At 54.8% G+C, this 269,931-nt stretch overlaps 1 protein-coding gene across 1 annotated transcript; it reads left to right on the top strand.

Annotated features, from left to right (window-relative positions):
- Window positions 1–37,644: 37,644 nt before the first annotated feature.
- Window positions 37,645–239,017, top strand: CMIP (c-Maf inducing protein). Its single transcript, XM_079119248.1, is given in 28 exon segments — window positions 37,645–38,209; window positions 160,858–160,983; window positions 168,984–169,034; window positions 197,713–197,874; window positions 202,380–202,421; window positions 207,132–207,194; window positions 209,794–209,874; window positions 213,031–213,134; window positions 214,607–214,711; window positions 219,856–220,091; window positions 220,094–220,143; window positions 220,145–220,174; window positions 220,176–220,213; window positions 223,297–223,362; window positions 224,528–224,554; window positions 224,858–224,906; window positions 227,487–227,594; window positions 229,684–229,800; window positions 231,232–231,372; window positions 231,944–231,991; window positions 232,984–232,990; window positions 232,993–233,016; window positions 233,019–233,099; window positions 233,102–233,113; window positions 233,116–233,126; window positions 233,758–233,863; window positions 234,833–234,903; window positions 237,134–239,017. Coding segments are annotated over 28 exon segments (2,307 nt in total). The 5' UTR covers window positions 37,645–37,912; the 3' UTR covers window positions 237,188–239,017.
- The last annotated feature ends 30,914 nt before the right edge of the window (window positions 239,018–269,931 follow it).

The raw sequence follows: 269,931 nt of genomic DNA, 5'->3' as shown, positions 1-269,931 counted from the left end.
TTTGGAGTGTGGATTTTACCCCCAAAAAAGGCGGGGGGCTAGGATGTAGCCCAGCTGGCAGAGTGCTTACCTCGCATGCACAAGGCCCTGGGTTCAATCCCCAGCACCACAAAAAAAAGGGAAAAAAATGTTGTGGGGGAGAAGAGGGAGCAAATAAAAATGACGAATACCCCGGGAGCTGTGCCATCGTTACCCTGAGGAAACGGGGGTCCATTTTCATATCCAGAGTGGTGTTTCCTGTAGATGGTCCTGAGACACAGCCAGACAGGCCCAAGAGGGGCCGCTGGGGGCACAGGGCGGAGACCTGGCAGGGGCCTTCTAAGCAAGTAACAGTAGCCAGCTCTCCCCCTGCCTGGTTCCACGTCCTCAGACTCAGCCGCCGCGGTCGTGTGCTGCGTAGTCAGGACCTGGTGGCATCCATGCCATCAGGCGTAGACGGTACGGCCATGCTGTTTATGTGGGCTTAGGCGATGTGGGCAGCACAGAGATGCCTGCCAGCCTGCAGGGTCACATGCAGTGCTGCACCATTTTAAAGGGGCTTGAGCCTCTGCAGCCGTGGACTCCTGAGCCGGGGGTTCTGGAGAGGCACCTGGGATGCCGGGCGCGGCTGCACTTGAGTCCCGTAGGCAGTAGCCTTCAGGTTTCAAAGTCCAGGTCCTGGAGCCAAACTTGGGTTCAGATCCAGGCCCTGCCACTAACTCGTCCTTACCTTCTGCCTCACGTCTTGGGGACAGTACAGGAGCCTAGGTCCAGAGGGGCATGGCGAGAGCTGAAGTTGCAGTAGCGTGGAGAACAGCACTGGCCCCTGAGGACCCTGCCCATGAGGAAGCGTTTGTGTCTGAGCTTGTCATTGCTGGGCATGGAAAACTGCCCATTTCTGGACACTCACCACAGCCAGCCCAGCCTGCCCTTCCCCAGCTGCCACCACAGCCTCCCTATCCTGTCCCAAGCTTGGGATGGGAGCAGGGGACCCCTTGCCATTCACCACTGCCCACTCCCAGGTCATTCATAGGGCAAGGCCATCACGCAGCTCCAGACTGGAGGGCTACTCAGAGGATCCCCACAGCCTGGGGACCTCACGGTGAGGACCTGCTTACCAGCCATGGCCAGGAACAGGAAGCCAACACTGCACAAGGCCAAAGGGCAGCAGACGCAGCTGGAGTGTGCCCAGTGCAGCTGTGGGGCGGGAGGCAGGGGTCACTTGCCTGGGGCGAGCTCAGCTGTCCAGAGACTGTGCAGGGCCAGCATCCATCAACAACCACGCCAGACCCACGACAGGCCCTTCGCAGCCAGGGTTGACCCTGTCGGAGATCACTCAGCAGCAGGAAAGACTCTTAAGAAAGCCCAACCCTGCAGCAGATGGAAAGGCGCCCCACCCTCACATACCTGCCCGCCATCATCCCAGAACCAGCAACTCTCTTCCTGACCTTACGAGTGAGGAAGGGCGTGGAGAGGGAGGTAGTTCTCCATTACCCAGCAGGCCCCGCGTCCTCGAGAAAGAGGAAATGAGCATAGGCTGAGGGGTGCCGGCCTCTCTTCTGGCGCCTCCAGAGGGAACCAGCCGTTGATGACACCTTGGTGTCTGCCCAGGGAGCCGGGTGCTGGGCAGCTGACTCCAGGCCTGGTGTGTGTGTGTTTTATGGGAGGGTACCCAGCCTTGAGCCCAGGGGCGCCTAACTGCTGAGCCACATCCCCATCCCTTTTTAAATATTTTATCTAGAGACAGGGTCTCGCTTGAGTTGCTCAGTGCCTCGCTAAAGTTACTGAGGCTGACTTTGAACATGAGAACCTCCTGCCTCAGCCTCCCAAGCTTCTGGAATTACAGGTGAGCACCACTGTGCTCAGCCTCCAGACCCATAAACTAATAAATGTGTGTTGTTTGAAGCCACTAAGTTTGTGTTAATTTGTCACCGTAGCCAGAGGACACCAATACAGTCCCACCCTCAAGAAATTAGAATTTGATGCCAGGCGTGGTGGCTCACGTGTATAATCCCAGCAGCCTGGGAGGCTGAAGCAGGAGGATCACAAGTTCAAAGCCAACCTCAGCAACTTAGCAAGATCCTGCCTCAAAATAGAAAATAAGGTCTGAGGATGTGACTCAGTGGTTTAGCAACCCTGTGTTCAATCCCTGGTACCAAAAAAGGGGAGAAAGAAATTAGAATTTGATGAGTCTGGAGGGGGCCTGGGTGAGCTGAGAACCACCATTCTGAGGGCATTGTGGAACTGAGACCTCTGCTTGCAGAGTTGGCCAGACATTGCCAAGGGTCTACAATCTGAGACACTTCCCACCCTCCCAAGGCTGCAGCGAAGTCCCTGGACCCACCCAAGGTGCTGAGGCTTCTCTTTACCAGGCCTTCTCCTCAGACGGCAGCCAGGTTCCGGAGACCCCAGACAAAGCTTCCGTCTTCAGTCATCTTTGCAGATCCTTCTCAGCTCCTGTAAAACCCGTCCCAAGTTGTGGCCACGCCTTCCCTATCTGTTCTCAGTGGTCTTTGGAAACCTCACCGTGGTTCTCCCCAGCCTAAAGCCCTCAGCTGCCGTTCCATCTCATGGACAATGAAGTTCAGCCATCATGCTGTGGCCTCTCAGCCATTGGAAGATGTCCCTTACCCATTGCTTAGCTTCATTTTGTGTTCATCCTCAACCCCAGAGCCCTCTGTGACCTCAGTACCTTGGCACGTGCTGCCTTCCCCCCAGCGCTCATCCTCCCTGCCAGCTTCTCATCCTTCAGGCAAGGCACAGCATCGGGAAGCCTCTGCCTCCTCCCCAACCCTGCATCTGCAGGGGCCAGAGCAGTCTCAAGAGTGAAGCAACCAGAGAACCTAATGGGTTTTTCTTAGTTCATTTAATTTTTCCACTTTTGGTGGAGCCCTGAATAGGAGAGATTCCTTTTTCCTCTCAGCTCGTGGCAGGACAGAGAGAGCCAGAGAGCCAGCTGGGGAGCAATACCAACTAGCCACGGTGTCCCCGAGGGAATGTGGGCCAGGGGCTGCTTGTCTTCTGACTTTTCCAAAGTCTAGCACCACTGAGACCAAGCAGGTTTTCTCCATAGACCTGATTTCTGCGTCTGCCCTCCCGTCACCTGTCACCTGCTTCCTAGCCTTTCGTAGGTGGAAAAACAGGGCCACATTGTGTTGCTACTACTCCCACCAAAAACCGGGAGTTGATTTTCCCGTTGGCTGGTTGAGTCTGCGCTGGTCTTGGGACTCATGCTGGTGGATAAGACACTGCAGAAGTGATAGAGTGCTAGTTACAGGGCCTGGGTCCAAACATGGCCCTGCCCCTGTGCCTTGGCCTTCTGAAACCCTAGGGAAGCCTGAAAGCTTGACCACTGTGGACAGCAAGAGGCCACGTGGACGGAGGTCCAGCTGACAGTGCACATGCCCCGAAGTGGGAGAAAGGCTTCGGAAACCCTCCCGTCCCCTTCAGGCTGCACAGGACACCCTAGTGATGAGAGCTTCAAGCAAGACCAGCAGGAGGATGCCCAGCTGCACCCAGCCCACTCTGCCGGGCGGTGGGCACAGAGATGGTGGGCAGTCTAAAGGGGTGTGTTGGTGATGCCACTATCAAGAACCTGAACCCAGTCCCCCCTGTCGCCTTCCTCACTGGCGTACCACTTTATCTCTTCCCCACCCACCCACTCCCGCACACTCCCTGGAACGTCGGTTCTGTGGCCCGTGGACTTTTCTGCTCCCTGTTCAGATCCCAGCGCCTCAGATGACACCCAGTAGGTACTTGATAAATACCTGCTGGAAGAATGACCGAATGTCTCGGTCAGCAGACATTTGCAATCCGACCCTCATCTCAACCCACTGAGCCTGAGGTGTGTGAGCCAGCCCCCCACGAGGGAACCTCTGCCTGCTAGACTCGCTCCTCAGCCGCCATCATGTCATTCGGAAGGGCTGGGTGCAGTGAGGGGCACGCGCCTGTAATCCCAATGACTCCAGAGGCTGAGGCAAGAGGACCACAAGTTCAAGGCCAGCCTCAGTGTCTCAGCAAGACCCTCAGCAGCTTATAAGACACTATCTCAAGAGAGACTGGGGTCAATGACATAGCACCCCTGGGTTTATTCCCCAGAACCAACAAATAAAAAGGTCATACAGGCGGTCCCTTTGGCCCCTGGCTGATACTTCAGCCACATCCCATCTAGCTGGAAACAGCCTTCACGCTCGGCCAAGCGTGGGTTTTGACTCCGCAGCAGCCATCCTCAGCCGGGAACAGAGGCCTGTACCTGAAGGGCTCCTGGGGGCCAGTCTCGCCTGCGTTTCCGGAGCCTCTGGCACCAGGCCTCCCAGGTGGAGGTGCCCAGGAAATGTTGGTCTCTGTGTCTGGGAAAAATGGCTTGCTTGAGGGAGAGCGCATTTTCTAATGTGGTCCGCATTCTGGGGAGCCTCAGCCCTGGGGCCTGACGGGCAAAGATGAGGATGTTCGGGTCGTGCCCTCTGTGTCCCCACCACAGATGGTGGAACCATTCCCCGGGTAGGGCCCCTGTTCAAGGTGGAGGCCCAGGTGTGAGCACTTCAGTGAGGAGGTAAGTGACTGGGGCAGACTCCCTTCCTCTTCCAGTCCTGGGACCCCTGCAGCCGCATCCTGTGATGTGACCAAAGCCCACCCCACAGCGGTGCTACTGGGCATCTGCTGAGCCAAACCCAGTCACAGCCACCAGCATGACGGTAATGATACCGCCGTTTACCGGTGACGAGTTCTGCTCCTTCTAATGTTGAAGATTGAACACTAGAGAAGCACGCCAAGGCAAGCATATTAAGCAGGTTTTACTTAAAGCTAATAATACAGACTTCTCCCGGCAGGGAGAAGGGGGCCATGGCTGATGTTCTAAAAGTCCCAAGAAGTGAGCGCACCCTACATCTTTTATAGGTTAAATTCTCTTTTGTTCTCCAGTTCTCTCCAGTTCTCTCCCCCCTTATCTCTCTTTCCTGCCTACGTGACTAGGCCTGGTTTTGCATTAAGTGCAAAGCCATGGGCAGGGGGAGGGCCAAGGTGATTCAGGCAGGCAAGGGCCCAGGGGGCATTAATTAGCAGTTCCTGGCTTGCAGTTCTTGATAAAGGCAGGTAAATTTGGTAATCAATGGGCTCCGGAGATCCTTGACATTCCATTCATTCCAGGGGCAGTTTCCAACTTCCAGAGGCAGATGATTTTATGGCCTCCATTTCCTCGATTTGACCCGATCCCCTATTTCTACACTAACTACCTGTTCCCAATTCTGGCTTCATTCCCCCCTCTAATCTTAGGAACTCCATGCTGCTGGGGAAGGAGGTCGATGACCGCTCTGGCTTCTTCGAGCTGGAAGTGGATGGCGTGGGGCAAGCAGCTTGGAGTTCCTTTTCTAAAAATCGGGTCAATCGAGGGGTCCAAGGTAGAAGTCTGGTTGGGGAAGAGCAGGTTGTAAAGTCATCTGGGGGTGGGTGCTTCTATGATAGAACAAAAAGACATGAGTACTGAAATGAGAGTAGTACAAAGTAAATGTTGTAGCATCTGAAACATGCCACTGAGTATCATGAAAATGGCAGAAGTCAATCTCTTACGAGAAGGTGGAAGAACTGAGAAATTGTTCCCATAACTAGGCCTAGCAAAGGCTGGAGAGGACAAGGCCTTTATTTGGGGACTTTAACATTTTCCAGGTTGTCAGGAATGTAAACACGACATTTAACCCTTAATGTCATTGATGTCCCCAGAAAATATAGTTAAGCTACTTAATGTCACCTGATTTTGTAAAATATCCCTTTATTGGTATAACCTGTGTTTAGTAGAGATCTCTATACTTCTGTTACTTAGGGCTAGATAATCATACCTGTGTAGCTTAGGAAGGTCTTAAACTGACTAAAACTTCTGACTCTGGCGGTTTCTCTTGATAGTTATCAGGCACATTTGCTGAAGAATCTTTCCAGTCTTTATTCTAGTGGGCTAGTACAAGTGTACATCTTAAGTTACATTTAACTATTATTTCCTTTAAATGCCCAAGAATGGCTATATTTTGGTTTTAACTGTTTTGCTGGGTATCTAAGATCAAGCTGGTCAAATTGACCTGGTTTCTGTCTTGTTAAAGAGTCAGCTGAGTTCCCACAGGGGTCACTCGTACAGAACTTAAGAGCAGCTCCTTAGCTCCACCAGTGACTTTGATTAGGCAGGGTCTCTTGATGAGGTGACTTCCTTTAGAAGCATCAAGGGATGTTTCCCCTTTTCCATGACCCTCCTCTGCAGCAGATGCACTGGATAATTTTTCATCCTCTAGTCTCAACAATCTCCTTGATCAGGAGGTTGTGTGACCCAGAGTTGCAACGCTCCTTAGAGAAGTTCTCTTATTCCCTGGGTTCAGTCTGACATTGAGGGCAAAACCCAAATATGGACTTTTCTTGACCTCCGATTTAACTCCAATCTCTAAGTTTGATCTTAATTATCCAGCAAGCCAGTCTCACCAGTCATAAAGTAAGAGTACTGGGCTTCAACTTCAGTGTCTATAACTTTACAGTTATTTACCCTTTTATCTAACTGGAGTCTGTATTAGTACTGGAAGTTACCACTATCTGTTCTATAGGTGATGGCTTATTATCACAAGTTACCTAGGTTGTGTGTTCTTGAAGCAGCTACTTCTGCAAAACATTAACAGGTAACAGTTTTACTAAATGAAATTAGCAAGAGTAAAAATATATTTTGTTTGTATAATAGCTATCTTGAATTTTGACTGAGAACCACATTATATCCCCTATTTGAGATCACACTACTTTTACAACAAGAACCAATCTTTTGACTATAACTTTAAATAAGCTGAAGTGTGGCTTATTTTGGAGCCATTCTACACACAGTGAGGTGGGAGGCAGAGCCTTATCTCAGGTAAGGCGTGGCTCTTTACAGATCTTAAGTGTTCTAATTCTGATGTTGATCTTTGCTTCTTTCTTAAATGTCATTTTAAGAAGTTTCCATATATTGTTTCCTGAGTCTATATGAACACTAGTTAAAACAATTTAACATTATATCTAAAACATGAATTAAAGAAAGCCTGAGAGAGCTTTTAACTTAAGTGGCAAAATGTTTTCATGTTTCACAATATTAACCTTTACAAGTCAGGCTCTAACATTTATAAATACATTTATATTTGAAATTTTTTATCTCAGTGTAAAAAGTAACAAATTTTACACATACCCTATTGATATCAGGTCCTATAATAAAACATTAAATGATAGAAATAAATCCCCAATAAAATTTACTCTTTATAAGTTTAAGATTACCATTACAGACAAGTTTAATCTGGAGAATAGCAGAGCTTGATAAATTCCCTGCTTTAAAAACTTGTGTACCTGAAAAATATGAACACATTTAATATATAACTAGTGACCATTTCACAATTACCTTGACACTTTTTTCTTACCAAATTTAGTTTTTAAAGAAAAATGTAGACTCTGTAACATAATACAATAATCTAACAGTTGTTTAACCATAATTGTATAAACCCCTAATTTTTAAGACTAATTGTTCCAAAGAATGAAACTTAATAGACATAATGTTAAGAGTAAATTAGTGTTTCTAAGAAATCCTTGTCATTTTACCATATAGATTAAACTTTGGTTTATATTAGAACATTAATATTTCACCTTAGGAAAACCTTAATAGCTTTAGGTGTCTCACACACATACAACCAACTTAGTTACACGCAAACTTGTTTAGACTTGCCCTTTACTTACACAGACTTTCTTAGCACTTACTTAGACCTTCATGTATTTCATCACACAAGCACTTTCTTACCCAGAAACATTTCCTTTTTCCTTTTACTAAATATATTTCCATACCCAGAACCTTTTATTTTCTCTTTCCTATTTGTTGACCCCTTTTTGTTCACATTCTGAAACAACTCTTATGAAATTTCTGAATTTAGATAAATTACTCTATTAAGATTAAATATTTTGTTGTTTATAGTACTCTAATTGAAACACAGTTGAAACTTTTGGGACCCTTTGTATACAGAATTGCACTTGTTAGGACATAACTCTTCGTAACCTTGGTTTTAGTTTAGTGATGACACAAAGCAAGTTTAAACCCTTTTATTTACCAACCTATGAAAACACCAATAATGTTTAAGTATGATACCCCATGGAATTTAAGGAGTTAAAAGTACTCGATGTTATTTAACAATTAGCATTTTAACTTTGTAAATTAATCAGATGTCTCTACAAACACATTAGAGTAATCCCATACAGGTTAACTCTAATTCACTTATTCTATAAAAACCAAGATATCAGACAAGTGTCCTGAACAGTATTTGCTGTCTCTTCCCTGTTGAAGAAAGATCCTAGAAACAATTGATATTAGACATTTTATTAACATCAATATTTTATTAGCTTGACCACCTAGAGACTTGCGAGTTATTTTCAAAGACATTTTACTTTTATTATTTTACCAAATTTGAACCTTTTTAAATCACGTGAATTGAGAGTATCTGGATCCATTTTTTAATTTTAATTTTAGGAGCGCTCAGTTTTGATACAGAAAAAACATGACATCAGACAGCACAACATACAAATAACACAAAATCAAGCCCTTGTAACTTTATAGGTGAATCTCCATTGCAGTGTAACAGATGTTCAAAAACTCTAGTTGAATAAAAAATAGAACTGATCAAAAAAATCATGAGCTCAAAAAAACATATAATTAAAAAAAACCAAGAGTCCTGGAAAAAAAAAAATCATATGGCCGTTAATTACTTTAGTAAAGTACCATAAAATTTACTTTGCTGGAGTTTTAAAGACTCTTTTTACCTTTTCTTTCCCTGGGTTTGAGACTGGTCTCCTACTGAGCCTTTAGGCTTCTTTTATTTATATTTCAATGTAAGCCTGGACTGAGATCTGGAAGGATCTAACAGGTTTTAACAGAAACTCTGTGTCTAAGGCATTTTAACCATCTCATCCGGACAGGTTGGATGTTAAAATTATGAGAACTTATTTTCCATTACTTTTGAGAATGAAGCTACTTTGCTAAGTTCTTCACTGAGATATGCCATTGGTTACTGAGCTGTCTATGGCTGCTTATCCAGGATTTATTTTCCCTTTTGTGACTAACAAGTTAAATCTTGTTTCATAGGTAAGCTGAGGACAGGAGCTAGAAGTAAGTCCCCTTCTTGATATTCCTGGGGCAGAATATTGTCCTATGGTGGCTATTTCCTGTAGTATTGAACCTGTTGATGACGTAATTAAGCTTTATTTTTTTGAGATCTTATAATTCCTATTAGCTAAGAAGTTTAGGACTTCTGTAATGGCCTTTTGATATTCCTCCTGGGTGGAGGCACATAAAGGATGTCATTTACTTACTGGAGAACAATTACAGATGTTTTATCTCTGAATTTTGTTAAGTCCTTAGCTAAGGTTTGTCCGGAACAGGTGAGGGCCATCTAAATCCTGAGGCAACACTGTCTAGGTTAGTTGAGATACAGTATCTGGTTCCTCAAAGGCAAACAGAAATTGCCATTCAGAGTCTAGCATAAACAGGAAAAGTCATCTTTTAAATCTAACTTAGTAAACCAAGCAGCAGTTGGAATACAAGATAAAACTATATGGATTAAGAACTACAGGGTGGGGGAAATTACTGCTTCATTATTCTAAGGTTTTGGACTAGGCAGTTTGCTTTTTAACTCCTAAAATGGGCAAATTGCATGGACTATTGCAAGGCATTAAAAGTTTCTATCAGTTTGAATGATCTTTAATAAGTCCTTTTCCTTGCCTATATGTTCCCTTTTTTCCTATTGATGTCTATTAAAAAAAACAGAAGATGCAAGCTGGAGAAGATCATCTGAGGATTGATCAGGACCATGTGCCAATTTTTGTAATTTCCTCTAAATATTTGGGGCTGACTAAATGGTAAATTTATACTTTAAAAGTAGGTGGCCCTTTATGGATTCAGGATTCAGAGTGGTGTGTTTTCTTATTGCTTTCCTAAGTCTCTCTATGAAATAGCAGGACTTTCCTGAAGGCTGCATAATAGTTTTTTAGGCATCCTACTCATTATTCCAATCCCAGTTAGGATGGTTTCTGGGAACTGCCTGTGCTCTAGATGGTTAATAGCATAATTTTCCAGGTGAAGTCATGCCTGGCATAAGTTTTGAAACATCTCAATATTTATTAGGATCCTCCAAAAGCCTCCTTAAATTTATTTTTGTCTGTCTTAAGTTGGGAGGGTCCCCTCCATTTTCCTCCCTTAGTAGGTGATTCCTTAAGGCTTTCTCCTCTCATGGTAGAGATCATTGATGTCAAGCATGGTAACATATGAAAGGCACTTTTCTTGATCATTTGCAGTTTAGCAGTATGCAGGCTAGTGGTGAACCTGGCAATACTGTTGAGAGAGAAGCTCCCTGAGTTAGAAGTATTAGGGACGTCTCCCTAACTTTGAGCTTCCTTACGGTCCAGAAAACCCGTCTCTCACTACCTGGCTTTGCCAAAGTTATTTCTGGCCTCCTTCGGCAAAGTGCTAGGGTCCTAGTTTGCCCTGTGCTAGGGACCCTGGGAGGATTCAGACTTAAGGGCATTACTGCTTTCCTCCTGCCACTATAAACTCCTAATTGTGAAAAACGATGACAAAAGTAAAAAGCGTGCCTTTTGCTTATCTTTTTGCCCTGTAGACTAAAGGAATCTCCAGAGGGTGAGGGGACATCTATTGGTTGTTAGGTGTATAACGCCCTTTGCTTGGAGGGTCTCACGGGAGGGGTTTTTAAATGCCTCCCTCTTGCAGCTTAAAGAGAACACTCTGAGTGAGCACATTTAAGCACAGGAACTGTAATGGGGAGACTCTAGTGTCTACACTAGTGAAGGCTAACTATGCAAACAAAGGGAACCTGGGCATTTTCATACTAATCATCCCAGGCCTTAATCCTACAGTTTGAATTCCTAATGTCTGACCGGCAAGGGAAGGGGAACATCCAGAGGGAGTGGATGTGCGGGAGTGTTGTGCACTGTGCGGCCCATACAGAGGCAAAGGTAATTGGCGCTTTCCCTCGGTGCCATTCGTCTACCGATCACTCTGGATACCCCTCAGGGCTGTCGGGAGGGGGAATCCGGAGAAGGAACCTTTGGGGTCCACCCGAGAGTAGCCCGGGCCGAGAACCCCGCAGTTGTTCCAACCCTTCCTCCACCTCCACGCATCCTGGGCAGATCAGGACTAGGGACACCGTGTACTGGCGGCAATTGCGCTCCGGGCCTGGACAGAAAAGTAGGAAACGGCTTCAGCACAGTCCAACATGCCTACAGAGCAGGTGATTGGAAACTTGCCTGGGCCGGGAAACCTTTCACCCGAGTCTTAAGAATGGCGGCTGCACTAACTGCATTTAAGTAGCCGACGGGTGCCCATTTTGCCCTCCAAAAATAAAGAGACAGAAAGATGCACCTCAAACAGATGTGGGGTGCGTGGAGAGAGAAGCTTACTTACCTCGGCGTAAATCTCGGTGGGACCTCCAAATCTGATACCGCCGTTTACCGGTGACGAGTTCTGCTCCTTCTAATGTTGAAGATTGAACACTAGAGAAGCACGCCAAGGCAAGCATATTAAGCAGGTTTTACTTAAAGCTAATAATACAGACTTCTCCCGGCAGGGAGAAGGGGGCCATGGCTGATGTTCTAAAAGTCCCAAGAAGTGAGCGCACCCTACATCTTTTATAGGTTAAATTCTCTTTTGTTCTCCAGTTCTCTCCAGTTCTCTCCCCCCTTATCTCTCTTTCCTGCCTACGTGACTAGGCCTGGTTTTGCATTAAGTGCAAAGCCATGGGCAGGGGGAGGGCCAAGGTGATTCAGGCAGGCAAGGGCCCAGGGGGCATTAATTAGCAGTTCCTGGCTTGCAGTTCTTGATAAAGGCAGGTAAATTTGGTAATCAATGGGCTCCGGAGATCCTTGACATTCCATTCATTCCAGGGGCAGTTTCCAACTTCCAGAGGCAGATGATTTTATGGCCTCCATTTCCTCGATTTGACCCGATCCCCTATTTCTACACTAACTACCTGTTCCCAATTCTGGCTTCAGTAACACTGTAGCACAGAGTGCCCCCCCCACTGTGTCATCCATCTGGGAACCTAAAGCTGCGCGGTCTGCTCAGATGAGGAAAGGAAGTCCTCCTTGAAGTCAGGTCCAAATGGTGCCAGTTGTCATCCTTTCAAAGGGATTTGAGTGGCAGGAAGGGATGGCTGGACCCCACCCCAGCGGGAGCTCCGTGGCCTCCACCCAACTCACATGGCCCTGCTGGACCTGAACGTCCCCTGGTACATCCGGGGAAGCAGGGGCCAGCAGCACGTGACTGAGGAAGAAAGGAGGCAGGTCCCTTTTCAGGCCAGTCCTCCGAGGAACTTCCATAGCCCTTGGCAGGGAAAGAGGACGGGATGACTTCATGTTTGGATTAGAGACTCTCGGGATGGGACAAAGCCTGTCTTTATTTCAGGCCTCATGACCTGGGTCTGCGTGGGCGACTCCCTCCCACTGGTGAGAGATGAGATCAAAACCCTTCGTGATCTCCAGGCTGAGTCAAGAGAGTGCAGACACCACCCGAGTGGGCGCAGCCGTCCCGCTTCCTGACACCTGCTGGCACCCCCCCTGTCCCAGACCCAGGACCCCCGCTGCGGGGCTCCCCACTGATGCTCCTCACTTGGCTGGAGCATCAGAATCCACTGACATGCCGGCCTCGGGCTCCACCTGAGACCAGTTAGGCCAGAGCCCCGAGGCCCAGCGTTTTGCTCCCTGGTGGGTTTGCAGCCAGGGCCTCCAGGCCGACGGGGGTGAGTGCGGAGAGCCCCCTTTGCTGAGCATTTCCCTTGAGCCAGGCGGTTTGTCCGCACAGTGTGAGTCCTGTATCCCTCTGAGGTAAGGGCTGCCGTCTTCTCTATTTACAGAGGAGGAAACTGAGGCACGGAGCGGTGAACTCGTTTGGGCGGTGCTAGCAAGCGGCAGGTTCAGGATTGAATCTTTGAGTCTGTGCACTTGAACTCTGGGGTGCTTCAGCCAGATGGGGTAAGCCCGGCTTTGTGCAAACAAAGAAAATAAAAAGGTGTGAGTCAAATGGGCCTCAGGCCAAATCCAAGCGTCATTTTAATGGAAATAGCAGTGGGTTGGTTGGATATGGAAGGTCGGAGTTCAAATCCTGGGCCTCCCCAGCTGCATGCCCCAGGGCCCGGAAGTTGCTTAAGACCTCCATCTCGATCTCCCCACAGGTGAAGGCTGAGTACAGTGAGATCGTGAGTGGAGAACCCCTAGCCCAGGCCTGGCCGAGAGGATTGGGGCTGCCCTTTGCCACTGCCTCAAGTCAATGTTGGGCATGTCAAAAGAGAGGAACACCAAAGGGGCTCTTTGGGGCCGGCGGTGGGGGGATCTTCATGAAGCACTGGTGCCCGAGTCTCACACCGGAAGAGCTGAGATGGACTCATTTTGAAAGCATGCTGCTGGGAGAGGCCGTGTCTCCCCAAGAACTGGCCCTCCCTTTAACCAACAATCCTGAGCACGCAGAGGGTTCTCCCAAAGTCCCCTTGCACCTCCAAGCTGCTGGGTTATCCGGGGAGTGGGGGACCTCTCCACCACCCACCCTACTGAGTTGAGGGCCCTGCAGGAACTCTGGGTGCACATATCAGGCCTGAAGCCTTTTGCATCCACCCCTCTCAGATACGGGGAGAGGCTGCGGGGGTGGGTGGGGTCTGCAGCTCCCTGCGCCTGGTTCCACAAGCACCAGAACCTGCAGATGTGTCTCCCTTGCCTCAAAGATGAGCAAGGATCCTGAGTGTTAGGTGATGTCTCTATTGTACCTTGACTGAGGGGGCCAGGCAGGGAAAGAAGAGAGTACTGGCCCAGAGTCTCGCCCAAGGTGACAAAGGACTTGGGCTGCCTTCTGTCCCTCTAGAGAATCCTATTCTTCTGCACTTCCACGGCTATGGACTTTGAACATGGGACTTAATTTTCTCATCTGAACAATGGGCTTGATGATAAAACTCAGAGTTAAGCAGGTAACAAAGCCTGGGGCTCATCAGGACCACTCGGAGTGACAGCTGTGAGGGGTTCTGTCAGCTCAAACGATAACCGGTGACAACTGGGAGGATTACTTCTAGCCATTAAAATAATTTTAATGCTCTTATTTCTGTGGGCTAATGTGAATACTACATCAAAGATGCCCTGAAGGACAGCCGGTGGGTGGTCAGTGTGTCATCCAGGGACATCTCGACGAATGGCGGCACAGAGCCTGCAAGTGAAAAGTTTAGGCTCATCTTCCCGGGTCATCTTCCTCCTGGATGGGGATCACCTCTTCTCCCTGGGACTGCCTCTCTCTCCCCATCTCCTCCTCCATCCTCACCCTGCGGGACCAGACCCCCAAATACCCTGAGATGGATCCTGGCATCACACAGCAGGCAATGGAAGTGTCCAGCAGAGGGCGCTCCAAGCCCACACGGACTAAGCTCTGGCCCTGCAAAGCGGCAGCCAGAACCAGGGTAGGAAGGTCAGGGCTGCTCCATCCCCTCTCCTGTCCCAGCCAGGGCCAGTGCATATACCTCTGGGCACTGGAGGTGCTGGTAATGTGCATGATGGGAGGGCTCCCCACACCCTTCCTGGCCCTGACTCAGGGTTGTCTGTGACCTTCAGAGGTCAGACGTCATTCTGACCCATGCCATTTCCGGAGCGTCTGTGTGCACACAGTGCCCGCCGGTGGTTGTACCTACTTGGTTCAGGGCCACCATCCCTCAGCTTGCAGCATGCGTGGGTTTGAGTTAGGGCTCCAGGCTGAAGAGCAGGGCCTGGGATCTATGTCCACTTCTGAGGTCGGGCACCTCTGGACTGTCACTGGGACACGAGTTTTGCCCTAGGGTGAGTGAACCCAGCAGTGGACCTGTCAACGCTGTTTCCGGAAGAACCCTGGACTGTCTCCCTGGTAGTCAGGTGTGTGGGGCCAGGACACACTCTTCAGCTGGCCACAGTCCCGCCAATGTGAGCATGCTGCTGTGTAAGCTGTGTCCCTGTCCCCCGACTTGTGAAGGTGGTGATGGCAACCAGAGTGGACCTTCCTCGGAGGCTCCCTGGGAGGGTTCCAGGATCAGGGCTTGGCCCCGGGCTGCAGAAGCTTGCCTGCGGCCATCTCTCTCTTGCTGCCCTTCCAGATCACAGTCACTGCCATCTCCATCCCTAACCCTCCAGAAGATCAGGGTCACATTCAAACCCCTGCACCCCAGATGAACCTGGCCACCACCGTGTGCCCTGGACAGTCCGCACTGCCATCTCCTGCCCGCCCTCTGACCTGGCCATTCATACCCTGAAGACCCCGGGCAGGCTCCCCTCTCTGGTCTTGCCTCTCCTTTCTGTTGTTCACCCTTAGTTGGTTTGATTTCTTTCTAGAATGCAAAGCTGCTCATGTTGCTCCTGTTTACATCTCCCAGTGATTTCCCAGTAAACTCGGGATTAAGTTTGAGCCTCTTAGCGGGAGTCCCAAGGCCTTCCAGGTTCTCCCCAGCCCCACCCCTCTAAGAAGAGCAGGGCCCAGCCAGGGGGCCCCCAGGCAGGACATTTGACACCTCTTGGTAGTATTTAAAAATTTGCACATTTATCAAAGAGGAAAACTTTTTAAATTATTTTTAAGATAAAAATAATCTCTGGTGAAATCAAGGGCTTTAGAACTCTTATCAAAGACTATTAATCAGGAAGCATCTTTCATATGACACGTTCCTGCTCTCATGGGTGGATGACGTCAGCCACTCACTCTTCTTAAAGGATGACTGTGTCTTACGCGGATTCAGGTTCAAAGTCTCATTCTGGGGACAGGTGTGCCATTCAAGATGGGTCAGCACAGGGCAAAGGTGCTGGTTAAGTTTCCACCTGGAGAAGGTGGCACAAGTTCCTTCTCCTGGTTCACCCCACATATGCACCTCCTGTGGACGTGCCCCCCTCTGCCCAACTTGTTGGTGGCTCCATTCAGCCCTGGCTCACCCATTGCAAAACCGACCCCCGGTCTTCCAGTGTAGGGCTCATAAACATTTGGACTCAGTGCTTCTTGCAAAAAACTAATATTTGGTAATGTGACTTTATACCTGGAAGTTGAATTCCTAGGAATATATTTCACCCATGCATGTCATTTCAGAAATATCAATATTGTGCCCTAATTTACAATATAAAGGAAGACTGAAAGCCAGTCATTTGCCATAAAATCATATGTGGGGACACTGGACCTCCTCCCAGACATGAAGGAGGAACCAATGCTTGCCTTGTTCAAGGATCTCCAGGGAGTGCAGATGGACACAGGTGTGCCCTGCAGGTGACTCAGACATGAAGGGCAGGGAGGCTGCTTGTGACGTGATTTTCTACAAGGATGACCAAGACTTGGTGAATATCCAAAAGAAGCAAAGAACAACTTTCCCTCAATGTACAGGGTGGTTACTTTCCTGGGAAATGATAGGCATTTCTATGTAAAATGAAGTTAGATTCTAGACGTCAATAATTCCAAGCAGGGTTTTGACCTACATGAATGGCGGTGACCATCATTGGGCACATGGGCAGGGGACTGTCCAGTATGGCACAGGACAGCTAGCCTTCCTGCCCAATGATGATACCTAATGCCAGTGACTCTGAACAAATTTTCAATGCCTGTGGGACAGTCCTGCCCCCAGGAAAACAATGAGGCTAGTGGCTTGGGCCACACCCATGGGTCTCCACTGGGCCTTTGCACACACTGTTTATTGAAGGGGAGTCTGTCCTTTCAGTCCCAAGTATTCCTCCTCCCACTTCAGGTACAACCACCATATAGATGACCAGGCGGGGAACCGCCCTCTGCCATCCAGGCGAGTCCTGTAGGGCAGGGCTGTGCCCCAGCATCTGGCTGACTCCATATCCTGAGGTCAACGCCCATCTCATTTCTCAGGAGACAGAGAGTAAATCAAGTTCAGGGCCAGAGCCAGGTGCCCCTCCCTACTCCCTCAGGGCAGGCAGGAATGACCACTGCCAAATTCTGCCTGCTGCTAAAAAGTTCCTGGAAATTCCTATGTACTGACTTTTTGTGTGCTGAACACAAAAGATTGCTTTTGGTCATTCACATTAAGGCATTTTAAACGAGTGTCCAGCTCTTTCTTGGTAAGGACCTCCCCCAATTTTTTTTTTTTTTTTTTTTGGCAGTGCTGGTCATGAAACCCAAGACCTTGTGCATGCTAGGCAAGTGCTCCGCTGCTGAGCTATATCCCCAAGCCCCCTACCATTATTTCTTAATTTTGACTTTTAATTTTTAAAAATTAAGATATGACTCAGATACCATCAAGCAAGCAAAGCTCATGGATTTTTACCTGTATTTACCTTAAGAAATTGCATTGAGGGCTGGAGATCTAGCTCAGTTGGTAGAGTGCTTGCCTCATGAGCACAAGGCCCTGGGTTCAATCCCCAGCACCACCAAAAAAAAAAAAAAAGTAAAGAAACTGCCATTGAGATCCAGCTGGCACCGTTGACCCCAGTACACCCCTGCCAGATGATGGCCCTGTTCAGACCTCCCTAAGGTCAGGTTTGCCTGGTCTCGAGCCTCAGGTGGATGGACCCATGCTGGGTGTCTTTTCTGTATCTGCTTCGTTCACTTGAGGACCAAGCATCTGACCGCTCCCTGATGTCACCGCCGAGCATGAGGGTCCCACTGCCTTACTGCCCTACCTCTGATCTTTCCTGTTCTGCCCCTGATCGATGTTCTGGTTGTTTCCAACACGGGGTAATGGTGAATAAAGCTGCCATGGAATTTCTTGTGTATGTTAACTTTATTTGGAGTAGATAATGCAGTCGTGGCACCAGAAAGATTCGATAGTTTTCTATGGCTGCTCTTTCAAGTTTCCACAAACCACCCAAATTTATTCTCTTCCCAGTCTGCAGGCCACAAGTCCAAAATCAAGACATTGGCAGGACGGCGCTCCCCCCAAAGACTGAGAAACTCCCCTGCCAAGCTGGCTCCAGGGGTCCCTGGACTCATGGTGGCATGCCTCCAATCTCTGCCTCTGACTTCATCTCCTCTTCTCTGTGTGTCTCTTGAAGACAACTGTTAAGGGTCCACCCCAATCCCAGATGTGGTCATCTGAAGACCTTTCACCTAATTATGCCTGTAATGACCCATTTTCCAAATAAGGTCACATTCATAGGTTATAGGGATATGCTTTTGGGGAGGACGTAGTTCACACTGTGACAAATCACAAATGCATGAAGTATAAGGAGTCCCTTCCCATCCCATCCAGGGCTCCAGCCACCCACTGCCCTCCACCAAGTTCCAGTTACTGATATATAGGAATATAGGTGTGTGTGTTTGTGTGTGTGCGTGCATGTCATTTTTAACCTAAATAGTAGCTCAATTACATGACCTTTCTTACTATACATTAACGGTCATTTCCCAGCAGTAACACTGCAGCTGCCTCAGTCTCTGTTTTGGTTTTGCAGTGCTGGGGACTGAGCCCAGAGCTTCGTGTGCTCCAGGCAAACACTTAGCTACATCCCGGCCCTTTGAGATGGGGTCTCTCTGGGTTGCTCAGGCTGAGCTCCAGTTTACAATCCTCCTGCCTCAGGCTCCAGAGTAGCTAGGATTAGAGGCGTGGCCACCACGCCCCATCCTTTTGGCCAGCTACATAGCACCCCATTTATGGACGAACCAGGTTTTGTTTTGATGGTACTGGAGACTGAACCCAGGACCTTGTGCATGCAAGGCAGGCACTCTACCAACTGAGCTATAGCTCCGGCCCGAAACCAACTTTTCTAACTTAAGCATCCCCCGCCGTCTATGGACATTCACATTGTTTCTAATCATTGGCTATTTCCACCTGTGCTCAGTCTGTTTGCAAGTGATGTCTTTGTCTGAGTGCATGAGCCTAGAATGACCAGCTTCCCTTCCTTACTTTTAGAAAGACAATATAATAGGATTAAAGGCTTTTTTTTTTTTTTTTTTTTTTTTTTTTTTTTGCGGTACTGGGTATTGAACTCAGGGCCTTGTGATTGAGAGGCAAGCACTCTACCAGCTGAGCTATCTCCCCAGCCCTAAAAGCTATTTTTAATTTAAAAAAATCTTCCTTTATTCTCACCCCACAAATCCCTCTGCACATTCTTTCTGTCCTCAATCAGAGGAATTTGTGAAGTTGCAGACACAAGACACACATCACTTTTATTCTGTTCCATAGATGCCACTTGTATCATAAGAGTTTTCCATATTGCTACACAGTCATCAAAGTCATATTTATGTCACTCACCTGGCAAATGGGACATGATAAAATTGTCAAACTAAAACTATGGAAACTATTGTCCTACATGTGTGCTTACTTTTATTTTCTCTTAATATAATACCACAGAGAACATTTGCTTTCCAATAGTTTTTTAATAAAAAAGAAAAAGAAGAAAAAAGGAACTAGATTTCCAAGCACAGTGTTATTCAGTCAAAGATGATGAACAATTTTGCTGTGTTAACTACAGGTTGCCAATTTGCTTTTCCACTTGGTACTGACGCTAGGGTGACTATCCTGCCCAGCTCCCAGCCCTGGCCCAGGACTGAGCAGCAGCTACTTTTATCAAAAGCAGTGTATCTGGGGCCTTCCTGAAAGCCCCTTTGATCTGGGTTTGTTTGATTTCTCTGTCTTCTGCAGCCATGCTGCTGTGGGTTCTGATGGACCTGATTCTGATGGACCTGGCTTTGGACTGCCGTGTGGCTCCCTGGTGCTTAGATCAGCAGGCCTGGCACGTGGTAGGTTCCAGCTAGGTGGGTGCTGAGTGGATTAATGGGTGACTCATCTCCTGCTTGTGTGTCAACTCTCCTTATCCAATTCCGCGGCATCTTCCTGATATTGGGTAGCATCATTCAAAAAACGGGAAAGAGAATACAATGACACTTTAATCTTACTTTCTCTGGCTTAGTCAACTGCCCAGAGCTGGTACACTCAAAGTCAGTCTGTGTTGAAACCAGCACCGGGAGACCCTGGCCTCCCCTGGCAACCCAGTGTCTCAACCATCTTTGGCCTGGTCCCCTGCACATGCTACCGACCTCTCTGAACATGACTGGCTCCCTCTGACTTCTGGTACTCCCACTCCCTTGGTTTTTGAGGTGCCCCAGAAGCCAGCCTCGCCCTAGCTCTCCCTGGGGGGCGGTCTTCACTGTTGGACATTTTTCCATTAAATTTGTTTATTCTTTGCATTTTCTCCTGGTCCGCTGTGGCTCCAGGCTCTGGGATTTGCATGCCTTTCTCACTGGAAGTTGGGCTTGTGTTCTTTTGCTGTCAACTTCTTCCTTGGCATATTTTTGTTCTTTTCTATCACCATGACATGAACAATGGATCGGAATTCTCTGTTTTTTATGTTAAAAAAAAAAATAGGGAGAGGGAATTGCTATGTCATGTTGTTCTTCTTGAAATGTGTCTATTCATGTATGCACATGCTTGCCCAAACACATCAGTGGGTTGCTGCTTTCTGACCCTCACCTTGTGTGTGAGGAGCACATAAGATGTTTGGGGAGAAGAGGGTGATGTGTGCACAAAGCAGGAAAGCAAAACAAGAAGGCTTGACCAGACTCTTGGGTGCAGTTTCTCATGAGGCCCAGACCTATCCCCTACCCACCCAGTACTCAGCTAATATTGTTGATGAAATGAATTCTACCCTGTTTCTTTTAAGATAGATACAGTTGGATCCCCAACTCAGGGGGCAGTTTTGTATCTAAGTCTTCTCTCTCTAGGGATATATTGCCACTCTCCAGATGAAATTTGGTGTTTCTCTTTTAGTGCATGTTTTTGAATGACAGTAGGTTGAGAATCCCTTATCTGAAATGCTTGGGACCAGAATTGTTTAGATCTTGGATTTTTTTTTTTTTTGAATATTTGCATGTACATACATAATGAGCTATCTTGGGGACAGGACTGACCATCCAAACATGAAATTCACTTATGTTTCATATACACCTTAGACACAAAGCCTGAAGGTAAATTCATACAATATTTTTACACTGTGGTGCATGGCAGTGTTTCGTGATGTGGGATTTTCTGCTCACAGCGTCCCGTCTCCGCTGGGGTGTCTCAGTTTGGAGCAGGTGGAATTCGGGCGAGGGATGCTGGCCGTGTTTCTCATTTGTGCTGGCAAAGACTGGACGTGCTCAGGCTGTGCGTCAAGGGCACCACACTCTCCGTCACTCTGCAACTTGCTTTCCTTGACAGTTTCCACTCTCCAGCTTGTCCCCTCGGGTGGGTGTCCTACAGTGAATCAGCCCTTCTTTGGTGATGGCTGTCCTAGATCCCTAGGGCCACCACAAGAAATCCCACAGACTGTTGTTGAGTGGCCTCAACAACAAAGTCATTATCTCACAGTTCTAGAGGTCAAAAGTCCAGACTCAGGTGTGGCCAGGGAGGGTTCCCTCTGGCTATGAGAGAGGGTCTGCCCTGTGTCTCCTCCCAGCTTCCAGCAGCCTCAGGCCTTCCCTGGTTTCCGCCAACTTTTCCTCTATCTACCTTGTCATTTTCTCTCTATGAATTTCTTTTTTTTTCTTTCTTTTTTTTTTTTTTTTGGGGGGGGTGCTGGGGATCACACCCAGGGCCTTGTGCTTACAAGGCAAGCACTCTACCGACTGAGCTATCTCCCCAGCCCCTTCTCTCTATGAATTTCTGTCCCCATATCCAATTTTTCCCCTTTTCATAAAGGACACCAGTCATTTTGAACAAGGATCCACTATAACCTTATCTCAGTCACAATCAACAAAGACCCTGTTTCCAAAGAAGGCCACATTCACATACTCTGGTTTAGGACTTCACTGTCTTTGAAGTGTGTGTATGTTGGGGGAGGCGGTGGTTACAGTACATCCATAACAATAGCCAAATAGGAGATGATTTTTTATTTTCAACCTTCAAAAATGATTCTGTAGGGCTGGGGTGTAGCTCAGTGGTAGAGTGCTTGCCTAGCATGCATGAGGGCCTGGGTTTGATCCTCCACACTGAAGAAAAACATAAATAAAAAGGCTCTCGTGAATATTCCAGATGGCCTCCATGCCCTGGTACAAGTCGCTCCCTAGAACAGTAGTTCTCAAAGTGTGGGCCTTGGGCCAGCCTCAGCAGGAGCATTTGGGAGCTTGCTAGAAAAGCACATTTTCTGGGTGGGCCCCCCTTAGACCCATCCAGTCAGACACTCAGGGTGGTGCCTGAAATCTGTGTTTTGATGAACCCTGTGGGGACTTGGGGGCAAACTCAGGTTTGAGAATACTTGCTTTCAAACTTTAGGGAGAGGAGGTGTTCTCAGACATACCTGGGGAACTGGGTAAACCTACAAAGGCCACATCCTAGTCTCCACGGAGGTACCTGAGCCTCTGTGTGTTGGGGGCTCCCCAGGGACGTCACTGCTCTAGGATGTGCTTCTCCAGCCTGACAGAAGTTCAGAATCACCCGGGAGCTTTAGAAAATGCCAGTGCCCAGGCCCTACTTAAAGATCTGACTTAATGGCTTGGGGAGGGCCCCGGGTGGGATCAGAGCATGCCGCCAGGGCTGAGGCTGCTGGACTGGCTTCTTGTTTCTTGGAGTGCATTTCTCAGATCAGCTGCAGCAGCAGTCCTGGGAATTGGGGAGAAATGCCCAGTCCCAGGCCCACCCCAGACCTTCCCAACCAGAATCTGCATTTTCATAGGCTCCCCAGATGATCTAGGTGCATATTAGAATCTGGGAAAAACCACTAGTTGAAAGTCAAAGTTAAAATGCAGGTTCTGATTCAGGAGGTCTGACAAGCCCCCAGGTGGTGCTGATGCTACTGGTCCAGGGCCCTCACTTTGAGTAGCCAAGGACCTAGTTCACACTTCAGAGTTAAACTGCAGAGAGGACAAGTGGAGCCTCTTAGCAGGTGTTGGTTTTCTAGGGCTGCCATAACAAAACACCCAGACTGGGCAACTTGAATGCCAGAAATTGATTTTCCCACAGTTCTAGAGGCTGGAAGTCCAAGGCATGGGCAGGGTTGCTTTCCCCTGAAGCCCCTCTCCTTCGCTTGTAGGTGACTGTCTTCTTACGTCCTCACACGGTCTTTACTCTGTGGGCACCTATGTCCTAAGATCTTATAAGGACAGATCCCATTGGATTAAGCACTCGGAAGACCCCGTTTTATCTGCATTACCACTTCAAGACCCTGTGTCAAGAAACAGTCACACCAGGAGGTACTGGGAGTTAGGACTTCCGCATGTGAATTTGGGGGACATAGTTCAGTCCATTACCCCAAAAGAGGCCAGTGCTTCCTCCCTGGTTGTCCAGTGTCCATCTGCAGCAAGGTTCCAGCCCTCCTGCTTCTCCGTGGCTTCACTGGACTTTGGCTATATAGACTATTTTATTTTTCTACCACTTTGACGAGGTTGCATGACCCGCTTCTATTTTATTTGTGCTCCCCCAGATTTTTTAGTGAGATCAAGGTTTTTTTTGTTGTTGTTGTTTTGTTTTGTTTTATTTTGTTTGTACCAGGGATTGAACCCAGGGACTCTCCACCTCTCAACTACTGAGGCACATTCCCAGTTCTACTGATGGATTGATTGATTGATTCAATTTTGAGGCAGGGTCTCGCTAAGATGCTCAGGGCCCTGCTGAGGTGCATCCTCCTGTCTCAGTCTCTGAGCTGCTGGGGTTACAGCAGAGAATCTTTTCCTATGTTGTTGCCTCTGCTTTGTGAACTTCCTTACTCACTTCTTTGTCCACTTCGTGGTTGGAGTTGGGAGTGACGGTCTCACGTTGGTTTGTAGGAATTCTTCATGAATCTTGCATCCTCACCTATATTGCAGGAGCCTTGGACAAGTCTGTAGCTTGTCTGTGTCCTTGTTTATGATTTCTTTTGATGAATGGAAATTTTTTAACTTTGACATAGTCAAATGCTTCAAGTTTCAAGGCTTATCTCACTTAATATAATCTTACCTACACAGAGTTTATGGAAATGTCTTATATTTTTACCTATATATTTTCAAGTCTCACATTTTGGCTTCAGTACACCTGGAGTTTATTTGTGCATATAATATAGGAAAAGAATCTAATATGATTTTCCCAAAGGGACTGCCATCAGCTGCCTCTGCCCCATGCTGTTTTCCCCAGTGGGCTGAGGCCGTAGTACCTGCCCCATACTCCCTAGTTCCCATTACATCTCCAAGTAGTTGCCTCTGAAGTATTAATCACTCTGTTAGCCAGCTTTCTGTCACTGTAACAAAATACCTGAGGTAATGTAAAAAGGGGGAAAGGTTTATTTGGGCTCATGGTTTTAGAGGTTGGGTCCATGGTCAGTGGCCCTGTTGCATTTGGGTCTGTGGCGGGGCAGCATATCATGGTGGGAGGGGGTGATGGAGCAAACCATTCACCTCCTGACTAGGATGAGGAAGAGGAAGAGAGCAGGACTGGGGGTGTGGCTCGCAGGTAGAGTGCTTACCTAGCATATGTGAGGCACTGGGTTCGATCCTCAGCACCACATAAAAATAAATAAGTAAAATAAAGTTAGGTCCATCTACAACTAAAAATAAAAATTAAAAAAAGAGGAAAAGACCAGAGCCCTTTTGAGGGCACACCCCTAATGACCTGCCCTCCCCTAGGCCCTGCCTCCTAAAGGTTTCTATTCCTTTTTAATAGCACCAAGCTAAAGACCGAGTCCTTAACCCATGAGCCTTGGGGATATTCCAGATCCAGATGCAGCAGCCACCAGCCCCGTGACAGGTCCACCTGCCCCAGGACCTGCATCTGGAGGTGTGTTCTTGTGCAAGCGACTGTGGAGGTGGATGCCGTGTTGGTTTCCTGTGGCTGCCTAAGGAACTTCGGTCCCCCGATATAATAGAACGGTATTGTCTCACAGGTTAGGAGCCCACAGGTTCCAAATCGAGTTGTCAGAGGGTGATTTCCTTCGGGAGGGCCTGAGGGGAATACGTCCCACGTCCCCTCCCAGCCCAGGGGGTCACCTGCCATCCTTGTCGTCCCCTGCCCAGGACCTGCCATTGGACTCAGGGTCTGTCTGATCCAGGCTGATCTCATCTTGAGACCCTCAGCTGGATCACATTCACCAAGACCCTTTCCGATAAGGACACATTCACAGATTCCGAGCAGACGTCTCTTCTGGGTGGGGGATGGGAACAATCCAAACTTTTGCAAGGACGTCTGCTCGGTGGGGAGAAGAGGAGCTCCCTGCAAGCTGGGGAAAGCTCCTTCACCAGCCATGCTCCCGAGGACGTGCACTTCCTTCTGGCTCCCTTGTTCGATGAATGGCACCCAATCTGCCATTTTCTTTATCCCCCTCCCCAAATTCAGTGACATGCTATCCCATTCCTATAACTGTATCTTAAGGAACTGATTCATCATCATTGACTAAAGAGACCTCTTTGTCGCTGCTCTCTTACTTATAGTAAAGTGTTGGAAGCGACCCCAGGAGAGGAGGTAATTACTTAATTACTTCAATAACATCCATGCCACATTACTGAGAGGATAGAGACAGAAGCGAGAGCAGAAAACAAGAGTCAGAGATCACTGTTCCCCCACGAGAGGGAAGCCTCGGCCTGGATGATCCGGGTAAGCCAGGACAGGGCAGGGAGGAACAGGGAGCACCTCAGGTGTTCCCAAGCCATTAGCCTGTCAGGGACGACTCCCTGATGAGTCCTTGGGATGGGAATCATGATCAGGCACAGATGGGGAGGAGGCCCCAGGAGGAGGGGCAGCCCACTGGAAGGTCACGGGAACCATGCCACCTGTTGGGGTGCACGTGGGAGCATCAAAATGACAAAAACCACAGCAGCACAGAAAGGCTCATGATTAGGTGCAAAATACAGAATGAAAATGGATTCAGCGTCACGACTTCCAGCATCCCTGGGTAGGTACCGACCAAGATCGAAAGCAGGGACTCCAAGGGATGTGTGTGCACCTGCGTTCACAGCAGCTGTGACCGAAAGGTGGAACCAACCCAAGTGTTCATCGATGGATGAATGGATTAGCAGCATGAGGTAGCACCACAGAATGGGATAGCATCAATCCCTAAAATGAAGGATATTCGACCACATGCCACAGCACGGATGCATCTTGAGGGCCTTATACTAAATGACATGAGCAAGTCACAAAAGGCCACGCATTTTTGTATGATTCCACTTATGGAAGGTGCCTGGAGCCATCCAGGTCCTTGTGGAGGAGCGCTTAGCGGGATGCCAGGGCTGGGAGGAGGAGGGATCAGGGACCTAGTGTTAATGGCCACGGAGTTTCAGTTCTGTGAGATGAGAGAGTTCCGGAGCTGGATGGTGGCCGTGGCGTCACCCCCGTGTGAATGGACTTAATGCCACAGAACTGCACTGAAGCATGGTTTCTCTGGTCTATGTGGGGTATCTTACCATAATTAGAAAAAAAAAGTTGCTTTGTATAGTAGCTGATAAGGGAGGGGCGTACTTGTTACTTTGTTCCTTTAAAGTATCTTTTTTAGCCAGTTCAGGTGTCCAGATGAGGTTGAAGAAAGCAGCCGAAAGGGCTGAAAGAGCGGAAGGCAGATGTTCCCAACATCAGGCCATGTTGTCACTTTGCATGGTTGGATGTCAATCATGGACCTCGGAAAAGCGACCTCTTTCTGAGTTCGTTTCCTTCCCTATAAAAATGGGGCAGGTAAAACTGACCTATTAGAGTTGCCAGATGACTGCTGAGTGTCCTCTAAGTTGCAAACCTGAGTTCTTGGCTTCAAGTGGGCACTGCCTGTGGGTTAGTTCCCTCTCTAGAGTTCTGTGGCAGAAACATGTGCTTGGGGACACACTAATGGAATTTGTGTGTAGGGCAATAGCTGGCAGCATGTGTGCTTTTAGACTGAAGTCCTGTTACATGCATGGAAGATCTAGAAGATGACCACAAGAAGTTAAGAGCGTGTGGTGGGGCCAGACAAGCATTTACAATCCAAATCCAGGGATCTGCTGGATGACCTTGGGCAAATCACCTGACATCTTTAAACATTAGCTCAGTGTTCTCAACCGCAAAATAATAGTATTACCTTCTACAGTCCCTGTACAAGATTTTTTATCATAGGAATTTTCAAAAGTTTGCAAAAGAAGGAGGAATCAAATAATGAACCTGCATCACCCGTCACCAATCTTCAACAATCAACAATAAATTGACAATCTTGTTTCATCTTTACCATTCCAATCCACCCCTGCTGGTTATTTTACAGTATATCTCAAACCTCGAGACTGCTTTTAAAAACATCACCATGATTTTGTTGTTTTGTTTTGATTTTTGGTGCTAGGGATTAAACCTAGGGATGCTTTACCATTGAACTACATCCCCAGTCCTTTTTATTTTATTTATTTGTTTGTTTGTTTATTTATTTATTTTTTTTTTTAATTTTTTTTTATTTTTTTTGCGGTGCTGGGGATGTAGTACTTGCAAGGCAAGCACTCTGCCAACTGAGCTATCTCCCCAGCCCCTTTTTATTTTTTATTTTGAAACAGGGTCTTGCTAAATTGCTGAGGCTGGCCTAGAATTTTTGATCCCTCTGCTTCAGCCTCCCAAGTCACTCGGGTTACAGGTGTGTGCCACCACACTTGGCAAAAAACATTACCGTGATTTTTTTTTAAAACTTTTTTTTTTTAATGGGGTCTTGCTATGTTGCCAAGGCTGACCTTGAACTCCTGGGCTCAAGCAATCCTTCTACCTCAGCCTCCTGAGTAGCTGGGACCACAGGCACATGCCTCCATGTCTGGCTTTAAGCAAAGTTTTAAAAATGATTTCTTAATATCAACAGGTAAGGCTCCTTTTCCCCCTCTCTGAGCCTCAGTGTCATCATCTACAAATTAGGAGAGGACTGGGGGAAGAATTTTAGGAATTTTCCCATCTTTGGGAAGGCAAAGTTCCATCTCACTGATGGCTCTCTGCAGGTGAATGAAAGAGACACAGCTGTTGGGATTTGGATGTATCAGTCACCCCTCTAGTACTTCTGACAAGGAGGTAAATACCAAATACAGACTCAAAACTGCAAGTCACCAAATCAGAGCACAAAGTGAACACGGACCACTCCACCCTGCTGCTCATGGGCCTGTGATCTTAGGGATTGATTCGTGATGTCTGTCCTGGCTGAGGAAGAGGAAAGGATCAGCTCTCCTACCTTAAGCCAGACCTAGGGCTTCTGAAATGTAACTGGTCCTCATGGTAGATTTGGTTAGCTAACCTCCAAGAAAGATCTGTTTAAGATTTCTAGCCAGATAGAAAAATGAACAGATAGAGAAATAAACCACTTGCCTGAATCCCTGGCCAGGACCCAGCCATCTGTCAACCCTTGCTATTGTGAAACCCTGCAGGCAGAAGGAACACTGGCCGGCTTAGATTCGTGGGTCATTGTTGTCCATGCTGAATGAAATTCATTAGTCCTTTGTGAGCTGTTCAGGTTTAATGCCTCTAAAATTGCCCCATGAAATGGGAGCGTGGTGGAGAAATGCAGACGACGGAGAGCCTCTGAGTGCTTAGCCAGAGTTGAGTCATGTTCGGCCCAGGGCGCCGGTGTGGAGCCTGCGAATCACGACTGCACCCAGTGAATGTTCTAGTGTGAGTCTGAGGACGTAGGCAGGACTGTGTCCATGCCTGTACCAGATAAGACAGGGGGAGCCATGTCCTCCTGAACTGAGAGGAGGCCCTGGGAGCCTTGTGGGGAGAACCAGTTGGGAGCAAGGTGCAGGTTGGTTGCACATCTATGTGGGCTTTGGGCCCTGCTATAGGTTGAATTGGGTACCCCCTCCAAAAATGTTGAAGTCCAAACCCCCAAGTGCCTCAGAATGTCAATTTATTTGGAAACAGCCTTGTTGCAGATGTAGTAAGTTAAGATGAGGTCATGCTGGAGTAGGGTGGGAGCCTACTGCATTATGACTGTGTCCTTATAAAAAGGGGAAGTTTGGGCACAGACACACACAGGGAGAAGGCCTTGACCATGAAGGCAGAGATCAGGGTATGTGTCTGTCTAGAAGCCAAGGAATGCCAAAGATTGCCAGCCAACAGGCCTGCAGCAGATTCTCCGTCACAGTTCATAAGAAACCGACCCTGTCGACTCCTTGATTTTGGGACTTCTGGCCTCTGGGATGATGAGAGAATACATTCCTGTTGTCTGACCCCCGCCCACACGCATGTGCAGTACTTTGTTAGGGAAGCCCAGGACACTTATCCCGGAAACTTTGGGCAGGTCCCGTCCTTCTTGGAGCCTGGACTGGGAACCTAAGGCTTGACCTTAGGATGGAGGTGGGTGGTCCAGAGGAGTCCTTCTCTGGGTACTTACTCTGGGCCTCTGGGCTGACACAAAAACAGAGGCTACCTGTCAGGAAGGTGAGATGCCGGAACAGACTCCAGCGGGCAAAGGGAGAGAGAGAAGAGTTCTGCAGGCCCGCCTTGGCTCCTGTTCTCCTGAGGCCTGGCTGCTCAGCCCTTGCTGGGGTCCCATGCATGTATGTTCTTCCCATCAATCCCCCTTCCCCAAGGCATCACTGGGGCAAGATTTTAGCTGACGGTGTCACCTGCTTTTGGAAGGGCTTTGAAAACTGTCAAGAGGAACACACATTTTCGAAGCAACAACAAACCTTATTAAACACTGCTGTGTGCAGGTGCATGATGACAGGTAAAGAAGCCCAGGCCATGTCCCAAGGTGGTTCCAGCCCACTGGGCGTGCAAGGGGGCTGCATGAGATTGCCACATCTGCTGCCCCAACTCCAGGTCTAAAGAACAGCGAGGATGGTCAGTGAAGTTCCAGCATTTCCTGTGGCCAGCTGTCAGATGCTTTTGCAAAATGCCAAAATCAAATTTTTTCTTGTCCCTATCTTTTTCTCATTTGGAGAGACATGGACTAACAGATGAATTATAAAATGATTGATGCTAAAATTGGCAACCTGGCATGGAGTCTGAGAAAGCAGATCTGGTATCAGATTGGTCTTGTTCAAGTATGAGCTGAGGCAAATTCTTTAGTCTTCTGTGCTTCAGTCTCCTCATCTGTACAATGGACATAATAAACTTCATTGCATCATAAGGACTAGTGTAAATGAGTCAAGATATACAAAGTGTTTACCCAAGTGGCGGTTAAGTCCTATACTGGTCTTAGCTGCTGCAACTAATAAAATAAATGTACAAGGCTGGGGACCTCAATGGAAGAAGTGGCTGTTATTTGTAATAGGATGCTTCTTGGGGGTCTGCCCAGCTCATAATGCCCATGTGCCCACTCTTCTCACTTCTAGGGACTGGTCACCAGCAGCTACACCGGCACAGTGTGGCCTACGCACATGCCGAGGTGAGTGCTTGGCCGCAGCTGGGCCAGGGGAGGCTTTCCTTAGGAACTGGGCTGAATGGATCCTATTCATCTGGGCTGATCCTCTGTGGGCGTGGCTACCCCTCTGTCTTGCCAAATCAACAGAACACCGAAAGTCTGCTACAGAGACAAGCAGGTGGAAAGAAGACCCCTGGGCCTTTGGTTTCTGAATTGTTGGGTCCTGGCTCTCCTTTTGCCATTGGGGCTCTGTGAGAAACCTTTAAACCCCTGTAACCCACGGCCACTCTCTGAGCTACTGATTGGTTTCTGTTGGGGCATCTGGACGCTTCTGGACGCTTCCACCTGTCTTCTCAGCTCTCTCTACCCTGGAGGCTCTATCCACAAGGAAATGTCCACTGATTTTTCCTCCATGCAGATGGACCAAGGTTGGAACTGTTTTGTGCTGTAGATGGAGGAAGGAGACGGGGGTCGAGAAGCCACTTTCCCCTCCCATTTATTGAGCACTGATTTCTTCCTAGAACTGGCCCTAAGCCACTCGGTGCATTAGGGCATTGGTTCAGTTGTTAGCATCACAATCTGATCTCTATTTTGCAGACAAGAGACTGAGATTCAGAGACATGAAGAGCTTTGGTTAGCATAACCCAGCTAGGGAGGAGGGAGAGAAGGCTGGGGTTCAAATCCCAAACTTGTTCCACATCTTCACCATCCTACCTGGAGCCCCTGGACGTGACTCTCCTGCTGGAGGGTCTTAAACACACCTTGACCTTGTGCAAAATGGGGTGAGACCCTCCTCCCTGCCCATCTGAAGACAGGAGGAGCTGATGCAAAGGTGGAGGGGGATGAGTTTCAGAAGAGCAGTGTGCACTCCACACACAACACCCCCCATGCCTCCCTGTCACTGCTTCTTAGCAACTGACTCAGAGTCGGTGAGGCAGGAAGGAAGGGGGTCACATGTAAATTGGTCAATTTGAGCAGCTTCACCGCTAAGGCAGCTATGCGAGTGAGGTGCATTCATCTGAAAAACACGGTGGCTGTTATTTTTTAAAAATGTGATCCATGACTTTCCTCTCTTCAGAGCTGTGCCAGGCATGTATTGCCACAAGTGAAAAGCAACCTGGTATCTGCACTCTTCATAAAAAGTGTCTGTGATGTTTTAAAAAATGAAAGGCATTTATTATTTTTGTGTGTGTGTAGGGGGGAGGGTTTGGGTTTTTTTTTTTTTTTTGGCATTTATTATTTTTTAATTAAAGCAAATCAAAAACAAAAGTTACCCGTAAGTGGTCTAGCCTCGTAATGGATAGCTTAGTCAGCAACCAAAAGGACTAGACAATGATACATGCACCAACACAGACGTTATGCGGAGACAAAACCAGCCCCAAAAGAGGACACGGCTTTGATTTTGTTTATGTGACAGCCAAGAAAGGGGGAAAACTATGTGTAGTGATGGAAGGTGATCAGGGATTCCTTGGAGCCAGGAGTGGGTGACTCTAGTGGGCACAGAGAAAATGTTCTGCTATGTGGAAAGGTTCTAGACCAAATCTTCATTGAGTTGGTGGTAACATGCCTGTGCATGTTCACTAACACCAACCTGTTCTTTTAAAATGGTTACACTTTATTACATGTAAAAGTATACTTCAGTAACAGTGACTTAAAAAGGAAACAGAATCACCTGTAATTCCAGTGGACGTAACCACAGTTAAAGTTTAGGTGTGTGTATGTAAATCAATCAATCAATCAATCAATCAATCATTCGATGGATCATTTGTGAGAAATGTTAGCTCCAGATCAATATTCAGCCCTCTGAATATTTAAAAAAACGAACCCCAGATTTCATTATTTGGTGAAAGAGAAAAGGAAAGAGGGAGAAGATGACCCTTCATGTTCCTTTGTTGGCCCCTCTGCCCCCTGAAACCAGAGAAGGTGGGAGAGACACAGTGGGGTTATCAGTGGGCCATCCACTCCACAGGCTGCTAAGAGGGGAGGCAGCCTCCCGCCCTCTCCTGTCCTCCCTCTTCACTGATGGAGCCTAGAAAATGACGCTGGCCTCACATTGCCCAGGAGAAGGGGGAGGAGGATGTTTGCAGACTCTGGGAAGAAAACAGGACTCTTCTCTTTATGTCGGGAGAAAAAATAAGCACATTTTATTATTTGATCAGTACATTAAATGCCATTGGTACAGAGTGTATGTTCTGTTGTGCTGGTATCTGATGCCTGTTAGAAATGAAGTTCAGGAATGTGCTCCTGGGTGATGTAATTTTGGGATAGAGTTTTCAGATGGGCTTCTAGAGAATTCCTCCAAAGCCACAGCACCACGGGTGTCTATGAAATTGGGATCACTAGGGAACAAAGGATTTCGTTGCCTGCTGTCAGTATCTGGCATTTTATTGTACACAGGGCCTCGTGCCATTAAACAGACTTCAGAACTACCACCTCAAACAGGTCACATCTGTTCCGTCCCACAGGACCTGTTTCTCCAGTCTCATAAAGTCAGCTGGGAGCAGCTTTGCTTCTAGCCCCTGTCCATGGCATCTGAGGAGAGGGCGCCATGTGACAGTGGAACAGTATGTCTCCCCCAGCCTAGGACTCACAGGATGGGCATGGGGGCGGGGGGATGACATTGCGGTCACCTGCCACTAAGCCTGATGTATCCACAGTGTTAATAGTGCTGAGGTCAGAAATACTGCTTTCCACCCTGAGAGATGCTGCATCTGGAATGGCCACACCCCAGGTGTTGGGCAAATGGGCAAGACTCAGAGAAGTGGACCATATGAAAGTCCGTTATCACGGCCGGGTCAATGCAGGTTCTAAAATAACCTGTAGGGGTGTAAAGTAGCAAGACCTTATTGAAAATGGGAAGAGCTTGACACTGATTCTTATGGAATCTCTATGACCCAGATGAATGTACTTCGATGACCCTCTTTAGAGTAAAGCAACCAAAGATGCACGTGGTTGAGTAGGGGAAGAACAGGATTTATTTTCTTCTTGGCATACTTCTTTGTGGGGGGCATGGTTTGGGGTCTGGATTCCATACTTGGCTGTGATCTCCACGAAGCGGCACCTATGCATTGGAGCTGTGGCACCTGACAAAGCTCTTAGCACTCAAGGAGGTGCTGATAAATAGGTATTAGTGGAATGGAATGAAAGAATGAATGAATGACAGTTGGCGGAGAGCTTGCCTAGAAAGCACAGGTCCTGGGTTCAATCCCCAGTACCCCATCCCCCAAAAAAGAATGAATGAAACTGGACAACATAGTGCAGGGGTTAGAACATTTTCCCTGCAGTTAGTTGGCCAGCCATTCGACGGACAATCCCTCTGCATCTGGTCAGGGCAGGCCCCAGGGAAACAGCCTGTGTTAGAGCTGGCCTGTGTTGGCTCATGACTGCAGATTGTTAATTTTTCAGGAATTATGCAAGCTGGTTGTCGAATAGCCATTAAAAAGGATTAAATTATATAAAAGTTGCAATTAAATAACATATCTTTAGGAAGGTAATAAAACCCAACACCTCCTAATTATCATACTACATTTGTTGGTATCTGTGGTCTTGAAGTTATTTATGTCTCTTGTAGGGGTCGCCAATTTTCTCTGTAAAATTGTCAGGTGATAAGCACTGTAGGCTTTGCAGTTCAGGGGCTGAGTCAGGTCCTTTGGCTGTGGTGTGCTGACCCCTGGTCTATTGTATGTTCTAGAGTGGGGTTCATCTCTTCCTAACTCCAGCTCAACCATGTATGGTGGGAAGATTTGCACCAGGGAAACTGACACAGGTATAAATTAGGGCTTTTCTTTTTTCCAGCAAGCCGTTAAACATTTACCAGCATGCCACTGGATACCATGATGAGCAACACTGGAATGAACCCTGCCCACCTGGTGGGTACAATGTGTTGGGGTTCATGCACCATTTCATGGTGGGTGGGGCAAGGAAGGAACTGGTAAAGGCAGACAGGGATCGCCTCTGGAGACAACTCTGAGGAGGAAAACACCCATTTGCAGGTGTGGTTGCTTAAGGAGGGGCTCAGCCTGGCTCTGGCCATCAGCTCCACTGCCTTCCTTTCCTGTAAGAACTTTGCCACCTCATCAAGTTCCTTCATAGAGAGGGAAGGGTGCACCAACTCTGTGCCTTCCTGGGGCTCTGTAAACCTCTCAAGTTGGGAGGGAGACTGGAGGGGCATGGACAATTCTTGGGAGGGTCAGGACACCAGTGGACTCTTGTGGTGGTGAGGACAATTTGGACACATGATTCATTCATGGAAGCTCAGTGGCTGGGAAACTCCTGGGATGAAGTTCTGATAGAGTCTGATGGCTGGACTCAGATTCATTTCTAGGTCAGTAACCAGGGACAGGTGGAGGCAATAATCAGGGAGGCAATGACTTACCTGAGTCCCAGTCTAAGAGGCTGGGGACCATCACAGACTGAGTGCTAATGTCCTCCCATCTCACATGGCAACCTATGGGCTAGTCCTGGGACTGGCACTTTCCTGAGCTCCATGGGAAATGTGACCTTGACAATCAACAGTGTCTTATTTATGGAGTCCTGACTACCTGAAGGTTCTGAGCTGGCACTGCCATTGACCAGGACTCCTGGCTTCTGCCTTCAAGGAACTCTTCTTCTTGCAATATCTTGGAGGCTCCATTTTACCTATTTTAAACTAAAGACAAGAAATATTATTTAAAGATGACGTGATTGAACTCAATCCCTTCTTCCTGAATGCATGCTCAGGAAACCATTATGAAAGAACACATCTGCAATGTCTTCCAAAATTGGCAGAGGAGTAGAAAAAAATGTGGAATGTGGGGTCAAATGGAGTCTTAGGCTCAAATCCTGGCTGGGTCCCCATCATTACCTGATCCTTTTTGGGCCTCACTCTTGGGATGGGGGTCATAATAATCCCTCCCTCCTGGGCTGGTTGGGAGAAATGGGAGCATCAGTGCCTCCAGCATTGCAGGACCTGCCATTTGGGAGATGGACATTATTGTCACATTTCTGCTTAGTGTTTACTTATTTATTAACTGCTGTACCTAAGTGGCATTGTGGAGGTCAGGGATGTACTGGAAGCAACTGAGGATCCTGTTAATCCTGGTTAATCTCTTTTGCTGGAGTTTGGGACTTTCCATAGAGGAAGGTCCATGGATAGCCCTAAGGTGGACATCAACTGCTCTGCCACCAGACCTCCCCATCTGGTGACTTTGAGTTGGCTCCATCACCTCCCTCCTGGGTACCCATGACAGTCTCATCATTGGCCTTCCCCACCTCCAGACTACTCCTTGGCAACCCTCAACCACATCAAACCAGTCACTGACCTTTTGAAGATGCCATGTACAAGTCACGCCCCTGCGCGGTCAGTGTGTTCCTCTCCACTGTGTTGGTCCCTGGGCCTGCATTTCAGGGCCCTGCTTGTGACCTCTCTTGGGCACCTTGCTCAAAGGAAAATGAGTCTCCTGGACAAATCAAGCATTCTACCACTCTTTGCCTTTTTGTGGGCCATTTCCTTTCTCTGGACTCTGTTCTCTTTACCTGATTCCTGAAGACCTCTTGGAGTAGTGATATGTACCCTGGTGCCACTCCCACCCCTGGCTGGTTAGGCGTCCCCTCTCTGTCCTTGTAGCCTGAGCGCATTGTGGCCATTGTTTTTACATTGTCTCAGACCCTGAGCTCCATGCTTTGTGGTAAATTCATGGGCTCTGGAGCCAAAGAAACCTGGGCCCAATTCTAACTACCTCAGTGAGCTCGGCAAATCATTTAAGCTCTCTGTACCCCGTCTGCAAGAGTGGATGAAGACAGCAACTATATTGCTGTGAGAAGAATATAACATGGGCAAGCAAAATCCTCAGCATATAAGAGGTCTCGGTCTACTGCGGTGCAATTATCATAGTAATTGCTGCTGATACACCAGTGCCTGACCTGTAACTGGCACACAGCAGGAGGGCAATAAAGGTTGGAAAGAATGGCCTAACACCTTAGCGGATTGGGGGTTTCTTGGCACTGACCATTTCCCACACCTATATCCATATCAGGAGCTGGGGTTGGTGCTCGACTGTTCTTGCTGGTTGGTTTTCTCAAGAATGTTGGAGTTCATAACTTGAAGGAAATGCCAGCAAACTGTGGGAAGATGATGAATTTCTAATGGTGTAAGCTAAGTGCTTTTCCCAGGGCAAAGACAGCTTTGCCCAACTGCTGGGCAGGCTGGACATGAGTCTTACTTGGCGAGGGATGCAGGCTGTGACCTGCCTTCCACCACCCTCTCCTACCCTGGCTGTTCTTGGGAGAGAGGGTTGTGAACAATCTCCACTCAGAGACGCTGTGGACACTCTGTAGCATTGCTGATGCAATTCAGCACATGCTGCACACTCTCGTGTGTTCACTGCAAAGGCACCCTCGCTTACCACGAAGGCAAAATCTGGGGGTTTTAATGGTGTTAGCTGCAGGAGCCTGTGGAGGTGAGAAAGTCTGGCTGCAGAGCTGAGCAGTGGCTGCGGCCTCAGATGGGGCTCCATGTGATGACAGAAAGGGAGTGTTTTTGCTTTCAAGCTGGCGTTGGTGATGCCGTGGTTCATTCCACAAAGGCCCTTGTAATATGATTCTCTCCGGGGCTGCTGTGGGGCTGGGCACCCAGAGGTGAGGACCAGGTCCCCTCGTGTGGGGGGGTGTTGAAGAAGCTGAAGGTGCCTGGGTGAGGGCAGAGGAGGGGGTGGCCAGGATGACTTTGGGAGGTCCTGGGCAAAGGAGGAAGGCTGGGGCGCTTGTCCCTTGGAGGTTTGAGGATACCAAGGCCAAGGCCAGCAGACATCAGCCAAAGGCCAAGAGGAGGGGAGGCCTGCAGAGTCGGGCAGCCTGAGGCAGGGCAGTGTGGGGTCATCTCCGCATAACTCAGGGGACATTTTCAACTGGAAGAAGCTATCCTCTGCCGCCATCTGGCCAGCCGGGTGGGCAGCCTTGGTCAGGGAGGGCTGTCAAGTGGTCCAGCCTCCACCTCCCCAGCACCTGGCCGCCACTCGGCCGTCGCAGGGGCTCGGCTTTCCTCCCAAGTCCAGCCCAGGGGGCGCGGGAGCGCCGGGCGCGCGCGGGCTGCGCACGGGCCTGGGCACCGGCGGGGGTGCGGCCGGCGCGGGCCCCGCCCCCGCGCGCATTCCGGGCGGGGCGCGGGCCTGCCGGGGCTCGCCGCCCCAGCCCCCTCCCCAGGCCGCCCTCCCGTCGGGCGCGCCCGCCTCCCGTCCCCGCCCGGCCGCGGGCTCCGCCTGCGAGAGGCCGAAGCCGCGGCGGCCGCCGCCGTTGCCGCCATTGACGTCAGAGGGGCGGGCACATGACCCCGCGGGGACCAATCGCGCGGGCGCGAGCGCTCCCGCAATCTCCCCGGCAGCCGGCGCGGCCCCCGCCCGCAGGCACTCGCGGACGGACGCGGACACACGCACTGCACAGCGCGCGGCGGCGCGGGCCGAGACACGCCCGCCGCCCGCCCGCCCGCCGGCCGCGGCCCCCGCCCCCGCCGCCGCCGCCCGGCCCGCGCCCGCGCCCGCCGCCCGCCGCCCGAGCCGTCCGCGCCGAGCATGCACCCGACGAGCTAGGAGGAAGCCGGCCGCCGCAGGAAGCGCCGCGCGCCGCCGCCGCCGCCCCCGCGCCCGCCCCCCGCCCCCCCACCCTCGCGCGCGGTGGGGGGGTGCGGGCCCCGGATCCGGGGGCCCCGCCGCCCAGAGCCAGCGCCGCCCCGCTCCGCGCGCGGCCCCCGCCCCCGCCGGCCATGGATCTGACCAGCAGCGCGGGCGGCGGCGACCCCCGGCAGATCGAGGAGACCAAGCCGCTGCTGGGGGGCGACGTGTCGGCCCCCGAGGGCACGAAGATGGGCGCCGTGCCCTGCCGCCGGGCCCTGCTGCTCTGCAACGGGATGAGGTACAAACTGCTGCAGGAGGGCGACATCCAGGTCTGTGTCATCCGGCACCCGCGGACCTTTCTCAGCAAGATCCTCACCTCGAAATTCCTGAGGCGCTGGGAGCCGCACCACCTAACGCTGGCCGACAACAGCCTGGCGTCCGCCACGGTGAGTCGCCCGGCGCCCGCGCCGCCCCGGCGGACCCGCGCCCCCGCCGCGCCCCGCCGCGCCCGCCCGGGACCCCCGAGCGCAGGCTGGGCTGCGCCGGTGCCCGGGACCCGGCGCGCCGGCCCCTGCGTCCCTGCTGCCGGGGACCGCGGGATGGACCCGGCCGGGCCCTGAGGGTGGTGGAGTTCCCTTTCTGGAAACCCGTGGCCCTTCTGGATCCGAGCTTCAGGGAAAACAAAACAACCCAGACCATAAAGCGGAAAAAAAAAAAAAAAAAAAAAAAAAAAAGAAAGAGAGAGGGAACCTTAAAGCCCCCAGACCCGGAGGATTCCCAGAAAACCAGCTCCTTTCTTCGCTTTGCCCGTCCTTTATTCTTTTCCTGCCCGGGCTGGCAGGCAGAACTGGGTGCTTCCCTTTCTGAAAATCTCATTCGCACATTGGGAGGGTGGCGGGGGAGGGGGCCGGGGTCCTGGAACATCTCAGACCTGGGGGGTCAAGTTCTGGTGCAAGCTGGGCTTGCATTGTGTGTGGAGTGTGTATGCGCGTGTGTTTTGTCGCTGGAGGACCTATTTTGTTATTGTTATTGTTTTTCACTCTGTGGCTGGGGCCCGGTCAGCTTGATGAGATGGGAGAGGAGAATCCACAGATCTCCTTTTGAAATCGAATCTGCAAATGGTGGCCTTCTTCCTGGAGAAAGACAGCTGTGGTGGGCTCAGGGGGGGAGAGGGGTGGCGGGTAGGAGCCTGAACAGGATGCTTTGTGTTTTGAAACAAGGACAGTTTCAAGTACGGCCTCTGGCTTGGCCTGAGCTTGGCTGTGGGGGTCCCATCCTCTTGGGAGAGGGGGCCTAGTCTTGCCCAGAATGCACACTCCCCCCCAGGGCAGCTGGAATCCTGTTTACTAAGCACAGTGGGAGGGGGCAGAATCCAGCGCCTGCCCACACCTGTGCCAGAAAGCCCAGCCAGGAAACAGGGTGTCGCTTACATGGCATGTCACAAGCGTGTAGCGTGTGTAGACATTTCCCCCGGCATCCATGTTCCCTTGGCAGTGTGTCACAGGCCATGACACATGCTCCAAGGAATGGGGAGGGGGAAAAGTTAGCCCAAGAATCCTACTCCTGATTCTGCCCCCCAACCCAGCCCCCAGAGAGTTGAAACACACATGGACTTTTATTCTGAATTTTGGGTCCGACGTGCTTAGAACACCTATTTTTTTCTTCCCTGTGGGCAGCTGGTGCAGTATCTGCAGCCTGCTTTCTCAGGCAGGATCACGGCTGCCGTGAGGCAGCCGGGTCCTGCTTCCAGGCTGGTGCGTGTTCTCAAACCTGCCTCTCGCCACAGGCCTCGGTGTTTGGCTTTTCATTTGATGGAGGGAGAGCTTCCTCGAATTTACCAGCGCTGAAGGTTTCCAATTCAGAAGGCTCTGGTGACCTCTCCCTGCCTGGGCTCTGAAGTCTGGCTTCAGAATTTTCACCTGGCTGGTGGACTTTACTGAGCTTTGTTCTTTTTTGTCTGCCACCCCTCAAAATGAAGGGAGGTTGAGGGCAAGAGGAAAATAGTTGAGAGGACAGTGACCTGCTGTGGGAAGGACAGGCTGAGCCCCTGCTCCCCTGGGAGAAGCCAGGAGTATCGACTGCTCTGCTGCTGGTCTTCCTGGTTTGGGGGAAGCCAGCTCTGGAGGCCAGAGGCCCCCAGCTCACCCTGGTTGCTCAAGAGGCACGTTTGAGAGGGAGAGGAAAGGAAGAGGGACTGAAGCTGCGCCTGCATTCTTAAGCAGCCAGAGGCCCCTTGCCCACCTTGTCGAGCCAAGGTGCTGGCACCTTTGGTAGCTTGTGCCTTCCTGAAGAGCACCTGTGATTTCCAGCACTGGGACTCAGGGTTATCCATGGAACAAGTATTGTCTTGGCGGAGCATTGCCCTGGCATTAGGAAATGTGGGAAGAGGAACTAGGAAGAAGAGCCAGTGGGCTGGCGTGGTCCCCTCTCCACCGCCTTTCTCCACCAAATGCTGTGGGCGGGGCATCCTTCAATCTAGCTCTTGCTCCAGGGGGGTTCCAGCGAGGTCCAAGGCTCCCCCTGCCCTCAGGGCCTGTGAGTGTGGTGGTGGGGCCGCTTCCGACCAGCAGGGAGGCCGAAGTAGTAGCCTCCAGGGAAGCGGTGGGGTTGGGATTGCCACCTGGGACCTGGTCTGTGGTGAAACACCTGGTTGGCGTCCAGGCTCTCAGGAAGCACAGGAGCCCCTGTGGGGTTTCCCGAAGGCCTGGGCATTATGTAATCTGTCTGCATTTTATATTGCGTCCAAGCACTCTGTTGAGAAACATCAGCCCAAATGAAACAAAGGTGAATTTGAGTGCATTTCACTACAACAAAAACCCTTTGCAGCCTTGTGGCTTTGCAGTGTTCCCTGCTAGCCTTGAGCTGCCCATAGATCAGGTATGTTTCACATAGGGTGTGTTCTCCCAAGAAGCGTATGTGGCTGATTTTGAAGCCCAAGTCAGAAGCATTTGGTAATTATCCAGTTAATTGTGTGGGCTTCAGGAATAGACCCAGAATGATTGATCTGGATTCAAACCAATAAACAAATCAAATACACTCTTTTCCCCAAACTGTCTGCGGAGTTTGTCTGCATGGATCCAGTTAACTGAATCGTGAGCAGTGAAGACCAGGCTTCCAGGACCACAGTTGCATTAGGCTGGTGCAAGCTGGTGGGGGCTGCCAGTCCTGTCAGACTGGTGGCTTTAACGGGGCAGACCTCTAGTCTGAACCTCTCTTGGTTCCTAGCGGGAGACTGAAAAAGGACCCTGGTGCTGTGGGACCTGATGCCCCTCCCCTGGCCTGGCTGTAAACTTTGCCCTCTGTGGGTCGGGTCACAGCCTGCCCTGTGCCTGGTCTCTTGGGCTGGTTACTGATTAAATCATTGCAGAGCCAACAGTGTGCCCGGCATGTCTTGTGACAGGCAGCCAGGTTTGATGTGCCCTGTGCTTAGAGACTTTGGATCCTGAAGGCTCGTAAACAAAGGAGGAAGCTCAGGCTGATGGGAGGGGCGGTGGTGAGGCCCTGCCGACCCTCTTAGAAAGGGCCTGCCTGCCCACCCTGATCTGGATGTGGTGCTTCATTCCCTTTTGCATCCAAACTTCCAGCCCCTGGGCCTCCCTGGGCTCTTCGGGCCGTCACTGGTGGGGTTGTAATCAGCATCCAGGAGTTGTGCATCAGCGTCGCTGTCAGCAACACCAGAATCCATTTTGCTGTGCTGGTCCCTGGGTTGGGTTTGATCACCTGCTGAACGTGTTTGTCCGCTGGCGGAGGGCTTTGTCTAGTCTTTGTTTCCTCTGCACCAAGGAAGCACGAGCAAGCTGCTTACCTTTTATTTCATCTGACTTTTAAAAAAGTGTGGCCAATGGTGTCTCAGAATGGTGGGTCTAATCCCCAGAGTCCTTTACTTGCAGGGGTTGGGGCAGAAGTGACAGTGGTTTTCCTTGTCCTCAAGCTGCATTCACCCATGGCTGGTTCTTAAATTTTCACCACTCTGTTGCTGGACTGAAATGCTTCTGGGCATCATGTCAGAGATGGGCAGACAAGCCTCCTGCATTCCACTGGTCTCTTTAGTCGGGTAGTCTCAGGGTGGGAGTGGGGCAGGGGGATCGTCTGTCCTCTGAACGTGGACTTTGTTTAGCATGTGCTTGCAAAGACCTACTGTGTGGCATATCTGAGCTGAGTTAAAGGTCCAGACGCTGTGGCTTCTGCTTGAGTATTAAAATTTGTCCTCCAGAGTAGTCACCCATCCTGGAACCTGTCTGTGTGTGTGCATATACGCATGTTGATATTTTTCATTTTTGTCACATATGCCCTTCCTCCCTGTGCCTGTCCTTCCCTTCTTTGGTGTGTTTGGTGTTTTTCATGGCAGTTAGTAAACACATTTTTTTTTTTTTTTAATTTCATCAAATTTGTCTCCTAGATAACTTGTCTGATTGGCAGTGGGGGTACGGAGCAGGAGAGGCCCAAACATTAAACTTCTCTGTCACTGGCCTTGGGAGTCTGTCTTCCCAGCCTATAGTAATAGAGTGCATTTTAGGACAGAAACCCTTTCTGGGAGCAGCAACGTCTCGCCAGTCCAGGTAGCGGGTGCCTCCCTGTGAGTGGCCGTGCTTTCTGCCAGCCTGTGAGGGAGGCACGGTGTGGCCGGCTGGGCCCCCAGATGGCTTGGTCCTACCTGCTCCTTGATGCCTCCCTTGGCAGGGGGATCTGGTATTTCTGGGGCATCATCTGGGGCAAAGCTCAGGAAGCCTAGTGGCCAAGTCATCCCCAGAAATGTCACAGGGCACCCCTGCACTGGCAGAGGACAGCAGACTGGCCACCTCTGTGGACCAGCCAGGACTTTATTCTTCCCAGGGGGACTCCCTGGGTGTTTTGTTGGAATGGATATTTGAGATGGGCAGGTTATGCCTTTGATTAAAGGATTGAATGAGATTAAGCGAGGCAGCCCGGCCCGTGTAAGGTGTCCCTTCTGTGGGGTGGAACCAACTTGGGTTGTGTTTTCACGTGGCACTGGGCTGGGGGCCGAGGTTCCCACTTCCTGGCTACATGGTTTTCACATACTGCTCTCCTTTGATGGGCTTGGATTCTTCTCCATCCGTGGGCCATGGTCCTGCTTCAGTTATGGGTTGCTGTACGATGGAGAACTCAAATAACCACCTGCTCGGACAGCTAGCACACAGTAGGTTGGGACATTTGAACCATATTCCAACTCCTGGTTCCCTACTTTTCCTAAAAGCTTCGTGAGATTCTCTACAAATGGAAGAGATTATTGTTACTTAAAAATGGCCAGTCTCCAGAGAAGAGCCTCCTGAGAGGGACTGTGCATTGGGGAAATTTAGGGGTGTTGAGCAGATCTGCTATAAAAGAAGGCACCAGGATTGTTGCAAGCAGTTTAAGAAAAATTCCTCAGAGGCACAGGCTCGTTTCTTAAAAAAAAAAACAAAAAACAAAAAACAAAAAAAAACACCCCTAATACCCCTATCTGTAATTGAAGCATTTGTGTGCATATCCAGTATGTTCAAATTGTCTCCATGTCCCTCTTTTTGTGTGTCCTGCTGACTGTTCTCAGCAGGTACAGTTACTGTTCACTGGACGCTGTGTTTAGAGATCATTCATATTGGAGTGTATGCAGCTTCTCTCTCCTTTTTGACAGCCTTGTAACTTCTGATGTTGAGGCTTGCTGTGGAGTGGGTGTGCCATCCCCTATTGATGGACATTGATGTTAGGCCTAGTTGTTTGCTATTTCAGACAAGACACCTGCATTTTTACTTAGTGCAGTTGTTCCTATTTTGTTAATTTTAACCTTTGCCTCTTTGGGAAGGGTGAGCTGGTCCTCCCTCAAAGGGAACACAGGTGAACCTGGGACTCTCACAGGGACCCCGACCCCACCCTGAGGTCAAGGGTCAGAGCTGCTCTACCTGAGAGCATCGTTTTTGTCCCTGGACTTCCTGCTTTGCCCAGAGTGGAAGCCAGGCTGCTTGGGCCCCTGGGGAGAAAGGAGGAAGTGAGAGTTTCTCTTCCCCACTCTCAGCTTGGGGAGGAAGCTCCATTGTGTCAGCCGCACTGAGTGGGGCTGTGCACACTTTGCAGGGGAGCTTTGCTTAGGCCAGTGGAGCCCCAAATAATGTGGGGCGTGGAGTCGGTGGGGGTGTGGGCACCTGCAGGGGGCGGTTCCTGCTGTGCGTTTTGAGCAAAGGACATCACAGAAAAAATTTCTGGGGCTGGGATTGGTTCCCATCTTAGGAGCTGTTTCTTTTTCCCACCGCCACGAAGCAGTTACTGGTGCTGGGTGGCACTGAGGTAGTGGGAGGAGATGGCAGACCCGGCAGAGGATTGTGGGAGGACCCAGGTGAGCTTGAGTTCTGCTTCTGACTTCCCAGATGGTGACCTTGGGCAGGTCACCCAAACCCTGCCCTTATCTGTAAGGTGAAGATTATAGGGATTTCCTTCTAGGCTTGGTGTCAGGGTCAAGGGAGGTAAGGCTGCAGGTTGCTAGTGCCTGCCTCCAGCAGATCAGGAGGACAGTGAATGGCTAAACGAGTGAATGCAAACTCTGGCAATAGTGAGCCTGGGGAAAGCCAGGCGGGCAGGTGTCAGGCAAGGGGGCACTGGGAGCCTGCTGCTTTGTGATACTGACCTGGGGAAGAGTATTCCAGGTAGAGAGAGCGGTGAGTGCAAAGGCCCTGAGGCTGGATGGGACTTAGAAATTACCCTAAAGTGCTGGGCACCCTGTAAGTGGTCTCTGATTGGTTTCCCTCCCCCCATTCTCCAGGAGCTGGGATCTGTTAAAGAAAACTTAGTGAGCATCCAGGGTGCGCTGGGTGCAGGGGCAGCCCTTGGCCCCAGGTTTCCATCCTCGTGCTCTGTTGGGTGTGTTTTCTTTCTTTTTTAAAAACCTGGCTTCCTCCCAGTAAATCATGCAGACCTTTGTAGTGGCGCTTTAAGAGGCTCTTAAATTACACAGCCCAGCAAAACTTTTAAAAAGAAGCTAGCTCCCTTTGTCAGTAACTGGGTTCCCAGCATCCTGGGTCCTCTAATTCTCCCGGCTGGGACTCACACCCAGCTCCAGCCTCCAGCGCCAGCTTGTGCTCCTGGCCGTGCGGTTTCAGTGGCTCCAAGATGAGAGCATCGCGATGAGGCGGGCGACTCCTTTTGGAGGGAAGCAGATGAGCTGAATTCTTCAGTGCCAGGTGTGTGGACCTGTGGGAATCAGGCAGGGCAGGTGCTTCCTTGGGCTGGCCCAGGTGGGGGTCACGTGAAGAGGGAGGAGACACCGAACCTCCCGGGGGCTGGCTTTCTTGGGCGTCCTGGGCCAGTCCCAAGCACCTTAGTGGTCCAGCAGAGCTGAAAATGGAGTGTGCAGTCTGGACAAACCCAGGCCTGGCTCCCCTGCCTCTTATTTTGACTCCCTGTACAGCCCAGGTGACTCTGTTCCCCAGGGAGGATGTGTAGCTGATGTATAAAATGGACTGTCAGGGTGAGCTAGCTGCTGTGACAAACAGCACCCTATCTGGGTGGCTTCATGTAGCATTTACTTCTTGCTTGCAGCATAGTCGGTGGGGTGCCCAGAGGGTGCTGTCCCACCTGGTCTCGTGGGTACCCAGGCTCCTTCCCACTGTGAAGGCTGTCCCTTCCTGTAGCCGTCCACTGAGGGAGGTGGGGCAAGAGAGGGGATACAGATGAGGGTAGGCTTAATGTGTTTGGGGGAGTGTCCAGGAGGAAAAGGGGCTGAAGAAGTGATGCCTCCCAGCCCAGCCTCCTCGGCACTTGTCGGGAGTCTCGAGCTTGCCAGTGCCCCCACAGCAGAGCTGCTTCCCTAGAAAGGAAATTCAGACAAGTGTTCCTTTCGTTCCTGAGCTGGAGGTTGTTGGTGGGTTGGGAACGCCTGCAGCCTTCTCTGGTGGGGAATTCAAGAGGGTAAAAACTTGTCGCAAGACCTGGGCGCTGCGTCTTGATTGCAGCTCTGTTGCTTGCGCACCTGGTGTGTCACTTCGTCTTCAGAGCGATCTCATGGGGTGGGCATTATTCCCATTTGACAGACTCCATGATGGAGACTCTGTGGGAATTGGGAGGAGGTGGAGCTGGGAGTCAAAGCCAGGCGTGACCCCATACTCCTGTGTGTGCATCCGTGTACGTACCGTGTCTGCTGGATGGGTGTGAAATTACTTCAGCCTTCTGCAGAAACATCTGAGGTGGATGGAAGCAGGCCTGGCAGTTAAATGTTTGCCAGATAATGTTTCTGTGAATTTTCCAAGGAGTTCAGAGGCCTGGAGTTGGGAGTGGATGGCGAGTATTTGCAGGCATGTGTTTATGAATGGAGCACCAGGGCTGCGCCTGCAGAGCCGGTGCCCCCAAGTACTACACCGGCTGGGTCGGGAAGGTCTTCCCCCCAACGGGCTCGCAGATCACAGTATGCTGCAGAGCAGAGCACAGGTCCTCAGCGAGGTTTGTGCCTTGTCCTTCTCTTTGTGGGGAGGAAGTAATGCCATCTTGGGCATGGAAGGCCTTCATAGGAGAGGCCCATCTGGGTAGGCAGAGGTGGGATTGAGACTGGTGGAGATGGGATGATGGTCACAGGTGAGAATGGGCAGAGGCACTATCGGGGCAAAAGGACAGAGGCCTCCCCTGCTCTGGGAGGCTGCGCCATTATCCAGTGGTGCGCACCAGGGGCATAAGAGTGGTAGATGGCCAGGTCTGCCAGTGCCTGGTGGTTCAGGGACTACCCGTGTTCACTCAAGTGGCGGGAGGGCCCTAATGACCACTTGCAGGACATGTGGTGGTTGACCAAGTGGAGAAACTGAGGATGTTTCTGCAGGGAAGCTTCAGGGACCTCTGATTCCCTGGGGTCTGGTGGTCAGTTACAGTAGCGACCACACAATGGCCACTGTGTGTGATTAGTGTTTCCTTTTGCTAGGTGCTGCTCTTGGAGGGATACATTGGTGAGCCCTACAACCCCATAGGATATTGTTACTCTCTCCATTTTACAGAAGGGGAAACTGAGGCAGTGCCTCAGCAGATGTTATTTGGATGAAAGAGTGAATGGATGAGTGCACGAAAGCAAACGAGGCCTGCAGTTGCCTGGCCGGGAGAGCCCTCCAGGGAGAGACCACCCAGGGAGAAAGACACTTGACATCTCTACCCGGCCTCCTCATAGCCTGCATGCCTCTCTGGTTCCAGGCATGTCACACCTCTCCCTTGCTCCAGGGCTGTAGTCCAGCTGAAGGAGAGCGTGCGTGTAGCATCTTCAACATGGTGCCCTGAACATGGTGTGCACAGCCTCCGTGTGGACACAGGTGCATGAATTCCTGGCCCCTACTGCAACCTGTGAAGTCACAGTGGCAGGGCCAGGCAGGTCCTGGCGGGCTTTCCACCAGGGACCTCAAGTGCTTGGAATCCCAGGCCCTAACACTGTGCTTCACTCTTGGCCCCCAGGGCGCCCCTTTTCACACCTTCCTTGCCTTGAGGCCTGGGGACTGGTCTAGAATAGGCCTGGGCTCTTGGAATGGTGATCCCAGTGGGCTGTGGCCCAGGCCAGGAGACAGCTGGACACCCAGCAGGTGACAGAGGGGTGGCGTTTGACTTTGTGTCTGCAGTGAGGAAGTGCATGGGGTCGTGGGAGCAGGGGCAGGGCTGTCCTGTTGGAAAGGGGAACTGTGACTTGTTGACATGTGTTGCTCTGGCTGGTTCATGTGTCGTGACTTATGACTGAGGCTTGCTTCAGGGGCAGGAAAGCAAAACGGTGGCTGCTGGGCTTGGGGGCCAGATAGCCCAGTGACCTGCACCTCCAAGGAGGAGCGAGCACAACTCCAGGGTAATAATGATCACTTCCTCCAGGCCCTTAACTGGGGTCTCTTAACTGAATTTGTGCATTTAATTCCCACATCATTCCCATGTGCTAGGAGGGGAAACTGAGATTTCGAGAGTTTAAAGTTACACAAGTGGAACCCAGAGCCAGTGGCCTCCAAAGGCTGCAGTGACTCCACAGGATTGTGGCAGCAAGGCTGAATTCCAGCAAGGCAGCGGGGATGACATCTGACCCCTGTATAGCCCTTCCTGTGTGCCAGGCGCATCCTGAGCCTTCAAGTAGGTAAGCGCTCGTCTAGACCTGTGAGTGAAGTCCCCGATTACACACGAGCCGCCAGTGGAGCTGTGTCTGTTCCAGGGTTGTCTAGCCCCCGAGTGTCATACCTGCACGTGGCCGATGGCAAGGTGTTGAGGCTCAAGAGCAGAATGTCGGAAAGGTCTCAAGCTGGGCGTGGATGCCTCCGTGCTGAGAGGAGGGTCTTGCAGAAGAGGGAGCTAGGGACCGAGCAGAGGGTGTTACAGACCAGAGTGCATCCAGACCTGCCTTCAAAGAGCCATGGGGGAGTTTGGGGGCAAGGCTGTCCCTTGCCTCTGAGCACTGGCCTACTTAGCGCCTCTCCATTGCCTTGGAGGCCTGTGAGGGCCACCTCCCCTGGTTAGAGTGGGACTTGCTCCCTCCGAGTTGGCACTTCCCCAGCTGGGTGGCCTGGGAAGCCTTCTCCTATCTCATCTTTCTACCAGCTGTTCACCTCTCCACTTGTAAGACAGCAAAAATGACGCACAGAGATTATGATGATCTCATGAAACAAAGGGGGAGAAATTCTCCCACAGCCCTGCCCCCCAGAAGTCGCCCCTGTTAACAGGGGTGGAGTCATCTTTGCTCCTTCCCTGGAGTGCATGCACGCGTGGATGCAGCACATCTCAGTGTCTTTAATGCCATGTCCCCATACTGAGCCCTTAATACGGGCTCAGCAGTTGTATGCTAACTAGCTGAGGGCTCCCTCAACCTGTGGACAGCAGGGTCTGCCCTGGGCACCATGGGATGTTGAACAGCATCCCTAGATATCAGGACGCTGCTCCTCACAGGTGTAACAGCTGGTCAGCGGATGTTGCCACATGTCCCCAGGGCCACACTGCCCCCAGATGAGAATCACTGAGTCAAGCATGCAGTTGTTGCCCTCACCAGCAGCCACCCTTGGCAGAGCTGCCAGCTCAGGCCCCTGGAGGGGTCATGAAAGCTGAGGCCACAGAATCAGCCCTCCCTGTGTCTGAGTGGTGGGACCAAGAGCCACATGAGACTTGTCCCCTGTCCCCAGGAGGAGACCCTGGGCTGGCCAAGGGCATTAGCAAGAGTCCTTACCTTTGATCACCTGAGTGACCCACCCTGACCCTCACCCCTGTCCCTACTTGTACCCTGATGATTTGGGACTACAGAGATCTGGGTGGTTGAAAAGAGAGTTGCATCATGCTATTAGAGAGAGAGAGAGAGAATATGAGCTTTAGAAAGTTTCGATGTCAGGAAGATGCCTTGAAACCTGCTTCTTGCATCCTCTCTGAGTGGAATCAGGTTTCGTCAGGGATGGAGAGCCAGCAGTCTGTTGGCCATCTGACTCCTTGGCTTTCCAGAGAGACTGTCACCTGCTGGACCCAAGCTCTACCCAAGGTGGTGCAGTGAGACCCTCTGCTTTTTGGAACTAATGGAACTACATCTGCAGATATGAGAGGGAAGGTTTGGAGTTGTGCATGGTCTTGTCAGCCGACTCAGAGGAACAGAGGTCTCAGGGCAGGCAGGGAGTAGCGTGGAGGAGGGGGCTGGGGCCCTTCTGTTGTCTCAGCGGTAAGCAGAACCCTTGGGGGCTAATGCAGCCCTTGGGGGCCCAGCTAGGCACACTTAGTCCTCATCAGGGAACAGAGAAGCCTCACTTTGAAACCTTCACACACTGGTTGTCAGTTATGAATTGGGATTGGGGGTGGGGAGAGGAGGTGTTAAAGACTCTGCTGGCCTTGGTCAGTGCTTCTGTGAAAGGTGACACTCATCAGGCCAGTTTGGTTTTGGATTTGAACCTTCCATGTTGGCTGTTAACTGGTGGGGGATCCAGGTCAGTCTCCTCTTGCCGGCTGGGGTGCGAAGAGGCTCTGCCTCTCGGGTCGTCCTTTTTTTTTTTTTTTTTGATACGGGGTCTCACTGAGTCGCTTAGGGTCTTGCCAAGTTACTGAGGCTGGCTTTGCACTTGGGATCCTCCTGCCTCAGCCTTGTGATTTGCTGGGATTACAGGTGTGCACCACTGCACCTGGCCCAGGTTGTTTTGAGAATGGAGGAGACACTTCCTGGGAAGGGCTAAGGACAGTGGGGACCTGGAGCCAGTGCTCAGTGAGCACACACTGCCACAGCTCCATCCCCATCACGGCTAGCCAGGTCGTGCTGTCAGCTCTGCTGTGTTTCAGTGCCTACCCCTGTGCCCACTTCCTGTGGGGTCTTGAGTTTGAAGGCAGGGTTTGGAGTTCATTTGCCCTAGAATCCCTGATGTCAATACAGACCTTTGAATGGACAATGTTGCTTGAAGGGGAACATTGGGGACCGAGGCTGTGAAGAGAGAGACAAATCTGTTTACTTGGGAGACCCTGTCCTGTTTGGTGGCCTTGGAGTCAAGGGAGGCTCCTACAGGGTATGACTGTGACCACATGCTGAAACTCCAGGTCTTGGAGTCTGGAATGGTCCCTCGGCCCAGGTCCTAACCCCAGCTGCCAAGATCCCGACTTGAGAGGATGGAGCCTGCCGTTGGGAGCATTAAGATATTATTGGTGGTTTCACCTCAGCTTTCAGCAGCAGTGCTTGGAAAATAAGATTTTGATCTTGGAAAATATGATTTAAAAACAGAATTGAAAGTTGCTTTTATTTTCTAAACGATATTGCCCCTGACACATGCGTTGGATCTGAGCGGCGGCCTCTGTCTGAGCATAGCAATGTGAGAAAGCTGCCTGCAGCACTCATCGGGTACACCTGTGTTGTTAGAGGACCCCTCACCCCACTCCATCAGCCTGCTTGGCCTTGGACCTCCACCTGGGTCCACCGTGGCCAGGCACCTGCTTTTGACAGGGCCCGGGCAGCCACCCTCTCTGGGGGCAGCTTGCTGGGTGGTCTTAGCCTTGTTACATAGTCAGCCCATAACCATATCTCTGTTGCCACCAGGGGCTTCTTCCTCTAGGCCCTGCCCAGCCGTGTTTGACTGCTGGGATCCAACCATCTGCCACCGTGGGTTTGTGGAACACGGATTCTAGTGCGCTCTTCCTGGTGGGAGGGAAGGTCCTTTCCTGTCTGTGGGATGAGGACCGGGAGCCACCAGTCCCCACCAGGCCCACTGTGGAGCTTTCTAAGAGGTGGTGTCCGGAGGGACCCTGGTCCTTTTGACTGTTCTGTCTCTGCATTTGCCTGGACACCACGCCCTCTGTTCTGTCTCATGCCTGAGGACCTGCACTGCCGGCTTCACCAGCAACTCCCAGGCCCTGGCTCTGGGTGGGCCTGGTGGAGAGCCTGGGGGGAGATAAGGAAGGAGGGAGCCAGTGGGGTTCTATTCCCCAGCTCCCCGGGGGCAGCTCAGCACAGCTGCCCTGTGGTCACCCCTTGCCCAGGTTCGTGTGCCTAGTGGGAGGAACACTTGGGCAGAGGCAGGGTGGGCCGCTGTCTTGGCTTGCCTAGGACTGCCTGAGGTCTGCACAGGAAGTTCTGTATCACAGGATCCCCTGAGTTAGGGACGATGGGTCACCCCAGGTAGAAGAAGCCGCTTTCCCTCACTCCTCCCTTGCCTCGGTCTGCAGTCCTTTTGTTAAAATTTCCTCAGATCACACCATTTTGTGTCAGCCATCTGTTTCCTCCCGGGACCCTGGCTGACACCAGGAGTGCGGGGAGGATGGAGTTGTTTCCAGGTCTTCTTCCCGTCAGAGCACACGGCCATCAAATGGGCATGGCTCTGCGCATAGGAGACAGAGGCCTCCCGTCCTGGGCTCTTCCAAACGTGTTCCCTCTTCGAGAACCGTGGTGTGCTGGCGATGCTGCTGTGGGGGCCGTCGATGCACTTTTGTACTCGATTGTCATGCCGTCTGGTGAAGACTTCCTGGAGCGGAGGACACATGCGAGGAGAGGTGAAGTCATTTACCAAGGCTTTGGTTAGCAAGGGGTCTGGCCAGCGTCGCCCTGATGGTGTCCCCTGTGAGCACGCACACTCACCAGTGAGGAGTTTGCAAAACTCATACTTTTGTAACTTCTGGCGTAGGTCAGGTGACTTGTTGGACCTGAAGGCCCAGGTTTGAAGTTTTCCATTTCTCCCATATGGCTCAGAATGTGCTGGACTGGCTGGGCAGTCAGCTTTGGTTTGGCCAAATACAGCTGTGGCTCAAGTTGGAAAATGAATCCGTTTTCCATTTGCCCCTTACCCCCTTTACACATTTATATAATTAGAGTCAGAGGCAGCCAGAGTTGGAGGAGAACCTGCATGTCATCTAGTTCTGGGATGACCAATTCATGACAGGGATGCTGCTACTTCTCCTTGCCTGGCTTGTGGGAGACGTTGCTAACCAGGCCTAGCATAACCAGTCCTCCCAGTGAGCCCAGAGACAGCCATCACTAGTCACTGTATGGGTGCAGGGATACCTGTTTGCTCGCCTGATGCAGTCCAGCCTCTCCTGAGGTCTAGACTCAGGGGAGCCCCTGGGTGTGGAGCCTTCTTCACGTGGGGTGCTCGCTGTGACAAGACGACTTTGAACTTAAAGTTGGTGTTTGCACAAGGTAGGGTGATGGACAGGACCTGGGTTTTGCACTACAGTGCATGGATTGGCGTTCGGATCCCAATTCTGTCTCTTGGTGATCGTAACTTTGGGTAGGTCACCTAACTCCCTTGAGCCTTGTCTGGAAGTGGAGGCTACAGTGCCCGGGTCCCAGGATTGTGAGGAAGAAATGACTTGGTGTGTGTGTCACATACTTAGCAGGCATTTCCCAAGTGCCTCCTAGTCACCTTTGGGCCTCGCAGGTGGCTGTTGGCCTCAGAGAGGAGGCCCCTGCACCCAGGGAGCCTGGCTGCTCCCTGAAGGGCGCTTCCCTTTCCTGTCCCTTTCAGAGGCCTGGGACTACGCTGTTGTCATCACCTTTTACCTTCTCTCCTGGCCTGTCCGCCTGCATTTCTGCCCGTTTCTCTCTCACGTGTCTTGCTCGGGGAAGTGACTTGCTTTTCTTTTCGTTCCTGGAGTCATCCTCATCCTCATGAGCAGGGGTCTGTCATCACAACGCATCGCAGTGACAGAATTTTCCCTACTGAATGGGGGTTCTGGGACCCTGCGGCTAGACTTTTGTGGGCTAGGCACTCCTGTTGAAAATTCGCCAAAAGCTATGGATCTTTCTCCTGGCAAAATGGTGAGATGACAGGCTCGTAAAGTGTAGCACCTCTGTTTTTTAGCATCTCTCTGATTTTTAGCATGCATGAGCTGGGTGTCTTAGGTATTCATGGGCCTCTGTATCCCCAGTTATAAACCCATGTCAGGGTGGCGAGTCTTCGCAGCAGCAGGAAATGGAACTTCACGCGGAGGTGGACATGTGGACATGGGGACGGTAGAACATTTCATTAGGTGAAGTCCTGGGCTTTCACTCCCAGCTCTGCTCCTGGCGGGGAAGCGGGTTTGTCCCGCACATTTTCTTACTTGCTTGAGCTGTGTTTAGTCTTCTCGGGGATGGTGGAATATTTCTCCCTTTATCCTGGTCTGGAGTTTCAAGGTTGGCACTTCTTGCCCCTAAAATGTTTACTTAAAGGTTTAGAAGCGTTCTTTACTCCTCGATAAGGCAGGGCGCATCGCTGAAGATGTGAGTGTCACGGAGAGGGCCCTTCTGCTAGGTCAGGCAGGTGGGGCCCGGGCCCACCCCAGCACGGCAGGTGGCTAACGGGGTGGATGTGGGCCACTTCACCGCTCTGACCGGTACAGAGGAGGATCAGAACGATCACACATCCTTGTTGGTCAAGGGTTAAAGCACACTAAGTATAACTAATATGCCCAGAAAGTGCCCCGGTAGCCCATGGCAGGGTTTGCATTTGAATGCCTGAAGTTTAACTCAGAAGGCTGGGCCCCTGTGCTGTAAAAGATTGGCATTTGTATTGAGTCTGTTAGGGAGGCTGCCTGATGAGCCCAGCTGGAGCCCGCGAGTGTCCTCTGAGGTGGCCGAGTGTGTGGCTCTCCTGTGGGTCCCCAGCACTGGTGAGACTACCCAGGTACTGGGAAGAGAAGCTGAGGGTTGTCCTTGGTTGTGGACATGGAGGATCCCAAGTGAGTTCTCTGCTGTCTGTGCCTCTTCCACACTAGCTGGCACCAGTCTTCAGCCGCACCCTGGAGCGGAGCGTTGTTTGACTGACTGGGGAGAGGGTTCCCAGGGCATTTCAGAGGTAGGCAGGCAGTTTTGCTGGGATCGTTTCTTTGCTGCTGGATTTTGTATTTGCATCTTATGCCAAAAACGTAGTGAACTTTTCCTTTCGTTTGCCTCGTTACTCCCACTCATCTGGCAGTTTGGTGGGATGGCGGCTGTGTTTCTTATTCTCAGGTTCCTTTTTTCAAAGTACGTCGTGTGCATGGTGGCCTCTTTCCTCCCTGAGGGTTTTGTAGGGCAAGCGGCTCTCTCCCAGCTGGTCTGATTGCCAGGGAAGGGCAAGGCCAGGTGACATTGTGGAATTCACAATTCCTCGAGCCCCTTCTGTGGCCAGGGTCTTGCACATCTCGTCTAGTCCTCTTGTCAGCCCCCTGGGATGGTGGCATTCCCATGTTGCAGGAATCCTGTGTCTCCAGGGTCGTATGGCTGGCAAGTCATGGAGCGGTTTCAAGCCCACTGAGCCCATGTACCTTTCCTGGGGCCCCACTGCACATCCTGGGAACTCAGGGGACACCCTGGCTGCCCTTCATTGTTCCTCCCTGCTTGTGAGGTTCCACTGAGGGAAAAGTGAAGTGGGTGTTGCTTGGACGAGAAGGGCCTTGCAGAGTTCCTCACTTCTGTGGCCCAGAGGCCTTGCCTGCAGCCTGGGTGTGGCCAGGACGGTCCCAGCCCCTCAGTCACCTGGTGGGGAGGAGGGTTTCCTCCAGACAGCCAACTCTGGCGTGAAGCTAGGGTTCTGTCCACCTCACGTCTCTGACCTGATCTGGGGAGCCCTTGCCAGTGTGGGCAGGAAGGAGCCTCCCTGTCCAGGTAGGAAGACTAGCTCTGAGGGGAGGGGACTGGGTGTGAGGAGGGAGGGCTGGGGCCTGAGGAGGTGGGTGTGAGCAGGGAGGGGCGGGCCGTGAGGGGGCCTCTGCCAGCACCTTCCTGGAATTAGCTCTCAGACTCGAGGAGGAGGATCAGATCTGGTCAGGCCCCTGTCTGCTCTGGGGGCTGTGGAGGTCACCTGGGCTGATGCTTCCATTTTAAGCCCAGGAAGCTGAGACCGGGAAGAGCCACTGCAGGCACCATTCCCTCCTTGGTATCGCTTTGTTTGCTCACTTTACTCTGTACCAGGCAGGGCTTTATGGAGAAAGATCTGGAGGGTGTCCTTCATTCATTCTTCCTGGCATTCAGAGTCCCGAGTTGTTCGGGATTTTTTCCTACGCTCAGATGTACTTCAGCAGTGTACCATTCAGGGGTCTTAGTACACTCACACCGTGCGTGGCCGAACTTCTCACACGACTCCGCGCCCATGAAGCGTCCACCCCCCTCCTGCTGTGACTGCTGTCTGTGTTCTCTCTCTGCACCTGGTGACTCCAGGTCCTGTGTGCGGAGTCCTCGGGCGTCTGTCTGTCCCGTGGCCAGCTCCTAACAGCACGTTTCGGGTTCCACCCATGTGTTTAGGGTCACATCTCCTCCTTTTGAGCTCGAGTGGCCTTCCAGTGTGTCCGTCCTTCCTCCTGTGGACCCTGAGGTTGTGTCCAGGATTCATTTGTCCGTCACAATGGCAACTGCCTGTTAGTGCCCCACCTGCCATTCTTTGGGATGTGAACCTAAAAGTAGATGTTTATTTTTTAGAGATGCTCCTTCCCATTACCTAAAAACTCAGGCTGACTGTAGAATGATGAGACAACACACGTAAACAGAAGATGGAAATGAGAGTCACCTGGAATGCTCACACCTCGAGGTGGTAATTAACATTTTTGTTCATTTGCATATGCTGGTTTTTCTCTGTATGTGATTCTGCTGCATGTGCTGTCTCGATAGTGGGGGATGATCTTTGTTTAGAAACATAAAACCCCACAGAAAGGCCCTGGGCAGGGCAGGGAACCCCACTCAGTCTTTGTGACCAAGCTGGACTCTTAAGCATTTCCAGGGGGTGTCCTTGGTGTGTAGGAATGTGTCTCCTGGGATTGCTCTGGCCTGTGTTTTGTGTTCCTTTCCCTAAGGTGCCTCCTAAATAGACAGCTGAAGCCCCAAGGAGGCTGCTTAGCACAGTGCCTGATTGTGGTTAGTGCCCAGAGTGAATGAATAAATGATCTAATGAGGGAATGCATGACTTAACAAGCGAGTGACCTTGAACCTGGCCCTCTCTGGCCAGACTGTTCACCTGCTGCCCTCAGCCGGTGCCCTGGTGGCAGTGATGGGTGGGGTAACTGAGAGCGAGTTGTCTGTCTGTCATTTGGGAAGGGGTTCAGACAACAGCAGGTCTTGTGAATTCCCTCACTCCCCAGGCGTTTGCTAGGGGTCTCCTGCATGTCAGAGTTCGCTGGGGCCTGGGCTATGGGAAAAAGAAACAAGGCACCTTCCATTCCACAGCAGGGGACCCCTGGTACAAAGAGATGAGGTACGGCTGGGGAGATAGCTCAGCTGGTAAAGTGCTTGCCTTGCAAGCACAGAGCCCTGGGTTCGATCCCCAGCACCGCCAAAAAAAAAAAAAAAAAAAAAAGGAGGTGAGGTAATTTTGGATAGTAGTAAGTGTCATGAAGAGAAATGCATTATTTGTCTTTTCTTTTTCACTTCTGCATTTTTTTTTCTTTCTCTTTGTTAAGAAATTGCTCCAGTTGACTTTCTTGGCCAAGTGGAAGCTGGTGATATGCAGGTCCTGGGTTCAACCCCTGCTCTGCCACTTACTAGCAGTGATCCTGAGTTTTGGGGGCCTCAGTTTCCTTGTCTGGACAGTGAGAGAGGATGGTGCGTCTGCTTTCCAGGGCCTTGTGAGACACGAGACCTGGACCACTTCCCTGGTGCTTGCTGCTGCTGCTGCTGTTGCTGCCGTGAACGGGCCATCCCTGAATAATGAATCTGAAGCTGTGTGGTTTAAATTCCCCAGGGCCCATCCAGCTGACCCCTCACTGGAGGGAGGTAGTTGTGGTGGACGTAGCAGGGCATCATTTCCCTGAGACACTTCGGCTGAACCGAGTTTGCTCAGTCACCCGCTTCATGTCAGATTTCTGTCTCTCCCTGGGAATGAGGAGCAAAAGGCTCTCACTTGAAAGATCCTGTTGTTCCTTCCAGTTTGGAAGCCAAAGTTGGGTTTCTGCAGCCAGCACAGGAGGCGTGTGGCCACCGCAGACTTCTTCCTCTTTCCTGACCTCATTTTGAACTGATTCTTCTGCGTAGACGATCGAGATGAGCAGAACATACAGGAAGAGAAGCAAACAGAAACCCCTGGCTGTCCTCTGAAGCCGACCCATCCCATCAGGGCAGGGACATGGAAGGGCATCTCCTGTGTTCACTGAGTGGGTGTCCACTTGCCTGCTGGAGGGCGTGGTGATGCCGTGGGCTGCTTGATCCTCACCATGGGACCCGAGGCCCCTCTGTCTCTGATTGTTCCTACCTGTGGTCCCAAATAAGGTGCTTGATGGCAACCTGCTGTGTCAGGGAGATGGGATGAAATGACATGCCTGGGTGGGCACTTAGCATAGAGCGTCCCTGATAGGCTACCTTCCTCCTCAGCAGGAGTGATCTCCTCCCTCTTTCCACATCTACCTGCCAGGAGAAGTTGGGGGATCTGACCACCTCACCCTGAAAAATGCCATGGGTACCGGTTCAGGTCTGGGGAGGGCGTTTGGTGTGTTGCTTGCCCCTCCCCTTTTGCTCCCCCTTCTCTAATGGGGTCCTCTGGTCCAGGGGAACAGCCTGTGAAACACAGTTGGCAGTCTGTTGTGGCCCTCAGGGGCCTGAGCTGACGAGTTGGGCTCACTGGGCAGGGTGTAGGGGGTGGGCATGCGGAGTGCCACATGTCACCCTTCTCTAGGAAGAGCTTGGCTCTGGTCTCCATCTGAAAGAAGCCACAGTGGGCTCACTTTCACCCACCGACCCCTCCTGCTCCAGCAGGGTGTCTACAGCCCAAGTCACAGCCCACCGCTTCCGTCCATGTAGCCTGGGGCAGCTGCTTCACAGAGCGTCCTGTTTCCTAGCATTTGAGGATGGAGCCTTCATATAGAGTGAGGGGAGCGAAGTGAGAAACGGCACCTGTCTCAAGGCCTCAGACAGGTGCCGTGTGGTCCCGACACACACAGAGGTGCCTCTTGGTGGGTGCTCTTGGGAAGCGCCCGAGAAGGCTGTTGATGGAGTGTTGGCTAGGCCAGGCGCAGGGAGCAGCAAGGCGCTCCAGGCGGAGCCCTGGAGGTGTGGCAGGGCCTGGGCCTCCCGGTGAGGGCAGTGATCCCAGGCTCGGTCATTGGAGGTGGGCCTGGGGAGGGCTTGGCATGCCAGTGTGGAAGCTGAGTCCCAGGAACACTGTCTGAACGCATGTTCTTCCTTCTCAGCCTGAGAAGGACAGAGTTCTTTACCCTTATGTGGGTCCTACTCAGACTGAGGACCACAAGGAGCCAATGGGTGACAGGGGTGGGCTCAGAGCATGGCCAGCAGGGAGGTGGCCTCTCCCTCAGCCTGTGGTGTTGGTGGAGAAACTCAGAGTGGCTGGCCCTGAGGTCACCCTGGACTGGAGGCATCTAGACCCAGTATGATGGAGAGAGCCACCTGGCACTAGGAACACTGGCCAGTGAGCAGAGCAGCGAGTTGTGAGTTCCACCTTGGGTTTTGCTGCTGGTCTGCAGTGTGACCTTGGGCAAGTAACTTTACCTCTCTGAGCTAGTGTTCTGCATCAGTGCAATGGGCCGTATTGATCCCAGGGGAATGAAAAGGACTCGGCCCATCCCATTGTGAACGCCCTGTGTCTGGCACAGAGAAAGTGCACAGGGCAGGAGGAGGTCCTTCTTACTTCCCACACCACCATTGTTACTCCTGTGCCCCGGATTCGGAGAAGGGCCTGAATCAACCCAGGGCAGGGAGGGGCATGACAGGGCTTCCCAGGGCAGGTGCCATCAAGCTCTGCAGTCAGACATTCCTAAGTTCAGGCTCTACCAGTTTGTAACCATGGGTGATATCGGGCAAGTTCCTGAAATTAAATTGAGCACATTAGTTACATTCTGATTGCCTAGCTACCTCACCTGGAAAATGGGACAACTTTCAGCTCCAGGGCTGCTGTGGGGGTGTGGGGGCTGCTTGGTCAGTTCTCCTGTTTGAATGGAATGTCTTGACAGCCTTTGGGGTGGGAAGGGCAGCTTTCTCTGGACTCCTCCTGCCTGTCTGTGGCACCCTTGACCTTGTGTGGAGTCTAACAGCCGCCAGCAGGTATGCGGCAGCAGGTAGAGCAGAGTGCACTGGGTTAACGCTTGCATTTCCTCAGGCCCGTCAGGAGCTCCGGCCTCACCTACTACTGTGCATTATCTTTTGCAGAAATCATGAGCAAGGAAGGACAAACCACTTCCTCCACAGCCTAAAGATTGATCAGATGCAACTTCTGACAGTTTCAGTTTAAAGATAATTAAAAAAAAAAAAGATGTTGAGAGTATTATATGAGTAAATCGCCTCTGGACTGCACTGTTTCTGCATATGAGACCGGGGCCCCTTCAGGTCTGGGGCCATTTGGGTTGTGGAGGTGCCTCTGAGTGGCTCTCTTATATGTGCAGGATGCCAGCTATGGTGACTGGGGTTCCAGGCGTTAGCATGGTGTTTGCCAGTGTCCTGTGAGCTGTCGCATTTGCACAGGGAGGCCAAGTCAGTGAGACGTTTCACAACCTTGACCTCACAACGGCTTTCTGTCCACTTCTGTCGTCTGGAGACCGTGTTGAAGATAAGGCTGGGTTGGGCCTGAGGTGACTGATGGGCTGCCTAAAGGAGCGGGGCTGGTGCTTCCCCTTCCGCTCAGCCTGCCCACGAGGAGGCCACAGCATGGTGGGCTGCGGGTCGTATCTGCTGGAGCCACAGAGATGGCTATTTGCCTAGTAAAAAATGATTTGAGTACTGGTTTCCTGGAGTTTGACCTATTGATTTTTAAGTAAACACAGTTCCTAACTTTTGGGTGTCATCTTTTTCAGTAGCCCCAAGACTTCCGAAGTCAGTACAAAAAGAAACCTTTCCTTGGGGCAGAAGAGGGAGCATCACGATTGGTGCACACACGCGCACACACACACACACACACACACAGGCATACATGCATAGAGATACGTGCACACATGTACCCATAGGCATAGACACTAATGCAGTGCACACATGCAGGTGCTCAGATAAGCACACGTGTGCACACACAGAAGCATATCTGTATAGATGCACACACACACAGACGTACACATGTGCACTTGCATGGTGCATACACATCCGTGCATACACATGTGCCCACACACACGGGTACGTCTTCAAGGGCCCTCTTTGGCACTTCTCTTGCCGTATTCATACTTTCTCGGTGTATGACTTGGGCAGGTTGCGTGACCCCCAGCCCTCTGCTGTCTCATCTACGCAATGAGGTTAGCAGCCTCTCTAGATCTGGAGTGCTCAGGATTCAGGGAGGTCGTGTAGGGCACAAGCCCAGGCTGAGGCCCAGACCTGGGGTGTTCTTCACGGCACCCCTGGACTAGTCCCGCATGGTGCTCCCATGTGGCACGGTTGGCCCTGTCCTGGGGCATTGGCCCGTCTCTCCTGTGGTTCTCCCCAGCCACTCTCGGCACACCGAGGCCAGCTCCTGCACTGTCCCAGGCGCTCTGATGTGGCCCTGCTCTCGGGAAGCTCGGAGTTCACTGGGGCTGACAGCCCACAATGAGCTCACGAATCACTAGGGCCACTGCAGAGGTGGCAGGTGCTGGACAGTAATGGATGTGGACACAGTGGAGAGACGGCGGGGGGCATCATGTCTGCACATTTGGGGGTTCCTCAGAGGTGGTGCTGATGCAGGAGCCCCTGGAGGGGCCGAGTGGCAGAGGGTGGAGGAGGCGGGGCCTGCCATTGTAGTCTGCATTCTGTCCAGGACCTTCTGTGCTTGAGGCTTGGCCACACAGCTGCCCAGTGAGTGGGTGAGGGGCTGGTCTGCCGACCTGCTCTCCTGAGGGTGTGAGGACCGCCCCCTCGCCCCTCCTCGGAGCATTCTGGATTATGTAGATGTCATTTCCACGTCCCCTCAGTGTCCTGACTTGTAAAATGGGCAGGAAATAGGAGCCCGCAGCCAGGCCACCAGCTGCCCTGTGGTGCGCGCAGCCCAGCAAGCACCCAGTCCTGTCTCGGTGGACAGTGAGCCTGGCCACTGTGGTGTCCCTGTCTTCTTTCTTGTTTGTCCTGGGGGAGGGGCTGTAATTGCATTCCCCAGGAGTGAGTGACAGCGAGGGCAGGGTGTCGGCCTCGCTGCTCTGTAATTTTCGTGTCTGGGACGGGTTTCGGGACGGGGCTGTCTTCCTTGTGACTGGCGGAGGCTGCTGCCCAAGTCAGCAGCGGGTGTTTTTGAGTTTGCCTTTGTTGGTTTTTCCCTTTCTTCTCTTTCTTAAATAGGTCTTTTTCCTTCCTATGATAAAACTGGCGACTTGGATGTGGTGGGTGACAGTAGCAGTCCTGGCCTTGTGGCCTGGGGGCCTCTGGGGGTTGACTCAAGCTCATTTCCTGTTGAGAGACTGGGCTGGATGCTGGGGCAGTGGGAGGATCTGTCGCCACTGGGGACCTGTGGGGCCGGTGGGCCCGGGGCCTGCCTCAGAGGGACAGGGATCCGTGGGAGGTGGTCCCTTGCAAGCCTGTCCCTTGGGCCAGGTCCAGCCTGCAGACACGTGGTTTACTTTGCCCACCGTGGTTTTTAAAAAAAAAATTTTTGACGGGGGCTGGGGGTGACCTCCTGACATTGTCTGCATTTAAAGATTGGGAGAATCCCCCCAAAATATGGGTCCCATTTTGTCGTTGCCCCACCCTGGGTCGGGGAGTGGAGGCAGTGGAGTCAGGCCTCGAGTGCATCTGCTCGGACTGTGCCATAGGCTGCGGCCTCTGGGCTGGCAGCTGCTCTGGGCCTTCCGCGCCCAGCCTCCCCTGGGCCTGGGGAGGCAGGGTGGTGGCTGGAGTCCAGCTGCTATTCCTCCAGGGAGTCACGGCCTCTGATTTCCCCCTTTTCCCTGGGCTCCTTCGTGTCTCCCTCCTCCCTCACCAGCTCCCCTTCATTCAGCTGGTGCTCTCGAAGCCCCTGGGGTTTGTGCAGGCCTTGCCCTGCTTTTAGACTAGGCCTGTGGTGGAAGGTGCTACCCGAGGGTCCCAGAGGTGACCTGGTCGTGGCAGTTGGGGACCCCAGCTCTGTGTGATCCCTTTGCACTTCCGTGGGCAAAGGGCAACGGGGAGGCAGCAGAACCATGCCCCACTGTGAAGCGCCCTGGCATGGTGCCTGCTGTGGCGACCTCCTCTTGGGGCTCTTTTTCCTCCACCCACCTCTCCTGCCCCTCGTCTCCTTTGATGCCAGGTGAGCCAACCTGGCCGCCCTGCTTGTAGCCATGGGGGCCGAGGGGATGCAGAAACGGCTTGTGGGCGGAGCGTGGCTCTGGGGGTGGCCAGCTTGAGAGTGACTCATTTTGGAAACTTTGAGACGTCATTTCACCTAAGGATGCTTCAGCATGTGGAAGCGAAGTGCCCTCTTCACGGAGGACTTGGGGCTTTGTGGACAGCAGTGTGGGCCAGTGTGGCTGGCTTTCTGGGAGGAGCGTGGTCCTGTGAGGAGGTGCACCCTGCAGGCCTCAGGCCTCCCTCCCTGCCTCTCTCTTCTTGTCTCTTGCTTTTTCTTTTGGGGTATATTAAAAAGTCACTTGGTTGAGGTGTCATTGATGGGCAGTAAACTGTAGGTTCTCCCTTTCCTTTCGGGATCGTGAGCAAGGCCCATGCAGCCCAGTGGTGGGCGCCTGCCTAGCTTGCACACCCCCCACCCCGGGATGACGGGCTGTTCGCCCCCCAAAGAAGCCCGTGAAATAACAGTATTGACCTTAACCGCGCGGTGCGGGAAGTAGACAATTCCAGCTGCAGTTCCTGGTGGACCCCTCCGGTGCTCCCGTGCCACCCTGGCCCCAGCATAGCTTATTGGTCTGGGGCGCGCCCTTGTGCCCTGTGCAGTGGCTGCGGCTTCTGGTTTCACACGATTGTTGCCTGGCATTCTGGTGCTGCTTGCCTGTGTGCCTGTGCAGTTTCACCAGGGACCCTTGGTGACTCTGGTGTGTCCATGGCGGCCTGCTTTGGCCTCTTCCATTGTCCCAGTGCTCTGTGGCTGTGTGTTGATTCTGTTCATGGCCTTTGGGTTGTCCTGGGTTTTTGCTGCTATAAGCAGTCCACGGTGAACATCCCGGGGCGTTCCCTGGGCCGGAGTGGAGCCTTCTCCCACTTCCTCTTCCCGTTCTCCCCTCTCCCACTCTCCCCTGTGTTTGTCCTCCCTTCCCAGGGTCAGCCAAAACCAGCCCAGGAATCTTCAGGAGAGAGTGAAAAAGCATGGAAAGAACCCCAGGCTTGCGTCAAGAATCTTGGGTCTTACCCCTGACTCGGTGACCTTTTTGGGCTTCATCTATAGCAGGGCTGTTTTTTCTTGTGGTCTAAGATAGTTTGTGCAGCATGTTAAGCTGAGCAGGTGGGGCACATAGTAGGTGCTTGATAAAATGGCGGGACTGCCACCATCCACGAGGAGACGCCAGTCCATCCACTGGCTTTGAAGCAACATCACACTTGCGATGTCACCCTTGAATTCTTGAGGGGCGTACTAAGGCCTGACCTGGTCTACTGAAATTACCAGGGCCAAGTGCCTGTGCTGCCTCCTTTCCTGCTCAGGATGACAGGGTGCTTGGCCTCCTGTGTGGGCAGCTTGATTTATCCTGCATTTAGGTCAGAGTTCACATAAGATTTAAAAAACCTGGCAGCTTAAAATAAATAAGTATTTCTTCTCCCATGAAAGAACTCTAGGGTGCAGGCTGTCATGTCAGGATAAGTGGTCTGTGCTTCATGGACCCAAGGGCCTTGTGTCTTGCTGCCGCCCCATTCTTACCACCTTACTTCATGGTCCAAGGTGGCTGCTCAAGTTCCTGCCATTTAGTCTGCATTTCAACTGGTGGGAAATAGGTACTTGTCATCACATTTACATTCTAGTGAGCGGGAACTGGGAGTGTGCATGTGGGGGTGGGAAGAGTGGAGAGGAAGGACTTCTACCCCTTTAAAGAGACTTCCTCTTTCATCTTACTGGCCAGAGCGAGTCACAGCGCAGCCCCAGCTGGGGAGAGCCTGGAGATGCAGACCTCTGCCTGGGTGCAGTGCAGCCCACCTCCGGCAGGAGTTTGTTAGGAAGGAGGGAGCAGAGGCCACCTCAGCCGTACCCCTGCCCTTCCGCAAGTGCCCCAGGGCCAGCCTCTGCTCCATTGGTGGGAAGGTACAGGCTGGCAGGAGACACATGTGCGGACATGCCTCTTGTTTCTAGAACAGGCCGTGCTTTGGAACCTGCTCACGAGGGCAGCAGTGGAAGGAGCCCAAGCTCTGGACGAGTGAGGAGTGAGCATTCTCTGGCCGGGTGTGGGTGGACCAGGGAACCCTCACGCTCTGTGTGGTTGCTGTCCTGGGATGGTGCCTGGGGTCGAGGTCCTGCTCAGGGCACCCAGGGCTGTCCATTGCCACCGCCGCCTGCTGGGACCGTGCAGCCCATCTTGTTTACAGGGGTCCAGAGGAGCCAAGCCCCACCCACGGCAGGCTGAGGGGCCGGCCCCTGCCACCCCAGCTGGGGCTCAGCTGGACGCCCAGGAGGAGTTTGGGAGGTGGAGGGGCGGGACGTGAAAGCTGTGGCCCTCAATTCCGCCTGTGCTCTGTACTCAGTCTGGCCTTGCCCAGCAAAGCAAGCTCACGCGCAGCCTCGTCCGGTTTGTCAAGAGGGCGTTCAGTTACTCGAGGTTGCTGGCCTGGAAAAACTGGGAGATGCTGGCTCCTGCAGGAGTGGGGTGCACATGCTGCGGCCAGTGGGGCAGCTCCCGCGCCGCCCTGGACACCGGACACCGGATGCCACCTTGGTGTAACGCTGGTGGAGCTCATGCAGCGTTAACGTTTCGGATTCAACCGTGTCATGTGTTCCAAGCATCGAGTACCTTTGCAGTGTCGTGCAGCCAGCCCTCGGTCTCCAGAACATTCCCGTCTTTGCACCTGAAACCCACACCATTCAACGCCCCCCCACCCCACTCCTGGCAGCCACATTCTGCTCTCTGTCACTGGAAGTTTGACTGCTCTGGGGACCTTTATCAGTGGAGTCCTACAGATGTGCCCTCAGCCTCTAGATGATGAATTTTTCTGCCTTTTTTTTTTTTTGCGGTGCTGGGGATTGAACCCAGGGCCTTGTGCTTGACAGGCAAGCACTCTACGAGCTGGGCTGTATAGTCCCAGCCCTAATTTTTCTGTCTTTTTAAAATTGAGATGAGACCCATGTAAGGAGAAAGCATCTGTTATATATACACACACTTGCATGCACATATAAATTTTTTGATTTGGGGTTGCATCCAATGCCTCATGCATATTAGACAGGTGCACTGCCACTGAGCCATGTCCCCAGCCCCAACCCTTGTTTTAAAATGAACGATTCTGTGGTATTTAGTCACAGTGTTACACAATCCCCCCACCTAGTTCCAGAGCATTCCCGTCACCTCAGAAGGAAGCCCCATACCCATTTTTCCTGCCCCCAGCTCCTGGCAGCCAGCAGATGCTTGTAAACCTGTGAATTTGCATACAGGAGGCGCTCTGCAGAGAGTTCTGTGAATACTTGAGTGCAGTCCCTGCCAGTGGATAGAGCGATGGCAGAAGCTTGCATCTCCTGGGTGCCTCTTACATGCTGGCGCCTTCCCTGCCGTGGGACAGAAGTCCCTGGGCCCTCCTCATGCTCCCTGCCCCACCCAGAGCTGACTGCCTTGGTGGGGCAACCCTGGGCAGCGGCCTTCTCCCAGGTCTGCTCAGGTGGTTCCGGTGTGGCAGAGGCTGCATCAGCACCCCCTTGGAGTAGGGGAGGTCATCCCCACTTTATAGATGGGAGACAGGTTTGGAGAGCTTAAGCCACTTACCCAGGTCCACAGAGCTTGGAATCTTTGAGTCCAGAGCCCTGATCCTTTCTGCTTCCCCGGCCTCCCTCTGTTTTGAATGTATGCTGTGGAACAAAATGATTAAAAATGATTCAAGGAGCATTTATGGAGTGCTGACTGAATGCCAGGCTCTATGTATATTTGACTCACTGTCTCAAATTTTACCTCTGTAGTAACCCTGTGCAGAGGGGCTCTTGTAATGACGTAAGTTTCTGCAGACATTTCTGCAGGAAGGTGGGCTTCCTCGGCTGTCATGGCTTGGAGAGTGCTTCCCCGGCTCTCATGGTGGGGCTCCCCTGAGGCAGGGGGAGGAGGAAGTTGGTCAGTGGAATGTCAGTCTGAGGGCCAGAGCTGGAGCTGGATGCCATGTTTTGCTGCAAGACCTCAGCGGTGGTCATTTTCCGTGGGAGTTGAGCTGCAAGCGCTGCTCACCGTCTTCCCCACGTCTGTGTGAGGTGTTCCGGGGCTGTGGGGCTCACTCGTTCATTCTTTCACTCACTCACCCAGCAAATACCGTCAGACCCGAGGACCTGGGTGGTTGGGACTCTGGAGACCTGCGGTGGACCAGTCTCCATCTGCCAGAGACCTGGTCATCCTGCAGAGGATGTGGATGGGTGCTTCCTGCTTCCCCTTGGAGCTGCACAGGGCAGGCCTTTGCTGCGTGGGAGAGGGGAGGGCAGGGCTGCTTAGGGCAGCCGGGAAGCCCGTCCCAGGTCACGTAGCTCGTGAGGGGCAGAGTGAAGCTGGACGCCGACTGATGGATGATTGTGAAAGAGGAAGCCCGGGAGTGCCTGTGGAGGCTGCCGGTCAGGCGCATTGGTCCCCTGTGGCCACTGTAACCTACAACCGCCAGCTTTGTGGCTTGTGACAAAGCAGGGTCGTCATCCTACAGTGCCGGAGATCAGGAGTTCCAGGGGGTCTCGGGCTGATCAGAGGTGCTGCTCCTCCAGGGAGACTCACCTTCCTTGCCTGACACTCCTGAGGCTGCCCCTCCCTCCTGGCAGTGTCACTACAGCCGCTGTTTCCATTGTCACATTCCCTCTGATTCCGATCCTCCTGCTTCCTTCCTGGGAGGACCCTGCGAGGACACTGGGCCACCTGGATGACCCAGGATAATCTCCTTCTCTGCACAGTCCCTTTTGCCCATCAGGCCACTTATTCTCAGAGTGGAGGGATTAGGACGAGGGCATCTTTGGGGGCCATCACTGTGCCTGTGACAGCAGGAGGTGGCACCGGAGGGGCAGTGTGATGCATGAGCAAGGCTGGTAGAGGGCTGTGGCCCTCCATCTGAGTGCTGGAGTGAGGGTGGCTGGGGGCTCGGCAGGGGCTCAGCAGGACAGGTGGGGCTGCGTGGGCTTGGGGAGGCCTTGCATGCCACTGGACAGGCTGGGAGCTGGTCCCCTGCTAAGTGGCATCCAGAAAGGGCTCCTCTGCTCCCACCTGGGCCTGGGACCTGTGTACCTGGAGGCTGGAGCATGGTGCAGAAGCTCCTCCGGGACCACCGGCCCTTTCCTGCGACTTTCGGGCTGGAAGACTGAGCGTTTTCATACCACCAAGGGAGGTGAGGCCTACCCGTAGAGTCACGGGGCTGGACCGAGTCCACTCCCTGTGTTCTAAGCTGAGCCTCCTCTCAACTGCAGAACGGCAGTGAGATGGTGGCTGTCTCGTGGGGAAACTTGATCAGCTGAGCCGAACTGTGGCCGCACCAGTGCAGAGTGGGCTTGCCCGCTGCTCATGGAGTGTGCCAGGTCTGCTCTAGGCAAAGAGCAAGGCAGACAAGGCCCTGGTGGAGCCCCCTCCCACTGCATGAGGAGAATGGACTGGGAACGTGGACTTTGGTTGGCTGCTGGCACTCTGTGTGCTCGTGCCTCCCAGTGTGGGCCAGGGGAGGTCTGGAGGAGGAGGCGACATTTGAGCAGAGGCCTGAGCAGACCTGGGAGCGAGCTTTGATGTGCAGAGTCCCTGGGGCAGGCATTTGCCTGGCCTGTCCTGGGAATGCAGGAGGCGCATGTGATTGGAGCAGAGGGAGACTTGAGGAGGGTGGTAGGAGGTGAGGCCAGTGGGGCCAGGTGGCACGGGGCCCTGTAGGACCCTTGGCTTTGACTCAGTGTTGGAGCAGCCACTTGAGAAGCTTGCCTGCTGCCTCGTGCCCTCTGTGCAGTGGGGACTGGCCGGACCCATCAAGATCTGCCCTCCTGAGCAGCAGTGTCGGCCACGGTCTAATCTGGGGACCACTCGCATCCCCTGCAGCTTTCGTCACTGCTGGTCACTATGGCTTTTCTGCTTATATCCACTGTGGGTTACAAACTGCTTCTAGAACATCACAGCCTGCCCTGATACCTCTCCAGGCAGATCATGGCAGTCTAGGCATAAACGCAAGGACTGGAGCAGGGTGCGCTGTAGCTTCTGCCGGGGGCTGCTGCCTAGACCTTGGCTGCCGCTGCTCTCTGGAGTGACGTTGCCTCTAGTTTAGCCCCGTTCTGTATTTAACCTCTTCACGGTTAGCGAATTAGTAAATGTTTGTTGAACACCTACTGTGTGCTACGTTTTGTGCAAGATGTGAGATTTGGTGGTGGGTGAAAAGATACCCCCTGCAGCATGTCAGGGAAGAGATCTGCACGTGCCTGACTTCGTCGTCTTCCTGGTGGACTTCTGGTCCTCCCAGAGGCCCACAGGTAGAAGGCATCCTTTCCTGCTGCCCTGCCAGCTCCCAGTCTTGCTGGCAACTTTGGTTTTGGTCCACAGCCACAGTGGCTGGATGGAGTTTGATGTGCCAGGCCGAGGATGGTTTCTGGGGGACTGGGAAGTGAGCACACCCGTGCAGGAGCCTTGGGACACTCCATGGGCCCTGGCTTGGTCCACAGCTCTGGGTGTGCAGTTATCATGACAACCCCCCTTCCTAAGGCTCCCGAGGGTGTTGCCAGTTGATCTCCATCTAGTCTCTAACAGAGAAACAGTACGTGGTTGCCTGTAGCCCCGCTGTGTAAACAGGCTCCCCTGCCCCTGTGGGCCACGTGGATGGGGAGCTGGAGGCAGGAGTGGGCGTTTGTGGTGGCCTAGTTGGGCAACCCTTTCTGACTACCCTGCAGTTTGCTCTCACAGACATGGTGAGTTCAGAGCCACCCAGCAGACTTCTGGAGACCAAGAAGTGGCAGAATATTTACTGGGCATATTCGGCACTCTGGAGACTGCGTGGGGCTGGAGGATGCCAGGCGCCTTCTGGAACTAGTGTGGGGTACTCTCCCTTGATGCTTGGCCCACTTGGACCTTGGCTCCCTAATCCCTCTGCCCCTGCCCTCCCTCTACCCTCCCTTCTGCCCCTGGTCACCATGGAGGACTCTGTCTTTGTAGGGGTTTAGAGTACCAGTCCCCAACCTTAGTCTGCATAGCAGTTTTACCCAGGAGCTAAGACATCCTGAAAACTGGGTTCTACCCCTGAGATGGGCAGTCCTGTTATTTGTTCAAATATCATTTATTGTTATAGCTGCAGAGTATTTTGTTGCAGATATATGCTAGGTTTTATTAGGCCAGTTTCCTGTAGATGGACATTTGCATTTCTAAATTTTCCTACTATAATATGCTTTGCATACATCTTTTTGTGAGCTCATGTCTATCAAGAAATACCATAGATTACTTTGAAATGGGTGGAGCAAGATTACCACTGTCTCATCAAGCTCCCTGTCTGAGCAGCTGTCCACCTTCTGTTGTCTTCGAGTTATTCTACAACTCTTCCTGTAGAAAGCTGATCATCATGCAAATAACTCTCATCCACAGGAATGTGGTCGCAGTTTGTAAACACTGCCCAGGTGAGTCTGAGGTGAGGCCTGGGTGAAAACTCAGTTTAGAACACTGGAGATGCTTTCTAGCCACAGCCCTCCTGTTCTCCTTCTAGACTCGGGCACCTGTTCATTTGGCTCTGTTTAGAGCTGGCCAGTGGGGGTAGTAAGAGCTAAGAGGTACCGAACACTTCTAATATGCCAGATAGTTCTTTGGGAATTCGGGGCATTATTTAATTAGGTGGTTACCATTTCCCACAGATGAACAACAGCTTGGTGAAATAGGCAGATGCACATGGGGAAGTCGAGGCAGGAGACAGTGCCAGAGGTCCTACTGTTCACGAGCGACGCTGCTGGGTAGGTGGGGATGAGACCCCTGGTACTCACCTGGATCTTGCCACTTCCTCCAGTGAGTCAGTATTTTGCTTTGCGTCTCTGCATAACTGATGGTTGAGAGTGACGAGGGGCCAGGCTGGAGAGACTGGCGCTGTGCCTGGCAGGATGAGAGGGGCCCATGAAGGCCACGGTCAGGGTCATCACGCTGTGTTCTTTGTGTGTTGGTCTGCACGCCTGTCACCTCGGTCATAGTGAGCTGACTCGTCACTCTCAGATGAGAGGGCTCCAGGGAAGAGTCAGAGGTGTCTGGTCACAGGTTGACTTCTGGGACTTTCAGGCTCCTGGACCTGGCTATGAGGTCTGAGCTGCTGGACTTAAACCTTAAGAGACAGGTGACAACTGGAAGAGAGGACTTTGAATGCAGTCACCGCCAAGGAGGGATGCCCACTTACTGTGAAAGGTTGCTGGTGAGGTGCTCCTCACGTGACACATGCGTGTGTCCAGGCACCACATGGCCCATATGTGCGTATATGTGTATGTACTTACCATGTGTCAATAAAACATTCGTTAAAAATAAAGTATGCACACTGCTCCTGGGCCACCTGGTCCTGCCAGCCCCACTCAGGGCAGCCCCACCTGCCAGATGCAGAAGCAGAGGCCCGCCATTCATGCTCGACTCCTTCACTCAGTCACCTCACATGTGGGCCGAGGCACAGAGCAGACCAGGACACTGCACTTCAGGTGCTCACTGGAGTGAAGGTGAGAGGCTTCCCTGGGGCCACGCGACCAGGAAGTGCTCTGTGCAGGGTGCTGCCTGTGTCCTCCAAGTTTGCACTCAGTGCACACGGCGACCCTCCAAGCAAAACTCAAAAGTCCTCCCTTTCCCAGGCAGTTTCTGGGTGTCCTTAGCTCAGGGGGGCGAGGCTGGAGGGGCGGGCCCCTCGCCCAATCCCCAGAGAGACCCAGGCTCCTGAGGAACTAATTTCTTAAGAGAACTTTATGGCTCTTAACTCCCTAAGTGAATCCAGATGTGCCTTGTGGCCGGCGCTGCTGCTGATGTCCTGGCCAAAGCCAGCTTGGTTTGGAAGGTTGGTCCCGGCAGCCGCCAAGGCTGGAAATGAAGTAAATGAGCGAGTTGTTCTTGGCCATTTTCCCCTCATCTCAACCCAACTCAAATCAAGCTGGGGCTCTGACCTCAGGCATCGTACATTCCAGCATTCCCTGGCCTCCTGGGGTTGAAAGGCGCTAGGCAGAAGATAGCCCTGTCGAACACGTTGAGCAGGACAAGGGCAGTGCCCTAGCGGGAGCGTGGGACACTCACTGGGTGGTGGCGACTGGAGTGACGATTCTCTTCTGTGTCCAGTCCTTGGAGAAATAGGCGAGGAGTCCTGCTGGGCCAGGGCTGCGGGGCTGGGGGTCCTGAGGGCCGGCTCCGGTCCTGCTGGGAATAGTAGTGCCGGGGAGCAGACTGGCGTGGGCCACCCCCATCTCTCCCGAGCCTCTCTATGCTGTCTGGGGGCCCAACTCAGCTTCCTGAGAAATGGCTACATCCTGCAGAGGGAGGTGACTCGGCTGGGTGGTGGCTGTGAGCTGGCACCTGGATTCTTGAGGTCTTGGGGAGCCCGGCTCAAACCTGGGTGGTCAGGGGTGAGCACGGTCTGACTCCTCCGCTGCCCACGGCCTCAGACCAGACCACACAGCCCTGGAGGGTGAATCACTTTGAAGTGAGGGGGTTCCGGGCTTGTGGTGGGCCGAGGGACCGACTTGGCAGGAGTGGGCAGCCTGGGCAGCTTGTCCTGCTGGGCTCCTGGGCGTCTCCTCCCTATGAAGGCAAAGGAAGCCAGAGCCAGAGTGCCAGGTCCAGAGTTTGGATCAGAGTGCAGCTGAGTTCAAATGCCACTTCCTAGCTAGTGTCCCTGGTGAGACAGTGGGCAGTCCCTTCACCCTGCCCTGAGCGTCAGCTTGCTGCTTCTGTGCACCAGGCGCATCCCTGCAGCTCCGTGCCCGGGATAGAGCGGGCTCCAGAATGGTGGAGCCTTGTGTCCGAGCCACTCCCCGTTGCCATGGAGACCAAGCAGAAAGCCCTGCTGGCGCTGCAGACTCAGCACTAGCAGACTTGTGATGCCCTTTCTTGCCCTGAATCATTGCTTTCGCCTCCTGTTCTTCATAGTTCTTGGGGTGTCACTGGGACACCCTGTTGTTATTTTTATTTGCCACGTGACCTTTGTGTACTAAACTGAGAGGAATGCTATTGCTTTTGATTGGCTATATGACCCGGGCATACTAAAGGTGGGTGCGTGATTATTGTTGTTATTGGTGGCTGTGTGAGCTTTGCACACAAAAGCTGAGAGATATTGACCATAGTGTCAGATTCTGGAACCAGCGTGCATGGGTTTAAATTCCTCTTCTCACGTTCCAGCTGTGTGACCTTGGGTCCCTGACTGAGAGTCTAGGCCAGCTTTCCCACTCTCTGAAGTGGAGATGGTACCACCTCCTAGGGGTATCAAAGGACCAAGTGAGGTCAAACGTGCAAAGTGCATCGAGTGGGGTGCAGTGCACAGAGGGAGAGTGATGTTACCATGGTTACCATGATGGCCATCCGTCCAACCCTGAGTCTTCACTGAGCCTCCTCTGTGTCTGCTTCTCTCAGACAGTGGGCAGAAGCCAGTCTCCTGGGACTGCTGTGAGGACAATGTGCCAGGTGTGCTCCTTTTTGGTGGCCTTCTGAGTGGTCATCAGCTCCCTTGCTTTCCTTCTGCCCAGTGAGGTGGCTCCACGAGGGGTGCTGGGGCCTGGAGCCTGTGCCTGGCACTCTGTTTGGGGGCTCTCCCCCATCCCTGACTCTTGTCCCGTGGCTCCAGTTTTGTGACCTGGAGGACGGGGAGAGGATAATCACCAGTGTGGCCCAGAGATTGTGACTGTGGAATCAGAGGCACGCTGCTGTCATTGACACTTGGCTGCTGGCCTGGACCCGTACCAGGAGAGCACCACCGCCTTTCAGGCTTGCTTGCCGCATCTGGGCTTTGTTCTTTGACCGTCTGTTCCCGTCCTCTTTTTGCTTTCATTCATTCCATTCGTTCATTCTTGATCATTCATCAGTTTTCCAGTTCTTGAGCCCCTGCTACGTCCTGGCCGTACTCTCAGGCTGGAGGAGGCAGCCTTGAGGAAGGCCCACCAGGTTCGAGTCGTCTGGGCCTCCCGTCCCTGCTGTAGCACCACGTGTTGTGGCCCTACAGAGGTGGACTTTGAAGGGTCAGGGAAGGTGACATCTGTGTGAACCCTCTGGGGAGAGGCTAGAGTTGGCCTGGTGAAGGGAGGGGTGCGTCCCCAGCAGGCTTCCAGGCCTGCTGTGCTCTGGCTCTGCCTTCTCCCCATATCAGGTACACCCCTTGGATGCAGGGGCTTGGGTAAGAGACCTGCACTTCAGGTCTCGTTTGTGAGTCCCTGTTTCACAAGTGCCAACGTGAATAGAGAGGTCTGGCAGCGTTTGGAGAGTAAAGGACCCAGTGCATGATCACCACAGACCCATGAGGCCACCATGCGCCCAGCCCCCACCCTGGGGTGGCCTTCTGGATTGATGGGTACCCCTTTGCTGTTCTGTGAAATGGTGCTGCCAGGCCTTGCTCTGGGTAAGGAGAGGTAGTGGCCACCTGTGAGAAGAGCTTGGCATAGGGTCTGCTGCAGGGGTGGCTTTGGCCAGTGCCAGCTGTGGCAGGAGGCCTGTAGGGTAAGGGCAGGGATTTCCCTGGCTTTCTGGTGTCAGGAGGTCGGCCTTGTCCTCTTGCAGAGTGCCAGGGCCAGCAGCTGGGCCGATGTTGCAGGCCCGCCGCCGCAGGACCGTTCCTCGTGTTTCTGGCCGCAGCGTTCTGGGTTTCTCCCTGGGGCCAGCCTTTGGACTGCACCCCTTCCGTGTCTGGGTGTGGGCCGTGCATTCTGCAGCCTGGCTAGAGGTCGTCCTGGGAGACTGACGCCTGCTGGGGGCTGTGAAAGTCGGTGTGGGTCACTGTTGAAGTTTGGCCCAGGGTTCTTGCTGCTTCTGGCAAGATCACTACCATTTCATGTCGAGTAGCCAGTTGCCTTGTTGAGTGCCTGCTGTGAGCTAGAAATACAGTGTCGCAGTTAACAGGATGCCTGGTTTTTGGTGGGGGCCTGGCACTGAACTTAACAAGCTCTTCATGTAGATGCTTGGCTTGTCAGGTGTGGGTCAGGGCCATGAAGGACCCAAGGCAAGAGGGGCATGTTCTTGATGTGACCAGGCTTCCACCAGGGAATGCTTGAGCTCAGACTTGAAGCAGGAGCCACCTAGGTATCTGGGCAGAACCCTCCGGATGTGGACCGGTGCAGAGACTGGGGAGAGCATGGCGGCATGGTGGCGCTTACTGTGGGCCCTGGAGTAAGGAGCCCTTGGAGGCCGTCCTGTTGTAATTCCTGTTTTACCGAGGGCTTCGACACACAGCCAGGAAGTAGAGGAAGTAGGATTAGAGCTGGTGGCCCCTGGGCAGCAATGGCTTTGGCTCCCGTGGTCGTGGTGATGGCCGCTGGGCCCAACTGAGAGAGCAGGGGTGGGGTTTCCTTTGTAGGCCCCTGCTGTACCACTGTGGAACACGTCGTTGGGCCCAGGTGCCCTGTGGGTGCTGTCTCTGTGAGGACTCCTGCTGGCGGTTCCTGGGGCTAGTGCGCGGTGTGGCCCAGCAGCTGAAGACATCCAGAGTCGGAACTCTGACGACCGGTGCTGGCTTCCCAGGAGCCCAGGGAGGACTTGCCTGCCAGAGGCCTGGCTTGAGTTACTGCTCTGCCACTGCTTGGTGATGTGACTCCAAGGAAGTGATGTGACCTTTTTTTCTGATTCCCAGTTTTCGTCTTGGTAAGAAAATGGGGCCAGTAAGCTCCCTGCTCTGCCTCCCTGCCAGAGCCTCTGTGAGGATCATCGAGGTGACACGCAAGAATGCCCTTTACTGCTCAAGTCCGTATGTGAGAGTCTGAGTTTTCTTTATTTAATTGCAAAAACAGTACCAGCAGAACACTAAAGAGAGTTTAAAAGAAAAGGAAAAACCTCGACTTAGAATTCTACTGCCTGGACGTAACAGCGCACACCAGCCCCCCGCACGCACCCCAGCTGGCAGAGCTGGGTGTGTTCCCAGTGAGTCCTCTTGGCTGCACTCTGGTCCCAGATCTGGAACCACGCAGACTCTGAGCTTCAGCCTCCTTCGCTGAGTGAACTCTGTCTCCCGAGTGACCTGTGTTGATGCCCCTGTTCGTCTGTTCCCTGTTCCCGTGTCATTAGAGGCAGCTGAGCCGGAGGTTCTTTTCCATTGCCTGCTGTGCTGCTGCAGCAGAGGTGATCTTGCAGGCGTCCCGGCCACGGTTTCCAGTGCTGCGTGTTTTAGGGGTCCGTGTCCCTCTGCTTAGGTGCAGGGTGCTCCCTGCTCCTCTCCTCAGGGCAGCGCCTCTTCCCAGCAGGCCCTGCTCTGTCTGTGCCTTACCATGATAATTGAGTGGGAAAATTCCCGGGAGGGAGGTGAGAGGGGTAGGAAAGTCACTGGCTTCCGATATCCACCAGGCTGGTCCGTCCAGGAGTCGGACCCCCTGGGATGCGTCCCTGGGTTGTGTGTTCCTCGCACTCACTGCCGCTGTGCTTTGTGTGGCTTTTCATTTTTATCACAAATTACCTTCATGGGTTGAAATGGCGTCACACTCAAGCATTACTTCTCAACAGCTGGCTGTGAGACCCAGCCTTCGCTTCCTCAGCTTGCGGTGTGACCTCTGCCCCGGCTCCTGTCACTCAGCCCCTGGCACCACTGTCAGCAGCGGAGATGGTCAGGCGCCCTTCCTGCTCTCCCTGCAGCTCTGGGGCCAAGCGCAGGGCCCAAGGGCCCCAGCAGTGGCAGGCTGCCCCGTGGGTCCGGGGACAAAGGCAAGGCGGGGAGGGAAGCGAGGGTGTTGGAGGAGAGCAGGAGGGAGAAGCGAAGACGGAGGCTGGCAAAAATAGAGCACGGAAGCAGCAGGCAGCCAGGATAAGGAGGCCGGGGCAGGATGGCGAGGAGCAGAGGAAGGGAGGCGCAGCGGGCGGGGAAGAGCAGGAAAGGGAGAGGACTGCAGGGCCCACGGGCCGATGGCGTGGCCAGAGCGACGGACGGTGGCGGCAAAAGCAGCGGGAAGGAGGGAGTCCCGGGCCCCTGGCGTCGCTTCAAGCCAAAGGGAAATGAAGAGCTACAGTAGGAGCTGGAGACCCAAGTCCCCCCTGGCCCTGCCCCCGCTAGCTGTGGGTGTCCTCGCCGGGGTCCCGAGTACAGTCATGGCCCACAGAGGTCCCAGTGATGGACCCACCCTGCCAGCTCCTTCCTGGGCCAGAGCTATCATCTGAAGCCCGTCTGGGGTGGTTATCGGGCCTGGGGCCACAGGCAGGTCCCTGCTGATTGGTCACTTCCTCTCCACTGCCATCCAGCCCCTCAAGCGCAGGTGTCGACGTTGCCTGCTGCCTCAGCTGTCAGAGAGCTAGCGGAGTAGGACACAGGACGCACCTGCAGCGCCTGGTACTCAGGCTGGGTTACGGGTGCTGGGACTCGGGGCTGCCCTCTTCACGGTGACCGTGAGGACAGGCAGCATGAGCGAGCTCGGCACAGGGCCTGGCCTTGTTTTGCTGTCCAGCCATGTGGCGAGTTAGTCCCGGCTGTCCCTTGCACCCAGGAACAGGTTTCGGAGCTAGGGAAGGGTGGCAGATGCTTCTGAGGGCAGCGGCCGTCCTGCAGAGAGCAGCACTGACAGAGCCTGGCTCACGCAGCTCGAGGAACAGACGCATCGAAGGCGGAAACCTGTGACTGCAGAGCCAGCCTGCCCCACGAGTCACGTGGCCTCGATGCAATTCCGTTTCAGTCCCAGGCCTGGCATATGGATTGGCCATTTTCAGGAAATCTTCAGAAAGCTGGCTGACTTATTAGCTGTTTTTTCTCTCTTAATTTTTAAAAGACAGTCTGTGTGAGTGTGAGGGAATGTGATTCAGCATGTTATCTGAGAGGTCAAAGCTAGAATCCTTGTCTTAAAGCAATAGACTCATCTACCCAGATGAGGAATGTTCCGGAAGCTTCCTTCCAGGCATGGTCCTCATCCTTGGGGTCACCTGGGGAAGACTGCAGGGCTCGGCTAGTTCCAGGCTGCAGGTGATCACCCCTTCCAGCCTACAGCAGATCCTCTCTGTCCCCAGCTCCGTGCCCTGGAACCCCGAGCAGAGCTGGCCAGTGCAGGGTGTGTCCAGATGGAGCTGAGAACGCAGCAGGTGCAGAGCCTCGTTTTCCCCAGGGGGTGGGAAAGCACCATGTGGCTGTGCTGGGAGAGGGTGGCCCTCCTTTGCCCGGCCTGGACCAGGGCGGGCCTTCCTAGAAACTTTCCAAGGGAAGGCCACAGCTCCCTCGCACTGCTGGGAGGAAGGGAAGCAGCACAGTTTTCGACAGGAAGCATGGCTTTCAGAGAGAGGGTTCCAGAGAGGCCTGGCTGGGAGGCCCCGTGCCTATGCTGCCTGCTTCCTGTGGCTCTGGGCCCCAGGACTGCCTCCTTCCAGTGCCCACCCTGCCATGGCCACAGAGCAAGAAGGGCCCAGCCAGGATTCACACAGGCCAGTTGACTCCAAAGCCCAGGCTCCCTCCCCCCTTTAAAAACTTTGACGTTTTATTTGTTCTAATTAGTTGTACATGACAGTAGAGTGCATTGATCCATTTTGATAGATCATACACGCGTGGAGTGTGACTCCCGTTTTTCTGATTGTACATACTGCAGGATCACGTGGGTCGTGCAGTCATACGTGCACATGAGGTGATCCTGTCTGCTTCACTCTGCTCTCGTTCCAACGTCTATGCCACTTCCCCTCCATCACTCCCCTCTACCTGATATAAAGTAACTCTGTTTTGCCCTGGTGACTCCTCCTTATTGTGAATTAACATCTGTACCTTAAATGTTCAGCCTTTGGTTCTTTGGGTTTGGCTTATAGCACAGCCCCTTTGACTTGGCTGTGCTGCTCTAGTACCACTGGGTCCCCAAACAGGAGTCCTTTCATTTTTATCATGACTATTATTAATACGATTAATAACAACTGCCATTTATCAAGTGCCTCTGGAGGCCAGGTGCTTTCAAATGTAGCCTGCTAGGGAAGCCCATGAGTTTGGGCATCTCAGCCCCACTTTATAGAAGAGGATCTTTGAGGTCAGAACAGTGTGGAACTAGCCATACTGAGCCAGAGATCAGAGAGTTAGTGTCAGGTGAAACTCAACTCACACCAGTTCTGGTAACTGATACCTTATACACAGGCACTGTCAGACTTTGGGCAAGTCAGGTGGCCTCTCAGAACCTTGGTATCCTCTTCTATAAAATGGCCTTAATTGTGCTCCTCACGGCATCGGTCTGAATTACACGCATTAGTAACCGTAGAGTGCCTGGCACCTGGTAGATGCTCACTGAGTGTCAGCTAGCATCATCATCATCGTTACTGGCGTTACACGTTTTCTCATGAGGAATAGACCCTGATGTCAGGCGGGACCTACTGGCCCCTGGGAAGCAAAGGAAGAACTCTGTGGACAAGGCCTGAGGAGAGCTTGTCCCCATGGTAAGGGGGAGCTCGGCAGTAAAGGGCAGGGCTGCTCACCTGGGCCCAGGCATGCCCCGCATGGATGCTTAGAGACCAACACACCAACCACACTGGCTGCCGCTCCATTTCCTGTGAGGCGGGAAGTTACAGATTTCCGCCCTGGCGTTTGGGAAAGGATGGGTCAGGCTGCTTGGGGGGTGGGCCCACGTGGTGAGGACTGGGGGTTGTGTCCAGCCAGGGCCATGTCCCGAGGCTTCTCCATTGCTGCCAGCTCCAGGCTGGTTGAAATCGCAGACCCACTTCCCGGAGGTGCACAGGAGTGTCCCCTAGTCTGAGGTATCCTGGCCTCCTCTCCTTTTGTGTTATGGGGCGAGTGTAGAGAGTTGTGCACTGCTACAGTTTGGAGGCCCTGAGACACCTGGAGAATTGTTACTTCCTCTGGGAAGTCTCCAGTGTGGTCAGCCATGCCACCTGCCCTCCTGGACTTTGCTGTTGACTTCATGGTCTTTCAGCTTCATCCCCCAGATATTCAGGAAGCTGGGAGCGCCGGCTCCTGTCACTGCAGCGGAGTGAGCGAGCTGGGCCAGCAGAGGGAAGCGGGGTCTGTTGCGGGCACGAGGAACCAGGGACAGAGGGTGGCACCTCAAAGACTCCAAGTCTGGGGTGTTCAGCTCAGCAGTGCCTGGGTTGGTCATCTGCGAAGTGGGCCTGCCTCCGTGGGTGCGGGAGCAGCCGGTGATCGGCGCAGCTTGCGTCGTGGACAGGACCTGGCCGCCTGGGTGCTCTGCTTCCTTCCCAGTTCCTGCTTTCTCTGCTGCAGTAAATGCGAATCAGTGTTGATTGTGCCTACTGTGTGCCCAGAGCCCGCAGTGAGCAAAACAGACAAAACCCCTTGCCTGCAGTGGTGCCTGCGGGGCGGAGCCAGGACCCAGCCCGTGCAGGGTGGTGGCTGGGGAGGTGGGAGTGTGGCCCGGTCTTGAATCGGGTGTCCCGTGTCTCAGCAGCACATCAGCTCATAAGGCAGAGGTGGGCATCAGCCCTGGGCACCTGTGGCCCGGGGAGCACAATTTGAAACCTGGCACTTGATCACCTTGGCTTGTTCTGACCAGAATGATCAGAGTCTGACAAGAACAGCCTGTGTGAAGGTCCTGTTAGAGGAGGCTAAGGTGGCAAAGAGAGCGTTCAAGAGAGGACCCGCGCCAGCTGAAGGCCGTGCCAGGGCACTGCAGGGGAGGCTGCGAAAGGGTTCCAGAGGGCTCTGAAGGCGCCTGGGCTCCGGGAGGGCCTTGGTACAGGAGGAGGTGAGGACCCTGGCCCCACCGACATGGCAGTGTGGCTGGTGGAGCCAGTGGGGGCTGGACTGAGGTTCCCTGCTTCCAGCCTTGACTAGCCTGCAGGGTCCACAGCACCCGGCTCTGGGCGCCCTGCAGAATCCAGACCCCTTTTGGCTGCCAGTTTTAGGAATAGCTGCCTCTTGGGAGGGTCTGCTGCTCATCCTGATATATGTTTTTGTTTTTGTTTTTTTCCTCTTTTGTTTTTGTAGTACTGGGATTGAACCCAGGGCTGCTCTACCCGAGCCACATCCCCAGTCCCACTAAGTTGCCAAGTTGCTGAGGCTGGCCTCAAAATTGGAGTCTTCTTGCCTCAGCCTCCCACATCACTGAGATTATGGGTGCAACCCCCAGTTCTGAGCCAGGCTTTTCACACCAGTAGCCCTCAGCTGATGGTCCAGCTCAGCTCTGTAGGAAGAGCTCGCAGCTCAGCAAGGTCAAGCTACTTTTCCAAGGCCTCTCAGAGCTGCTGAGTGGAGCTCAGGGCTGCTAAGGTGGTAAGGTGGATTCTTAAGAAACAGATTCCAAAGAGCCCTGAACCCAGCTGTTGACTTCCAGAAGTCTCTGGAAGCAAAGGGACTCTTGCATTGTTTCCTTAGCTTGAGCCCTGTGATGTGGGGGCCTTCTGCTCTGAGGAGTCATGGTGGTAATTTGTCCTTTTGCTGACATCCTGGACTTGCAGGCTGGCTCTCCAAGGGGTTCTGGGCCTTGGCGGCTGAGACTTGTTCATCTGAAATCCCATGGGTTTTGGGTTTGAGATGCCCGCTTTCTCGAGTTCCACTGAAGGCTCCAGGCCCAGCCCCCCGTGGAGCCACAGGTTTGTGCTCTGGAGGTTTGATTGGTACCCCTCTGCTGCTGAAGCCCTGGGGCCACGTTGGTGGCTCCTCTACCCAGAGCACCGTCTCTGCACCACCCACGACAGGGAGTGGGTCCTGCCCGCTGCCAGGCTTCTGGAGGGAGTGTCTGCAGCTCTCTGGCACTGCCCTCCTGTGGTTCATTTTTCTGGGCACTGAGTGCTGGTTTCCTGTCCTTCGTTTCCTTGTTCGTTCATTCATTCATTCTCAGAATTGCACATGTGGGTCGGGGTCTGCTGCTCGCCAGCCGTGGCTCTGGGCACGCTTCTTAGCCGCTCAGCTCAGTTTTCCTCCTTGAAACATGAGGTGGCACTTGTTCCCGGGCATCTAGGAGGGTCGGGTGAGGTCGTGAGCCCTGTGTCCTTCCCTCCGCGCTCCTTACCTGTGCTCAGATGGGCAGATGCCCCTCACTTTTGCACACCTGTTCTCACCCAGCATGCGTCTCCCCGCCTGTCTGTCCTGTGCACACACTCCTGTTTCCTGTGCTGAGCGTGTCCCCAGCTGCATGACCTGTGCTTGGTACTTACCTTTTAGCACACATGCAGCCTTCAGTAGGGCCCCACTTACTAGCAGCCCTAGCCAAGCCCTTGACCAACAGGGGTGAAAGCCGATGGCTGCTATCGTTAGTCTCATCTTACAGGTGAGGAAACGAGGCCTGGAGAAGCAGGTCGTTTGCTCAGGGTCACATGCTAGCAGAGGGCAAGGCTAGGATTCAGTTCCAGGCTGGCTGCAGTCCAGGCTCTGGCCCTTTGCGCGATCTGGTTTCCTCATCAGGAGTGTGTGTGCACGCAGTGGAAGGGCACACAGCACACACTCACACAGACCCCAGCATCACCCCACTCTTCAGCTGCCTTTCAGAGAGTCCTGTCTGGATTGCTTTGTTTTCTTGCGCTCGTGGGTTGGGAGGGAAGTGATCCCACAGGTCTGGACTGGCCCACCCCACTTCACCCTGGCTCACCCTCTCTTGTGACCTCAATGTAGGAGGCAGCCCTGAATAAGCTGTGTTCTCACTTCATGTCTGTCTGGCCCAGCACCCCCTTCTCTTCTGCCAGGACCCCAGGTGACTTCTCAGCTGGCCCAGGACCTCCCCCACCCCCACAAGAATCATGCACATCCACAGTAGGTAGGGCTGGGTTCATGGCCTCATCCCAGGGTGCAGAGTGATGCCCAGAGGCTTTCCGCGAGGCTGAGGCAGGAAAGGGACACTCCCCTCCAGTCATTCGCTTCCCGGCATCCTGTGCCCCTCACTTCGCTTCCAGCCCGTCCGCACCCAGCAGAGCTTCTGAAGCAGCATGCACAGCTGCAGCCTGGCCCTGCCTAGCCTTGCCCAGGGCTGCAGTTGTTGCCCGTGACTTTCAGATTCAAGTCTGGGCTTGTGGGCAGGGTGAGACTCCTATTCTGGCCCTGTCAGAAGCATCCAGATTCCTTGGCCTGGCCCTTCTGAGCCCCTCGCGCGCTGGCTCCACCCCGTGCTCTGCCAGGCCTTCCTCCCGGGGCAGCCCTTTCTACCTTCTCTCTCAGGAGCCCTGTGCACCGAGGTTCTAGGTGCTTCCCCTCTGCGTGGGTTGTGCGCCTCGGCCTCGGGTCTCTTTCAGAACTGGTGCCCAGTGCTGTCAGCACGCCATGGGGAGTGAGGCCAGGCCTATGATCTAACTCGCTTTTGGTGAATTTGGATTCTTCATCAAAACACCCCTCTTACCTTCCTCCCTCCCTTCCCTGTGCCAAGGCCTCCATCGTCTGCTTGGAAGGCGGGTGCATTTAACTAACAGAGAAGAAACCCGAAGGGGATGAGAACTCGGGATGGCACAGGTGCCCTTGGCCAATTGGTTAAAAAGCTTTACGAGCAAATCTGGTGGTCATCCTTCGGAAAATAAGCAAAGGCAAACCACCTCCTGCTGCTTCCAGGAGCTGCTCTGTGCCTGAGCTTTCTAAGATCCACCAGCAGTCTGAACTTTCAGGCACACATCCTCCATTTTCCCGGCGAACTCAGCAGTTCATGCAGTTGAGATTCCACTGGCCCGACGGGGTTGGGGATTGCATTGCAGTCTCGCCTTGGTAAGGAGCTTCTGAGATGGAGTAACTTGGCAAGACAGGAAAAGGGGAACTTTGGGTTGTGACACACCGGCAGCTGATGCCCTTCCTATCTGGGGACTGGTGCCTCTTGTTTGCATGTGCCACAGGCCTCAGGGGACCTGAGTTCCTCCTTTGAGTCAACACCCTTGGTCCTGGGGAGCTCTGGGAATGTCCAGGGCACAGGGCAATCGGGGCTCCTGCACTTCTTCCTCGACCCCTGCTCCCCGTTGCTGGGTGGGGAGAGAGGCGCTGCAGTTGGCAGCTGCCTGCCTCTCCGCATGGGGCAGTGCGGGTGTGGCACTCCCGAGCCTTCGCCGAATCTAGTTCTGCCACCAACGGTCCTGTTACTTAAGTCTCCTGTACCTTCATTTCCTTTTCTGTGAAACACTGATGACTATGGGCCCCGTTCTGGGCGTGGCAGGAGGACTTTTTTATTCAGTAAACACACCTGTGACACTCACTTTGTGCCAGGCCTTGTTCTAAGCTTTGCCAGTATTGAATTGTGTAATCTGCACCGTAGCCTGTGAGGTAGCTGCTACCTAGTTGCTGTACAGATGGGGAAACTGAGGCCCAGGGAGGGTGAGTCCCAGTCCCAGCTGGTAGGTGGCAGGGCTGCAGTCGGCTCTCTAGGTCGGTTGGTGTGCTGGAGGAGGCGCCTGCGGGGCGGGCTGGCCCCTGCTTGTGCGCTCCGCCTGACTGCCCCAGTTCGTTTGTGCTCCTGCTGGGACAACCAGTGATGCCCCATTTCCTTCACAGACGTGTGATGGATTACACGGTCAGCTGCTGCGTCGGGTGTGTAGGACAGGCTTTGGGGACAAGCTGTGAGCTGTGGGGAGGTGACATGACCGTAGGACACCCAGCCACCTTGACCATAGTTCTGCTTACCTGCAGTTACCTGGAGACGTCTTCTTCTGTCAACTCATTAACCCTGCGATCCCTGGACACCACACATGCCGGATATGTGGGCGTCATGTTCGCGGGGACGAGGGGGGAAGGCCCAGAAGGAGGCAGAGCCAGCAGCTCTGGGAAATGGGAGTCACGTCCAAGACCTGCCCTTCTGAGAAATGCAAAATATTACTGTTATGATCGTATTCTTGTTGCTTTGGCAAATTATGACAATATGGCCATGATCCGAGCACGTTCTGATTACCTATTGTTCGAATTTAAAAATAAAGGTTAAAAGACAATGAGTAAGAAGAAGTCCTCTGAGTGGTATCACAAGTTCTTGTTCCCAAACAGGCCTTGGGCTGCGGCTCAACCCCAGTCCCTGTAGCTGCTGCTGTCCCCAAGATGCAGGATGAGGGGTTCATCTGAAGCAGGTCTGTCCGGCCTGCCACTGTGCTGCATCGCAGCTGCAGGCTGACATGGGAGGAGCTTTCCCAGGCAGTGTCCCCTGCAGCCAGGACGTCCTCAGGCCTCCTGCTCGACATGCATTGAAGGCCTGCCCTGGTGCAGCTCGTGCTAACTCCCATGGCTGCAGGACATAAGCTTGCAGTCCAGGGCCAGTCTGTCCCAGTTTGCCCAAGTCTGTCCCCTTTATAAAATTGAGTCCTGTGTTCCTGGAAACCCCTGGGTCTCAGGAACATTGGCCACCCCACTCAGGATTATTGGCCACCCTCATCTGGAGTTGACCCAGCCTGGGTCACCATGCATGGCTGCACCGTGGGACTGCAGTGTGTTACCTAGCCACACAACTTTGCCTGTTCTATGGAGTGGGCCTCATGGTACATGTTTCACTGGGTTTCTGTGAGGTGTCAGTGATTACGAGGAGAGTCTAGCGTAGAGGCACTTTGCAGATAGCCACGAACATCGATTTCATAATGTGTCTAAATTACCGTAAGATCTTACCGTGGTATTCGGCAGGGCATGTTCCCCTCTGGTCTCCGTGCACCACTCGGTGGCTGCCAAGCCCCAGGCCGCTCTCCTTCTTTAGTTACCAGTTTGGTCATCTTGTCTTAGAGTGGATGTGTGGAAGTGAATTCCAAATCCCAGCCCACTACCTGGTCCTGTGTCTCTGGCCCAGATCCCTAAGGTAGCTGCCAGGCCTGCCCATGACACAGCGATCACCTGGAACAGGACGGGGTGTGGGTTGATTGAGCGACCAGTGTCACTGAGCGTGTCTTCATGCCGGCTTGTGCTCTGTGAGCTCCCTGTTTAAGCCTCTGCCTCAGTTCACAGAGGGCTGGCTGAGGTGTGGAGAGGCCCATTTGCTTCTGCAGGGTTAGGAGCTGGGGCCCAAGCCCGCCTGTGTCGCTCTCCTACAGCTGCTGCTGGTGTGGTCCGTGACCCAAGCTGATTGCAAGCTGCTTGTTACCATTCTGCGAGGCTGTGGAAACGGCTCACAACTTGCTGTGACAGTAACGTTTTTGTCTTATTTTTCAAAAGTATCTGCAGTGATCTCTCATGGAGTCTGTAAAGTGCTGCCAAAGACTAGGCTCTCGGGCCCTGCGTATCAACCCGTCAGGCCAGGTCCCGCTGCAGTGACACACAGCCCTGCTCATCAGTCTTCACACACCCATGGTTTATTTCACCCATGCTTATTTCCTTGTGCCAGGCTTCCAGGGCACATTGGCAGGGGGCCGTGTCGATCTGTCACCTGGGACCCAGGCTGCTGGTGGTTCCATTCCCCAGGCTGCATCTGGTCCTGGACCATGGGCACATGGGCCTGCCAGTGATGCACACCACCCTGCACATTTCATTGGCCAGAGCAGGTCATGTGGCCATCCCTACACAGAGGGCCAGGAGGGAGGGAGGAGAAGTGGAGTCCACTGTACCCACAAACGGGAAAGACCAGGAATTGTGGGGAGACCTGTGCTGTCACACTCCTGCCCAGGTAGCCTCCCATGGTCTACAGAGCTGCCGGGACTCTGCACCCATTCACCTCTGGTTTCTGTGGGTACCTCCGGCTGGCTCCTGGTCCAGGGAGGTTGGCTCCGGTGCTTTCCTCGTCAGAATGCATCTTGTCCCTTTCCACAGAGTATGTGGAGGAAGAAGTGAGGTCTGTGCCCCTCCTGCACCTCATGCTGCTACCTTTTGAAGCAGTGGCTGCTATCGGGCAGGAGCGGAGTTGCCGTTCACTGAGCGCTTCTGTGTGTGGTCACTGTGTGGGGCGTGTTCACACTCCACCTCGTTCATGTCCTGCAGCACGCAGAGGTGGGCCTGTCCTGAGTCTCCGTGTACGTGTGAGGAAAGCAAGTTTCAGAGAGACTGAAGAACTTCGCTTGGTCACCCAGCTAGAGACGGACTGAGCTGGGACTGGGTCCGGGCCTGTGTGATTGTGAGCTTGTGCTAGGAACAGTTTGACTGGCTTAACTGACTTGGGACATGAGCAGATAGAAATGAGGAAGGGCCCCAAAGACTTTTTCAACCCTTTAAAAAGTCCAGTGAGATCTTGACCTTTATTCTTGAGAGGTGGATCTGCCTCAGTTACATTCAGTCTTTAATTACACAGGGAGGCCTGATTCTGCCTTTTTTGCTATTAAATTAATTAATTTAAAATTGGCTTTGCATTATGAAGTAACATTGGAAAATGAGAATTAAAGTGAAAATAAACATCAGTGGTGTATTAAGAACAGTGATTTGAGGTAGGGGAGAAGGTCTTCTAAATGGAAAGAAAATAAAGTGGGTCTTTGAAGTTGAAATGGCCCAAACCCTTGTTCCTGCACGTTCCCTGGAGAAAGACGATTTGTCCAGCCCTGGCTTCCTGGGCGTCTTGCGTATCCTTCCTCTGTAGTTGCCAAAATGAGCCTGAAAGTACTCTTCTCAAATTGGAATACACGCGACCCAGTAGGAAGTCAGGAGTTTGAGAAACTGTCAGCCAAATCTGGTGTCTTCCCCACGTGTTCATCGATTTGTTGATTCCAAGGGAAAAGTTAAAGAATTTCATTAATATATGACTTAAAATGTGTCCCGTCTTCTTGGAGTGAGCATTTTGCTTGAGAGGTGGGGAGGTCAAGTGCTTTAACTGGTATCTAATTCACAACACGGTGCCCCTTCCTGACAGCACCCACTTCAGAAGATTTGGCCAGGGGGAAAGGTTAAACTGCTTCACCAGAGTGTCATTTAAAATATTATTTTGCTATTAAAGTAGGCAGATGCACAGCTGAGAGAGAAATTCGCAAGGTTCACTAAGGTGAAATTGGAGACCTGAGTGAAGATCCTGGTATGGTGGCTGCAGTGCTCGGTGTTCTGCTTTGTATGTGAGGTTCTTGGAAACATAAGGGGCCTGGGCTGTTGGGAAGGGGCCGGGCTGTGAGTCCTGTGGCTGCCAGGACGCTGGCCCAGCCTCCTGGGGCTGCCTGCGCTGGTGATTTTTACCTTCTTGCTTTATTTCCGGTTTGGTTTCTCAAGCTCTTCAGTCAAGCCCACTGCGCCAGCAGGAGAATCCCCGCCCCCTCCTGGAGGCCAGCCTGGGCTGCAGCTGCCTCCTGTGGTCCTCAGCCATTCTGTGTGTGCGTCTGCTTTTCATGATGCAGACCTCAGAAAGCATTAGGAACTGCAGCCAGCGATCTCACCCTGCAGCCCAGCCCGCGCCTCCCCCAGTCACAGGATCCCTTGTGCTGGCCTTCTGCTTTCCAGAGATGCTCTAGGTGCATGCAAATACGAACCAAGTGATATTTCCTTCCTTGTGTTTGTTTAAACAAATGACAGAGTCCTGTCCACAGTCCCCCTGTTATGTTTTCACTGAAGAATAATAAGGGATTGTCCACCCCGGGATGGTGCCCGTGTTCCCCGAGTGTGGGTGCAAGCCCTTCCAGCCTGTGGGCTTCTTTAGCCATTTTCTTACAGGTGGGCATGTTTGCAGCCTTTTGCTCTTTCAAGTAATGCTGCAGTGACCGTCCATGTACATTTTGAGACAAATGCAGGAGTGTGTTGAATAAATTCCCAGAGGCAGAATAGCTGAGTCCAAGGTTAGCTGTGCTTTTGGACTATTGATAGGCATTTTCAAATCTGTTGGACTTTCCGCCCCCTCCATCTGCCCTGGGACTCTACTACGAGGAGGGTCTCAGGATGACCTAGCAGGCCCAAATTGGTGTGCAGGACAATCAGATCTCACCCAAGCAGGTGCCAGCATTGGGTCCTCTCTGGCAGGTGCTTAGCAGCATGGGCTGGGAATGCTCAGGAGAGCAGATGTCACGGCCAGAGTGGACCTCCATGGGCTTTGCACACGAAGCATGGGGGTGTCTGGGTTCAGAAGAAGCAGTGTGTGGAACGCAGGCCCCCTTCTTGCTCAGTGAGAGTCCCCCACTGCCAGCAATGAATTTTTTTTCTTTTTTGGTACTGGGGCTTGAACTCAGGGGCACACGACCACTGAGCCACCTCCCCAGCCCTATTTTGTATTTTATTTGAAGACAGGATCTGAGTCACTTAGTGCCTCCCTTTTGCTGAGGCTGGCTTTGAACTTGGGATCCTCTTGCCTCAGCCTCCCGAGCTGCGCGGATTACAGGCGTGCCCACCACTCCCAGCAGCAGTGAACTTTTGAGTGTGATTCAGGCTGCTTTTCACTTTGCCTCAGAGGTGGCACCTGCCACGAAGGGAAGGGAGTCATTCGTGTATTGCTTTTCAAATAAAGGTGTGCTCTTCAGGGTAAAAGTGCCAGCAGGTCCCCAGGAAGAGCTTGCGTGCAGCAACGCCAGCATGGTGTGTGCCCGGCTGTGGGCCCCTCCTGGTCCTCTGGCTTTATCCACGCTGCAGCCTACTCTTAGCTCCACTGCACGGACAGGAAAGTGGAGCAGAAAGAAGCTGCCTGGGCAGTCCACCCTGTTGCAGACCCCTGGGATGATGGAGTCTGTGTGCCTCAGCAGGCGGGTGTGGCTTTGGAGATGGACTCTTGGATGTGAAGCAGAGGCCCCCTGCTTCCTGCCTTGTCACCTCTGGTGCCTTTTTTTCAGCTGTGAGGGGACATTTGGCAAAAGCCTTGCCGACTGGCTTCGGCTCACCTGTAAGTGCCCTGTCAAGCCGTCAGTGTCAGCTGTCTCCTTCCATTCTGCTGCCTGCTCCTTCCTGATGGTTCTCAAGGTCCAGTTGGGGACCAGGACATACCCACTCCTCATGGCTGCCCTCTTGGGCACAGAGTTGGTGTTGGGGCCTTCATTTCTCTAGATTGGAAACCATAGCTCAGCTTGGTAATGTGAATTGCCCAAATGGGCCTGTGATTGACACCCTGCCCACTGATGTTCTTGCCAGTGAGCATGAGCAGGGTGACAGTAATGACAGTATTGTTGCCACCTAGCTTTACTGTGTGCCCTCGGCTAAGCTCAGTCCACTTATCGTGGGTGATTTTTATTTGGTCCTTAGGACAGTCTTGTTAGGAAACACTGTGATTTTCAGCTTCCTTTAGCAGATGGGTAAACTGAGGTTGAGCACCCAAAGGTGCTTGCCCAATGTCCATGATGAGCCAGGGACAGAACCAGGATTAAAACCCTGGAGGTGTGATTCCTGATGCTAAAGCTAGGTCTCTTCAAAGCCACGCGCCGGCCCAGGGTACTATGTCACAACCAGCCTTGGACTAATGCTTTTCTCTTTATTTAAACAAAGTGCAAACCTTCATTTTGGGCAATCTGAGAACACAGAAGAATCAAGTGAACCACCCCGTTGCACCCCTCACCAGGACCACAGTAGCCCACATGGCCAGCGTGGCGGTAGAGCTGACCCAGGCACTCCCCTCTCCCAGCTGCTGAACCGTGTTCACGCGAGTCCTTGATGTTCTGTCATTTCAATAGAAGTGACTTAAATAGGGATCTCTAAGGCCGTTACAAAAGAAGAAACAGAAGTGTAGTAGCAGTACATTCTCGTGTCTGAGAAACCGGCAGTAATTCCCCGAGAGGAGGTCCAGGCAGCCTTTCACCTTTGCCTCAGTCATCTACGAATGATTTTTGCTGTGGGTTTGTTCAGACATGGATCCGGACGTGGCCCCCCATCGCTTGCTCAGCGTGTCTCCTAAAGGCTTTAAAACCTCTTTTCGAACCAGGTCATTGTCCTGTGGACTTTCCACATGCAGTTTCTGCAGTCGTCTCCCTACAGCGTCGCACAGCATGTTTCTCGCCACCTGTTTCCTGTGAATTGCCTGCACCTCCGGTTTCTAGTCAGTTCTAGAATGGCTGCACGTGGCCACTGAGCACATGACATGTGGTGGTCCAAGTGGAGATGTTCTAGAAGTGTGAAATGTGTACCAGACTTTGAAGACTGAGATAAAGTTATACATTGACTATATGTAGAAACAACATGTTGGTTATATTGGGTTAAATAAAAATGTATTAATGCTGGTTTCAAGCCTTTCACTTATTAAAAACGTGACTCACTTTGTACTCCTGTCAAGACTGCTGACCCGAGGTTTGGTCAGTCTGGCTTACGGTGTTCTGCTCAGGTCCTTCCTGGGATCCGGTGTGCCTTCCTCTTGCCTCACCCAGGGTCCTTCACGTTTGGGGTCTTTCGGGTGATTGATGGGCAGGTCCCATGCTGGCAGCTCTCCTGCCGGTGTTTCAGTAGTTATCAGTGATCACTGCTCCCACCCCTCCTTCTTCAGGGGCCACACAGGGACGATGTCAGTCTGCCTTTCTGTCCCCATTTGTATGTGGAATTATTTGAATGGGCTTCACTTCATGAGTTCCTGGGCGGTCCTCATGTTCAGCGTGTACGGGGAAGACAGCAGAAGTCTTTCGTTCTTCCCCCTCTGTCAGGTTTTAGAGGGATCAGCTGAGTTTGTAGGGTCCTCCAGGGGTGGTCTTTTTATTTCTTTACTGTCACGGTGAATCCACGTTACATCTGATGAGTTCAGTCTGTTGCAGTTCCTGTACCATTTGACTCCTCGGTCGTCTTGTCTCGGATGACTTTTGTTCCTGTCCTTTTGTGAATCTCTGTGTCCTTTCCTGTGCTTAGCTGGGTGGGCGATTCCTCCTCTTTGGTTGGAGCTTGGCTTGGTTTTGGTTTTCGCATGGAGATCGTGTGTGTTTGTGGGACACGGCAGGAGGTTTTGCGGCGTGCGTGTTGTGGAAGGATCGCACCAGGAAATTTCACACTTCCATCACTTGGCCATTCACAGCTCCCGGTGGTGAGAACATTCTCAGAGTGGGGCTGCCCGTTCATCCCTGCGCAACAGGCTGGGGACGCGGGGCTTCCTGCCAGCGGGCTGTTCTCAGGAGCCACCTTTCTCTGGGCCTCGTTGCCCAGTTCCCAGCAAGAGGCTGGGTGAGAGAGGCAGGCCAGCTCAGCTGGCCCAAGCCCCACGTAGTAGGTATTCCGGAAACAGCTGTCGAGTGAACGAAAGGACTGAAAGCTGATCTGCCGCAGCACCTGGCCCGACGGGCTCCTCTCCACCCTGGATCCTCCAGGGAGGCCAACTCGAGCACGGAGTGGCCTTTGAGTCTCTGCTGCGGCATCAGGGACACCTTCCTGGTGTCCTGCAGTGGGTGCTGACTTGGGAGCCACCCTGTCTTTTCTGACTGACTGCTCTGCAGACCTGCAGGCACAGGCAGTGGGGTGGGGGTGGCTCCTGGAGCCCAGCGGCCCCGTGTCCTGGCTGAGCAGTCGTGCAGGGCACAGGCGGAGCTCCAGTGGCTCCTTGTTTAGTGGTGAGGCTTCTTCCTGTGTCAGCTTTTGAGATTCCAGCCCTCTGAACCTCCGGGAGTGGCTCGCACTCCTCTGACTTGCAACCTGTGCCGCGTTTGCCCACCCCGTTGCCCTGGCCGGAGTCCCTGCCCGCCTGCCCCGCAGTCTTGGGGCTGAAGGAAAGCTTTCTGTTCTGGCTGCAAAATGGACCCCAGGGTTTCCGTTGTGCTTGCTGCTGCTAGTTTCAAAAAACAAAAACAGACAAAATTGCTGCCAGCTTTGTTGATGTCCAGGGAACCTTTATTCCCAAATAATGTGTTAGTTTATGGAGAGTGACTTCATGTATTTACAATGTGAGAAGCGAGAATCCGGTGACACTTCTGGTCTATTTGAGGAATGGATTTGTGTCCAGTTTGTTTTGAAGTGGCAGGTGTTCTGATCCTTGTGGTTGGGGGCGGCAGGGAGGAGGAGGGTGTCCAGGAAAGCTTGCCCTACGTGCTTGCCCTGCGTCCGGCGGTGTGACTACCTCCAGAGGATCAGGGTGGGACAAGCTTCCAGAAGTGGTGCGAGGAGGGAGGAGGGGAAGCCCAGTTCCACCTGTGGAACAAGGCTGAGCCGGGAGGAGGTCAGCAGTGCTACTCTGGAGTGAGACCACCCAGGTCCCACCTGAGCAGCCACTTGTGAGTCTGTGACCTTGGACAAACAGCCTGACTTCACTGAGGCCCCATTTATTCCACCATAAGTGGAGCTGTTGTGAGGGCGGAAGGGGTCAGTCCCCTAGAAGCCTATACCGTGGCTCCTGGTGCCTGGCAGGCTGCACACTACAGATGGTTCCAGCATAGTGGGCTCCGGAGCCAGAGTCGGGGAGAGGGTTCATTATAATCTGTGTGTCGCGGCTTCGTTTCCAGACTTCTGTGCCTCAGTCTTCCCATCTGCAAAGTAGGGGAATAGTATTTCCCCTCCTGGGCTGTTGTGAAGATTGACACGTAGTCTCCTGTGTGTGCTGCTGGAGGTTGACTTCTGTAGGCCAGCTGTTACTGACACTGACAGCTGTCTGATAAGGCGGCCACAGGTCCAGGGTGGGGCCTTTTGTTCCAGGGACGGGAGAGGCAGTGAAAAGCACCCCGGGCATCCTGTCTGAGAAGACTGCAGGCCAGGCCTAACTCCTTCCATCCTTGGACAGCCCTGTGGGGAGGGCGTAGCTCTCATTTGCCAGAACTGGAGCCTGAGGCTGGAGGTTGCTCATGGCCACCTGCCTGGTCCCTGGCTGGGCCCTGTCCCACGGCCCTCAGCCTCTTCCTTGTGCCGGGCTTCCTGGTGCTGTGTGAGGATCTGCCTCAGGACTGGGGATTGCCTGGCAGGTGAGCCGGAATCCTCTCGCTGTGCTTGGAGTCCTCATTGTGATCCACGGCTGAAGGAACACCTTAGCCTCCTGGCTCTTATCCTTGAGTATTTGGTGTTGTCATCCTTCAAAATGTAGAAACCCAGGTTCCTTGTGGGTGGCACTCCTGTGTGCGAGGAAGCGAGGGGCACACCCCACTAAGGCTGTTTGCCGCTGTTGCGTGCTGGGGGTGATGACTGGGATGAGCGAGGCCTGCTGCAGCAGCTGCGGGTGGCGTGGCGCCCTCAGGAAGAGGGGCTGCCGGGACTCTGGAGTAAGACCCCCGCATTGTTCACTCTTTAGTCAGCGTGTCTGCTGCAGAAGGTGCTGTTCCAGGTTGCGGGTGGCTGTTGGCTCTGGGACACATTCCTCGTCCTTGGTCTGGGTTGCTATATGGCCAGAGTTGGCCTTTGTGTGTCCAGGCACCCAGGTCACTGTGTTTGGGAGGAAGGAGACTGCAGGGAGTTTGTTCCCTGCCCTCGGTCTCTGCGGGCGTCTGGCAGCGGTTTTACGGGGCATGCAGCCCACCCCCACCCCAAGGTCTGTCTTTGCTGGCCATCCCAGCTTCTGGCCTCAGTACCACCACCTCCCCCCGTCCCTCTGGTGGCAGCTTCCTGCTGTTCCTCATCTCCGGGTTGCTTCATTGTCCCCTTTGGCTTCTCCAGGCTTCCATTCTGTGTACCCATTACCCTGAGTTGAAGTCCAGAGAGTCAGGTGGCTTCTGACTCCGGGTCCAGCCCCATGGATGCAGCGAAGGTGGCACAGCCTGGCTTTTAGTTGGTTGCTCGTCCCTGGACTTGAGCTCGACCATTAGTGCTTTTGACCTTTGCCATTGTCCATGAGTGAAAGACTCCTGGATGCTTGTCCACCCTCCCCCAGGCCTGCGTGCTGCTCGTGTGGCCTTTCCCATGGCAGGGCTTGTGTCTCAGCCCTGTGCTTGCTCTCTGTGCCCCTGGGCACTTTCCAAGATTCAAAGTGCATCTGGCTTCTCTGTGCCAGACTGGTCGCCGATGCTACTCACAGGTGCGCCTCAGGCATCCGGAGCCATGTTTGGTTCACCTCTTGCCTTTTGCAGGTGTGAGCTGTGTCCCAGGTGGAGAATCGCTGGCCAGCTCCCTCCCTGGGCCCTCTGGGCTCTAGTCCACTACTCTTAGCCAAATTCACCTCCAGGTGTCAAAGCACATAGTGTTTGTCCTGAAGTCCCTGCATGTGCAGGGACATGCCTCAGGCCGTGTCGGGTAGCAAAGTGAAGTAGCTGGCTGCCAAGTTCACCAGTGAAAGGTGAGGCTTCTGTGGAGGATGTTGCGACCATGACCGAGAACAGGCAGAGTCCCAGTGCTGGGCTCTGGGAAGGCTCCAGGACTCGAACGTCCCAGATCCGTGGTTGCACGGAAGTGTAAGGCAGGGGTATTTATGATATGTGTGCAAATGCCTAAAAAACGACTTAAGGAAACCCCCTGCACTGGGGGGCACTGAACAGGTGAAGGGGATTTTGTTGCTTTTCACTCTTCCTGTTTCTACATTATTCTAATTTTAATGATAACACTGTATTCACGTATTAATTGTATAACTGGAAAATAGGTAACAGGCTGTTAGGGAAAGAAAAAAACCTTCATGCTGGTTGTGGTGGCACATACCTGTAATCCCAGCAACTCAGGAGGATGAGGCAGGAGGATCACAAGTTCAAGGCCAGCCTTCAATTTAGGAAGCCCTAAGCAACTTGTTGAGGCCCTGTCTCAAAATAAAAAAATAAAAGTCCAGGGCGTAGCTTAGTGGTAAAGCCCTCCCTGGGCTCAATCCCTAGTATCAAAGCCAATACGAAAAAAGCCCCTCCTTTCAGCCTGTTGTCACAGGAGTCTCCCCTGAAACCTCGGGCGGCAGGGAACAGTCTCTTGAAGAACTTGGGTGCAGCGGAGGCGCTCTCGGGTTCTCTCGGACGTGCTTCCGTTCCCTGGGGATGCCGATTTTGGAGTTGGGTATTCTCAGGAGGCTTGGAAGACACGGCCGTGGTGCGAAGCTGGCAGTGGCTTCGAACGTTTGCTGTCAGTGCTGACCTCCAGCCACGGCAGTGGGAACCCTGCAGTCCAAGGGTTTTCTAGGAAAATGAGCACCGGCGGACTTGTGGGACTTCTTCGCAGGCACTGTGACTAGTCGCATGCGTACGTGCGGGTGGGAAGGAGGCTGGTGGCGTGGCGCTGGAGGACCTGCCATTCCTTGGAAGTCTGGAGGCAGGGGCGTGCCGCTCCCGAGTCAGCTTTGAACCGCCCGTGGCTGAAGGGCTGGGACTGGGCCTCCAGTCCCTCTGGGCACTCTCTTAGGTCAGAAGGCGACTCAGCACAGAGACTGAGCTCATTCTTTTTTTTTTTTTTTTTTTTTTTTTTTAATTGCTATTTTATTTCTTATGTGGATGCTTCTGGAGAAGGCTGGCCTGCTATGTGAGTGACTGGGAGCTGGCCTATTTGGCACTACTTCTTGGTTCTGCATTCCCTTTTCCCTGAGGTGAGCTCCTGTAGACCCTTCATCCCAGAGCTGCTGTCTGGGTTGCTCTAAAGTCCCTTGCTTCATATATTGCCCCAGAGGTGATGATAGTGAACTGTCAACCATTAGGGGAGGCACTGGCTGCAGCTGAATGAACAAGGACTTTCCATGAGTTTGAGGAAACTGACCCTGCAGGTGAACTGAGGGGAGGGCAGCTGCTGCCCTAGATCCCTATGACTCTGGTCCACTGGCAGCTGTCGGTGGAATAGCATCTGCTTGAGAATTCTGAGGAGTTGATGCTGCTGCAGCTGGCATTCCATTTCAGCTGCTGATCTTGTGATATTGAGCAATGACAGTGGTCCTCCTCTTCCTACTGCCTCACTTCATTATACTCACTGCGAGCATAATGCCAAAGGGAGGAACTTGCATGCTGGCTTTCTTTGACCTCATTCCCATTCATGTCAAAAGGCTGCACAGAAGACATAGAAGGATGAAGGCATATGCTGAACTACATCCCAAAACTGTTAGCAAAAGGCCCACTTTCTGTGTCATCTCCATACTGCAAAGTATAGCCTGGTTGATTTCCAGTGCCTGCCACCATGGAGGTGTTGGAGCCCACCTGTTGGCAAGGAAGCCCTTGTGTCTTCAGAACAGAGCAGCTGGAACACACCTGTGGATCGAGAAACCCTTGTTCCCAAAGAGAGTAGCAACTGGGGTCTACGTGTTGACAGAAAATCTCTTGTGTCTTCTGAGAGGAGCAGTTGGAGCACAACTGTGGACTGGGAAGCCCTTGCTTCCACAGAGAGAAGCAACTTGAGCACATTTGTTCACTGGTGACCTCTTGTTTATCCAGAGTTGAGCCACCAGCTATACCTGTCAGAACTTTCTGGTCACAGAAGAAACTCTGCTCAGTGGTATAGCTGGGAGCCTCAGCCTGGTTGCTTAAAGGTTGATGGGTTTGGACTTGGTAATTTTGTTGTTTCCACACAGCAAATATTCTTTGCCTCTCTTCAGGTGAAAGTCGGGCTCTATTATTCTGAAACCAGTTATTAATTACATGCACTGGACAATGGAATTTTGCAGCCAGTTCTTCTCTTGTTGTAAAGTCCGGGTAAGGAGTCTGTGTAAATATTTCATGAAGTTCTTGCAATTCTTCCTTAGCAAACTTATGTCGATGTTTTGTTTTTCCACTTTTCTTTGATTCAGTACTGTTGTTAATATCATCCTTGTCATCTTTGGAAGCCATGAAAAATTCTAGTCCAGGGTCTTCAAGTGACAAAGCGATGAACTCAAGTAGCAGACTGATAAATACTTGGGACTTGATTTACTGTTTTCTTCTGGTACTGGAGACTCACACACTGGGTTAGTGCCCTACCATCCTGTTTTCTGACCCCTCTGAGCTCATTCTGAATGTGTGACCTGCCATCTGCCAAGGGTCGGTTTCCCTGGCCCACAGGGCTGCTGGATGCCTGGAGGCAGGACGTGGAGATGTGTCAGGGTTGTGTGATTGCAGTGGCCTTCCCGTGGTGGCCAGAATAGACGGCACCCTGACCTGCCTGGAAATGCACACCAGGCCAGGCCAGGGAGAGGCCAGCTCCCGAAATCTCTGCGAGGTGCCCAGGCGGGCTGCACCCCTGAGTCCTGGGAGAAAGCCGAAGCCCAGCGCTGGGTGAGGGACGGGTGCCCCACAGAGGAGGACCCCTGCTTAGCTTCTAGTGCCACGCGCACCTCTCACCCAGCGCCGAGCTATCTGCTGTCCGAGTGCAGCTACTGACCACCTGGGGGCTCAGGCCTGTTAAGTACTGTCCACTTGCTTCCTGTGTACCATGTCTGCTGATTTAAAAGCATAAACCCCTGTGATTACAGTCTGCCACTGAGCCGCACCTGCTTTGAGAGCAGCGCTTGGGCTGCCCCAAGAAAGTCCTGATTCCCTGAGATCTCTCACTGCAGGGGAGTGGGTCTGTATTCTCTGGTCTGTATTCTCACTTAGCCACACCCTGACTGTTCTGTACTTGAGGGCAGGTAGTGAATTAGCATGGGCATGGTGGTGGGAAGGGACTTTGAAACCAGGCAGACATATGGGTTTGAATCTTGGGTCTCCTGCTTCCTGTCTCCGTGACCTTGGGCAATATTTAAATCCCTCTGAGTCTCAGTTTCCTTATCTGTAAAGTGGGCTGTTGCAAAGCTATGACATTCGGCTAAATCACAGGACAGTGCCAGCATTCAGCCACCTTTCACCTTCAGAATGGCAGTTTGGATGTGGCTCAGCCAAATCCGTCCTCAGGCCCTCGTGAGGTGCTGGAACAGAGCAGCAGACTGTACATGTTTGGGTCTCCTCCAGCCCAGCCGGGATGGGGAGGGAGCAACTCAGAGGGTAGGAGGATTTGGGAGGTTGGCTTTTGTTGGTGGGGGTCTAATATTTCTGTTTTGGCCACCCAAGTTCTCAGGGAATGGTGCTTATGACCAAGTGGCCGAGAGCCCCCTGTGGAGTCCTACTGGCCAGGTGTGAACCCCACACTGGCCTCTGGCCTGCGGTGTGCCACCCGACATGTTCCTTCATCTCTGTGCCTTGGTCTCCTCATCTGTAGTAGTTGCAACCCCACAGACACTGAGAGATATAAGCAAGATGCCCCCATAAAATGTTTGTACAACACTCACACAATATAAACCATCTGTATGGAGTAGCTCTCAACATTTATTAAAATAATGTTATTAAACATTAGCTGCTATAAGTAAGCGAGACTGGCCATAAGACTACATGGAGTATAATTGAGTTGACTGGAATTTCTCGGGGCGTGTGGGTCACTGTCAGAAGACAGTGCCCGCATGTGGTGTAACCTTGGACAAGTTGCTGGTCTCTTGGAGGCTAGTTCCTCTTTGAAACGTAGGTAGGAAGTGGGAAATTAGATTTGCAAGCCATCGTGAGGACGGACTCAGGTGCTGCTCTTGTAAGGTGCTAGAGGTGCCTTAGCTAGTGCCAGGCTGTCCTGTGGGGAGCCTCTGACTTTGGTTTCACTCCCTTTTATTCAGCTGTGCCATGTGCCAGAAAAACTACCCCAGGATCTGGACTGATGCCTTTGTCCTGGAGATTTTTGCAGCCCAGTATTAGGAATGTGCTTTAGAAAGAGTGTAATTTTAGGGTAAATTCGTGAGGAGCAGGAAGAAGGTTTTTAAACCATAAAATGAATCACTTTGGAAGGCTTCTCTCTGTCACTTCCTGGTCCCTGTGACTGCAGACCACAGGACCCCTCCACCCCAGGCCTTGCAGCAGGCCTTCCTGAGGGGCCTGTGCATCATTGCTTGCTGAGTGGCTGGTACTACATGGTTGCCATGGTAGCAGCAGGATGTGGTTCCTATGGTGATGGTCGGCAATGGCAGGAAGACAGCGGAGGTTTCAGTCATCTGGTGGCTCTGTGTTTGCTGCCTCCCTGAACAGCAAACATGAGCTGTCCCCACTGTCACTGTGCTCTGTAAAATGGTGACCACTGAGGTTGGCCACCTCCCTGAAGTGCCACTGCTGGTTCTTGGAAAGGTCGTACCACACAGGAGCATTTTGCTTCCTACGGAAGAGAGGCTGTCTTTCAGGGCCCTTCAGCCCAGGGTGGGAGGTGCTTAGATGTGGACCTTGAACCCAGCAGGCTGGTTCTGGGAGGGGCCTCTCCAAGAGCCCCTCTGTAGAAGCACTCTTTTTCCACCTTTGTTTGTGAGCAGATGTGGGATGATGCGCTAGCAGAAAACAAATGGCTTTTGAAACTCCTGGTGTACTACCTTGCACCCAAATTTCAAAATGGCCACAGTTGGAAGGGCTTGGTGGAGCTTTGATGTGGCAGTTGTCTTCAGTGGGGGCTGGCTGAGATCAGGGAAAGGCAAAATCTATACTGAATGATTCTTTCCTTTTTGTGTCAGAAATCTACAGATTTCTGTCTCCACAGAAAGGCAGGCACCTGGTACAGTGACATGCAGGGTGCAGAGCCATTTCTTCCTCGTGTAGGGCAAGGGCAGGGGAGTGCATAAGGCCTGAGGGTTGCTCCTACCACTCTGAGTCAGCCTGGAGTTGAGGAACTAAGTGCAGTGGATGTGGGGCTGTTGGCTGGTCCCTGGACCCTCGCGCTTGATAAGGCTGCCTGAGAGGACAACGTCATCTGTCTGCCCACAGCTGGAGACCCTGTATGTCTGGTGTGGCAACGCCCCTTGCTTGTGCTGATGAGGAACTCTGGTTGGTGAGGAATGATGTCGTTGTCTCCTGGAGTGTGCTGGTTGGTGGACCAAACCCGTCTTCAGACCCTCAGCCAGGTGGCCGTACCTGGATTGAAGCTGGAGGGATAGAGGGTCTGCTGATCCTTCATGCTGGTCCCTCCACTGAAGGACACTGGTCCTCATGTGCCTGTCCTGTGGAGGACTGGTCTGTGGGGCCCATGCCAGCTCTGCAGGGCCAGGCAGGGCTTCTCCTTTTTGTGTGAAGGAGCCAGAGACCAGGCAGTGTCCTCTTAGCAGAGCAGGAGCAAAGGGTTCTGGGCAAGAGGATGCATTCAGTGAGCACTGCATGTGTGGCAGACTTAACCTTTTTTGATTTTAAAAATTAAAAAGAATGCACACTCCCTAGGACGGTCAGTAGGACTGGACCATGTTCAGCTGATTTCACTTGAGCTGGTAAGAAAGAGAGGGCAGAAGCAGCTGAGACCAGCCGTTTCCACCATCGGACCTGATGGTCATGTTTTAAAATAAATTGCTAGCGAAGGTACAGTCACCCTGACATTCACCTCTCAGCCACTGCCCTCTCCAGGTCCCCTGCGTTGCAAGTTTGCTGTGGTCACGTGCGTGCACAGGTGACCCTAACCGGGGCGGAGCTCTGTTTTGGGCCTGTCTCTAGAGGGTCCTCACAGCCCGCCCTGCACTCGGTCCTGTAGAGGGTGTGTGATTGAGGCTGCTCCTTCCTGTGGCTCTGTACCTTTTCATGGTGGAGGAGTAGCTGTCTGCCACGTTGCCCCACTGCAGGGGCAGCCCTGGATGGGGGGCAGACTCGCCTCCTCCCGCAAAGACAGGCATAGCGTCCGTAGCCACTTGGTGGGCTTGGTATCCTCTCAGGTCTGCCTGGTTGGCCTTGGAAGGCAGGGCTTCCCTCCAACACCTCCAGCTCACCTGGGCCCTGGCCAGGCAGCTGACTAAGACAGTCTGACGAATGCCAGCTCTCCAGTTACCCAGCCCAGTGATGTTTGCCCCACTGAGGTCACTGCCAAGCCCCTCCCTAGAGGATATGGCATGGTGGCCTCCACTGAATACTGGACAGAAACATGAGCACACACTTCCAGTCTGGGGAGCTGCGTGCCCATCTCCCTGACCATCCTCATCTCCCCTTGGAGTCCTAGGGAGGTTGTCCCTGAGCGAAGTCACCAAGGTAACCCTGACCCTGGGCTCCTCAGCCAGGTGGCAGGACTGGAACCTGAGTCTCTGAGTGTTAACCTCTTTCACCAGCAGCACATGCCTTCCTGAACACGGGAAGAGCGCACAGCACAGTGACTGCTTCGGGAGCTGCAGGTGTGTGGCCAGGTGTGTGTGTATGTGCTGCTATGTGTGGGCTGTGTTCACGTTCACCTTGGAGAGGTTTACCTCCCTGTCTCTTGAGCCGCAGCTTCCTCAGCCCCAACTGCTGTCAGAGGCTCCCTGGGAACATCCCAACCTGGGTACCTGAAGGTGCAGAACCTGGAGCTGCCACCTTCCAGGGCTGGGGTCCCGTAAACTTGATCCTTTTCTTCGCTCCTCAAGTGTTTATGGAGGGCCTGCTCAGATGTGGGCTCTGGGCTAACACGGTAAAGGAAATAGAGAGGGCGTCTGTTCTGCAGCTCGGAGGGACAGGTAAGAGAGAATTGCAAGTCTCCGTTCCTCAGCCATCCCAGCTCTGCCGCGTCCTAACCAGTGACCTTGGGTGAGTTAACTGAGTCATTTGCAAGGCACTAGCCACAGTCTGCCGACTTCAAGGGCTGTCGGTGAGCCCTGGGGAGGTGGTACCTGCAGATGCTTATCCGTGTGCCGATGCCCTTGTTGCCCAATGTGTGGCAGCTGCAGTTGTGGCCATGGCCTTCTTTTCACAGATGCAGAAATTGAGGTCAGAGAGGTGAAGTGACTTGCCCAGGGTGGCCCAGCTTGGAAGTGGTGCAGCAGCCCTGCAGCCCGTGTCTGGGGCATAGCCACTGCTCAGCCCTGGCAGCTCTGCCTTGGGCCACAAGGCAAGCTGTTCTCTGCACACGTTCTGCAGGGAGACTTTGGGTTTGTTTTTAAAGTATTTGTTGGGTTCAAACACACATAACATGAAGTTGACCGCCTTGGCCACCTTAAGCCTGCACGGCTCCTTGTGGACACACACACTGCTGTGGCCGGCACCACACTCAGCTTCAGAACCTCTTGTCTTCCTATCTGGGGCTCAGCACCACCTGCCCAGGCCCCTACCCAACCCCTGGCAGCCCCATTCAGCTCTTGATCTCTATGAGTTCGACTATTCTAGAGACCTCACGAGTGGAACTGTGCAGGATATGGCTTTTATGACCGGCTTATCCCACTAGGTTCATGCACGTGCTATCAGTTAGTTCCTTCCTTTTTTTTTAGCGTGTGTGTGTCCATTTGTCCATCAGCTGGTGCTTGGGTTGCCTCTACTTTCTGGCCATGATGTGATGTTGCTTTACAAGTCTCTGAGTCCCTGTTTTCAGTGTTTATATTCTTAGGTGCAGGGAGCAATTTATCATCAGGATTAAAATAAAGGTCATGAAAAAAAGGCCCCTAACTTCTGGGAGACCTTAACCTGGGTCCCTGGGTGATTTAGGAGAGCTGTAGCTAGAACATGAAACCAAAAGGCGCCACCTGGAGAGTCACCAGCATGGCTGGAGTTCAGCACTTCCTCAGTGCCTGGAGGCAGCGCCAGCCACCATGGCCTTTGCAGAACCTGTGACAGCCACCCAGAGTCATCGTGGGCATTTTCAGGTCCCTATCCTGGGTTGCGGTGTCTCGGAACATCTCACATCCATCACTTTGCCAGCGTTATGGTAGTTACTGCCTGCAGCTGCGTCTTGTTATTGAAAGGGTTAGTAAAGAAGAAACTTGTTGCTCTATCGCATTTTTTAAGATGCATTTTGACAGTTGTTCCAACACAGTCTATTTCTTTGCAGTGAATTTATTTTATGCATTTAAAAAAAGATTACCCTAGGAGAGGGCTCAGAGGGTGCCAAGGGGTGCAATGCACACGAAAGCTTAGGAAGGCCACCCGTGTTTCTCCAGGCGCCCTGGGCGGGTTGCAGTGCAGGAATCAGCCTGCCCAAGTTCGCAGTGTGTTGCTCCCAGGCAGCCCTGAGGAGGACAGTCAGGGTCTCTTTGGAGGGGCACTGAGCCTCTCTTCACCTCTTCCAAAGTAAGAAGAGAAATTTCACTTTGCTATTACTGGGATTATGCTTTGATTCCTGGGATGGCTGCAGACGTGTCTCGTGTGCCTGGACTTGGCCTGAACACATGGCAGGGAGCTGTGCGTCTGGGACCGTTCCCCTGGAGGAAGCAGCTCAGGGTGAGGGTGTAGCTCAGGTGTCACTGTGGGCCAGATGGGTCTGAACCTGAAGCGGGTGTGTCACCTTGGGTGTTGCCTGCATCTCTGCTCTCCAGCTCATCTGCTTGGTGTGACAGGGAAGGGGGCGCTGGAAGCGAGGTGACAGTGGGGTTAAGTCACGGCCGGGAGCCGATGGCAGTGGGGAGACAGTGCATTGGGGAGGCAGCTGAGCCTTTCAAGAAGCTTGCGCTGATAGTAACGCCTGATGGATGGATAAGGGAACACATAGGTGTGGAAAAAGCAAGAATCATAAAATGTTCATGAATCTACGTGATGGGTATTCACTGTAAGAGTTTGCAACTTCTTTTTTTTATTGAGGCCTTACTTATTTAAAAAAGTATGCAAGTGAAACGAACAACTCACTGGATCACCCCATCCCATGCACCTGGCACCCAAGCTGTCAGTCGGAAGGGGCATTGCTTGCATCCCAGAATTCCTTGTGGCCCCTCCCACTGTCCACCTCTCCCGACCATTAAGGCTGCGGTTACTTAGTTTTCTTCAGTTTCAAGAACCGATTGGTGTACATTCTTCTAGCCTGCCCTCTTTGGTGCTCCGCATTTGTGTGTGTGCGCGTGCGTGTATGTGTGTGTTGCTCCCTACCTGTTCTGCTTTTCTGGCTCCACAGTGTTTTATCTGAGGAATATGCCACTCTGCAGATGGGGGCTTTCAGGTCGTCTCCCTCCTTCGGCTGTTACAAGCAGTAGTTCTAGGAATACCTTCCACACCTTTTGGGGAATATGTGTGTGCAGTTTGGTTAGTTTATGGTTAGGAATGAGAAGCCGGCCACTGGCTCTGCACAGATTCAACTTTTGTAATAATGCTAAACCGATTCCAAAGTGGTTGTACCAGTTTACGCTCCCAGGAGCAGGCTGTGAGATTCTGGTTGCTTCACATCCATGCCAGTATTTGTTATTGCCAGGCTTTTTAATTTTAGACATTTTGGTGGGTGTAGAACAGTGTTCAAGTTTTCTTTATGTTTGAAATTTTTCATAATAAAGTGTTGGAAAAAATATCATTCCCACTCATGTGTCAACTTCATAGAGAAGTTAAGTGTTTTTGAGGAAATGGTTGAAATTGGCCCTCGCTGGCCTTGGACTGAAGACTGCCCGTTACTCTGCACAGTGCCAGGCCCGTCCTATCTGCCATAACCCCTTTCCTTCCTTGGCTGCCATGGGCCCCATGCTGAGTCCTGGATTAAGTTTAAAAAGCCTGATACAGACGACTAGGACCCCAGCCCCGCAGGGAGACCTGGAGCGTGCTCAGTGCCTCGGCAGGACGCTGGAGCGAGTGCGCTGTGCCTCTGAGTTGGCCTGGGGGATTGCTGCTGTCCATGCTGTCTGTTGATGTTCTGCTGGTTCCAGCCCACTGTGTACCTGTCCTGGAGTGCTCCGGGTCATTGGTTTGAGGTTGCAGCCACCTGCTTGATGGGCCATCCCTTTTTGACTTAGCACAAATGATGTCCAAGTGAGTTTTGTGCTAGAATTGGCCACTGTTGAACTGGCTTTCCTCAGTGTAGGTGGTGGCCTTAATCCATGCTCCTCCTTCCTCCTTCCTTTCACTCAACAAGTATTCAGGGAGCGTGACATTTTTTTGTTGGATGCTCACCCATTCTCCCTTCCACCCTTTCACCTTTCCTTCCACTTGCCTGTCCATCCATCTGTCCATAATCCACCCACCCAGTCTCCATCTCTGCCCATTCAGCCATGCTCCTTCCATCCATCCACACTTACCAAGGGTCCATGGTACGTGAGGATTTGCGCTAGACATGTTGAGTGGACTGTGGTCCCTGCCTTTGAGGTCCTCCCCTCGGAGCCCCGTTGGAGAAGATGTGATGAAGTAGGTGCTCATCGCAGTGTGGCACAGGTGATGGGTGCGCCAGGGGAGCAACACAGAGGTGTCTTGGCCAGGCTAGGAGGACCAGGGAAAAGCTTCCGGGAGGTCACAGTGTGATGCTGTGTCTTGCCACCATCTTGGGATGGCCCATTGAGGGGGAGGGGGGCTTGTGGCCTCTCCGATGGAGACACAGGTAGCGGTGCCTGGGACACTCAGGAGCCGGGGTCACCATTATATGGGGGGTATGGAGCGTGAGGGGCCGGCTGAAGATGCGGCCCCAGAGAGGTTGTCAGGGCGAGTGAGGTGGGCGCTGCTGGCCTCCAAGGATTGTAGGCTGTGGTGGGCACTGGGGTGCATGTGGTGGACGGACGGGTCCCCCCAGATCTTAGTCTTAATCCTTCCCATCCTAATCCTTGGACACTGAAATGTTACCTGAAGTGGCAGAGGGGGTTTTGCGAAGGACAGGTGGAGGGTTGCCTGGGGAGGTGTTCTGGATGATGGGGTCCTCCTCAGGGTGGGCGGGAGGCAGGAGAGTTTGTGTGGGGAGGAGAGGTGACCAAGTGGTGGGAGGAGGGATACTCTTGCTGGCTTTAGAGGAGGAGGAAGGAGCCTGGGGCCAGGGGAAGCAGGTGGCCTCAGAAGAGGGAAGAGGCAAGGGCACGCTCTCCCTGGAGCCTGAGGACCCACCTTTCCCTTGCTGGAGGCCTCCGGGGAGGCCCACTTTGGATCTCTGACCTCAAGAGCTGTGAGAGGCAAGTCGTTAGGTCTGTGGGCACTTGTTACCCTGACACACGAGCAGGCCCTGGGTCACCTGAAGACCAGGCCACGACTGGATGTGGGGCGGGGGTGGTACTGATTGTCCAGGGACGGTAAAGACAGTGGACCACCACTGTGACCGAAGGCCCCCAGACGGCTCACCCTCCCGTCGGGCAGCCGTCCATGGTGTTGTTAGTAGGTGTGCTGCCCTTACGTCTGAGGCCTAGAGGAGTCAGCCGCATTGAGGATCAAGGAAAACCAGAGGCTCAGATCCGTTCTCACTGGGTTCCCATGAGAGAGAGGTTTGGACTCGCTGCTGGGGGACTGTGCCGCTGCGCTGTCGCGGTTGCTGTGCTCGGCGCAGGGCCTCCCGCGGCGGGGCGGGGCGTGTGGGGAGTATCACTGCAGCCTGTACTTTCCTCAAGTCAAACACGTCGCCCAGGTGGGAGGATCTGTCTCCGTGGGATCCGCACGGCCTGTCTGACTCGGTGACTCACCCGGCACCGCGCTGACGCTCCCGACAGTGCCTTGGAGTCCCTGCCTCCCGCTCTGGAGAGCCTGCTCCTCCGTTCGCGCCCGCCCCCCCACGCTCCTCACGGGGGCCTGTGTGGCACTGCCTCCAAGGCCTCTGTGTCACGGGAAGGGGAAGCATCACTGGCATCGGCGCTGTGAGCCTCCTCCAGGTGCCAGCCCTGGTGGCATCCCTGCTGGCACTTGCATGCCAGGCGGGCACCCTCTTTTACGTACACGGTCAGATAGCCCCCTTCCACACCAGCGACAGACCTCTGCCGTCCCCAGACCGGAGCACCCTGTGCACCTGCCACCCTCACTCCTCACCGTCTGCGCTTGGCTGTGGGCGTCAGCCACCGGCCACTGGGGGCTGCTTCTGCCATGCTCTGGGTGGCTGCTGCGCAAGTCAGCTGTGACAGATAGCTGAGGTGATCAACTTGAGAAGAGGAAAGGCCTGTGTTGCTCCGGCTTTGTACGTTTGGGTCCACGACCTGCTGGGCCCTGGTGGGTCAGCACAGTGTGGCAGGAGGGTGTGTGGCAGGAAGAGAGGCCTGTTCACCTCCTGGCCAGATGTGAAAGAGAGGAGGAGGAAGGGGCTGGGTTCCACTGTCCCCTTGAAGGGCACAGCCCCTGTGACCTCAGACCTCCTGCTAGGGCCCACCTCTTAGTGTCACGGCTGGGAGCAAGCCTTTAACACATGGGCCCAGGGGGGCATTCCATATTCCACTGTGGCGGTCACTGTGAAGGGTTCAGTGATGACCCCTAAAAGGTATGTCCACGTTGTAACTTCTGTGTCATGAGAGTGACCTTATTTGGGAACAGACACCATCAGGTTTAAGAGGAGGTCATTCTGGAGTGGGGAGCTGGGAAGCTGGGGGTGCCTGCAGCCACCAGAAACTGGGAGAGAGGCACGAAGCCTACCGCTGGCCTGCCTGCACCTTGGTGTGGGACCTCTGCCTCTGGCCTGCTGTGGGAGAGATTTCTCGTGTTTGAAGTTGCCCAGTTGGTGAGACTGTGTCACCCTGGGGACACCAGTGCGCTGCTGCGGTCTTGAGTCCGCTGCCTGTCTTGTCTGTCCTTTCTCCTGGGACAGCACTCTCTCCACCTGCTTGCCTCGTACTGACAGGGTCAGGAGGTGTCCTGCTCAGGCTGTGGAGGAGGCCTGGCTGCGGCTCCCGAGCAAGCCGGGCCCGCTCCCGCCTTGGCCTGATGAGTGCCGTTGGGTCCGGAAGTCGTTGCCCTTCCTTCCATGCTGACTGCTTTGCAAGGTCAAGCCGAGCACTGTGGCTTTTCCCGGACTGGCTGATCCAGTCCCTGTCACTGCCAGGGAAGGAAAAGGACGATCGACCGAAACATCATTTCTGTGCGGATCACTGGTTGCTGTTAGCTGTTGATCATCTTCACCTGCGTTGCCTTTTGCCTTTAGAAAGGGCTCGTGAATCCGCTTGCATGGGCCTGGTCTGTCTTCTGCAAGTGAAAGGATTGGGTGGCGGAGGGTGCCGAAGTCATGCTGCGACCTGATGGCTTCCACCTGGTGGCTCTCCTGTGCCTGTCAGGCCCCGAGGCGGCTGAGCGGGTGTGTACTGTCTTCTGTGGTGCTCACTTTAATCTGGTGAGCCCCATTTTATAGGTAAGGGAACCGAGGCCAAGGACAGCTGAGGACGTTAGGGGTCCAAGGTCACACATCTCATGGGCAATGGAGCTGGTTTCAAGCTGCAGTCTTGGCGCTCAGGATTCTGTGCCACGTTGTTATCCTCACGGCAACTGCAAGCAGCTTCATAATTACTAGACATCAGAATGAAATAAACGCAGCGTTCACCTTGTAGACGCGCCTGTGTGCGCCGCGTGCTTGGCAGGAGGCAGGAGCAGGTGCTTAATGTCTGCCGAATGTTGACCATCACTAATTTTGAAACGTTTCCTGAATGACCTCTCCTGCCAGTTCAATAGATGGAGCCCAACAGATAAATCACTGGCTTATTGCAGTCTCCTCAAGTACCTTTTAAATCCTGCAGATAGCTCTGAGCTTCCCCTGGGACCGGGGCTGGCGGCCGGCTGCTCGATGCTGTAACTGCAGGGGGCTCTCAGCGTGTCGGTGGCCGAGTCAGGAGAACTTTCTGCAGAGCTGGAGAAACTGGAGGCAGAGCTGGGGGACAGGTGCTGAGCAGTAGGTGGTGGGTGTCCTGGTGCCCAGGAGGAGCTGCTGTCCCACATGCGGCCTAGCAGCGTCTGGGACGCTGATGGGCGCTTCTCCCTGGGAAGGAGCTCTGTGCCTTCTGCCACTGCCATGCCTGGCCGGTCTCTCGGTGATTCACACGTGACCTTGGGCATCCCGTGCCTGTCTGCCAGGGCACTGTGGCAAGTGGAGGCTCACACACTGGTGGGATCCAAGCTTCCTGGTGGCCATGCCCAGGCGCCCGGAGGCCTCTCCCTGTGTTCCTCTGTCCGGGATGCACTGTGCCCCCGTGGCCCTTGGCGGCTTCCCCTCTTCTCCGAAGTCCCCTCTCAGGCTTCCCTGGCCAGCACAATGAACCGTGGACCTTCCCCATCTCTCTTACTGTCCCTTCCCTTGCTCTCTTCCCACCAGCACTTGCCCTACACTAGCCTACTGAGTTCCTTAGTTTGCTAATTGACTCCCCCTGCTAGAAAGGACAGACTTATTTTTTACCCTGCTGTATGCCCAGCTGGCACGTGCTGATTCTTAGTCGTTTTCGACTGAACGCATGAATCATTCGGCGCTCACTCTGCTCACTGAAGTGTGCCTACCAAGTATGCAGTAGGCGCTTGTGCATAGCAGCGGCATGCTATTGTTTATGTTACCTGTTTTGTTTTTAAAATAAAAGAGCGGGCTGGGGTTGTGGCTCAGTAGTAGAGCACTCGCCTAGCATTCGTAAGGCCCTGGTTTCAATTTTCAGCACCACATAAAAATAAAGGTATTGTGTCCACCTCCCCCCCAAAAAATTAAATAAATAAAAGGGCTCCATCAGAAGACCCCAGAGCATGTCCAGGGGCCAGGTCTGTGCCCAGCAGCAGAAGTCCACAGGAGGAAGCAGGCAGGACTACTTCTTCCCCTTCCCCACCCATCACCTTAAACCCTGGTGGCAGCTGAGAAGTTGGCAGGCAGGGAAGGGGCATTTCAGGGGCGAGTATTCACTTTCTTGCCTTCTGAGTCACCACAGGGCAGGATAGGACCCCGTGGGAGCCCTTGCTCACAGCCGGATCTGAGGGCGTGTCCTCCAGGCTGGGGTGGCACGGCTTCCTGCACCTGGGCACGTCCTGGGCGGCCTTTGGCCGGGCCTCTCAGGATCGCAGCCTTTTGGCCACACATGCTGGTCATAGTGCATGGCCTCTGAGATCCTTAAAAGTGCTGGTGGTCGTCTGGTGCCCTCGGGCAGGACTTGTTCCTTTAAATCATACTTACTTCCCTCTTTCTGTGGGTTGGTTAACTATTTACTATTCTTTTGCAAGTTGTTTACATTCTGCATTTTATTTATAATTGGGGTAGGGTTTTTTTTTTTTTTTTTTAAAAATAGAGGGTCTCACTGAGTGGTCCAGGCTAGCTTTGAACCCCTGGCCTCAAACAGTCCTCTTGCCTCAGCCTCCCCAGTGCTAGGACCACAGGTGTGCGCCACCATACCTGGCTTTGGTGCCTTTTTTGAAAAGTAAATTGTGAGGGTTTCTTTTTTAAAATAGAAAAACCAGTTAGTCCTTTTCGAAGTCACTTATCAGCGTTACCCCCGACTTATTTCCCCCCCACCTCTTAATCTGTTGGACATATTTATTGATCTATAGAAGCTTTACATTTTCTGGGTCAGACTTGTGTCCTAATTAGTGACAGTGGTCTTAATTAGTAGCTTAGATAGTTTCTCTAAGTTTTAGTATCAAGCAGACATTCCCCGTTTTTAAGAACAGATAGCTGTAAAAACCTGTACTTGGTTTTGGAATGGGGGGGAGGAGGGAGCCGCTTCCCGCTGTCCACTTCTGCTTTCCATTAGGTACCCTCCATCTACTCTGCTTGCTCTGCCACCATGCTCTTTGAGTTTCTCTAGATTTATAGTGTTTTAAATTTGACCTCTTTATTTTAAGAAGAAAGGAAGGGAGGCACAGAATCGTCAGGTAACATGCCCCAGGCCACACAGCTAGGTGCTATTTCAGAATCTCACGTGCATACAATTTTCAGTGTATTTGACCTCGTAGGTTGTGTCTCATGATACCGGTATTCCTGTGCTTCCTTTGTTAAAATTTCGGCTCACTTGTATTGCTAGAATGCTAGCTTATCTGTAGCTGTGCCTGGCACCTGAAATGCTCATGACCTACTAGTCATACTACAACTATTATTATTTCCCAGTTTTAACTTCTGTAAGTTACTTTCTCTTTTCATGCTGTCCGTAAGTACTGTAACCACATCTTGAAATTCCAGGATCCTCTCACTTACAAATATCTGCCTCTATATCTCCCACCTTATGCTCCCTCAGATAAGTTTATTAAGGTAGCTCCAAACTCTGAATGGGCACACTGCCATAGGGACAACACGAAACCCTTTAACCCTGGGCCATGAGGACTCAAGGTCAGTGCGTGTGGGCCAGGATTTTGGGGGAAGGTGTCCACTCTGACATCAGGGCGAGACCACCTCAGGTCTCCTCCTAGAGTGGTGTCCCCCAGAGTCCTGGGACCTTGGTGACAGTCTTGTGCCTGCAGTCTCCTGGGGTCAATGTGATCCTGTCTGTAGTGTAAGCTACTAGGGGACACAGAGCGACCCCTCCTGGGTCTGCAAAGCAGCCACCACCAGCCAGCACAAAGATTAATTTCCCCGTAAAAACTCTGAAATCAGATAAGCGTTAATTACTTTAAAATTGCACTAGGAGAGGCTTGGTTGCCATGAAAGCTAATATAATAAGTGGTTCCTCGAACCGTTGGGAGGTGACCAAAGGAGCTTGGAGGTGCTCTCCACCCCCTCCTGTGCAGATCAGAAATCTCCGCCTCGCCGTGCCAGGAGGAGGATGCGATTCAGGTGGAACCAGCGTGGCCTGCCTGCCTTACCGGGCCTTCCTCACTGTGACCGCTCTGCGAGCGTAAACTCATCTCCAGGAGTCATATGTTCTTTCACCGTTCATTATTTTTGAAAATTGTGGTAGAATACACGTAGCATGGAAGTCCTTCTCAGCCCTTTGAAGTGAGCAGTCTGGAAGTGTTGAGTGTGCCTGTGATGTTGTGCATCCGGCCTCCAGAGTCTGCAGCTCATCTTAATTGTAGGCCTGGGGCTGTCTACCAGGATGGGCTCCTGACCTCGAGCTTCCGTGGACTTTGCTTAGAGCTGGAGCTTTTCAGAAAGTTGACAACACCTCCCCTTTTACAGATGAGGAAACTGAGGTAGATGGTCATTTCTTTTTAGTCAATGTTATGGAATGTAGCGTACATCTGGAAGCATGCAGTGCCGCACAGCTCCGCAGCCGTTCACCAGCAGAGTGCACGTGTGTGCCCGGTCCCCAGTCAAAGAGCAGACTCGCCGTTTCCGCCATCCCTGCACCCCAGCCAGCTGGAGCTGCTCTCCTGGCTCCTGTCACTGTTCAGATAGCCTCACCAGCTCCTGGGCGCACAGGCACAGTCACTAAGCATATATGATGTTGTCTGACACCTTCCGCACGACATGATGCTTCTGTGACCTTGACAGTAACTTGCTGGAGACTTCAGAGCTTGAGCGAACCAGCTGTGGCCTGGGGGCCCCTCTGCTCTGCCGGCTCACCTTTCTTGCTTCTCACACCAAGGGTGCTCTTTGGAGCATTGGGAGATCCTGAGAAATAGCGTCGGGTGGAAATGGGCGAAACGAGGGGTTTCATAGCAAGAAGTTCAGTGGAGGAGTTAGTCGTGGAGGTCTGGGAGCTGCTCCTTTTGAGCAAGGAGGCCCGAGGGTGCTGTGCATGGCGGAAGGGCTCAGAGTGCAGGCCAGGCTCTGCGGGAGGAGCAGTGTCTTGGGCAGCTGTGAGTTCAGGGACCATGGGAGGCGGGTGAGCTGGGTGGCAAGAGCCCAGGGGCTCAGGATGAATCGCAGCAGCGACGGTCTGCCTGGGCCAAGGCACTGCTGAACACGCCACGAGTCGTACTGGACGTTCCAGGTGGGGTCCTCAGGGGCTCCATGAGGCAGAGACTGTCATCGTACCCATTTTCAGAAGCGAACTGAGGTTCCAGGAGGTGGAATGACTTGCCCTGGACTCGGTACTAGTAAGTAGAGCTGGGCCGAAGCCGGGTGTCTGGTTCTCAGGACACTTGGGATTAGCACCCTCTGACCCGCCATGGAAGCCTGGGAGTAGAGATCCGGAGAAATACAGAGCCGGCACCAATGGCTCTGTCTCCAGGGTGAAGACACGGAGACTGAGAAGATGCCCGTTTATAACACGGGCGGTCGGATGAAGTGGACACACGACTGGCACCCGTTTGGTCATGATTGGTAAATGCCCTGTGGGTTGGCGGACTTTTTCTGGAGGGCTTGCTTGGGAACGGCCTGTGTCTCATGTGCTTACTTCATATGCTGAGTGAGTTGCTATCTGTAATTTAAGAAGAGTCTGGTTTTGGAAGGAAGTTGATTCGATTACTGTTTTATAAGATTTTCTTGGTCTGGTCTTGATCCTGTGGATTTCTGTTGGTTTCAGTAATTCTGGGGTGGCGATCTATCCCTTGCCGGTTAAGCCAAGTCACACTGACGTTCAGTCCACCCCAAAGAATGTGGTAGAATGGCCTCATTCTAAGAAAATAGAAAAAGGCGTGAAGGTCAAAATAGCACGTGACATCTCATACCCAGCCTGTTGTAATCTCGGCCAGTAATGTGATCATCTGATTTTTTTTTTCACATACAAGTTGATTCCTTCTAAGGTCATTAATTTTATCTGTATTCAGTGGAAATTGTATTCATTTCAAATTGAAAGAAAAGCAACAAGTATCCATCTACTTCTGCAAACCTAATCTATTAAAGCTGATATAATCAGGCTGTTTACAAGTTCATCATGGGTCAAACAACAGTATTTATATTCACATATACAGGAAATTCAGTTAGGTCATTCTGACGGAGGGAACACGCTGACGGGATGCGATTGCCCTGGATCCGGGCAGCCTGGTGCTCCACTTGGTCTGAGTGTCACATTAGCTGGGGATATCCCTTTTGTGACGCAGAATCTTGCAGCAGAGCAATGGGGTGTAGCTGCCTGGGAGAAAGAAATGATTGCAACAGGGATTTCCCAGGCAGGCCTCTCAACTGCTCAGAAAAACACTGTGGGATGTTTCCAGAAGGCCAGCAGTCCAAGGGTTTGTGTGAAATGGTTAGAAGGCTCTAACAGACGTCCTTGAGAGTCCCCCGTGGTGGCAATGTCTGGGGCAGCTGCGAAATGCCTGGCTGTCAAGGGGGTCTTGGAACAAGTGTTGGGGGCCCTGGGAAGGGGTGCTCCTGAGGTCTGTTTCGGTGGGCCAAGCTGCTAAGTCAGCTACGTAGGAAAGAAAGGGCAAATGTGGAGAAACTCCAGGCCTCTGTTCAGGATTCAGCCCTGGCTCCCATTGCTGATTCCGAACTAGCCACAGGGCCAGAGCTGCTTCTCCCTCTTCCTGCACCTGAATCCCTCACTTTGCTCAGCTGTGGGGTTCCATTTCCTCTGCTCAGTGCGAAACAGCCGCCTTCACTCAAGGTGCAGGCTGTTCCTGCTGAGGCTGACCTGTCACCACCCTTCTTCATTCCAACTCCGTGGGGGACCTTCCATGGCCCTCCCTGCCCACCTGGGATGGGACAGGTGGTTCCCTTTCTGGGCTGTTTTATAGCACCAGTACAGTTCACATGAAAGAATCGTTTGTCCTTTGTTGCTTCATGTCTCTCTCAGCCAGGTCATGAGCTCTGCATTCACAGGTCTGTCCCCAGCTCTGAGCACTGTGCCGGGATAGAGTAGGGATCGTCCACACTGTTGGTACCTGTGCTGGCAGGGAGCGGCCGAAGCAGCTCTCTAGTTTGCAGAAAGACCTCAGCCACCTGGAGAGGTCCCTTTGCATTCGACTTCTTGGTTAACTGACCATGTGCATCTCTGGCCACTTGGAGAAATAGGAAGGGCTGAAGGTAGTTGGTCACCCACTGGGTTGACCGTCACATCTGAGTGAATGGGCACGCTGACTGTTTTTCAGCCCTGCCCACTGATGGCTCTGTCCCCTGAATGCCATTGGCTTGGGTCATCCACTTGTCACCCTGGCTCATGGGAGGCCGATGGCCTTTCCTTTGTAGCCAAGTATTTCCTGTTTTGAGTGTTGTTTTGATTTTCATTTTGTTCTCAGCTGCATGCTTACCAGTCTCTGGGCTTGTGTGTTTGGGGTGCTGAACTCCTCTGTTAAGTCTTGTTGATTAAAAAAAGTAAAACTCAGATATACACTTGAAGCAGAAATATATTCTTGTGCCAAGTGGTGCCTTCCAGAAGTCTCCTCCCTTCCCGCCAGCCCTGCTCCTTCCCCACGTCCTTCCCTGCAGCCTTTTCTCTGGATGAGAGTGTGCAGCATGGTTTTGGACTCGAGTTTCTTTATGTAAAGTGGGAGGGGTCGTGTCTGTACAGTGCTGTGGGTTCCTGCTCACCGGCTGGACTTTGAGGTGTGTCTGCGGTAGAGCCCGGAAGCCCTGCTGACTCCGCTTGCCCGCTCCCCGCGAATGGCAGGGGACCCACTGAACAGAGCCAGCGGCCCGGGACTGGTGGGACACCCTTGGGACCACCTGTGTTCTTCCTCAAGGTGTCTGTCTGCCAGGAGTCAGTTGTGTTTCCTCCCAGACCTGACTGTGCCCACAGCAGGTGTGACCGTGACCCCACAGTTTGCCTGAGGGTCAGTTCGGTTCGTGGACCAGGAGTGTGAGAAGAGCGCTGTTTCTGTGAAAGTCGCGTGGAATGCTTGGGAGGGCCTCAGTGGTGTCCCAGCGAGAGACTGGGGGCAGGGGAAAGGGCCCGGTGGCCCCCCGGTCTGTGCAGGCGCCTGCCGTCTCCCGAAATGCAGACCAAGTTTGTCAGCAGGGTGTTAGACGGGAGCATGCCCAAGGATGGGGGACTTTGGGAGGGGCCATCGAGGGGCCGCAGAGGCTGGAGAGCAGGCTCACACTCGGCTCTCCTGCTGTCTCTTCCGCATCTTCACGACCCTCTGGTTGAAGGCCTGGGGCTCACATCTGACCACTGGGCCTGCTGGCTGTGCACCCGCCTCGTCCGAGTCAGACTCATGGAAGGCAGCCCTTGCCTGGGGAGTGAGCAGGAGGGCTCTTTCTTGTGAAGCCTTAGTCTCACCTGGGGCTCCTGGGCGTGGGCCACAGACCTCTGGGTGGATCTGTAGTCCAAGATGGCTGCGTGTGGACGTTCTTCACTGAAGAGGGTAGTGGATGGGCTGGTTTTGAAGTCGAAGACTCCCATGCAAGGGCACCATGAAGAGGGCTGCTTGCCCAGCAAGCGTTTCAGCCCCAGTTGTGCCACGTGCTGCAATAAGCTCCGGGGTGGGTGGTTTGTAACGTGGGGGCCTGCTCCTGAGAGGTGGGTAGAAATGTCCTTCATTGTTAGAAGAGGCAGTAGGGTCTGATTTTCTGGGCCCTCATCTGAGATCGGGTCCTCTGTCCACACCAGCTTGGACTGCCGTAAGGAAACACTACAGGCATTTACTTTTCAGCCCTGGAGGCTGGAGTCACAGTTCCAGGTATGAGGTTGCTAGACGTTTCCAGCAAGAGCTCTCTTCCTGCCCGGTGTGGTGGTACATGCCTCTAATCCCAGCAGCTTGGGAGGCTGAGGTAGGAGGGCCACAAGTTCGAGGCCAACCATAGCAACTTAGAATCTGTCTCAAAATAAAAAAATAAAAAATGAACTAGGGATGTGGCTTAGTGGTTGAGTGCCCCTGGGTTCAATTCTCAGTGTTCAAACAACAAACTAACCAACAAACGAACAAAACTGGCTTCCTGGCTGCAAAGGGTGCAACCTGCTGGCTGTGTTCCCTTCTGGTGGAGAGCGAGCTCTGGTCTCTTACTTTAAGGACACTACTCCCCTTGTGGGGCCCCTCTCTGTGGCCACTTGTAGCCCTGGTCACAGCCTCCAGGGTTCACGCTGGGAGGTGGGACATCAGCATATGCATTGGGGTGGGGACACAAACATTCAGTCCCTAGCACCACTCCCAGCTTGGAGGAGCAGGGAGAGGTCTCAGTAGAGCCAGAGGTCTGTGTTGACTGCGGCTTTGTCTTGGGGGCAGTGAGTTCTCTCAGCCAGTTCTGAGGTCACTTCTGGGGTTAGTTCCAGGGTCCATGCAGAGGAATGGTGTTCTGACCCCCCAACTGGAAACTGTAGTAGGGTGCTGGTCTGGCCTCCTGGCACCTGTGTGCCACTAGTGGTTCTGCCAGCTGCTTCTCATGTGACCTTGGAGAGGTCACTTCACTCTGTAGGTGGCAGAGTCTGACTTTGGGAAACGAGAAGTTCTGAGATGCCATAGAGTGGCATTTGTGGCAGATTTCATCGCCATCTTTACTCTGAGTAGAGGGTACCTCCCTGGCCACGTGCCATGCTGCGCCATAGCCAGAGAGCCCTCTCCATTGGGGACAGTCGCAGTACCCCAGGGGTTGCTGCTTATCATTGGGTGTTGATTGGCCAGCCACCCCCACCCTCAGGTTTAGGCTGTTTGGGACTCTGACACTGTCCCTGTGGCCTGCCTCGCTGCAGCAGAGCAGCCGGACTGAGCATCCTGCGCGGGGGTGTGGGGTGGGGGTGGTTGGGGTGAAGGGCCAGCGCCTGACCCTTAGTTCAGACTTGGGCAAGTCACTTCCCCCTTTGTGTACAGTTTCCCTACCCGGAGTCACTGTGCGCATCAGCCACGCTGCTGCCTTAACACAGCTTCTGTGTCAGATCCCACTAAGATGGGGTTCAGCATGTGAGTCAAGGGGAAATTCCCACTTGGCTCAGGCAGGCTCTCCTTCCAAGGAAGTAACTAAGTTTGACTCACTGGTTAAATAATGGACTCCCACCAATCCACTGTGACCTCTGAAGTCCCTTCACGTCATTCCCACTTCTGTCTTTCCAAGGAAGAGTATTTGCTGAGCTGACTGCTGGTATGAACCATGTTGTAGGGGAAAAGGTTTATCTGCTTAGGAAAAGCAGCTATTTTAGGGTGCTTTCAATTTGCATGCACCTGACACGAGAACTCTTCATCACGAGCCTCGTCGGGGTACCCATTCCTTTTCTAGAAAAGTCCCCTAGCTCTTGAGAGGGGGAGGGTCCGAGGGGCCAGTGTTGGACAGGGAGAGGTCACCCCTCCCTGATTATGCCATCCTTCAGAGGGCTTCCTGTATATGTCGGCCTCTGCCTCCTGCACGGGGGCCTGAATTCCTGGAGAAGGCTCCGAAGTCACTGCGCATGTGTCTCTTTTAAGCGAGGGGAGGAAATTAGTTCTAAAACAAGGTGGAGCCTGGAAGGTTACGTAGTGAAAAAGTTTGGGTTCTTATCCCAGAGTCTTTCTGCATACAGTGGGCCTGACGTGCTAGGGCGTCAGGTGGGGCATGTGGGTGTGTGCGCGTGTGTGTGGGGACATCTTCTTCCAAATGGCCTGGGTTCCAGGCTCCACCTCCAAGCCACCTCCTGCTGTAACTCGATGCCTCATTCTGCCTGGGTCAGGCCCTACTCAAGGGGCGTATGTGTGCACATACGTAGGTGTGTGTGCGCGCGCGCGCGCATGTTTTACGTGGAGTGGAGTGTAGGCATGAGTGTGTGTGCGCATGGTGTGGAGCATTGTGTGTGTGTGTGCACATGAATGTGTGTGTGTACATGCACACTTGTGAGGAGGGGGTTTGTGTGGTATGTGTGTTTGGGTGGTGTCGGTGTGTGTGTATGTGAGTGTGGAGGGAAGTGTATGTATGCCGTGTGTGTGTGTGTGTGTGCGCGCGCGCGCGTGCATATGGAGGGCTGTGCTCCTGGTCTGCCCCAGTGAGTAACTTTACGAGTGGTATTTAAAATCCTCGTGTTGTCCACAGCTCAAAGTTCAGCTCCTCATTTTCCGGGAAGAGGCTGAATTTGGCTCAGATTCAGTCTTTTCAGTTTCATCTCCTGCCAGCTTCTAACCAGGCCCCCTGTGCTCCAGCCTCAAATGACCTTTTCCTGTTGCTCCGAGAGCCCTTGGGCTTGTGCATTCCTAGAGCTGACCAGGGACCCTTCCTTTCCTCATTCCTGGCCCCTCCTGCCCTACCTGCCCAGCTCCCTAGCTTCTCCAGTCCTTTGAGACACACTAACCGTGGGTACTGTTATGTGTGGCTTAGTGTGTCCCTCATCCCAGGAATTGCTGCCCTGCTTGCAGACAGTCACAGACCTACCCGTCTTATGTGAGCAGGACCTAGTGCAGTGTCCGGCAGGGGTGTGAGGCCCGGCTGGGCAGTGGAGGAGCTAAGCTGAGCTTCTGTGGCGAGAAACCTGTGTTGGGAGGCTGCAGATGAGGACGGCGTCCTGAGCAATGGTGGCGGCAAGTGCCCCCGCTGTCCTGCGCAGCACTCCGAGGCAGTGCTGGCTTCTTCCCCTGGCAGAAGGGAAAGCAAGGCCGGGTCACAGAGCGGATGCCTACTGTGAAACCAGGCGGTTACCCCTTGACTGATCTGCTTCTACCTGGGAAACAACCCTTCCTTGGCACCGTTCCCATGTAATGGTGGCTTATGAGCACCAGGTACCCAACCAAGGTACAAGAACAACTTGGGTGCCCTCCACCTGCCCTGAGACTGGCACAGGATCTCCATGTGTTGCGGCGGATCCGGGTCTGGCTGAATGCGAGCACAGGGTCTGCGCGTGTCTGTGAGAGGGTTTCTAAGTTTGTTGCAGGCGTTGTCACCCCTCACTGGAGGCATATGTAGTGAATGCAGGAGAATCCAGTGTGACCTACATTGGAAGGAAGTGGGACGGGGCAGTGGGTGGGAGGGACACAGAGGATGCTCGCAGCGCGTAGCAGCCTCGGGAGCATTCAAGCCAGCAGTCGGCGCGAAAGGCATTTGGTATGAAAGACTCCGAACGCTTTCTTAGGAGTGGCGATCTTTCCTGAAACCTCCCTGGGCCTGCCACCTGAGCTGGGGAGGAAGGAGCCTCCATCTCTTCTCCCAGGCAAGAGAAGACAGCTTTGCCCTACTTCTTCCTTGCATCTGGGAGAGAGGAGCGCGGGAAGGGCGCCTCCGGAGGCGGCAGAGCTTCTGGCAAGAGGAGGGGCTGGGCTGGTGGCACACGCCCAGGTCACAGGAGCAGCTCTTTCTTTTCGTCAAAGATCTCCCCAGGCTTGGTGGGGAGGCCCCGCGGGTCTGAGCTCATTCACAGGACCGTAGGAAATGCCGGGGTTGAAGTGGTGAGCGAGGACAGCGGTGCCAGCCATCCTCGAGGGGCTGATACCAATGACGCAGCCTGGTGACTGGGGCCACCCAAGATCCCTCCCTTTGCTCCCCCGCAGGGGCCCTGAGCATGTACCGTGTCTGAGCATTTCTCTATCTGGGCTGCCCAGCGTGGTGGCCAGTAGCCACATGTGTCTGTGTCAGTCTCATCAAAATTATAAGTGCAGCCCTTCAGGTATACAAGCCACATTTCGAGTGCTGGGCCACAGGTGACTCTCCTGTTGTACCGCATGGAGCTAGAACATTCCGTCATAGTGGAGAGTTCTGCTGGACAGTGCCAACATGGCACTGCTCCAGAAAGGCCCGGCCACCAGGAAGCTCATGGTCTCATGTTGGGGAAAGACCAGCAAGTATCTCCATGCAGTGCAGAGCAGTCCACGCCGAGTCGTGGCTGCAGGGAAGCTGGACAGCTGGGCCCTGGGGACAGAGAGGTCTCAGCATGGTCCAGTTAGAGGAAGGGACAACATTCTGCATAGAGGCAAGAGCTGGTTTCAGGGCCTGGTCTTGGGGAGGAGCCAGGAGAGATAGCACAGCTTGTCTTGGTTAGACTGTAGACCTTGTGTATGTTCCTGTGGCCAAGACCATGAGCTTCATCTAGCTCAGCATGAGGCTGGATGGAGCGACAGATCAGGCTTTTGCAGGATCCTCTGCCACCTCTGAGGACAGAGGCCTCACCGTGTTCCTTCTGCCCTACTGGTTGGATGCTCTTCCCTGACCATCTCTTACCTCAGGTGTGCCAGGTAGTAGGTCCTGAGCCAGGGACAGCCAGCTTGCTGGAGAGTCTGTTTCTCAGGGCCAGAGGGGGAGACTGGCCCTTGGGGACAGATTCACCCTTTGGGAAGAAGCTGCAGCAGGTAGGCTCAGGAGTGGAGGAGCAGAAGGAAGGCAGTAGTCTGCAGGGTCCAGATGCTGGTGTCTGACCACTTGATACCTGAAGGAAGCAGGTCAGGAGCGCCCCCCGGCCCCCAACACAGCTGCACATGGAGAGGCTGGCTTCTAGTTTCATGGCATCGAGGGGCTTTGGCATCTTCAAAGCACAGTAGGTCCCCGAGGTGGGTACCAGCTTGTGCCTCAGACTAGTGCCATGGGAAAAGGGACACATAGGGAAGCAGGCAGTCTCCAACTCTGCCCTGCCCAGACTGCACCAGAGCGAGCCACAGCCTCTGATCTGAGCCTCCTCTTGGGCACAGTACAGTTTGAGATGACGACCACAGCTCACATTCTCCACAGGCCTTGCACTTCACCCGTTACCCCAAAATGTCTCCGTGGCAGCCGCTGACATTGGAGTTGGGTCACCCTTTGTCACAGGGTATTTTTCACAGGTAGGACATTTAGCAGTGTCCTTACCCTCACCCTCGCTCTGCCAGATGCCAGCAGCACATCCTTCTCCCCCAGTGTTACAGCCGAAGATACCTCCAGGCCTGCCAGATGCCCCGGTTAAGGCCCACCCTTGACACGCCTTGGCCCCGTCATTCGTACAGGGCCCGTTTTACAAGACGCGGACCGCGCTGGTGTCGGCTTCCCCGTCGGCACTGGGAGTTGGACCTGGGTCTGCCTGCTGGGCCCACACTCTCAGCTGCGAGCCCTCTGCTACTTCAGTTTAAAAGAAAAAGCACTCCCAAGGCTGGGTGCATAGCAAGCGACCAGGGAAGGGGCTGTTTTGTTTTTGGTTTTGTTTTTAGCACTGGGAATTGAACCCAAGGGCACTTAACCACTGAGCCACATCCCCAGCCCTTTTTATGTTTTGAGACAGGATCTTGCTAAGTTAGTTCCTGAGCACCTCGCTAAGTTGCTGAGGCTGACTTTTAACTCTTGATCCTCCTGCCTCAGCCTCCCAAGCAGACGGAATTACAGGCATGTGCCATCATGCCTAGGAGGGACTGTTTTGATGTCAGCAACCAGACCCTGAGTTGAGGGGTCCTGGGATGAAGTGGGCACAGCCCCTGACCATGATCTAGTCTCTGACTTGTCACCCTGGTGCACAGCCTGGGCATTGAGGGAGCCATTTGTTCCTCTGTGGCAATGATTAACCCAGCTGAGCTGGTAAATCTTTTGATAGTTAGAACTTTACCCTGGAAAACACCAGCCTTGCAAATATGACTGTTTGCCACACGTCTGCACCTTCTTCAGTGGACTTTATTACCCGCCAGGTCAGCAGCTGGTGGTGCGGAGGGCCCTTGGGAAATTCCTCTCAGGCCCATTCCTCCCTCTTTCCCTCACCAGTCCTGCTCTGTCATTGCCCCCAGGAAACTGTCCTTTGTAGGGGATTTGTGGTGGGTGTGTCTCATGGGGGGATGTTGAGCAAGTGGCCCAGAATGAGGTCTTGGTGGTCCTAAGAGTGGGGTGAGATTCCTGTCTGCTTCTTTGTCTTTGCAAGCTGCACATCAGCCCTGAGATGGCCCCCAAATGGCAGAGGCAGCAATAAGGGCTGCCTGTAGCGGGCTTGGCTGTCCATTGGGGTCCTGGATGCTGGCTGGTGCCCTTGATGGTCGTACAGCCCCTTCCCCTCTGTTGCGAAGCCCTTTGTGTATGCACACGTGTGTATGGGAGTGTGTGCATGTGTGTATAGCATGTGTATGTTTACAGATGTGTTCAGGCACATGTTCACATGTGCGTGTTTATACACGTGTGCACATACCTAGTGTGATTTCTGCCCCTCCCCTGTAGGGCTGAGGCAGTACATGCCGAGCACTAGAAAGTCCACCTGGCCCCACCTGCAGGAGAGGTGGGCCCCAGCAGGGCTGTTTGTGCTTCGGTTCTTTGGCTGGTCAGCGAGAAGTCACAGGTGGCTGAAGTTGGGCTCTGGCAGGCCTGGCTATCACCCACCTGCTGTTGTTCTGAGGTGAAGCAACACCCTTTCCTGGGACAGCCCTGTGGTTCTGCACACTTGCCCAGGAAGGCAGAGAAAATCCTAACCTCCGTTTGTCCCACCCCAGCTCCCTCAGATGCACCCAGAGAGCTCCCAGCAACCACAGGCGACAGGAAGCCAAGAGCAAGGGAGTGTTTTCTTTGCCTGCTGCTGTTTTCTGATTAGTCACTCCCTGCTAATTAGCAGGTGCCAAATGGGACACTAAAGCTCTGAAAATACCCCTCGACATCACAAAATCTTCGCCACAGACATGGCAGAATGGGTCTGACCAGGACCAGAAAACTGAGAAGACATTTGAGGACCCCAGTGTGAATGCACAGAGGACCAAGTCAGGTGGGGTGTTGAGGCTGCAGTTACAGGTGCGCCCCTGAACATGGGGGTGTGGGGAGCTGCCCCGTGTTCGCTTTGCGTCCACACTCACTGTCTAAAAAAGCAGGTTCCACTCCATGGTCCTTCAGCGACGCAGGCCAGCTTTCCCATCCCAGGCACACAGGACCTTGGGGACATGGTCTGTGACTGAGGTAGCATCTCCTCCCAAAGGTGGCTGAGACCCCTGTGGTGGATGGCTGCAGCTTCCGTAGGTAGGTCCTGTGTGTAGCGTCAGGGTGGGTGGGGGGTTCTGGTGCTATGACAAAGGACTCCCTGGTCTGGAGGCCTCAGTTTTCTTCTCTCTCGGTTAACCGGACCACGGGCAGTGTGCAGGGCCTGGCAGGAGGACTTCTTCACTGGGTGCTCCTCCACACAAAGCCTAGGCTCACTGGGGCAGGGGCCGGAGGACTTGGGGGCAGCCCAGCTCTGGCGGTTCAGTCCTTTGGCCTTGGGAGTGTGAGTCACATCCCCTCCTTGCACATTGTTGGCCAGAACCCGAGGGTAGCTGTGGCCTAGCTTCACAGGGAGGGACCCCAATCCCTCATGTACCTGGAAGGAGATGGGAGCCACAGTGTGGTACCTGTGCACTGCTGGGTGGCCCAGCTGGGCCGATGATGCTGGTGTGGGGTCCCCAGAGTGTCTTGCATGCTATAGTAGAGTGTTGGTCTCCTCGGCCTAGGTCTGCTATGACAAGTCTCCATACATTCACTGACTTAAAACCACACAAATGTATCATCTTGCCATCCTGGAGGTAAGGAGTCAGAATGGGTCCCCTGGCCAGACCCTGGGGGTGAGCAGGGCGGCTCCTTTCGGGAGAGTCTGTTCCCTTGCTTTCAGGTCGAGAGGCCCCCATTGCTTGGCTCCTCGCCTCTTCCTCTACCTTCAGATCGCTTGACCTGTGTCCTCTGCCCTGCCCTGCCCTGCCCCTCCCTCTGATGAGGGCACCTGGCCAGAATAGGCTCACCTGCTGACCAGACTCAACCATTGCTTCATCCACTTGGAAAGTCCAGCTTTGGGGGCTGCTCCGCCCAGGAGAAGCCTTGCAGCCTCCCTTCCCCCTTCACCTGCCCCCTAGCTCTTGGTTTCCTGCCGGGAATTGCACCTGGGTGGTGGAGCAAGCAGGGAGCCCTGCTCCTGCTCACGGAGCTTCAACTCCATTCCCTGGGTGGGGTGGACTGGCCTTCAGCAGAACTGCCCAGGGCAAGAGTGAGGAGCATTTTATCAGGCAGCCCAGTAACCAGGAGGGCCAGGAAAGGCCTCTTCAGGAGTAAAGAAGGAGGAGGAGTTACGGGTGGGTCGAGAAGTAGAAGTTACAAAGGTCATTTGCTCCTCTTCTGGGTCCCAGCTCCCGTGTTCGCCTCACTCTGTTTCAGAAAGTCTCTCCTTCCTTCCATCTTGGCAGCGGCCACTCTGGGGTTGGAGGGGTGGCCTTCTCCTTCTCCTGGTCTGGGCACTGAGGCAGGCCAGGCCTCAAGGAGGCAGGCCTGACTTGGCTGCAGGGATTGGGAAACGGGACCCAGGACGCACTTACAAGAGCAGCAAAGTTGAAGGCCACCAGGGGCGGGCTGTTTGCACTGGGGAAGCGCTGGCTGGCAGAGCTTCCTGCTCTCCAGACCAGAAGGGGTGACTGTTCCAGACTCCTCTGATGAAGAGCGTGTATTCCAAACAAACCCCACTGCCTGTGCCGGTGCCAGCCTTGAACAGGGAGGAGGCTGTGACGCACCGTGGCTCCCCGCTCGGCGGTGGGCGAGGTTGCTCCTCCAGAGGGAGAGAGACCTCTAACTGCAGAGAAAAGGCAAGCCGTTTCCCAGCCTCAGATGCCCGCCTCCCCCCCTCCCCCCGTGTGCAAGAGGCCTGGTGGGTTTTCCCTGCCATGCCCTCCACCCTTGCCAAAAGCTATAGAGGCGGCGTGGCCAAGATTCCTCTTTGGAGTGGAAAAATCAAAGAACGAGGCATGAGCTTCTAATTAGTGAACACGGACAGCTTGCTGACGGAGAGACCACCCTTGCTCCATGAGCCGGGAGCCCGGCCTCCTGCTGTCCTGGGTGTTGTGCTCCACATTCCTCGGCCACCTGGCACCTTTCTAGGCCAGAGCTGATGTGCAAGTGTTGCCTGTGGAGTGTGAGCAGGAAGTTACTTTCCACACCAAACTGTGCAGGGAGGCCTGGTGCCCTGCACTGGGCAGTGACATGGCCCTGTTCTTTCTATTCTAGGCATTTAGAACAATAATAATTATTAAGTAATTATCAGTTGTTTTCTAAACTCAGTGAAGGCAGAGGCCCTAGTATACAACCAGTGCTTAATAAGTGTGCATTCAGTGCCTTTTTTGTAAGACTTGAATTTATCTCTGGATTAGCAGATACCAGGTGTATAACTTAGCATCAGAGAAAGTACTGTTTTCTTTGGAAGGAGTCCCTGTCGGCAGTTCTGCATCTGAGTTTGTTTGGTGCAGAGGAAGCTGAGGAGCGGGGTGGGGCAGGGGAGCCAGAGAAGTCCCCTGTGTCAGAAGGATTCACATGAGGTGTGATTGGTGATGAACATGTGCAGTGAGGTGTGACGAAGAATGTGCCAGCTCTTCCACACTTTGCACGGCTGTGCCCAGGGCAGACATCAGCAATCAATTGTAGCTCTTTCCTGCCCAGACGCAGCTGCAGTCCTTTACCACACACCTCCCAGAAGCCACCACCAGGCACTGGAGAAACTCACAGGAGCTGGCAGGTGTCTCTCTACTCTTATTCATCTCTACCTCCACATTTCTCCTTTCTGACGTGGGCCTATGGCTTCACTTTCTTGTTCCTTTAGTCACTCGAGTCAGAGTTACCTTTCTTCTTGTGGCCCCCTCCCTGGCCCTGTAGGCCTGGCCTTGTGCCTTGAAATAATCCTAAGTTTGGCTGGACTGAGGGGCCCAGCCACAGCCCAGAGCACCAGCACCGTGCCCACAGGGACAGGGGCACTGAAGAAGTGCAGGCAGCTTACCTGGGTCCTCCACAGGTGGGAGGCCCTGCCCCCTGAGCTAGACGCGCCTAGAGCTGCCAGGGAGTGGGACTGTCTCCTGGCCCCCGTGTGTCCTGCTCTGCACACCCTTCCCGCCCTGCAGCCTCACCTTTGGCAGTGAGTCTTCCCAGCCACGAGGCCTTATCTCAGGTCTGCAGCCTCCAGCAAAAAGCGGAGGAATAAGAAAGCCTGTCATTTCCCCACCTTGTGGAAATCCACAAGAAGTATTTCCGATGCTGTCATGGTTATAATAAGCACCAGGCATCATCCGGGGAGAAAAACGTGACTGAGCGTTGTGAAAAATAGATACCCTGGGTCTTTCCCCCGAGGGGGTTACTGTGGCTCTGGGAAATCAGGATCCTTCTGGACTTAGCAGGGGACATTTTCTTCCTTCTGTGTTTGGCTTTGGTGACACACAGAGATGGTGACCCACTCCCTGGCCAGGTGTCCTCACAGACTTGGTGACGTCATTGCCAGGCCTCCCAGGGAAATGGGGTCCCAGGCAGAGCTGAGTGGGATGCCACAGGCCCCAGACGGCCGGTAGGGAGGGCCCACTGGACAGGGAGCAGACGAGCAGGTGCTGGGCTGGGAGCCAGGCCCCAGGCCTCTGGCTCACACGTGGTTTGTCTGCAGCTCCTGTCTCCTCTTGCCCGGCTCTCGGGGAGAGCACAAGCAGGCTTCTCATTTTGTGCACGTCCACCTGCCTGCTGACACGCAGGGCGCCCACAGCCAGGGTTCCACGTGAGCAGCAGTGCCTGCGCTTGTTCCAGCCCTGCTGAAGCCGCACTGGCCCAGGGCCACACGGCCTCCCCGGGGCAGGCAGAGTGCGCGGCCAGCACCACCATTCCAGGGTGGGTGCATTGGAACTGTGCTGCCTCCTGGGGACACATATCGGACCTTTGCTAGGACCGTCCGTGGATGAGCAAATAAAACTAGCTGTAGGGTAGAAACTGAAGGTGAAGATGCAAGAATGTGAACTCCGTGGTAGTTGCCTGTGTGGGGCAGGGCTGCCTTCTGGCCCTCGGCCTTAGGTCAGCACCCCTGCGTCCCAGGCCTCGGTCCTGCCTGGGGACCTGGAGCCCCCTCCTGCCCTGCTGCATCCAGCCGTGCACTCCAGACTCGATGGAGCCCACTTGCCTGCCAGTCATTGCCACCGGAGCAGTTGCATTCTGTCCCGTCCAGGGGCTCTGGCTCCTACCCAGTGGTGTTCCCCCTGCACCTGGGTCTCTTGTCTCCAAATGGAGCCAGCAAAAATACCTCCCCAAGGAGGGCTGTGACAATGACAGCTGAGAGCTGAACCGTGGCATTCAGTAAGTGCTTAATAAGTAGGAACTCTTGGGTGGCAAGTCCACTTCTCTTAACTGAAGTCTAGTCCCTGCCGGTGAGAATCGCTCGTTCCCCTGGAAAATGCAGGCCCTGTTCTCATTGTTCCTGAGGCTTGTGGGGGGGAGGTCGGAGGCCAGGGGCCTCAGGAGTGAGCAGGCCACGCCCACGCACACTCCCCTCATGCGTCATTAAGGAGCTTCTTTGTGCCCGGTGGGGCGGGAGGCGAATGTCAAGCTGGGGGTTGTGCCGTGTGGAAGCAGGTGTCGGTGGCGTGTGGAACACGCTCGGTGGCTGGGAATGCTGCTGGATGCAGGTGCAGCCTTCCCAGTCCATCCCATGCAGGGTTTGGCGTATAACTGGGAGTGGAGTCCCTGGCCCAGCGACTTTGTGTACGGGCCTTGAGAGACCCTGTAACTGCGCCACACAGTGGCATCTCAGACGCCCTCCAGTGACCTGTGACATTCCGGCGTCCCCACGGCCTTTCTCAGCAGTGGTCGTCCCAGCAGGCGTGAGGGGCACCTTGCTACACTCTGTCCTGCAGTCATGGAGACAGGCGGAACCGCGGTGGCCGCCCCTTGGACGGGACTGCATTTCTGTTTGGGAAGATGCCAGAGGTGGACAGTGGAGGGCTGCACAGCCGTGCGAATGCACCCAGTGCTGCCAGACCATATGCTTGAAGTGGCAAGAGTGGCACCGTGGACACACAGAAGACGTCACGTGGCAGCAGGCTGGGCAGAGGGACGTCCTGCCCGACACCTGGCCCGAGCGCCTCAGAGCCAGCACATCCTCAGAAAGCCCAGAGAGGCCACCAGACAGGGCAGCTGATGCGATGTGGGACCCGGGCGGGCCTGAGCTGGGGGAGGTCGCTGGGGAGAACCAGTGAAGTCCACAGCAAGCCCAGTTTGGCCAGTTGTCACGTACCAGTGTCGACTGGTGGGTTGTGACAGATGTTCTCGGCCATGTGAGATGGTCACACTGGTGGAAACTGGGCGGGGGGTGGACTAGGTTCTCTGCACCACCTCTGCAACTTTCCGTGAATCTGAAGCTATGTTCAGTGTATTTTATATGACACTATTTTAATATTTTAAGTGTATTTTTTAAAAAAGAAGGAAGTGTCTGGACTAGGGGCAGTGGTGAGGGAGGGCTTCTGGGAGGAAGGGGTGGTTGTCTGAGGCTTCAGGGATGGCAGGGCCTGCTTGGAAGTGTGAGGGAAGAGTGTGCTGGGCAGAAGGAACAGCAGGGATGTGGCTCAGAGTCCAGTGCCATCTTGGCACTCTGAGATCCTGAAAGTACTGAATCTCTGCCCTCGTTGCTCTTCCAGCTGGGAGAATATTCTTGGGGCCTGGAATTGTGCCCCCACCCCAAGTGCCAACACCCCATTAGTTAGTTCTTCACTGGGCTCTTAAAAATAATGCCTCAATGCTGTTTTCCTTGTGAGCAAAATGCCTTTACTCCCCCCAAAATAAAGAAATTAAAAAAACCCACACAATTCCTTTTTCTAGGGGATAAAGTAAAACCAAGGAAATAGGAATCACCCTGGAAGAGTCCATCCATCGTTCCTGAAGAACCTTGGCCGTGCTAGGATCAGGGAGTGTTTGCGGGCCGTGGGCTGTGCTCTGCTCTGCTCTGCTCTGCTCATGGGGGGCAGTCCCCGGGAAATGACTTCTGAGTCGGGCCCTGAAGGCCGGGAGAGGCCAGCCTGATGTGGGGGTGGACCAGGTGCCTGACCTGCCAGGGAAGGCCCCCTTGGGGGAGGCAGAGGAGAGCAGTGGTCTCTGGGGGCCAGTGTGCCCTTCAGGGAACATTTGGCAATGACTGGCAGCATTTAAAAACCTGTGGTAAAACACACGTAGCATCAAATTCACCAGGTTTTAACCACGCAGAGCCTCAGGTGCTGTCGAGGGCATTCCTGCTGTGGTGCAGCCGGGGCCGCGTCGTCTCCAGCGCGCTGTTCGTCTTGCAGGGCTGAGACTGCCTGTCAGACGTGAGTGCCCTGTTCCTTCTGCCCCCGGCCTCTGGCAGCCCCGTCTAGTCCTGGCCCTGGGCCTTGGCCGCTCCCGGTCCTTCGTGTGTAGGAGCACGTGACGTGCGTCCTTCGCAGTTGGTGTGCCTCCTGTGACATTCCCAGTGTTCATCCGTGCTGTGGTGTGCGGGGCTTTCTTCCCACAGCCCAGTGCTGCCCCCCTGCCCCTTGGACGTCACCGCTCACTGGTCAGCCGATTATGCTGTCCCCGCTCTTGGCTGTCGTGGGCAGTGCTGCAGTGAAGGGCGTGTGCAGGCCTCGAGGGCCCGTCCCAGTCCCTGGTTAGGTACCCAGAAGCGGGACTGAGGGTCAGGTGGTGACCCCCGTGCGTCTTTCCCACAGCAACAGAGCCATTTTACACTCCTCCCAATGGCTGGTAGGGACCAGGGCTGCTGCTCAGCCCCCTGAGAGCCCAGTGAGGCTCCCACCATGGAGACTGATCCCTGATCCTGAGGCAGGTGGCCTGGAGGGGGTGGGGGCGGAGGAAGAGAGCAGAGCCAGGTCGGAGGGGCGGGCCGTCCAGAAGGAAGAAGACTGAGAGGCCGCAGTTGGCTCTTGAGAGCGTTTCCCAGCACGCAGGCCCTGAAAGCAGCTCTCTTGCCTCATCTCATTTAACGTGGCACACCGGGCTGCGCACAGTAGGTCCACTTCCCCTCCTGCCCACAGCAGCCTGTAGATCCTGGTCTGATTGTCTCCAGTGTTTGTTCCTTAAGGTACTTTGTCCTTTTTAAAGCAAGGCGCAAACACTGGCGGCCAAGCCCAACAGATAAGGTGACTGGGTAAACACAGGGTCCTTCCCTGTGGAAGCCAAGTCGCCGTGTTTGTGCATGATCAGGGGTTACCCAGCAACCAGGCCTGGGAATCCCTTCTGCTGCTCAGAACCACCAGGACTTCCTTCTTGTGTTGGAGCTTCCGGCTTCTGGCACCCGTGGGCATAGGGTGCTGGGAAGCAGGAGCAAGCAGGTGGTGTCTCTGTGTGTCATTGAAAGGAGAACACGGCCTGGCTCAGTGGACCAGGCCATCCGCCTGCCCAGGGCCAGCTCATGGAAACAGCACCCAGTCTGTCCCCGCGGTTTCTTGAATTTTGATCAGGACAGATGGGTACCCAGTACCTCAGGAGTTTCTGGGAGGGTTTTCAGCAGAGGAAGACACCATCTGACTGGCTTTGAAAGCACCCCTGAGCTGCTGTATGCAGAGCGGCAGTCTTGCCTTCTAACCCAGAGCCACGAGGTATGTGTGGCACTTGTGTTTAAATTAATCAAAGAGAAACAAAGTTGAGAATCCCGCTCCTCAGTCACAGGAACCACATTGCAGGTGTTCCATTGTTGACCCAAAGAACGTTTCTGCCATGTCAGAAGGTCCTTGGGGACAGTGTGGTCTCCAGGGGGCAGCAGTGGAGGTCAGGGTGCCTGCTGGGGGCTGTTGGATGGTCCAGGGGAGATGTGGTGTGGATCCTTGGCTACCGTGCAGCCTCCTTGACCTCTTCCTGCTCTGGGCTCTGTGCGAGGTGCACACACCAGGAGCCGCTGCTGTGCGTGGGAGACGTGGCCAGCCGGCCCCCCATCCCCACAGGCCCACCGGGAGCCCTTTAGAGGCCTGGTCTCAGGCCCCGCCCACCCTGCCTCAGTTTCCAGAGCCCCGGGCGATTCATGTGTGTGTGGAAGTTGAGGAGCTCGGCTGTAGACTGAACCTGGCAGTTTAGGGCCATACTGATCCTGTGCTGCTACCTGGCAGTTGGTAGGGACCCTCTTCTTGAAGACCTGGTCTCATTCTCACAAGCCGCATAGTCAGGAGCTGCCTTTTGCAGACTCTGAACTCTATTATCATCACGGGGCTTCACGATGCAGAGATGAGGTGTCCTGGAAAACAGATTGATACCTCGAAAGACATCCCACGGGAATCGGTGCCATCCTGGCCATTCCAGACCTGGAGGAGCCAGCCTTCCGAGGCAGCTCACTGCGGCCCGGCCATCTCTGGCTGCTGGTGCCTGGACCAGGCCTTTGGAGCCGTGTCCTGTGGGGACGAGCTGCCGAGCCCCAGCCCAGGGCCAGTTGGCCAGCTGCTCAGCCATTCCTTTCTCTCTGTCTGCCTTGTAGTTTTAGGACAAATCTGTATATTGTGGTCTGAGAAGGATGGGGTGGTGGAAAGAAGCAGATGACTACTGACATCACAGGAGCCCGATTTTAATTGGTTGAGTAGCTCTGTTGAGGGGGAGAGAGTGCGGCCCTCACTTAGGCCAGGAGGTTGGGCAGCTTGTGGGGACAGAGGGAGCAAGCCGAGGCCTTGGCCGGCACCGCCCCTCCCCCACCCAAGCACGTTTCCTGGGAGCTCCGAGGTGTGCGACGGCCGCCAGAGCTGGCCCGAAGGTCTGTCTGCGCAGCTTCACGTGCGTGGTACGTGATGTTCTCTGCAGCAGTGAGGCCACAGAGCTGAGAAGGAGGGACTTTCCTCCCGTGACAGGGCTCTGAGCCCCTCCCTGGCATCCTCTGGGGTCAGTGGGCAAGAGGGATCAGGAGAAGCAGCCACGCTGGCCCCTGCCAGCCCCTGCAGTGATAGTAGCAGGGACCTTGCACCTGTTGGGCAGCGATGGCAGGTGTGGAGGGGTGGGCTGCTCTGGAGTCTGAACCATCATCCTCTGATGCAGACCACTCTGCAGAGAGCGTTTTAAAAATTGGGGGCTGGGGAAGAATTAGCAAGTCGGTCACCCTCGAGGAATACTGAGTGAACGGAGATGTGTGTCGGAATGACAAGACTGGTCCAGGCTGGCGAAGGAGCGTGTGGCGATGGCATTTGCAGTGAGGATGTGCTGGGAAGAATGGCGTCCACCAGGCAGCGGAGCCTGTGGCTAGTGGGGTGAATGGATGTATGGGCTTCGGGCATTTAGGGCAGGAGGGGCCTCCAGAGCGGGCTGAGGGAGGGTTAGCGCTCTCACGTCTGGCCGAGGACTGGGGCGCTTCAGGAGGGAGCTGGAGACTGCGGGCTGACCACAGGGCTCAGGCAGGGAGCAGGGGTAGGGCTCTAAGGGCAGGGCAGCACTGTGAACTTCAGCCTCTGCTCTCAGAGGGGAGCGGCCTGTCCCGCCTGTCTTCCCCCTGCAGTACCCTCCGAGATGGGCTGCCTCCAGTAACAGTTCCAAGGCAGGTCGCAGCAGCCCAGCACAGGGGCAGCAGGAGAGCCAGTGGGCTGGGGTGGCCCCTGCCGCTCCCTGTGTTTCTGCCGGGCCCTGGTCTGTGTATGCTCCAGCCAGGACTTGGCAGCTCAGCACCAGAAAGCAGACCTCTGATCTTTGTCCCTCCCAGTTTCCAGATCCCCAGGGAGGAACCTGTTGTGGCTGGGCTCTGCCTGGGTCACTGTCACGGCCCCACAGACCACGGGGCAGGGGAGCTTCAGGGGGGCTTTGTAAGGGAGGAGGGACACACCTGCCGACACCTCCTGGAGGACCCCCAGCCCTCTCAGCCCCTTGCGGAGCAGAGTCTGGCCTCCTCTGGGATGTGCTGCCTCTCACCCATCTTCCTCCATACTGGTGCTGGGGAGTGGGCACCCATCACCAGGGTGGACGTGTCACTGTGTCCCCTCCTCCAGGTTTCAGGACCACAGCCAGAGAACCCTCTCTGGACACTGACTGCCAACTGGGACACTTCAGCAAGAAACTCCAGAGATGGCAAATAGTTGGTTCTTTGAGGCTGAAGCCAGGCAGTGGGGGGCCTGGGAGACCGTTGCCTGTCATTTGTTTGGACAAGCGAGGCTTCTGCCACTCTGTCTCGGACAGTCCGGAGGAGACAAAGGCGCTTCAGAGTCAGCCGCCCTCTCCTCCAGAGGGAGGCGCGCCGGTGCGGCGGGGCGCGTTGGCTTCCAGATAAAATTATGTGCTTGGGGTTTGGGCGGACTTAGACCTCATTCATGCGGCTCTGTTTGCTCAGCCTGCCAGGCCCTGTACTGGTCTCCCGGCCTCCTGGGGACTGGTTGGGGCCTTGGTGATCTTCCAGGGAGTGCAGGGACATCATCCTCCTGTGCTCCCTTTCCCCGTCCTCTCTCTCAGGCTCATGGTGCTCACCCACTGAGGCTGGGCTAGGAGACCTAAGCTGAAGCCCTGCACAGCCGGGCTGGTGTGCCCTGGGCATGTTACTAGAGCCCTCTGTTTCCTCACACAGTGTGGCTCAGGTTGCCTGCCTCCTGGCTTAGCAAGGCCCATGCATGTGTTGCTATCTCAAGGATCCAGTAATTCTGCTCAGCCCACCTAAAGACATGAATGAGAATGTTCAGAGCAGCCGTAGTAATACTTAGCCCAGAATCTGCAGCATCTTCTGGTCTATCCGTGGTAGAACAGATGAACCAATTGTGGCTTGTCATACAATGGAACACTATGGAGCGAAGAAAAATGACATATCATGCTGCATCGTAGGAGTTATATTGAGTGAAATAAGACACTCATGAGCATACGTTGTGTGGGTGCATCATACGAAGTTCCAGAGCAGGTAAAGTGAGTGTAGCAATAAAGGTTGGAGAAACGGTCACTTCAGGACAGTTGCCGGGAAGAGGCAAGAGGAGCTGCGTGCTGGTCACACATGTGTGCACACCAGCCTGTGCATACAGGCCCGAGTGGAAGTAGTCTGAGTGACTCTGAACCCTGTCCCCCAGAGAGAAGGACCCTCGGCCCCAATCTCACTGTGTTGCTCAGAGCCTGGAATCAGGCTGGAATCCCAAATTCTGGTCTGCAGGACCAGAGCAAGCAGAAACGCGCTCTTCTGTGCCTTGCTCCCGGGCCACACTGCCTCGGGCCCTTCCTCCTCTGCCTTGCCATGCCTGGCACCCTCTCTGCTTCCTTGTCCCCTGGAAACTGGTCCTTTTCTAAAGCGATTCTCTTGCTGGAGTTGGGGCCAGAGCACCTCGAAACACCCATCTTGGATGGGAGCGGGGTACTCCCGGGCTGCAAGTTGCCTGGAAGTAGCTATATAGACAGGAAACCCATTTTACAGGTGTGGAGACTGAGACTGTCAGGGACAAGGCCTGCCTTAGATGCCAGTCCCGACTTAATGCCAAGGTTCTTTGGGCTCTTTCTGCCTTTCCCTCATAGCTCTAGGGAGGGCGAGGGGGCCTCTGGCCTCGCCCTTGGCTTTGACTGTGGACTGTGGTGCTGTCCCTCACTCCCGGCTCCTCCTTCCCTGCTCTCTGGCCCTATGCCTGCCCTCTGTCCTCTGGAAGCAGGGGCACCAGGAGGGAGCTATCCCCCAGCCCTGCGTGAGGAGCCACTCTGCAGAAGCGCCACGGCCCGTGGCCGCGTTTCTCCCGTCGTGCTGTGGCTGGACCCAGGGCAGGGCATGGTGCCATGGGAGTGAGTCACTCTCTGTCTGTGCCAGGCAGGAGCTCCAGGGGAAGGGCTGACCCCACCGAGTGGAGGCCAGGGGTGCAGGGAGGAGAGCGGAAACTTTTACATTTGCTTCTCGCTTTCAGGCCAGTTAGCAGGATCAGCTCCACAGATCGGCGACAGCCGGGCACATGCTGCCAAGCCAAGGAAAGGAGAGCCGCGTTTGGCTGTGTAGCAGAGTGGCCCTTGAGCAGGGAAGACAGACGGACAGACCAGCCCTCCACCAACTGTCTGAAAGGCACATGGTGACCTAGCAGAGTGCCAGGTGGCAGTGCTGGCCAAGGAGGGGTTAAACGACCTTCCTGGGAAGGATGCAGGAGGGGATCAGGGCCTGAGGATGAGCAGAGGCCTGGATTTAAAAAAAAAAAAAACGGGCTGCAGTTTCTCTGCCGCAGAGCCAGCCCGAGCCTTTCACAGGGAGGGTACCTGCAGCGTGGCGGTGGACACTGCCTCTGGGCATGCCGTCCCCTCTCTAGATTGGCCGCCCACTGTGTGCCCCCTCCACTCTCATCCTGGCCTGCTCGTGGACATCTGCCCTGGACCAGCGCTCTGTGTACTGTCTCACCCCGAGCACTGCCGGGCCCCACTTCATGGATGGGAACACTGAGCACAGAATGGGGGGACTCGGGCGAGGCTCAGCACACCTGAGTGTGTCCCCAGCAAGCCCGCCCGAGTCCGCACGCTGCGCCCTGCCTCTTTTCTGGCTCCTAGAGGAGCTGGCCCTGGCTGGCCCTCAGGTGATGCTGGCGTTTCCCGTCTTCAGTTCTGCCTTGCTGGACTGGGTGGGCAGGATGGTCCCCCCAAGGAGGCAGTGGGCTCCTCAGCTCATCGGGATGAATCATCCAGAGTGGGCTTCTCAGGAAGCCGGGGAGGCCTACAGAGGCCCCCCTCCCACGCTCCCCCCACTCACACACAAGCCCCACACTCAGAGGAGCAGGGTGGCCTGATGGCAGAGAACACCAGGTAGGAGTCTGCCTGCCAGCTTGGGTCAGTGGCGACTGCTCTCTGGGAACAGCCCTGATTGGTGGAGCGAGGCCCCTGCATGCAAGGTCTGGCAGGGGTGGGCTCAGGTGACTCCTGCCAGCCCCACCCCTTCTGGGAGGTGACTTTGTCGGGTCAGGCCGGGTCGGTCGCTTAGCCTCTGACACCAAGTGCTCTCCTCCTAACCCATACTCCGCAGGGTGGCCGTGGGAATACCCGGGCAGGGCTCAGGAGCTGTCTGCTGGTGCGCACACGTCTTTGACCCATCGCACCTCCCGCCAGCCCTGACTCCTCAGGCATCTGTTCGTCCAGTGCCAACTCTGCCCTGGCCTGTCCTAGAACCTTCTTTTTCCCTCCCTCCCTTGGGGTTGGTGAGTTGGGAGCCGAGAGGGGACATCCTCCCTCCGTGTCCTCCTGCAGAGGGCTTTGAATGGATTCTCATGTGCTGAGTTTTGATCCAAGGTGGCTGTGCTTTTTCATCTTGTTAGAAATTGCCACTTGTGTGGCTACCTGGTTTTGTGTGGCCAGCAGGGGCATCGAGAAGACTGACTCTTGGGTGCTCAGATAGGCGCTGATCCATGTACATCCTGAAAGCCCACCCTGCTGCTCTGTGTCGTCAGCCTGATGGAAATGACCTGGCACTGCAGGGGCCCCTGTTCTTGGGACCCTCTGGTGGATGGCCTTGGGCAAGCACTGGCTGGTCTGAGCCTGGTGCCTGCTGACCACCGCGCCTGCCCGGGGAAGGAGGGCTGGTTTCACAGAGGCTAGGCCTGGGAGGCTGTGGGCTGATCACACTGGGCTGCATCAGGCCTGGGCCACCTGGGTCGGTCCTGCTTGGCCCAAGCAGACACGCCCCACCCAGGCGTGGAGAGTCTCCACGGGGACCCTCCACAGAGGCCTGGGAGGAGAGGCAGAGGAGGCCGCGGGTTCCGGCTCCCCTGGGAAACCCTGTCCATTGAGTGGGTTCTCTGAAGGTGGCCAGCAGAGCCACCCTGCCTCCAGAGGTCCGTGGCCCTGCCCACCTTCAGCCCTGCAAGTATCACTCCCTCTGTGGCCACCAGTAGTCAGGGCCGCTGTCCGGAGCCCTCCTGTGCTCTTGTGTCCTTGAAACCACCCGAAGCCTTTGGCTTGAGGGCCAGATCGAGGGCACCAAGATTGGATTTCATGACTGAAAAGAGGGTATAATTTGTGTTTTTAAAAAAATCAATGTGACCTGTTAGTTTTATTGAAAATAGCTTTGTGGGTTGGGGCCCCGGGTGGGAGGAGGTGAGGGAGGAGGGGACAGCGCCACCACACCTGCACTGGGGCGGCAGGAGAGAAGGACAGGGCGCATCCTGGCGAGAGGCAAGAGTTCCTTCTCCTGCGCTGAAGGGGACCTGGCAGGAGTGAGGAGTTGGAGGGAATCAGAAATTGAAGAAACCAAAGAGGCCAGTGGTTGAGCCCCGTGTCATTTTGGCACGCTGTCCCTGTCCTGCTGGTGACAGAGCCCAGCGGACCCAGGCAGGAGCTGCAGCTCCTCAGCACTGACCCACCTCTTCCAGGGGCTCCCTGCTCTGTTTCCCAGATGCACTTGGGGAACCAAGCCAGCACCCCTAGTGGGGAGGGAGGCAGGCACCCCTCCGCCAGCCTTGCAGAGGGCAGGGACAGCGTGGTTTGATGTTGTAGAACACTCGGACCCGAGCAGTGCTGTGCCCCTCGAGCAGGTGGCTCACACTTCGGGAACCTCGGTTTCCTCATCAGTGAGATGGGTGGTGTCCTGCTCACCCTGGCAGCTGTGCAATTTAAGGGTGGGGTGCAGTGAAGGCCTGGCCCCGCGGCCATGCGCCTGAGAGCAGGGACCTGCCTGCTTTCTTCACCTGCCCTGTTCTCCACCGACTTCCTGGGATTCAGTTCACCCCGACCCTTGGCATCCAGCGTCTCCCTGTGTTGTGACAGGTCGCCACTGCCACACGTGACTGTTTCAGGTTAAAATTGAGTGCACTGTAGAACCGGCTTCTGGGTCGCACCGGCCGCATTGAGCCCTCAGCCCTCCTGGCTGCTGCCCTGGGCTGCACAGGAGAGGACATTTCTACTGTCTTAGAAAGTTCTCAGCGCCTGGTGGAGGGTTGGTGCTGCCGGTCTGCCAGCCTGCCAGCCCAGAACCCAGGAGCCTGACTCTGAATGTGCCTTCGCCTTGGGGTCTCTGGCGTCCCCACTCACCTCATCCTGGCTGCCCACCTCCCTCGCACTCTCCCTATCCCTGCTTGCTGCTTCTCGGCCCATCCTGGGACTGCCTGAGCCCAGCACCCCAAACCCCCATGGCCTCAGGAACCCCCCCGCTGCTGGCAGAGAGCCCAGCGGGCTGCCAGGCTTGGCAGTGGGCACTGCTGGCTGAGTGGGACCCTGCGGGGCCTGCGATCTCAGCTTGCATGGCCCTGCCTGGGCTTGTGGTGTCTGCTAGTCCATCTGGGAAAGAAAGGTGGTTTGGCAAAAACTGGAAAACTCTGGGAAGCTTTAGTAATGGGCAAACTGGAAAATTTAGTCCCAAAGAAAAAGGGGTGAGATCATGGTGGCACTGTGCAAACCAGGGTGTTGGCCTGAGGTCCAGAGCCTCGCCGCCGCTCAGCACTGAGCTGTCTGCAGATACTGTGCCACTGCTCGGGGTACCGTGGTGGCCTCTGGGGACAGGTCACCCTTCTGCATTCTGGGGGTCGCAGACCAGTAGGGGAAACAGACAGGTGTCTAAGTAGATCACAAACCAGCTGGACAGTGCTAATCCTACAAAAACTGAATGTTGGAGCAAGCCGTGTGGTGAGATCACACAGGCAAGGACTGCACTGGCCCCTGTGGGTCCCAGGAGCTGCACACAGTTGATGCCTATTAAGCAACTGCTGGAGGAACACCTGAACAGGGGGCTCCTTTTGGTTCCTCTCTGGCTTTGTCATCGATCCCACTTAGGAAGTAACGCAGTATCCCCTGATGCTTCTGGAGTGTGTTCAAGGAGTCACCTTGTGACATAATAAACTAAGGTTTTTAACTGAGCACCTACTACAAGCCAGCTAAATGCCTTGCCCAGATTAGCTCATTTAACCTTCACAACAAACACAAGGGCCCTCTCAGGATCATGTTATAGAAGAAGAAACTGAAGTGCAGAACTCAGACAATTGAGCCCATGCCGTGCCGTGGTGCCATGGGGATGCCCAGAGCCTCTGAGCTCTGTCAGGCCCAGATTGTTATTGAGGAGCCGATTTGGATGGACCTGACCCGTGCCCATCCCCCACCTTGCTGCCCTCAGAGCAGGCTGTGATGATGTCACTGCCCACATTTTCTAGGGGCTCCTGGGGAAAGGACACGTGGCTGTCAGGAGGGAGACGTGCTGAGCCTGGGTCTCTAGAGCGATGATCTGGTGATGGGCCCCAGGAGGGACTGCCCCATCTGGAAAGGAGACTGACTTCGACCGTTAGCGCAGAGGAAACAGGACGAAGGTCCCTCAAGGCAGCTCCTCCTTGCTCCTCGCTCCCTCCTCAGCTCCCCTGGGGATCTGTGAGTTATTGTTGGTGCCAGGACGTGCAGCCCTGGTCCCAAGACTCGCCATGCGAGGCCCTGGGTGCAGGGGCTGGGCAGTGAGGAGGTCTGAGTTTAAATCCTGCCCTGGCCCTTCCTGGCTGTGTGAGCTTTTGACAAGGTGTGTGCTGGGTCAGTCAGTAACAGTCTCCTGGGGTCTGTCTCAAGGTGTGACAATAGCAAACCTGTAGCAAACACTTGAATATGTCGCGTTCAACAACTCTGAAACTTGTCAGAGTTTCACCCGCATTTGGCTGGTGCCAGGGGCTCTTCTGAGCCCCTGGAATGTCTGATCTCATCTAACCCTGCAGCAGCCATGTAGGGTAGGTGCTCCTGTTCTCCACCAGACCTGAGATTGTCTGGAAGGTACCTGGTTCTCTCACATACCACAAAGCCAGAGCCCTGTGATCACGTGGCTTTAAAGGACATTCACCTGTGCACCTTTGAATTGATGCAATCCCGTGTATGCCCATTTTATAGTTGAGGAAATCAAGACTGAGAAGTACAGTAAATTGCTTAAGGACACACAGCTAGTGAGAGGCGGAGCTGAGATTTGAGCGTGAGCACCTGTTACTGGGCCTGGGGGTGCAGGTGAAGGCGGATTGGGTCCTGTGTGCATCATAGGTCAGCAGGGTGGGAGACTGAAAGGAGACCACCACCCAGTGCCCAGTCCCTTAGTGCTGCCCTCGGGTTTGAACTTCGCCCGAGAGCCGCCAGGAGTCTTCGAGGTGGGCAACAAGTTGATGGGATTTCTTCTTCCCAAAGAAGGGAAATGCCACGCTCATCTCTGTAAGGAGTCTCGTTGGTCTACGACGTCAGGAGGGAAGCTAGTAAAACAGCAGTAACGACAGTAAAACAGGCCAGAGGACGCAGTTCTCTGATATCAAGATAGCGTAACAAGTTTCTTGATGACAGGGCTTCTCAGTGCCTTCAATGTGTGTCACTGTGAGTCTGAAGCCTCAGGACAATGACAGAGTTCATTCTCCAAGTATGGAGGACTCCCTCCCCACAGCTGTCCCTTCCCGGAGCCCATGCAGGAGAGAGCTGCCCTTGAGTTCCCCGGCCCTTCCCCTCGCTCTCTGCCCAGAAAGTTTGAAATCTTGATGGAATGGGCAGACGCTCTTCCTGGCTGGTTAGAGAAGGACAACTTGGGCTTTTCCATGTAGAAAAGACCCCAAAGACTGTGCATTCTGTGTCCCCACTGTCCCTCCTTGGGGAAGTGACCCAGGAGCAGCCAATCCCTGCTACCTGCCCACTGTGGCTGCAGGGGACTGCTACTGCCACCCTGGAGCCCCACCTCCTGGTGTCCTGTAAGGTCTGTCCACCCCGGGCGCCCCTTCCTCTCCTCTGAAAAGAGCAGTAGCATGGAGTCAGGAGGCAGCCTCCCTGTCCCAGCCCGTTTCTCACCCCCAGGCTCTCCAGTACAGGTGAGAATTCTGGTTGGGCCTGGCGTTCTGCCTGTTTCCATTGTAGCAAAATGCCCCCCTCACAGGACTCTCAGGACGATGAGGGGCATCTCTTGACCAGGGAAGTAGAACTTAAAAGGTCAGCCTGAGATGAGGCAGCAGCTGGTCCTCAGGCCCTGCCACCCTTGGCATCTCTTAGGGACCTGGGGGCTCACTTGCACCCTTTGGTCCTGGTTCACCTAACCCAGTGCCTTACTTTGTGCCCACGACAGCCCTCCAGCCTTGGAAGCCAGTCTCCAGCTGGAAAGGAGCTCTGTCCCTTAGAGAGCGGCAGCCCCAGGGACCTGCCAGCAGCTCATGGCTGGCTCGCTTGGGAGGTGAGGAAGCCTGGACTTGGCCACACTGAGCCGGGGGCCGGGAGGGTCTGGCCAGACCCCTGTACTGCGTCCCAGCAGGACCTGCCTTGGCTCTGCCACTGGGACTCTGGACAAAGGTTTCATTTGAAAAACTGGCTCTGCCACCAAGAGAAGTGAATCAATAGCAGGGGTTAGACCAGGTTAGACCAGGGTAGACCAGGTTAGACCAGGTTAGACCAGGGTAGACGTGGCTCTGGCTCTTTCTGAAGAACAGGTGTGTCCAGCATCTTCAGGGCCTGAGTTCCTTCGTCCCTGGGGGCGGGAGGAGAGGCCTCTGTCCTGCCTCGAGACACCTGGTCTCCCCCTGCGCAGCTGCCCCATGATGGCGGGACCCTCTTGAGGGGCAGACTGAGGAGTCAGAGGGAGGCACCCAGGGTCTTGGGACTCCACGCCTGTCCGTGACGTGGGAGCCATGTGCCTCAAGCTGGGGAGAGTGTGTGTTTGAATCTTTTCAGTTGATGTAAAAACGACTCGAGTGGAATTGCCCATTTTGGGGAAGTGAGCAGTTCAGTGGCATCGGGTGCATTAGGCAAGCAGCAGCCCAAAAGGAAACCCTGTGCCCACCAGCAGGCCCTCTGTTCCCTCCTCCAGCCCCTGACAACCACCACTCTGGCTGCCTGTGGATTGACCCACCCTGGCACACCCCAGGATCCCAGGTAAGCGGTCTTGGTGCCTGCTATTGCTGGGGCTCAGCCACGCTGTGCTGCGCACTGGACTTCACCCCTCTGTGTCCGAGTGGGCGTCCATTGTGATCCTGCATTTGTCTGTCAGCGCACAATCGGGCCTTTAGGAACACCCTGCCTTGGACGTTCCTGAGTGAGTCTGAGTCCCTGTTTTCGAATCCATTGGGTGTAGACCCAGGAGGGGCGTGCTGAGCTCGGGGTTTAGCAGCAATGCCTTCCTTAATCCTTCCACTAACACCCTGAGATCCTTCCAGATGGGAAGACTGGGACTCAGAGTGGGGGAATCTGCTTGCCTGATGTCATATGACCTGGGAGGCCTGGTCCCAGAGCCCTTTCGTCCCCGCTTTTTGCCTTCTCCCCAGAGAGGCCTGTAAACCCTTTCCCAGAGGGGCTTCTTCCCATGATAGAACCCCAAGTGCTCAACCAAGGGCAGAAATTCCTCCTGGGAAGGTTTGTTTGCCAACTGGCTGGTTCTTGCCTGTCTCTCTGAGCCAGAGCCTGCCCTGGCCAAGGCGATGCTTTTAAAAACCACTTATCAGATAGGACTTGAGAGGGGCAGGCGGGGCTGGAGGGGTAGGGATCCAGAAGGGCTCCTCTGGGAATCAAAGACCTGCCCTGAGAGGTGGCAAGTGGCCTTTAATTGCACCCTGGTTGTCCGGTTTCAAGAACTCTGAGCTTTGAGTCAGCAGTGGGCCTCGCTGCTGTAAACAGGAACACCCGGCTCGGTCCAAGGCCACTTTCCAGCAAACACAGCTCAGAGCCCCAGGGAGAAGTGTCTCAAGGGAGTAGCCGCCACACACGCAGCTCACGGCGCTCATTTCCCAGGGGCACAGCCCTGACGAGTGTGTTGCTTGGGTTTCTGAGACCAGGAAATTAGAAGCAGCAAAGGACGTGAAGGTAGGCGACGTTCGTGAATGGACACGCTGTCCTCAGGAAGCAGGCGCGCCTGACAGCCTGCCCTCCAGGGAAGGGGCACGATGGAGACTGGAGATTCTGTGCACAGCACTGGGACACTGAGCTCGGAGACCAGCAGCTCCCACTGCCAGGAGCCCTGGCAGGGCCAGGGTGCCGTGACGGTGGTACCGAGTGGCAACCGTCGGCAAGAAGGGAGCAAGGGATGTGTGGTCTGTTGGAAGCAAGGAAAGAAGGGGCATTTCCATCAGGTCATTGACCTTCTGAAGGCCTTGATGCTCCAGGGGAGTCTTGGCTGGATTGCCTCTGTCCTCGACCATCTGACCAGGCAGGGAAGGAAGGCGCTTCCCGGCTGCATGTTGGCCCCTGCCAACACCTGAGCTGCCCACCTAGCCCCCTGGCCTGTGCGCCGGCCCCTGGGGAAAGTCCTGGGCCTCCTGCATCTCTAGGACGCCCTCCCGGGCTGGGCTGTGGGCCTCCCGTCTTAACTGTGGTCCTCATGGCGGCAACAGAGCCCCCGTCCTTTAGCCTGCTTAGGCTTGACCACAGTCCTTTCTTGTCACCTGCTGAGCATCTGTCCTAGGCGAAACCTGGATTCTTTCTCTGTCGCACCTGATTCTGCTTTTAATAAAGTCTTGGGAGTATTTGTCTACGGGCAGAGAGAGGGCCAGCAGCGGTTCTCTGGACTCTTTTATGTCAGATGGAAGAGGGGCATAGAGGAGCACATCCAGCAGACACATGTCCTAGTCCTCCTCACTGTCACCCCAGTTGAGGCTTTTGAGGAATCCATTGTCTTTTCTTTGAGCCCAGATCCTCCCTCCTGTCTCTGCAGAGGCATTTCTGGGTACCCCTTCCAAAGTGGGCTGGGACGGACCAGAGCACCTGGAGAAGCCAGCAGGGGCTGCTGAGGGCAGGGCCACGGAGGCTGGAGTTCCCTCTGCAGGTGGATGCCTTAAAGGCCATCGAGCCAGGGCCCCACCCCTGAAGAAAGCTCCCATGACAGGGTTTGTGGAGAGGAGTGTGGGGAACCAGGCCGGAATCGGGAAGTCCAGACGAGAAGCATCTAGAAGATGGGAGGAGGCGGAGCTGGAACCGTGGGCAGAGCGCACTGTGAGGGGTGCGAGGGCAGAGCTGGGCCCGCCTGGGACTGGCTGATTCGCAGCTGGGGTCGAGCTGGAGGGAGAAGTGTGGCCTGAGTGTGGGTGACCTGCAGATGTGGCAGCTGACCGCGAGCACCACGGGACCAGGTGGGATTCCACTGGGTGGGAGCCCTCCCCCGAAGCGGCACCATGCAGGCTGGGAGCCTTGTTCTGTGTGAGGCTGTGTCCCCGACACCAAGACCACGCTGGCAGGGCCTTCGTGTCTCGCAGGAAGCACTCGATAAATATTTGATGACTGGATAAACTGTGAGTCTGAAGCTCAGGAAACAGACTCTTAATCCAGCTTATAGATTATTTATTTCAAGCTGAGTGCAGGGCAGTGTTTGTACACACGTATGAAGCCTTCTTTCTCCCTGTCAGAAGGACCCTGGCTTCACCTGGACTGGTCACAGCGCTGTCCGTGGAGATGGACGAGGCTGCTGGTGATGTTAGGAACATGTGCACAGATCGATGGCAGTCCCTTACAGTGGCTCGCCACCTGGCTCCTGCCAGGGAGACCCACATCAGCCTGGCGCTGTCCATCTTCTGAGTTACCAGCACAGGGTTATGTGCCAGGAGGTGATTTTCTGTTCTGGAAGATCCCCTGAGAGCCTGGATCTTCCCCCTGCTGTCTGTCCAGGGGAGGGGGATTCTCTGAGGAGGAGTGTTTGGGATTGTGGGAGAGCCCCCTGGGCCTGCACGCCACACCTCAGTGTCTTCCCCAGCTGTCCAGGCCCCTTGTTCAGAAAGAACAGAGGTTTTGGACCCACCGCTTTTGCATCTCTCTCAAGTCTAAAATTCTCAGAATCGTTGCATTCATTTTGGATCTTCAAAGTTGAGATGGAATTTACATCTTGTCAATCTAAAACGTACAGTTCATTGGCACCAAGTGCATTCACAGTGTTACGCAGCCAGTACCACCTCTGTCTAGTTCCAGGATATTCTCATCTCCTCAAAAGGAAGCCCCAAGTCCGTCAGCAGCCCCGCCCCACGACCGCCACCCATCTGCTTTCTGTCTTTGGACCTGCCTGTTCCAGACGCGTCGTGTAAACGGGATCCATTGGCCTTTTGTGTCTGGCTGCTCTGGGTTTGCGTCATGCCTCAAGGTTCCTCTCCGTGCTTTCCTGTGTGTCAATGTGCATCTGTCGCATTTCGCCCAGAGCGTCGCGTCAGAGCACAGAGTTTGAGAATGGATGTCCCGTGGCATAGCACCCTGCCATCGGCCCTCTCCCGGGACCTCCGACATCCCATTGTGCCTGGCGAGGCTTGGGCTGCTGTGCCCACCCCTCCCGGCCCCCTCTCAGCCTGCCAGAGCCCAAGACAGGACCACCTTGGAGCTCAGCCTCCCCGCATTCCCAGGCCGCCCAGCCACCGAGACTTGTGCCGCCTGCTCCCGTGCCCGCTGAGGGGCCGTGCTCCTGTTTCCTACCATCGCTCAGCTCCTCTGTCCTCCCGAGGCCGTCCTGTCTCCTTGGTGCACGACCTCCTGCTTGTTTCTCAGGACTCAGCTCAGAGCAGGGTCGTGGTGGTGCTTGTCTTCATCGCCCCTCACAGCGCCTGACTTGTCCCATGCTGGTCATAGCCCTGCGCGCTGAGCACCCGGAGGACGGCACACGGGTGCTGGCCGGGCAGGATTGTGAGTGAAGAGTGACGTGGTGAACACACCCCTGGCCTCGAACCCGGATGTGTTGCTCCTCTTGCTCGTGTCTGTGATTTGTCACGCTGTCATCTGTGCATGTGCCTGCCTTTTCTCCAGAAGGGACCTGAGGTGTTTGGAGTCTGAATACTACTGTGGGGACTGGCGTCACTCCACATTCACCCCATCTTGAAGACCCGCTTCACCAGGCCGGTGCAGTGTGGGGAGGGACCCCATGGTGGGTGCTGCAGACACGAGGTGCAGAAAAGCTTTTTATGAATGGGGTGAAAATCATTCCCTGGCCCAGGTTTCCAAGAAGAAAAACCCAGTAGCAGCACCATGCTGCCCCCCCCCCCGCCCCGCCCCGGTGCCCTCATGAGCAATGCTGGTGGAGGGAGGATGGGGTGGTTCAGCGCTCACCTCCCCGCATCCAGCGCCCCAGGCGTGGACCTGGAGTCACTCCTCAGGAGGCCCCGCTAGCTTACTTGGTTCCTTGTGCACCAGGAGAATCCACTCCCTGGGAGTCCCCCAAGCCCCTTAGTCACAGTGTAAATGCAGTTACTGCAGACTGCCATTCAAGACTGCAGAATCCGGATCCAGCCAGTTTTCTGACTCATATCCCACTCCCCCCACCTCTCTCTGTCTGCCTGATGGATCATTCACCCTTCAAAGCCCAGTTTGCTTGCTCTCCGAAGGCTTCTTGAGTGACCTGTGGTGAAGTTAGTCCCCTGCCTCCGTGTCTGCACACACCACACACAGAAATGCAACAGTGCCTAGGTGTAGCTGACTCCGTACACAGCTGCGTGGTGAAGGGAAGAGATTCTGGACTGTGTCTTTCCTTGTTGCGACTGCTCGGCAGGTGAATAAGAAGTGTGCACGTGGGTGTTTATTTAACAGTGGATAAAGGAGGCGAGGTAGAGAACTGGAAGGGGAAAGATCTCTGGATCCAAATCTGGGCGCTGCAGTACCCTCGGTATTCAAGTGGGTCTGCTGGGACCTGTGAGCTCTTTCCCCAGTTCTGCGGAGTATGAAGAACAGCGAACATGAGATCAAATCTGTGTGGTTGGTTGGTTTTTGTCTTCCAACATAGCATATTCTGTGGGCTTGAGTAATACCATTTACAAGGGGCTGATCTGGGCTGTCTGTGGAGGGATAGAGGCTTTTGTACATGAAAAGGAAGGGGAGGACTCCCTGCTGGGCAAGGTGCTCAGGACGCACCAGCCCGGAATGCACTGGCTTTCACCACTGCTCTGCTCTCTCATTGGTCCCTTCCTGTGCTGTGTCAGCTGTTAAACACTTTTGATATCACCTCTGCCTTTATTTTGTTTGCTAGGCAGAATTTTAATAGATGGAGAGTCTGTGGGTAGAATGGATGAAGTGACCAATTTGTGTCCCTGTCATGCCCTGGAGCCTGGGCCCATAGGCTGGCTTTTCTGTGCCTTCAAGGGGCCACCTAGCAAGTCCTCTGCCTCCCAAGCCAACACAGATCACAAGCGCCATCACAGCAGTCCCTAAGCCAAACACAGTTCTCATTCCCATGTCACCAGTGACCAAACCCAAGTTCCCAGAGGTGAAGTGGCTGCCAGAAGATACCCAGGGATGATCTGTGGCTCCCATGTTCCAGAACCTTCCTCCACCTGCCCCGCTTCCAGATAGGACTGAGCCTGTCTCTGCCTCCTGCCTGCCCTTTTTTTTATGGTGGTTCCAGAGAGTGCGCATGGATCCCCTTGTGGTGGCCAATGCAAGTGTGCCCAGAGGTGTTTCTGGTCCTGCGTCCAGCCTGCTTGGAAGATCACTGGGTCTGTGAGCAGCTGGTGTGCACAAGCTTGTGGAATTCTCTGGTCACACTTCCTGGGAACCCTCGGCTGAAAACCCTCGGCTGAAAACCCATGGCTGAAAACCCTCGGCCTCCAGGCACGACCCCAGAGAAGAGTGACCTAGTTCCCACCTCCTCAAGCACACCATCTTAGGCTGCCAGCACCGCTTTCCTGAGCACTGCTGAGAACGGCGTGCTGGGCTGTGTAAGGGCGCCCTGCCCGCCGGGGAGTTCCGAGCCGAGACACTGCAACGTGGCGATTCACACCAGGCCAAGGGAGACCCTCAGGATCCCTGGAGAGGCCATGCTCTCTCCCAAGAGACCTGTGGCTGCTCACAGGTCTCTGTCAAGGTGGCAAAAGAGAGGCGGTTTCCATTGTGCTTTTCCTTTTGCTGGCCACAAACCCATCTTTGGGCCTCTGTTCCTGCTTCTTTCTCCCCAGGCGCAGATTAAAGATTAACACTCTCTCAGAGATTTGGGGAGGTGTGCCAGTTGGGGTGGCTGCGCCAGCAGGTTTTCTGTAGATCCCGCCCCTACTTCAAGGAGCCTGTTTGGTTGGTCAGTCCTGTGGTCTCAGGGACAGGCTGGTCACCCTGAGATGCTGGGTGGCACGACCATGGGCTTCTCCAGGGTTGTCCGTGGGGGTTGCCCTCCTTCCCGGTGAGTTATGTGGCAGTCTTGTGTGACCGCCATGCCACCCTTTCCTCTGTGGCCCTGGGGCTGGACCAGGCTGTGGGCATGCCGGGCAGGCGCTCTGCCGCTCAGCTGCACCCTCCTCTGTGCTCCTGCCTCCCTTGTTTATTTTCTTTCTTATAATTACTGTTCGGCATCCTGTGCGTCGTGCTTGTTAAGTTTTGTTTTGCCACTTGCCCCTCGCAGGGCATTCCACATGTGTACAGTGCTGTCAGCCCCAGCCCGAAGTAGGCCGCTGCCCCCACGCTCACATCTGGGCTCTGCCCCTGAGTCGAGGGGATTACCACAGCCTCCCCTTCGGCCCTCACCAAGTCTCTGTCACAGGGCTTTAGCACTTCCATTGCCCAGATGAGGAAACTGAGGTTCTAGAGACTTCTCTAGCGCAGGATCCCCACCTCTGTGAGGCAGGGCTGAGGTGGGGTCAGGTTCGTTGCCATTACAATTGGAGAAAAGAAAGGATTCTATCAAGAAGTTCTGATACTCAGTGCGTTGGCTTGCTTTTCTACAAATCACATTCCTAACGACAGCGCCTGCCTGTTTTTAAATGCCGTTCACACTCATACACAAACAAGCGTTCTCCATCTGCAGGCGGTGGCTGTGCAGCGACGGGGCTTGCCTACTGTGGGATCCTGAGCCTGCGTGTGCCTGGCACACGTGGGCTCTCCTGTTGGGCCATGTAGGCGTGCAGGGCGAGAGATAGTTGCAAAGCAAGTCTGCAAGCCCTGCTGTGGTCCATGCCTGTGGCCATTGACCCAGAGCAACCAGAAGACTGTGCATGAGACACAGAAAAGCACACACTTCACACTCCCAAAGTCTCCCCGCTTCCTGCTTGTCACGGAGGGAAGGGGCAACTCAGCCCCTGAACTTGACTCCTCAGCAAAAATTAAATTCAGAGTAAAAGGACAGTGTCCACCCATGATGGCACATGTGATAATAGGCTGGCACCTGCCCTGGATCTTCTGTGTTCTCAGGAAAGCACTGAGTCCAAATGGCAAAGTCACGGGCTCATGCAGGTAAGGGCTGGTGTCCTCACTGGAGGCCCAGGAGTAAATGCAGGGAATGTCCCCTGCAGGAGGGCTGCAAGCCCATCACCTGCAACTCTTGTCTGCTCACCACCCAGGTAGAGGTGGGGCCCTTCAAGAGGCTGTCTCTGTCTGCCTTCTCTGCACCTGCAGCTAAGTGACTGTGGGTGTTGCCGTACCTCTGTGAGCCTGTTTTCTTCTGCATGTTGGACCAAAACATCATTCTTATTCTTTTCCTTCTTCCCCATTCCTTCCTCCCACCCTCTCTTCTGGTATTTTATAGAAGCTTGCATTGCTGGAAATCACTGTCCCTAGCTTCCTCTGTACCAGGAGGGGGTCTCTGAATCATGTGTCAGTCATACACTTGTTCCCATTGGGTCAAAAACAAGAGTGGAGCCAGGCACATGGCATATGCCTGTGATCCCAGTGATTTGAGAGACTGAGCAAGTTCAAAGCCAGCCTCAAGAACTTAGCAAGGTCCTATGCAATTTAGTGAGACCCTGCCTCAAAATAAAAAATAAAAAGGTTTGGGATGTGACTCAGCAGTCAAGCACCCCTGAGTTCAAACCCTGGTACCAAAAAACAAACAAAAAGAGAATCAAGAAGAGTGGAGTGTGGCTCAGCCTGCTGGGGACTCGAGCTTAGGACGTGCCCCAAGAGGCTTCCCCAAGAGGCTCCTGGCAGCTGGCCCCTTTGGTTTTGTTTTAGGATGGGCCTGGGCAACTTTCTCCCAAGTTTGTCCTCTGGGAAAATTCTGCAGAACTTGTTATGCTTCCATAGAACTCAGGATTAGGGCGAATGCCAGTTCTTAGAAAGAGGGACGTTTCTGGAAGTAGAGGTTCTTGGCACATCTCAGTAGGACCCAGGCCTGGGAGGCACAGCAAATAGCAAGTTCATCTGCTGACCACATGCCCACTCACACATCTTTTGGTGGCTTGTGCTGAAGTCCCCTCAGGAAAGTGTACTGCACTTTCCTGTGCGCTCAGCTGTGCACCCTGTGTCCCTTCCTCGGTTTGAGCTTCTCTCACACAGGTTTAGAGCAGGCGGTGGCACACTGTGACAGGCCAAACCTGGCCTACCACTTGTCTTTATAAATAAAGTTTTATTGGAATACAAGTGGCCACGTGTGTATTGTGTGTGGCTTCCACAATGCAGCAACATTGTCAGGTAGTTAAGACAGACCATATGAACCCAAAGCCTGAAGAATTTACTCTCTGGCCCTTTACAGAAACGTTTGCTGGTGTCTGGTTTAGAGTCATAGCAGTTCAGAGTCTGGCTTCATTAATAACCAGCAACATAGTTTAGAGAAAGTTCATTCTCTTCACTGGGTCTCGGTTTTCTTAGCTGTGAAATGGAATCATAATAGTGTCATCTTCCTAGAGCTGTGGGAAGATGTCTGCCCCAGGAGGTTCTTGGTGGTATCACAAGTCACTGAGCATGAGCTCAGGTAATGGATTAAAGGGCAGAACCCCTGTTCTCAGGAGTTACTGGCACACATACAGCTGGCACCAGTACAGAGCGAGTGCTTAAGGTCAAGGTGCCGCTGAGCCATGAGCACCCTGCACAGGGCTCCCCAGTTTCTGTACTGTCCGTGCCCGGTTCCCCAGCTGGGTTTCACCATCAGCTCGTGCTCATGTTCTGACAGTACACCGTCAGATCATCTGGAACTCCACATGGATGCAGGCCTGCATGCAGTGGCTTGTGATTTTGAAGTTGGAAAGATGTAATATTTAAAAGGCAGCTGTTATCCGCGGTGCAGGGCTCTGAGCTCCCATCACTTGGGCATTCGCTGTCCTTGCTGTGGTGAGGAGGGAGCCACAACCCTTCTGCCACACGAGCATGTGTCTGAAGTCCACCAAGAGGTTCATGTGCACCACCACTTCCTCTGGGGCTCTGAGTCCGGTTTTGAGAACAGGGCCAATTCTGCTGCAGGCCTCAGAAGTCCCCTCCGTGAAGGGTGCAGCCTCCATTGCCAGCCTGGTTCTGTCCCCAGAGCTCAGCAATCTCATCCTCTCTGTGCAGGGGTGGCCCCTGCTGTGGCACTCATTTTAATGAACCTCCCTAGGATTCCCAGTGACTGTGTGCTCATTGGGCTCGGGGGGGACAGGCATTTTACCAGGAATTCTGCTCCCGGGTTTTTACCCAAAAGAGCACTTTTGTTCCCCCTAAAGTACGTACAAGAATGTTCACAGCAACCCCACACAGGAAATAGCAACCATGTCGTGTCCGTAAACAGACCACACGACGTGGCCTGGGAACACCGGCCAGTGGTACGAGAGAAGAGCTGCAGGTGCGTGGGGTGCGGAGACGCCCACAGGACCAGCTGTCGGGAATCTGCTGTGTCACTCCACTTGTGAGAAGTTCAGGAACATGTGAGGCTGACCCAGAGACAGAGGCCAGAGCTGCCAGTGGCCCTGGGCAGGTTGGCCCGGAGGGGTACAGGGGCCTCCTGCGGCAAAGGGGCTGCTCCAGACTCACCCTGGGTGGCGGCTGCACAAGGTGTGCATGTGAGAAGACACCACTGCACACGCGGGGTGTGTGTACTTTGATGCTTTATGCACTTCACTATTTAGACATTGGGTGTTTTTCCAAAGGGAAGGAATAGAGAATAAAAGAGACAGTTCCAAAATTTAAGAAGGTTGGGCAGTACAGGGCTGTCCCTTCTTGGGTCCCTTTCTGGGCCTCCTTGTACCTCGTGTCACCTAACAACGTCGCATTCCCAGGCTGGGGGCTTGCAGTGTCCCTTTCCTTTGACTGGGAATGCCCAGCAGTCCCCTGTGAGATCCCCTCAAAGGTCACCTCTGAGAAGCCTGACTCCGCATTCTGCAGTGTCCCTCCCTCCCCTTTTTGCCCAAGCCCCCAGCGCTTCTCCCTAAGGCACTCACCATGCTCCTCTTCCCTTTGTGCCCGCCCCCATGTGAGACCCCTCCCATCCCAGAGCTCCGTGGCCTGTGTCTGGCAGAGTGGCAGGGATGTAGTTCGGTGCCTAAGGATATGGCCTCCCAGCTGCCAGTCCTGGCCTTTATGTGGCCTTTCCACTGATCAGCCATGACCAGGCCCCTTACTTCGAGGCCCTGAAGGAGGGAGCCCTCGCGGGACTCTCTCTGGGTCCTTGGGTGGGACTGGCCAGGTGGTGCCTGCAGCAGATCAGCTCAGTCCAGCATTTGGAGTAGGACCAATCTAGCCTGGCTGTGGTCGTCCTTAGGAATACCTGTGAACTCAGTGGCTGGGGAGGTGCTGACTTCGGATCATCTTTGAGCCACTGTGTCAACTGCTCCAAAGGCAAAGGTGCCCGGTGGCAAAGATGCTCAGTGCCATACCCTGGGGACCAGATTTCTGTTCTTCACATGCCTGCAAAGATGATTGTAGTTACAAGGGTCTGAAATGTGGAAATATCAGTCCTTTGCTCTATTATTAAACTTCTTGAGCCATTTGGCCATAAAAGGGGGCCTCTGCCACAGCTGGCCTCATGATTAATGAGTCCCCTCTGTGCCTCTTGACCGTCTCCACGGAGCCCCAGAGCGGCCCTGCCCTTGCAGCCCGGCAGCAAGCCCACTCTCCTGAGCTCTGGGCAGCAGGGAGGAGGCCTCACCTGTTGTCCAGTCCTCCCAGCAATCCCTTGGCCTCCAGCTAACCCTTCTCAGGTCTCCGAGGAGGAGAGGGCTGTGGGGGGCTTGGCTGAGACGGGGAGGAAGCGGGCCTGCCTGTGAGGGCACCGCTGTGGCCAATGGTGTCCTTCAGGTCTGACTCCAGGCCCTTGGGAGCTGATGTGTCTTGCTTGCTGTTGGTCATGTGTCTCTGGCCCGTGTTCCTTCTGCCAGGCTACATGGCACCTTTTTGGGGCGATGGGGTCACAGTGTTGCATAGTTGCCTGTTACTGGGTTCTCTGAGCACAGCACGTGGGTTGCCCCACTTCTCTCCACACAGCCGCAGGAGGGCACACTTGCTTTTTCTTAGTTGAAATGTAATTCACACACCGCAAGAGTCTCCATTTCAAGGTGTGTGTCTGGTGGTCTCTACATTCCTGTTGTGCAGCCATCTCCACCACCTAATTTAGAAGACATTTGTCTCCCCCCGAAGGACCCACACCCATTAGCAATCATTCCCCACCTCCCCACCCCCCTGCCCTGGCAGCCGGCAGTCTGGTCGGTGTCTCTGGAGTGGCCAGTTCCAGACCTTTCACATAAACGCAGCCAGACAGCCTGCGGCCTTTGGCGTTCAGGTTCCTTTACGTTGTAGCGTGTCTGCTTGGCCCTCCTGGAGGCTGAGTGATACTGCGTTCTACTGGTAGGCCATGTTTTGTGTGTCCGCTCACCTGTTGATTTGTTAAAAAACTCTATTGAAACACAACATGCACAGAAGGGTGCAAGCATGGCGGGCTGCCTGACGTGTTTTAACAAAGCGAACACCCTGAGCCGCCACCAGCCAGAATCAAGACTGAGAGTACTGCTCGGCCCCGAAGGTCCCAGGGTGAACAGTAGGGTGGGTCACTGACTTCTCCGGTTTCCCAGGTGTAGGGCTGAGTATCTGACATGACATTCCATAACCACACACTGACCTGCCAGCATAGCCTTAGGTCTGCCCATTGCTGACTTTGTGTGTGTGGAAGTGTGTGGCTGGGCCCTTCTGCCTCCAGCGGCTGTTTTTGCTCGACATTAGCTTGGTGCGCGCTGCCTGTGTGGGGCAGAGTGCTCCATCACTCACTCTGAGGACGCCTCGTCCACCAGCTGCCCTCCTGTTGATGGACATCTGGGTGTTCCAGTCTGGGGCTGCACAGACCTGGGAGCATTTGCATGAAGGTCTCCGGGACCACTGCGCCAGTGGCTCTCTGGGGTGTGGCCGTTGAATATTCCTAGTGGTCTAACGCCGCCTGGATCACGGAGCATTCCCGTTGCTCTGTATCGGAGCCGGCCCTTTTGCCTTTGTGTGTCTTCTCTATTCGAGCCAGCCTGCTGGAGGGCTGTGGTAGTCTCACATTCTGGTGGGCACCCTGATTTTAACTCACTTGGCTGTGCATACAAAGCCCAGGCCACAAAGTCCTGGACTCCAGCTCTCTCCCAAGAGAGAGTCTGGTCAAGCCGTACACCTGCTTGGACTCTCCATTTCTGGTCTGTCACGGGGGTGGTGGATCGGGTGGTGCGATCTGGGATCCAGGTGAAGGTGGGAAGGACTGTGCAGGTGTCGGGGGCTGGTGAAGGTCCTGGCACGGGGGCGGGGTAGGCAACACTGAGGAGCTGGGTCGCGGGGTGGGTCTGTCGCTCCATCCTGGCCCCTTCCAGAGCCCTGATGGTCTCTCAGCTCTCGAGTACCCAGGGGCATGAATGAAGATCGCCATGCCCCGAAGATGGGGTTTCTGCCCACGCGTCCACCACCTTCACGGTCTTCAGTCTCTCCTCAGTGACGGGACTGTGGGACTGGGACTTGTCTCTGTCTCTGCTCTACCCCAGCCTGGGGCTGCACATAGGAGGCCTCCCCTTGTTGAGTGACTGCATGACTCCAGTCCTGAGGGACAGCCCCTGTCTGGGGAGCATCCTGGAGGATCAAGACATGACTATTTCCTGTTCATGCTGAACTTGAGTTTCTCGTTTGTGTAGTGGTAGCACTGAGAGCAGTAGTATGGCCTCAGGCGGTTGTGAGGGGAACGTGTGCTGGTTAATGAAGGTATTTTAGAAACTGACCCCCACCAGGTAAATGTGGAGTGTTCTTTGCAGCTCAGCTGACCAGGGAGGCCACTTGAATTTAAATGAATGGTCATCAAGAAAAGCTCACAGGCCAGTCCCTCAGGTGTATTCGTCACTCTTTGAGTGCCCAGGAGCCCATGGGCACCACTGTGGTGGGCAGCGTAGATTCAGAGCGTCCCTGTCGCCACAGAAAGTCACACTTGGCAGCACTGAAGAACTTGGGTCTCCAAGGAAAAGACGGGAGGGTGTGCTGTGCCGGAGGCTTCCTCGCCCGACGCCTCTCTCCTTTCACTGTACGCACGGCTCTAGCACCCCGGTTCTCTGGCGCCACAGGTTACCACGGAAGAGCAGCAGCCTTTCGGGGGCGCCTAGGGACGCACAGTGGCAGCGTGGGAAGGGGCCGCCTGGCGTCTGGAGGATCACTGGGAAACTATGCGGAACAGATGCAATGCCGTCAACTCCCGGGCCATCGAGTGTGGCCACAAGCAGCTGTCCAGTCCAGGGCGCCCACAGTGACGGGAGCAGTGCTAACCCAGCCCTGGGGCCACCAGGGGAGGGCGATGACACTCAGTGCCTCCGGCCCACAGGAACGAGGGGAGGGGCCTGTGAAGGGCATCTGGGGAGACGTGTCCTGGGACTAGGGCCCAGACGGCCCACCCAGCAACCGACTGTCCCCCGCCACCCCATTTGCTGCCCGGTTCCCTTTGTGGGGACGGACGAGAACATCAACATTTTGACAGGCTTTTTCCAATTGAGCCTCTGGGGGTTTCTGCCCTCTAGGCCAAGTTGAGCTTGCGGTGTCGTGGGGACCCACGGGCGGGGTGGCAGCAGGAAGACAGTAGCGTGAGACCCCGCCATGCCGGCCCAGTCCCTTTCTGCATGCGTGCCTGCGGATGTGTGTGCACACGGGCACGTGACTGCAGCTTGCCTCTGGTCAGAGGGACTGGGCCGATCACCTGCCTTGGGAGTCGTGAGGTTGAATGCGTATCTGTGACCTGCCACCACCTCTCAGTCCTCAGTCCCTTTTCGTACAGCACATGGACAAATGCCAGCCTTGCTGTGAAGTAGAGTGAGGTGGCTCGCGTGGGGCTTTCAGAGGAGCTGGACCTGGGGTCACTGCCTGGTGCGTCTTGTGGCGGGGCTTGTCAGGGCGGCGTGTGCGGCTCAGTGTCCCCTGGTCCGTTGGAGAGGGTGCGGCAGGCTCGTCACAGCAGCACATGGTAGAGGCAGCCCGAGCGTCCATCTGCAGAGGAAGGGGGAAGTATGGGGTGGCCACGGCGAGCGGGCCATCAAGGGCAGCCAGAGCTAGGACCCCTGGCTCATGTTTCGCTCAGGAGACGGAGGGTGGGAGGGTAGCAGCAGTACCAGTTCACGGTGGGGGTCCCTTTGAGGAGACAACAGCGCCTCAGAACTCCGTGGGGTGATGGTGCAGTGAACGTGCCAAGCGCCGCACACCTGCTGGCTTCCGAGGGGCGAGTGGTTCAGCTGTTAGGTGGGTCTCGGCCAGCTCGGGCCAAAAGGACTGCAGACCCTGCTCCCCAGCCCCTCGTGGTGCCTCAGCCAGCAGCAGGATGCGGCGGCACCTTCGTCTTCGGCTCCTCTAGGCTGGACTGGGGACTCCCCGCTGTCTGACGTGACAGGTGTCAGATGGGCTGGTTTGTGGGTGGGCCTGAGCAAATGCTTCCTGTGCCAGCGGATGGTGCCACAGGGAACCCACGGAGCAGCGTGGGTCTCATGCACCATGACTCAGGCAACGCTGCCCTGGAGAGGGCTCAACCCTGCCTTGGCCCTCCCAGCAGGCTCCAGGGCCATAAATACCCTCTGACAAACAACCTGCTGTTTTCATCCCGCTTCCCTACTGGCCCTGCTCCCAGCCTCAGGGGAGCGTGTGGGGGGCTTTGCAGACCGACTCCCCTTCTGGGGGAGCCCTGCCCCTCCCCACCCTCACGCTGCTGAGCCTGAGCCTGAGCCTGAGTCAGGGCTGCACACGCCGTGATTCATGTTCGCTTTTAGAGAGATCCCCATGGAAACCGGCAGGCAGGTTTGGGCGAGAGGGAGCTTCTTCAGGAAGGGCAGGAGGCGTCCAAGGTTGGGGCCTGGTGCCAGCGTCGGGCTGGGGAGGACTGAGGGGGATGGTCACCCCATTCCTGCCTATGCCAACTGGCTGGGGAGTCCCAGGAGGTGCCCAGTTGGGAATGTCAGCTGTGAAGGCCTGAGGGTGCGCGGGGGCCTCGTGACGTCCCTCCTGCTGGTGCCCCCTCTAGTTCGGATCTCGGCGTTGACGATTTATGGGCCTGCTCACCCCAGAGACAGGCTGAGGGGGTGTTCTTTTCTTGGTCCAGCAAACACAAGACCCCTAAATTAGTCCATTTCAGTCCCTAGAACAGAGGGTCAGAGGCCCAGCTTACTGACCTGGCTCAGCTCCTGGGGGAAGGCGATTTCCCCAAGAGCCAGGACCCTGGCTGGTGGGCATCTGTGTCTCCAGCACCCACATGGGACAGCCCAGTTTGGGTGCAGGGCTACTGAGCATTTGCCTCAAATCCACCTGGCGAGACGGTGCCTCTGACAGCACCCGGCAGAGCTGGTGGCCAGGGACGCAGGCCCTCGGTGCTTGCCAGGGCTCCCGGGGCTCTAAACGTCTCCCTAATGAGGGCAGTTTGGCAGCAGCGTGAAACACGCTCTTACCCTTTGTCCCTGTAATTCCATTTCTGGGAATCTGGCCTAAGGAAATAATCCTAAATATAGGGTAGAAAAACACGCTCTGCAAGGATGTTCGCCATGGGGTTGTCCAGAGCAGCGTGAAGCGGAGCTGCGCTGTCCAGGGAGGGCGAAGCAGGGAGGGGACATGGCACCGAACGAGGGTCCTGGAGGCCGCTGCTGTGGGTGTGTGACGTCTGCCACCTGACATCGAGGGGAGGTGTCACAGTCGCTGTGCCTCTCGCTGGGGCTCCGTGAACGCCGGCAGGCGGCCCTCAGGTGGCCTCCAGGAGAGTGCTCCTGTCCACCGCTTGGCCTGTGCCCTGGGAGTCCACCCCTGCCCTGTTTAGTCTGGTCGAGTTGTCTTGTACGAATGGTGATGCTCACTCTCTGTGTGCAGACCCGGGCGCTGGGCAGGCCCTGGGGGAGGTCCCTCCCTGGCGAGCTCGGCCTGCCCTGCCCACCCCCACTGTGGCTGCCGCTGACCTGAGCCCGACCCACAGCTTCGCAGGCCCCAGGGTGGCGCCTCTCTGTGGCTCGTCTCCTCGCTGCGCCCTGGGGCTGGTTTGCAGCTTCCCCGCAGCTCTGGCTCCTGCCCGGCAGAAACCTCCTGTGCCCCTCATGTGCCATGGCCCCGTCAGCATGCCCGGGTCCCCAGGCCTTGACAGTGACCCTCTGGTTGTCCCCACAGTGCGAAGGTGTCAGGATAGTGGCAGGCACCGTGGCCACCCGAGGCTAGAGAACAGCCGCGTCCAGGGGCCTTTGCCCTGGCCTGTGCTGTCGCCTGCCCCGATGGTGGTGAAGCACGGCAGCAGTGAGCGTCTCTTGGAGAGCATTTCATCGGAGGACAGTTTAGACGGAAGGCAGAGGGTGAGGAGGAGCAGTCGCTGGTGCTGGTGGGAGTACGTGGGGGCCAGCAGGGGCACCCCGCCACATCCACGTCCACTGTGTCGCCTTCCCTTCCTTTGCACCTAATGTCCTTTTTCTGTCCTAGGTCCCACGAGACCTTCGGTAGCCGTGTCCTCCTGAACCTCTGGGCAGGGCAGCTGCCGAGGTTTCCTTGTTTCCGGTGAGGCCAGCACAGGTGTTCTGAGGAGCATCCCTGAGTTGAGGTTTCCTGATGTTTTTCTCGTGGTCAGACTCGGGTCTGGGGAGGACAACCCCAGTTCATCTTGTTGAGCTTTCCAGAGTGTTCCAGATGCAGGCTGGGCCCTTGGCCAGTTAGATCTCCTTCAGTGCTCCCATGATTGTGTCTGTGGAGTCAGTTCTTACCTTATGGAGGAACCAGGCTCAGAGAGATGCACTAACTTGCTTAGGACACACAGTTGGTGGCTCAAACATAGGTTCATTTGTTCTAAAGACTCTGCTTTTGGCCAAATGCTGCTAAAAAACAATGGGAAGGCAGTAAATCTGCTTTTTTAAAACAGCGTGTATTTATTTACACCCGGCCTTGCCCCAGAAAGCCTGCTTACAATCCTGATCCAGGCTGCTTTCTGACAGCCCAGGCAGGGTCATGAGAAAGAAGTGGACTGCAGGGCAGGTCACTTGCTCCCAGCCAGTGGCATGAGCTGTGGTAGCCCGGTTCACCTCCAGGAGCTGGGGTCGGGCCGCACTGCCTCTCAGGACTCCCAGAGGCGGTGTGGAATAGAAATCCAAGGGTGACCTGAAAGGACTGAGGCTGCGTGTTCCCCTGGCCCCTGGTCATGCCGAGCCTGATGTGGGGATTTGGGCTTCACGTGGGTGTCTTCACGTGGGTGTGGGTGACCCAGTGACCTTCCAGATGCACTTGTGGCACAGCTTGGGCTCCCTGCCCCCGTCTCTGTGCGCATTGAGGGCTTGGGGGCCGACCAGACCTCTGAGGGGTGGCCATGGGCTGCTGCTGCTTCCTGAGGAAGGGCATTCATTTGACCTTTAGAAACAACGGCAGAGGAGGCGTCTTCCAGGTGTGCTGTGTTGTGAGGACAGGAGACCGGCACTGGAGCCTTGCTTACCTCAGCAAGGTGCTCCTTCCTCTGCTAAGTGTCAGCCCGCCTGGGCAAGTGGGGCAGAGCTGGGCCCGCCTGCTCCTGGGTGCTTACCACAGCAGGGACACACCGGGACTGCTCCAGGCAGGGTCAGGAAGGCGAGTGGCCCAGGATGGGGCCTGTGTGCAGGAGAGCAGCGTGCTGGGGCAGTGGGACAGTACCCCTGCGTGGACTGAGGATGTGCTGCTAAGAGGCTTCTTGGTCAGGACCCAGTAGCCCTCCTGGTGGTGCCTTGCTGAGGGCTGGGAGGACAGGTGAACTTGCTGCCTCTCCTGCTCCCGCAGGGTCCAAGCAGCCTGGTTCCTCCCTGCCTGAGGCACTGCGTCCCTGGATGTAGCACCCCACCCCACCCACCGCTGGACTCTGGGCGTGGCCTGCCTCCCCCATGGGTCTCCCCGGCTCTTCCCACCCCTGGGCCTTTGTATTGGCCACTGCTCTGAGGCACTGTCTTCACTGCTGAGCTTGGCTCTCGGCCACCCCCTATTTGGATTCTTTGTGCTGCGTCTGCCACTCCTCAATTGTTTATTTATTTGGTATTTTGTTTGTTATCTCTTTGCCCCGCTGGGCTCCTGTCTTACTCCCGGCTGACCCTCCGCATCCAGCATAGCCCCTAGGATGTGACAGAACTCAGTCAATACCTATGGATCAGTAAACGAGCGAGGGAGGAATGGAGGGAAAGACTTCACTGGACAGTGGCTCTGCCTTCCCAAGCCTGCTGAGCAGTCACACTGGGGGCGCGAGGCAGCGTGAGCCTGGCACCACCACCTCAACAGGCAGGCAGATGGAGAAGGGAAGCCAGCGGGCCGTCTCCATGGTGGAGCGGCTCGGAGGGCCCTGGCTCAAAATCGCACTGCCCCTTGCAGAAGTGCACGCGGGCGGCGTGGGCTCTGGAGTCAGGGCTGAGTTCAGCCATGGCCGTGCCACTCACTCCTAGTCGGGTGGCCCTCAGCAAGTCACAGGCCACCTGTGCCTCAGCTTCTACTTTCATGTGCTGGGATGGCTCTGGGTCCTGCTCCTGAGGTCCTGTGAGGGTCGGGTGAGGTGCATGTGGCCCACGCAAGAGCCTGGAGGCATTAGCTGGGGATTCTTATCCCGTGTACTGGCCTCTGACTCTCCTGGCATCCCAGGGCCAGAGTGGCAGGGACACTGCCAGAACCTGGTGGCCAGTGTGTGCCCTGGCACCGGGGCCCAGTCTCTCTGACGGCAGGCCTCTGCAGAGGGCGGGAAGGTTCTACGGACCTCCTTCTCCTCCCAGCCTCATGCCCAACAGCCCTTCCCTTTCTGTCTCAGCGCACCATGGACCTCACCCTGGGCCAGGCACTGGGGAAGAGCAGGGCCGGGACAGCCCTGAGCCCAGCCAGATGCAGGCTGCAAGCTGGTCGCACACCGAGCAGGGCGTGGGGAGCGCCAGGGAGAGGGTGCAGGGCAGGGGACGATGGCGGGGTGTCTGGAGGGTGCAGGCTCCCCCAGAGTTGCGAAGGAGAGAGGAGACACCAGAGCGGACCAGGGCCTTGGGGACGAGGTGCAGGTTGAGCTGGAGGCCGTCAGCAGACCAGGGTGGGGCGGGGTATGGACTCCACACCAGGCTGCAGGGAGCCCTTGGGCAGTGTCGAGCAGGGGCATGGGGATATGGCTGCCATCTTGGGACCTGAGTGCAGAATGCACTCAGGGAAGCTGTTGCTGCTGTTGGGAGGGGTGAACATGACCTGGTGCTGGTGAGAGATGCTGGGATTCCAACTGGGCCCTGGGGGGCTCGTGCATGCTGGGGAGCCATCCTCAGCCCTTGCCCTCCTCTGAACGCAGGGTGGATTTTGTCCACGACCCTCCCCTCTGCAGGCACCCCAGCCAGGAGCAGAGGATTTTTGCGCCAGCCCCCGGTACTGTCCCGAGTGGGAGTTATCGGGAGCCTCTCCAGGCCGGGGCCAGGCCTCCTTGTAACCCACGTGTCTTCTCTTTTTGTCTTCCTGCTGCAGCCAACTGGGTACATGGAAAACTCAGTGTCCTACAGCGCCATCGAGGACGTTCAGCTGCTGTCCTGGGAGAATGCCCCGAAGTACTGTTTACAGCTCACAGTCCCCGGGGGGACCGTGCTGCTGCAGGTAGGGTAAACACATGAGCCGGCAGTTTCTTCTTGCCCAGCCTGGCACCACCTCATTCCCCTGGAGGGAGGCATCCGGTGACCTGGAGGGAAGGGGGTTTAGGTACACACTAGGGCTCGCTGGAGGAAATGGGGAGGGACATGCGTGGATTGAGCTCCTGGTGTATGCCTGCTACCGTCTGGGAGCTTCACGTTGCTCCTTAGTTCCCCAAACCTGAGAAATGAGTTTTACAGTTTCTGCTTTGCCGGTGAGGAAACTGAGGCCATGGCCAGCTGTGCAGGCTATGGAAAGCTCATGACAGCAGGTGCTGCCTTTTGCTTTACTTTGACCTGGGGGTTTGTACTTCATGTTGGTTAATCTTTGAGACTGATAGAAGTGTGGTTTCCCTTCTCAGGAAAAAGATGTGCATTCTGTATGTTCTAATCCAGACTTTCAGTTAGAAATGACACAGGCATTATTCAGACTAGTAAGGCGAAAAGAGAATGCTGTGCTATAACCATTAAACTAACTGGGAAGTCCAAGAGAGGACTTCAGGCATAACTGGACCCAAGGTTCAGATGATGCTATTAACGTTCAGCATCCTGTCTGTCTCTGCTCGGCTTCTAGGTGTTGGCTTTATCTCAAGGCAGAATCTCACTCTTGGTAGGAAGGGTGAGCTTCTGGTGGTCCAAAGCCACGTTCTTATAATCCTTACAAAACTGAGAGCTCCCTTTCTTCCTAGCATTTGTGTAAAATTTCAGAAAAGGTGCTCATTGGCTCTGATGTGATCCCTTTGCCCCTTGGGAGCACACTGCCCTGCCCACCCTTGGCCACAGGCAGCATGTATTCTGATTGATAGCTCCCCAGGACCACGTGGAGGCGGTGGGTACACTTGAAAGAAGGGGCAGCAAAGCCAGTGGCCATCCAGCATGCTTGGGTGCTATAGTCAGGCCAGAGAGCCACCAGTTCCTAGGAACCCAGTCAGACGCTCAGCCAGAGGTGGGTTACCCTCTTGCTAGGGAAGGGGAGCAACCCTGGCCTCTCCTAAGGAACGTTTCCTTTCTCACCCAGACTCCCTGGGGATACTTTCTCTTGGCCCTAAAAGTGGCTCCCTAAAACCTTCTTCAGATGTGGCCACTAGATTGGGTCGCCGCATCAGGGCCAAGAGTCACCCTGTTTGTCTCTGAAGAATGCCAAGTGCATTGGCCGAGTAGAACAGCTGGATGCTTGTAGAAAAGTCCTGGTCTTCACTGTTGGCTCTTGGAGGACCAAACTCCACCATGCCTCAGTCTGTCTTCTCCTTGGGGCCCTCTGGCCAGCAGACCTCCCTTCTGTCCTCAGTTCCTCTCCTGTCTCCATTGTGGAGATGAGCGCAACCCTCCCAGAGTCCCTGCTCCCACTGGCCCCTGCCTCCTCTTTCACTCCTTCTCGCCAGTTTGATGGCTACAGCAGGATCCTGGCAGGGGGTGGGCAGTGCAGCCCCTTTGGGGCAGGAGACCTGAGGGTAGTCATACCCGAGGGAGAGACACCTAGGACACCCACCTGGGTCCTCTGCCACCTTCACGGTCTTGAGCAGCTCTCCTGTGTGGATGAAGGCCCCCCTTGCAGAGCTCACTTAGCCTCGTGGGAGGCAGAGACATAAACAGATGATTACTGAAGTAAGAACCCAAGAGGAGGCAAGTCCCAGGGGACTGGGAGCCCAGAGGACAGTGACTCATTCGGTCTAGAGGTGCCAGAGCAACCTCCCCAGGGATGCTGCCTGAAGCTGGGTGTAGAGGGATGAATAGGAGTGTGCCAGCATGGTGGGGTGGGGGCCACACCTCTGGGCGGAGAGGACAGAGGGGCTAAGCATGAACCTGGGGGGCAGGTACTTGCCAGCCCTAGAGGAGGGGGCATCAGGATCTTGCCGCCCTTGTTAGCTAAAGGAGAAGCCTCAGGCTACATTCTGAAAGCAGTAGGGAGCCATCGAAAGCTCTTCAGGGATAGAAGGGACAGGAGGGATGTGAGTGTGGTTACAGGGCAGAGGGGCTGGATGTGTGAGTGACAGAGATGGAGGGAGGCCTGGAATCCCTTCTCCAGTGCAGGAGGGTCTCTTGCTTCTGAGACTGGAAGGGCTGGCCCTACCCCTGAGGAAGTGCAGAGCGTCATCCCCCTGGGGACAGAGGAGCAGTTAGGCTGGGAGGGAACGCGTCTGGCTAGTGCTGGAGTGTCCCTTTAACCCGGCTGTGGCTGCGGCCGCCGTGATGACTCGCCGCAGTGGGGGTGCTCCGCCTCAGCTCCCCCCGCAGAGCCGCCGAGTGGACGGGCAGCAGCCGCCTCCGGCTGCCCCAGCATCCCTCACCGCTGCCCGGGCTCCAGCGGACTGACGGCACAGCCAGACTGGAGGAGGAGAAGAGGGGGCACAGGAGGGAACGCAGCTCCCGGATCTGGAGCGGGATCTGGAGCGGGACGGAGCGAGGTGGGGAGCAGCTGTGCCCTTCTTCTGTCCCCAGGGGAGCCCAGGTGGGTGCCTGCCCCACCCTTCGGTCTCCCTTGCTGCCATTTCCATCAGGCCGGGAAGGTGGCCCCGGGCGGCTTCTACCTGGCTTCTGTCCTCGCCCTCCTCCCTGCTGCCTCTCTGTGATTCATGGCTGCTGTGTGGCTGCCTCATTCCAAAAATGGATCCAAGTCCTCCTGGAGTGGGCTCCAGCCGGGGAGCTCTGTGGTTACGGGGACGCCCGAGTGGCCTCTGGCCCTCCAGGGTGGTGCCCGGGGGTGCTGAGTGGGGCCTTCTCCACTGCCAATGGGGTCTACTTGCTGTTGTGGCAGACGGCAGGATCTTTTCTTTGCCTTGACTCGTTTACGGTTGGCTGTGTCAGGACCCAGAGCCAGGGCGTCACTGGGAGCGACCTCAGGTCCCAGATCGTATCTGTTCCAGGTGGGCTGATGGGTCACGGCGCATTCGAAGGGCTTGAGTGCTGCAGGTGGCAGAGGAGCCAGAATGCCCCTAGCTGCTGCCTGGCACCCCAGCCAGGGCTTCCCTGGGTCATTTGTGTTTGAATTAATTTATTCCATTCACTTAGAAATGCACGTTCGGTTCATCAGCCACATTTTGCATGCCAAGTAGTTACAGGTAGCCAGCGGTCACTATGTTAGCCAGTGCAGATGTGGAGCATTTCTGGCTGGGCACCATGGCCCATGCCTGTGATCCCAGCTGCTCCAGAGGCAGAGGCAAGAGAATCACAAGTTCCAAGCCAGCTTCAGCAACTTAGCAAGACCCTGTCTCAAAATAAAAAATGAAAAGGGCTGGGGTTGGAACTCAGTGATAGCGCACCCTGGGCTCAACCCCGGGTCGAACATTTCCACTGTCTCAGAAGAGGCGCGAGAAGCATTTCTCCTGTCCCAGAAAGTTCTGTGGGTGCTGCTGGCCTGAAGCCTTTCATTCGGCCAGGCCCCTCCCATGGAAATGGCCTCCCGAGCTGTAGTGCTTCCCTAAGCCTGAGTCACCGCCGAGGTGCTCCGGGTTGGTGGCCGTCTCTCAGGTTCTCTGCATCTGTGCCTGACGTTTCCTGGCCCCTAGCACCCCTCCTCCCTCCCGCTCCCTGTCCCTCCCTATCCCCTTCTCTCCTCCTCCTTTCCCGCTTGCCATCTCTCACTCTGCTGCTCCTGCAGTGTCTTGTTCCCTGGCGCCTCCCTCCTGGGTGCTCTGCATCTCTCTCTCCCCTCTTTCCTCCCGCCTCCCTGGCACCTCCTTTCAAAGCTCCCACATTTGAATGGGTGCCCCACACCAGCCTGTGGGAGCCGACCTGATGGATGGGGGGGGTGGGGGGTCAGGCACAGGCCCCTCCTCTCCAGCCCCAGATGCTAAGGTTGTCAGACAGGGGCCCCCAGCCTCCCAAACCGTCCCTTTGCTGCAATTGTGGGTGCTTTGTGATTCCAGCACGGGCTCCCTAATGCCACATCATTGGACCCCCCGGGTGCAGAACACACCTGTTTATCTGCTCCCCAGCGCCCTTCTGCCCGCGCAGCATTGTGGGAGGCCAGCTACCTGAGCACAGGGATGTGTGGTGGAAGTGTCCCTGCTGGCTCAAGCTCCCTGCTGGCCCAGGGTTGGGGGTCAGGAGTTGAGGAGTGACAAGGCAACATGTCTTCAGGGAACTGTGCCTTGCAGCTGGGTTTGAACACATGGGTGAGGATTAGAGAGCCTGGTGCAGCCTCAGCAAGATTCCCGGTGACACGAGAGTGAGGAGACCCTCCTCCCTGACCACGTCACCACCCACTGGGTGTCTCGGAGACCTGGCTGTGCTCGTCATTGTTCCGGAAAGCCCACAGGAGCCAGGCAACTGTTTACCCCAAACACTGGCAGCAGGGCAGGGGACAGGGTGGGTTCCTTTCTTACTGGAAGCCGGGAGAGAAAGCCCTTTCCGGTCTGCATGCACAGGCTGTTTTTCCCCAAGAGTTGGCCAGGGAAGGGGACTGGGAACAGTACCCCGGTGCTCCCTGGGCTGTTTTTCTCACCTCTGTAGACAATGCAACAATGAGTGAGAACTTGGCAACTTTTTAAGAGGAAATTAGGCAGAATTTGCCTGGAATCGGGCCCTTCGGGTTGGAAAGATTTATCACTAGGAACTGTCAGAGGGCACCTTGAGTAGCACTGGGCGGGCCAGGGGCTCCTGCCTGTGTTCCAGTGGCTCCTCCTCTGAGTGACCCCCAGTCTCAGCATTCCTGGGGTCTGGGTTGTCCTGGCCCAGCTGCCAGCAGAGGAGCATGGGAACTTTGCTAAAACCTCACCCTGGGCTGACGCTCAGCTGGGCAGCTTTCCCTGTGCTAGAAGCCTCTTAGAGATGCTGCCCTGGGCCAGCAACTGTCCTTCAAAACCAGACAAGTCCCCGGGAGGAGAAGCTTCCGGCCACCCTCGTTGCAGCCTCTGGCTCCATCAGCTGCTGCCCCCTCTTCTGGAAGGAAGTCCCGGCCCACCCTGTTGTTTAGGTGGGGCCTCTTAGTGCCCGGAACAGGGTGGCAGGTCCTTCCTCCCTTCATCAGAGGGTGGTTGCAAGGGGAAATGATGCTGTCAGAGTCCCAGCTCAGGCTCTGGGGCACAGAGGAGCTGGGCACGTTGCTCACCAGGTCCAGGGATGGGCACAGGGCAGCAGGCTGGGGTCAGGCACTCTGAGCTCCAGCCCAGATTTGCTGTGCACTGCCATGGCTGTGTAGCTAGCTGTGCGACCCTAGCAGCAGGAAGACCTCCTTGGGCCTCATTTTCTGTACCTTTGAACTGGATCCATGATGTTCATCTCCTTGGCTGTTCGAGAGGCTCCTAGGTTCTGTGTGAAGTACTTGGTACTATTGGAACAGAGTAAGTCAGGAAAATACCACTGTGTTATTTCTAGAGACTTCATCAAGTACAAGTTGGGGAAGAGGATGTCAGGACTGGAGAGGTCTTTTGAAGTTCTAATACACATGACATTTTCTTCATTGAACAGAGTGGGTACATTGATGCCCCACCCCCCATGCATCTACGGTCTGCCTGTCCCCCTGTCCCGTCCATGCACCATGCATCTGCCTATTCATCTGTCCGTCTGTCCTGTCTTACACATCGATCCATACGTCCTTCCAGTCATTCATTCGTTCAGCACGTCAGCCAGCCTTTCAGACATTTCCCTGGCTTTCTTGGACACAGTGGTGCATAAATCAGACGTGGCTCCTGACCTCTGAGAGCCCCCAGCCTAGGAATGGGGCACTAGACAGTGACTGTAAGATGGTGCCATGTGTTGGGTGGGTGTGGGGGAGGTGCCATGAAGACAGGCATTGCAGGGGGACCTGAGGGTTAAGTGGGAGGGGTGAAGGCAGTGTTCCTGAGCAGGGAAGTGATGGTGGGCTTCCGGCTGTGTGAGGGCAGGCGGCAGAGCAGGGAAGCCAGCTTATGCTGCCATGGCGAGCAGCCCCCACGTCGTGTGGCTGAAAGCAGTCTGGGACTCTTGCTCACTCCTGCCGCATGTCCAGCATGTGTGGAGCACGGACCACCTGGAATGTTGCTGCTCACCATGGCTGTGAGAGGGGAATAGACTCAGGTCACCCAGCATCACAGCGCAGGCTGCTTGGCCACGTAAGGAAGATGACTGGAAACAGAACTGAGGACAGGTACAGGAAGCCTGGACCTCAGATTCCACCTCAGGAAAATGGCATCAGAGAAAAGGTTAGGTTAGATCTAGGTCCTTAGCCTGTAATTCGTAACGTATGCTGAAACTGCCCGCACAGTGTGTGTGTGTGTGTGTGTATGTGTGTGTGTGTGTAGTGGGTGTGCAGGTGTGTGTGGTGGCACACCTGTGGATATCTCTGGAGGGCAGAAGTTTTAACACAAGTCCCCGGGCTAACCTCAAGGGCAGGCGGTGCCGGCTCCTGCAGGAGGCTCCCCGAGTGCTTCCTTGCCTCTTCTAGCTGCTGGGGGCCACCACGTGCCTGGGCTCTTGACTGCACCCCTCTGACTCTACAGCTCTCTGACTCTGACCTTCCCTCCTCCCTGGTGACTCCCCTGGGCCAGGTGGATAATCTAGGATAGTCTCCCATCTCAAGAGCCTTTAGTCAGTCACATCTGCAAAGTTCCTTTGCCATGTTAAGATGACATAATTCCAGGGGATTAGGATGAGCACATCTTTGGGACTTCATTCTGCTTGCTGCAGCCCTCTGGCCACCTGGGTGTGATCAGCAGCGTGGAAATGCCACGGACCAGGACCATGCAGAGTGGCCCCCTGGCGTGAACCTGCCGTGAGAAGTGGCCCTGCACTCTTGGCAGCGGTGGAGCCAGCTGAGGTGGCGACAGAAAGCCCTGGCTGCCTTGCCCTGGAGAGCCCAGTGCTGACGTCTGTGGGCACAGCCCTGCCTAACGGTGACCGGGCGTGGTGAGGGAGCTCTTTTCCAGGGCCACCTCATTGTCTGGGTCCTAGCATTGCTGTCCCCAAGCTGGGGATGTATGCTGTCATCCTAATGAATAAGAATTGTCACGAGACCAGAAAGCTGGGTCAGTGCTGGCAGCGGGGAGCCCAGCCACAGCCTTGCGGGGGCTGCTTCTCCCGGGCCTGGGCAGTCCGAGGAGGCGTCACAGCCGTGTCCTCAGGCAGCGTTCTTGGGGCGCTCTATGCCATAGGCTGTGGCAGAGCCCAGGTCTGTTGGAGGCTCAGCCATTGCAGGCATCCGGTGGACTTGGAAGCTGACCTGGCTTGCTCAGCACTCAAGCTCAGCCTGCCTCGGGTGGCTGGTGTGACTGTCCAGGGTTTGAAAGGCGTCTGAGCTCCCCGACAGGGGCCGGATGCTGCACAGGCACTGGACCAAGACAGTTGGGGTGGGGACCGCCACCTACAGGAGAGCAGGTATGCTGGAAGCAGAAGGTGGATGTCTGTGCTTGGAGGGGGGCTCCAACCTTCGTCAGAGTCCCTCGACCTTCACAGTTAGGGTCCCTTGGAGCAGAGGTGGGGGCTGGGCACTGCCTGGGGGGCTGGTGGAGAGCTCAGAGTGCCGCAGCGCTGTGGTTTCCAGCTTGAGTCGGGCTGCATGGGCTCAGTTCCTGGTCCTCACCTCCTGTGAGGCTGATGCCGTCTACCTGACCTGCCGCTGTGACCAGGCTCCTGGTGAAGCACACGGGCCTTGATCCCGCCCAGCTAGGTCTGAATGCACGTAGCACAAGGCTTCAGAGTCCTGGTCTCCTCTGTGGAGCGGGCACAGATGGAGGCTGCCCTTTGCTTGGGGAACTGGGGAGGATGGAGAAGAGGCAGGGTGACTGGTGACCTGGTGGGAGGAAGGCTCCAGCAGCTCCTGCCCCTCTCCACCCTTGCCATGATTCCAAGTGAGTCCAGCGGGGTGGAGCTCCTTGTACCCAGCAAAGTCAGCACACACCAGAGCCATGTCTTCTTTCCAGAGAAGCCCCCAGCCGGCGCGCTTCTGTGGTGCTTTTGCACATGTGGTTCACCCTCAGGGCTCACTTGCTGGCTTTGAGGTGCCCTGCGTCCCGCCTGCTGGTGACTGGACTTTCTCTTGTTCTCTTGCAGGCTGCCAACAGCTACCTGCGAGACCAGTGGTTCCATTCTCTGCAGTGGAAGGTAAGTCTTGCCTAGGCTGCTCCTTCACCGTGGCCACCTGTCTCAGCCCGTGACGTGATGGCTTAAAGCCAGCCTGTTACCCAGAGGCGTGGTGGCAGAGCACTCTGGCCTTTAGGCAGTCGAGCAGAGGAGCCTCGCCCACTGTACAGAAACCCCTGCCCTTCGTGCCCTGGGGTGAGGGTCCTGTCCCCTGCAATGCCGAGGCCATGTTCCTGCCTAGTGCTGTTAGCCCAGGGCCTTGCACAAGTGTCCCTGCTGCCAAAGGGTTTTGGAACTGCTTGCTGTTGGAGTAAGGCCAGTCTGAGGGCCAGGGAGGCTGGCCCCAGGGCTCCAGCTCTGTGCACGGTGACTTCTGGAGGTTGCACAGCGTTGTGGAGAGAAACCAGCCCTGTTCCCGAGGCTTCCCCCGCCTGTCCCTTCTCAGGCCTTGGCCTAACTGCCTGGTTATAACTCTGCAGAGGAGGTTTGGAGTCTTCTGACACATAAAGAGAAATCGACTTTGCTGGTCACTTTTTAAAACTGGACCACCTTTGCCAAGCAGGGTCCTCAGGCCCCCTGAAGTCCAGGTTCTGCTCTGGGACTCAGGCAGTGGCGTCACATTCAGGTGAGGTGTGCAGCTTGCCCAGGGAGCATCTGTGCCTCTCTGGCTCCCGCTGTGCCAGCTGTGGTTGAGGACAAGTGTGGCAGGCCCCCTGGAGGGGCAGGCATGCCGAGAGCTGTCATCGCAGTGAGCTGGGAACTCTTGGGGGGACTGAGGGAGGCTCAGCTCCCTCACCTCCAAGGGCTCTCTCACAGCCAGGCTGGACACGAGGCTCCAAGTTGGGACTATACGTACCACACTTCTGTGTGCCAGGGGCTGTGCCGTCTCACAGTGTCCACCCCACCCTCACCAGGACGTCGTGACGTCGATGATTATTGCTGTCCGCATTGTGCACACAGGTAAATGGAGGCTGGAGTCTGAGGCAGTGAGGGCAGAGGCGGGCTCGCAGGTTCAGACCCGTGAGGTTCTGGATGTAGTTGGGGGAGCCCCGGGCAACTGAGGGGCATGATGGCCCATGCCTGCTTCCGGAACCAGCAGTGCTGATGAAGCGAGCGCACACAGGGGCAGCATCCCCGCTGCTGCACTCTGTGCCCAGGGCCAGCGTGACCTAGGACCCCTGGGCCCCTGGGGAGTTAGATGCCACAGTGGTCGAGAGGGAGGAGCAGTAACGGGGCAGCAGTGGCCAGTCACATGCCATCGCCATGGTGCATGGCCCCCCAGAGCTTTTCCTGAAGGAAGAGTCCATTTTGCTGTCAGGGACGGTGGCTCCTTAGTCCAGCTCATCTGCCCTCCAGGTGTCTCACATGTGAGTCCTTGTAAGTGGCAGCCTTGAGTGTCCTCTTGCCCAGGATAGAACGAGGTGGAGGTGCACAGGCTGAGTCTGTGCTGGGTGCACAGAGGGCGTCTGTGGCAGGCGTGGCTCTGCCTGCACCTTGCCAGCCTTTCCTTCGGCGGCAGCTGCAGGCCTGCCCAGAAGGCAGCACTGCACACACTGGGAACGCTATCTGACTGTAAGGGGTGACCCAGGTGGGCACGGAAAGTGGAATTTGGGGAGAGTAAAGGTGATTTAGAAGTTCAAGCTTCAAACACTGATTTGTCAAGAATTTCACATGGCGTTCAGGTGGTTGGTTAAGCTCGTCTGGAACTGGGGTCACCGGCGTCCAGCAGTTCTTGGGAAGACAGTCTGTGCTCAGGTGTGGTGGTATTTGGCATTTATCGATGGTTATTCAATTTAATCAATTAAAAGAAAAATGAGGGGCACAGCAACTAGGAGAGCTAAACCAGAGGCGTCCGAGAGCAGGCAGGTGCCTGGTGGTGTGCTGGCCCCTTTTCCAGGTGGTGGCTGATGACGCGGGCTTGTGTTTTAAGCATCTGTAAGACACTGGCAGTTTTTCCCCTTTGACAGTTGCCCCCCAATAATTTAGGTATGCGGCCACCAGGTGGCAGTGTTTCTCAGTGTTGGCAACTTGATTCAACTCCTTTGACTCTTAGCCACTTAGTTCTGATGATAGTTAAGGGGGCTTGCTTGTCTTCTTTATAAAATGGGAAAGTTGTTTTGGAGGTATTGCTGGCTAGCAAGATGAGCCGGAAACCCTGGATTGGAGTCCTGCTCTGTAACTTGCTTGTACTGGTCTGGAAAGACTATAGCAAATGTTCATTTAATTGAGATAGAATTAGTAAATACCTACCACGTGGCAGGCCTGGCTGGGTACATTCTGGTTCACTGTTACTCAGCCCATGACAGGACCAAGGCTTGGAGAGGTTGAATGACTTGGTCATATTTGCATAGCAACTAGATCTGAAGATTTAGTCCAAATCTGTCAGTCCATCTTGCTTCCTCCTTGATCAAACCATGTCTGACTGAGATGCAGACTTTTCAGCCAACAGGGGACAGGACCCTCTGCTGCTCCTGAGACAGCCACTCTCTCTTTCATATTTATAATTCAACCAGCCATTTCAAAACTTCCCTTTCCTTTTTTCTTTTCCCTTCCTCTATTTAAACAGGGGGAAAATCATTAGATTATTAAAGTTAGGGACCGCTAGAAATTCCACCTCGTCAGTGTAAGTCTTCATTTCTAAGCGTCACCTCTGTCGTCTTAGCCCCTGCGCAAGTGCAGCATGTGCAGAAAGCTTCCTTCTCCTGAAGAGCGTGGCCTCTGGGACACTGTGTCCCTGGGTTTAGCTGTGGCCAAGTTGTGCCGACCCCGCTCGGCATTCCCCACAGGGGCCCAGCCCCCTCGTGGCCAGAACTGGGTCTTTGGGGCTTAAAAGTACTTGTTTTTCTAAAATGCCCGGTGGCCCTCTGAAGCCCAGCTCTGTTCACGAAAGCCTTGTTTGGTAAAGGAGGAAAGCAAAGGGAAGACCTGTCTAGAAAGCACCAAAATAAGAGACACCCAGGGCGGGGTGCAGCTCAGTGTGGAGTGCCCGAGGTTCAGTCCCCAGGACGGGGTGGGACAGTAACGAAGGTTGAGGAGTGCTGCTGTAGGTCTGCTCCCGGGTGAGGTGTGCTGTGACCGCGTGGCCTGTGCTGCCTGTGGCTCGTCCCTGTTCCCCAGTAGCACATTGTCTGAAAGGCCTGGCGTGGCCTCGGGTGCCCGCCGCCATCCCCGCCCCTTGCTGGAGGAGTTCCTCTGCTGGTTCCGGGCCCGCGCACCATCTCCTCTCCCTGACCAACTTCTGTGGTCAGCCTTCACAGATGAGGTCTGAGTGCAGAGCGCACGAGGTCCCCGCCAGGTCCTCTCTCACCCGCCACCTCCCTGGGCACTCTGCTCTCCCTGCTCCCAGCCATGTTGGTTAGGGAAGTCCAAGGAGGCCTGGAGCCCTGGACAAGGGCCAGCAAGCACCTTCCAGCCCCTCGCGGGTGGGGTGGAGGAATGGGTTGCTCTGGGCGGCATGACAGTAGTGCAGACCTCTGGAAGCTGCTGGAGCAGAGCCCAGGTCTTTGACTCCTGGGGAGGCTGGCTCTGATCGGTTTGGGTGGTTGGGCCCCAGAGGCCAATTCCCAGGGGCGTGGAAGCAAAACAACGATGTTGGGTTAATGAGGCCTCCTTTCTGGCTCTGAGATGTGCCACCTTGCTCCTTCCCTGGTGCTTGGAGGCTGGGTCCTTGCATATGGGGACAGCTGGGTTGTGTCAAGGCCTCAAGTGTGTTCACAAAGCTATGAGAGGAATGGACTATTCCTGTGTCCAGGGTTTTGAGATGAGAGGCCGAGGCGTGCACAGCCATGAGGGTGGGCCTGAGTGCCCAGGGACAGGCCCTGTGTGCCAGGCTGTGAGGAGACGCTCTGGACTGATCACAGAGCCCCAGAAACCGAGAGGACACCTGCTCAGGACAGCAGGAATTTCTGGAGACTCCGGCCCTTCCGCCTCCTGATGGGTTCCAAGGCCGCTGCTCAGAAGTCTTGGACCCAAGACAGTTTTATCCCTGGGGAAGCTGGGTCAACTAAGAACAACCCCAAGGGCCCAGTGCCAGAGCTGAGCCCGAGGAATAGACTGAGTGTGTGACAAGAGGCTGGCCAGCTTCCCTGTCCCAGGCTGGCCAGGCCAGAGGAATGTGCTTGGCTCTGGGAAAGTCTCAGCCCATGTTTGCATCCTCTCTGGCCGGCTGCCCTGGCCACGGCTGCCTCCTCCCTGAGCAGGCTTTCCCAACCCCCTGGGGCGGCCACAGCCTCTGATCGCTCTGTCCACACCTCGTCCCTGCTCTGTACAGTAGGGGAGGCAGGAAAGAATGCCGGAGGTGGGGAAAGGCAACATTGCGTGTGTGTTCGCTGTGGCGCTGGTCAGTTTTCTTAGCTGCGAAATGGGGAATGGTGCCTCACTTGCTACTTGACTGTGCGGTTCATGGTTCTTGTTTATGAGGCAGGTAGAGGGGATCCTGGCAGCAGCCAGTGCCTCCTGCAGCCCCTTCAGCCCCGCCAGCATGTCCTCTAGGAGTGGAGCTGGGCAGCCTGTCCTTAGGAGGAGTATCCCCCACTCAGCGGAGCATCCCGAGACCAGTTCTGTATGTGCATCTGCTCCCTTGAACCTTATGACAGCTTTGCAAAGTCTTCCTCTCCTGGACAGGGCCTGAGAGTCCTAGGAGGCGAGGAACTGACCATGAAGGGTGGCTTCTAGCACAGCTCTCCACAGTGAGTCCAGGGTCCAGGCTCTCTCCACCACTGAGTGATTGACAGGCATCAGGGATTAGCCCGGGGCTCTCTCGGGGCCCACATCAAGGGACAGCTGCTGCCAGGGTCCCCGGCCAGAGCAGAATGTGACCATCTGGGCATGCCCTCGGAAGCAGAACTTGCCCACACAGGGAGAAGGGCCCATTGTGCCAGTATTCCCAGGGAACCAGGGCAGAGGGACCGAGGGCCTCGAGCTCATGCCCCTGCTGTACAGCCCTGCTGAAGGCTGAGCCGGGGGGCCCCTGGGAAGGGGAGAGCTCGGGGCTCAGGGCAGGACCCTCAGCGGGTGCCATCACCCCACTCAGGGCTGCAGAGCCCTTCGTGAGTTTAATCCAGCCCAGACTGATCCCTGAATTGCCCCCAGTCCTCTGCACCAAGTAGCAGGTGGTTCTCATGCCTGCGACGGCCTCTGGCTGCTGTGCTGAGCACCTGCCCCACCTGAACACCGACTCAGCCCCTCGGGTTCTCTCCACTCCAGGAAGGGCCTGGTCCTCCTGCTTTCCCATGTTACAGATGTGGAAACTGAGGCCAAGAGTCACACCAGGCTCTTGTGGGCACATGGCTGTCCATGTCAGGGCTGGGCTTTGGACAGTAGCCTGATGGAGTGCAGGTCCTGGGACCTCAGCAGCAGGAGCGGCCTCCCCACGCCACGCCCGGGCGTGCAGGGTGAGGCCCACCTTGCCCGACACTCCCTGCTCCTCAGACCTCTCACGTAGCACCTTGGCACTTTAGTCTCGGGAGCTGCGCATGGAGCTTTACATTTTCCTTGTCTCGTGGACGTCACGGGGTAGATGATGCTCATTAACCTTTGCCTTGCAAATCCCCACCGGGTGCCTGCATGGTGCAGCTGGTGCCTTCCCCTGCCCCGCCTGTCCGCACAGCCTACGGACCACGCCTCCTAGGCCCCGGAGGCTGGAGTCCAGGCTCTGCCCACTCGCCCCTGGCTTTCCTGCATGGCTGCTGCTGACGTCCTTTTGTGCTGACCCAGGTGACCCAGTAGCCACGGCAGAGTGGCCTTCCCCTCTGCCCCTGTTGCCGGCCTACCTCTCTCGCACTTTCCTTTCTCTGATTTCTTTTTTTTAGTGCTGGGGCTGGAACTCAGGCCTCCCGCGTGCGAGGCAGGCTCCACCTGAGCAACCCCAGCCCTTCTCTCCCATTTTCCACCACGTGGAGGACAGCGGCCCCTCTGCGCCAGCCAGGCCTTGCTCCTGCACCTTTCCTGGCATTGCCCATCTTGACGCAGATGTTTCCACACGGCTGTCTGTGCGGGGGCGCGTGGTGTACAGGGCTGGGCCCAGTTTCCCTCTGGACCCTGTCCCGCCAGAGCCCTCACTGCCTTCAAGTCCTTCTAGGGCAGTTGGACACTGGTTACGGGGGTGAGTCGGGCTGGGGGCAGGTTGGTGGCTCTCTCGTTACCCGTTGCTCCCAGAACAGCATCGTCTGCACTGCTGAATGGTGAGGGCTCCAGGCCGAAGGGCCCAGGTTCCGGGCCTGGCTCTGCCACCTCTTGGCCATGTGGCACTGGGCTGGCTCCTTTCCTTTCTGGGCCTCCTTTTCCTCCTGCGTGAAGCAGGGCTCATGATAAGTCCAAGTTCGTTAGGTTCTTAGGAAGATGACTTGGGTCGGTAGCCGTGAAGAATGTGCACCTGCCACGTGCTGAGCGCTGGGCAAGTGTTGGTTCCTATTCCTCACAGATGAGCGGAGACCCTAGACGGTGGGCTCTGGCAGCGGGGAGGTCCTGTATGGCACCAGGCCCCGGGAGTACACGGCGGCATCGCCAGTCACTCTGGGCCCTTTCCCAGAGGCAGAGCGCTCCTCACGAGCCCCGCTGCGTATCCTCCTGGGCCGAGGGGCGCCGAGTGCCGTGGGCTCCAGGTCTGGTTCCGCAGCTTTACCTGTGTCTCTGGGCCTTACCCACAGGAGCCTCTGCATGGTTTCCACGCAGACCCTCGAGCCCAAGAGTCTTCTGCTGGGACAGGAAGGTCCTCGAAGTACCCTGCAGCCTGAGAAGGAAGCAGTTGGGGCGGGGCAAGGGCAGGGAGGGTTGGCTGTCTGCCAAGGGCCCCGCCACATGCTCCTGAGCCAAGTTGAAGCGCAGGAATTCCATCCAGATGAATTTCTGGTACTCAATCAGAGAGGATCTCTTAAGAGGGATCAGAGGATTCCGAGGCGCACCATGAAAGAAGGGCTCTCCCCACCCGGCAGGGGACCCCCGTGGGAGGTAGCCAAGCAAAGGCCTCACCGAGGTGGAGGCGCCCAGCCAGCCAGCCTCACCCTGCACCTGTGCTCACTCGAGCCCAAGGGTGGAGGCCTCCGGGGCCCAGGCCGCCAGCTCCCCCAAGAGGCCACAGTCTCCAGCGTCTCCCAGCCACGGCCCAGGCCGCTCAGTGGGTCACAGGGGACCCTGTAGCCAACAACAAGGATAGCTTCTGGGATTGGAACCAACAAGTGGCAGAGGGCTGGGCAGCCTTGGGGATGAGGCTCAAGCTCCCGTGGGCCTTCTTTACAGTAGAGGAAGAGAAGCAGCAAGTAGGCACCTGCTGCTGCAGGAGCTGCGTGGGGGCTTCCATGTAGTGTCATCTCAGGAAACCCATCTGGTAGGAGGAGCTGAGCCAACAGAGGGGCTTGTCCCCAGGTGCATAGCAGCCCAGGGTGGAGGCCTCCAGCCAGCCTCGTGCCTGGGCAGAGTAGCTGGGTGGGGGCCACGTTTCTGCTTTCCTACCGGAGCTCTTGTCTGTTTTATAATAAACCTCCCCTGCAGGACAGCATGTGGAGAAAAGCACACAATTCATGAGTGTGCCGCTTGGGAAACTTCCAGGCCTCCCAGCCTCTCCACCTCCCAGCCTCCTGGCCTTCCCGCCTCCCCAGCCTTCCCATCCCCGGCTGCTGCTGCTCCAACTCCAGCAGCCCAGGTTAGTTTTGTATATATTTGGACTTTACCTTAATGGAATCGTACAATCTGAACTCTTGTGACCTGGCGTCTAGGCTGAAAATCAGGTTTATCAGACCCAGCTGTTGTGCTGCGTGCTGTGGTTATTTTTTCCTTACTTTGTTGGGTTGTACTCTTGACTTCTTTGTTCTGTCATGAACAGAGATGTCCAGTCTGGGGCTGTTACAGGTGGAACCGTGTAAACATCCTGGTATATGTCCACATTCCTGTTGAGTGTGTGCTAGGAAGTAAGTCATCAGGTTGCAGGGCAGACTCACTGTGGTCTTCAGTCGACGCTGGCCAGTAGTGTTCTGGTGTGGTTGTACCTCTGCTCCTTCTTAGGGGTACGAGAGGCCTGAGTCAGGGGAGGTTTAAAAAGTACACTTACCAAGCTATTTTATGCATTTACTTATTTAGGTATTGGAGATTGAATTCAGTGGCACTTTGTCAGTGAACTATATCCCTGGCCATTTTTATTTTATTTTTTTTAAATTTATTTTTATTGTAAACAAATGGGGTACATCTTGTTTCTCTGGTTGTACCTGAAGTAGAGGCATACCATCTGTGTAATCATACATTTACATAGGGTAATGGTGTTTGATTCATTCTGTTATTTTTCCCTTCCCCCCACCCCTCCCACCCCTCTTTTCCCTCTATACAGTCCCTCCTTCCTTCATTCTCACCTCCCTCCCACCCCCCATTATGTGTCATCATCCGCTTATCAGGTTCCAATTTTAGTATATGTGCTGCCGAAGTGAGCACCCTTTTTATTTTTTATTTTGAGACAGGGTGTCACTAAGTTGCTTAGTCCCCAGCTGAGTGTCTGAAGTTGGCCTCAAACTTGGAATCCTCCTGGCTCAACCTCGCTAACCGCTGGGGTCATAGGCACGTGCCACTGTGCCTGACATTAAGTGTTTTTTAAATACTAAAGAGGTCAAAGAAATTCTAAAAACATCCCCACTGTCCCATAAACCTTCCCAACATTTACGATTTTTCAAAATGAGGCTGCAGTTCATGTATAACCAAGCGCCCGTGTCCTGACTGCCAGCTCAGGGACGGTTGACTCATCCACCTGAGTGACCATCACCCCAGGAGCCACCCAGCCAGCCCCTCACCTGTACAAGACACACCTGTGACCCTGCAGGAGTGCAGGCAGCCGTACAGCCCCGTGGTTTCCCCTGGAGCCGGGAGCGTCCACGTGCAGCAGGTTTCCATGGGTCTGGCCAGAACTGCACCCTCTGCCAGGCAGGCATCCTCTCCTCGCCCCTCGCAGCCTGGGTGGCCCTCGTGTCTCCTTGGTCACACATACGGATCCACTTTGTTCCTTTTTGTGGCTTGGAAGTGTTTGCCCCCCTTATCCATAGGGGACATGTTCTAAGACCCCTCCCAGTGGATGCCTGAATCCTCAGCGGGTTCCAAGCCCTACGGACAACGTTCACCCATGTGGCCCGCAGCATTGCCACAGGTGCCAGAGTTCGTGCGTCCATGTTCTGTGCCCTGGCACCTCCTTCCCATCACTATTCCTGTGCTTCGGGGCCATTATTAAATAAAGCAAGGGTTACTTGAACACCAGCACTGGGGCATGGGTATCACCAAGGTTGATCTGGTAACCGAGAGGCTACTATCGGGCTGATAGTGTGTGCAGGGTGGACACACTGCATCCAGGCAGGGTGGAGTGGGCCATGCCACAGTTCTGTCACACCACTCCATCTTATATCCAAAACACATGAGTAGTTCATTTCTGGAATTTGCCATTTCATATTTCCACACCATAGTTGACCCTGGGTAAGTGAAATTGTGGAAGGCTCACCTGTGTGTAAGGTTGTCCTCTGTTCAGACATGCTTCCAGCTTGTCTCAGTAAATGCTATTGTCCAAGCGAGGAAGCTGAGTTTCTGAAAGGGCCTGGGGAGGGTGTTGAATGACTGCCATTTACCCCACAGACCTTCCCATGAGGCCCCGCGGCTGCCCGCATGCCATCACGACGCACCCAGAGCCTAGGGGTGGGTTGAGTAGCAGGCACCATACACCTAGGCCACCCAGCCTCTGTGTGTGCCCTCGTCCCTGTGGGAGGGTCCACCTGGGTCTCTGAGACCACCAAGACAACCCCGTCCCCTTCTGTGTTCCTGGTCCTCAGGAATGGTGCAGTATAGTGACTTTCCCAGTGGCCAGGACAGAAGTGGTGTCTGTGGATTTGTTCCTTTTTTCCCTTTTTCCGGGCAGGGAAGGGGCACCAGAGCTTTTGTGTGTCATCAGCACACGCTTTGAAGGGGCTGGTGAGTCACTGAGGCCAACAAGGAGCTTTTCATGTAAATGGTTTGTGGTGAACTTGTTTTCTGCCCTTCATGGCAGAATTCCGTTTTTTCCTCCCCTTCTCTCTTTATAGAAAGTTTTCCAAACGTATCAGAAGGTCATGTCTTCATTAGAAGACCTTGTTCTGCAGGGGGCTGCAGTGGCAAGCAGGGTCTCTTGGTTCAGGGTTGCTTCCTGCTCTTGGGCAGCACTGTGACCGGGCAGTCCCGCCCGGGAGGGGAGGCGGCCTGCTGTTCCAGTGTCGGCTTCTGAGGCGCCCATCTGCCTGTTGGCCTGGAGACAAGCACAGCACCAGTGCCATAGAGGAATTAGGTCCTCGCCTCAGCCAGAGGCAGTCTGGGATCCCCAGGTAGCAGCTCTGCTCTCAGGAAGAAAGGTGGGCATGGGGGTGTGCTGGCAGAGGCTTGGACAAGACCCTTTGGAAGATGGGACTGAACTGGCCTTCTGGGCTGGGGCAAGTGCCCAGGAGAACAAGGACTTTAAAAAGTACACCCAGGAAGTCAGGGGTCCCTTGGCACTGACCAGAGATAGTGGCAGGCTCCAGTGGACCATTTGTGACTGTTGGCTCCTGAGACCCTGGTTGAGACTGTAGTGAATTCATCCCCAGAGGGACCTCCTACCCTCCCAGCCTCCTGGCTACTACAGACCCAGGGGTTTTGAACCAATAGCTCAGTGGTTCTCAAAGTGGGGTCGCAGACCAGTGTCATCTGGGAGCTTAGAAATCTAAATTCTCTCTCTCACAAACTGGGATTGGGGTTGCAGAACACCTGCATTTTGACACACCCTCAGGTGACTCTGAGGCACACCAGGGCTTGAGAGCTACTGCAACAGATTGAAGCAAGGAGGAAGTGCAGTAAGCCTTTATTGAAGGCTCCTGTCCTCCCTGCACTTCACCTATTGCCTTGTACAAGCTGCAATATCCCCAGGAGGTGGGTGTTATATCCCCGTGTTGCAGACGAGAACTGACTTTCTGGTTAAGTGAGTTCCTTGTGCATCCAAGCCAGAGTTCAAACCAGAATCCAGTGCCTTCTGTGCCTTCCAGGCCCTGATGCTGTATCTTGTGAGCAGCCTGAGATCAAGTGTAAACGATGTGTCCACAGCTTCTGGATTTCTCTACAGTGTCCTCTCCATTGTGCAGGTGACTTAGGATTCACCACGATGAGTAACCTGGAACTCACACTCCTTCCCTGTGGGTGTTCCCCATCCGGCTACCTGAGGCCCCACAGAGGAGGAGCCCCTGTGTGAAGCCTGGCTCTGTGAGAGGCAGGACCACTGTGCCCCCTAGCCAAGCACAACATGACCTGTCTGGAAATTCATGTTAGAGACCAACTGGAAATTCCTTTACTAGGGAACCGGCTCCTTTGCCAGGGTGCTCGTACATCAAGGCCCTTCGTGGTAGGAGCCAGTGGCTGCAGCGAACAGAGGACAGCCCAGCAAGCAGCGGAGGCTTCCAAACAAAGCCGCAGACTGAGCAGATGCCCTTTGAAGTACTGCAAGCACTAGATAAAGTTCCTGGTAAAATAAACAGCAGGGCCCTGCGGAGATGCTACTGTCATGAGGTTTACACAGGGGTGGTGGGGGCAGCGTGTAGGGGAAGTCCTTGCTCGGGATGGGGTTCCTTTATCAGGCCTGGAGGAAGCAGAGCCCTGCCCCATGGTGTTGGGCCGACCACACGCCAGGGCCATACCCCCTCTGTGGAGATGGAGGTGGTGCAGCCTCTGGGACGGTCTTTGCATCTTCCATTTTGTATGGTGGGCTGTTATCATCAGGGGTTTCCTCAGAAAATGCCACCTTGGATTAGTGACTAATAAGAGGCCCAGTGCTCCTGTCCTTGATTTTGGGTGCAGAGAGTTCGTTGGCACAGGTTGGCCCTTGTCAAGAGGGAGGGCAAGGCCACTGAGCTGAAGCTGGTGGCCCTGCCACAGGTCCCCAGAAGGATGGCATGTGGGACAGGTCAGGCAGCAGGCCTGCCACGGGCCTCAGTTTTACATCTCGAATGGACATCCCGCCTCTACCAGCACATTCAAGGTGTCTTGCTAAGGCGCACAGGTGGGGAATTCATGGAAGCTCTTTGGAGTGGCTCCCTCAGGTGACAAGAGAGCGAGCCAGATGCACAGACATATGTGCAGCAGTGCCATGCTTACAAACAAAATGAGGACCTCAGGCTGCTCCGTGGGCCTGTGAGATTACGTAGGACCGTGAGAAAGACACAAGGCCATGCTGACCCAGGGTGCAACGCCCTGGCCAGCGCCTGTGCTCGCCAGCCGGTCTGGAGAGCAGCCCTGCCTGGCCACGCTTCAGCAGCACGGTAGTCGCAGGAGGGGGACTGTGGCTTACCCTGTGGCCCTCCGGAGAAGGTTTCCTGAACCCGGACATAAGCTGGGGTGTCACAGTGCTAGTGGGGATGCAGCGTGGGGGAGGGCCGAGGCGATGGAGGAAAGAGGCAGCTGGGAGGTTACGGCCCAGCCCCGTGGGCTGGTGTACGTGCACACACACTCACGTGTGTACATACGTGTGCGCACACAGAAGGGAACGCATGAAACGACATCACTCAGTACAGAGCGCGGGCATCGTCCCACAGGGTGCCGCTGACAGCTCTGCTCTCCACCCTCCCACTGTTCTGTACGACCCTGAGTTTTCAAAGAACGCATGTTATCTTAGAAATCACGTGATACACCACACCACTGAGAAGCACAGATACTACGGCCGGCCACTCTGAGACTCTGGAAGGGACAGTACCACCACCACAATCCCGGTTCTGAAGTTCCAGGGTTCCTTCCCCCTTTCTCTCTGATTGGCAGTACAGTGCCTGGCTAGGCCTCCGCAGCGAGTGGCGTCTCTGCTATGGAGCTGGGCGAGCCCCACCCAGACCCCTCCCCAGCCTCCTTTGCAAAGAAGTGAGCTGTGCCAGCCCCACGTGGGGCCTTCCTGGCCGTGCGTGTGGGATCCCCGAGCATGTGGGCCGGCCTGGCTCTGGGTGGTGGAGGGGGTCCAGGCGGATCCGATGTTCCTACTCCCTGACTGCCGCGTGGTGCTCCATGGGCCACAGTCGCATTCCTCCACTGTGGACCTGTGGTCGCCTGAGGTTTTGCACTTCCCTCCTGAACTCACTAGCTACCATTTGTCAAACCTGAAATATTAAGTTTAATTCTCTCAACAGCTCTAAGAGGCAAGGGCCACTAAAGTCCTCATTTTATAAATGATGAAAATAAAGGTCAGAGAGGTGACATGGTTTGTCTAAGTCTGCACAGCTCGAAAGTAGCAGGAAAGAAGTCCAAACGTGGGTCTGCCCACTCTCAGTTTATTATAACACACACGCTGGGAGCAAAAACACGGTCTTTCGTTCCCAGGAGTTTCCAGGCTGGGATGAGGGCAGCCTGACAATCTTTAGAATATTCCAAGAGCTGAGGACGTGATGTGGCGGGGTGTGCTAAGCCTGGGCCTGGGGACCTGCCAGTCTCCCTAGAGTGCTTTGGACAGAGGCAGAAGCCAAGTAGCCCTCCATGGGCACTGCTGATGGAGTTTGCTGGAGCCTTACTGGAGGCAAAGGCCAGATTCCCTGCTGGTGTGAGTGCCTCAGGGCCACTAACACAGGCACCTGTCAGAGCTCTAGGACGGGACCCTGCCTATCTTCCAGCTCTGGTGGCTCTAGATGTTCTTCTGTGGCTTGGTCCATTTAGGCTGCTGTAGCAAAATCAGAGACTGGCTAGCTTACAAGCAACAAAATTTACTTCTCCAGTTCCAGAGGCTGGAAGCCCAAGGTGAAGGCAGATTCCATGCCTGGTGAGGGCCTGTGTCCTGTTCCCAGATGGCGATCTTCCCACTGTGTGCCCACACGATGGGAGGAGTGGTGCAGCTCTGGGGTCCCTTTGATAAGGGCGCTGACCCCATTCTTGAGGGCTCCACCTCATGACACCTCACACTGGGTCCCCTTCCGTCTTTTCTTTCTCGTGTTAGGAACCCCACTGAGGACCCACTTGGTGTGGGCAAGCTTTCCTGACCCAGGTCAGCCTCCTGGGAAGGAAGAGGCACCTCCTATCCACAGGCCTCTGCCAGCTACTGAGAAGGAAGCGCAGAGGACCCGGGTTCAGGGCAGGGGCATGTGGCTGCGTCCAGCTCTTGGATTCCTAGAAATGGTATACACGCCTCTGGTGGGCAGAGTGTGCTTTGAGGGCCACACCATGCCTGCCATCCTGCTTGCCAGTACCTGGCAGGTTTGCAGGGTAAGAGCCTCCCCTGGGGTTAAGGCTTCTTGAAGGCAGGAGAGCCCTTCTAGAGCACCAGGGCGCCAGGTTGGACCCATGTGTGCAGCCCAGTCCCTTCAGGGTCCAGGACCCTGAGACAGTCTTGAGCCAGCTCCTTTTTCCCCCTCTTTCCTGTGGTCTCTGTGCCTGTAAAATAGGGGTTGCCCCTGCCGACCCTGGCACTGGGGATTGAACCCAAGGGCGCTTACCCACTGAGCCACATCCCCAACCCTCTTCATGGTTTATTTTGAGACAGGGTCTCTCTAAGTTCCTTAGGGCCTTGCTAAGTTGCTGAGTCTGGCTTGGAACGTGCGATCCTCCTCCTCAGCCTCCCGAGTGGCTGGGATCATAGGCATGTGCCATCACACCTGGCCAACCGTCAGGAGATTCTAAACATGCTTTTTGTCTATTGTATTAAAATAAACATAATGTGATTTACCACTTTAGCCATACTTGTGTGTACAGTTCTTAATCACAGTCACATTTTTGTGTTACCATTACCACAGTCCATTTCTGGAACTTCTTTACCTTCCCACACTGAAGCTCGCACCCGTGAAAAGAGCTCTCATTCCCCCTCCCCCAGCCCCTGCGGCTGCCATTCTGCTTTCTGTCCCCGTGAAGCTGACTGCTCCTGTCACCTTACATGAGTGAACTTGTACAGAAGCTGTCTGGTGTGACCGACTCGGCTGCCTCAGCAAGGCTCATTCACGCTAGTGCTTCCTTTCTTTTTAAGGCTGAATGATACTCCGTTGCCCGTTGGCTCCATAGTGGTTTAGCTTTCAGTGTGGGTGGACGCGGGCTGCTTTCTCCTTTGGCTGTTGTGAACATATGTACAGATGGACTTGTAAGTATACCAGGGCCCAAAAAGTATCAATGCTCGGGTTCCACCCATCTGCAACACCTGTCTGATGGGCTCGGCCTGGGATTGGACTGTATTCAGATTTTGTTAAGCCCCGGGGACTGCATGTGTCTTAAGGATGAAAACCCTGGCAGGCTTGTTGAGGCTTGAACCCTGGCTGGTTTGTGGCAGCCTGAGTTGTCGGCGGCATGCCCATGGCTGCTGGTGTGACAGAAACCCCTGAGCTAGGGTCCTCCCCCACCATGCTTTGCCAAGGACCCTGTGTCAGTCCCCAACTGATGTCCTTGCCCGGGTTCTCCTGGAAGTTCTTCCTGCGGGCTCCTGGGTCCCCAGCTGGCTCCTGACGTCACTGCTGGTCAGGTGCCCAGGTGTACAAGCCTCCTGGTTGCACCTTCCCGAGGCAGCAAGGACCAGGGGCTTATGCAGCCGGTTGATAGGATGGGCAGGTGTTTGGGTGAATGCCCCACTTACCCACCATGGGAGCAAGGAGGGAAAGGGCATCAGCTTGCCACCAGGAAAGGAAAACCCAACAAAGCAGACTGAGGCTAAGCCAAGACCTGAGGCCTTCTCACCCACTCGCTTGGCCCTGATGCCCACCCCGTGGACTAAATGGAGTCACGTGAACAGCGGCAGCAGGGCACTGAGAAGCCGACCTCCGGGTCAGTGCTTGCTTGCTACCAGCCAGCTGTGTGGGTTTTCAGTGACCCAGGACAAATGGCCGTAAACTGGGTACCTTCAAACAGAAATATGTTCTTTTCCAGTTCTGGGACCAGAAGGCCAAAATCAGGGTTTGGGCAGGGCCCCCCTCCCTCTGGCTCCAGGGCGTTCTTCGCCTCGCCTCCAGCTTCTGGGGACCACACATCCTTGTCACTCCTGGGTCTGCCTGTCTTCACATGGCCTTCTCTTCTGAGTATGCACAATGGTGTGTGCGTGTGTGTGTCTCCACGTGGCCTTTCTACAAGGACACCAGGCAGATTTAAGACCTACTGTAATCCAGTGTGACCGCCTGTATACACAATCGCCTCTGTAGAAACCTGTTTCCAGACAAGACCACAGTCAGATACCGGTGGTTAGCACTCAGGCTCTTTTGGGGAGGCCCAACAGAATCCACAGCAATAGCTGGGAGACCCTGGGGAAGGTTGCCATCCCTCCTTTGCCACGATGCAGTCTGCTTTGCATCATGGGGCAGGATAGGTGTGTCCACCCCACAGAGGTGTGTGGATTACCACTCACCACGCACATGCTCAGGAGCATCAGCCTTCCCGGAAAGCTCCTTGATGGACTGCCGAGGCTCACCCTGACCCCAGCAATTCCCGTGCAGGGGACGGCAGGTTAAAGGATTTGGTGCAGGCCTGCTGCCGCATAAGCACCAACACTCGTTAGCTGTTACTTCTGATGATTATCCTCCTCCCGCCCTGCCCTCCCTTTCACAAATGCCAAGAGCACCTGCCGTGCACCCCAAGTGGCTCCGGTCTCCACACCAAACACTGAAGACACAGTTGAGGCATCATCCTGCCTCCAAGGGGCTCATCATTGAGTGAGAAAAGCAGCCACGTGCAATTCCTGTTGCATTCATACAGCATCAGTGTGGTGGTCAGCCTGCCCAGGTGCAGCAGACCCTGAGCTGCAGGAAGGACGTGGTGCCCAGCTGGGAGCCTGACACCAAAGCCAGGTCATCTCCTAGGTAACCAGCAGTTGCTTCAGAGCCTGCTGTTTCTGTGGCAACGGTAATGACTGCAGCGAGGCTGCCTTTGGTGGGCTCTTAGGGGGTTGAGTGCCTCGCCTGTGTCCCTCATCCAAACAAATTGCCGCTTTCCCCAGGAGCCTGTGTTTCAGGCCACATGTCAGCTGGACACCCAGCTGTAGCCAGGCTGCACCTCCCCTGGGCAGCCAAGGAGGCGAGTGTGTGTGTGTGTGTGTGTGTGTGTGTGATGACTGGAAGTGGCAGCATGGGTAGGGCACAGAAGGCGGCCCAGGTTCACACCGCTCGGTGGCACCAGTATGCAAAGCTAGGCCGAGTGACTAACCCCTCAGCCTCCACTTTCTCAGCTGTCAAGTGGGGCTACTTAAACAACTCAGTAAAGCACTGAGCACTGACCTGGCCCATGGAGGGTCCTCCAGAAGGGGGCGCTCCTGTGCCCTGCTGTCACTTGCAGGACAGTTGTTCTTAGCCATCATCACCGTAATTGGTGGCTTGCTAGAGTGATGGGGCCGTGCCTTGCCCTCCACACAGTAGGTGCCCTTTCACCATCCTGAACCCCCAGGTCCTGGAAGGACATCTGTCGGTGATTGGACCAACAGGCAACAGCACAGTAACTGTCCTGTCTGAATCGTGGTCCCGGAAAGACCCACTAAACCCTGCGCTGCACCGTGGCAGAACCCACAAGTGCAGGGAGTCCTGGTGGAGACCTCCTGTTGTCGGCAAAAGGCAATGGCAGCGTGCACGGCACTGCTCGCCACACACAGGGCGGAAACACCCAGATGCCCTTCCGCAGGGGAGCAGATGGTGGTGTGCGCACGTGGAGCGGCACAGTCATTAAAAGGAATGAAGTCCTGACACACACAGCAACGTGGACAAACCCGAAAGTGTCATGCCGAGTGGATATGCAGTCACAAGAGGCCACCTGCCATGATTCCATTCTTACAAGATGTTCAGAACAGGGACTCACGAAGACAGGAAGGAGACCAGTGGTTGTCAGTTGCTGGCAGGAGTAGGGAATGCTGCTTAGGGGTACAGAGCTTCCTTTGGGGCAATGGCTATATGACACTGTGCGCACTTAGTGTGCCTGAATTGAACTCTTTAAAATGATCAGTGGTTAATTTTGTGGTTATGTGAGTTTTACTTTAATAATGTGTGTATGTGGCATGTGTGTGGGGGCAGTGTGTGTGTGGTATGTGTGTAGTTACCTCCACCTGGTGCCTTGCAGAGCTGGTTTCCAGGCCTGGACTCCTCAGGCAGCCAGAGAAGTGGGCTCTCACAGGCGAAGTCCCTTGATTCCCAGAGGCAGTAGGAGCAAGGGAGGAATCCCAGCTGTAGTGAAAGGCAAGTAATATTCAGTCTACTCTCAGAACATTTATAGAACAGAAGGGCCTGGTCTGTAACAAAAAACAAGCAAATCATGCATTTACAGTATTTCTTTTACAATGAGATCTGATGGCATTGATTTGTAGGTGTGATATAATGTAGGTGTGAGTTGAACATCTTCTGATTACTTAAGCCCCACAATTAGGTACATGCATGCCCTTCAGTTCCCCAGTGTGACCATGTGTCTCACTGGAACGTGCAGATCCTAGGCAGTGCTGTCCTTCCCTAGGAAACTTGAGGCCAGAGCCCCAGGGTGATTTTACAAGCAGATTGCACAGGAGAGCAGGTGTCAAACAAAGTCTGAGAGCTGCGTGTGATCCTTGGCATCTCTCTCCAGAGATAAGCTAGTCTTGAATTAATGATGAAGACCTGGGGCCAGATGGGCAGTTTGGGGGTACATGTGGAACAGTCACAGGTCTTTGTTATCTTTGAAGTCAAAACAATGGTCTGATTCCAAAAGGATTTAAGGGAAGCCATTCTGGAGTTGTAAAAAGAAGGCTAGCACAAAGCAAATTGGCAAATACGTAATTCCTGCATCTTATCAGATTGTAGTGAAATAAAATTAGAAATCAAAACCAAAAAACTCTACAGAAACCATACAAACACATAGAAATTGAACAACATGCTTTTGAGTGGTGAATGGGTGATAGAAGAAATCAAGGGAGAAATTTTAAAAATTCTTAACCTCAAGTAAAAATAGTGATACAACATACCATAACCTCAGAGCTCCATGAGAAAATCAGATCCCCAGTCAACGACCTAGTGATGCACCTCAGCCCTTGAGAAAAAAACAAACCAATCCCCAAACCAGTAGAAGGAAGGAAGTCCTTAAAATCAGAGCCAAAATCAAGGGACTTTAGAGTAAAAAAACAATTCAAAGGATCAGTGAAAGAAAGAGTTGGTTGTTTAAAAAAATAAACAAGAATGAAGAATCCTTACCCAAACTAACCAAAAGAATGAAGAGAGAAGACTCAAATTAATAAAATCAGAAATAATAAAAGAGAAATAATCACAGACTTCACAGAAACCAGCAGATCACTAGGGACTATTTTGAAAACTTATACTCCAATTAGAAAATTTGGAAGAAACGGATACATTTCTAGACAAATGATACCTGTGAAAATTGAATCAAGAGGATATAGAAAACCTAAACAGACCAAAAACTTGTAATAAGATAGAAGCAGTAATAAAAAGCCTTCCAACAAAGAAAAGCCATGACCAGATGAATTCTTAGCTCAAATCTACACGACCTTGAAAGAAGAAATAATGCCAGTGTTCCTCAAATTATTCCATAAAATATAAAGGCATCCACTTCTAGATTCATTCTATGGAGCCAGTATCATACTCATACCAGATAAGGACACAAGGAAAGAAAACTATAAAACAATATCCCTGGTGAACTTCCACGCAAAAATACTTAATAAATATTAGCTATTGTGTTCACCAATGTATTGAGTATCATGACCAAGTTGGTTTTATGCTGGAGATGCAGGGATGGTTTAATATATGCAAACCAACAAATGTAAATTCATCACATAAATAGAAATAAGGACAAAAAAAATCACTTAGTCACCTCAGTAGATACAGAGAAGGCCTTCAACAAAACTCAGCATGCATTCATGATAAAAACACAGAAGACACTAGGGATGGATGGAACCTACCTCAACATAGTAAAGGCTGTATATGAAAAACCCAAAGCCAACAAGTGGGTGAGAGTGAACTGAAAGCATTTCTTCTAAAATATGGGACAAGTATATCCACTCACCATTCCTAATTAATATAGTGCTAGAAATCCTAGTCAGAGCAATTCAGCAAGAGAAGGAAATAAAGGGGATAAAATTTGGAAAGGAAGAAGACAGATTATCAGTGTTTGCAGATTAGATGAGCATATACCTAGAAGATTCAGAAAACTCTACCAAAAGACTGCTAGAGCTAATAAAGAAATTCAGCAAAGTAATAGGTTACAAAATCAACATACAAAAATCAATAGCTTTCCTATAACCTAACAACGAACCTACTAAGAAATCAGGAAACAGTTTCATTCACAATAGCCTCACACACACACACACACACACACACACACACACACACACACAAAATAGGAATAAATCTAACCAAAGAAGTGAAAGACCTCTATGATGAAAACTATAGAACATTGAAGAAAGAAATTAAAGATCTCAAAAGATGGAAAGACCTTCCATGTTCACGGACAGGCAGAATTAATATTGTTAAAATGGCCATACTATCAAATGCAATGCACAGATCCAGTGCTGTCCTCATCAAAAGACCAATGACATTCTTCACAGAACTAGAAAAAAACAATCCTAAAATTCATTTGGAAGAAGAAAAGACCCGAAGTAGCCACAGCGGTTCTAAGCCAAAAGAGCATGCTGGAAGCATCCCAGTGCCTGACTTCAGTTATACTACAGAGCTGTAGTAACAAAAACCGCACAGTACTGGCATAAAAACAGACAAATAGAAGATAGACAGACCCACACAGGTACAGTCATCTAATTCTTGACGAAAGCACCAGAAACATACACTGGAGAAAAAGTCTTTTTAACAAATGGTGCTGGGACAACATCTGTAGAAGAGTAAAGCTAGACCCTTCTCTCTCACCCTGAACAAAAATCAACCCCAAGTGGATCACAGGCCTAGGAATTAGACCAGAAAGTATGCAACTGCTAAGAAAACACAGGGTCAACACTCCAGCTTTTAGACCCAGGCAACAGCTTTCTCAGTAGGACATTGAGAGCTCAGGAAATGATGCCAAGAGTTAATAAATGGAACAGCATCAAATTAAAAAGCTTCTCCACAGCAAAGGAAACAACTGGGAATGTGCAGAGAGCCTACAGAATGGAGAAAATCTTTGCTAGATACTCTTTGGACAGAGGATTAATATCTAGAATATACAAAGAACTCAAAAAAACTTAAAAATCAAATAACCCATTTAATAAATGGGCAAATGGAATGAAACATACTTCTCAAAAGAAGAAATACAAATGGCCAATAAACATGAAAAAAACTTTCAACATCATTAACAATTAGGGAAATGTAAATCAAAACTACACCGAAATCTCATTTCACACCAGTCAGAATGGCCAACATCACGAATATAAATAATAAATGCTGGAGAGGATGTGGAGAAAAAGCAACATTTTTATACTGATGGTGGGACTGCAAATTGGTACAACCACTGTGGAAATCAGCATGAAGGTTCCTCAAAAGACTAGAAATGGACCATATGCCCCAGCTATGCCACTCCTTGGTATTTTTCCTGAAGAATTCAAGGTATCTTGCTACAGTGAGACATGCATACCAGTGTTTATAGCATCGCAAATCACAATAGCCAAACTATGGAACCAGCCTAGGTCTATCAACAGGTGAATAAAGAAAATGTGGTATGTATACACAGTGGAGTTGTATTTAGTCATAAAGAAACATGAAATTATGGCATTTGAATGGAACTCAAGACAATCATGTTAAGTGAAATAAACCAAACCCAAAAGGCCATATGTGGAAGCAAGAGAGGAAAAAAAGAAAAAAAAGGTGGGGGTTGGTACTCATGAAAATCAAAGGAGATCAGTAGAGAAAAGGGACCAAGGGGCGGGAGGTGGCAGGGAGTGGGGAAGCGCTGGGAGTGATGTTGCCAAATTATAGTTACATTGTGACGTGTAGGGAAATGTAACAGCTCCCATCAGTGTGCACAACTGTAGCCACCAATAAGATATGTGGGGGGATGACAAGAACAGGATGCACCTGTGAGCCACTGGCCTGACATGCCGGCACTCATGGCCTGTCTTGAGTCAGGAAAGCCAGGGACACTAACCAACCAGTCATCTCCCTGGGTGTGCAAGGCACATTCGAGGGTACCAAACCTTGGCAGACCTTGGGGGAGACGTTTGAGGCTGGGGTCCCCACCTGAGGGGGTGGACAGGGGCCATGTGCTCATGCACACAGTAGCCATGGGGAGAAGCAGGCAAGTGTAGTTGGGCCCCTGGGACACGGTGACAGAGGGGACCCCAAGACTTGGGAACATGTTGCATGGTGAGGTGTATGCCACTCACATAGACTAGATACCTTGTGTCTTCATAGGGTTGGAATTTATTGAATAATGAGAAATTCACAAGCTACCAGCAGCTCTCCCGTCAGCAGCAATCCACCGAGTATTGGTGGGTCACTTAATGGCTGCAAGGCAAGCAGTCATGGGTTCTTTGGTTCCAGTCTTAATTACTTATGCCTGGGACACTCAGTTGACACACCCTACTCCACATAGTGATATACGTGGCCAGGTGAGATAACCACCAGTGAGGACTCCACAGGAAGCAGAGCTGTCAGGGTGAGGGACTTAGGCCAGATGGGGCCTGGAGGGCAGGCAGTTTCCAAGTGGACTGCTTGGGCCGGGGAACTGAGCTGAGCTGAGCTGAACCACTGCAGAGCCAGAGTTCACGGCTACCAGCCTTAGGCTGCATTTGCCATAAGGTCTAATTGAGGGTTGGTGGGTGCCACCATAACCGGTCCTGGGGGCTTCTCCTTCTGTAGGTCTTGAGGGGGTTACTGCTTGTGGGATTGAGAAGCTTGTGGGCCTGGTTTCTCTGCTAGGGTTCTGAATCCCTGCGTTCCTGTACTTGGGATTTAATTTGGTAAGTTCACAGGTGGTCAATGTTTATTAGCATGGTTAACTTACCATTTATGCCTGTGGTTGTGCTGAGCAGATAGTGGTTGTTTACTTGTATAAACAAGGTGTAGACTCATTTTACCTTGGCACTTGGACTCAAAAGGGAGTAAACTGCTGCTTTATGAAACAGGAACTCAGGGCTGGCCTAGCCTGTCCTGAAGTGCTCTCTGTGTCATCCAGCATGGTGACCTCTAGCCACTGCAGTGTGACTCGTGTGGCCATGGCACTGGATTTAGTTTCGTTGATTCTAACTCATTAGAATAACTCACTGGTAGTAGCCACTGGGGCCAGTGGCTTTCTGACTGCAGCTGTGCCCTAGGACCTGCACTGGAGAGACAGCCAGTCCACGTCTCCGGCCTGCTCCTGCCGGTGGGGTGCTCCTCCCATCCGCAGCCCCTGGGAGCATCCGAGTGGCGTCCTCTCCCCGACAGTGGTGGGAGCATGCGTGCTTGTGTGTGTGCGAGCCTCAGAGGCTGCATCGAGCAGCAGAGTAGCAGCTCCATCCTCGCGAGGCCTGCTTCCAGCACATTCTGAGCCACGCCTCTCCTGGCAAGGGGCACATTCCTGTTGACAGCTTGTCTCCCAAGGAAAAACCCACAAGCTCTGCTTTCCCAGGCCTGAGAATTCCAGAGTCTGCCTGCTTCTGCCGCCGGAGCGGTTACCAGAGAGATGGCGGGTGTTGCCCAGGTAACGTCCCTTCCCTGACAAGCAGAGAGGGTGAGGGCAGCGATGGAGTGGCTGGCTCTGCCGGGGAAGCAGGAGGCGCTCCCTGCTGACTGTTTGTCGTTAGCTGGTGGGACTGAGTCACAGACTCTGGAAGCCTCCCGTTCTGGACCGCTCACTACCAGGACTTGGTAGGTGTGACAGTAATTAGTTGCTATTTATCCAGGAAGTGGGCTGTTTTAAATATACATATGTTTCAGGGATAATCATAGGAAATCTTTGACAGTAGTTACTCTTTTCCAGCTCTGCAGATGAAGAAACTAAGGTGTGAGTAACAGGCTGTAAGTTTCACGAGCACCAGGGCCTGTCTGCTGTGCTCGCCCAGGTATCCTTAGTATTTGACACAGTGCTTGGCCTATCCTAATGAACAGTTCCGAAGTCTTTTGGGTGATTGGATAGAAGATAGGTGGGTGGGCATGTGGGGAGATCTGTGGATGAATGGATGGTGAGTGGATAGATGAGTGACTAATAGACTGGTGGATGGAGTAAAGCACAGGCTGGAGCCAGAGTCTGCTTCAGATCCTGTACTCTTAACACCAGACCTGCTGCCCTTTGCTTTGTCTGATGATCTTTACACCCTAAGATGTCATTTTTAAAAAGTAACTTATTGGAGGTACAGTTGACCACCCATTGTAAATGTGGAATTAGCGGTGTTAGTGCATCTAGAGTCCTGCCCTTACTGCACCCTGAGCTCATTTGCCTTTATTCCCTGTTGCCATTCCTCGACCCTGGACAACGACTGGGCTGCTCTCTACCTACGAATTTGCTTTTCCTAGACATTCTCTAAAAAGGAATCATGCAGTATGTCTTTTGTGTCTGACTGCTTCCGCTCGGCGTGATGGGTGGGGCTCGCCCACGGTGCAGCATTCTGGTGTCGTGCGTGCTGAGCTGTCTGTTTTGTTTACCTGTTCGACCCTTGATGGGTGTGGGAGTAGTTTCGTGTGCAGGTCTTTGTTCTCTTGGACAGATTCCCTGAACAGAACAGCTGGGCCACATGGAAGCGCGTGTGTAGCGTTTTCAGAAGCTGTCAGACTGCACCCGTTTACCTTCCCTCCAGCAGAGCACAGGGCCCAGTTTCTCCCATCCTCGCCAACACTTGCTGTTATCTTTCTGACTGCAGCTGTGCTGTAGGGGCGAGATGGTGTGTCTTCATGTTTTAGCTTGCCTCTCCCTGATGGCTGATGGCCTTGTGCATCTTTTTTTCATACTTACTCGTAGGCCGGGGTTTTACTTTGTGAGCCAGGGCTGGGCAGACTTTTTCTATAAAGGTCCATATAGCACATAACTTTGGACTTTGTGGGCCACATTTAATTTCTGTTGCATATTCTTTGGGTTTTTATTTTTTATGTCACAACCCTTAAAAAACATAAAACCATCTGTCCTCATGTGACAACAGGCAGGGGCTGGGCTGAGCCCGTGTGCTGTACTTTGTCAACCCTACTTAAGTCCGTTCCCTCCTACATCACACCTGTCACGTGCCCAGCCACAAGGCTGTTCCAAGGCCCCTGTCCACCCAACCTTCCAGCTCAAAGGGATCCAATGTCTGTGGGGGCCACACCGGACAAACTACAAGGCTACCCACCCCTCTTGGCAGAGAGGGATGGGGGAGGATCATGTTGCCAAGCCGAGGGCATGACTCATTGCCTGGTGAGCTCATCAGAGTTCCTGGGATGAGATATGCTAATCTGTCACCTGAGGAGTGGCAGGGCCCTGTGGCCCTGGACAGGCTGCACATGCCAGGGCTCAGAGCCTCTTTTGGAACAGCAGCCTGCTCTCACTCACGGTGCAGCCTCTGCCTGCTGTTCCTACAGCCCATCCCTGGCTTCTCCTCCCTCTGGTCATCTGGCATCAGCTTTCAGAGCCTCATGGGGTTGTTCTTGGCCCTCACCCGCTTCCACCCACCATTCTGGATGCCTTCTTCGGAGTCTCTTAGAGAATCCATCCCACCTCTCCACCCCTCTTCACTGTCTCTGACCAGCATGATGGAAAGAACAAGAGCTTTGGAGTTGGCCAGAGCCCGTTTTGGCCTCTTGAATTGTCTCCTCCTGACTGTTTAACCTTGTGCAAGTCACTTCCCCTCCCCAGACCATGATGGTCTCATAAATTAAGGATGCTAGTGGTCCTACAGCAAAGGCTGAGGCCTTACCCCTAGCTTCCCGTGCTGCTGCAGGCTACTCACTGTGGACAGCTTGGTTCTGCACAACCACGTGGGTCAGTGGCTATGGGACTGTGTTGACCTGGACACAGGCAACAAGAACCCTGGAGAATAAAGGGGGTCAGTGGACAAATGCCCTGCTCCCCATATGTCAGGTGGTTTACTCCAAGGCAGATCTGTGCTGAGTGCCCAGCAGTGGGTGACATTGACAGTCCTCCATGATATCAGGCTGGAGGACACCCTGTTTATTGACTGTCTTCTCTTCCCCATCTCCTTTCCCACTCACCCACTGGTGTTTCCTATAACTTCACAAGTCATAAGCCATTTGTGCTGCAGTCTCTTGCTTTTGGGACACTCCCAGGGGTTTAACCTATGGCCAGGCCCTGGCTCATAGGGTTATAGTGAGAACTGAATGAGACAGTGCTTGTCAACCTAGCACAGTGCCAGGCACATGGTACCAGCTCACCACTGTGCCTGACTGGGAGTGCTGCCCCTGAAGCCAGGGCTCAGACACCAACAGAGCCAGAGAGCTGTCGTCCTCCCTGCTCTGCGAAGGCCCCCAGTGAGTGTTGAGGCTGTGTCTGTGACCACAGGGCTGTTCCCTGAAGCCATGCTGGCGCAGGATTGTGCAGGCATGCTTTGCCTTAGACTGGTGGCCTCTGAGGCTCTGTCTGTGGAATGCAGGAGGCTGCAGTGACAGCTGCCAGCCCCAGGGTTGGCTGTACTCTGCAGATCGTGAATGATCGTTGACTGGAGGGATGCTCACCTGACGTTATGACGGCATTTCTGGTTGAAGGATTGTGGAGGCCTTTTTGAGTCTGTCCTCCTCTTTCGTGCTTTTCAGTATGTTAAATTTTTTTTTTTTAATGAATATGCATCATGTTCACAGAAAAAAAGAATGAAGTCATTATTTTTTCAGAAATAAGTCACAGCTGATCAGAAGAGAGGGCTCTGAGAACTCAGACCTTGCTTGGATCTAGAACTTCCTGTGGGAAGACTCAGGTCCAGATCAGCATGGTTTTCTTTGGGTTCCTAACATAGGGTGAATTTTTGTAATCCTTCATGGTCATTTAAAAATTAAGCAGATCTCTGGGTATAAACTAAAACCACAGGCTCCGGGCTCAGGGGGCCACTACCTCCTGGAATGGGCTGGGTGCTTGCATTGGGAAGCGTCCGATCCGTGGTAGAGGTGGGTGCTTCCTCTTCTGCCTGCAGAGGGCTGGGCAGGCACCACCGGCTCTGCTCCCCATGCTGGAGCAGGGCAGCTTCAGCTGCTGGTAACTGGGAAGGCTGCTGGTTACGGTTTCAGAGAAGCCTCGGTAGACCAGACGTGTCTTGCCTTTAAAGTAATGGAGTTGGACAAATGCTCGGTGTGCCTGTCCTCCCTCTTGGCAGTGTGTTCACAAGTCACTGAAGGCGCACCCCCAGCGGAACTTGCTGTGCGCTCTGACAGTCCCCGCAACCCGAGCTCTGTAACTGTTCCTGACCTCCCCACCCCCACTGATGCACACGCTGTCTTCCCTCCCCTGTTGGCCTCGGGGCCTCTTTCCAAGTCCTGATGCAGAATGGGGGAGTGGGCAAGGCACAGTGAGGCCAGGAGGGTGGACAAGGAGAGCGAGCAGGCAGGTGGACAGGTGGAAGAACAGGAAGGAGGGAGAAGGGGGAGCTGTGAGCAAGATCAGTGAGATGAGGGTGAGAGTAAACACACCTGGTGCCAGTCTGTGTGGGCGATGCTGGTGGCGATGGGCATGGCAAGCGAGCCAGGGGCCCCAGAGAAGCATGGGGTGTAAAAACACAGAAGGAAAACAGCACCTTTATTGCTGTAGGTTGTATGCTTCACGCCTTGAGGTTTTCAGGGACGAGTCAGGTATCAGAACTCTTCCTGTAGGGGTTGGCCATTCTGCCTGGACTGTACTTCTGAGTTATCTCCAAGGAATGGACCACACGGGTGCAGGGTTTATACGGGTTCCACACGGAGAGGCATCTTTGTGCCTAGTTTACAGAAGGGGCACCTGTTCCAGCACGATGCCCCACCTGCACGACCGTTCCAAGTGATTTGGAGTATGTTCCCAATACTTCCTTGTTGGCACTGGGTCCTCAGACCTTGGTGGCCTGCTAGCTTCTGTTTGAGCCTCTGCGATCAGTGGGAGACCCTCCCCTCCTTCCCGTTTCCCTCATTCAGACTTTGTCTCAGAGATTGTGACAGGTCACCCCAGCTGGTTGCTGGCTTGGTAACACTAAAATTAGGATTTCCCCAAGGAGTGGCATGCTTAATGAAAGAGTTCATCCACTCAGACTCTCAGGCAAGCGGGCAGTGGGGCAGGCAGCCGTGGAGACAGCACTCGGCTGGGACCTCCGCACAGATGCCTTTCCATGATGTCAGAGAGGCGGAACTAACTGCCTCAGAGGCAGAGCAGCCCCCGCCCCAGCCAGCCTGGCCCTGGGAGCTGGTGCGAGCGGAGGTGAGACTGCTCCCATGTCCTCTCCAGGTAGTGCTCAACCTCAGGACTCCCGGCGTCTTCTGGGCTCAGTCCCCGCCTGACTGGGCTCGAAGTCCTGGCCCTTATCCCAGCTGTCATGTTCTGTAGCCGAACACCACTCTCCAAGGACACCTCCTAGGATCTGCAGAAGCAGTGCCTTTACCTCAAAGAAAGCCCCTTTGTGGGCTGTGAAAGTTTCCACCCTTCCTGCCCTGGGATCGCTGGGGGCGAGTTCACTAGAAGATGGGATCTGAAAGAGATAGCGTTTGCTTCTTTTTATTTTTTTAAGTCATTGTGGGAACAGTGTGGGGATGCCCGTCCAGTGTTGGAGCTGACTGTCTGCAGGCACGCCTGGTCTTGGGTGAAGCTGGTCCTTTCTTCAGGTGTCCCCTCCTCGTGGGGAGGGTGGTCCCTCCCGAGGGCCTTTGCACACTCTAATGCGTGGGACTCTTTGATCAACCCTTGTTGAATCAGTGATGTGCCTTGTCTCTTTCTCTCTCCCTCCCAGAAAAAGATTTACAAATACAAGAAAGTCCTGAGTAATCCAAGCCGCTGGGAAGTTGTCTTGAAGGAGATTCGGACGCTGGTGGACATGGCCCTCACATCCCCCCTGCAGGATGACTCCATCAACCAAGCCCCACTGGAAATCGTCTCAAAACTGCTCTCAGAAGTAAGATGTCCCCAGGCTTGATTCTTGCACCCCTGTCCCCTTGTAAGTCATTTGCCTTCACCTCCACTGAGCGCCAGCCCCGTCCCAAAAGCAGAGGCTCACAGCTCCTTCCAGGTGCATCCTCTGTTGCAGAGGGAGTGACCGTCTCCCACCCTGGGGTATGGGTGCTGGTCCAGCTGCTTCCACCCAGGGACTGTAGAAGGGAGGAGGGAAGAGATGCTGCCCCACCAAGCCCCCAGAGCATATTCAGAGCCTGGGCTGGTGGCAGTGACAGCTGCAGCAACGGGGTCCCCCAGGTTCAAGGTGCTGACTTTGGAAATCTGGTCATTCCTGAGGGTGACACGCCTGTGACTCCGGAACACCCTCTGACCTGTGTCTGCTTTCCATCCTGTCACCCCATGCAGCCTCCCAAAAGCCTTCTTTTAGCTCACTAAAGGGTTAAAAAACAGGTTTTGCAACACGAGTTTCCAGGTTTCTCTTAAAAACAATCAGGAAATCAGCTGCAGTTTCCCACGTCTCTGGTCATTCAGCAGCCTGGCCTCGCCCCTGGCAGCCTCTCTCTTGGAGTGTGTGTGCCTGCCAGGCTCTGTTCTGTGCCTGGCGTAACGTCGAGCCCCTAGGCTCCCAGCCTGTGTCCCGGCAGGGAGACAGCAGTGAGTGATCACACTCAGTCCTGCTGGAGGTCAGGCGGGAGCACGGGAGCAGGTGCTGTGCTGAGTTTACCAACATTGGCGTGTCTCCTGCTGACCTTCCTGGCCCCTGGGCACGCTGCAGTCGATGACCCCAGATGAACTAGTCACAGCCAGCAGAGGGGTCCCTCCTCCCGCTCCCTTTCCCGGCTCACTGCGGCGAGCTCCCTATGAGCGCCCTCTGCCCTGTTGCCCGCTCTGTCGGCCCAGGCTGCTGCCCCTTGGTCCAGGAACCTCTGCAGTGCTGATAGAGGGTCCCTCACTGGGAGGAGGTGGGCTGAGAGGTAGACGGTGGGTAGCAGGGATGGCGCAGGTGGAGGGCACAGCTATGTCCTCAAGCGAGGGACAGCTTTGCTCTGCTGAAGGGGAAAGTCAGGTTCTGAAATGAATTGCTGCCAAGGTCTTGATTCCCAGACCACGTGCCCAGTGCCAGCCTTCACTCAGGCTTCTCCAGGGAGGGCCGATGGCTCCCCTTTCATGAGCCAGGCCGAGCCCGCGGCCACACCCAGCTTCTCTCACAGCACTCACCTTCTCCCTGAGCGCGGCCTGCTGCCTTCACAGCGCGGACACAGGCCAGGGCACTGAGCGACCTGCTCAGCCCTGTGGTGGAGGCTGCCTGGCTCTTTGACTTGGAGGCCACGTTGCCCAGCCTTCCAGCCCCAGCAAGCTGGACGGTGACACCGATGTCAGATTAGGTCAGTTAGGCACGTCGTCAGGATGGGTGAGGGCAGCAGGCGTGCCTTACTGCCAGGCCCGGCAGCATTTCTAGCCCATCTTAGGCGTGTTCCCAGTAGCCGCGTGCCTGTTGGCCTTCACCGCCTTTGGGGCTATAGTTTATTTATTTGTTTTATCTTTCGTGGCACTGGGCTTGAACCCAGGGTGCTCTGCCACTGAGCTACATCCCCATTCCTTTTATTATTTTGAGACAGGCTCTTGCTCAGTTGACTTGAACTTTTGGTCCTCCTACCTCAGCCTCTGGTGTGGCTGGGATCATAGGTGCGGCCACTGTGGCCAGCTCCTCTTGGGCTTTAAAGCAAGGCTTTCTGAGTCTGCTGACCCCCCAGTGGAGGGACAAGGATATTTAAAAGAAACAAAGTGGAAGAAGCTTCCATGTGCTGTGCTCCTACTGTGTGTGAGGCCAGGGGCCAGTGTTAGCCCATGGTGAGTGGTAGAGCTGGCATTCCCATCTGGGCAGACGGGCTCAGTGTCCCTTCCTAGAAGGCTCAGCATCTCTCCGAGGGGCGTTAACATAGTGTTGGGCGTACAGTCGATGGTTCACTTTGACAGGCCCTCAGACTTGCCAGAGTCTTCCAGGGCCCTGCACGTGAGTGTTAAAGTGCACAGAGGAGTTAGCCACCTCTCCTCAGTGTGGCTCACTCAGCTAGGTGGCTGGCTGCATCCTCCCCAGGTTGGCCTGATCGCAAGAATCACACCTGGCATGGAAATGTCACATAGACCTGGACCGGACTGCACAGAAGAGTGGTTAGGCCGTGAGCTGTGGAGTCAGGAGAGCTGGTCCCACCCCAGCAGTAGCCTGGTGGCCTTGGACACCTAGGCCTCTCCATGCCCAGGATTTCACGTGTACGTTGGGGCTGAGACAAGTATCCACATCACAGAATTCAGGATCCAGTACACATAAAACCCTGGCGCCAAGCCTGATGGCCAGGGTGCCTTTGAGAGGGGTCACGTTTTCGGTGTCCTGTGAGTTGGCTGTGATCTGGACTCAGTGCACATCTCAGCCAGGTGTCCAGACAGGGCAACTGGTCACAGTGCATGGGGCCGCGTCCTGCGTCTGTGCTCCGCACTCAGGCTGTTCTGAGGCCTCCTTCAGAGATACCCCGGGCACTGCCGCACTGGCCAGGAGGTGGCAGGATCTGGACAGGGAGGCGCTGCGAGATGACAGGCAGTTCTGAGCAAGAATTGTTCATCCACCAGCAAAACAAAGCCAGGCGTCCCCAGCCGCCCTGGGCCTCTGTTGACAATGTGGAGTGACCACTTTGCTTGGGATCCAGTGTGGTGGCTTCAGTGAGCACTCTTTTCCAGGGGGGCCTGGAGCACGGAATTTTCCCTGCAGGATGACTGGGACGAGGGGATGGCATCCAGGGTCACCAAAGACTTTGGAGAGGTCTGAGGGTGCCCTTGGAGCTCAGCCCGGGATGGGTGGCCACTCAGCTCAGTGACTGAAAATGAGGCTTGGCAGTGAGGACAGACAGGTTCCTCTCCCGTCACTGTTACCTGGGCACTGTGCAGGCGAGCACCCCTGCAAGCCCTGGGTAGCTCCCCAGTCTGGGGGGTAGCAAGAGCCTGGCCTGCTAAAGCAAGATCAGTGGGCAGAGCAGAGCAGAACTCTCACACAGCCTGGGAGGAGGCAGGCTCATCCCAGGAGAGATAGCCGGGCGTTTGTTATACCATAAACAGGCCACCCAGACGCCACTGATGTCCACAAAAGCAGGAAAAGGTGTTCGAACCCAAAAAGCCTCCGTACGTGTGTTCCCAGACTCCTGGTGTCACACGTCAGCACTCCCTGGAGTCGGGGCGTCTCGACCCTGGGGTCAGGCCTCCCTCGTGTCCATGTCCGAGGCCGCAGCTTCCTGGGCAGAAGCGCACTCCCTGCCTGCGGGCTCTCCTTTGCCTTAGGCGGTGGGAGCCCGTACAGAGCCCTGCATCCCTTAAACCTCTGGAACGCCGGGCCGTCCATCTCACCAGCACTGCTCAGATGAGGACTTGCTTCCTGAGCAGCAGACCGGGCTCTGCTAGGAAATACAGATGGACATCAGGGAAGCCGCTGAACACCAGAGCAGACTCGCAGCACAGGGCACACCACAAAAGCTTGCCGAAAAGAAAACAATGGCTGCTTTGAGTTTTCACCGTTTCTTGCTGCATACACTAAGGATGTCAGTTATAGACACGGTCATTTCTCAGATGCCAGATCAGGAGGACAAAACTAAGATTACAGCAAGTTTAATCCTTTCAACCTGATTTTACTTTTGTAAGTCAATTGGTAGGATTTGAACTTAGCTAAGACATCTTGGGCACACTCATGGCACACCAGTGTTTCTCGGGAACCGAGTCTGAGAACTACTGGAATAATGTATATTGCTGGGTGTGGTGGCACACACCATAAACTGCAGTGGCTTGGGAGCCCGAGGCAGGAGGATTGCAAGTTCAAAGCCAGCCTCAGCAAATTAGCGAAGCCCTAAGCAACTTTAGCCAGACCCTGTCTTAAAAAAGGGCCGGGGAAGGGCTGGAGATATAGCTCAGTTGGTGGAGTCCTGATCTCACAAAAAAGGGCTGGGGATATAGTTAATTGGTTAAGCACTGGGTTTATTACTTCATATAAAATAAAAATAATGATATTGCTCTGAAAGACTAACTGGTACTGAACTGAGACTTAAAAAGTTTGCTTCTCCACGTGTCCCGAGCCTGCCTTCCAGCTTCTAGGAAGTGTCACTACCACAAGCACCCTGCCCTCTCAGGGCAGCCTCGGGGGGTGTGCACAGCAGGATCCCCACTGACCCAAGTGGAAACGGAGTCTCCCTGAGACATTGCCCACCACCAGGTCACGTGGCCATGACAAGGACTCAGTCCTCGGGTGCATCCTCCCTGGGCTTTTCCCACTTTCCAGCCCCACCGTGGAAGGTGTTCTGAGCTGTTGAATTAAGGAGAGACACTGGGCGGGGCTGTAGCTCAGCCCCACAAAACAAAAGGAAGTACAAGTGACAGCACTCTCAAAGGGCTTGAGGCGCTGGACCTTTGAAATCTAAAGACGTTGTTTTCTTAATTTTGTCTTCCTCCCCTCTCCATTCTGTCCTTTAGAACACAAACTTGACCACCCAGGAGCATGAGAACATCATCGTGGTAAGTGCCCGTCCACCGCCACCCTTTGTCCTCCCAGAGGCAGTCTGGGATCCTTCCGGAAGTACCACAGCTCCGACCTTTGCATGGTTTTGTCTTTTCCGTCCAGCGAGACGTGCCGCTCTCCCACCCTTGTGCACTTCAGAGCCCCCTGGACCGCAGAGCGGTCGGGTGCCATCACTGCACACTTGTGGCTGGGTTTGCTGCAGGGAGGGGAGGGCGGAACGTGGCAGAGCCGTCATTGTGTGAGCAGAAAGTCAACGGTCTCTTTCTTACCCCAGGACCTGTCTCCTAATTAATCTACAAATAGAACCTGGGTTTAATTCCCTATCAAATATAAAGTAAGATGGGATTTTCTGGGCTCAACAATGACATATGCACCATTGGGAGTAAAGTACCTGTCTGGGGATTTTAAGTTATTGAAATGCGACTCTCACTAGGAAGAAGGAAGATGTGCACCTACTGCGTTCAAGGCCCGTATTTGAGTCCCCAGGTACTGAGATGATGGAACTCATTGTCTCTTGCAGGAAGAGACTTGTGGGGAGGGTTGGGAAGAGGAGCCAGGATGCTTCCTGGAGGCAGTGATGTCTGAGCTGGGTTTTGAAGGATCAATAGGAGTTTTCCAGATGGCAAAAGGCAGTAAAGGCATCCTGGAAAGAGGAAACAGCACGCGCAAGGACTCAGAGATTTAAAGTAACTTAACGTATTTCTGGGAACTTTAGCACTGCTGGACTGTAAAGCATAGGGGGTAGGACTCTGGGAGACAGAACTTGACATGGAAGCAAGAGGCAGAGCTTTGTGTGTCCTGAGAGAACCTGGAACTAACTGACCCAGGAGGTCCTGTGGCTGCAGCCTGCCCCAGGAGAGCAGTGTCCCAGGCCCTGTGCCCCTCAGGCTGAATCAGGGCCTAGAGCCCAACCCCTAGCCCTGCAAGCCCAGCTGCTCCCATGTACACAGAGGGTAGTGAGCCCCGGGCGCAGCTCTGGCCTTGCCCCAGCCCCAGCATCTGGCACAGAAGAGGTTCTGGGTGGGTTGTTTGCCAGAATCCCGTGCCTTCTCTTGCAGGGCAGGGGGAGGAGCCAACCTGGCCACCCCAGCTGCCCTCTACCTTTTCCTAGTATAGTGTCCGTTAATGGTTCATTGGCGGGAGCATGCGTGTGTTGCAGCCTCGCTCTGTCCTGCAGATGGAGAGCTCCGCAGGAGATGACCTGCCAGGGAGGTGTGGTGTCCAGGCACCTGGCAAGTCCAGGGCCACAGCTGGTTCTGGGGTCAGGGGAGCGCCAAGGGGGCGATTTCCCTCCTCTGTCAGGGAGGTGCTGGGAGGAAGAGAACAGAGGGCTTCTGGGAGGGGGCCAGGCCGAATCTTGATGGATGGACTGGGAGCGTCAGGGCAACAGGAACGGCAATCCAGGCGGGGACAGCATGCGCAGAGGCAGGTGGAGGGACTGGCCAGCACAGGTCCTGGAGCGGGAAGCTTCCTCTCCCCGCACTCCCGGAGTACCATGGCACCACGTGAAGCCTCCTCATTCCTGAGGAGCTTGGGAAAGAAGGTTGGATGTGAGAATCCCAGGCTGCATTTATCCAGCTGATTTGGCTGAGCTGGACTCTTAACTGGGCCAGGCTGAGCCTCCCTGCTGTGTGGTGCCTGAGAACAGGGAAGGCTTGGTGGCAGGGCTGCCTTGCTCCGTGTTCCGCAGCCTCCCTTTCAGTATTCCCTTGTCACCATGGCTGTCGCTGTTCTGGGATGTCTCCCAGAGCCTCCGTCCAGCCCAGGTCAGCTCCTGGTGCCTGGGGGTAGGCAGCTGTCCTCTCCCAGTGTGCGTGGTCATTCTCTGTGCTTGTTCTCCCTGCAGCGTGAGCTGGTTCTCTTGATTTCCTTGGCCAGGCACTTGACCCATAGGAACCCTTGGTGGTCACAGCTGGGCATCACCGCACAGCTTGGGCCTGGCCTCCAGACCCCAACTGGAGTCCGCTCACTGTGGGAGCCTCAGCCTGGCAGGGAAGACAGCAGCCTCACACCCAGTGTGGGCTCCAGCCAGGTTCAGACCTGGTTGTGGCCTTGGACAAGCAATGGAAGAATTTCCAATTTTACCAAAAATAGTCATCTCTCAGTATCTGGGGAATCAATTCCAGACCCCTGAGGTGACAGTCCACAGCTGCTGTGTGACATGAGTGACATTTGCAGCGCGAGTCTCACCCTCCTGCACACTTGGAAGTGGTCTCTAGGTGACTGTCTCTAATGCAGCGTCCATGCTCTGCCGATAGTTGTTGTGCTCTTGTTTGGGATGATAGGAAGAAAAATTCTGCATATGTTCAGAACGGGCACGATTTCGTTTCCAGATGCTTTTGGTCCACAGTTGGTTGGATCTGCAGGTCTGAGTGACGCTCTGTCTTTGGTATCGCAGTGTTGTCTGCACGTGTTCTCACTGCCCAGCCCGGTGCCCTCCTTGGAGTGTCCCCTTGTCTGGTGGAGCCCAGGCAGCAGAGTCCGTGTGGCTTCTCGTTTTTAGCATCCGTGATGTTACAGATGTTCTGCATTTGGTTTTTCACCTAAAATGTCTTCCAGATTCTTCTGGGTCTTGTATATGACCTGCTCCAGTTTCTCACAAGAGCTTGGGTGACATCTGAGGAAGGATCATTCTTTGGGGGTCTGTTCTGTACATTGCTGGTTGGTCAGCAGTATCACTGGCCTTGACCCACTAGAGGCCAGTAGCACCCTTTCTGGAGAGAGATCTCCAGATGTGCTGGAGATCCCCGAGAGGGCCGACTCACCCCTGGTCTACCCCATTCTTTCTGAATGCCTCTGTCCATTCCAGTCATTTCCAGCCCACTTAATACTCCAAGTCTCAATCTTCTCATCTGTGAAGTGGACATATTGGTGCCCTTCTTACAGGGCTGCTGGGGGATCCTGTGAACTAATGCACTACCAGGATGAACAGAAGGACAGGCTTGTTGGAAAGTTCTGCAAAGATAAGGACTCTTTTTATTAGTGATACATGTAAAAATTGGCATTCTGTGACCAGATCAAGCCTGCTGACCCCCGTGGCCCTTTGTCTCTGCGTCTGTACAAATGAAGCTTGACCTCATGAGTTTGTCGTGAGGATGAAATGAAGCAGTGGCCGTGGAAGCACCAAGCCCATACCTGACCCACACTGTACACGAACAGCTGGTTACTCGCTCACCCCTGCAGCCCTGGCTTATTCCTATGGAAAAGGAGCCTGGTGTGCAGGGGAGGAAGGGGGCCCAACCTGAGGGGACTGCCCCGCCCAAGGTCCTTCTCCCCAGGTGGTCCCAGGGCTCAGGCCGAGCAGTGACCCTTCCCCCACTGGGGCATGACCCAGCTCCGGGGGCACGCATGGAGTTCAGTCCTGGCTCTGCCTCTTCCTCATTGTGCACCCTTGGCCCTCTGACTTTATCTCTCGGGCCTGTTTCCTCGACTGAGAAAGGAGGACGCGTAACACCCGCCTCCCAGCACACTGTGACGCTTGAGCCACCCTGCAGGTGCACCGAGCTGGGTCCAGTGTTGGGGATGTCCGTGTTGTCGTGGTCAGTATTGCAATATGTGAAGCAGGGGCTCACGTGGCCGTGGAGGTGGGCTCACCCCGTGCAGAAGGCTGGGAGCCCCCCGCCACCCACTGTGCCCAGCAGAACTCTCCACACCTGTTTGTCTGACAGGTGGACATGGGCTACCTGGAAGTGGCACGCCTGCGGAACAGGGTTCTTGCTGCTGAGGGGTGTCGTTCATTTCAGTGCAAAACAACTTGTTTCATGTCAGTCAAAATCTAAATGTGCCTGTGGCTGGCGGCCCACAATGGGCAGTGCCACTCTAGCCAAGAAGACCCACGCCTGGGTCCAGCTCTGTGGGTCTGTGGCTGGTGCTGGGAAGCAGGGACCTCTGTTGCGGTGGCTCTGTGTTCCCAGAAGTGCGCCTGCCTGAATCTCACGGGTCAGTGGTGCCTCAGTTAGTGGTCAGTCCACTCCCCTTTCCCTCATGGTCCCTGGAGCAAGCAGAACCTGTATTACTGTCACCCAGCTAGCTACAGAAGGCTTGCTGAGAGGTGTGCCCAGAGACACGCGATTGTCACCACTGGGAAGGGTACTCCTAGCAGCTGGTCAGTCAAGGCCAGGGAGGCCACTGTACACCAGTGAAGGCTGAAGCCCTGCTCTCCACCTGCCCTGCAGGTGACCCTTGAGGTGGCTCTATGCCCCTTTCCAGGTGGGAAACCAGGGACCTCAAGAGACAGGCAACTTGCTCTAATGGCCATGCACCCAGCAAGCAGCAGAGCCAGGGTTTGCAGTGGACTGTGCCCCCAGCCTGTGGGGTTGCACGGTGGCACCTGTGGGGGTTTGTTCCAGAACCTGAGGGTGCTCTGACCCTTGGCTTAGTGGCGTGGTGCCTGCCTACTGTGATGTCCTGTGTGCGGTTCCAGGGTATGGATCTGAAGGGGACATGGTGGTTGGCAGCAGGCCTTGCAGCCCCTAGATTTATACATATCATCATGCATGCATTTTTCCCCAAGGACAGATCAGAGATTTTCTCAGGCTCTTGAAGGAGCCCTGGTCCACAGATTAGAAAATGAGCTTTTTCTGCCCAAAGGAGGGCAGAAGGTTGCGTTCTCATTTTCAGTCCACCTCTTCCGTGGGAATCTGGCCCAGCCCACCCGGGCCCACGGGGCATTTCCACTCAGCTGACACTCGTTCCTTGTCTTTCAGGCCATTGCTCCTCTGCTGGAAAACAACCATCCCCCCCCAGACCTCTGTGAATTCTTTTGCAAGGTACGAAGTTGCTGAAGTGGGGCGCGTTTGCACGCTTTGGAGTGGGTTTGTACAAAGAGGTTGAAAAGCAAGGCCCACCAGCCTGGGCCGGGGTCCCAGATGCAGGTGGAGGACATGCAGGGCACCTGTCCTTCGAACTACAGCCCCTCTGCCACACAAGTGACAAGTTAGAACAGGGTCGCAGCCCAGGGGTCAGGGATTAGCATCTGGGTTTTCTCTGGAATAACTCCCTGGCTGCCTTGGGAGGCAGTTTGCAGAGATTTTTCTGAGCTGCTGACGTCAGAGCTGGGTTATTCTTAGCGCAGGCTCCTCCAAGCACCGGCTGGCCCATGGTAGGGCAGCTGTGGGGCTTTCCCTGGGCAGGGGAAGCTGGCAGAGTGTTCCAGGTTAGCCCAGAGAAGCCATGGCGTCAGGCATCCGTTCCCAGGGGCCCGGTGCCAGCCTCACAGCAGGACTCAAGCAGCGATGCCCAGCAGCACCAGGGCCAGGCCTCCTGCGTTCCCAGAGCTCAGGCACAGCCTGGAGGTGGCCACAGCACCTCCGCCTGTCCGTTCTCGCTGTGTGCTGGCCGCCTCTGTCCCTCCCCTGGGCTCCCCACCCCCACTCCCTCACTTCCCTCATCCTCCTTCCTGCCCGGGCTCCCCTGGGCACATGAGAGTGGCCTCTGCCCCTTCGGTGGTCACATGCTGCCCTTAGGGGAAGAGCAGGCTGTGTCCACCCATGAGACAAGCTGGAGAGGCCTCAGAGCAGGCACCAGGGGAGGAGTGCTGTGTGCCAAGGGTAGGAACTTGGACAGAGAGACGGGACTGCGTCTTTGTCTTCAGCCTGCCTGTCCGTCAAGAGACCCTTTCCAGTCATACACACCTACACCTCTGCTGGCCCCAAGTGCCGGGTGCGTTTCAAGGCCCAGAACCCTACAGGAACCCACAGATGCAAAAATGGGGGGCACAGGCCTTTCAGGATGGCTATGGCCCGGTGAGACTTTGGGCTACTTTCCTTTGGGGTGGGAACCCAAGAAGAAGCTGGGGGGATGCAGCCTGGCCTAAGCGGCTCCCTGGACTCACAGGCAGCCTCCCCTGCCCAGTTTCCAAGTCCCTCTGCCTTCATTGCCCAGAGAACGCCTGGCTTCTCGTATCCCAAGTCCATTGTCCTCATCCAGGGATGGGAAACTCAGTGCCTCCAGGGGCCAATTGGATTATGAATGCGTGCAGGACAATGGGGGGTTTACTCAGCATGAAGGCCTTGCATTTCAAAAACAGCACCACTCTGTTAGAGCAGCCGGGATTGCTAAAGCCAGAGCATTTTCAACATCCTGGGTGTTCTGGAACCTGATTATCAAGGTCCATCAGACCCTGCATGCTGACTCTCGGTTCTGCAAGAGTCTTGTCACGTAATAAATAAGAACCGTGTTGGAGCAAATTGCTTGTCTTTGACTGCACCCTCTGAAACAGTCTCAAACTTTTAGATCAAAACAAGAAGCAAACCCAAGACCCTATTTCATGCCACTTTTAAAATCAAACAAAAAAGACTGTGGTGCCCTTAGTTTTTACCCAGATGAGCTAACAACTCTGTCCGCACAAAAATCTACACACAGATGTTTATAGCAGCTTCATTCATAACTGCCCAAACTCAGAAGCAACTGAGAACCCTTCAGTGGACGAATGAGTAAAAATCTGTGGTGCATCCCTGCAGTGGGATCATACTCAGCGTTAAAAAGAATGAAGCTGTCAAGCCATAAAGGCATGTTTGAAATGAAAGAATCAGGCTGCCTGCTGTGTGACTCCAGCTGTAGGCTTAGCAACCCTGATCCCCATCTGAAATCCGAAAGTGCTGCAAGATCCAAGGCCTCTCCAGCAGTGACGTGATGCTGCGCGTGGAGAACTCCACACCTGGGGGTCGCTGTCTCCACACAGGCACACTGAAAATGTAGTAAAACTTACAGAGCTAGTCAGTCTGTGTGTAACAGGAACGGAAGCACAGGTGCATTTCCCATTCAGACTTGGGTCCCATCCACAGGATGTCTCATCGTGTACATAGAAATATTCCCCAAAATCCAAAACAATGGAAACACTTCTTGTCTTCCATTTCGGATAAGGGGCACTCAGCTGTGTTTGATGTTCTGAGAAAAGCTAGACTGTTGAGACAGAATGGAGATGAGAGGGGGTCAGGCTTCGGGGTGAGGGAAGACTGTGGGGGCAGGACGCAGGGGACCTTGGGGCAGTGAATGGCTCTGGCTGCTGCCACAGTGTGGATCCACGTCGTCACACGTTGGTCCAAACCCAGAGAGTGTAGGACACCTGGGGTGCACCCCCATTAAGCAGGGGACCGCGGGCCAGTGTGGCTTCATGGCCCATGACAAGCCTCCCCGTGCGCCTGGGGTGTCATCAGAAGACCTCTGAGGTTGAGTGGCGGGTGCTAGTGGAACTTGCAGTGCCATCTTCCTTGTAGTTTTGCTGTGACCCTAAGACTGCTATAAAAAATGAAAGCTTTTTAAAAATAAGCTGGGCTCCACCTCTGGGCTCCCTGTCCCCAGGCCTGCTGGAAGGCGCAGGCTGTGCGTGGGATGCTCCCGCTGAGGTGACCCACCCTCTCTCCCCAGCACTGCAGAGAGCGGCCCCGGTCCATGGTGGTCATCGAGGTGTTCACCCCCGTGGTCCAGAGAATCCTCAAGCATAACATGGTGAGTGTCCAGCGCCCCAACCACCGCGCCCCAGCCTCCTGCCTTCCCACGGATTTGGGGGATGGGGTTGGTCCAGCTTCGTGCACCCACCTTCCTTGACTGGAGTTCTTCCATGAAGACAGCAGGAGGAACCCTTCACAGTTGGTTAGAACAGCAGAAGCCCTGGCTGGGAGGCACGTTTGGGGCAGAGCAGCCCCAAGGGTGGGGGAGGCGCCACCCTCTAGGACCCGAGGGCGACCCTGCACTCTGGGCTCAGCACAGCAACTTCCTCCCAGGGCGCAGTGCAGTAGGGGAGAGAGCAGCTCCATGGTGGAGCCCTGGCCATCGGGCAGGGTCAGCAGCGGCGGCTCGTGCTGACAGCGGGCACCTGGGGTGAAGTGATGGAGACCACCCTTCACCCCTTCCAGTAACCCATCGCCCCAGTCTAACCACAAGAAAAACCTCACCCACATCCCAACTGAGGGACCAACTGCAAAATACCTCTTCAAACCATCTAGCCATCCAAACCAGGGAGAGTGAGAAGGTGGCCCAGCCGGGGAGCCCAGGGAGACATGGTGACCAGATGTCATGCCGGATCCTGGGTGGGACCCCAGAGCAGAAAAGGGACGTGAGGCGGAAATGATGGCAACCTGGATAAAGCGTGAACTTTGCAGAATCGAACCTCTCAGTTGTGAGAGCAGGCACCGTGACCTGTGTCCCTTGGTGTTCCCTCATTGGTGGGAGCAGGAGCTGCACAGGGAGACAGGCTTAGTTAGCTAGGTCCACTGCCCGCCACTGGGGTCACAGCTAGAATTAAGAATGGCGGAGGAGTACTCAGATGCTCGCACGCCTTCTTAGAGCCAGGGAGAGTGCCTGCGGTGTCATGACCTCGTGACAGCCCTGCAGCACCGTGTGCATAGGAGCCCAGCACCCAGAAAGGCTGGGCAGTGCCCTACCCAGTCTGATAGGCAGCCGTGGGTGCTTGTGAGGGGCCAAGGAGCAGGCACCGAGGCCAGGGCCCATTCCCACGGACGAGGTCCCGAACCAGCCTGCAACTTGGATGCTGAGGTCGTCTGGCGCAGGGAGCACTCTGGAGAGGGCAGCCTGCCTTAGTGACGTCCTTTCCTGGTTCCTGGGGTGGGCCACACTGCCCAGAAGAACATGTTACCGGCCCCTCCCCAGTCAAGACTGGAAGTGTGTGGCACTGGCTCTTCCCCTTCCCGCACTCATGGCAGGCATCCCTAATCGGTGCAGGCTCATCCTGCAGAACCAGAAGCCACTCCAGACTCCTTCCCCCTGCTCATGTCCCAGGCGGCCACTCCCAGCCAGGCCCAGCTGGTGCCTTCGGGAGTTCAGTTTACCGTTCTCTGCTCTGAGCCATCACACACCCTTGTGAGATTTGCTTATTTCTGAACTCCTAGATGCGGGGCAAACTCCTTTCTTGTTTTCTGAACCTGGAAGGGGCACACCCCCCGCGATTTTGTCTCCAGGACAACTGGGTGGGGAGGGCTTTCTGCCTTGACGTGGGCTCTTCCAGTTTCAAGGAGGAGCGCTGTCTGCTCTGGCCAGCTGGGAGGACAGGGCCTCTGCCTGTTGGCTCTGAAGTCACTGGGGAGTGTGGAGTTGGTGAGGGCCCAGACAGCCCAGGGGTTTTTCTTATAGGGATTTAACTCATCAAAGCAGAGCTACATGCCCAAGGCAAGAATGGCTGGCCAGTCATCATCCCCTGGGGCACCTGTTTTTTGCGTTCTCCATGGTAGTCATTATTCAAAAGGGTTTTGGGGGGACATCCGACATCAGGGAGAGTCAAACTTTGACTGTCGCCCTTGCGTTTGGTTAGTCTCACAACCCTGAGTGTCGGCCACTGACATTTCCTGCAGACTCAGAACTGCTCAGGGTGTGATGGCCTAGCCTTGGGCAGGAGCACCCCAGCACTCCTAGGCGTTGGGCACCGTGGAGTGTCCAGGTCCCACTTCACGCTGGGTGTCTGCTGGCTAAACGCCGCAAGTGGGGTCACGAGAGAACTGCAGACGGGACCAAGGAGCACTCGCTGCTCTCAGGAAGAAGAGGGGCTGAGGCAGGGCCAGCCCTGGGTCCTGGCAGCGCAGCAGCGCACGGCAGAGCCTTGGCCTTCATTCAGGACCACTCCATGCTCAGTGGGTTGCCATGGCTGCAGGCCCGTGTGAGCACCCCCATGCCCAGCAGTGCTTCTGGGGGCTTGTTCAGCCCCTCCCACCCCAGCAGCTGCATCTCAGAGCCCACAGCGGGGGGTGAGGCAGGCCCATGAGGCCGGGAAGGAGCCCTGATCTGGGTGGTTCTCCTCTCCATGGAGTGCTTGTGGGGCAGGGATGGAACCCAGGCCTGCGTGTGCTGGGCCATCGCTCCTCCACACAGTGCACTGGCCCTCAGGTGGCTCTCTTCATGGGTCCCTGGGGCGGGCAGAGGATGAGCTGGGGCACCAGGTGTCCTCCAGCATCCTGTCGCCAGCCACTCCACTATCCAGAGATCCTGGGCAAGATGGCTTTGGGCTCACCCTCCTGACTGCCCAGGACACCAGGCTTGTGTTGGGAAGACCAGGGACACCCAGGAGTCCTGCAGCACCAGGTCCCCTCCCACAAACCCCTCTGAGCAGCAGCATCCCCCAGCTCTCCATCTGCCTTTTGTCCCCAAGCACCTTTGGCGGTGGCTTTCTCTCTAGCCTCAGCACAGTGTCATGAGACACTCCTTAGTTGGGTCCTGGAGCAAGGTGGCTGGGCCCACCTCACATAGGAGGAAGCCCCCAGGGAAGGCCCCCCCGCCCCCCCCGCACAGTCCGCATGTGGGCCACCTTCCCGCCTGCCCCTCCCTCACTCCAGGGAAGGAGCAGGTGTCTCCTCAACTCTGCTGGACTGAGGGCCAGTTCAGAGAGAGCAGGAGCCGGCACTCTCAGGTGGCCTCCCAGGGCTGTGGGAGGCTGGCTGGACCTTGCAAGTCCTTTGTGGTTCTGCAGAAGAGGGGCCAAGCCCAAACAGCTCCTGGTCGCCATGGGTCATCAACGGTGTGTGGCAGGGCACTGCTGGCCCTCCAGTGAACTGTGCTGAACCATGAGCGGGGCTTCCGGTCTCTGCACGCCAGCAGGGCTAGACTCCACCCACTCCAGGCTGCCTCCCCAACTCCCGCCCTCTGCTCTGCCTGCAGGACTTTGGGAAGTGCCCGCGCCTGCGGCTGTTTACTCAGGAGTACATCCTCGCCCTGAACGAACTCAACGCAGGGATGGAAGTGGTGAAGAAGTTCATTCAGAGGTGGGTCTCTGGCTGGCCTCTTGCCTGCCCATGAGCCCGCTTCCCTCCCTCTCAGCCCAGCACCACCTGTTCCATGAGCCTAGGGGGAATTGGGGGTGGTCCAAAGCCCGGTTGTCTCAGCTTTGACAGGAACTCCCACTGGATCCTCCCAGCCATGTATGGGCTGAGCTGCTTGCTTGCTGGGTGACCCTGTGCGAGCCTCTCTAATCCTATTTCCTCCTATATTGGGGTGGGGGGAGTTGTGCAATTAGTGGAGATGCCTACATGAGGCAGCCCCTAGCAGGGCACGTGTTGCTCAGTAGCAGGACCTTGGGAAGTGGTGGAAGTCCTAAGCAGTGCTGGCATCTCCCGTGTGCTGCTGTGTGGGTAAGAGAGGATCTCCCCTGGTCATCTTGGAGAGTCATCAGGACTTAGGTCCACCTCCCAGTCCTGACCAAAGGCGGCCAGCTGCTCTTGCTCTTGCTCTTGGACACTTCTGTGGGCTTTGCCCACTTGCTTTGCTTGTTTTGTTTTTTACTCTCCATGCTTCAGTTTCTTCATCTCTGAAATGAGACCCCCAAGTACCCACTTCCCCCATGAGTGTGGGAATTCAAGGTGCTTAAAACGGTTCTGAAGTATTCCACCTGACCCTCCAGTGCACTTCTAAACCTAAGTGCTGTGTCCTTCTGCCAGGGCCCTGGGTACCCCAGGTTCCCCTTACAGCCCCCACTGTGGTTAAAGGAGCTTCACCAGGTGAGGCTGGTCTTGGTGACACTGTGCAAAATTGAAGGCAGATCCGGAGAGTAGGGGTGGGGAACCCAGGCAGTGGGAAGAGCCGGGACGAAACTGGCTGAATCATGCCGTGTACCTTCCAGTTTTCACATGTGACCATGGTGCACCAAGCAGAAGTAAACAGGAGACAGTGGCCATGCCAAAGATTCCCTAGAAATGTTGCCAGCCTGCAGTCGGCCCATTTTACAGTTGGGAACACAGAGGCACAGAAATAGCCGTGACCGATGGTGATGGCTGACATTTACTGGGGGCATAGTGACTGCCCCAGATCCCATGCTAAGCCCAGGTGACCATAATGATTTTTCTCCCAAAAAGTACACTTTGAGAGTACAAAAGAGTGTTAGGAGTAGTTATTCCAGAACCAGCAGATGCAGATGCAGCCTTCTCAGGACATAGAGGCACCAGTGCTAAGTCTTCCTACAAACCAGGAAGTTGAATGTTCACTGTCACCCTGGAGAAGGGCTGTTTCCCTTTGGTGACAGCCACTGACACAGAGGAGCAGGCCAGACCACTTGACTGGATTCCACCAGGCACCCTGGGTCTATTGGCTACAGCTGGAGCTTGGCTCTCAGCTGCCCATGTGACCCCCAGGCTTGACCCCCAGGGTCAAGCCTGGTGTGACCAGCTGTACAGCGCAGCCCTGAGCCTGGGCAGGGCTGATGCCCTGCAGCTGGCTCATCCTGCCTCCCACTCTCTTCCAGCATGCACGGCCCCACAGGGCACTGTCCCCACCCCCGGGTCCTGCCTAACCTGGTGGCCGTGTGCCTGGCTGCCATCTACTCCTGCTACGAAGAATTCATCAACAGGTCAGTGCCACCCCTGGGGTGTGGGGAAGGTCCACAGGGAGGTTGGAACAGGTTTTGCTGGGCTGGACTGCCGTTTGCCAAGTCCTCTGGGCCTGTCGACGTGGGGCACGGCCCTGGGAGGGTGCTGAGAAAGCATGCGTTGCATCTGCGCCGGCACCTGCACGCTGCGAGGTGACTGGGCTCTGGAACCCGGTTGCGTGCTGAGAACCCACACCACCTGGCGAAGCGGCTCGCGGGGGTATTATGTGCACATGTGGGCGCGTGGCATGGGCTTGCCTCCAGGTCCACCCCCAGCTGTGGCATTGAGAACAAAGGACTCTGCTGGCTTTTCTGGACAACTGCCTCCGGCCAGGTGTGGTTTTGGTGCTATGGACCGAGCACAGTCACCACTGCCTGGCCCTTGGAGGCTGAGGTTCTACCCAGCAGAGCAGTTGGCGTGCGGGATGGTGTCAGATGGGAAGGAGGGTTGTGTACGCAGCAAGGCAGAGCAGAGAGGCCGCAGGGGACAGGAAGAGGTCCGGCAAAGCCAACTCTGAGCCCAAGATGCAGATGAAAGCAGATGCAGGATGCAGGTGGAAGGAGACAGGGAAAAGAGGACAGCTAGTCCAGCTGAGTTAACAAGCAGGTGACCACTGCAGGCATGCTCAGTGATCCCGAGGGCCGACACCGGACACTTTCCCAATCCCTTTCCTCCCTGGTGGAGGCCCACTACTGGGAGAGAGCCACTCGGGTACCATGAGTTCATGAGGAACTTAGCAGTGATCTCTGGGTCATTGGAGAAGAAGTGACATGTGGCATGTGATGGTATCTCCTACAGCCACACAGTTGTTCAGACAGTTGACTGCACAACTCCAAGGAATCAAGAGTGTCCAGTCACTGCTGTAGCTGGGGATGCAGCAGAGTATACTTCAGAGTCACAGAAGCCCTGGAGATGGTACTTCTAGAACAAACACTGTGCTTTGAGGTTTAGGGGTTGGAATGGGAAAGCAGCTGTGTAAATCGGGGTATTCCCACGAGGCAGAGCATTGAAAGGGATGGCTGCTGTTCTCAACGCCCTCAGTGCCGGGTCTGATTCTCATATGTGACCAGACTCTGGGCTCAGGGCATGGAGGTCATGCTGGTTGTCTGTCCTAGGGCCAGCAGCAGATGTAAGGAGAGAAAGGAAAAATACAGGAAATAAAGTCAAGACAGTCTGCGGCCACCCATGACTTCCCGTGCACACTGGTGGCCACTTGCCCTGGCCTCGGACACCAGCTCTGGGGCACAGATGCTCACAGGACACCTCAGGCTCCAGTCCTGGCACCTGACTCACTGGCCTGTGGGGTGCTCTGCACACCTGCACTGGGGTGGGGGTGGGACAGGAACAGAAAATGGCAAACACAAGGCTCTGAGGGCGCCAGAAGCAGGAAGCAGACGGACAAGGAGAGTGGACATCTCTCCCGGTTCGCAGCCCAGGGAAGGCTGGGGGTGGGGAGGGACAGGGTGGACACAGCACACGCTGCCCTCAGGTGGAGCAGCCCCGCTCCCACTCTCCCCCCAGCCCCCTGCCCAGCACCACGTGCCAGGTGCGGACACTGCCCAAGTCAGGTGGCGGGAGCAACAGCACAGCGCAGCATGGTTTGATCGGGGCAGTGAGAGATGAGGTGAGAGGCACGCCATTGCGTCTGCCTAGGGTCTCAGCCTCCTGGGAAGGTTCCAGACAGCTGGAAAGGAGAGCCACACCTGTGCGCCAGGGTTTCACTGTCTATTCACCTGCCTGGTGTTGTCACCAAAACCACGAGTGATCTTGTTGATGGCAGCATTGCTTCCAGCGCCCCAGACTGAAGTCTACCACCTGGAAGGTACCACAACAGGAGGGCAGATAGACTGTCCCAAACGAATCGGCAGGTGCTGCAGGCACCGCCCAAGGATCTGTGCGTAGCAGCCAGAATCCCTGAACCAGGGAACCTCATGGAGCACCTCACTGAGCGCAGAAAGCCAGACCCAGAGGATATCTGTCCTGTGGTTCTTTTTCCATGCCCCTCGAGACTGGGCAAAACTAACTGTGGCTACAGAGCAGAATGGAGGCCACCTCTGTGGTCACCTGGGCAGGAAGCTGCTGGGCTCCTGGAAACAGCCCACACCCTGCCCTGTATCCTCATCCGGGAGCAATTCTCCCAGGGAGTTTGGCACTGTCTGGACGCGGTTGTTGCTACAGAAGGCTCCTGGTGGGCAGAGGACAGCTCTCCACCCCCAGATGCCATTGAGAGCCCTGGCTGGGGTGCTGCAGCCCAGGTGTCTGTGTGGAGATGACCTCCATGCCCACTGACTGTGGTGAGATAGGTCCAGCTGTGCTGGGGTGGCTCCTGTGCCCTCGGGCCGTGGAAATTGGCAGATGCTACAAACCAGGGTGTCTTTTCCTGCAGAGTTGATTATTCGACATTTACCCGCATCCTGCAGGTTGTGTCCCTAGTAAAAAAAAGAACAGGGTGCCTGGGCCCACGGCTGCCTGCCATTCTGCTAGAATCAGAGTGGCCCTGGCACTGTTTGCTTGCTTCCTTTGACTTCCACACCAGGCCCCTGCTCCAGGGAGGCTAGGAGGATCCTTCAGGAAGGTGCTGTGCAAGCCGAGTCCTGCGGCTAACAGGACAAGAGGCAGGAAGCTGGTGACCCAGGTGGAGGGAACAGCACACAGGCCCATGGAGAGGGATGAAGTTGCCGTGTGGTCACAGTCTCTTTCTGTCTGTGGTCCTTGAGCACCTGTCCCAGAGCCACCTAGATGGCTACTTTCAGAAGCAGATTCCTGGATGCAGCCCTTCTGGACTGCGTGCCCGGGCATCTGCATTCCTAACTCCCTGGGCGATTGATTCTGCTTCACACCGAAGGCAGAGGCACTCTGCAGGGGAGGAGCCAAAGGAAATTGATGTGCCTGGAGCAGAGAGAGAGAGAGCAGCAGAAGATGGAGCTGGAGAGGGAGGCAGGCCCCGGCAGGGGAGACCCGCAGAACTCGCTTCTTTGACCTCTGTGCCTGAGACTTGGCTGGGGATGGTATTAAAAAGCAGACTCGGATTCAGCGAGCTTGGTGGGGGGCCGAGACTGCAGATCTGACAGGCTCGCAGGCGTGCTGTGGGTGGGGTAGCACTGTCTCAGCAGCAGGTTTCATTCTGAGAATGCTGCAGGGTCGGCCCAGGTTTTAAGTGAAGGAGGGACCCATGTGGTCTCAGTGCCGGAGGTTCAGTTCCCACTGCTGCTGGATGCAGGAGGGGTTGGAGGAGATGAGCGCAGACATCTGGGGTGGTGGGGGGGGGCGTGAGTTCCGCTGCCTCCCCCCAGGCTGGCCTCAACTCCCTGCTTAGCATAGCTGAGCCCCCTCAGAGCCCAAAGGAGTCAGGGTCCCTGCTGATGCTGCCAGTTCCTCCAGGTACCCCCAAGCCACTCATCTCCAGGGAGATGGTGCTAGGCTCAGCTCCCTCACACCCCATTGGTCAGTCCCTCCAAGATGAAGCCGCAGCGTCCTCCAGGCCGTCCACAGAGCTCCGGTGGGCACATGATGTACTCACAGGCACAAGAACAGACAGCTCGACCCAGGTTAGCGTGGCCTCTTGGGAAAATCACCGATCAGAGCCAAACAGCCTTGAAAATCCACTCCCCAAATCCCAGCAACGGCAAACAAAGGAAATGGAGCATTGAGCACTTGGGAGCAAATTAGGTCTGAACCAAGGAGGTATTCGAGCTGCCCCGCCCCCCTCAGGCCACACGCATTTTCCATCGACCACAGAATTCTTGGCCGTTGGCCAACGGATTGTTTTTCCCCCAGCAAAGTTTAAAGCAGATTTATTAAACACCTTGGTGGGCTCAGCTCAGCCCTGGCTCGTGGCAGGTGCTGGGTGAACTCAGACCCTCCCTGAGTTTGCACAGGCCCCTCATGCTGCTGCTCAGACACCGGTGCCCGACACCCTGCACCCAGGAGTGAGCCTCTCACTGGAGGCCCAGGGCATGCACGGGAGGCTCGCTTGGGAAAGCCTGGACGAACACTTTTAGTCACGCTGTGGCACTTGGTCTTTGGAGCAGTGGATCTCAACCTTGACCATACACACACTGGAGCCTTGAACAGGACTCGTGTCCAGGCCTCACCTGGAGGTTCTGATCTAATTGGACTTTGGGATGTCCCACATGCCCCTGGGGTTCCTGGGGGAAAGCTGTGGCTTAGAGTTTGGTGGCAGGAAGAAATCAAGGGTGACTTCCCGCAGGAGGGCACCTGCACAAGGCCCGAGATCTTGGAAGAACTCTGGTGGGAGGAGCCTGGCTTTGCACCTGAGAGTCAGCCTCAGCCCCCTGACTCCAGGGTTCATTGAACCTCTGGGAGCACTTTGGGCACTGGTATTTGGAGCATCCGCACAGTGCCAGCCTGTGGGCACCAGCCAGGACACCCATTGCTGCTATGCTACCCATCATGTGCCTCGCTGGGAACCAGGTGCATTAGGAAGCTCGCAGAGGAGGGAGGGGCTTTAACCAGGTCAAGGCGCTGACAAGTCCTGGTGTGAAGAGGCCTGATTTTACCCACTTGGCCCCACATTTTCCAAACAAAATGTGACATTAAGGGTGCCATAGGGCCCTTTTACTTCTAGTACACCCTGGGCAGGCAGCTGTGACGGGCATGTGGATGGCATTTGGGGGTTTGGGGGCCATTGAGGTGGGTTACTGGGTGGCAGGCAGGTGCTGGCCTTTCTCACGTGGCTGGGGTGGAACCGCACGTGGCTGGGGTGGACCGGTAGAGCGGGACCCTGGAGGACACTGGCTTCAAGGTGGGAGTGGGGAGTGGAAATCAGCAGGAGGGGAGCCCCGGGCGCCTGTGGCTGTCTCAGGTACTCGCTCTGTGCGGTCCGCAGGTGTTTCTCAGGGGCCTGTGAACCAGTCTGAGTGCCAGAGCTGCTCCTTCCTGTCCACAGGGCTGTAGGCGAGCCGTACCCTGTTCCTGAGCAGGGGCCGGGGTGGCAACCCTCCAGGCCTTGCCATGGGGCTCCGGAGGCACTTAGCACCCTGGTGCCTTCTGCATCCTGAGCACTGTCGCTCTGCTTGGGGGCTGGGACCTCTGCCATTGCTGTGGCCCCTGTCTGGAGCACGCCCTGCCGGTTCTCACCTGCCTCTTCCTCCCCTTCCGCCAGCCGCGACAACTCCCCCAGCTTGAAGGAGATCCGGAACGGCTGCCAGCAGCCCTGCGACCGGAAGCCCACCTTACCTCTGCGCCTTCTGCACCCCAGCCCGGACCTGGTGTCTCAGGAAGCCACGCTGACGCGAGGCACGCTCAAGTCGGTGGTCGTGGCCTCCAGTGAGATCCACGTGGAGGTGGAACGCACCAGCACTGCCAAGCCAGCCCTGACGGCCAGCGTGGGCAACGACAGCGGCCCAACCTCATCGACTGCCTCATGGTCAGCCCCGCCTGTAGCACCATGAAGCATCGAGCTAGGCCCCCAGGCTGACCGCTACGCTCGGGGCTGCTGACGTGGAGATCCTCAAGCTGCTGTGAGTGCCTGCGAGCCGCCCCCCACAGGGACGGGGGGGGGCGCTCTGCCACTGGGCACTGCCACGTGTGCTGACGTGCAAGGTGGGGCAGGCCTGGGTGTGTGTGAGATCACACACTTGCTTGGGGTCTGCAGAAGGGTGTGCAGCCAGCATGGCTGAGCGTGGTGTAGAGATACAAGGGACAGGGCGTCCGCTGTGTGTGACTGTGTGTGTACGTGGACATTTGTGCACGCTCTGGTTTGTGCGGGGCTTCTTTCTGGCTTGTGTGTGTGTCTACATGGCTGTGGGTGTGTATGGGTGTGAACTGCACGTGGGTTTCCCCATAGGAGGATGTTGAGTGTCTTGGAGTTAAATGCACAAGTATGGGTGTGTCTAGGCACTTGTCCTGGTGTTGCGCACGAGTGGCTGAGTGTGTGTGCAGTTGTGTGTATGAGCTGGTGTGTTTCTACTTTGTGTGAGCCGTGCATGCTTGTTTTGGGGTGTGGCATTGTGTGTTTGGAGAGAATTTGTGTGCAGAGCATGTGCCTGCACAGACGGTGGATACAGAAGTCTGTTTGGGGGCCACGTGTCTGTCCCTGTGTGCCTGCGTAGCTGTGGTCGTGTGTGCCTCGTGTGGCCCATGCCTGTGGGAGCCTCCTGGAAGGGCAGCGTCTCTTTGGGAAACAGCTCTGCGGGACCACGCTGAGGTCCAGGCCTTGTCCTGGGCAGGCCCCCTGAGGGCCCAGCTGGTAGAAGAGGTCCCAGTCTGCTCTGGGCAGCGCTACTTCCGAGCCGAGTGCTTAGGACCCCGTCCCTGTCCTGTGTGAGTCTGGAGTAGGGAGTCTTGGTCCTTGGGCCCAACGAGACTTGCCAGCCCCCCCCCCCCCCCCTTCACTCCACCCCTTCAAGCCCATCTCAGGCAGCGTGGAGCCACGCGGTTCCTGGAGCCATGCTTTGAGGCCTAGACCGCTACTTGGCCAGGCTCATGCTGAATTCGGTGGTCCCTGGGACCAGCATGGGTCTGGAGTGTGCATGGGGTCTTCAGTTCTGCCACCCTGTCCCAAGCACCAGCCACATCCCAGGCCACCACCCACCACAGGGCATGCGTAGGCCGGACCCAGCCCCCTGCCTGGCCCGAGTGAGGACAGCTCTTCTGCTTGGGAGGGACGGCCCCCAGTGCTCTCGCTCCCTGCGGGAGGGCCCAGCTCTGTACCTTGGAGGCCAGGCTTGGCTTAGGACATTCGGCCAGCGCCGCCTCTGGGTTTGCTTTCAGTGAAGTCCTCTAAGCCAGAGAGCTCTGGAACACAGCTAGGGAAGTCGGGTTACAAATACCCAGTGTAGACACGGGGATGGGGACAAGGTGGGTCGTGGCCTTAGAGACCTGAGGCCACATCTCAACCACCAGCTGTGACTGGTAGGGGAGTCACAAAGCAGCTCTGGGCCCCAGTTTCCTCATCTGTAAAATGGGGGTCATCAGGAAGCTATGCTGCGTGGTGCAGACTGCGTGTTCCCGACCGAGACACTGGCATGCCCGCCCCCCGAAGGTCTCTGGACCTTCTTGCTCTGCTTCTTGGGGCAAAAATTGGCAGTAAACTTGCTTCTTTTAGAAGCTGTGCTGGTGGGGCGGAAGCAAGCCCCACTGACCCAGGAACCTCGCAGGGGTTGCTTCCCTCCTGCGGCACATGGTCAGTTGTAACGGTGACGACGACTCAGAGACAGGCAGAACCTCAGTGGTATTAAGACTGTGTGCAGAGGAGTCCTTCTGCAGGCCCCGGCAGCTTCTCTGGGTAACTGGGACTCAGGTGGGCTACCCCTGCAGACTCGCGGGCCGACGCGGACGGGGCGCTCACTTCTGTTGTCAGGCCCAAAGGCCAGGCTGGGCGTGGCACCCCGGCACCTGGTGTCCCCTGGTGTTGTGGTGTGCTGGAACCTGTGCTATCATCCCCAGCTGTGTGGCTGTCTCAGCAGCCCACCGGCCACGCATCTCCAGAGGGAGGCAGCTCTCAAGGGTTGGATGAAATGACACGGTTGTTGTAGGTGCTCTGCCCTCGTTGTGGTTGGGGTCTCACCCACCTTTACCCACGTGGGTGTTCGTGTTGCTAAGATTTGGTCACAGGCTGTTGGCCAGGTGAGAGCCGAGGCTCTGCAGCCAGGGAAGACAGGATTTGATGTCTCAGCCAGAGCTGTGTTAGCCCCAACAGCTGGCTTGACCTCTCTGAACCTCAGGCTTCCCCATCTGTTCAGTCGGGCCCATCATAGTCCTATCTACTTGGTTGCTATTGTGAAGAACAAATGAACTGAGGTGTATAGCTCTAATGCGCGCATGCAGAAAGGCTGACGAAATCACAGCTTCCATTACCCTTCTTTATTGTTACTGTGACTGCCATTAGCCTCAGCTGTAGAAAGAAGAAAGCTATCATCTGGAAGCAGGAATAGAAGCATCCAGTAAGATAGGAGGGTCCCCTGAACTGCTCTCAAATAGCATGGTGCCCACACTCGTCCCTCCAGTTCTGGTCCAAGGTGAGCACGGCCTTGCAGGCCTCACCTGTGCTCCGTGTCAGTGTGCTCGGCGACTGTCACAGGACACTGAGGACCACATGGCATGACCGACAGAAGCACATTTCCTCTCCACTCCGAGGAGACTGGAATCGGTGTCAGCAGGGTGACCTTTCCTGAGGCTTCTCTCCTAGGCACCCCGGGGGCCACCTTCTGCCACGTTTTAACTTAACACGTCTTTAAAGGCCTGATCTCCAAATACGGTCACTGGGGACTGGAACTTCAATGTCAATTTGGGTGGATGGACACAATTTGGTCCCTAATCCCTCCTGGTGGCTCAAGAGAGGTGACAGCAAGACCTTTGTTCAGAGGTGGGGCTGGTTTGAGATCCTGGGGAGTAGGTAGCTGATCCTGCCGTTGGAAGACTGGCCAGGGTCTGCTGGTGACCTCACGCCACACTATGACATGAGACCCTGTGGCCTCCTCCCACTCCTGGACTGTGTAGTGGACGACCCGCCGGACCGGCATCTCCTCCTGCCGCCCAGCCAGGATGGCCGTCCGCAGCTGTGCCCTCACGACCTCCCTCACCTCCTGCTTCCTCATTCTAGGTCGGACTACGATGATTGGAGACCGTCTCTGGCCAGCTTGCTTCAGCCCATTCCCTTCCCCAAAGAGTAAGTCCACTGCCCCTGAACCTCCACGAGGAAGCCTCCTGGGCAGCGTCATTGCAGGGCACAGCCAGTCCGCGGAGAGCAGGGGAGAGCAGGGTGGATGCCCCAGAGGCCTCGGGGTTTTGTGGCGAGGATGGGAGGCGCTCAGGAGGCAGCTGCCTTCCCATAGTGCCTTGCAGCAGTAAGTTAGCAGCGTTAGCATGCATCAGATGGGAAGTAACACCTGCCACTCCTGTCTCAAAGGGTCGGTGAGACCAAAAGACAGATGCACTCACAACTGTCTGCCGGCAGCGTGGTGAAACGCGGGAAGCCTCTGATCACGCCCGTTAGTGGTGATTAGCTCAGACTCCAGTGTGCATTCGGTCTGAAATGGACCCTCTGTCTCTCTGCCAGCCCACATCCCAATATCAGATGCATCACAGGAAAATAGAGTGCCATCTGTGGCCAGGGCCCCGAGGAGCCGAGAGCTCTGCCTGGGGCCCAGGTCTCTGCGTGCCTCCAGGTCTGTTTTGATAGATGTGAAGAGGCCAGGCCTCGGGGGCCTGCTGGGGCTCTCTCCGGAGCCTATTAAGGAACCCGTGTTTATGAAATGCAGCTCCTCCGAGGGAGGCATTACACCGGTAATTGCCCCATTTGCTGGCCCGGCCTGTCCCCATGGGACCTAGGTCTGGAGACCAGAGAAATCTGACTCCTGAGAGCTGCTTGGGTCTCGGAAGGGCTGTGGCGTCATTGGCTACAGCCACTCTCCCCACAGGCCCAGGGACGCACTTGACGGTGGCCCGTGATGCAGTTCGCTTGAAGAATGGTCCCCTGCTGCCTGCCAATGTGCAGTGGTAATTAGTGCAGCCAGGCCCTGATTGTGGAGCGATTAACCACACACCTGGTCCCTGGAGCCCACGTGCACTGCACGAGCTCGCACACCAGCTAGTGCCATGGCTGTGGCAGGAGGGCGGGGGCTCAGCCTGTCACCGTACTAGGATCTGTCACCTCCTCAGAGGAGGCCTTTGTTTGGAGCTCTGAGTGGGGACAAACGTCAGCATTCCATTCTCAACCCCCTCCTCGTTCTCCAAGTCAGACACAAAGTCTAGACACGCCCAGGGCAAACTGTGGAGCGCAGTGTTTAGGAAGCGTGCTGCTAACTGCTGTGTTCCCTTTGTTTTCGGTACAGAGCACTCGCGCACGAGAAGTTCACCAAGTGAGTACTCCAGCGGCACCCTTCTCGCCTCCGCCTGGCCTCCACATCCTCTGTTCTGGGGTCACCCTCCGTGACCGGTCTCCTTCTGGTCCATTCTGAGCCCTGTGCATCCTGAGAGGCAGCAGTGGCTCCTCCTGGGTGCTCTTCACAGCCTGTCCACGCCAGGCCAGGAGCGTCCCAGAAACGCACCTTTCCCTGTCGGCCCTGCCTCATGTTCCCCGTAACCCCCCCCTCCCCACCCCATGCCTCCGCCCCTGCCATCCACCCAGGCCGGGAGTGACCTGCCTGCCACCTCTCTTCCAGGGAGCTGAAGTACGTGATTCAGAGGTTTGCGGAAGACCCGCGGCAAGAGGTGAGCTGGGGATCGAGCCTGGGTCTCCCACGTGCAAGGCGCACGCTCTGCCACCAAGCCACACCCCAGCCTCTCTCTGCAGGGAGGCACGACGTCAGGGGCAGTGGTCACACAAGGCCTCTCAGAGGCTCCCAAGGCTCTGCCAGGGGCCGCCTCCTTACCAAGGGTGTGGTACGGTTGCCTGGTGTGCAGAGCCCTAGCCAGCATGCAGGCACCTGTGGTGTCAGCGATTCCCCCCGGCGGATTGAGCTGAGCCACTTGTGCACCTGCCTAGGGCTGCAGCCCCGGGAATCGGCAGGCCAAGCAGGAATCTGAGCTAGGTTCCGAGCCAGTTTTACTTCCTGGGGTGGTGGCCAGGAGCCTACCCTAAGCAGCCACATGTCCCTCAGCAAAGCTAGACTTCCATCCCAGAGCCTGTGTGTGAGCAAGGCCTGACGGCCAGGACGTCCGCTGTCACCTTACTGCTCCATGCAGCAAGCCGCTGCTGTCCATCATTACATGCTTGTCCTGTGTCAGGCACGCGTGTTCTGTTACCTCCCCAGCACCTGAGGATGGCCCCGTTATCCTCAGGTAAGAATTACCCTCTTTCCAAGCTGAGACTGAGCTCATGTCGCTACCCCGAGCTTGTACAGCGGGCACGAGGCCGAGGCAGCATGGCAACCCAACCTGGCTGCAGAGTCCAAGCCCATCACAGCTGGCTGCGTCCCACCCTAAGCCCAGGAGCTCTGGACCTTTTCTCTGCACAAGGGTCTGGAACGTGATAGGTCTTGACTCCCTCTTGGGAAGGACCTGGACACATGCCCAGCAGAGCAGGGCAGGGGAGGCGAGGAAGCACCAGAAGGCTTCCTGGAGGAGACACGCCGAGAGGGCCCGACCCGGCTGCATGCACTGAGGTTGGGACCAGGGAAACTGACCTGGTCTAGAAAGGGTTTGAGGCATCAGGGGACACAGAGACAGGCCTTGCCAGTGTCCACGCACCACAGGTCTCCATGTCCCAGAACCCACAGTTGGTCAGGCTCCAGATGGGAAGTTCCGGGCGTCATGGACCAAGGAGCGTGTCCATCAGGCCGACCCCTCCTGTTGCCCCCTCACGGTTCCATGTTCAGCACCCTGTGTGGTTCTCATGGCCCCGCTGTAAAGCCTAGTTCTGGAAGGATCTGGTTCTAAAACACCAAGATTCTAGATGCCGATTCCAGAAGTGGTCCTCGGGTCCCTGGGGGAAAAGCAGAAATGCCAGATAGGACTTTGATTTTATTTTATTTTATTTTATTTCGATACTGAGGATTGAACCCAGAGGACTTAACCACTGAGGCCACACCCCCAGCCCTTTTTGTGTTTTATTTGAGACAGGGTCTTGCCAAGTTGCTAGGGCCTCGCTGTGGATAGGAGCTTTGGGACAGCTGGAACCAGCAAGCGTCTGGGGGTTTATTATCCCAGCCACTCTTACTGCGTGAGGACAGCCTCAGAACTCTCCGGGAAGGGACCCTGTATTCAAACAGACTTTGAAGTCTGGAGAACAAAGTCACGGAGAGGCAGAGCAGCTGTGGGAGGGCCATTGCCACGGCACAGGGAGTGGCCACTGGGAAGCAGCCTGCTGCCCCCGCATGCGCCCGCGGGCTGTCACCGTGGCCTGTTTTCCTCTTGGCCTCTTTGGTTTTCTCTGCTGTTCCCCACTCTCCTCCCTTCACTCTTCCCTCCCTCTCCCTGAGTGGAGCCCGAGGGATGTTGGTTAGCGCTTCACACCCTTGAGTTGTGCCTTCTGGGAGGTAGGCAGCTCAGCACTGGAGTCTGCCAGCTCAGAGGGGAGCGTGGAAGCTCGCTGCCCTGGCTTTGTGCTTGCGTGTGCGGGGGCTGCAGCCACCTTGACACCTGTGAGCGAGTGACTCCTGGCAGTAGGTCCCCCTTCCTCCTGAAGGACATGGTCGAAGCCTTCTCTCAGCTTGCTTCTGAGGCCAGGGAGGGAGGGGCACGAAAGCAGAGGCCTGTGTGCAGGTGATCGTGTCCCTGTCCTCGCGGCGGCGCTGGAGTGGCCGGGATTCCTCCCACTCACATGCACCTCAGTGCACACTCGGCTCTGGGGAGGAATTCCAGGTTGTGCTTGGGGGCACTGAAATTGTCCCACCCTGGACTGAGACCCTTCAGTGGACAGGGAATAAACTCAGAAGGAGGCAAAGATGCGACCTTGTGAGGAGGGCGGCAGGGCCCCAGGCAGAGGGAGAGTGGCAGGAGGTGAAACCTGGAACACCACGCGACCCGAGACTGCCCAGGGCCTCAGCGAGGGGGGCCAGGAAGGAGGGCAGAGACCCAGGCAGGAGCAGGAGGGAAACGGAGCCCAGGGACGAGAGCTGAGGCCTGTCCAGCCTGGCTGGCTGTCTGCCACGTGGCTGGCCCTGGCCTCCATCCCAGGGAGCTGATAGAGCGTGGAGCCCCAGAGTGTGGAGACCCTCGTTCCCCAAGGGTCTTCCTGCAGTGGGAGTCCCAGGCCTGCTGGACTTGTCTGGGCCTTCGCCCTTTTCCCGTGTGATCTGGGTCTGTGTCCCCACCCGTGTGAGACCAACGGCTCTGCTTCTCTGCCCGCAGGTGCACTCGTGCCTGCTCAGCGTGCGGGCTGGCAAGGATGGCTGGTTTCAGCTCTACAGCCCTGGAGGGGTGGCCTGTGACGATGACGGGGAGCTATTTGCCAGCATGGTATGTAGTGCAGGCTGCGCCAGGAGCTGCACTAGGCACGGGTTTGCCCCTCCCGACCAGCAGAAGAGCTGTCCCAAGCCCTGCCCGCGAATCCCTCCGCAGAAACAGTGCTGATCATGAAGAAGGTGGCCGAGGGTCATGAGCGCGTTTCTTACCTGAGCTCGACGTGGTCAGCGTCACTCGGCTCTGGAAGGAGGAACCCTTACCTTCACCCTGTGTTGCAGACAAGGACACTGAAGGCCGCAGTGTTTACTGCCCGGGCCCCACGGTGCTTGAGGATATGAGCAGAGGCCTGAGTGCACAGCACCCGGGATTCCAGAAAGCACTACAAACCCCGCAAGCTTGTTGAGTCCCTGCAGAGGGGTCAAGGTCGGGGAGGCTCTTCCCACCTTAGGTGGGGGTTCCGAGGTCACCAGTGGCTGCCTCCATGGAGACTTGCGGTACTTTCCACGGGTCAGGCACCTCACTCACACTTTTTGTCTGCACAGCGTTGTCTCAGTTCCACCTGGGTTGAAACAGCCCCAGAGAGCGTCAGACCTTGAGGCCTTGTTTGTAAGCCTGTCCTTGACACTCTGTCACAGGTGGCCTCTTCCAGCTCAAAGGGACACAGACTCCTCTTCCTCCAGGATAGAGGCTCCACCAAGTGGCCAGTGACCCCAGCTCCTCCACCTGCTGGCTAACCCAGCCATCCTCTGAGCTCTGGAGCTCCCAAGCCACACGACACCGAGAGCATGGGCACCGGCCAACCCTGGGTTCAGATGCAGCCCAGCTGCTTAGCCTTAGACTGGCGACCCCTCTCCCAGCTTTGGTTTCCTCGTCGCGCTGCTGGTGACGAGGTGCTGGGTGAGGCAGGCACACAGGAGGGCTCCTAGCTGCTGGCTGTGGCTACTGTCACCGCCACTGGCCGCCTGTGCGCTGGTGGCCTTAGTGGGAGTCCAAGTGTGGTGAGGACCGCGAGGTGCTACTCTGAACTGCTCTGGGGACGAGTCCCGGGCACCTTCCCCACCGCCCCCGCCTCGCCGTGGTGGGACTCCTTTCTGAGTGCCCCGTCGCCTGCTGGTGCTCCCCCGCCCCTGCTCTTCCTCACCTCCTGCCTGCTGTCACAGTGCCCCCCCCACCTTCCAGGCGGGGGCTCGGCGTGAGACACCAGGGAGCTGGCAGCCTCCCCACCTGGGCGGCTTCGTTTGTATGCCAGGGCTGTTAGTGATGGAGCGGAAAAGTACATACAGGGAGGAAGCAGGCCACCACAGGGTGGAAATGGGTATTTCCATGGCCACGCAGGGCAAGGACGCATCCCCTGGATTAGGCTGGCATCCCAGCCTAGAAGGGCGTTTGCTGTTGTGTGAAGTTGGGGGACAGGCAGGAGTTCTCCCCCCAAGCTCGTGGGCTGGGGTCCCCTGCACTGGACCCCTCCCTAAACACCACAGAATGACAGGAGCAGAGGCAGAGGGAGGGGCTGCGCCAGCTCTCAGGCTGCAGGGGGCAGCAGAGCGGGTAGCAGCTTGCCCCGTGCGTGAGGGCCAGCCAGTGCACACCCAAGTGAGGGCTGCCAGATTTCCACCTGGCCCCCGCAGTGCTGAGAAATCAGAAGACCAAGTGCCAGCAGACCCATGGACACTGGAGAGGGACTCTGAACGAGAGTTACCATTCTAGCCTTTTTAAGCATCCAGTTGAGTGGCCTTGAGGACATTACCACGTGTGGCCATCGCCCATCTCCACAACTCCTCCTCATCCCAGCTGAACTCGGCCTCCATTATAAACCGACTCCCCTGCCCTGGCCCAGCCCCGCAGCCGCTGTCTACCACCTGCCTCTGGGAACACGCCCGTCCCAGCCCACAGTGGTCGCATTGTCCCATCCCGCTTGCTTCACTCAGCCCAAGGTCCTCAGGGTCCACTTCGGGAGGGGTCTGGTGCATCCCCAGGGACAGTTTGGTGGTCACTCAAGGTCCAGTTGTCCACCCAGGACATGAGGAGGGTCTGCTCCATGGCTCCTGGTTCCCTGCTTCCTGCCAGCATGCGGGAGGCCGTCACTAAAGGCTGTAGCCGCTGGCTGGCCCGGTGCCCTCACCGGGGCCTTCTCTCCTCACAGGTGCACATCCTCATGGGCTCCTGTTACAAGACCAAAAAGTTTCTGCTCTCGCTGGCGGAAAACAAGCTGGGCCCCTGCATGCTCCTGGCACTGAGAGGGAACCAGACCATGGTGGAGGTAAGGAGCCGGCCTCACCGTCGTCCACGTCAGTGGGGCTCCCAGGAGCTCGGGGCTGTCACAGGTGCACGGGTGACAGTGGCGAGGCAGGAGCAGCCCAGCCTCCTGAACGCGGCAGGTCGCTGGGCCCATTTTGTTTCCGGTGAGATCCAGCATGTTGGTCAGAGGAATCGGGAAGTTTCTCGTCTGCTCCTTTATGGCCCTTAGCACTACGCCCAGATGGGGCTTAGAACAGAGGTACTCCTTTGGCTCATGGATCTTGAGATGGCTTGGTTCAGCGAAGCAGTGCCCACTTGGGGTCTCGCGAGGCCAGTCAATGGAGGCTGGGCTGGGTCCTCTCCACAGCCTCTTGCCCTGGCCTGAGAGGAAGCAAGGCTGGCATAGCCAGGACTCCCAGCCTCTCCCTGTGTGGCCTGAGAGTCGCCCACCCACTAACCCAGGAGCACAACCCCCAGCCCTCAAATGGCCTATGTCCCTGCTTCCCCACCAGCACAAAGCCTGGGACTCCCACAGCAGCTGTTCAGGAGGAACCAGGCCAAGCCCTGTTGCTCCGTAGCATAGCCTCCTGTGTCGGGCAGCATCACGCCTGCCCTGTTCTACCCCTCAGGAGTGAGTCGCTGACCCGGAATGCTAGTCCAGGCCGTGGGAGTTAGACTCCATCTCAGTGGGAAGAACTTCAGAGAGCTGCAGATGTGTTTTAAAACCACCAGCTTCCTGTGGAAGCAGAGGTTATGGTGGGATGTGAGAACCAAGGAGGCATTAGCGTGCCAGGAGCAGAGAATCCAGTGTATGGGGACAGCATGTGCCAAGGCCCTGTGGCAGGAAAAGGCTCATGGAGGCCAGGTTGGCTGGACATGCTTAGCCTGTTGGGAGCCCAAGGCTGCTGGTGGGAATCCAGATTTGGTCTTGACACCCTGTGGTGGGGACTGAGGTGGGGTGGGGAGAAGGTGCGCGGGGAGGTGGGAGGCAGGCGAGAGGGGCTGTGAGGGGCTGGCCAGGTGGGCCCCCTTGGCAACGGGGAGGTCATTGGAAAGGGGGTCTCAGCAGCACTGCTGTCCAGGGTATTGACCAGAGCAGCAGGCATCTGGGAAGCGCGTTCTGCAGCTGTGCCCAGGCTCTGAGCCTCTCCTGCCTGGGAGCCGCAGGGAGAAATGGCTAGTCCTGGGGCTCTGGCAGCCTCGGGGGCCTGGCATACCTCCTGTGTCTGCCCATTTGCCAAGGGCCCTCTGCACACAGCTGCACGGGCGCTCCTCCCTGCTGTGCCGGTGGGGAGCTGGCTGGGGTCTGCCCAGCACCCCACAGCCAGGAGTGCAGAGAGCAGGGCTGACTCTCAGGGACCGCGGCTACACAGGTCCTCCCAGACCCCTCTCCGGGTTGGGGGCCCTGCCCGGTGCCGCAGGCCTGGCCCTCAGTGTCCCTTGGCCCTGGCAGATCCTGTGCTTGATGCTGGAGTACAACATCATCGACAACAACGACACCCAGCTGCAGATCATCTCCACGCTGGAGAGCACGGACGTGGGCAAGCGCATGTATGAGCAGCTGTGCGACCGGCAGCGGGAGCTGAAGGAGCTGGTGAGTCCCTGTGCCCCACCCCACAAGCAGATCGCAGGAGCTAGGACTTGCCTCTGCCTGGGCCGCCAAACGGAGCTCATCATGGCCACCAGCCACTTTCCAGGTGAACAGGGAGAGGTAAAGCAAGTGGCCAAAAGTCACACAGCTCATCCCAACCTGGCTGGGACCGGATCCTTCTCGCCGTCCAGGCCCAGCTCCCCTCCGCCTCGGTGCATGGCCAGGATCCAACGCCAGCACCTCTGCCTCTGGCCAACACACTTTCTTTGTCCTTGGGCAACCACACGAGCTGCCTGAAGTGGATGAAGGGGCAGGGAGTTGATGCCCCTGGTCTTGAGCCGCCCTCACCCAGTGGCTTCTGGGAGAGGTGGTTACACACCAGCCCTGTGCCCCTTGGCCAGGGAGTTGCTACAGCTCCACCTCGTCCAGGGCCCCAGCAAGAGTTGGATTGGTGGCACCTGTTGCTCATGGTGGCTCAGGAACATGATCATGGCTCCCCCAGGGGTGGTCACTGGGGTGGGGAGGCACAGGGCAGCAGAAGGACAGGGCTTGACCTGTCTGGTTTCGGTTGCAGCAAAGGAAAGGCGGGCCCACCAGACTGACGCTGCCCTCCAAGTCCACGGTGAGTGGCTTTGGTTCTCTGTGGGGTGGGGAGGGAGGCTGGGGAGTGGTGGGCACCTGCTGCTGGCATGGGCAGTGGCGGGAGGGTGGAAAGGACCCCCTGGCACGCAGCAGCTCTTGCAGAGGTCAGTGGGTTGCAGGGAGAGAAATGAAAGCCAGGTGGAGAAACCTGATGCCGTGATGGACGTGGTGGTGATGGTGGGGCTGTAGCTCAGGCGTAGGACATCTGCTCCGCACGCGTGAAGCCTGGGGTTCAGTCGATCGGTAGAGGGATAGGAGTGCCGGTGAGGTTCGTGGTGGTGTCCCCATTGTCCTGGTAGCAGTGGTAACAAGAGCTGGCACGCCTTGGGCATCGAGTGCCAGCTGCTATACTGTTGGTTCATTTTGCCCTCATGACGGCCCCGTGAGGTCTGGTCCCCTCTCCCATTCTCTGAGGTCTTCAGGGATCTGACTTCCTCCGTCCCACTGCCCCACTGTCCTTGACTCATGGCTTCCCCTCAGTCCAAGAAACCTGCCCACACTCCAGCCATGGCCTCCCTTGAAGACCCTTCCAGAAGTTCCACATGATCCTGCGTAGCTGCAAAGGAGGCTGGGAGATCAGCCTTAATTCAGGCAGCCAGGTGGCAGCTGACCTCAGGGGCAGAGGGTGGAGAGTGTGCCCAGGCCATGGCCACGCTCTGGCGGCATCAGTGTTGCGTGTGCCTGGGAGCCAGGTGTCTGGCCGGGCACACGCATGCGCACACACACACCTCATGGGACAGGGGCACCTCAGCACCGGAGCGGTGACTCAGGATGTGACTGCCACGCAAGGCCGTCCTCAGGGGCAGGCGCCCTTCTGGCCCAGCAGCCATGGCCCCGGCCCCAGGGTTTGCAGCCCAGAGCTGCTCTCCCCAGGGCCCGGGAACGTGCGGTTCTGGGAGAGAAAGTGGAAGGGCTCGGGGCCTGGGGAGCTCATGGCGGCCCGGCACTGCTCTGAGCTGCCTCCCTCTGCAGGATGCTGACCTGCTCGCTTGCTGAGCTCAGGCTCCTTGGAAACCTGGAGAACCTCAGCTTGGCCTTCACCAATGTGACCAGTGCCTGCGCCGAGCACCTCATCAAACTGCCTTCTCTCAGCAGCTGAACCTGTGTCCACTCAGGTGTGCACCTGTGCCCCGCTCCCCTCTCTGCCCTGTGCTCCCTGTGCCTGCAGGGCCCGGCTACCCAAGTGCCACCCTCTCCCTCCAGCTCAGTGCCATCCCCTGGGCGGGAGTGGGTCAAGGGCCCTTGAACCCCAGTGGCCCATCTCACCATTGGGAATACTAAGGCCCAGGACAAGGACGTGCAGTGTCGAGCTGGTGGGAGTTGGGCTGAGACGGGGAGCAGGTCTGACCTGCAGGGAGCGTGCAGGTGGTTCCACTCTGCCTTGCGCCAGCTCACCTCCTGAGCTCTCCATCCGTCCTGGGAAGCACAGGCTCTGCCGCCTCCTCATTTTCGAGAAGAGAAGCTCGCTGCTCCTAGCAGCCTGCCCTCCGAACCCAGTCCACCCTGGCCACCGTCCTGCCCAGCAGGTGCTGCTGGGAGCTTAGGGCTCACTGGGCTCAGAGCCTCCTTGACCCTGCAGCTGACTCCAGGAGGCCCTTGCCTGGCCCCGCCCCCAGCAGAAGCTGGATCTGAAGCGGGACAGGGAGACATCAGGTCCCTGGAGGGACGGCGAGCAGCCCCAGCCCCTTCCTCTAGCTCCTCCCAGCCTGGAGTCCCGGGCTGCGCTGAGAATCTCTCTGCCCACAGTTTGGAGACGCGGGCCTGCGGCTCCTGTCGGAACACCTCACCATGCTCCAGGTGCTGAACCTGTGCGAGACCCCGGTCACCGATGCCGGCCTGCTGGCCCTTAGCTGTGAGTCGCAGGGCTGCGGGGGGCCTGTCCTCACCCTCGCTTCAGCACCCACACCACGCTGAGTGACTGGCGTCTGCTAGAGAGGCACCGGCACACCTCCTCTGCCAGGCACCTGCCGGGTGTGGGAGCAAAGGGCGAGGGGCCTGTGCATGGCCTCATGAGGAGCCCAGCCCATCCGGCCCCTCAGAGACCGCACCACACTCGGGTGCCTAGGCCACTCCCAGGCCCCTCTAGACTGAGAAGCGCTGCCTAACTGGGGTCCTCAGGGAACCTGGAATGCAGATTCCTGTGCCCCGACCCTGGCCTAGTGAACTGTAATCTTGGGAGTGCTGGGCCTGGGAATCTGTATGTGGCTGGCTTTCCCTTTTCTGGCCCTGTGGCTCAGTGGGCGAGGGATCAAAGTGGGCTTCTTGAGGTGGTAGGGTGTGGGAATGGGGATAGAGGGTAAGAGGTGCTCTGGGCACGGTCACAACCTGGCAGGTTCAGGTAGTGTGGGGCAGCAGGGCTGGGGTGGGATGCAGGGGCGAGGTTGAGGTTTGGAGGAGGTGTCTTCCTCGGAGTCCTGTGGGAAAGGGGTATCTGATTAGCCATGTGGATTCCTGGCTGGCCTCTCGGCGTCCCTGGGAATGGGCAAGGGACCTGTGTCTCCGACAGATCCCCACGTGACTCCAGCACAAGCCAGCTTAAAGCTTGTGTCTGGGGAGCAGACCTGAGCCAGAGTGTCCAGGCTTCCTGTGGGAAAGGGCCAGCCCGCCTGTGCAGGTCTGGGGCATGGCAAGCGAGTCTGCGGAACTCTGACCCAGGCAGTGAAGGGCCGTGGAAGGGAGGGGGCCGGAGGCAGGCTCAGAACGGAGACCCCAGCCTGAAGCGGACTACTGGGGTGCAGGTGCCCGCCTGTCTGCACAGGGGACCCCGCAGCAGCCCCAGTGCTCCTCCCGCAGGCTCACCGTCCATCTCTTGCCTTCGCAGCCATGAAGAGTCTCTGCAGTTTGAACATGAACAGCACCAAGCTCTCGGCCGACACCTACGAAGATCTGAAGGTAAATGCCCTCCCACCCCCACCCAGGCCAGCAGCCGCGTCAGTGCTTTGTCCTCATAGAGCTGCTTCTCCAGGGAAGGGGCTGTTACATCAGCAGCTGAAGGAGGGCTGCAGGGCAGGTGGGGCAGGCAGGCGAGGAAAAGGCCAGGAGGGCCTGCCAAGGTCGGAGATAGGGCCACCATGTGGCATGGAGGGACCAGCAACCGCCCCTTCAAAGAGGAGGCCAGGTACGGAGACCCAAAGGATGCGGAGCCAGGGAGGCCCAGGGGAAGAGGAAGAGCAAGTTTGCAGACCCTGAGGCAGCAGGTCAACCTGCAGTTGCCCTGAGCCAGAAAGGGGGCACTTTTCTTGAGGGTGTGAAAATAAAAACTTGAAGAAGTTTTTATTCTTCAAGGTCGGTCAAGGGAGGCCTTTGGGTCCTGTCCAGTCAGCAGAAAGCTTCTGGGGCTCTTCCCCGGGCGCTGAGTTATGCTCCTAGAGCCCGTTCAGGCCCTCGTTTGGGAAAGACTCTGGTGTGGGAACCAGAGTAGAAGAGGCAGAGCATTTCACAGGGCCGGCGCCATCACAGCTGAGGAGCAGGCTGCTGGCTAGACGGGCGGCAACAGAACCTGTGCAGGAGCAGGACCCAAGTGCTGGAAGGCCGGGCACTCTAGGGAGAAGCTGGCAGGCAGGGCTTGCCACTGTCCTGGCCTGGCCAGTGCCAGCTGCTCCAGAAGGAGCAGGTGAGGCCAGCACTTGGCACCCTGGAAAGGAAGGCTGAGTCTGAAGGCCAGAAGGCACAGGTGGTGCCCATGAGCCACACTGGCACTTTCGTGCCCTGGAAGCCTATTTGAGGGAATCCTCCAGCAGCCCTTGGCTGAGGCCCTCAGCGGCCCCTCCCAGCTGCCCCTCCTGCGCCGCTAGGGCTTCCCAGGGCAAGCCTCCAGCACCTACTGCCCTTGCTGGGAAGGGACACCAAGGTGTGGCTGCCAGGACCCTTGCCCAGGAGGACGCAGCCCTGGCAGGCACAAGGCTCAGTGGGAACAGCAAGAGGGGTGGGTTGGCGAGCAGAGAAGAGGGGCTTAAGAGCATCCAGACAAGCACACAGAGAGGAGAGGCAGGGGACGTGGGAGGGGCAGGGGTACAGCCACCGAATCTCACCCCACCCTCCCCGTCTCTGAGTCCTCCCCCGCTGCTGAATGGGGGCCGCAGACCTGCACATTGGCCCCAGGGCCCCACGCCTGCCACAGCTTTGCCCCACCAGGGTTCCTGCGTTCACCCCGGTCTGAGAAACAGCCCCAAATGCCCTGCAGGGGGTTCAGGGTGCCTGGAAGGCTGCTCCTGGGAAAGTTACTTCTTCAAGTTTTTATTTTCACACCCTCAAGAAAAGTGTGATATCAACCTGGTGACTTCAGTGTTGAGGGGCCCAGAGCAGGAGGCCTGTGTGCTGGGCCAGGTGGGCTTTCCCACCTGGCCTGATCTTCCTGTTTTTCAAGAGAACTTGGAAATCTAGATTCTTCTGTGGGCCTGCTCGTCTCGAAAGCCTGGCTTCAGTGTGCTCCCAGCCCTGCAGGCCTGGCAAGCCGCTCCTGCCCAGGTAGTGGGGGCTGCTGGGGGTTGCTGAGCCAGGGGCGTGGCAGCGAGGGGTTTCCTGTGTGTGCGCTTGCGTGTGCACGTGTGTGTACGGGCATCAGTGAATCACTGGCAGGTGCCCAGGGAAGCCGAGAAGGCAGGCAGTTAGGAGGCAGCTGTCTCTGTACAGTGAAAGCTTTTAGGAAAACAATAAGAACAAGAAGAGACAGCAGCAGGAAGAGAAGGCAGGAGGCTGCGCAGAGAAGTAGAGGTGGAACCTCGTCGTCCATGGGTCCGTAGGGAGCCCAGTGGGCAGAGCCAGGTCGCCCTGGGACTAGCTGAGGCCCACCCCATTGTGGCGTGCTGCGGGGGAACAGGCAGCGGGGTAGACCAGCAGTAGACGCCAGGATGGTGCTCTGAGCTCTCCGAGCATGCCACCGTCAACCCCTGGCACCGTCCTTTGCACCTGAGACTGGACTTGGTTCTCCACAAAAGGAAACAGGCCGGAGAGCCCGGGGGGCTTGCTCCAGGTCAGGCAACCAGTGAGGGGCATAGCTGGCGTCACAGTCCGAGGTGAGGGCAGGGACAGGAAGTCACCCAGGCTGGTGGAGCTGAGCGCCACCTGGCTCCAGACCCAGGTGGCCCATGTGATTGACAGGGACCCCTCTTGCTGTCCACAGGCCAAGCTTCCCAATCTGAAGGAGGTGGACGTCCGATACACAGAAGCCTGGTGAAGCCCCAGCGGTGGCAGGATGACGTTGCAGCAGCGACTCTTGACTAATAGCCTAGGGCAGCGGGTCCAGTCCACCCGCTGGGGAGCAGGGGAGCCTGGGGCGGGGAGGGGTCCACAGCACGCCCGCCCCGCCTAATTCTTTTAGCTTCACAATCGGAACCTTTGGCCTGATCTAAAGCGGACTTTGTGGCAACAAGAGGAGCATCAGCGGGGCAGGAGGGGGCGGCGGGGCCCTCGGTGGATTTTCTTCGCCTCTGTGTTTAAAGCCGTGTGGGATCGTCACTGTCACTTCGGACGCCGCCATCTCGCCAGCCAGGATGCTTTCCTCCTGGAGGCCCGAGCTGAGTGGGATCCGCCCCTGCCGTCAGACAAGAAGACCAGTCACGTCATCCGTCCTGTGTCCTCACCATTGCTATGCAAAGTGGTTCTTGTTGTACATAAGATTTAAATAATGCACCTATTTAAGAAATGTCGACAAATTGCGGGTCTGGGACCTGCTCTTATTTATGAAGTCTGACCCCTCCCCACCCCCTGGCGTGTAGTACTGTACGAACCAGTCAGCTGTTGGGTTAGTGGTAGTATTATTGTTATTTTTTTAAAGGAAACAGACAAAAAAAAAAGACAGAAAAAAAAAACAAAAGACAAAAAAAAGACCCTCCTTGGAAAATTAATTGCTTTTTCGTAAAGGATTCTGTATGCTAATGCTCTCCCGTCCGTCTGCTCCCCCCACCTGCCACTGTGTATTTCTGATTTCCAGACATCTCCAGCTTCCCACGGGTAGGGGTCAGGCTGGGGGGAGGAGGAAGAAATGGGGTCCCCGTAACATAGTCTTGCTCCTCTGAGGCCCAAGTTCTTTCCTGGTCCCCTGTCACAGATTTGGAAGGGGGGCGCTAACCTTTCCTCCCCACCCTCCCTAGAAGAGCTTCCCCCACCCACAGCTCCCCTCCCCCTCAGCCCTTGCTGTCCCTCCCTGTCCCTGACTGGACTTGTGACCTGTGGCCGCCCAGCCATCATATCCCCACCCCCACGGCCCTCACGCATGCCCGCCTCTGCATGGTCTCCTGGGAGAAGAGAGATCCTTCGCCCTGCCAGCCTGACTGCCCAGCCACCCCTATCATCGTGACCACTGCACTCAGACGTTCCTCTTCCCCACACTGTTCTGAAGACACGACCTCCATTTCTTTTATAAACCGCCGGCTTTTTCTTAACAAGCCCTCACTGTACAGGACAGCCCCCCGATGGTTTATTTGGGGTCCCCCTCTCCCCCAGCTCCCTTTTCTGTTGGTTCAGCACAAATATGTCCCCCCCACCGGCACCTCCAGATCTCGCCCACAGTCAGCGTCATTGTTTTATATCTATTTAACCCTGATCGATGGAAACCATGCTGTCGTTTTATACTTTGCTAGTAGACTTTATTACCCCTACTATGCCCTCATTTTTCTAAAAAAGGAAAAAAAAAAAGAAATTGGGTTTCAGTCTTAATTCATTTTCCGTGCCAGGTTTTCTTTTGTGTGTGTGTGTGTGAGTGTGCTCTGTTCTGTGTTGCGTTTTCTGTTGTTGTTTTCCGTTGTTTGGTTTTCCTTTCTTACCCCCGGTTCCGTACTTCACAGCACTCCGGTGCAGGAAGAAGCAGAAGCAAAAAAAATCTTAAAAAAGAAAAAAAAAACAACAAAAAAACAAACAAAAAAAAAAAAACAGAAGAAGAAGAAGAAACCAGACATGCCACCTCCCCCCGCACTGTCGCTTTACCTGATGGTCGCTACTACTGTCTCGTAGCTGTGTACAAAGAGATGTGAAATACTTCAGGCAAAAATAAACTGTAAGTGACTCACCCAGGTCTGGCTTTTCTGTGTGGCTTGGGGGCTGGGGAAGGGGGACAAGACCCGGGATGGTACCAGGGCACCCCTCCTGCATCCATGGAGACTCCAGCGTCCCCTCCTGGACACCTGAACCTGGGCCCATGACTTTGTTGCAGAGCTGAGTGTTCATTACGACATGCTGAATGGGATCCCTGGTCTCTGCCCATGAGTACACCCCCCGCTCCACTGTGACAACCAGAGGTCCCTAGACTGCACCAGGGGACACCGTCATTCGCCTGCAAGAGCCTGTGCTGTAGACCCCGGCTTTTGCTGCTCCTCAGCAGGGTCACGAGGAAGCTCTAGCCCTGCGCATCCCCAGCCACCCGGGGGTCTTGTGAAAGTGCAGTTTCCGCCCCTGCAGGTCAGGGTGGGCCCAGGACTCTACGTTTTGGTCAAGTAGATGCTGCTGGTTTAGTGGAGGGCTCTCAGCCCCAGATGTCTCCAGGAAGCAGACTCAGTTTGTCCAACAGGAGAAGTTTTATTTCCACCTCTTCCCAAACCAGACATCTTCCAGGCTGCCCGTCTCATTAGGGTGTCTACACTGTCGGGTGCCCTGCCACCTCTGCCCCTCGCCCCTGGCCACCCTCCACCTCCAGCCCTTCACCTGCCTGCCCAGACAACTCAGTCCTCCACCTGCTGTTCCTGAGCCAGGTGGAGTCCAAGATGGCCTCTCCCAAGGCCACCTGCCCATCTCTGCACACCCCTCCCGACTCCCGGGAAGGCCTCTGCCCTGCCCTTGAGAACACGGTATCAGTGTCAAGTGTGCACCTGCTCTGGTGACACAGAAGGCACGGACTGTGGGAGGGAGTTGCGGGCCTTGGGGCAGGGCAGCCGCCTCAAGGAGGGAGTCATGCTGCGGTCTGAAGAGCCTTTGGCTTCAGGAGCCCTCGATGGGCTTGGCTTCACCACAGCCAGCCACAGGCATCGGGTGCACATACCCACGAGCAAGATATTGACCTGATCTTGCTGCCCAGCCTAGGGGCTAAAAAATAAGTGGGTGGAACGAAGCTTCTGGAGAGGATGGACATGTTTATGGCATAGACTGGTGACGGAGTCATGTGCATACTGATCTCCAGACTCATCTAGTTTGTTGTTCACATTCCGTATGCACAGCCTGCAGGTCAATCACTTAAGTAAAGTGGCTTAGAAAAAGAATCAAGAGCCAGGCATGGTGGAGCACGCCTGTAATCCCAGGGACTCGGGAGGCTGAGGCAGGAAGATTGCAAGTTTGAGGCCAGCCTCAGTGGCCTCAGTGACTTAGCAGAGGCCAAAGCAACTTAGTGATACCCTGTCTCCAAAAAATAAATAAATAATAAGGTCTGGGGATGTGGCTTAGTGTAAAGCACCCCTGGGTTACATTCATGGTATCAAAAAAAAGGAGGAAAGAAAAAACCGAGAGATACGACCTGGTCCTTCAGGTGCCTCCTGTGCAGGCTGCTGGCAAGGTGCAATCAGTCACACGTCACTGCACACTCCGCCACGGGGCTCTGGCAGGCACAGGTGGTGGGCAGCTCATGCAGGCCTTCGGGAGTCAGGGCGGCTTCCTGGAGCGGGTGGTGTGCACACGAAGAGTGAGACCACTTCCAGTCACTAAAGCAGGGCAAGCCTGGGCCACAACCACAGCCCATGGACACTGGGAACCGCCGTAGGGTGAGCTTGGGGTGTGGAATTGCTGGGGATGAATTGCCCCGCCCAAGAGCTGAAGTCCTAACCCCCATTACCTCAAAATGTGGCTTTATTTGAAGACAGGCTCTTTCAGAAGTGACTAAGTTAAAATGCCCCTAGGGTGGACCTGGTCCAACGAGACAGGACTGGTGTCCTTAAGCAAGAGAAATTTGAGCACAAAGGGCAACGCAAAGAACTTGGGGAGAAGCCGTGTGAGGATGAAGGCGAATGGGAGGGACGTGGCCCCAGGCCTAGGGTCACCAGTGACCACCCCAAGCTGGGAGCGCCCAAGCAGACCCTCGCTCAGCCCTCAGGAAACAAGTTCGATTCAGGAGTTTCAGCCCCAGATGTGAGCCAATAAATTGCTGCTATTTGAGGCCAGTAGCGTGCTTGGGGCACTGGTGACTGGGTGCTTGGTTCCCAGCCTGTCCCCGAGCTGGGTGGTGGAAGCAGGGAAAGGCCTTCTCTCCCAGTTTGGAGAAATCTGACCTGCAGACGCGGCCCTGTTCCTCTGGAGACTCCAGGGGAGGCTCCTCCTGTCTCCCCCTGCTGGTGGCTCCTGGCCTCCTTGGCTTGTGGTGGCAGAAGCCTGACTTCCTACGCCTCTTTGCCAGAGTCTGCAGCCTCTCCTCTTTTATTTTCTTGACTTGTTTTTTCTGTACTGAAATTGAACCCGGGGTGCTGTGCCCTGAGCCGCACCCCCAGCCCGCCCCCTGCCCCTGCTTTGTTTTTTCTTTACATTTTATTTTGAGGCAGGGTTTTGCTAAGTTGCCAAGGCTGGCCTCCAGCTAGGGAGCCTCCTGCCACAGCAGGAGTTGCTGGGGGTACGGGCATGCTCATCACTGGATTTAGGGGTGGCACCATCTCAAGACCCTTAGTTGCGTCTTCAAGGACCCATTTCCCAAAGAAGGCCACAAGCACAGCGGCCACATGGCAGTGTTTCCTGGGGACACCACTCGGCTCCCCGTGGCAGGCGGGGAGGGGAGAGGAGCCCACATCTTACTGATCGTATTCGGGAGCCTGGGATTTAGCCGGGAGAGTAGGAATGATTGTAAAATCACCATTCCTAAGCAAAGCGCATGCCCGGCCCCACCGCATGCCGGGCGGTGCGGGGTTTCAGGGGTCTGACTCTTGGTCCCTCCTGGTGAGGCTCTGAGGCAGATGCTCACTGGGTCTCTTTGGACTTGGGTCAGTAGAGGCCAGGAGAGGCAGTGTCTCTCGGCAAGGCCGCATGGCGGAGGGCATAGCCCAGGCCCGGCTGGTGAGTGGATGAGTGGGCCTGGGGCTTGGACCACGTGGGGAAAGGTCCCAGAGAGGTGCGGGCGTGGCTGCAGAATGAGGTGACTGGCTTGGAAGGAGAGCGAGCAGGCAGGCAAGGGTGACTTTCAGTTTTCTCCGCTTCTTCTGAAGGCAGACTGTAGGGCCTGCAGCCAGGGCCGCGAGGGCTGGGCGCTGGAGTGTTGGCTCCTGACTCCTGGAGGGGAGTGGACAGCTCCCAGGCTGTCTTCCCTCGGCCCCCTCCTGGGGTTAATCCCCAGGGGCCCTGGCTGCCTTCTGTCTCACCAGGACATCCCTCCGTCCCCACCCCTTCCCCGCCTTCCCATCGTCTCCTGGCGTTTCCTGGGACCACTTCCCAAACAAGGCACACAAGGCACGTGTCCTCCTCCGCCTCATTGTCTGCTTCTGGGGAAGGCCAGGTGACAAAAGTGACTAGCCTCGCAACAGAGGCAGGGGTAGCCTAGCCCTCCCACCAGTACTGTGTGGTCACAGGGTTGTTCTGCCCAGGCCTGTGGCGACCTCCTGGCCAAGCTGGAGGGGTCTGTGCTGGCGCCTGAGCATCAGCCGGCACTAGTGTTTGGAGACGGGGCGGTGCTGACCGCTCAGCCCGGCCTGCGGGAAGCAGGCCTGTGAGCACCGAGCGCCTGGCAAACGCTCCCTCCGCCAGAGCTCCTCGGGACTGTGCCCCAGAGCGCTGAACCCGCCTCCAAAGCCGGAGCGAGAACGTCCAGAGCAGCACCATTTACAACAGCCAGAGAGCAGAGGCAGCTCGATTGTCCACAGCAGAGCAGCCACCCGGGAGAGGCACAGCAGGACAACGCAAATGTCCGCCTTAGCTGGAGAAGGAGTAAACGCAGAGACACAAGAGACTCCACGAACGGAGGGAAGAACCCATGACGCACAACGTCATGGAATGTCATGGATTAACTGGATCGGCTTTGCCCTGCGGGCGGGGAGCCAGATGCCCGAGGGTCTGCAGGGTTCCCCTGCTGGAGTGCTCAGGAGGAGGTGGGAGCCCCGCCTGGTTCCAGATGTCACAGGGCAGCTGTCTCTGCAAGAGGGTCAGGGAGTGTCTGCATGATGGAGATGCTCCTGTCCTGGCCCTGGTGACAGGAGTCTCCTGCAAGGAAGGTATGTGGGATTTGCCATCCGTGTTACCCGTGACTTTGAAAAGGACATCGGGGAGAACAACTGTGTTCATGGCAACCAGAATGGTAAACACATGGGGAACATGTAGATACTGGGATGTTGATCATAAAATGGAACGAAGTACTGGCACAGCCTACACCCCAACGGGACCTCAGAAACATGGTGCCAGCCCGAGAAGCCAGCCTCAAGGTGCTGTGCAGCACGCACGTCCATTCATAGGAAGTTTCCAGAAAAGGCAACTGTAGCGATGGCAGACAGGCATTGGCCAGGGGCCATGGGTCTGGGAGTTTTTCTCGGGGTGATGAAAATGTTTGGAGACCAGATGGAAATGGCGTTTGTACAACTTCGTGAATATCCTAAATGCCAAGAGGTGCATGCTTTGAAATGGTTTGTTTTATGTTGCATGAATTGCACTTCACAAAATACAATAGTCACACCAAAGAATAGCTTTTTAAGTGACCGATGACTGTAGCTGCTCTCCGCTCTGGCCAGTACAGGAAGGCGGCGGTGCCCTCAGGGCTCAGGGAGGCCACGCCCGGCCATCCTCTGGGTGCCCGTGTCCCTTCCTTAGAGCACTCTCCTGCCATCTGCTGGAAATGTGTGCTAATACATCACAGAGCCACGATGTAAGAGGACTCCGTGGATGTGGCAGCCTTGGGCAGCGTGCAGCCTGCACAGATGTCCCTGGTGGGACGTCCGACTTCGTGTCACTTTTTGGGGTGTCCTATCTGGATTTGAAGGGGGCCCTGAAGACTCCTGTTACGGATTTTTCCCCCTTTCTGTCCCCACTCTAATCTTGATGCTGTTAACCAGAAAAGGAATTAAGCCGAGAGCCTCGTCACTCCACACGTGTCCTGTGGACAAGCCACGTCAAGCATGCCATGAGAGTCCATCACAGTGTGGTCTCAGTTCCGCTCAGACCTGCTGAGTCCGAGTCTGCATTTAAACGAGGTGCCCAGGTAATTGGTGCATGTTAAATTAGAGGGGTGCTACCCTCAAAGAGGTGGTCGGCACACTTCAGAATCACTGGGTGGTTTTTATTGTTGTTGGGTTTTTGTGTGTGTGAGGACTGAATCCAGGGGCGCTTAACCACTGAGCACACCCCCAGGCCTTTTGGTATTTTATTTAGAGACAGGGTCTCACTAAGTTGCTTAGGACCCTGCTAAGTTACGGAGGCTGACTTTGAACTTGCATCCTCCTGCCTCAGCCTCCTGATTTGCTGGGATTACAGGCGGGCACCACCGTGCCGGCTTACTGGGTGGGTTTTTAAAACATGCTGATGGCTGAGCACCACCTGAGAGGCCCTGACTGACTAGGTCTGGGCGGGGTCTGGGCATGTGCCTTTGAAAGCTTCTTAGAGGACTCTTATGGGCAGCCAGGGTTAAGACCACTGGTCTAGAAGCCTGGCTAGTCGACGTGGGCGCTGGAACCAGCAGCCTCATCATGGTGGGAGAGTTCTCTGGGAAGGCAGGGCCTGGGGCTCCCCCAAAGTCTTCAGGTGGTTTGAGTGCACTTTCCGTTTGGCGGCGCCTGACTCATTTGTGAGCCTGGTATAAAATGAAGAGACAGACCTTTCCCGTCTCCCAAATGAACCTTCCCCAAAGCACTGTTGGTCGTTTCCACAGACCCAGGATGAGGACAGGATGGAACAGTCACCACCCGGCTCTGACAAACCGCTCTCCTGACGTTCCTCTGACCTACCCATAGGAATGTGAGACAGCCGCTCCCACCCTGCCACGCCAGGCCTGGGTCTCCTTTCAGATTTGCCAGGGAGGGGAAGGGCTCCATCTGAAGGAGGCTCAGAGATCCTGGCTACTCCTGGGGACCAGGATTCCCCTGAAGCCCCCACACCCTTGGCTAATGGGGATGTGCTGGGCAGGGGTGTGGGTCCTGACTCCCTTGCTCACTGTTTAGAAGGTTCTGCCAGCCGCATTTTGTGTGTGTGTGTGTTGCGGGGAGGGTCGTTGATGTTGTTTTGGTTTGTTGGGGTTTCTGGTACTAGGAATTGAATCAGAGAGGCTATGTCACTGAGCCACATCCCCACCCCTTTTTATTTTTTATTTTGAGACAGTCTTGCTAAGTTGCTTAGGCCCTTGCTAAATTGCTGAGGCTGGCCTTGAACTTGTGATCCTCCTGCCTCAGCCTCTGAGTCAGTAGGATTATATGTGCACCCCCATGCCCAGCGCCAAGTAGCCACATTTTGAAAAGTAAAAAGAGACAGTTGATTTTACTAATGTACTTTCCTTAGCTTACCTGATCTAAAGTATTAGCATCTCAACCTGAGAGCAATGGAAAAACCCTGGGACACCGTAGATTCTTTGTTCCCCATGCTAAGAATACAGCTGGTGTGTACAGTTTGCACTTGTAGCTTCGTATGCATTTGCACATGTAGCAGGTCTGAGTTTGGAGTAGCCACATTCCATGTGCTCAGTAGATTCCACATGTGCCCAGTGGCTGCTGTGTGAACAGTATGGTTCTGTCAGGGGAGAAGAGATGTCTCTGAAGGGGGGTCCAGAGATCCAGGAGAGAAGGGGAACTTGGTTCAGAACCAGCAGGGTTCTTGGGACACATGCAGGAAAAGAATTCCAGCACGCGACAATCAAACGCATAGACAGGTTCATTTAGGAAAGTCGATAGCATTCCAGGGAGAATCCGGCCCTCCCCCGAGGGAGAGACACATCCCATGGAGTGGGGTATGGAGGGACAGGTTCTAGGGGTTGGATTAGACGTGGAGCCAGGGTGGAGCTACATAATTTTGCAACCGTGCTTCTGCATTTGCACTTGAGTTACAGTGGCTCAAGGCACGTGGGTGGAGGGCACGTCCTTCTGGTACTGCAATGCTTCATGGATGCTTCTGCGTTTCAGTAATTTGGGGCACTTCCTTTGTGACTCAGTGTCTCTCCCTTTATTCTCAAATTCCTTTCTCAGTCTAGAATCTATGAAGCAGGAGCCAGGCAGTGGTCTTGTGGTCAGAAGCAGAGCAGCAGGGACCAGGAGTTAGACAGCAGAGCACACTGACATAACCTCCTTCCTTACTCCAGCAGGGAGAGGAGGCCTGCAGGCCACCTGGAGCACTGGCCCAGGGAACCCCACGCAGAGCGCTCTTTCCAGGCCCCCGGGTGGGCTCCCGCAGCACCGGCTTGCAGAAGTCCCGCTCACAGCTCTAGTCCTGAGTCCCATCTGAAAGCGAGCATCTCCCTACTCGATTTTTTTTTCCTTTTTTTTTTTTTTTAATGCGGCGCTGGGGATCGAACCCAGGGCCTTGTGCTTGCAAGGCAAGCACTCCACCAACTGAGCTATCTCCCCAGCCCTCCTTACTCTATTTTTAAAAATAAAAGTACAGTGGTCCCTTGGGCTGGGGCTGGGGCTGGGGCTGGGGCTGGGGCTCTGTGGCAGGGCGCTTGCCTAGCATGTGTGAGGAACTGGGTTCCATCCTTGGCACCATGAGAAAATAAACAAATAAAATAAAGCCATGCTGTCCATCTACAACTACAAAAATTAAAAAATTTTATAAAAAAGAAGAAAAAAGCACAGAGGTCCCTCCATGCCTGTGGGGAATCGGTTTCAGGACACCACCACCCACCTTGGCACACAGACACCAAAATTCACAGATGCTTAAGTCTCATATAAAATAGTGGAGCCTTTGCGTCTGTTCACGTATGAATACCCTATTCACATCTGTTGTGGTGGTGTGGATACAGGTCTGAGACAATGCAAGAATTTTCAAAAGGTGAAATGACTGGATTATGAGAACCTTAATCACCGGATTGAGCCACTGATAGGGATTAACTGGGGGGTAACTGTAGGCAGGTGGGATATGGCTGGAGGAGGCCGGTCACTGGGGGTGTGCCTTTGGGGTTTACAGTTTGTCCCCTCTTTTCCTGTTGCCATGGTCTGAACTGCTTCCCTCCTCTGTGCCCTTCCGCGGTGATGTTCTGCAAGCCCAGAGCTGTGGAGCTGGCCTTCTGGGGACCGAGGCCTCTGAAACCATGAGTGATGAGTAAACTTTTCCTCCTCCACATTGTTTTTGCAGGTCTTAGGATCACAGTGACAAAAACATGCCTTCCTCCCCTGCACTTAAAGCACCTCGAGATTACTTTAGACCCCAGATGCAGCGCACATGTCCCGCTGGGTCATCAGGAGTCTCCACTCTGCAGTGCACAGTATCTTTGGCCTCCAGTCGGTTGAACTGGAAATGAGAAACTGGATGTCCAGGGAGGAGTGGGATGGGGGCTGAGGACTCGTCAGGCTGGCCTTCTGAGAGATGGGTGCCATGTGGCCGAGGAGGACAGGGTGCAAGCAACCGGGTCGGGTGAGGGGCCACGTGATAATTTGGGAGCTGCCCACGACCCCCCCTCACTATGGAGCAGGGTGGAGAGAGCTGGGAGAGGTGGCGCGTCACCCCCAGCCCTTGTTAAAAGCAGTCTCTTCCTGGGAGGGGGCTCCCAGCACACGGAAGCAGAAGTAGGGTCTGTGAACCGAGCAGCCAGCTGGGGGCAGCTTCAGGACAAAGAGGCGGTGAGTAGGGGTAGAGAGGTGAGCAGGAGGGCGGCAGGGACATGGCTGGCCTGTGCACACTGGCCCCTGCGGCCACCAGGCCAGGGCAGATCTCAGGGCCGGGTGGGCCACTCCAACGCCGCAGGGTCCCTGCCTCTGCCATGGGGCTGGAGCCTGGTGGGCCTGGCTGGCCTCTGGGCAGGCGGCAGTGTTCACAGCCCAGGTCCTTGACGTCAGCGTTGCCATGGAGACCCGGCTTCCCTGCAAGCAAGCGGCAGCTGCTGCATCTGGGTTGGGGCTCTGCGGGCCTTGCAGACCTGGGCCCAGTCGGGCCAAGACTGGGAGGGCCTTGGCTTGATGCCTGGTGCAGCCCCAAGTCCCCGGGATAGGGCTCAGGGGCCCAGTCTGGAAGCTGCCCCTGCAGGAGCAGAGGGGCCCGGAGGGCAGCAGGTGTTGTGTCCATTGCTGACCTCCTCCTTCTGGGCTGCCATCTGTCCTCCTGCCCCTGAGCCCACAGTTCTGTTTTATGCCCCTCATTGAGAACATCTGGAAGCCCCAAACGCTTTATCCAGCTCTTGGAACCCGTCCCAGGGAGGAGCGGGCAGGAGGAGTCCCTGGGGCACAGAGGAAGACCTTCTGGGACTCTCCACTTGACTATCACTTCTTTCTTTCTGGTTCTCTAACTGACGCCATCAGGAGAAAAGAGTCCAGGCTGGCAGCAGCACGTTCCTCTCCGACCCCCTTTCCTGCCTCCCTCCTCTGGGTCTGAGCTTGGCCAGTGAGACTGACAGGTGCTCAGTGCTCAGTGCTCAGTACTGCACCTGGTTTCCCTTGCTCTTGTTTGGCCTCGTGGCATTTCTAACAGGCCACTGGGTATTCCAGCGGTGGCCCAGGTGTGAACTCTTGGGGGAACCTTATGTGACGGGGTAGAGTAATTGTCCCTGGACCTGCCCCCCTGCACCCTCCCAGGGGGGTCCCCTTCCGCCCCTTGCTGGCTCCTGCCAGTCTCCTCTTCCTTTTTTGGTGGGACTCTGGAAACATGGGGAGCTGACTCAGGCCTGCCTCCTCTCTGACGTCCATGTGACTTCTAGAAACTTCTAGCTCCTTCACAGCTGAAGGCGGGACAGGTGGCCGCGGCCAGTTCTCCCCACCCAGCCTCCTCCTGCCGGTTCTCCTTCCCCTGGTCCAGCCAGGGACGGCCTAAGGCTGTGTGCCCGCTGCTCCGGGCAGCGCCCTCTCCTGTTGGAGCCGGAACGAAGGTGGGAAGAACAACTTTTTCCGTGAGGAAAGCCCTGGGTGGACCCCTGGAGTTCGACCCTGCTGTGGAATGGAGAGCTCACACTGACGGGCTGGCTTCAAGGCCGCCACGTTCCTCCATCCCCTCTTGTTTTGACCACCCAACCATTGATCCACCCGCCACCCATTAACCACCCACCCACCCTTCAGCACTGAGTGTCCTCTCCTGTGTGCCGGTCACTCTGGTAGGTGCTGGAGATTGAGCGCTGCAAGACCCAGACTCTGGCTTCGTGCAGCCTACGTTCTGGAAGGGGTCAGTCAACAAAAACCATCCATCAGGAGAGGTGGTTTCTAGAAGGATAAATATGGCGGGGAAGTAGATTCAAAAAGGGGGCTGGGAGAGCGGAAGAAGGGTGCTCAGCCAGGCTGGTGACATCTGAGCAAAGACCTGAAGGAGGGAAGCAGGTGGCTACGTGGCATCTGGGGCAAGAGTTCACCAGGCAGGAGCCGCTGGCACAGGGGCCCTGAGGCGGGGGCTGGCGCGTCAGAGGAACAGGGAGGCCATAGAGCGGCCCACAGTGAGCGAAGCCAGAGGGGAGGAGAGGGCTCGGCCACCCGTGGCCTGCCGGCTGCAGGAGGATTTTGGTGTCACTGTCCCCTGCTCTTTTTGTAGCACTCAGCGGGAACCCCGAGCAGCAAGGGCTCTCTGCTCAGCCCGTTACTGAGGGCCCTCTGGGCCTGGTGTCCTCTTGTCTCTAAAATAGTTGGGTTATTCTCATATCATGAACGAGAAAGCTGAGGGCCTAGCACGTAAGGTAACCCCTGGGGGGTGAACGGGGAACAGGTGGACAAGCATGTGAGCGGGGCAGAGTGGGTGGGCGGCCCAGGCCTGAGTGACTGCTCAGGGCAGAGGGAGCAGGGAGCTTGGCCCCTCTGGCTGCCCGATGTGGCCCAGGTGTTGGAACCTCAATGAAAGCCCCAAACTTCTTGCATCAAACAAACACTAAGGGGCCCGTGGGCATGCAGGAGGGCAGCTGGGAACTGGTCCTCGGCAGGAAGGAAGGTAGCTAATTGGGTGCAGGTGGGGCGCCTCCCAGGAGGTAGCCAACAGCACCCGGAGGTCAGCATGACCCTGCACACCAGGCACTGCCTGGATGTCTCCCCGTGGTCCAGGGCCATACCCGAGCCTTCCTTGGCCTGTCTCAGCAAGAAGCACAGCAGGTGTCCGTGAAGCCCCGTTCCTTCATTTGACAGATATTTGCTTGGGTCTGACACGTGCTGGGCCCTGTGTTCTGTGAGGAGTAGGTGAAGGGGTGAGTAGCAAGAAGCTGTCCGTTGGTATCTGGTTGACCTCACCTGGGGTAAGTCTTCGTGGTCATCCATGTTGTAGCCCCATTGGAATTCCCTTCCCTCTAGGGCTCAGGAGCATTTCTCTCTCTCTCTCTCTCTCTCCCTCCCTCCCTCCTCCTCCCCGTCCCTCCCATTTGGTCTATACAGACACCTGTCAACAGCCAATGGGGTTCCTTCCATCCAGGTGTGCATCCATCTCCCCCTCATAAGACAAGGACTATCTCTATTTGCCTGAAAACTTTTTTCCTTTTTTAAAATTTAAATTTATTTACTTACTTTTTTTGCGGTGCTGGGGATTGAACCCAGGGACTTGTGCTTGTGGGGCAAGCACTCCACCAACTGAGCGATCTCCCCAGCCCTTAAATTTATTTTTAAACTGATAGATAAAAACATAAACAGGTACCTATTGGTTCTGGGGATGTGACTCAGTGGCAGAGAGCATGCCACGCCTGAAGCCCTGGGTTCAATCCCCAAAGCCATAAAATCTGTGCGTATGTACCAGGTACCACGTGATGTGTTGGTGCGCTCACACCTGCGTGGTGTTGAAATGAGGGCGAACTTCTCTGTCTCCTCAGATGTTTATCATCTCTTCACAGACAAAACATTCAAAATCAAAAGGCTGCTTTGGGGTTTTTGTTTTCTTTAGCGGTTCCAGATTGGTGGCAAAATCCCCAGGAAGGCAGGGTGCCGCATACACCGCCCCCACAGCGTCCCATCCCTATTGCAGAGAGTACAGGACCTCATTCCTTTCTCGGCCACACAATGTCCCGCCGGTGTAGACCGTGCTCATCTGTCTGTGGACGTGGAGTTTTTGCACGGTGGATTTTTTAAACTCCCTGTTTATTCTGAGACGCAATCAGGGATGAAATTCAAGGCCTTGGACCGGTTCTCAATCCTATCTGCACGATAGAATTACCAGGGAGCTGTTAAAAAAAAAAAAAAAAATCACCAACTCCTGGTGCAGCCCAGGTGACCAGAATCTGGGTGGGACCTGGGGTGCAGTCCAGGCGAGCTGCCATCTCCCGGCCTCTGCTGCCCCCTGGTGGCATAACTGGAAACAGCCAGGTGGTGACACCAGGGTTCCTCTGGCTCTCCTGGGTCGCCACACCCCGCCCCCAAAAGGGTCCAGGATGCCTATGCTGTGTCCCGGACCCGGAGAGGCTTCACCTGACCCCCACCTGTCTTCCCTGGCTGACCATGCGCGGCTCTGCCCTTGGAAGGGCAGATGAGCTATTAGCGAAACGGCACAAACAGCACAAGACTGTACAGTGTGACCTTGAACAAGGCATTGCACGTGTGCCTCTTCCCCGACTTTTCCGACCACTGTGCCCTCAGTGGAGTCCCGAGATCACAGTGTTATGTGTGTCAACACCGGAGGACCAGGCTTCTCCCCCTTGGCGTGACTGGCACTCGGGGATGGATCACCTCTGTGGAGGGGACATCCTGTGCCTTGAAGGGTGCTAAGCGGCATCCCTGGCCTTGGCCCCAGAGATGCCGGGAGCACCCCCCAGCTGGGATAATGAAATAATGTCTGCAGACATGGGCAGACGTCCCCTGGGACTAGGTTGCCAGATAAAATACAGGCTGCCCACTCACATGCACATTGCAGGTGATAAGCACTGCATATCCGCTTAGCACCATTATGTCCCAAAGCTTGCATTGCTATCTGCTCCATCTGCGAACCCCCCGGGGGACAAAGTCACCAGGTTGCGAGCCCTTCCTTGGTGAGTCTGGTACCTGTTAGGAGAACTCACACCAGGCGCGAAGACCAGATGGGGAAGTTGCAGCCGGAACTCGGCCCTGCCTGGAGGGGGAGGGCAGCTGCAGGGTGCTGCCTGGGGCAGCCCGGCCAGGGAGGGGGGCTAGACCAGGGGCCTGTGGCTGGGCTTTTCCCTCTGGGCGCCTGAGAGCCAGTGATGTGCTGTGGCCAGAGCTGCTGGGGAAGGGAACTGCCTGTTTTTCCAGCACCTGCAGCTGCTGGGGCCAGAGTAGTTTGTGACTGACCACAAATTGGGGTAGTAGCTCACCCCTAGCTTTTCCCTGGAGAGAACCCAGGGCCCTTAGTGATGGGGGTTTCAGGCTCAACTTGCTCATTTGCATGAGTAAGAAATAGGCCCAGAGAGGGGCAGTGACTGGCCCAAAGTCACACAGCCAATGTGTGGTTGTAGGAGAGGCGAATTGGGTAATCGGGGCTTTACTCCAAGCTGGAGCCTGGGAGTGTCCTCCATTTCTGTGAAGGTCTCTGGGAGCCTCCAATATTTTGCAGACAGGGTACTGCAGTCTTCATGCTGAGGCTGGGCCTCCTGAGGTCCAGCTGGCCCCAGCACTACTCCAGGGAAGGGCCATGACCCCTTCCGCCCAGCAGCACTGCAAAGACCAGCTGTCCTTGCTGTCTGGTGGAGAGGGCACTGAGGGAGGCTGACCAGTGTGTGGACTTGAGGCCCCGCCTCCCAATTCCTGGGTTGCACCCTGTTGGAAGAACCAGTGTGCTTTCCATCCGCTGATGGGACCTGACTGACACAGACTTCCTGTCCCAGCAGAGGAACCAGCATAGTCACAGGCCAGGAGGTGGAGGGAGATGGAGCCTTCCAGGAGCCAGAGACCAGCCAGCTGGAGTGGAGCACGTGGGCGGCAGGCAAAGGGAGGCCGGGCAGCCGCGGGGCCAGGGTGAGGGGCACGTAGGCCCAGGGCACAGGGAACCTGGCAGAGTGAAGCACCTGAACCGCGTGATCAGCACTGGCTTCCTACAGGCTGCCCTGGCCGGTGCCCGCTTACCGAGGGGGCAAGAGTGGGCACTGGGAGGGTAGGTCGGGAGGTCACCACGGCGTAGGGGACCTCGTTACCCACAAAGCGGTTCCCCTGGGCTGGGACCCTCTGAGTCTGTGGAGCAGTTGTGCACTTGACACCCTCGCGGCCTGGCTCTGGACCCCAGATGTCCCTCCACACGTGTCTGGCACAGCCGTCTGTCCGCAGACGCTCTTGTCTGCACGGAGGCTGCACCTGTCCTCCCACACACTGTCCCCTCTGAATCACTTATGCTACCTGATGCCATGGAAAAGCTACGTAGTTGTTGTTGTGCCGTGTCGTTTGGGGGATAATGACAAGAAAAAGTCTGTTTGTGTTCAGCACAGACAAGACGCTCTGTCCTACTTTGTCTGCGGTTGTTGGAATCTGTGGGTGTGGAAGACAGGTACAAAGGACCGACTGTGCAGAAACTAAGTCCAAAGCAGTAAAAATCAACCAGTCATTCTGAAATAGTCACCAACGTGTAAAAGCCTAAATGCGAGACCTGGTAATAATACCCATGATTGGTTTTGTTAATATTTTTTTTAGTTGTAGATGGACATACACCTTTATTTTATTTATTCATTTATATGTGGTGCTGAGGATGGAACCCAGTGCCTCACATGTGCCAGGCAAGCACTCACCACTGAGCCACAACCCCAACCCCACCCATGTTTGTTCTAAACACATTTAATAACAAAATCTAGCAGGTGGCCTAGTAATAGTCCACATTTCCAAGTGGTGGCCAGTGTGGATGATACATTTTTTTGTGGGGCAGGGTTGAACTCAGGGGCGCTCCACCACCGCGCCACACCCCCAGTCCTCTCTTTTTGTATTTTATTTACAGACAGGGTGTCATTGAGCTGCTTAGCGCTTTGCCTCTTGCGGAGGCTGGCTTTGAACTCGAGATCCTCCTGCCTCAGCCTCCCGACCGCTGGGATCACCAGCGTGCGCCTCCGCACCCAGCGTGAATGATATTGTGAGGTGTGTGCAACATGTATCATGTGGTTCAAAGACATGCAGGATTTCTGTGAGTGAGGAAGGAGTGCAGACACTTGGGCATCTGCAGTCACAGGTGAACAAAATGCTAATTTCAGTTTGAGGGTAGAGCAAATAAAGATGCAACTTTGTTCCCCCTCCAAGTTGATGAGCCCCCTTCAGTCACTGTCCTGAAGCTAGGGGATAGGGCCATGTTGCTGGATAAGCTGCTTACCATGGAAGAGTCAAGAGGCACGGTCAAGTAGCAGGTGCCATTGAGCTACCTGCTCAGGCGGGGGGGGACCTAGTTACCTGCAGTCAGGCCTGCCCGGGTGTTTACTTCACAGTCTCCACTTAAAGGCCTCAGTGTGCTCGCCAACTCACTAGAGATAATAGCACCCCTGTGTGGAGGTGATGGAAGGATTCCTGGGACAATCCACATGGAGTGCTTGACATGCGAGATCTAACTGTCCCCCGCTTCCTTGAGGGAACCAGTTCTCATCTCGGGGTCTATGGGTTGAGAGGCACTGACTCTCCCTGCCCACCATGACTCTAGGGGGCTCACTCAGTCCCACCCAAGCTACTCCGTCTTCCATCTCCACTCATAGAAACAGGCATCTCATTCACGCCGAGCTGAGAACTGGGTTCAGGGCTGTCCTTGGAACTTGGGGGTCAGGAGGGCCTCTCTCTTTGCGGACGTGAAGCTCGAGCTCCCGAGGGAGAGGGCCTGCCTGAAGGTGAGGCTCACCAGAGGGAGACAGAGGCCTCAGGTGGGGAGAAACCAGGCCTGATGGCACCGTTGGAGCCCCTGGGTCCAGCTGCAACTGAAGCCTGAGACTTGTAGTTCCATGAGTTGATAGCTTCCCCGTTCGTTTAAAACAGTTTGAATTTTCTCTCACTTGCAACCAAAAATGTCTTTTGGCATTCTGCAAATGTCAGTGATGAGGCCTGGGAGGTGGCGCAGGTTAGAGCCCTTGCTTGGCATGAGCAAGGCCCTGAGTTCAATCTCAAGCACCACAGGAAAAATATGGAGGAGAGGAGGACGAGGAGGCAAGTTTGAGAAAAGGGTTAGGAAAGAACTGAATTCCTCTCAGCAAGAGCCAGAGAGGAATGTGATTGATTTATCTGTTTAGCATTGCTGGGAACTGAGCTCAGGGGCACTCCACCACTGAGCTACATCCTGGCCCTTTTTATTTTTGATACAGGGTCTCCCTAAGTTACCCAGGTTGGCTTCCAACTTCAATCCTCCTGCCTCAGCCACCCAAGTCTCTGATATTAGAAGCCACCAACAGGCTACTAATAGGCATTTTGAAAAGAATGCTGTATGCTAGAAGCTTTGCCCCATTGTTCCATAAACCTCAGCAAAGAATATCAGAATCATGAAATGCTTTTGTAAATGAATCCCAGCAACGACACTGGGTTTTGCATGTAGATTACAACGGGACCAACCTAGAAAAGGTGTTTGGGGTTCCTTTCCTCTTTGCAGAGTCCATGCCAGGGTGCCCAACCACAGAGACTCAATCTTGATGGACTTCAGTGGCCTGGGAGGGGGCGGGGCGGGGCACTCCTAGCCCTCTTCCCATTATTGGACAGTGTGGGCATGTGACTAGTGCTGACCAGTGAGAAGTAAGGAGGGTTGCCTGCTAGGATGGCCTGGCCACCTGAGGCTCTTTTCAAGTTCCAATACTCTTTGGTGGTGTTGGGGAACATTTTGATGCAAGATCATTCTCAATTCCATCCATCCAGGGACTGTAACTCAGAGCTGTACTCAAAATACTTACCAACCATGGGCACTGACAACAGCCTACGGGCCGCAGACAATTGGCCATATGGTCAATATCAGTCCAGTTTTAACCCCAAGTGTATTCTCTACTGAGGGTGGCATGGGACATATATAAAAAATAGATTTTATATGCACATATGTATATATATTTGGGGGGGTACTGGGGATTTAACGCTGGGGTGCTCTACCACTGAGCTATATCCCCAGCCCTTTTTTACTTTTGAGACAGGGTCTTGCTCAGTGGCTGAGGCTGGCCTCGAACTTGTGATCCTCCTTCCTCAGCTTTCCAAGTCACTGGGATTACAGTCCTGCGCCATTGTACCCGGCTAAATAAGCCTATTTACTGCACTCCAGACAGGCAGGCAGGTAGATTCTAAAAGAAGTAGCTAAGTCTAGAATACAAATGTTATGCATTTCCCCACTAAATCTAAATTCTCAACTCGGCTGCACATCAGTCACGTGGGAGGGGGCGGGGCTGATTCAGCGGATCTGGGGTGACGTGGACTGTGGGTTTTAACAAAGAGCACAGCTGAGAACCTGTGCTTTCAGATGTTGATTCAGAAGCTGACCTCAGTGGCCACACTTTATTCATGAGCTTCCTGCCTGCAATTCGACTATTTAGTCATCTGCAGGAACAAGATCAGCCTGTGGAACGGTGCTTCCTCCCTTTTCCTCTACTGCTTAGAAGATCTGAAGCAGGAAGGGCAGGGGTGCGCTCGTGGGGCAACACGAAGTCACTGAAAAAAGGACGCAGCCGCACGGCGCCTAGAACATCCAACAACCAACCGTCCACGAACCCCAAAGTCAGGGGAAAGGGTTAACCACGCTCGCAGGGCGGTGCGGCCGCAAACAGCCGATCTGCCGGCAACGGAGGGTAGAGAGTGGTTTCGGGTACCCTAGTGTCTCAAACGCACCTACTTGTCCCCGTGGGGCCGCTGCCTGGACTACCGAGGCGCCCCCAGACCTTGCGCAACCGCACCGGACGGGAGCGGAGACAGCAATTCCCAGAAATCATCTGGGCCGGAAGCGGAAGCTGATGGCCGCTTGATCGCTCTGCATTCTGGGAAGTGTAGTCCGCAGACAGGGCAGAAAGCGGAAGCGCCCCGAGAGCGGTGCGTTCTGGGGAAGGTAGTTCACGCCGTGTGGCTTTAGCGTTTCTGTGTAGGGTTTGGGTCTCGCACTCTCCGCTCCCAGTGCCCAAGGAGTAGAGGAGAGCTACGCAGGCGCCCAAGATGGCAGGCATTTCCAGATCGGGTATTTCTCTCCAGCTCGAGTAGCCTGCCCTTAACCTCCCGCGCCTCCATCTCCTTGTCTGTAAAATGGGCCTATTAGTAACTCCCACTTCGCAGGCTGGCTGCTAGCGACTAGCAAAGGGCCGGCAACCTTTGTTGCCTAAATCCTCTTCTGGAATCCAGAGCCCACCAAGCAGGCCCGGGTTCGAGTCCTGACAAAGAGGGAGACTCTGCCTCAGGGGCCGCTTGGGCTGTCAGTCAGGCCTTTGGGCCGGGGCGACCCCGGGCCGGGAAGCAGGTTTACTTCTCGCTCCTGCAGTCTTGGATCTTTTGACTCTTTCGTCTTGTGCGGGTGTAACCTATTCCGATTTTTTTTAAAACAACTTCAATGAAGACTCTGGGAAGCATCGGGGTTAGAAAATCCCAGACCGGCTCCCCTGTTCCTCCAGTTGTAGACCTGAAGGCACAACCAAAACGGAAGGCAGGAGAGCCACATGTGTTCCACACCCAGTCCTGGTGAGGACCCTGTGAGCCCATTTCACAGACAGGAAGACTGAGGCTCCTGAGGCTTGGTGAGTCACTGGCAGAGCTGGAATTGAAACTGGGTCCCGTGTAGTGAGTGACTGGACCTGGCCCTTTCCCTCTTGCATGTGACCTCCCAGAGAGCTGGGGTGGGGGGCTGTCGGGGGAGCAGAGGGTCCAGGGTGGAGGACAAGAGTGAGGTTTTCTTCCATGCTCCGTGCTCACTGAAGCCCAGCCCAGCCGCCTTCCTGCTGCTGCTTCAGGAGGGTGTCCTGGCAGGAAACAAGTTGGTGCACCCAAAGCATGGGTTTGATTTACATGTTCATGGACAACTGGTTTAGCAGTTTTTTGGGGAGTAGGAGCTAACTCAGCCAAGGAGCCTCTCTCGGAGCCCGTCTTTACCATCTCTATAATCCCCAGAGACGCACATCATCAAATTATGTATCTTAGACAAAGTAGTTTTTCAATTAAAACAATTTAAAGAAACCGACAGATGCTTTTGCCAATTCAAATAGTAAATTATGTGGAAGGCAATTTGGCATTTCTACCTAGGTTTATATCATGGTTTGGTGTGTGATTTGGCATTAGTTCCCCCTATGGACACGCACCCCTTTGTTTAAAGATACGTATACAATGATGATGGCGTGGAGAGCGAACAGAGCTGCAGAGCTGCAGGTAGCTGAGATGTGCCTCAGTCGCAAGTGCTTGACTCCTCTGTGCTCCACGCGCTGTTGGCTGGTAAAAAGAGGGAGGCTTGCTGGATTGCTGGTCTAGAAGAAGGTGCACCGTGCACTGTTCACTTAAAAAGCAAGTCGTAGGTTGATATGATTCATTATGAAAAAAATAACTTAATACCCACACTAGGGAGAGATGTCTGGACTGGGTGTGGTGGCACACGCCTGTAATCCCAGTGACTCGGGAGGATGAGGCAGGAGGATTGCAAGTTGAAAGTCAGCCCTTAGCAATTTAGCAAGACCCTATCTTAAAAAATAAAAAGGGCTGTGGATGTAGGTAAGTGGTACCATGGTAAAGCGCTTCTGGGTTCAATTCCCAGTATGAGAGGGAGAGAGAAAGAGAGAGAGATATGATGTTTGGGTAAACAAAATACAAAATTAGAGAGCATGTTATTTAACTAGAATCTGAAAATGGTATTTTATCTTCATTTTTTGATGATTAGTGAAATTGCCCTTCTTTCTTTTTCTTTTTTACTGTGCTGAGAATTGAATCCAGGAACACACTACTACTGAACTATATATTCCAACCCTTTTAATTTTATTTTGAGACAGGGTCTTGACAGGTTGCTCAGGCTGACCTCAGACTTGTAATCCTCCTGCCTCAGCCTCCCAAGCTGCTGGGATTCGAGATGTGTGCCGTTGTGCCTGACTGACCATTTTCTTTTTCCACCTGGCCAATTGTTTCCTCCTCTATAAATTGTTGTCATATTGTTACTCCTTGGACTTTTGTCACACAGAAATGGGGTAAAATTCTGGCATGGCGTCTTCTCCTAAGAGTTTCTGCTTGGGTCTCTAGTGCTTTTCTCAAGAGGACATTTTGGAAAAGGGATTTCTAGATTTGAGGCTGACGATGCTTTCAGTCTTGAGGTGACGAACTCTTCTGTGCTCTGAAAAATAAGGCCGTTTTTCCGGCCCAAATCGCTCCTCCCATTTCTTTCCTTCTTTTAATTGCAGGACGTTCTTATGAAGCGTATTGTTTGGTTTGGTGAATGCATAGGAGGTGGGAGTGGTCGGGATACTGGAAAGGGAGGAGGGCGGGGGGACTGGGGACTGACAGCCAGGGCCAGGGCTCGGGCAAGGGAGGCGAGGTGCCGGTGAACGGCCCGGCCCGGGGGACACTGACGGAATTGCAGGGTGCAAGGAGGCACACCATCCTGGGGCCTCCGCTCAGAGTTCTTCTCTCAGCTGGCCCCGTCCCAGCCCTGTCCATCCTCTTGATGGCAGAACGAAAGCGCTGTGCTCGCTGTCGCACGAATCGCTGGTGTGGTCACAGGGTTCAAGGCCGCAGGTTCGGCTCAGCTGCCTGGACCCCTTCTGCAAAGCCGTTTGGCACCTCCGTGAGATCTCCTCCCCTGGAGGCGCTTGAGGAGGAAGGGGTTCAGAGTGGACCTCTGCCAAGATGGGGAGCATCCGTTGTGGTCCCTTCTCTCTGATGCTCCATTCATAACTGGTTTTCTCTGGAAATACCGGGCACTCAGCTTCCACCTGCCGCCAGCCCTGGGGCCAGTCTCCTGGAGAGGGGGCCCAACCGTGAGCCCAGTCCTCGCAATTCCCTGACGCGTGACAGCAGCTAAGGAGGAAGAAGCTCTTACTTCACACGAGACTTGCTGGTCTGACCTCTAACACCTCTTTGAATCACACCTCAGCTGCCAGAGGCAAGGACTCCTCAGCTCCATTTTGCAGCTGAGGAAACGGGTCCAGAGAAGGAAAGCCACCTGCCGCTGTCCGCCCAGCTCACAAACTGAGCCAGGCTGGAAGCCCCAGCCCCAGGGGCGCCTTGCCTGCCTCCATCGCCGGGCTGCTGGTGTGGGGCTCCCGCTGTTCCCTCCCCTGTGCCTCGGGGCTCCCCAGGCCTGCAGCACCAAGGCCCTTGAAAGTGTAGGGTGTTTTCAGACCGCGTTGTGGGCAGTTCCCTGAAGTGCGGGGCACCCCAGCTGGAGTCCACTCTCCATGGGGGAAGGGGTGGCGCGGTTGGGACACGTCCTCTGAGGTTCTCCCCGGCTGGCCTCTGACCACTTCCTCTTCTCCTGGGCGGAGGCAGCGTGGCTGCACTAATGTAGCTGCCTCAGCAGAGGCAGGGGAGGCCGGAGACCGCGCAGGAGGGCTCGCACGGCTGGGGCCACATCCCCTCGACTTCCTGCCCCCTCCCCCAGAGTCTCTGTGAACCCCGAGAGGAGTTGGGGGCAAGGACTCCCGAGTCCTCCCTCAGGCAGGCCAGCAGCACTGACCCTGAGGCCGATCCTCATTCAGCTGAGCCTGAGCTGCTTCTGCTTCGAGCAGTTTCCGTGGAGAATGCGGCTCTGGGCCAGGCAGTCTGGCCCTATAGCCAGGTCCCTCTGGATTCCCTGAGAGGGGAGGCCCCGGCCTGGTGGAGGACACAGCACCTCAGCAGCCTCGCCTGATGGAGGCCGAGCCGAGGCTGGGAGGAGGTTGGGTTTGTTAAGATGCGGGTTCCCGGCCTGTCTCTGCTGCTCTCATTTGGGGGCCCCAGCAGGGTCTTTTCTCTTTTGTGCCTCGGTTTACTCGTCTGTTCAGTTGAGATGAGTAGCAGCAGTACCTCGGAGGGCTGTAGAAGTAAATGACGTGACAGGTATGGTGTGCTGAGCACAGGCTGGTACACGGGAAGTGCTTAATAATGGCATTAGCCAGAGCCTGTGACTTTGCCTGAGACCCCGCGATGCGCCCCCTGCCAGCCCGACTGAGGAAGCAAGTCCAGGCACCTCAGCCTGCCCCTGGTGGCCAGCCCAGGCAGCATACATGAGCCTGTTCATTTGAGGCGTGATAGAAATTAGCCTTTATTTTTTGAGTACTGGGGATTGAGCTCAGGGGTGCTTAACCACTGAGTCACATCCCAGTCCTTTTTTATTTTTTATCTTGAGACAGGGTCTTGCAAAGGTGCATAGGGCCGAAGTTGCTGAGGCTGGCCTCAAACTTGAGATCCTCCTGCTTCAGCCTCCTGAGCCACTGGGATCACAGGCGTGTGCCACTGCGGCTGACCACTTTAGCCTTTTTTAAGTGCACAGTTGAGTGACACTGTCCTGTGCTACCATCACCATTTGCCTCCAGAACTTCCTCATCTGTCCACATTGGAATTCTACCCCATAGAACGGAAACTCGACATTCCTCCTGACACTGGTTATTCTCTCTGTCCCTAGGCATGTGTCCTCCTTATTCAAGTAGGACCTTACAATGTCGGTCCCATTGTGGCTGGCTGTGTCCCTTGGCGTGGTGTCCTGGAGGTCCATCCACAGCGCAGCGTGTGGGATTTCCTTTCTGTGACTGCGTAGTATTCCATGGGGACCCCATGGGTTGTTGATCTTTTCATTTTGTCAGTTGACTCTCAGGTCACTTCTGACTTTGGGCTGCCCTGAATTGTGGGGCACAAATGCCACCCACGTCCCTGCTTTCAGTCCTTCTGGGCATGTGCCAAGAGCAGGGGAGTTGCTGGTACTGCCGTGTCTGGTTTCTGAGGACGTGCTGGAAGTCCTGGGGCTTGAGCAAGGCTGCGCGCGATGGCAGCCCCTGGCCGTACCGTGGGCAGGGCCTTGTGCAATCAGGAGGCAGAGCGTGGGCTCAGAGCTGGGTTGGCCACTCTCGGCGGTGTGATCCTGGGCTGGCTGTTCCCCACTGCTGTGCTGCTGGTGGTGGCCTGAGATGCACAGAGTGGAACACCCGAGGCTCTGGCATCTGACGAATCTCCGGACACAAAGCGTTTGCAGGACTTGAGTCAGGTGCTCGGCACAGTGACATCCTCCTGGGGTACCCGTGCCTCCCAGGCTCTTGCTGAGGCCCAGCCCTGCAGTCTAGGTCTTGCTGCTTGGGTGGCATCATGCCAGCCTGGCCCTCCAGGGGTTGTCTTATGGAGTTGGCCCTGGTCCCTCCCCAGGACCCAAGATTGCCTCTCGGTCTCTGGAGTCTCTCTTCATCTAGAGGATGTTCCTTTCTCTCCATCCTTAGCTTAAGCTTTTGAAGACAGAAGCCAGGAAGAGACCTCCAGAGCCAGTTCTGGGAGACCCTGAACCCAGGCCCTGGAGGGGGCTGAACTGGGACACTGACCTGGCGGAGCTCAGGCTCAGGGGACCCCCTTCTTCTTCCCTTTGACCTTGACCAACTGTTCTCCACGACCAGGCTGGTCTGAGAGCTCTCTGACTTCCCTGCCCCCTTCCTTTCCATTTGCGTCTCCTCTGCTCCTCTCACCTCACACCAAGCTGGGCGATTGGTTCTGGCATTCACAAGGCCGTGCGCTTCACTCGACAGTGTCAACGTTGAGGGCTGGAAAGGAGCAGCTGCTCAGTGCACCATGCAGAGCTCGCTGAGGGGACCCCGACTCCACCTGACACTTCGGGAGCAATGTCAAAACCAGCCCTGGGTTAGGTGTTTGGAGGGACCCCCAAGGGCACCAGTACCTAGTCTGGGGTATTAAATAGAGTGTTATGAAGAGTAAATAGAATAACGTAGGACAATCCTGCTGTTTTGTACTCAAACATTTTTTTTTTATTTAAAAAGGTAGGGCATTGTTTCAAAAGTAGATATTGAACACCTACAACTGTGTCCCAGGTACTGCAGTATCGTAAGCCCATCCTTAGCATCAGGCTAACTTTCCAAGTCTGGATTATAATCAGTGTCCTTAACAAAGGTCACCGTTGAGGGAATTGTCCTTAGGCAAATTGCCTTACCTCTCTGAGCCTGCTTCCTAATCTGTCACATGGTTTTGGAACTCCCCTTCCTCTACTGTTGGGGGCAGTGGTCAGATGCAGCCACAGATGTCCTCAGTCTCAGCGAGCTGGGAAGAGCTGCGGGCGACACAGGCGGAGGGAGCGGGTGGGCCCCTGCCGCCCTCTAACTTCAGCACCTGAAGCTGACTCTGCAGAGCCTGAGAGCCCCTCTGTTGACTGGCGTTCTCAGGAGCTCCTGGCCCTCAGGAAGGAGCGAGCGCTGCGCAAAGTCCACCTGCAGATCAGGCCTCGCCCAGCTGAGCCCGGTGAGGGTGTGGCCATGCCTCCAGTCCTTCTGCACCCAGGCTAGACTCCAGGTCCAGGCCTTCTCCATGGAGACCAAGAGGGTAACGCCATTTCTGGGAAGAAAGAGGGGACGCCCACAGAGGGCTTTGGAGGCTGCGGAGGGGCGCCGACGCAGGGTGGAGGAGGCTGTCACGGCGTGGGGTTGAGGTTAGGGGCGGGGGTGCACGTCCCCTGGAGGGTCAGGAGGTGGCCGTCTCAGGGGTATCGGGCTGCTTTGCCGGCTTTCACAGAGCACTGTCCTGGGCCAGTCGCCATCCTCAGTAGTTGATGGAGCTCATCTTCTTGAATCCTCAGAACAAACCACAAGATGGCTCCTATGATAACCCCACTTCACTGATGAGGGAAACAGCACAGAGAGGTTAAGGGTCCTGCTCAAGGTCACACAGTAGAGGAGGAGGAGGCACGAACTCAAATCTGAGTCATCAGAAACCAGAACCTTGCAGTGATCTACTGTCTCAGGCCAGGGGAGGACAAGCACAAAGCGGTGGGGTGGAAGGAAGGTGAGCGCTGGGCTCCAGGGCCTGCAGCTTCGCTGATGTCGGTGTCGAATAGCCACAGACTTCCTGTGGAGGGTGTCACGGGCATGACTTTGTAGGAGCTGGGATCCTGGAAGGATGGGGTTGCCCCACGCAAGAGTTAAGTCTGCGCCTCCAGGGTCCCCGGCTTTGTCCCACTTCCTCTGCTGTGTGCTCCAGACTGAACGTCTTGTGAGTCTGGTCCCGAGCGGCCCAGGCCCCACACACCAGCCTCTGGGGAGTGCTCTGAAGTTGTGCAGGGAGGGATCCCAGCTCTTCCTAGTGTCGCCCTGCTGGTAAAGGAGAGGAAGTGCCCAGGGATGCCCTGATTCAGCGCCCAGAGCAGGCATGCCTGCCTGGCCCAGCCACTGCGGTCTGTGTGGCGGGTGCAAGAGGAGCATTCGTTTTGTTTTGGTCTCGGTTGTTTTAGAAGAGAATCGTTTTGGAGTAGTTATGCCATCGTTGCTTTTGGGCGAGTCAAAGGGAAAGGAGAGCTGGAGGAGGGACCCAAGTAGAGCTTCTGTCCATCCCCTCTGCTCATCCACCCGCCACCTACTGACCCCCAGGCCCTGTCTGGCCGCTCACCTGCTCACCCAGCCGTGTGGGCCTCGATCCACCCGCCCACTCACCTGCTCACCGTCTGTCCATCCACTTGTCCTCCCGCCTGCAGTAAACATGGGCTGGGCTCCAGTTCTCCCCTCAGCCATGTTAACAACACACACACACACACACACACACACACACACACACACACGAAACCCAAACACATAAAACCCCAAAAAGTCAGCTTCCAGAAAGAACCATTGTCTGACACTTTCCTCGGGTACTTTATCGTGCCATTCTGGAGATGGAACCCAGGGCCCTGCACAGGCCCGGGGAGCACTCCACGCTGAGCTGCACCCCGGCCCCGTTACATTCGAAGGCCAGTTCACCCCCTGCCACTCACCACCGGTCTCAGTGGAGTGGTGTGACGCCAAGGCCACCATCCGCCCTGGGACAGAAGCCCCTTTCCCACCGGCAGCCCCGCCCCCTTCAGTGGAGGCGATTTTGCCCCTGGCGCTCCGCTCTCTGGGACTGTCCTGTGTGAAGTCGTGTCCGTGTGGTCTTCCCTGGCTTGCTTCTCTGGCTTAGCCCAAGGTTTCAGGGTTCCCGTGCAGTGCCCGGGGTCAGGGCTGCATTTCTTTCATTGCTGACTAATATTCCTCTGTATTTGTATATCCGTTCATCAGGCGATGGACTTTGGGTTGGTCCACTTGGCTACTATGCACAATGCTGCTGGTCATGTCCCCCTTTCCCGTGGCCGTGTTTCCATTTCTCTCGGGTACCTGCCTAGGGTGCAGTCGCCGAGTCCTCTGGGAACTGCATTCAAGCCTCCGAGGCACCCTCGGCTTGACCCACAGCAGCCGGCCATTCCCGGGCCCACTAGCAGCGGAAGGGGGATTCCTTATATATCATGTTATTTATTTATTTTGGTACTGGGGCTTGAACCCAAAGGTACCTTACCACCGAGCCACATCCCCAGCCCTTTTTATCTTTAATTTGAGACAGGGTCTCACAAAGTTGCTTAGTTGCTGAGGCTGGTCTTGAACTTGTGATCCTCCTGTCTCAGCCTCCCAAGTCACCGGGATTGTAGGTGTGGGCCCAGCTTTTTTGTTATTATTTTTTAATGACACTGGAAATTGAAGCCAGGTCTTACACATACTAGGCAAGTAGTGCTCTGCTACTGAGCTACATTCCAGTGAGTTCTTTTTTTGTGTGTGCCAGGGATTAAACCCAGGGGCACCACTGAGCCACATCCCCAGCCCTTTAAAAAAAAAAAATGTTTTTTTCAATTTCGAGACAGGGTCCGTCCACTAAGTTGCTTAGGGCTTCACTAAATTGCTGAGGCTGGCCTCAAAATTGTGATCCTCCTGCTTCAACCTCCTGAGTTACTGGGAGTACAGGCATGTACCACTGTGCCTGGCCCAGTGAGTTCTTTACATATTTCAAGTATTAATCCTCTGTAGGAGAGCAACTGGGGAATATTTTCCCCCATTGTGTAGGTTTTCTTTTCACTGTTGAATTCCTTTGCTGTGCAGAGGTTTTTTAGTTTGACTTCATCTTATGATTAACTCTTGACTTTTTTTCCTGAGCTCTTGGAGTCCATATTGAGGCAGCCACCGCCTAAGCCTATGGAATATTTCTACTATGTTATCTTCTTGTCTGTCTTTTATAATTTAGCTCTCCTAGCAGGTGTGAAGTGATTCCCATGTGCATTTCCTGGATGGCATCTTGCCATGTAATTATTAGCCATTAGTACATCTTCTATGGAGAAATGTCTGTTCAGAGGCTTCACCCGTTTTTTAAATTTTAATTTTAATTTTATTTATTTATTTATTTATTTTTTGACTTCACCCATTTTTAGTTGGGTATTTTCTATTATCGGGTTGTAAGAGTTCCTTATGTGTTCTAAATATTTAACCAACACGACTTTCCAATATCTCCTCCCACTCTGTGGGCTCCAGTTCTTCATTGTATCTTTTGTGTGATTAGTATTTTGGGTTTTTTTTTTGGTGCTGGGGATTTGAACCCACGGCCTTGAACTTGCAAGGCAAGCACTCTACCAGCTGAGCTATATCCCCAGCCCTTGTGTGATTATTATTATTATTTTTTTGGAGTACTGGGCATTGAACCCAGCCAAGGCCTCATGCATGCCAGACAAGCACTCTACCCCTGAGCCACATCCACAGCCCTTTTTATTTGATTATTAAAGTTCATTTTTGATTTTGAGACAACAGCCAGGCCCTGTAGGACCCCTGGCCGGACTGACTGAGCCCATCTCCAGGATCCCTCAGCCCGACCGATTGCTCCCTGCCTCTGGGGCCCTCACATCGACTGACTGCTCCCTGCCGCCAGGACCCCCAGACCAACTGACTGCACCCTATCACCAGGAACCCAGACCGACTGATTGCACCCGGCCTCCTGGATCCCACAACCACACCAAACACACCAGACCTCCAGGACCCCTGCCGGACCAACTGCATCCTGCCTCCAGGACCTCCAGCTGACCACGTCCACCCCTGAGCTGCAGCTCCCCATTTGCCAACACATTTCAAAGCCTGAGCGGCCATCTTGGATAATCCTGGAAGCCATAGCTCCGATCTTTGGGTGGGGCAAATCCCATCCTGCGATGCCTGCTGGAGGCTTGAAGCTCACTGTCAGGTACCTCTCATGCATCAGGCTACTGAACACTGGGAGGTTTCATTAGTATATGACTGTTATACACTAGATTTTCTTTTTTCTCCTTTTTAAAAAAAAAAATTAAGTTTTTATTTCTTTACGTTTCTTGCTTTCTTTTCCTTCTGTTTACCTGTTCCCTCAGAGTCGCTTTCTCCCTTATTTACATGCTAACATCCGATTTCTTTTGATTACACTCTCACCCTTTCTATTTTCTAGAACTTCTGTATATTCTTTTATTATCCCATTAACAGCCATATTCTTCATCCCTCTGCATCCTCTTTGTCCTCTATTAGAAACTGCAGACATTATTGCAAACCTGTTTGTTTTACCGAAGATAACATTTGAACACATTTTGTTTATTATGACAATTTTGTTATTGTCCCCATAGGGGCTATTTGGTCTAGGATTGCATAGTGTCTGATTTGGGCACTGCTAATATTGATCTCCCCTTAAAGAAAGGGTTTTGGAAACCTATAGGGCCACTATAAGCCTATAGGGGGAAATCTGCAATACCCCAGATCTGCAGCGCTAGAGGGGAAGATACATAAACAACATGAAAAAACAAGGGAAGAAAATGATCCAAACAAATCTAGATTCTATATTAATAGAATCCAATGACAGTATGTTAGAAGAAATGTCAGAAAAGGACTTCAGATTATACGTGATTAAGATGATTCGCGAAGCAAAGGATGAGATAAGAGAGCAAATGCAGGCAATGAATGATAATACTAATAAGCTGAAAGAGCACCTGCAGGAAGCAAAAGATCATTTCAACAAAGAGATAGAGATTCTCAAAAAAAAAAAAAAAAAAAAAAAAAAACAACAAAAAAAAAACAAACGGAAATCCTTGAAATGAAGGAGACAATAAACCAAATAAAAAACTCAATGGAAAGCATCACCAATAGACTAGACCACTTGGAAGACAGAACCTCAGACAATGAAGACAAAATATTTAATCTTGAAAATAAAGTCGCCCAAACAGAGAAGATGGTAAGAAATCATGAACAGAATCTCCAAGAACTATGGAACATCATGAAAAGACCAAATTTAAGAATTATTGGGATTGAGGAAGGCACAGAGATACAAACCAAAGGAATGAACAACCTATTCAATGGAATAATATCAGAAAATTTCCCAAACCTGAAGAATGAAATGGAAAATCAAATACAAGAGACTTACAGAACACCAAATGCACAAAATCACAACAGATCCACACCAAGGCACATTATAATGAAAATGCCTAACATTCAAAATAAAGATAGGATTTTGAAGGCCGCGAGAGAAAAGCATCAGATTACATATAGGGGGAGACCAATATGGATAGCAGCCGACTTCTCAACCCAGACTCTAAAAGCTAGAAGGGCCTGGAACAACATATTTCAAGCTCTGAAAGAACATGGTTGCCTACCAAGAATCCTATACCCAGCAAAACTAACCTTCAGATTTGAAGATGAAATAAAATCCTTCCATGATAAACAAAAGTTAAAAGAATTTACAAATAGAAAGCCTGCACTACAGAGTGTTCTCAACAAAATATTCTATGAGGAGGAAATGAAAAACAACAATGGAAGTCAGCAAAGGGAGGAACTACCTTAGAGAAAAACCACTCAAAGGAGAAACCAAGACGACTTAAAAACCAAAAATAAGCCAAATGAATGGGAATACAAATTATTTCTCAATAATAACCCTGAACGTTAATGGCCTAAAGTCATCAATCAAAAGACATAGACTGGCAGAATGGATTAAAAAGAAAGACCCAACAATATGCTGCCTGCAAGAGACTCATCTCATAGAAAAAGACATCCACAGACTAAAGGTGAAAGGATGGGAAAAAACCTACCACGCACATGGACTCAGTAAAAAAGCGGGGGTTTCCATCCTTATATCAGATAAAGTGGACTTCAAGCCAAAGTTAGTCAGAAGGGATAAAGAAGGACATTTCATACTGCTTAAGGGAACCATAAATCAGGAAGACATAACGATAGTAAATATTTATGCCCCAAACAATGGTGCATCCCTGTACATCAAACAAATCCTTCTCAATTTCAGGAATCACACAGACCACAACACAATAATTCTGGGCGACTTTAATGCACCGCTGTCACCACTAGATAGATCTTCCAAACAAAATCCAACCAAAGAAACCATAGAACTCAATAACACAATCAATAACCTAGACTTAATAGACATATATAGAATATTCCATCCATCAACGAGTGGATACACTTTCTTCTCAGCAGCACATGGAACCTTCTTGAAAATAGACCATATGTTATGCCACAAAGCAGCCCTTAGGAAATGCAAAAAAATAGAGATACTTCCTTGTGTTCTATCAGATCATAATGGACTGAGAGTAGAAATCAATGACAAAGTAAAAAAAGGAAATTACTCCAACACTTGGAGATTAAATAATATGTTATTGAATGAAACATGGATAACAAAAAACATCAGGGAGGAGATTAAAAAATTCTTAGAGGTCAATGAGAATGATGATACGACATATCAAAATCTCTGGGACACTATAAAAGCGGTACTAAGAGGAAAATTCATTGCATGGAGCGCATTCCAGAAAAGAATGAAGAGTCAACAACTAAATGACCTAACATTACAGCTAAAGCCCTAGAAAAAGAAGATCAGAATAACAGCAAAAGTAATAGAAGACAGGAAATAATTAAAATCAGAGCTGAAATCAATGAAATTGAAACAAAAGAAACTATTCAAAAAATTGACATAACAAAAAGTTGGTTCTTTGAGAAAGTAAACAAAATAGACAAACCCTTAGCCACACTAACACAGAGGAGAGAGAAGACTCAAATCACTAAAATACATGATGCAGAAGGAAATATCACGACAGACACCACTGAGATACAGAACACAATGAGAAGCTACTTTGAAAATCTGTATTCCAACAAAATAGAAACTA

Source organism: Sciurus vulgaris (assembly GCF_902686455.1).
Source record: "Sciurus vulgaris genome assembly, chromosome: 17".
Classification (NCBI taxonomy): domain Eukaryota; kingdom Metazoa; phylum Chordata; class Mammalia; order Rodentia; family Sciuridae; genus Sciurus; species Sciurus vulgaris.
This window is presented reverse-complemented; position numbering and strand designations above follow the sequence as displayed.